We start from the raw sequence: 288,358 nt of genomic DNA on the forward strand, positions 1-288,358 counted from the left end.
AAGGAGAGCTGAACTGGCCTGTCATTATTGTTTACTTTAAAGTAGTTTTAAAGAGCTTCTTGAATTTTCTCTCTGACTAACTGGTTATTTATTACCACTGGACTAAAAGGCCACAAAAAGGAAACAGGAGACCTACTACACAAATTCAGAATAGTCTCCACCGAAGCATAGTCAATGATGTTTATATTTCCAGTATTAATAGACAGGATCGAGAACTATATTTAGCAGAGAAACAAATATTTCCTATATGTTTTTCGCTTCATATGTCTTGAAGCCCCCACTCCTGAAATAATTGAAGCGAGTGATGCTGATTTCTCGGGGGTTTGGGGTCATTGCCCTTAAGAGCTGCTTTCACATATTGATTATCTTGCAACTCTTCCAAGGAGACTCCCCTTACCTAAGATTAGCTCACTTCTAGCAAAAGAAAAAAAAAACTTTTATTTTTTTTTTAATTAAATCAAATTGCTTTGCAGCAGGTGCATATACAGAACCCAGACCATCCTGCCCTTGTCTCAAGTTCCTTTGTTGTCCCCGCCCACCCCTCTGTATGCTCTAACAGAAGTTCACTATGTATGAGATTACCTTATCTGTGTGACACTGACCCTGACTTTGGAATCTTGCCCCCCAAAGGGACAACTGGTGTCAATATTTAACACTTTTCAGTACCAAGCTACAATTTATTTGCCCAGGAATTTTAAATTGTGATGTTGCTTTCATCCTACTCTGTAGTTTCTGGACTTCTTTTCTTTTATGTTTGTTTGTTATGAATATCCTTGTTTTCATATAGGACTAATTTTATGCATGGTTGTTGTGCAGTGCCCTAGAATTCTTCAGGCAAAAATATTTTAGAAATATTTCAAGCAACTAAATGTTACAAAGGGAAATGTGTGTGGTGCAGTGGCAGTACTATGTTTCTATTAATACACTGTTAATATGTGGGTGGTGATAATTTTGTGGGAAATCAAGATCTCTCATTACAGAGAGATTAATTTTTTTAAAAAAACAACACCACCAATTATTTAAAGCATTTATTTGCTGATCCCCCCCAAAAAGTTCAAAGTATACTTCTTGTGCCATAGAACACACACTCAAAAAGACTATGTGGAACATTGCCTACGTGTCATGCAAACATGAAAATGATACTGTCATTGCCAACTCTCATCAGTCCAAAAAACCAGGAGAGCACCAGGTTAGTGAAAGCTGGCCTATGTGCAATGAATTTCGCTTCCTGGGGAGTGGTTTGCATCACCAAGCAGCACAGTTTGGAGGTGAGGGGGACACTACCACTCTCCCAAACGAACAGGCCTCTTTAGTTTCCAAATTTGTTTCTCATCCTCTTTCTTTTCAGTTCAGGGTGCCCCCCTAACAGGTTGTGCGGTGGACTAGGCTGAGAATGGACTAGTGACTTTGACTCAGCACTTCCTATTGCAAGTCTGACACTCTAGCCCAGGGGTTCTCACACTTGGCTCTCCAGCAGTTTTTGGACTACAACTCCCATCATCCCTAGCTGGTCAGGGATGATGGGAAATGTAGTCCAAAAACAGCTGGAGACCCAAGTTTGGGAAACCCTGCTCTAGCCCCTTCTCTCCCAACTTGGTGACTTCCAGATGTTTTGGACATGCTATCTGGGGCTGATGGGAATTGTAGTCTAAAACATCTGGAACATACCAGATTAGGAAAAGTTGCCTTGGCCATCTTATTACACTGCCATGATAAGACCATAGCATAACACTGATGCGCAGTGAAATACCTTATGTCTTCTAACTGCAACACATTTAATGCCAAACCACCATAGAGGTAGCACGACTTTTTCAGCAGCAAGCCCAGCAGTAAACCTGTGGCAAAGATAACATTTTTCTTTCCAATGGAGTAGCTGATAATGCATTGTAAGATGATTCCAATCTACAACAAAATGGCCAGGAAGATTTGTTCAGAGGCTCCTAAAAACTTATCTCCCCCATCTACACTTTTGCAGGATCGCCTGCAGCCAGTCTAAGAAATGTTACATTTAGAGTTTGCAAGCCTGGGCATGGTGGTTGCTACCTGAGAGACAAGGGAGGCAAATCCCTCAGCAGACACGTCTCATGTCTTATCCCTTTAACGGTGTGCAGAAGCGGTATTTGTGCGAGTTACCACTTAATGATGCCTGCAGATTAGCCTGGGCCAGGCTGAGTACACCTCCAAGCAAGAAAGGGGCTACTTACTGCAAAACAGACTGGCAGAATCTTCTCTTTCCAAACACATTCCACATTTTAAAACGATGGCCCCGCCCCTCCTACAGATAACAGCTTCAAGATCTCTTTTCTTTGAAAGCATTTGATCTAACCACAGTTGATGTTTCAGCCATGGTAACTGTTGGGTTCTCTTTCTAATGCCTGTTGTCTTTTCTCCCCCTGATTGATTTGGAAACGAGCCAAACTCTGTGGAATAGTATCAAATTCACCCCGTTCCCTTTGCTTCTGACCCATTCTGGCTGCCTTTAAATTCTAAAACTAGCAAGGGCACTGCCCTGATGAGCAAACAAGCAAATCTAATTATGTGTTATCCCTTGGCAAGTGGAGATGGGGGAGGGGGTGGTTTGGATAGGGATTTAGGTCAATCCATAATATATGCTGCAAATGTGTGTGGAAATTACAGCAGCACAGGACTCTTTATATTATATTCCAACGTATTTAAGGCAGAAGACAAAAAACAAACCTTGTAATTGCAGCTTGCTTGCTCCATGAGGTCCAGGTAAGAACTAGAGCAGCAGGCAGCCAGGTAGAAAGGGAAGATAAGAAAGTTGGAAAAATATGAAAAGACACAAAGGTTTGTAACCACAGGAGGACGGGTGGGAAACTGTCCCATTGATGTCAGTGAGACAGTTCCTCCCAGTGCAAATAACAGCCCACACCCAATCTGGACCGAGACTGCACCAAGGAGGATCCCGATCTGGTATAAAAGGAAACTTCTTGGCAGAATTAGACTGAACCTTGCATTGTATAAATACAGTGGTACCTCGGGTTACAGACGCTTCAGGTTACAGACGCTTCAGGTTACAGACTCCGCTATCCCAGAAATAGTGCTACAGGTTAAGAACTTTGCTTCAGGATGAGAACAGAAATTGTGCGGTGGCAGCAGGAGGCCCTATTAGCTAAAGTGGTGCTTCAGGTTAAGAACAGTTTCAGGTTAAGAACGGACCTCCGGAACGAATTAAGTACTTAACCTGAGGTACCACTGTATAAGTTTGTAGGGAAGTTAACAGAAACTATATAAGAAATATGTAACTGTGCGGTATAAGATAATCAACAGATAAACTACAGCGAGACTAATTGGAAGTCATTTTTAATTTCTTGTTTTACAATCGTTCACATCATTGGGAGTACAAAGGATGTTAGTTATAAGAATTGTGTTGTTTCATATATTGCTACTGTCTGTTTGTCAATTTATAGTTTGTTTGTTTGTTTGTTTGTTTGTTTGTTTGTATGTTTGTTTGCTTGCTTGCTTTCCTGGCATAAATGTATCTATTTTAAAACAATAAAGATATATATTTAAGAGGTGGATCCCGATCTGGAATGATTTACACATGCCTATTTTTTATTTCTTTTGTTTAACCAATTCGGACAGTCACTTCCACATTACATTACATTACATGAGGAGCTACCTTTAAAGACGACGCAGAAATGCATACAAAGAAAAGCAGTGGCTGTCAGACCATTTCCAAAACCAGATCGACACATTGCTACTTACCAGTAAAGACCTAAATTGTTTTTAGACACAGGTTCTTGAAGGAATGCCTGCTCCTGCACCAACCTGCCTGTTTACCTCAACTGATGATGTTTCTCTAAGTGTTCCTGCTACCAGAGAGAGGGGCAATTTTAGCTGTGATGTTCTATTTGGGGTACTTCGTCCCGCAAGGAGCTTTGACCGGCACCCTTGGCCCTTGTATGGAAGCTGCTGCAGGAGAGGAACTCTGATCATCGGAGGGGTGTTTCTAGGACTAAGGTGAAACTGTGAAGCTCCCTTGCTATTTTTGCTACTGTGTGTTGTTTAAATAATACTGCTATATTTATTGTATTGTACAGTATTACAATATTGCTACATTTATTGTATTGCTTTGAACTGTGTGCCATTATATTTTTGTTTTGCTGTTACTATGTTATTGTTTTGCTATGTTATTATGAAATTGTTGTTACAGTGTTTGTTTGAAATGCATCTCTGTTTCTTTGTTGTAAGCCGCTTTGAGCACTTTTTCTGGGTGTGTGGAAAACTGGCATACAAATAAAAGGAACGAATGAATGTTTTGTTGTCATTTAGGTGCCCGGCAAAGCCTCCCTTGCCCCCAACAGGGTCGTTGGCTGTTTTGAACTCTGTCTTGTGCCATCTTGTAGTCTTAGTATATGTGTTTTATTAGCATTGCGGAGAGGGCTTGTCCATATTTTGGTTTGCCACTTGCCTAGAAAGCATGGAGTCAAGTGGCTTTCCACTTGCACTGTGCTTTATAGGTTCTCTGTTTGCCCTGCCATTTTCTCTGGGACAGCTCAATCTTTGGTGCTGAATCAGATCAAACATTAGTCTGCAGAAAACCTGACTGCTCCGATTCAGCAGTAAAGATTGGTTTTCCCAGGGGAAGGCAGCAGGACAAGCAGAAGTCCGGATGAGCCCTAAGATTCAACTCCTTACCCAGCTGCTCTCGCTAATCTATCAGTCCCTTTGGGGCTCATGGGGGAGATCTCTATACCACGTTTCTCCATGCCTAAAGAAATGAAACATTGCAATTACTTATATTTCTATATTTCTATATTCTATATTATATTTCTAATAGATGGTATGGTGGATGTGTGTGGATTATTTATTATTTAAGGTTCCAAATTTGTCCTTCTCATGATCATTTTCTAGGTATATGTAGTAGGGTTTGATGCGGGTTTAATGCAGCTTCAGTTTCAGCAGTGAAGTAGCTCAGACTGAGAACTTAAACTATTTTTATATAGTTTTTAATTCTATAAATGTTTAATTGTTCTTAATGATTTTTTAAAAATTGTTTTATCTGTAAGCTGCTTTGAGTCCCTATCAGGGAGGGGGGGAAGAGTTGTTATTGGCATCTTTCTGCCTCGGGAGACACTTGAAGATTGCGCCTTACGCAGTGAAGTCAAAGCAAGTGGAGTCACACTACCTGCTGTGGCTGTGGAGAGACATACAGGAGAGACATGTTTTGTGGCAGCTGAGGCAGATGAAGGTGTCTGGTGTTGCTGCTTACAAGTGCACCATGGCATTTAATCTCTCTGTGCTCCTCCCAGCGGTCATTCCTCCTCTGGTCACTTCTGTAAATACACGACCTACTGATTGTCTCCAGGCACTGCAGTTGTCTGCAAGGTGTTCCCACACAAGACACCCTTCATGTCACATTTGCAGACATCTTTGCAATGCAGAGCTGGTCTGCCAACAAGCCTAGTACCTGAAGGCAGCTCCCCATACAGCATGTCCTTGAGGATCTTGCCATCTTCTGGGTACATGACCAAGCCAGCGTAGACGTCGCTGAGACCAAAGTGCAAACATATTGGGAATGTGGGCTTGGGAGAAGCAGGTCTTTTGTCTGAGACTCTGTCCTGCCATGTGATGTTCCTGTTTTATCTGTAAGCTGATTTGAGTCCCTGCCAGGGAAAAAGGTGGGATATAAACAAATATAAGAATAATAATATAGGAGCTGGGTTCCATTACTTCCTGGCTTCCAGCCAGGCCGTAATTTGGGCAGGTGCTTCCAGATTGGAAGTCCTCCTAATAATTTGTATCATTCAGAACTGCCTAGGGTAGTCCTCTACTGCCTTGCCAAGGGATTGAATATTGAAGACTGGGTAGTAATTTTCCAGTTGCAAAGGATCTAAATCTGGCTTGCTTAGGTGTGGTCTTACCATCCCACTCTCTCAAGGAGGCATTAACAATCTTGAAGGTCCACATTCCTAGCCCACCCCACCCCAAATTTCACTAGTCAGGAAGGGAAAAGATGAAAGGAGCAAGCAAGTAGGCCTTACACCTTCAAGCGGACTGTTCATATCCCTTTGGGGTCAAATTTGCTTCTCAACCACAGTGACTAAAAATATTATTGGGATGCCAACTTCTTATTTTGTGACCAGATTTTGCTTTGTGTTTCGCCCTGTTAAAATGCTATTTTGGAAATGGTGGACATTATATTTGTTTATTTACAGGACTTGTACTCTTCCTTTTGGAGGAAATCCTCCACGGAACAGCTTACAGTATTTTAAAACACAAACTTTTAAAGCATAGTCAGCAAAAGTAACATTAAAATTACCAGCATAAAAAAACACAACTTATTCAGACCCCAGTTAACTACCCTCACCCCTCCCTCCCTATCAAAAGTCTTGAGGAAAATGTAAGTTTTTAAAGTTTAATTTAGCAAATGCAAGAGATGAGGCCTGCTTTATCTCTTTTTTTTTTTATAATGATATTTATTAAAGTTTCACAAAATTATACAAAACAAAGAAAAAAGTATAAAGTACAGCAAAAAAGTAGAAAATAAGAAAAAACATACAAAATAAAACAGTTAAAAACACAATAATGTTCCATAACCTATCTTCCTTACTCTTATTTCCCCGGACCTCCTCATACCTCCCTTCTTTGTATTCCAGTTCCATTTGTTGGTTCAGCAAATCCTTACCATTAATCTTTTACCCAATTGTTAACCTTTTTTTCCCCCATATCTCTTAAAGCATTACAGCTAAAAACCTCTTAGTTTCTATCCAACATCCTTCTAAAGTTCCTTAATTTTGCAATATTTCTGTAAATAGTCCTTAAATTTTTTCCAGTCTTCTTTCACCGATTCTTCTCCCTGGTCTCGGATTCTGCCGGTCATTTCCGCGAGGCCTGCTTTATCTCTACAGGAATTACATTCCATAATTGTGGAGCCATTGCTGAGGAAGCCCTACTGAACTGAAGAAGCTCCTATGAGCAGAGTAGGCCAGTCTATTAGGGGAAGTCAGGCTCTGGACTACCAACCACATTCTGCCCTCGTCCAGTCCCCACCTGGTTGCCTTCTTACTTACAAACAGTCCTGGAATTTCTACTAGCTGTCCTCTTATTCCTTAGCCTTTGTGTGGCTCTTTTAGAGAGAAGGGAGCATGGGGACAGGGCTAGGATGAGTTGGCTCTGCCTGTCATAGGCTCTGCTTTGATCCAGTAGCATAACATGGGTTGCTAGTGCCTGGGGCAAGACAAGTATCCTCAGCCTCACCACCAATAAGCTAGAACGAACAGGCAATAGATCAGCGATCTACCTGAGTGGCAGCCATGGTGCCCCATTAGCGTTGAGCACCCCTGAGAATTTTGTGCCCATGTCAACTGTCCCTTTGGCCCCACCCATCCGACACCACTGCCTTGATCTACTGTTTGGGCTACCTGAATTCCATCCCACCAGTCTCGATGGGCACCTACCACCACTGCCTCAGAGCTAGATCTTAAGATACAGGAAGAGTTACTTAGGTGAAGGTGGATTTTGTATATATTGGGTGAGCTCAGGTGAGCTTCTTTTCATTGTTAAAATATTCTCTCTCTCTCTCATTTTATTAAATATTCTGTTTTACAATTTTGAATACTCATTTAAACACCCTTAAAATACCAATGACTTCCCTTCTTCTCTTTCCATGGTTCATTTTGCATATCATAAATCCCTGCATATTTTACATAAACTAAACCATTCAGTATTCCATTATTACATCCATCAAAACTTATTTACACTGTTGAATTTATCTTAATGCTGCCAACGTCAATTTCCCCCCATATATTCAATAAAGGTTTTCCAATCTTCTCTAAACGTATGTTCTTCTTGTTCTCTTATTCTATATGTTAGGTCCGCAAGCTGCGCATATTCCATCAGCTTAAGTTGCCATAAAATACTCTGATTTTCTTGATGGGAAGATGGAATGAATATATTAATTCCCTTTCGTTTTCCGTTATGTTTTCAGGATCTACCTTATATTGGTCACTGTAATGTGTGTGTGTGTGTGTGTGTGTGTGTGTGTGTATACAGCTTTTAATACTGAATTTAAAAGTGCTGTAACCCACCTGGGACCTGATGGTGAAGAACGTGTAATAAACTCAATAGTGCTTATGATGCTACAACTGGTTTATCAGATGGTTTTAGCCATCCAGGCATTTGCCAGTTAAATAGAATATGTCTTTCCGTGTATCTACACTTTTGCTTTCCCATTGGCTGTTTCATATGGGATAATAAAGAGCACTTATCAGCTGGGGGAACCAGCCCCAGGCTGGAGATCATAACTGAAGCTGATCCCATATGACGCGTCAAAAATGGAATAAGCTAATTTGTCACTGTTTTGTTATGACTGGCATGTATGTGTTTAGAATGAAACTTAATTTAAATCCAATTTGTAGCATCTCTGTGGGTGGGACTATGGGATAAATTAGTTCAACTGTGGTTGGAACCAAACACTTGATGGCAAGGCTGCTATTGGAAATATTTGGACTTGATATTTACCAACAGAAAGTCCATAGGTTTTTTTTTCTTTTTTTAAAAAAACCCACATTATTAAACATTGTATCCACTACCATGAATATTATTATTAATTCTGCACAATTCCCCCCCCCCCAACAACCAACTACAACACAGGCGCTGCCTAAGTCATCTGTTGTTGTGGAAATGGAAATTCAGTCATGGTGGCATCAAGTGATAAAAGAAGCTTTTTTATCGAGACATTTGTTTCAGTTGCCACTTCAGAAAATGGAGATGAATTAAGAGAACTGGCTGTTGTGTTTTGATATGAACCAGAAGAGTCTAACTGGAATAAACAAGTATGAAGCCTTGTGGGGATTGATTAGTCACACACTGGGAGGCATTCTTAGAGCGAGGACTGTTCACTCTACTTTCTTCCTACACACACACACAAACACATGGAGGGAGGGAGAGAGGGAGGGAGGAAGAGGCTGCTTCAGCAGTAGCATCTCCCAGTCTGACAGAACCGCAAAAAGCAGAAAATAGCACAGTAGCTTTGCTTCAGGGCTCAGAAGAACCTTATCAGGAACTATAACAATAAAAAACTCTCTCTCTCTCTCTCTCTCTCTCTCTCTCTCTCACACACACACACACACACACACTCACATCATATGGCAGCTGGGTACCACCAGTAAGCTCCATATAGTTTAAACAAGTGAAGGGAAAAGGGTACATCCTCTAACAGTTCGGGGGCAAGTGATGGGCAGCCATGATTGGCTGCAGCTTTCTGGATCCTGCTCACCAGACAGTGACCTTCTAGGAATGCTGACTCTCCCTAGGGAAGTGTTTTTCAAGTGTGGTTCCCCAGCTGCTGTTGTTGTACTACAACTCCCATCATCCCTAGCTAGCAGGACCAGTGCTCCTCAAGGGTGATGGGAGTTGTAGTCCAACAACAGCTGGGGACCCAAGCTTGAGAAACACTGCGCTAGGGAGTATTTTGGAGACATGCAGGAGGCATGCACAAGGTCAGAGTGGTGAGAAGCACAGAGAACTCTTGCAGCTATGGGTCATTGGCTGAAGCTGAGATGTCCGTTTCCCCTGTGGCCCAGCATGCAACTACACACCTGAGCTATAGGGAAGAGCTGGATCGTCTCTACTGAGTTAGAGGTGGTTGTTGTATTCGTTGTACAAACTACATTTCCCTATGAACAATTCATAGCATACTTGTGGAACTGAATATGAAACAGTCATTAACTGAAGTGTTATAAATCCTTTATCATTCTATTCCTTAGGTGTTAATGCTCTTTGATTGGGTTTTATTTTATAAATGTGCATCATATATGCATTTGGTATTGTAAAATCTGTATCTATGCCATTTCCTCCTTTGGTATATTTACTGTGACCAGGATGTATATTTCTGGTTTTGTTTTGTTTTTTGTTTTTTGCTTCTGGCTTTTCTTTCTTAAAGAAGAAAATAAATATATATAGTTTAACAAATTCCTGTGTTATTTCAATCCTCTGATTATCTGTGTTTCCTGAAATGTTCACTTTGTTACCTGAATATGTTTACTTGAGTTATTGCCCAGCTTTCCTGCAACTTATCAAGACATCATCTGTGCTTCTTATCGTGAAACTGTTATTTACCTGTATTCCTACACCAATTACAGTGGGCTGATGTTTTTTGTTTTGTAATTTGCTGTGTATTTATTTCAGCATGCATTAACATTACCTAGGAGTCAACAGGGCTTGTTGCGAACTCTGAGAGAGACATGTTCTCTACTGAGGTATTAACACTAATCTTGAAAACACATATTATTAACCCACAGACAGTAATGGTTACCTTAGGAGCTGTTATAGTCCATCTTGTAAATCCTTCCTTAGTGCATGGATTATTAACCCTGTAGACCATAATCACTCCTTTGGAGGCGCTAGAGCCATAGTATGGCTATTCAGCTGCCATGCATGGCCACCAAGGGCATGATCAAACTCCCTATGAAGATGACAAAACTGCTTTCATACACCTTGGTAGGAGCAGAACACACACTCCACTATTTGAGAGAGGGAAGCTGGTATACATGCACTCAATAAAAAATCAAGCGAGAGGTAAAATAGATTTTTATTAAGGTTACCATGACACCACTTTGGGCTCCTCCAGATCACCTGTTTATTCATCCAGATTTGTTTGTTACAAAGCTTACATGGAGAATAGATGATATCCAGTCTTTATTGAGCAGATACGTTACATGACAATGAGCGTCTGTCCAGATTTGCTTGTGTATTAGAAGTTATCCTGTTAACCATTATTTCACCCTTATACACTTCAGTCCACTTCCCTCTAACTTTCCTAACTGCAAAACCTCTGTGCAAAGAGCATTTGTTGCACAAAGGCAACACTGTACTTCAATCCACTTTAAGCCTAACAGCAAGGGAACACTATTTCCCCCATGTCCTTTTGAGGGCTTCCCACTGTGGGAAACGGGATATTGTGCTACAGGAGTTTTTGGTCTGATACAGCCAGCCTCTTCTTACATTTTAATGATGGGGCAATAGAGAAAATTGACTCGTGTGAAACAGTGGAATCAGGCACCTGCAGATAATCTAACAGAATAAGGGAATTTGGCCCTGCCAGGCAGAAGAGGTGATGGAGGAGGAAGAAGAAGCTGGAAGATACTTGTTTTGCCTCAACAGACACACAACATCCTTACAAGCCCCTCCAGGAAAGAAAGGATTTCACCACCTTCAGTTGTAGGCAAGCCTCTGTGACCTTGGTAGGAAGGTTTGGACAGAATTACTGGGGGGTGGGAGATCTCATGGAAGGTAAGAAGTTAGCAGAGGAAATTTGTCTGCAATGCTAGGTTTAGAATACTATTCTTCACCAAACCAGCTAGCTGGATTAGCGTATTGTGGTGGTGTAACCCTCACTTAAAGGACGCAGGTGGCGCTGTGGGTTAAACCACAGAGCCTAGGACTTGCCGATAAGAAGGTTGGCAGTTCGAATCCCCACAACGGGGTGAGCTCCCGTTGCTTGGTCCCTGCTCCTGCCAACCTAGCAGTTCGAAAGCACGTCAAAGTGCAAGTAGATAAATAGGTACCGCTCCGGCGGGAAGGTAAACGGCGTTTCTGTGCACTGCTCTGGTTCGCCAGAAGCAGCTTAGTCATGCTGGCCACATGACCCGGAAGCTGTACGCCGGCTCCCTCGGCCAATAAAGCGAGATGAGCGCCGTGACCCCAGAGTCAGTCACGACTGGTCCTAATAGTCAGGGGTCCCTTTACCTTTACCTTTAACCCTCTTAGTAAACTGTATTGGGGATTTTACCTGCTTTGCCTTAGTTCATGGGTAGGCAAACTAAGGCCTGGGGGCTGGATCCAGCCCAATCACCTTCTAAATCTGACCAGCGGATGGCCCGGGAATCAGCGTGTTTTTACATGAGTAGAATGCGTCCTTTTATTTAAAATGCATCTCTGGGTTATTTGTGGGGCATAGGAATTCATTCATCCCCCCCCCCAAATATAGTCTGGTCCCCCACAAGATCTGAGGGACAGTGGACCAGCCCCCTGCTGAAAAAGTTTGCTGACCCCTGCCTTAGTTCAAATCTGTGGGAATATTTAAAAGGGGGATCCCTTTTCTCCTTGCTACGCCCTCTGTATTGAAATGCACGTTGTGGTTGTACTTTTGCTTGTCACGAACGCATCTCTGTGTAACACAGAGGCATCTGAGGCCAGCACATTCATGAGTTCCACATTCAGAATATGGGGATGAACCTTTCTGATGGCTCAGGCGATCTGATAACTGCAATATACAGAAGCCTGCCTCCTGGGACTGGGTAGGCACATCTCAACCCAGGGTTCAGTATCAAAGCTCAGATCATGTCTGCCCCTCTGACATGGTTTCTCCCTTATCACATACATGTACCCGAGCAAGGTGTGGAAGAAGCCAAGTAATGCAGAGACCTGGCAGGCAGATTACCGACGCAGCAGCCCAGCCAAGGAATTTTCCCAAGGAATCTTGAATGAGCAAATTGATTGATTATTTATTTTCTGTTCCGCTTAATATATTAAAAAGATCTCTAAGCTGGAGCAACAACAGACAGCTTAAACAAAATATTAAAAATATACACACATTAATACAAAGTGAATACGCGTTCATTTTCCTTCTGACACACCTTCCCTTACAGTCTCCGGGCTTTCATTCAAACAAATTCTCAGCTCACCCACTGGAGTCTCACAATGAGAAGAGTTCCTGAAAATGGTGGATATCACCCTAGTCTCCCACTCAAGACTTGTTTCTAATGGGCAGCTCCAAGGTGGATGGTATTTCTTCAGGCTGCCCACAGCTGCATTTTGCACACCCAGTTCCAGCTGCAGCAGGGGGCCAAAGAATGGGAAAAGGGCCCCCCTCCACTCATGGCTCTTCCTTTACTCTCCTTCTCCTCCAGCTGCAAATGTGCCTTAATTTTAAAAACAGGAATACAGTGGTACCTCGGGTTAAGAACTTAATTCATTCTGGAGATCTGTTCTTAACCTGAAACTGCTCTTAACCTGAAGCACCACTTTAGCTAATGGAGGCCTCCTGCTGCTGCCGCTGCGCTGCTGCTGTGCGATTTCTGTTCTCATCCTGAAGCAAAGTTCTTAAACCGAGGTAATATTTCTGGGTTAGCGGAGTCTGTAACCTGAAGCATCTGTAACCCGAGGTACCACCGTAGTTACTAATAATAGTTAACCATGCTCTGTCTGAAAGATTTCTGAAACTAGTATGAGAGGGTTCTGTTTTTTTAAATAAACTGTATGAATAGCAGGGTTTTACTTTTAATTTAAAAATTAATTAAATACAAAAATGTGATCCTTATTTTTTGTGGATAATTCTTAAATTAATTTTAAAGTTAAAACTTCAAATTTTTAAAGCGGGTTCCACATCAGTGCAATAAGATACTTCTCGGAAGTCTGAAAATTACTGTATATCTAATAAGAAAAAAGCACTGAAGAGTCAATGTTAAAAAAATAATAATCTTTTGTTCCCACCATGACTTCACAAATGGTCGCTTTGGCTGAAAAGGATAAGATCATCTGTGATGTTGATAAAGCGGTATTCTTGGAGACTCACAGGGTACCATCAATCAAGCGCCTTTTTCGTTGGCTTCTTCTGTTGACGTTCCAATATTACAACAGCAAATCATAATCCTAGCAAAGTAAATAGGCTCTGGGGAGAAGGAGTCGTAAATTGGGCCTGCCTTGATCAAATGAACTCTACCATGAAGGTCTCTTAAGTGCTGAATCCCATTCACTTTCCAGAAGAGGGGGACGAATTCAAATTTGAAAGAGGTGGGTGGGCTGAATTGAAATGTAGCAAATTAAAAGCTAAGGGCCAAGCAGATTAGGAATAGGATGGATTTGTAGCAATAATTAGCATCATTATATCTAGTGAGTTATTGCTGTGTGTTGTGTTTGCTCAGCACACCCCCCAGCTTATTACTTGTTTAGCTTTCTTCTTCTTATCAATTATTATTATTATTATTATTATTATTATTATTATTAATTTTGTGACCCACTTTCTGGTTAATATGAATCCTTGCCATCAAAGCTGCTTCCTGAATATTTAGGGAGTCTGGCATGTGAAGCATCTATGGGCTTTCTTTCCCTCCAGTAATGCTTCTATAATAGTGCAATTAGTGAAAAACAGGTCTTTGTTATCTACTAAAAAACCCAGCTTTGCTTGATTTGCTAAGCAAAAGTTTCCTTGACTTTGATTTTTATTTTTTTGCTTAGCTTGCTTTTCTAAGTTTGGTTACTGAAATCTGGACCCAATAAATTGTTTTCAAAAGACAAACGCACACGACAGCACTAAGCAGCTGAGGTGGCCAGTTAGCAACACTATGATCATACTAAACCACACTAGAAGCCTCACTTTGGTTCACGACACTCTTTTATTTATTAGAAAACATATTTTCAAACTACCCTTCATCCTTCTGGAGACCGGAGCGGTAGTTAGCCATACTATAATAAACAAATTAATAAACACAAAATTTAAAATAGCAGAATAACAGCATAAATGGTACATAGGATGGCTGGGTGAATAAAATGGTTTCAACCTAGTTCAAAAAGGACTGTAAGGATTTGAAGAGGGAGGGGAAGCTTGGGTATGCTACCCTCACAGTAGACTCCCTTAACATGTAAGAAGCACAAACCCTCCAACATTTCTCTGATGAAAATATGGACATCCTATTCTAATAATAATAATAATAATAATAATAATAATAATAATAATATTCTCCCCCTCTGAGTGGGTAGCCTCATTGAGTGGGTAGTCCCACTCAGCAGCTGCCAACATATATATATATAAATTAAACATTAAAAAAACATTCCCTATACAGGGCTACCTTCAGATGTATTCTAAAGGTTGTATAGTTACTTTTCTCCTTGGCTCGAGGGTTGCATAGCTCTATACCCTCCTACATTTCTCTGATGAAAATAGGGAGGTCCTAAGGAAAGCAGGGCATTCAGAGATCCAGTCAGAAACTGGGATGGTTTCTGTAAATCCAGGGCTGTCCCTGGAAAATAGGGAGACTTGGGGGGGTCTGGGTTTCCAAACAGTTCTCTTCCTGTGATCTTCTTGGGGCGAACAGTGCAAAGTGAGAACGTCCTTGCAGAAGGGTGATGAAGCCGTGACAAATGCCCAGCCTTGCCAGTCCCTGGAGCCATGAGGCTGAATAGTTAATTCAGTCCTGGATCTCCGTGACACAAGCAATCCAATCCTGCTCCTAATGAAGTCGGCAGTAAAAGTCTAGTTGATTTCAACAGAGCACAGTAGCAGCCGAGGGAAGCCCTGGCAGTTTGTGCCATTTCATTATGCTAGAGGTCTACCCTCCAGTTAGGTTCCCAAACTATTTACAACAGTCCTCCCGGATGCACAGGTGTTGAAAATGCAGCACACACTATTGCACTGAGAAAGTAACTTTGACAGGCCTAATTTACCGAGACTGATTTATGTGACAGCGTAAACAAATCATTCTTGTCAAATTCCATATTGAAAATGGAGTAAATTGATTGCAGAGTCAAGTGCACTAGTAATTTCAGGGAGAATTGTGATTTCATTTGTAAAACTCTGCGGCAACAACAGAAGACAACCCCCTCTCCCCGTCATAGTGCTGATTGTGGCACTTGAAGAGAGACTGCCCCCCCTCTTCCTATTGGCAGTGCTTTTCCTGCTCTGCCTTATAGCTGTATGTTCAGGGAAGTAACATGAGAATTCTCCAGAGATCCTTTGTACAAATACACAGCGGAGATCAACAAGAAATCCTCTGAGTGAACAAAACATTCTCTGTGTGTTTTCTAACTCCTCTCACAGCAGAACATGGTGGCAGATGAAAGAATAGCATGTAGATTTCAGATGGGAATCATTTCTGTGTTAAGGAAGAATGACAGAAGCCATGATGGAAAGGGAAGGAAATAACTATATATTGCTAACAAACAATGAGCCATGTGCTCAGACCATGCATGTATTTATGCTTGTTAAATATTGTTAAAAGTTAATGCCCTTGACTCAGCTGTAACTGTGGGCAATAAGTCGCACAGAACCAGTTATGATGTGGATACGCATTCTCACACCGCTCAGGAGACACATGCAATCAGTTCAATGGGTGATGCATCTCCAAATTGTCATCTACACAGGCTGCAAATACGGGCAATCCATGCAGAGATCTCCCTTGGTGGATTAGGGCAAGTGAGTGCAGGGTTGTGAGGGCTCAGTCTTGTTAGTTTAGGAGCAGTAACACTCTTCTTCTTGCACTTCCTTAAGCTAACCAGCGGCTGTGTACCCTTGACTGCTAACTGGGCTCCAGTTTGCTCCCACTACTGGTCCCTGAAGCCAGAATCCATACCTATATGGCAGTTTTCCATACCCTCCAACCTTTCTCCAATGAAAATAGATACGTCCCATGCCATAATGATAATTTTAATAGTTATACCCCACACATCTTACTGGGTTGCCCCGGCCACTCTGGGCAGCTTCCAACATATATAAAAACCATAATACAACATTAAACTTTTTTTTTTTAAAAAAAACCACACCTTCCCTATACAGTGGTACCTCGGGATGCGAACGGGATCCGTTCCAGAGCCCCATTTGCATCCCGAAGCAAATGTAACCCGTGTCCGCGCGTCTGCGCAGGTCATGTATTGGCGATTTTGAGCATGTGTGTGACGTCATTTTGACAGTCTGCGCATGTGCACGTGGCGAAACCTGGAAGTAACGTGCTCTGTTACTTCCGGGTCGCCGCGGAGTGCAACCTGAATTTGCCTAACCCAAAGCATATTAATCCCTAGGTATGACTGTACAGGATTGCCTTCAGATGGCTCAGGGGTTGGATAACTCCATGCCCTCCAACATTTCTCCTATGAAAACAGGGACATCCTAAGGAAAAGTGGGACTTTCCGGGATCAAATCAGAAACCGGCAAGGCTTCTCTAAATCAGGGACATTCCTGGAAAATAGGGACACCTGGAGGGTTTGGTTTCCTGAGAAATTCTTCTGTTCAAACCAGCTTCCATCCAATTTGAATTCGTAAACCACATTCATGTGCATATCTGAGGCAGCCGCTGCACATGTCAACTTTATGAATAGGTTTTGGAGGGTTGCAGGTGTGGAGAAGCAGGGGAAGACATCCTTGCTCCCTCTATGGTGTGTACAGCAATGTGGAGGTGCAACTTGAAAGACAGTGAAGGGGGGCAGGGGTTGACCTTAATGCTTTTGAAGCCACTAATGTTTACATATCCTGAGAGAGGTCGTTCCCAGGAACTGTGGTGACAGGCAGCAGGGCCTGATATAGGAGAGGGAAAGATGCAGGAAGAGAAACTTTATAGGAAGTATGGTATTAGGGAATGGCAATGTATTTGGGATATGCAGACATATGAAGAACTTGACCCAGTTACATAAAGGGAATGTGAATATTTGGGGCACCTAAAGAGGCATTTGACCTAGTACCCCTCAGTACTAAAACTCCTTACTTTTGTGGTTCATCAGAACTCTGACCCAAATATAGAATCATGGAATTGCAGCATTGGAAGGAACCACGAGGGTCATCTAGTCCAACCCCCTGCAATGCAGGAATCTTTTGCACAACCTGAGGCTCAAAACAATGACCCTGAGACCTTCTGATTGGCAAGTCCTAGGCTCTGTGGTTTAACCCACAGAGCCACCCGCGTCCCTTGACAAGGATTAAGTGCATGTAATTAAGTATAGGTGTGAAGGATGCGCTATGCTTGTTGGTGTGTGCTCTTTTTTAAATCAACATTTTATCTGTTGAAGCTGCAATCCTATATGCACTTACATGGGAGAAAGCACCATTGAACCCTGTCAGAGTTCCTTCTGAGCAAATATTCATAGGATTGCCTTGTATACTGGGTAAAGCTTTTAAAATGTTTTCTAGTATTTAAATTAAGTGGATTGACCCCCCCCATCATCCCCCTCCGCCCCATACACCATTGTCCCTTATGTATTTCTGCCTCATTTTTAGCAATGACTTTCACAAACAAGATCACAGGGGTCAATATCATCTAATAAGATACCATGGGACAATACGAGATTATGACTGTACACATATTACCAGTTTAGGTCATTCTTGTTCTTCATTCAGATAAAATGTGGTAGCATCTCTAAACTTCATCAAGTACTTGAAAATGTGGGAGCCCACATAGCCAATCAGATAGTGTGTTATTAGGCAGTGATTCTGGACATGCTGACATGACTGAACACATAATGCTGTTTTCATGTCATTTGTAAACCACTATGAAATACTTTTGGAGTGTGTGTCGGTGTGGGTGGGTGTATGAAATGTGGTATAACAGTTTAACAAATAAAGAAATATGCATGAGGACAGAAAGAAAAAAGGTTTAACAGACTGGCATTTGCTTTTGCATTATTCTTAAAATGCTGTTTGTAATCCACCTTGTAAGGATTTTGTCCTCAAAGGGGTCGTAAAAATGTTTTCGCAAGAGGGAGAATGATTGGGAACCTAACCTAGAAAAACAGATACTCAAAATAAATACTTGGTTTCTTCTCAGCTAGTCAAAAGAGGGAAATAGAAGAGGCAAACAGATCATAACACTTGGCTCCTGACCAGCTAACTCTTCTCTAAGTAGAGAAAATCGAGCCAGTAACTTATGCAACATGGACATTTCTGGAGGACTTTGGGGTCAGTTTTACTAATCCCTCTCTTGCTTGCTTTCAGAATGTTACTTGAAGGTACAAGGCATGTAAAAGACAGACTAAAATGAAGTGTGCCACACGTAGCAATTCATAAGAAAAAATAACCAACACAGCACTGGATGGAATGAGAATTTTCTTTTTCTAAAAAAAGGTGAAGGGGGAGGCTAAACCTTCTGGTGCTGTTGGCAAACAGTACTGAATATTTGGTTGCTGAGCATGTCTTTGTCCTATTTCAATATTTTATTAGATTTTATTAGCTTCTTCCTTCAACTGAATCCTTGGATTCAAATTTCAAGGAAACCCCGTGATATATTCCCATTTTTGGGATCTCTGGCATATTTTTAAACCCGAGTAGCAAAGAACCTTCTGCTTCCCCGGAAAAGTAATTCCTTCTGTCTTGCTAATATTCACCCTTTGTATTAATCTTTCAGAGATTTCTAAGGTCAATATGAAGTAAGGAAACAGAGCATTAAATTTCTAAAATCAATAGCATGTACATAAATTGACATTCATTACTCTACAGCAATTTCCAGTTTCTCCTTGATTGATTAAAGCCAGGGGTTGAAAATAAGTGCTTTTCCCCTGCCTGGAGAAATTCCCAATTGTCCATGCTGTGAACCTTCCATTATGAGACATGAGACAGCGGTAGCAGTCCATGGTTCATTTCACACTGCCACAAAATAGACTTGTCATTCCACAATCGAAAGTAAGAAACCTGATGGAAGAGCAATGTGTCAAAAACTTGTCAAAAGAGGGCTTGTGTTCAATGACAATAGAGAACAAGGAAGCCATGCTTGGACATTTATGCCAGCCAGCTTTCGCACACAGGCGATAATGCACAAAAATTATCCCTGCAATTTGTTACTTACCGTTCAAATGTGCTATTGAACAGCTACTCACAATTTCTTGCTAATTAATCCCGAGCCCACATTAATTTATAGAAGATAAACATTTGCAATACAGATGAAATGAGTCAATTTAGAAAAGCCAAAGAAGCAAAAACACTTGACTAAAGAGCTGCTTAAATGAACAATAAATAAATGAAAAGTATATTTTGTTTGTTTATTCTGAGACTAAGGGCTTATCTACACTTCCCCTTATCCTAGTTACAGGTAGGTAGCTGTGTTAGTCTGCCGTAGTCGAAACAAACAAATACCAATAACAAACTTAGTTGTTCTCTAAGGTGCTACTGGAAGGAATTTTGTTTTGTTTTGTTTCCCCTTGTCCTGTTGCAGTGCCCTTGGGGGAAACTGCTCTTTAGCGCTCCATTGAAGCAAACAGCAATTGGATTTTCTGTGGATTGTTGTTTATTCCAATTTAGAGCTAAGGAATGTCTTTTCTCTGAGAAAGGAGAGGGCAAGTGGAAAACCACACTGATCCGTGTTTTCTAGGCAGTGGACAAGTGGAAGTGTGGACGTGCCCTAAGAAGATAAGAAGGTACAAAAGTGTTTCGTCAACAAAAGTACAGGATGCTAGCCTTAAGTGCAGCTGTCCCAGCTGTCAAAAGAATGTACTGATTCACACAGTTATTTGGAGGCCCGTCCCTACATTATGACTTTGTTGGCATGGTTGAGAAACTCAAACCATGAGGGGTAGCCCCTTCCCAGAAATGGTTTCCCACATGAGTAGGAGGCCAGAACCCGTGTAATTTTGCTTCCTTTGGTAATTCTGCTCAGGACCATAGCTAGGGGTGGTGAGGTGGGCCCCCTCCAGGAATGCAGGCGATGCCCCCCCTAAAATTGGCTAAAAATATGTCCATAAATATAAATATTGATTATTGCCTCATAAGAAATGGTTTTAAATAGAGGGTGAATTGAATGGGTGGAAGTGGAGGGAGGTTGGAGGAGAGGCGGAAATAAGAGCTAATTTGTTCGTGGCTAGGGGGTGCAAGCTGGACGGTTCTGCCAGGGGTGCAAGATCACCTAGCTATGGCTCTGATTCTGCTACCAGCATAAAATAGGAATAACTCTTTTTCAGAAGAAGAAGAAAAGAAGTGCCAATTCTCATTTAACTCATTTAACATTGGGGTGGGGGTGGGGAGATGCTAGTACTGTGTACCTTTGAGTACCCCTAGAAAAGAAGTACTGGGAATAACAAACATTTTGTATGGTGAGATGGGTTATTAAAAAAACACTATTGAACCCACTGCAAAATTGTGGTTACTTTGGCATAGTGAGTCATAATCTGGGCCGATGGCAGTCAGATAACCACTTTGGCTCATATTCGCCATACTTCAGTTGTCTGGTTGGCCCAATGCTTCCTTGCAAAGCACAGCAAGTCATGGTTACTGTGAATGTAAACAGACAAGAGTCCATAGATAACACAAAAAGTCCCTAAACAGAAATTGTAGCTAAATCTGTAGAAACTACATTTGTTTGCAGTCAACTCAAAGACAACCTTGAATGCTTGGCTGGCTGACTAAATTCCCTTCAGGCTAGCGTTTTCCGTCAGACCAGCATAGTGGCTGTCCAACAGTTAGCTCCTACGTGATTTTCAGTAACTTACATGCTCATTAAAAAATAAATAAACAAATAGATGTAAAGAACTATTATATTAAACATAATGAACAATTGATACAAAGAAATATAAGTGCATATGCACACATATAGTATAATACTACTGAAATGAATAATATTTCATTAGTTAACAGCTTTCATTTTATTCTCAGCTTCTTCCATGAGTATTATATTTGTATCATGTGAGGAGGGTAACGACGGAAGTGATGAAGGGCAGGGTGAAATTTTGCAGATCAGGTATCATTAACAGGAAGTTCCTCTTTGCACAAGCACTTACCATATTCTCCCGTGTATAAGATGACCCCTATTTTTTTTAACCCAAAATTAATAAATCAATATTTTAAACATCAAATAGAACAACTTTGATATTTTATTAAATATTCATAGCAGTGGCACTGGCACAGCAACCCCCAGGGGCACCTGGGGGGCAGGTGTGTGTGTGTGTGCATGTGTGGGGGCAGTAGCGGAGCTTGCCCCACCAACACCCGAGATTAATTTTTTAAAGCAAAAAACATTGTCTTCTTTGTGGAAAAATACGGTAAATACATGAGCAAACCATCAAAAATGAAATCTGGATGGGTCCAGGATCAGAGTATTCAATTCTCTATTTTTTAGATTTCCCAGCGTTGACCCTTGACAACTATAAACATGGTTGGCAACATGTGACAAAAGCATACTTCTAAGTTAAGTTTCTTGCTTGCAGCCTCCCACTCCACTAAACATTTCCACCAGTTCAAATGTTGCATCGTTAGTCCATTTAATTGCAATCTGCACAAAATAATCTATGGAAGTGTAGTATAGCTGACAAGACTTTGAGAAACAAAAATCAAGTATGTATTTATCCTTTCTGCCTTCAGGAGGAGATATAATCTGTTCCCTGTCATGCTATGATGATGCCAAGGAAATTGGAGGAGCACAGAAACCGTCGAACAAGCACGTGTGTGAGAAGATTATAAAAATTACTTGTTTTTAAACTTTGGTTTCCTAGAAATTTCCCTCTATCAATGATTTGCAAACAGGTTCTATTCCTCACTTTAAAAATTCCTCAGAGCAATTGCATTCTGTTTCCCATTTAAAAGACCTTGCTGGAGTTTTTTAGAAGACTGGAGAACAGCCTTTACAAAAGGTGTCATAGGTTTTGAAGATGCTTGAACTGAGGACACAAGGGAGAAACGTGCTAAGTAGAAGGCATGCTTGGCAAACCTCCCCATGATCAACTCCTGCCCGGAAACCTATGTCCCCACTGTGGAAGGACGTGTGGATCCAGAACTGGCCTCCACAGTCACTTACGGACTCACTGTTAAAACCGTGTTCATGGAAGACAATCTTACTCAGCTACGAGTGATCGCCAAAGAAGAAGAAGAAGAAGATTCAGTGAAGAAAAATTTTGCTTCAAGTGGCGAAATGGGAAGTGCTGCCCTACCCCACTGCCTCTATGCTGCTCCATCTGCCCTGCTGCCTCTGCCACCGGCCTTGGCGCCAATTTCTGCCAAGCTCTCACCAGAAATGGGTGCGGATGCTCCATCACTGGTGGACGTGGTTGGGAAGGCAGGGCACCTGTGGGGCCTTCCACCTCTCAAGGCAGCTGCCTCACCCCGCCACACGAGCGGGCTGGGCCTAGGGAATTCCAAAGGGTAGATGCTGGCACACTAAAGGCCAATTCTGACATTGTGCATGGAACAAACCTCCTGGTAATCCACAGGATGAAGTGATCAGCTCCGTATGTAGGGATGAGATGATCTTTGGACAACCTATTTGATGGCATTTACCAATCATGCAGATCCATGCCTTAGTTAAACCAAGCACATATCTTAATCATTTTCACCTCATAGTGCTTTTTTAAAAAAAACCAACAACATTGAAATAATGAGCTTGCTATTGCAGACCAAATTATCCCGGAGTTGAACAATTCAACAACCAGATTCTTCAGGGAAAAGGTGAATCTGCTGAGTGTTTCTGCTTGGCATATTCCACTGCATGCCCCTCCCCACCTCCTAAAAAGCTCAGGGCATTTTCTTAATGCATTCAAGGGTGTTGGGTGTACCACCTGTCACACATGGCTCACTCTGGGAAGACACACTGGGTTTATTTTATATAAATGATGCTTGCATATTGAGAACAAAGGGCTCAGGTGAACTTTGCCTTGAGTGTTATTTGTTTATTGTTATTGTTGCATTTGTTTTACACGAAACCAATAAAACACATATTATATTAAAAACAGGAAAACCCCCAGAAACCCAGAAGACTAAAGTCAGAGATTGATGTGCATTATAATAAATGAAATAAGTATTTGATCCCCTATCAACCAGCCAGATGTCAGGCTACCTGGTATCTTCACTGTATGCAACAAGCTGAGATTAGAAGCACCTGCTGTAAGGGAGAGGTCTTACCTGTAATCCCAGCTCGTTACAGTACCTGTACAAAATACACCTGTGGACAGAAGCAATCAGTCCAGCAGATTCCCAAGTAGCCACCATGACCAAGACCAAAGAGCTGTCCAAGGGTGTCAGGGACAAGAGTGTAGACCAGCACAAGGCTGGACTGGGCTACAAGACTATTGCCAAGCAGCTTGGTGAGAAGGTGACAACAGTTGGCGCAATAATTCGCTAATGGAAAAAACACAAAATAACTGCCAACCCCCCTCAGTCCGGGGCTCCATGCAAGATCTTATCTTGTGGAGTTGCGATGATCATGAGAACGGTGATGAAGCAGCCCAGAACTACATGGGGGGAACTTGTCAATGATCTCAGGGCAGCTGGGACCATAGTCACCATGAAAACAGTTAGTAACACTACACCATGAAGGACTGAGATCTTGCAGAGTCCGCAAGGTCCCCTTTCTCAAGACAACACATGTACAGGCCCATCTGCAGTTTGCCAATGCACATCTGAATGACCCAGAGGAGAACTGGGTGAAAGTGTTGTGGTCAGATGAGACCAAAATCGAGCTCTTTGGCATCAACTCAACTCGCCGTGTTTGGAGGAGGAGGAGGAATGCTGCCTATGACCCCAAGAACAGCATCCCCACCGTCAAACATGGAGGGGGATATATTATGCTTTGGGGGTGTTTTTCTGTTAAGGGGACAGGACACCTTCACTGCATCGAAGGGACGATGGACAGGACCATGTACTGTCAAATCTTGGGTGAGCACCTCCTTCCTTCAGCCAGGGCACTGAAAATGGGTCGAGGATGGGTATTCCAGCATGAAAATGACCCAAAATACACGGCCAAGGCAACAAAGGAGTGGCTCAAGAAGAAGCACATTAAGGTACTGGAGTGGCCTAGCCAGTCTCCAGACCTTAATCCCATCAAAAATCTGTGGAGGGAGCTGAAGGTTCGAGTAGCTGCACATCAGCCTCGAAATCTGACTGACTTGGAGAGGATCTGCAAAGAGAAGTGGGACAAAATACCTCCTGAGATGTGTGCAAACCTGGTGGCCACCTACCAGAAACGTCTAACTGCCAGCAAGGGTTTTGCCACCAAGTACTAAGTCATCTTTTGCAAAGAGATCAAATACTTATTTCACTCATTATAATGCACATCAATCTCTGACTTTTGTCTTTTGGGTTTCTGGGTTTTTTTCTGTTGTTATTCTGTCTCTCACAGCTACAATAAACCTACCATTAAAATTATGGACTGGTCATTTCTTTGTCAGAGGGCAAATAGGCAAATTTAGCAGGGGATCAAATACTTTCCCCCTTCACTGTAATATGCTGCCAATACCTATTGCTGTTGTCTGTTAATACCCCCCACATTTATCCTTTTTGGGGTGATATGTACAAACAACGGAGGTGCTACTGTGTTTATTGTTGGGGGAAAATGTATGTTTGTGGCAGAGATTGATAGCAGTATGTTGAATGGGGAAGTGGGGTTAGACAACAAAATTCTGCTCTGAAGCTCTCCACCAGCCTCATATCTAAGTTATGAATATACAGTTTGGACTTAACTGAAGTGACATTCTCAGGTACTTTCCAGTGTTCAATTCTGGGTTAAAGAAAACATGCAACTTCAGCTAGCATTATGTGTAGTTCCCAGATAGCAATTGCTGTGAACTATAATAAGTTCATTGCACGCAAACTTAGTTTTATCCATTTACTATGTACTCCTGATATGCCAAAGCAGGACCATAACCACCTTGATATGATAATATGTGCTCCTTTGCTTATGTTTGCCATTGTTTTTTTTTTTTAAAAATATCTCACTCTGGCTCTGTCTTCTGGCAGAGAAAAGGCAGGCTATTAAGCTTCTTTGCCACCAGGTCAAACTTTGTTGATTGCTGTTTGAGAGGTAGTGGATGTTCTTTCAAAGTGATTTGACTATGCTGTCTGGCTTACAGATCTGATTGCTGCATCCACAGGAATCTGCTTTTCTCCTTTATTGAAGGCTACTAATACGAGAGCAAACATTTTACACACTGGCATGGTGACACATAAGATGTTTTAATGATGTGATTATACTAGCTTGTTGTATTGTGCTTGCTGTGTGTGGGCAATGATGTTATAAAAGAGAATGATGCTCTCCTCTGTAACCAGATGTTTTCTGTAAGCAGAAGACCAGGCCTTTGAATGACATGTAATAACCCATAGAAAAAGAGGGAGAACAAACCTTTCAAGCATTTATTTGACACTCTTCTACACCATTTAAGGGATTGGGTGAATGCCAAAGGGTGGCAGGAAAGAACATTTGATATTTTTCTACTCCTTTGGTAGTAATGAAAATATTTCTTAATCAGTAACAGTCAAAAGATATTTGAATGTCTCACAACAGAAGCTGCACCCTCCCCCAGTGGAGACAACACTATATTTCAGTTGTTCACAGTTGCAATGAAGGTGCTCCTTGGGTTGTCTTAGATGACAATCTAACGCAGGCATTTAGTAGTGTTCAGCTTCCAAAATATTCAGTCTCCAAGGCTATAAATATAAACAGCTTTAAGGGGAGTTGGAAATAAATAAATGAAAGGTAGCAATCATTGCAGTGATGAATGTGAGGGAGGGCAAGAAGATGAGTTGACAAGCTTCTACACCTGGTTATCTCCCACTTGTGACTACCATATCCTCTAACATTTCTCTGATGAAAATAAGGACATCCCATTCCATAATGATAATTTCACTATTTACAGTGGTACCTCGGGTTAAGAACTTAATTCGTTCTGGAGGTCCGTTCTTAACCTGAAACTGTTCTTAACTTGAGGTACCACTTTAGCTAATGGGGCCTCCCGCTGCCACTGCACCGCCACCGTGCAATTTCTGTTCTCATCCTGAAGCAAAGTTCTTAACCTAAGGTAATATTTCTGGGTTATCAGAGTCTGTAACCTGAAGCGCCTGTAACCCGAGGTACCACTGTATACCCCACACATCTTATTGGGTTGTCCCAGCACTCTGGGCTGCTTCCAACATATACAAAAACATAATAAAACATTAAACATTTTAAAAAACTGTTCCCTATCCAGGATTGCCTTCAGAATTACCGGGATCAAATCAGAAACCGGGACAGCTTCTCTAAATCAGGGATTTCCCTGGAAAATAGGGACACTTGGAGGGTCTGGACTACTGCAATGTGCTCTATGTGGGGCTATCTTTGAAGGTGACTGAGAAACTACAACTAATCCAGAATGTGGCAGCTAGACTGGTGATTGGGAACGGCTGCCAGAACCATGTAACACTGGTCCTAAAGGATCTACACTGACTCCCAGTACATTTCCAAGCACAATTCAAAGTGTTGGTGTTGACCTTTAAAGCCCTAAGTGGTCTTGACCCTGTATACCTGAAGGAGCATCTCCACCCCTATTGTTCAGCCCAGACACTAAGGTCCAGCTCCGATGGCCTTCTGGCAGTTTCCTCACTGCAAGAAGTGAAGTTACAGGGAACCAGGCAGAGGACCTTCTTGGTAGTGGCACCCTCCCTGTGGAATGCCCTCCCATCAGATGTCAAGGAGATAAAGAACTACACAACTTTTAGAAAACACATGAAGGCAGTCCTGTATCAGGCAGCTTTTAACGTTTGGCCTTTTTTGATACGTGTTGGAAGCCATCCAGGCAGATGGGCAGGGTATGATGATGAAGATGATGTTCCTTCAGTGCAGAAGAGTCTCTTTAAGGCAATGATTTTACAATCCAAGTGTTAAAATAAGAAAACCAAACACAAAATGGCCAACAGTCCTATTTCTTCACACCTGTACTACATGAATCGATCCAAGGTTGACAACAAGATATTATAAAAGCAAAAATGTTCCTGCGATGTTCTATTATGAGGGCACATACTAGGAGTGAGACTGAAAAAAAGGCTTTGTTAAAATGGCAGGAATACTACTACCATTTCATATTGAAAGTTAAGTGGCATACTTACGACATTCTATGCAACTCCTACTAATGGAAGGAGAACAATAGATCCCTTAGATAAGGGATATCAGAGAGGCCATTCCACTCTATACAAACTTAATAGCTTGTGAATTTCCTCTTTTCAGATGCCTTTTCTGATCAGGAAAACGATTAACACTAGAGAGAAGCAGTCTCAAAAATAGTCCTTGTGTACTAGGCCTTTCATATCCCCCCCCCCATACCTAAATTTAGGGAGCACTATCTCCCCTGCTTACAGAACTGAGAACAGGATAGGTAGTAAAGAATAAAAAAGAAGGCATCAGGTGTAAGAATGATAGGTGGGAGGAGAAGACCCCAAAGGTGCATAGAAGACTATTTATTACCCCAAATTTTTGAGTTCAGAGGTGACTCTCAAAAAGGTGCTTTCAAGAAGAAACCATAGTCAAAGACAGTTTTTATTTCTCTCCAAAAGAACTCAATAAGAATTACCCTGAAATAAGAACTATGCATTGTAGTAGTTAAAATGTGTTGGGCAATAAATTATCTTCTGTGAACCTTTTCTGTTCCTCCTCACTTTTGGTTATCATTTTTCAATAAAGCCCTACTGGGTGATTTTACTCACTGAAATTAATGGATCTAATGTCATGTCCATTACATTTGAATGTTTAACTAACATTGGATATAACCATCTTTTTTTGTGTGTGTACTCAACTACATGAAATACCCAGGGCTTTCTTGAAAGACAAAGGCAAGAAAAAATTGAGTTTTGCATGAGTTCTGCAAAATACTAGAAAATGAAAGCTGGGTGAATCAGTCTTGTGGCCTCTGTGATACTTGGACCCAGGGACCTGCAGGCATTCTGTCTGTCATTAATACCACCTACTTTCCTGCTGCATCCCCATCACTCTATGCATGTAGCAGATACTCACAAAGCCACAGTAACTCTCCCAAACTCTTCATTAAAGAAAACTGATTTTCCTTGGGCTGTCCGGAACTTTTCACCGGCCACATTAATTGGTTCTACATATATGCTTATCTGTACATGTGTTGCCCTTCTGAATTGTGTCTAAAATGGCCATAACATACAATTTGAGGATTGGATAAAATTGTGGAAAGTAAATTTGAAATTTACAGATTGCATATTCTTGAGAATTATATGAAAATGATGTATAGATGGTACATATCACTGGTTAAACTGGCAAAAATGTATAAAAATGAAAAGAAAGAGTGTTGGAGGCATGAAGCAGAAGGTATGTTTTATCATATGTGGTGGGATTGCAAAAAGGTAGAAGCTTATTGGGAAATGATATATAATGAGTTGAAGAAAATGTTGAAACTAACTTTTGTAAAAAAACCAGAAGCCTTTCTACTAGGTATCTAAGGCCAAGATATACCGAAAGAAAAGAGGACTCTATTTATGTATGCCACTCCAGCTGTGTGAATGTTGATTGCACAAAATTGGAAGACTGGAGAAACACCAACTAAACAACAATGGCAAGAGAAGCTGATGAACTATGCAGAACTGGCAAAAATGACAGACAGACTATGAGAAAAATACGACAGTGACTTTGAAAAAGAATGGGAACCATTTATATTATATTTGCAGAAACAAAGTAAGTCTATAGACTTGATGGCAGGATTTAAATAAACATTCACATCATTAGTATTAGAAAATGTGTAGAAGATAGAGAAATAATATGGTGTGCTTATTTTCATTTTTATGTTTGTAGGTTAGATGTTATTGTATAAATATATTATTAGTATTAGCAGCAAGGTGGGTGAAAGGAGAAACATACCAGAAGCGGAAGTTGGGGAAAGCCTAAGAAGGGAGGGAGGAAAGAATACATAGTAAATGTTATGGATATGAGATGTATGTAATGAATGAAAAAAAAAACTGAATAAAAATTTAAAAAAGAAGAATTGTGTCTAAAACAAGTGCATGCGTAGGAAGAAATTTTGTTATGGCTTTTCTTTTCCACTCTGAGTGGAGGTTTAGCAGAGATGTTAGCTGTTTTGCTCTTTGCAGCAGAATTGCACTCAAGAAGTGATAATGACAATAACACCCTCATTAAAAAATAAAGCAGGCATTAGGCTTTGAGAAAACTGAAATGCTTTGCATGGACTTAATGTTGTGAATACTGAAGTCAAGGAGACGTTGCCCCACTGACTTCAAGGATGCTGAATGTATGGTAAACTTTATTTATGTAGGAAAGAAATTTCAGACCAATTAAGAGCAAGCAACAAGAAATGATCTAAAGACTTGTGCAGTTAGTAAATGGGGAGATGAAGACAGCTGCTTCATACCCATCATATTCTTTAGCAAGATGCCAGAACAGATCCCTGCTCTTTCCCCTTCTTTTCATCCTTTTACCCTGCTCTCTCTGCAGTGCAACTTCTGCCCCCAGTTACACATCACCAGTATTTCATGTTCAGGCATCTTGGCAACAGGAACCTGAGGTCATGGGCAGAAAATAAGTTTCCTCTCATTCTAGCATAGCAAAATCACCAGCACTGGAAATGGCCAGCAGTGATGTTGGGGAAAGATGGCATTTTGGGCATGCGTCTCAGTTAGGAGTCTTCTTCTGAACAAAGAAATCACATATAGATTGTGTGCGGTCAAACATATAGCACTGGATTGTTCTTATAGGTATATGCCAATGGTGGGAATTTCCACAAATATAACAGTTTTGGAAGGTAACTTTTAAAGAGATAACTTCTGAGTCAATCCCAATAATCCAAGCATTAGCCTTACTTAATTTATATACTTCACATATGGACCAATTAAGAATTATGGAAATAATAACACATTTATTAACAGCAGCTAGAATGGTAATAGCCAGAACGTGGAAAACCTTTCAATGAATGAATATTGATCACTGGTATAATATAATCTGGCAAACAGCCAAAATGGAAAAGCTGTCACAAAAACTGAAGGTGGCAAGGGGAGAGAAAAAAACAAGATACCGGTAATTTTTACATGTATGATGTGACTTTACTAAATGAAACAACACACAGACCTACAGCGTATCTTGCAATATGGTGTAAATAAGCAAGCATTACTCATTAGCTCACTCCTATTGCAAGTAAAGTTTTGAGTAATACTTGCAACCAAAGAACTCATGGTGTACATGGAATAACCTAATCTATGCTACCTTAAGCTACTTAGCAGAAGGGTGTGAAACAAAAGTGATAAATATCAAACAATTTTATTTTAAAAACTGAGCAGAGCTTCTATAGTGGTTTACAAAACAAGATAAAACAAATATAACACAACACAACATAACAATATATCATAGTAATATATAACGTGTTGAATATAATGTTTCCTGGGGGTGTTTTACCTGAGATCCATATATGTAAATTTTCAATATCACTTACGCTGTGAGCACATAACTTTTTATTCTGGAATCAGTGGAGACTACTTGTTGATACATACTCTCTATTAGAGAGAGTTGATACATAGTTGACACATACTATTATCTAGATTGCATAATTTTGCCCCTTCTTGAAAAGCTGGTTTCATTTCAAAAATAAAAGCTCATTGAAGACTGATTCTGCATTACTCTGCAATATGGCCTTTCGGATTTATTTATTTTTTTAAACCCCCATAGGTGGTCCCAACAATGGGAGGTGTTGTTAAGGATGATTGTTTAATTGACACTGAAATGAAGAATGGCTACAGTAAATGTGTCCTACTGAAGGCTTTAAGATGGGGATTTCCCACAGGGCTATATTAAGCTCTCTGAACTCCTAGATAGGTTGACAACTACTGTAACAGTTACAGATGGGTAGCCGTGTTGGTCTGCCATAGTCGAAATAAAAAAATTCCTTCCTGTAGCACCTTAAAGACCAACTAAGTTAGTTCTTGGTATAAGCTTTCGTGTGCATGCACACTTCTTCAGATACACACGAAGAATCTGAAGAAGTGTGCATCTGAAGAAGTGTGCATGCACACGAAAGCTTATACCAAGAACTAACTTAGTTGGTCTTTAAGGTGCTACAGGAAGGAATTTTTTTATTTCAACTACTGTAACAGTTACTGTTCTCTGTTAGCTCTGATGAGGTGTTTAACTTTAGATCACACGGGAGGTTATTGAATTGCGAATTGGCCATTTCAAAAGGGAGCTGCCTTTAGTCTTTTGTTCCAAGCCAGAGTGGAAGTAAGATGTGATAATGAAGCTCTCCAGGAGCTACATAGTCTTGGAGATGGCATACAGGCTAATGAAGCCTGAGTGAGAGAGAGAGAGCTATGTTTTGTCAGCTCTGATTATGTTATTTTATTTGTAAGATGCAGAGCCTGTGCTGGACATGTACAAGATATTGTATGGAATTATTTGGGGGTATCTTTGAAGTTTTTGTTCTGTTTTGAAGAAAGTTCTGCAAATAAAGTTTTGAATATCTAATGTTTTATTCCAAAAGGAGTCAGTTTGTATACATCCACTTGCTTCAAGCTGCACAGTATTAACATCTGCAATAGGTGTATCTACACCTGCCCAATGATATTGTATATGGGCATTTACCAAGATTCTCCTAATTCAGTAGGAACATGTGTAGAGAGGAAAAGGTGTGGATAATGTAATTAAGGGGAGAGTTTTCAAATATGCATCAAATAACCACATCCATCCTTATGTAGCATGCTGAGGATGAGCATGAATGATTTTTGACTTGGAAAAACTCTGCTTTTATGCTTTAAACAGGTTAGTGTGTACACAGCCTTTCTTACCAAGTCCACAAGAAAATAAAGGTAAGGAAAACACCATCAGTAGAATTAAGAGCAGAGTGTAGTTGTTTAGTCATTTAGTCGTGTCCGACTCTTCGTGACCCCCAGGGACCAGAGCACGCCAGGCACTCCTGTCTTCCACTGCCTCCCGCAGTTTGGTCAGACTCATGTTTGTAGCTTCGAGAACACTGTCCAACCATCTCGTCCTCTGTCGTCCCCTTCTCCTTGTGCCCTCAATCTTTCCCAGCATCAGGGTCTTTTCCAGGGAGTCTTCTCTTCTCATGAGGTTCCAAAGTATTGGACCCTCAGCTTCAGGATCTGTCCTTCCAGTGAGCACTCAGGGCTGATTTCCTTAGAATGGATAGGTTTGATCTTCTTGCAGTCCATGGGAGTCTCAAGAGTCTCCTCCAGCACCATAATTCAAAAGCACCAATTCTTTAGCGATCAAGCTGAGTGACCTTTTGGCTTTGGCCCAGCCCAGCTCTGAATCTACTTGTACTTGTCCTCCGCTCTTCCTCAGTAGCATGTTGGATGCCTTCCAACCTGAGGGGCTCATCTTCAAGCGTCATAACTTTTATATGCCTGTTGTTTTCGTCCATGGAGTTTTCTTGGCAGGGATACCGGAGTGGCTTGCCGGTTCCTGCTCCAGGTGGATCACGTTTAGTCAAAACTCTCCACTATGGCCATCTTGGGTGGCCCCTTCACCACGACAAGGCAGTGATCCATAATGGAGAAGAGCAGAGTACAAATCTGAAAAGGGTAATTAAATATCGATACACCTCACTAGTGTAAGTAGGGTAAACACCACCTAATTCACTTTGTCAGAAAAAACATTCAATCTGAAATACATATGTACCATACACAAGCTAATCAATGTATAAGAAATAATGCATAAGTTGAGACGTCTTGTAAAGATAAAGGTAAAGGTAAAGGTACCCCTGCCCGTACGGGCCAGTCGTGTCCAACTCTGGGGTTGCGTGCCCATCTCGCTTAAGAGGCTGGGGGCCAGCGCTGTCCGAAGACACTTCCGGGTCACGTGGCCAGTGTGACAAGCTGCATCTGGCGAGCCAGCGTAGCACACGGAAACGCCGTTTACCTTCCCGCTAGTAAGCGGTCCCTATTTATCTACTTGCACCCGGGGGTGCTTTCGAACTGCTAGGTTGGCAGGCACTGGGACTGAGCAACGGGAGCGCACCCCGCCGTGGGGATTTGAACCGCTGACCTGACGATTGGCAAGTCCTAGGCGCTGAGGTTTTACCCATAGCGCCACCCGCGTCCCTCTTGTAAAGATACACCTTAAGAAAATCAAACATGCATAATAATATTTGGATTCATGGTATAAAATGCATGTTAGAATGTCTTCCACTATTCCCAAGCACAGCAATATCTGAACTAGGAGGAAATGGTTTGCAGAGCATCTCAGAACTTGTCTAATGCAAAGAAATCCCATAAACCCAAAACCAGTTCTGCATGTCTTATGTACAAGTTTGTTAAATCTTGTGGTTTTTATTCAAGTATTTCAGTCATGAAGTACTAGAGGTTCCCCCAGCCCATATTATATGGGATCTCCCCCCCCCCCCCATTTTCTGATACTTCAGAGAATGATTTCACTGGGGACAAAATGTTGAGTAGCATGAAGCTGACTGACTGCTGGCATAGAGTATGTACTCTCTCCCACTGCCAAAGCTGCCATTGCCCCAGTTCTCTCCACATGCTGCCTACCGCAGGCCCCGCAAATACAACTACCAGGAATCCTAATGCTACTGCTGTATGCATGTCAGTTGAATGTGCATAATTTTTATAATTTCTGTAATGCATTCTGGTTACGTAATCTAGATTTTCTGCTCATTGAGTTTAAGGTGCTTCATTGGGGGAATATATAATTTATGGCACAGAATCTACAAGACCCAGCCAGCTCTCTATACTCACAAATGAAATAGCAACTTGGTACGATCTTCAACTGCATCAGCTCCCATCCACTAAGGCAGGGTGCTGCTATGCACAAGGACCCATTTACAGAGCCATATAAGATGAGCTCATAGCACCAAAATGTTGTATATCCTTTTTTGCTTGGAGAGAGAGAGAGAGAGAGAGAGAGAGAGAGAGAGAGCACCATGCAAAGTTGTCACCATAATTTGCATCATTACCAGTTAAATGTGGGCTATAAATTATTTCAAATAAATAACTAAATATTACTTAAAACTTTCTGTATCAGAGATTGAAGAGGATTGTTCTTGCCTGGTGGTTAATGGTGGAAATACGTCTCTATACCTTTAGGCACCAGGTGATATCGTTCCTCTTCAAAGAAGCCTTTGGCTGATTAATATCCTATATCCTTTTAAACGTGCTTGTGGGAGGAGGAGGGTTATTCTTTTGTTTTTGCTCTTGTGTTTGTGTATTTTGGGTTTTTATATTTTATTTTTACGATGTGGACCATCCTGAAATCTTCAGATAAAGATGATGATGATGATGCCATCAATATTTTAAACTTCTCCACAATGAGATTTGAACAGATTTCTATGCTGCTTTGTATCCCTCTCATTCAAAGACCAAACTACAAATGGCACTAGAATGCCTCACTGGAAGTTCCCTCTCCTCTAAACAGCCACTGCAAGGGGTAATCATGACCAGAGCCACAGTATGTAAAGGAGGGAGGGCTGTCCACACATCCCAGAAACTCTGGTTCTGATTATAATTGCACCCACCCACCCCAGCTGCTATTTGTTGCAGGATAGATGCACCCATGATCTGAGACCTCAGGGTATAGGGCGGTATATTATTATTATTATTATTATTATTTATTCCCATTTTAAGCAACAGACGCATCTCTCTATGCCAAATAGCAGCTAGACGGGGGGTCTGGTCTGTGGTGTGTGAGGAAAGTGTTAACCTCCTATGTGCATATACACACTATTTGGAATGAACTATTTGGAATAAAAGAACAAAAAAAGGATGCAACTTCCAGGGATGTATTTAGTGTCACGTCCAGTGTGGCCCACAGAGGAATGCTGAGTGGAGTTCTGCAAGTAGAAATCCATAGGTCCAATCTGGCTCTGCTCTCATGAACACTTAGTTAATGGCTAGGGAAGAACCAGTGTGCTGCAGTACCCCAAGTGATGTGTATTGGGGCAAACATAAATAAATCTTAATTTGACATGTATGCTTATGGCATTTGATCAGGAACGAAACCTGTTTTGCAGCAAGAAACTTTGCAGCAGGAAACGTAAATTGGCCTCAGGTTAAGGAACGATTCTTGCCCCCACTCCAGTACCTAACTTGAATCCCTCTTCTAGAATCTTAAATAAAATCGTAAGACCATGGGTAGAATAAGCTCACGTTCAAATGTGGGGGCATACGAATTGCTGTTGAAATGCTTCCTGATGTTTCTGCAAATGTGGGTTAAGCAAAGACTCCCCCCCCCTTCAAATTTAGCAACGAATAAACAAAACCATCAGTTGTTTTTTGAACGAATGTTACATTTTATTCTTTCAAAAATGCAACAAGAGTGCTGGCATTGTGCCAAGAATTTAAAGCCTCCTTAAGGAAATTGCTCAGTTTTCCTGTCGCCTGCAAAAGAGATGCAAAAGGTTATGTTTATTTAGGATGAAGATGGACTTGTCAAGTCACTGTGTGGTATGATCCTCATGGAAATGCTAATGCATTAAGTCTAAAACGTTTCTGCACTATCAATAGCTTCCATTCCACTTACCCCCTGGAGAACATAAATTGACAATAAATGATTGACATTCATAAATGTGCCTTCAAGCACATTGGGGATAATTAGTAAAGCATGTGGATAACCACTCACAGAAGCCAATTGTGGCAAATCCACAAAATAAGGAACTTCCAATGCACATCAAGAGTGGCTTAGTTGTCTGAATCCTTCTTTTTAAAGGTTTCATGTGGGTTTGATTTTCCTCATCGCATTCAAGCTGAACATCCTTCCCACTCTCCCACACAAGACCTCTATGTCTTGACTTTTCGGGACCAAAGCAGGAATGAAATAGCATTCCTGATATCTCACATGTTAGCAGTCTGAATGTTTCCAAAGACACCATATTTTCCACATGTCAAAGTCCAGGAATTTAGAGGCACTTTTATATTGCCTATACTGCAAAAACTCCCAGGGTTTTCTGAAAAGAAAAATATGCATAGTTATGGGGGTTCCCCCTTCAATTTGACTAGGGAAATCAGCAATGAAGGTGGTGGATATTGAAATGTTTAAAATGAGAACAGCAGCAACATTGTCGGCCTTGAAAAATTTGGGATTAGAAGATTGAGGAAGAATATAACCAATTAAACTCTCCTCTCAGTACTTCCTATCTGATCTTCATTAGCTGCGAAACATTACTCAAACCCCTCAGCCTCTTCACTGGCTGCAATCCTTAATGAATTTACTCTCCCTGAAGCAATCTTCTTGACTTCAACTGAGTTAACCTGGATCGAGTGGTCTGTGGATTTGTAGGCAATCACTTGCTGTTCATATCTTTATGCTACCCCACCCAAAAGAAACAAGAAACGGATGTTGGCTTATTTCATGGGCGGATGTTCTGTATTATTTTATTAATACGATCGCTGCAAGTTTGTCATGGCCTTTGGCTGGAACAATAAACTTATGAACTAGAAAAAATAAAAACCCTTAAATTAGGGGGAAAGTAGAAGTAAGGGGTTTCAAGGATAACTCCCACAGTATAATGTTTTATGAATGACAATGCTTTATGTTACCTGTCATGGGTATATTCAGTGTTAATGATACACCACATCTGGGATGTCAAAATGTATTAGAGCAATGAAGGAAAATGTAAACTAAACCCCACTGTCTTTAGAGTGGGAAAAGGTATCTAGGGTAGTACAGAGATTGCAGAAGCCCTCATGAATGAGTAATAAGTGTTTTAAGCTGGCAGCAAGAAACATACCTTATGCGGATAGCAAAGAATTGCAACCAAACCTTCTGGTGTTAATTAGGACAAAAGAGTGTTACCCGCTGCAGAAATTGGTGATAAAATCCTCTGATTTTATTTACTGTGGAGTGCTATATGCTAAAAATTAAGCATATCAGTGACAGTAGTAAAAAAATAAGTAACATGACAACATCCAAATGGGCTGTTCAATGATAGATGTGTTTCTCTTGAAAGATTTTAAATGCAACAAAAATGTCAGAGAAAGAAGCCAAAGGTAAGCATTTCCAAGCCCAATTGAATTCAGTAGAAAAAAACCTATGTGCACAAGTAACATTCGCACTGAGACCAACGGGACTTAGATATGCTCAAAATCATGCCCATTATTTCCAGCTTTTAGATAACTGTGTTTTGCACAGACAAATACTAAGGGCTCATCCACACTTACCTTTTCTCCACTCTTCACAGGCACGGCCCCTGATTTGAGGCTTCATGTCCAAGCACCCCCCTTTGAAGGTGACCCAGAAACTACAACTAATCCAGAATGCTTCAGCTAGACTGGTGACTGGGAGTAGCTGCCAAGACCACATAACACTGGTCTTGAAAGACTTACATTGGCTTCCAGTACGTTTCTGAGCACAGTTCAAAGTGTTGGTGCTGAACTTTAAAGCTCTAAACGGCCTCAGCCCAGTATAACTGAAGGAGCGTCTCCACCCCCATCGTTCAGCCTGGACACTGAGGTCCAGGACACTGAGGTCCAGCTCCGAGGGCCTTCTGGTGGTTCCCTCACTGTGAGAAGCCAAGTTACAGGGAACAGGGCAGAGGGCCTTCTCAGTAGTGGCGCCCGCCCTGTGGAACGCCCTCCCATCAGATGTTAAGGAAATAAACAACTATCTGACTTTTAGAAGACATCTGAAGGCAGCCCCGTCTAGGGAAATTTTAAATGACTGATCTTTTAATGTACTTTTAATATTTTGTTGGAAGCTGCCCAGAGTGGCTGGGGAAGCCCAGCAAGATGGGCAGGGTATAAATAATAAATTCTTCTTCTCAGCGCTCTCCTTTCAAAACCCCACTCTTTAAGGCTCAATTGGAGCAAACAGCAATCTGTGGAAAACCCAGACTGACATTTGCTGTGATTCAGCAATAAAGAGCGGGTTTTCGTGGGGAAAGCTTGGGACAAAGCAAGCAAACAAAAACCCTGGAAATAAAAGGCAAAAGGTATGTGTGGATAAGCCCCAAATCCCTACCTTAAGTAGACAAATTTCAATTTTCTATAAAGATCTAGTTTATAGAAGTAAGAGGATCAACTAGTAAAGCTCATTATGGCAGGTGGAGGAAGACAGAAGGATCTGTTTAGTTAAATATATTATTGTAGGGAATGCACTAAATGGATCAGTGGCCCATGCAGATAGCATTGCCTGCATTTTCCATTCAACTTGATGACCTTCTGCACAAGAAAATTAATGTGACCAAGAGATGGAATTGAGGAATTGGCCTTTGCAGACAGTGCTAGAACATTTGTTGGCTGCGTTCTCTCCCTCAAAGTCCTTTTGTACTTCATAAAATTCACACCCACCTCACCAAAGGCCCTTGAACATTATTCTGGAATCGGCATTTATAAGCTTCCTTAGGAAACGGGGTGATTTTCAGTTTGATGTTCCTAGAAATTATTTGTACTGATGAGGCGAATCCAAATGATCCATTTTTAATCAAGGGATTCCTGAAGTGAAGTACTGTGGTGAGAAGAACCAAAACAGATTGGTCTTTAGCCTTAATTAACATGACAGTGTCTCTCTCTAAAAAAATGCTAAAGTCAGGCATTTAGGAAGAATCAGGAGCCTGGATACCCTCTGTAAATGCTTTCTGAGCAGAGTTCAAATGGGTTTTTCCCCCTTATACAAAGCTAGCAAATCTTCTTTCTTTCCTGGGATGTCTTTGTTCCTAACATTGTGGCCACTGTGGAAGGTCATCACACCTCCTGGCCACATCTGAAGTAGAGAGCAGTGGAGGGTCTGAAAAACACCAGGGCACTTGTTAGTTAAGAACTCTTGAGTCTCTAATGAAGTACTAAAAAGTTAATCACTGAAAAGGTGGCCTCCTAGGAGGATGAGAATATTTGGTTTAAAAGCAAAGCTTGGGCTGGAGGAAGGAGCAAATGCATCTGTTTGTTTTATTAAGGACTGCAGAGAACATACTAGAGAGTTTAACTTAAAATATGCACAGCAACAAGCCATGACTGAATTCATTGCTGTCTGACAACACAGACAATGCTCTAGATATGCAAAGTATTATATTTAAAATTATAGTTGCACTGCACATCAAAGGGGGTGTGTGTTTTGTTCTTTGTTGCAACCAAAACAAAAAACAAAAAACCCACCCACCCCACCCTCACATTCCTGAGCTCTAAATTGAAAGTAATTTAACAGTCATATTTAAATGCATGAACATTATTTATAATGGGTTTCTGAAAAGCAGTTTGGCTGAACAAATGACAATAAAACAGTGCCTGAAACAAATTTACCTACCGTACCTATTATCAGTAAGCAGCTTATATTTTATGGAAGGATTATTTCACAACTAGGACAAGGCTTTCAGAATAGGGTTAGAAACACCAAACAGTTTCGAACACAAAGAATTACAAGTGCATCTCAAAGTACCAGTGTGCCATGGAAAAGACACACTTAATTTACTATCGAACATTTCAGCAGTCAGTGAAATCTGTTTGAGTCATTCTTACCAGGGATGACACATCTTCCACCCCCCACCCCCTTTAGAGCAAAATATGGGCTGGAATACATTGCTTCTTGCTCAGTAGGAAGAAGTAATTCTGACATCATGTTTACCCCAGCAACCTCTCACAAAAAAACAATTCATGCCCTCAGTAATTCCTTCAGAATGGAAACCAGTCAGTTAAGGGTGTCAACCTGTAAACTATTTTTATGTACAGATAACAGTGCTGTACACGTTTTTACACGGCTTACAATAAAGGGGCCCATTCAGGGAAGATTTCTAAGTTGGTGTGTGTGTGTGTGTGTGTGTGTGTGTGTGTGTGTGTGTCCTGCTTTATTTGGCAAGTATGTTTATTGCAGTTAGTCTGGTGTTCCACTGTTGTTTCCTATTTCATTTCACTTTTAATTTGCATACCACCTTTTTATATTACTACACACAAGGAGGTTTACAAGCTGAAATGATGATGATGATGAATATAACATGTGGAAAGGAGATCCACTTCTCCTAACACTTAGTGATATGAAGGATGCATGTGATGGGGAACTGTGGCTCCCTGGCACATATCCATTACGCGTTAGGAGACATGTGTCTCATTCCTACAGTTTTAAGTATTTTACTGCAGCAGAGGCGGATTTACAGGAGCATAACTGGTTCAGTCACACAGGGTACAGAGACTTGGGGGTGCTGCAACTATTACACAACATGGAAGGCAAGAGGCGGGGGGGGGGTTGCCAAATTTTGGCATCACACAGGGTGTCACTGAAATTTGAGACCTCAAGGTCTGCCACCAACTGCAGCCTACACTAGTTTAGCCACAGCAAACATTGTTTCTGTGCAAAGTGGCCAAAAGGCCAGAGACAACAAGCACAGGTTCCACTTACCAGGAAATTATTAAAAATATTATCTTTGCAATAGCTTCCTCCACACTGTCTTCCATGCTACTGAGCAAAACAGCAGAGGAAAGGCAGAATAGAATGTGTACACCAATAACATACCATCACTTCTTTGGATTACATCACAAAGTCCACAAAGACCCACATCTGGAATGTGGACTGTTTGGAGCTCTATATGAGTGTCCTGCATCTTCTGCAACTGGCTGTGCCCCATCAGAAGCCTCAAACAGACACACCTTACTACCATCTGAGATGAGAATGGCAACAGCCTGTTTACACCGGACGTTAGACTTATTTTAATGTGACCTTCCCCCACAGCTAATCTAAATACTTTGGGTCAGTGTTTCCCAAACCTGGGTCTCCAGCTGTTATTGGACTACGACTCCCATCATCCCTGACCACTGGTCCTGCTAGCTAGGGATGATGGGAGTTGTAGTCTACACACAGCTGGAGACCCAAGTTTGGGAAACACTGCTATAGACCTAATATTTAGCATAGAAAAATGCTGTCCACTGAAACATGTTGGTTTCTTTTTAACTTAGTTGCCATTCAAGCAGCATCTGTTGTTTAACTGTAGTTTTATTGTACTTCTATTTTGTTGCAGAAAAAGCCAAACGCAGCAGTTTGACTTCACCCCCGAGGTGCACTCTACTGTCTCTCAAGACAGATGGATGGCAACAACATTTTGTGTGTGTGTGTGTGTGTGTGTGTGTGAACCTTGTTATTTCATTTGAAGGGAAGTATAATTTTAAGTAATAAATATTACTAAAAACAACAACAATAATTAATAACACGCTGTACTGGGGTTAGTTTGCAGAGTCAGCTCCTGATCATCAAATGCTGATAAACCAGGTAATGATAATATATGCATATGAGCCAGCCCAGTAAGTGTGGGTTCAAATATTTATTCCTACGAGTGTGTGTGTTTCACATCCCCCCCCCTGTCTTATATGCACTGAATTAACAACACTGATTACAGTGGCTCTTAGGGCTCATCTGCACTTTCATTTGTCTCACTACTTTCCCCCCCAGGAAAACCCGTCGTTTAGCACTGAATCAGAAAGTGTGACAATTGGGTTTTCTTTGGATTGCAGTTTGTTCTGATTTAGTGCTAAAGAGTGGGTTTTCCAGGGGAAAGTGGCAGGGCAGAGGCAAAACCACTTGGACCTGTCCCTAGAAAGCATGGGGCAAACAGTAAACCACTCTGAGGGTGCAAAAGAGTGCAGCTTGACTTAGGTAAACTACATTTTAAGAAATGTTGGTTGCAATATAAATTTCCAGGGCAGAAACAGAAGATTTATAGCAAAAGCATACATTCATAAACTCTTGATTTGGCGCAAAAAAAATTTAATAAATCTTGTATAAACAAGGCAAACTCTTTCAGTTGCCAGATACAGTACAAGGTTTTACCCGGAACATCCGAATGGAGAAATCTCTCCTAGCTTGGTTCCGGCTGGGTCCTTCAAGAAGATACAGCTGCTGTATGAAGGGTAAAGCTGAAAGATGAGTGGATCTAGTGCTTGCTTACTCAGAAACACTTTAAAGCTCAGAACAGGAGAATCTCTTTTAATAGCAGGGTTCACTTGATTTGATTGCTTACAGTGAATTTTGTAAAATATGTAGGAAAGGCAACATCTGGTTTGGTTTATATCAGCTGTTTACATAGAAGACACTGGAAGCTACCACCTGAAAAAATATTATAATCCTCATTCAAAGGGAACTTGTCTCAGAGTACTATAGGGCACATCAGAATCTGCAATTAGCCAGCTTTTCACCTCTGGGTGCTGCTACACTTGGGAATAAATAAAAACACGAATCCTTTAAGAACAGCTCAAATGTAATTTTTGTTTTAGGAAAACAGACATAGAACTATTCTGAAAAGTGATGGGTCTCTTTTATACTTGTCTTTCCTGATTCATCCTCTATGTTTCATTTGCAGTTGATGTCTGATTAAACAATCACCAGGCTATTGTGGTTAGGAAGACTACTGCAACAGTGCATTGCTAAAAACTGAACAAGCATAAAAAGCATGTAGTAGCCCTTTGTGCCGATTTTTTTAATCCATTGATCTCTTTGATAAATCAGAACTAAAACAGAAAGACAAAGGTGATGTTTTCTAGGAATGATAAAGTCAGAAATCAACCTTCTAAGGTTACAGTCCCAAGCACATGTTAAGTAAGTCCAAGGAAGTGAGTTGAACTTCTAAGTAAACATGGATGGGATTGAGTTTTAAGAGGTGGCTTTACACAAGTCCAATTGCCAAGGGTAACATGATGAGTATGGGGGTAACATGAAGGAAGTGGCAATCGCTTCCTGCACTGTCTTGAAAATCTGAAGAGAGAGTGTGTGGCGAAAATAAAGGGCTTACAATGTGGCTGAATTCATACTGAAAAAATGCTGTATTGAAAATAATATGCCGTTTCTACTTGTGATTTTTGATCTGCAGGGACTCATTCACATGTGCAAATCCTCTGAAGTCTACAGTCATGTGATTATCACTTATGTCAGAATGGTCTCTGTCCAGTTACAGGCATCACCTACTCTCGGTTTTTAAGGAGTGGCCACATGCCTACTAGTTGTCTGCTTCCACTTCATTTTCAAAAAAAGGCCCTCTGAGTTTCCTTCATCTTTACTGTCTGTTAAATGCTGTCCTTTGAAGTGGGTGGGGGATTTTGAGAAGCCACAGACGAAATGCAGTACAGTTTCAATTCCAAATCCTGGCTTAAAACAAACACCCTCTTAATTGCTTGTAGTGCATTTCCTGGCTGGGATTCCGGGGGGTTTTCCCAGCCAATTCTTCAAGCAAACTACAAAACTACACAGAATGCCAGTGAAATTGTGAAAGCTGTTTACCCGGCATTTATGAAGATGGAGCAATGCTAAAATCAGTGCTCAACATCTTCTAAAGCTGGGGTCTCCAATGTGGCCTCCACGGGCGCCCTGAGACAGCCACCTTTCCATTTTCCTTCTGTTAAATTAGTAGTCTATGGTCTTCACAACTGTTTTTTGGATTTCCAAATGTGGTCCTGGGCTTAAAATGATTGAGAACCTCTGTTCTAAAATTCTCAAGTTTTAAAGCACTAAACAGGCTGTGACAGGATTCCAGAAAATGTGCAAGAACCCATAAAAGAAAAGAAACTTCTGCCCTCAATTTCATAATGAAAAGTCAGTTTTGTGGACTTTTTGGCTGACCTGATCCTCTTCTATGGCATTTGGAGAACCAGTGCAATAACTTTATTTCCAAATTCTTTCAAAACCTCAACGCAGATATGTCTTTAACAGCTTTCACTTGTGTTTGTAGGAGGCAGGGTGGAGTATTTGTGGAAGGTGAAAGAAAACCATAGTCAGAAGTATTTATGTGAGATTGGTAAAGAACCGTCAAATAAATCCCAGGATCAGGTTGTTACCATGCAAACACATATTCTCCCAGTCTTCTCTTTCATATAAATCCCAGGATCAGGATGCTACCATGCAAACACATGTTCTCCCAGACTTGTTTTAAGGTCCAGCCTTTGTTTTTGTACTTGCACTTATATTTGCCTCCCACTGATGCATGATTTCCTTCTATAGAGTACTAATGTTTCTGCTCTCTTGTTTTGTTACAGACGTGTGGTGGTTTTATGTCGACTTTATATTTTCTGTTTGTTCTCCATACAACCGGGAAAAAAATTTTTAAAAAATGTTTTAAAAAATATTCAGGAAAATACAAATGTACTTCTTTTGGCTGTGAAAAATAAAAAATAAACAAACAAGTTTCCTTCAGCTTTGCAGCCTATTAAATGTATTTCCTTTTAAGTGGGAACATGACATGATGATACTTTGGTTAGAGTGGGTTCCTTAAAATGATGACTCACAGAGGTACATTTAAAGCGCTTGAGAATCAATTCTTTTCGTAAGCTCTTAAGCATTATTTCAAGCATGAAATGCACTGGTTAACTAGCAAGTAATAGTGAAGGCATATCCATGTAATAGATGCCATAATATTTTCCTTTCAAAAGCCCAACCCTCGACTGAGTTGGAAAACCCCAGTGTTGGGTGTTAACGATGATGCTGAACATGGCATGCAGCACTATTATATGCTATCAGGAGGAAATATCTTCTGCAGCTGTTGCATGAAGAGGAGGTACCCAGACTCAGCAATGGATTAGTGAATGTTGCTGCCACTACAGCAGGGGTGGGGGACATTTTTCAGCCAAAGGACCATCCCTTTCTGGCCTACCTTCTTAGGGCCACACGTGTCAGTGGTAGGTGGGACCAGAGGGAAAACTGGGTAGAGAATAAATGTCAGGGTGGGTGCCTGGCGCAGGTCGGAAACAACTCAGACGGTGTCAGTGAAGTTAATGAGCTTTATTCAAAGAAACAAAGCAGCTCAGGAGGCCAGGCCGAGTGAGCACAGCAACTCTTCCCAGTAGATGTCTCATGGAGGTACTCAAATGATAAGTGCAGGTTCTGGATTGGTTCACTCGGGGAGAGGTGGTCCTTCAGGTATTGTGGTCCTGAGCCATTTAACGCTTCATAGGTCAAAACCTGCACTTTGAATTGTGCCCAGACACTAATTGGCAGCCAGTGCAGTCAGGCTAGCATTGGCATTATACACTCAGTAGTGCAGCCAACATAAATAAAACATTCAAGTGTGTGTGTGTGTGTGTGTGTGTGTGTGTGTGTGCAGGTAAGCCCTGCCCCATATAATTGACTGACCTTGGCATCTAGGAGTTGGCTCCTATGTGCCACAGTGAGTAAACTGGCCATCAAATTCTGCACTAGGCGAAGTTTCTTAACTGTCTTCAGAGACAGTCTTATGTATAACATTGAAATGTGTATAGCGTTGCAATAATCTAATCTAGAGGTTACCAGAGCACAGATAACAGTAGTTAGGCTATCTCTGTCGAGAAAGGGATGCTGTTGGGCCAGCAGCCAAAGCTGATGGAAGCCATGCTACCAAGGCCGCTTGAGCCCCAAGGGATAGCAATGAATACAGAACCCCTAAGTTGCATATAAAAACAGACTACAAACAGTGCATTTGTTGTTTTATGTAAAAACACAGTCAGCTGACAGTGATATCAGTCATTCCTCTGTATGCTGAAGAATGCATACAATGCCATTGTGATATAATAATATTAGTAGACACATATTGCATCCTGCAAACAGATATGAGGGGTATGCAGCAGCTCTGTGTATACCTAACATTATGAAACAAATTGGAGTGATTTGGGGAGAGGTTCTGACTATTCTGAGCCAGATCGCACAGTTGACAAGTTATCTTGAGTCAGATCAAAGACTCCCTTAACTTCAGAGTGGCTCTGTAGCCTCAGCTGCCCACAAAATGTGCAACCATTTGTTTTTGTTTTCCAAAACTCAACAAACCAACTGAGAAAACACCCAGAACTTGAGAGGGAAAGTGGTGGTGGGATCTTTCATCTTGAAAGACTGGTTTAGCTTTTCATCACAGTGAATTATTTCCCAAGGGCATTCCAATCACATTGATTTGGGGCAAGGGATTTAAAACTGTGCTTTAGTTTAGTCTATCATAGTATCCCCCAAAATTAATGGGAGGCAGAACCCCACCCCCACCCCTTGAGGTAACAGGGCCCTTGCCAGGAGATTAATTCCCAATGCAACTCCGTGCCCCCCCCTCCCGTGATTCTTATTGTACTCACTCCAAAACAGTAGTCTTCTCTTGGGAGAGAACCATTATAACTATCCTTCTAAAATCTGTCAGGCTTCATCCCATGTCTGCAAATGCATCCAATTCTGGCAGAAAAAGAAAAAGGTGCCCTACATGAAAATCCTGGGACGTATCCACCTACAATTTGGTAAGTTAAATCCACTTTAGAAAAGCTGCTATGCCTGCAAATTCCATCCACTCTGTGAAAAAGAAAAAAGTTATAGCCACTTCAGATTTCCTATTGTAGTGAATAGGGTGTATGGGATCAGAACTTCATTTTTAACAGATCCGATTTGGTATCAAATAACAAGTCAAATCGAAAAGACACAGTGTGGCTTCCAAACAAGTCATGCTGCTTCCCAACATGATAGATACAAATCAAATCTTGTGCCTGGTGCACATCCCCAACAGATACCGTACATTCCTAGCTGACACTGGAAACCCCTCTCCCTCCATTTTAAAGCACTTAAAAAGCATGAAAGATGCTATTTGGCATGTCCCACTTTCAAACTTCCATTAAAAAAATTATCCTCCCCCTAATCCAAAGTTAATTCACATGTGCAAAGGGGCAACTCCTGCAGCTCAGCAGTCTGTTCTTTCTGTACCTTGGCTTGCTTTGTGTTGGGGTTGGACATTATGAAGCAGATTTTATTCTCTATTATTCTCTATTATCTTTAGGCAAGAGAAGTTGGAAGGTACCTATTCAGAGACCTCTACTGTGATGAAGAAATGGTGCGTTATGGGTGCACCAAATTTACGAGCATGACTACCATTGATTTCAATGTGGCTACTCTGAGTAAAATTTAGTTGGATACAATCTAGGGCTTCCAGTTCAGAAGGGAGGTTATCCAGGCTTGGTGGTGTTCCAGCAACTCTTTTAATACTCTTTTGGTACAATATGCATAGCAATAACTTAGCAAATCTGGGTTTCCTGGATCATACTTCATTCAAAAAATGTCAAACTAAATGACTTTCATATTCTTTAAATTTCTATGGGTTGCAGATAGCCTTGGTTCAGATAAATTGAATTCTACTGTAATCCCCGAGTACTTAAAGGATTTTGAACATTATCTTGATAATTATTTTGTCTTCTCTTTACTCATTTACTGACTTATATAGGATTTATAGTATTTTTTACTGTGAGAGCTTCCCCTGCAAATAAGCAATCCCATTGAGACTTCATATATTACTGTTTTGGAGCCTCTTTCTTGCTATGGTAATATTTCCTAAATTGCTTTTGAACACAGTAAAGAATTCAAATGCTAAGTTCTCAAGGCATTAAGGATCAGCTGGTGCCTCCTGCAAAACTCTTGACAAAATCCCATTAAGGAAGGAGGGAGGGAATTCTGCTGATACAATTCATCATACTGTGCATTTATCTAATTCTTTTCCCCCTCAGTGCTCATTATGAATTTTAGTAGTGAGACAGACATTTCACTTCTAAATATTTCAGTGATGTCAACAGCTTATTGGTTCTTCATATTCTCAAGCTGAGATCCACCACAGACCAAACATCTGTCAACCCAAAGGAATTGGGTTTGGAGGTACTGCAGTATCTTCCCCACCCCCCTTTAAACATGGTATCTGAAAACAGAAAAACCATAATCTTGAACCTATCTTGCCAATGAACAGAAGGGTTGAGAATAGTATGCACTGATCAGTTGACTATGCAAGTCAAAACTTGCCCCAGATCCTATTTGCACGAAAAAATGTAGAGGATGATGATGATTTAATATCAATGCACACATCACAGTGGCCATGTTATCCATGTCCAGGAAAGGGTGTAGTTGATGCACCAGCTGATGATAGGCATTTTTTTTACCATAGAGGCCATAAGGGCCTCCATGGATAAATATGGTCTCAAGAACATCCTACACTTTCAGAGGGAGTGCAACCATATCTAGAACAGGCAGACCTGGGAATCACTTACCCATAGTGAAGCAGGACTCAGTTTCAATCTATTGATCCTCATCTACTCCACCACTGTATCCAGTCATGTGTTCAGCTTATGCATGGCCTCCCCTGACTCAGATTTAATGGAAAAGTAGAGCTGTAGACATGTAGTCCCCTGATGCTATTCTCTGGTAACGGTCATGCAAGAAGGAGCAGAACAGTGCCTCCAACTCCCAATAGAAATGCTCCATTGACTATGGTCAATGGTGTCAAAAGCCACTGAGATATCCAATGGTAGCAGTAGGGTTGCACTCCTCCTGTCTCTCCCTTGAATGTGCTCATGTCAGGGTGAACACGGCTGAATTTATGCCCAACACATGCCTGAAAATGGCAGGAATGCCTGGAATGGCTCCGGGTAATCTGTTTCCTCCAATAGTGACTTTAGGTGAACTGCCACTGTCTGCTTGAGCCCCTTACTCAAAAAGGTGGTATTAGACACTGGATGATAGTTGTCAACACCTCAGGGTCTAGGGAGGGTTTTTCCAGGAGGGGGCATAGTACTTCCTCATTCAAGACAGTTAGGACAACCCAGCACCAAAATTATGTGTTAACCATCACCTGGACTTCCCCTGACTAGATCCTCCCCACTTGCCAGCTTGAATGGACAAGCCGGGATAGGCAAGGGTCAAGAGGTGGAATGGACACTTTGAAGCACAATGTCAACATCCTATGGCCTCAATAGCTGGAACAGATCCCACAGAACTGGATAAGACAGGAAGCTCACCAGCAGAGGCTACCATTTGCCTTCTCCATGTGCAAATCAGCACATGATGCTGCTGCACATAAACTAGGTGACCTATACATGGGAGTGCTGGTGCAAACTGAAAGGGGCAGGATGCACATAACTGCATAAAAGCTCTCATTTCCATGCAGAATGCAGGCAAAGGAGAACAGGCTCACATGTCTCTCAGTGCAGAAAAGAAAGTGTATCTTCTCATATGTATTGTGCATGATTCTCACCAGCACCACATCTGGTTGCATGTGACCATCTCTGATTGAGGCCAAAGTAATTTGTCCAAGGTCACAAAGTACATTTACAGCAGTGCAATGAACTGAACATTGCACCTCCGGATTTCAGTGTAATGTTTCAAACCTTCATGATTTTTAACAAAGTAATACCTTAACGCCATTGACCCCCCCCCCCCCAATTTTAAAATGACAATGACAAGATCTCAAACATGATTGGAAGTCAACTCCAACGAGCTTAGTTGGGATTTAATCATAGGAAAGCACTTAAGTGTAGTAACTGATCTCAGAGTACATAACAGAAATGGTGAATCTAAGCAGCATGGATGCAACAGTACCTAGACATGGCCACTAGAAAGGAACATATGGCCACTAGAAGGGAACCTATTTTAAGGTCACATTCCTATGTGTATCTACTTAGGAGTAAGTTGCATAGTATTCTCTGAGGTTTATTTCTAAGTAATCATGCATAGAACTAGGCTGCATGCTAAACAAATAACAGGATATAAGAATAAAACAAAAGTAACAATGGTTGCAGCATAAATTTATGACCATGTCTCAGTCAAACCTAGACCCCTTGACCCTTTCTCATTTGAATAACTTATCACTTAACTTAACTTAATAACTTATTGAATAACTTATGTATATAAGATATATACATTTTATCAGTCTGACAGATCTGAGCTACAAATCCAGGTAGGTGTGGATTAAATAATCTTAATTCACAGTGTTCAGTTAAGTGAGCTGCAGACTGCAAGTGAGGCTTCTTAAAGCATTTACCTGTTCGGTAGTGTGCAGCTATAATGTAAAAACTTTCAAAGTTCTGAAGATAATTGGCTTTGCTACTAAAGGGTTGCAAAATCAAAATTATCTCTCATTTCTGAAAGGATAAGGATCAAAATGATCCTTAATGGTGACAACACAAAAAAATCAAAGCGTTGGATTTTTTGTTGTTGTTATTGCTAAAAATAAAGTAATAAATTACAGAAAACCAACAATATGCTATTGTATAATTCTTAATAGGGAGAATTCCACTTCCAGTGGAATATCAAGGGCCTCTTCAAATTTCCTTCAGTTGGCATTTCCTTCATTTGGTTCTTTTATGCAGTGGGTGCGCTGACCCCCAATCTGCAGAGGCATTTGGGAATATAAAAAGATAATTTCACATCCACTGTTTCCCCTTAGCTGTAACAAATTAGCTACATTTTATACTTTTGTCCAGCTCTTTTTATGAGCATGGAGAGTTTAAACAGAAAGCATTCACAGTACATAGATTAATTAGATGTTTCATTTAGGGTGGGGGGGGGAGGAAAATGAGTTGCAGAGTATAATATAAAACACAGCAGGCTTTGACTTTCTGCCTGAAAGCGGTTTTAAAGAAATAATAATAATTAAGAGGGAAATGAACAGCACATGGTATTCTATGCATAAATCAGAGATATTAAAGGCAAATATTTGCTTTTAGATTATGAAGAACTGAGATTTAGCCATAAAAAAGGACTTGAGATGTTAATTTAGCTAAACATGAGCTCTAATCAGTCATTCGTCCTGCGTCTTATTCCATGGCCACGTGTAACAAAAATCAGAGGCAATAGTATTATAACTCAACCTTTCACTGCAAGATGGAACTGGGAAACGTCTCCCCCTCCTTATCTCTGAATCCCTTTGCACACCTCTAAGCCCCATCACACATTTAGAAGAAGCAGTTAGAGAGCTGTATGGAATGCAATAAATTAATCTGGACTTAGTGGGTGGATAAAAGGTTCAGATGGGGTTTGTTATAGACCTGGAGAATGTGAAGAAAGAGGAAAATGGAATCTTGCATGAACATAATGGGAAAGCAAACAGAGGCAGTGAGGTGGTGATGGCAGCTTTTTGTATTTTAAATACTGGTATTTAAACAGCAAAAATCCAACTTCAATCATCTGAGTGCAAACAAATATTGAAATACTGCTGCCCTGACTTCAGAGACCCAACAAATAAGAAGTTGTGTCCTCGGACAGTGACACACAGCGGCCCAAGAGCATCAACATGGGGAAGTGGGGTGGGGGTGGGGGGGGGAGGAATTCCGAACCAATTCTAGGCAGCTACAAATTCAAATGTCTCACACTACCGCAATTAAATCAAGAATGAGTTCGAAGTTTAAATAAGAGAATATGAATTAGTTTAGAACTATCCCCAAGGCATTGCAACCAGTGTACAAGACAGCTACTGATAAATGCGACTGGAATTCAGCTGTCATGGAATGTGGGAGTCAAATATGGGACTGGCTCCCTCCAATGCAGTGTTCCAAATGGCCTATTTTTATGTGGTGATATCACAGCAGACAATTCAGGATGCACCAAGAAGTCTGCTAAATGAAAAGCTAAGGATTTTTTGTTTTAAAAAGTATATGTTGTGTAGTCAGGCAGTCAGAACTTTTAGATTAAACTAGCTAGTCTTATTTGTTCACCACATTTGTCCTCCTTCTTCCAAGAGGGTTGAGATAGCATACATGGGAGTAATTCCAATTAATCCAGAAACCAGCAACTAGACTGGTGACTGGGTGTGGCCGCCGGGACCATATAAAACCGGTCCTGAGAGACCTGCATTGGCTCCCAGTACGTTTCTGAGCACAGTTCAAAGTGTTGGTGCTGACCTTTAAAGCCCTAAACAGCCTCAGTCCTGTATACCTGAAGGAGCATCTCCACCCACATTGTTCAGCCTGGACACTGAGGTCCAGCGCCGAGGGCCTTCTGGCGGTTCCCTCACTGCAAGAAGCGAAGTTACAGGGAACCAGGCAGAGGGCCTTCTTGGTAGTGGCACCTGCCCTGTGGAACGTCCTCCCATCAGATGTCAAGGAAATAAGCCACTATCCTACTTTTAAAAGACATCTGAAGGCAGCCCTGTTTAGGGAAGTTTTTAATGTTCAATGCTGTATTGTGTTTTAATATTAGGTTGGGAGCCACCCAGAGTGCCTGGGGAAACCCAGCCTGATGGGTGGGGTATAAATAAATTATTATTATTATTATTATTATTATTATTATTATTATTATTATTATCCCATTTCCATCTCATACAACACTGTGTGGAAAGCTAGGCTGAGGTAATGCCTTGCATTGGGAAACCTATGTTCAAACCCTGACTCAACCTTAGTGGATAGTCTTGGACTTGTGAACCAAATCCTGTGGCTTGGTTCACATGTAACCATAAAACTATTGTTTTAAACAAACTGAAGCATAATGTGAACAAGCAGCATGTTCGTACACCCTCCAAAGCCATAGTCTGGTTACAGGGAACCAGGCAGATGGCTTTTTCGGTAGTCGCACCAGCCCTGTGGAACAGCTATGTTATTTTTAAAAGACACCTGAAGGCATCCATGCTCAGGTAAGTTTTTAGTGTGTGATATTATATTGTGCTTTTACTATTTTTTGTTGGGAGCTTCCCAGATTGGCTGGGGCTACCCAGTCAGATGGGCAGCATATAAATGATAAAAGTCGTAATAAAATACTTATCTATCTATCTATGAAACACCAGCCAATCAGGTGTTCCCTGCTGCAGGCACCTGTTATATTTAAACACAGATTCACATATAGCAAAGTCCCTTTTTTTTTTGCATGTAGGATATGGGTACACACTAAAAACATAACATAATAACCACAAGTACATAAAAAAAATGATTCATTAGCAGCATAATCAAATTAATGTTTCCCAGTCTGCAGAAGATAGCAGCGAGGAACATAAGAGGTCAGCTGCTATCAGCTCTCTGTACAATACTCTAGATGGCTTCAGAACCCCAGAGATGCTAAGTAAGTTGGACAGTTTAAAATGACTCCAGGACATGGAGGCAGAGTTCACTTGGAAGTCATGAAATTTCACTGCATCTATGATGGCTGCTTTGCGGCATTATAAGAACAAACACTCACAGCACTCACATCAGCAAGCAACTTTGAGACACTGTTCTACCTTCTGTACTTAGCTAAGCTCTTATATTTTTAAACAGCAAGAGAGGGAGAAAGAGGAACCATCAACATGCATTTTTTAAATATGTTCTTTTCTGCAGTTCCAATGCTGAAATCACATTACCTCAAAACTAATAAATGCTTTTCAAAATCTGCCAAAGCAGGAACAGGATTTCTTAGGATTCGTGGCTTCCAGTGCAAAGGGGAGGAGTCCACTTGCTGTGTGGTCAAGTGTTGTTCTATCTCCTAAGCAGGAGTGGAGAGAAGAGCAAGAAGCAGTAGGTTCATCCATGGTGTTCTTTTTGCAAGAGAACTTCCCGAAACATTGTGTCCAATGCATTTTCTGGGGGATCTAGTACAGTGGTACCTCGGGTTATATACGCTTCAGGTTACATACGCTTCAGGTTACAGACTCCGCTAACCCAGAAATAGTACCTCAGATTAATAATAATAATAATAATTTTTATTTATACCCCGCCCTCCCCAGCCAAGGCTGGGCTCAGGGCGGCTAACAAGCAATAATAAAAACAAGTTGAATGAATACAACTTAAAAACAAGATTAAAATACAACATTAAAATATTGAAACATTAAAATATTAAAATGCAGCCTCATCACAGGAGAAAGGAAAAAGAAAAAAGAAAGAGGGGGAAGGAATCAAATTGACTCCAAGCCAAAGGCCAGGCGGAACAACTCTGTCTTACAGGCCCAGCGGAAAGAAATCAGCTCCTGCAGGGCCCTGGTCTCATGAGGCAGAGCGTTCCACCAGGCCGGAGCCAGTGTTGAAAAGGCTCTGGCTCTGGTTGAAGCTAATCTAACTTCCTTAGGGCCCAGGACCACTAGGCTGTTGCTAATTATGGACCTTGAGGCTCTCCATTGGGCATACCGGGAGAGGCGGTCCCGTAGGTACGAGGGTCCTAGGCTGTGAAGGGCTTTAAAGGTCAAAAGCAGCACCTTAAATCTGACCCTGTATTCCACCGGTAGCCAGTGCAGCTGGAAAACCACTGGGTGAATATGCTCCCGTGACAGAGACCCCGTGAGGAGACTCGCTGCAGCATTCTGCTCCCGCTGGAGTTTCTGGGACAGCTTCAAGGGCAGCCCTGCGTAGAGCGAATTACAGTAGTCAAGCCTGGAGGTGACCATCTCATGGATCACTGTGGCCAGGTTGGGGCAGGAAAGGTAAGGGACCAACTGCTTGATGCGGCGAAGGTAGAAAAATGTCATCTTGGCTGTTGCTGTAACCTGTGCCTCCATGGAAAGGGAGGCATCAAGGATTACATCCAAACTCTTAACGGAAGGCAATGGCACTAATTGGGCCCCCGCAAGAGAAGGGAGTTGGTCCCTCATCTCCATGCCATCCCGACTCAGCCAGAGGATCTCTGTCTTCAAAGGATTTAGTTTCAATCGGCTCCCATAAAACCATCCAGCCACAGCTTCCAAGCATCTAGTCAGTGTGTCCGGTGCCGAGTCGGTGTGGCCATCCATCAGCAGATAGAGCTGAGTGTCATCAGCATATTGGTGACAGCCCAGCCCAAAGCTCCGGACAATCTGGGCAAGGGGGCGCATAAAGATGTTAAAAAGCTTTGGGGAGAGGAATGCACCCTGCGGCACTCCACACACCAAGGAGTGGTGCGACAACATCTCCCTCCCTAGCGCCAGCCTCTGTCCCTGGCCAGAGATAAAAGAGCACAGCCATTTACGGGCTATGCCCTGTATCCCCACGTCGGCGAGGCAGTGGTCCAGAAGATCATGATCGACCATGTCAAAGGCTGCTGATAAATCTAAAAGGATCAGCAGTCCTGACCCGCCTCGATCCAGTTGTCTACGGAGATCATCTGTTAGGGCAACCAGAGCTGTCTCGGTCCCAAAACCAGGACGGAACCCAGACTGAAATGGATCTAAAGCTGATGTTTCCTCCAGAAACCTACCAAGCTGTTCAGCAACTGCTCTCTCAATTACCGTACCCAGATATGGAAGATTTGAAACTGGGCGGTAATTGGATAGGTCTGGCGCTGTGGGTAAAACCTCAGTGCCTAGGACTTGCCGATCGTATGGTCGGCGGTTCGAATCCCCGCGGCGGGGTGAGCTCCCGTCGTTCAGTCCCAGCTCCTGCCCACCTAGCAGTTCGAAAGCACTCTTAAGTGCAAGTAGATAAATAGGTACCGCTTTATAGGGGGAAGGTAAATGGCGTTTCCGTGTGCTGCGCTGGTGCTGGCTCGCCAGAGCAGCTTCGTCACGCTGGCCACGTGACCCGGAAGTGTCTTTGGACGGCGCCGGCTCACGGCCTCTAGAGCGAGATGAGCACGCAACCCTAGAGTCGGACACGACTGGCTCGTACGGGCAGGGGTACCTTTACCTTTACCTTAAAGGATCTTGTGAAGTTTTCTTTAAGAGCGGGCACACCACTGCTTCCTTCAGTTCCCCTGGGAATGTCCCCGTGCCAAGGGACAAATTGATAATTTCAACCAGGGGGGTCCGCGCGACATCTGGACACACCCTAGTCAGCCAAGACAGGCACAGATCGAGGAGGCAGGTGGTGGGCCTACCAGCTTGGAGGAATCTATCCACATCAGCAGGGAGTATCCAATCGAAATGGTCCAACACTGGACCCGAAGACAGTTGAGGGGCCTCCAGTTCAGTTGCTGTATCTAAATTGGCAGGGAGGTCAAAAGAACTTTGCTTCAGGATAAGAACAGAAATTGTGCTCCAGTGGCGCGGTGGCAGTGGGAGGCCCCATTAGCTAAAGTGGTGCTTCAGGTTAAGAACAGTTTCAGGTTAAGAACGGACCTCCGGAACGAATTAAGTTCTTAACCCAAGGTACCACTGTAGTTACTGTGTCTTACAAGATGGTGTCACATGCTAGATTATCTCATGATGGGATTTTACAATAACTGGGAGGTGCCCATAAAACTCTCACATCTGTTAGAAGACATTTTACTTTCCATTTTTATTGGAGCCACTTACACTGTTAAAACTTTAGTCTATCTGGGTTGTTGTTTTTTTGTTATATATGTATGCAAGCATATGCACATATAATGCAGAGATAATGAGTGACCCAGTGAGCTTTGCAGCTATGCATGGTCCCTCTCTCTCTCTCTCTCTCTCTCTCTCTGTCTCACTAGATTTAAAAAAATATTTGCACAGAGGTTGCCATTGCTTTAAAAAAAATGCTGACAATCCACACAATAAATTTATTACAAAGATAAATCTGCTGACAATCTTTTTTATTATTCTTATTAAAGTTTGTATGCCGCCCTTCTTCCAAACACAAAATACATAATAAAAGCAAGAACCAAAACAAAAACTAACCAATAGCTCAGCTGGTTAGAGCATGGTACTGATAACGCCAAGGTTGCAGATTTGATCCCTGTATGGAATGGCTGCCTATTCCTGCATTGCAGGGGGTTGGAATAGATGATCCTTAGTGTCCCTTCCAACTCTACAAGTCTGTGATTCAATAACACCTCTCCCATTTTATCCTTTTGTACCAGCGGGGACATAGTTGGGTGTCACATGGCCAATTTGGTAAGCCAGGGATCATGGTTTGTTGGTCCTGCTTGCACTGGGAGATCAGCAAAATGAAAGTGATATTTCCATTCACACTAAATGATATAACATGCCAACAGGGCCACTACATCTCTCAGCTTTTACTTTGGATGCAAAAGTCCACAGAATATTAACTGATTATCTTGCTAAATCCTCTTTAATTATTATCCAAAGCATTCATAGGGCTTGTTTTGTGCCAAATGGCCATTATCTTAAATTTTAATTTATGTAATGTTCCTAGGCTTAAGAAAATAATTGTGTGATATAAAACAGGACTGACTCTCTTTAAAACACACACACACACTCTTCTGTAATTGAGCTGAGCATACTAGTTCCAGCCTTTTCACAACATAATCTGATATGGGACTTTATTTTCTCAAGGGACTCCCTTGATCGTCTCTTTATAGACATTCAGTCTCTGCAAATATGCTTGTGGTTTCTTTATCAGTAATAGTATTAGGCATGAATGCTTTGGTATACAGTATAATGGGAAATTAAAAGGACTCTCTGTATATACATTTTAGTACAATGGGAAGAAAATGAACAAACATTATAAAGGACTCTGCAAGCAGAAAACACTGTCTAAAGGTTTATCTTGCTTTTCTTTTTTAAAGAAACTGGTAATTGAATATATTTAGACAATTTTGTTTCCTTTTTCACCCATTTGAACTTTGCCACTCAATATCTGACTCTCGGTGTTGCCATGGGGAAGATTGTAATGCCATGAATTCAGGGAAGTAAATTTGTATGTGTAGTTGTTTAATTTGACAAAACCATTAACATAAATTAACTCCTTTTATAGTAGATTCTCTTCTGAAACAACTAGATACAGACACATGTAGATGGACAGACAGCACATGAACCAAATGAGTGCTCAAAGGTTCTTCTCTTCATCCACCCCTTTCCATAAAACACTCTCTCTATTCTTTAACCTACCTCCTTGCTCCTCTAAGAAATCCAAATTTGGGATGCAGAGGAAACAAAGGTATTCTCACTTTGTCCTGGGAAACTTGAAACTTTTTGAGAGTTCAATGCTAAATCAGAATAACGGCACAGTCAGATCAATGCATACTCCAAGAATCTCTGGCTCTTGCCCAACCCAACTGATTTCTAGTGCAGTTAATTAGATATCACACCAGTTGAATGTTTCCTGTTTTAGGGAGAACCACCACATTTCCCATTTTGCAAATGCAAATGAATGGATCTTTAGTCTTAACTGTAACTGAACCTCCAGCAGCAACCAAAAGGTTGCACTAGATGATCCTCAAGGTCCTTTCCAGCTCTACAATTCTATGATTCTATGAAACTCATTTTCCAAGTGTGGATCCTTATGAAGCCAAAACCCAGCACCACCCACCCACAAGAGGGAGGTTATCAGTGTTGGAGAAGCAAACCCCTGGCTTAGCATTATAGATAAACTGGGGGTTGTGATTTGTTTTGCCCTAAGCAAATTTCGATAAGGTTTGTTGCTATTTTACTGATAACAGTTTATCTGGAGCAAAATAAACCATATTGCTTCATTCATAATAAGGGTTGTGGTTTGTTTTGTCCACATGATAAACTATGGTTTACTGTAATATGCAAACTGTGGCACTGTGTGAAAAAGTACCATATTTTCCCAAGTATAGTACCATATTTTTCTGCCCCTGTGTATATTTTTGGGGACTACAAATTAGAAAAATGGGGGGAGATTGCCCAGAGTTGGTGAGGAGCTTTTTTGGAGAGGATTGCCCAGAGTTGTTGAGTTTTTTTGGGGGGGTAGATAAAGGAAATTGCTCACTCGAATTAACTACACTGCCACTCGCACATCCAATCATCACTAGCCCTTGGCGCAGCCACTGATAACACGCCCAAAAGCCTCTGACAATCTCCGGCTCACTTCCCCCCTATGCACTATCCATGTATAAGACGACCCCCAATTTTAAACATAATTATTTTATTAAACAAACCTCGTATTATACGCAGAAAAGTACAGTCCTTTCCTGTTTCTTCCCTGATCTCAGCTTCTGCTGCTAACAAATGTTTTCATTGAGCAAACACCTCCTTCAATGTATTTGAATAGGAAGTAAATCAGATTACACACACACACAGTATATATGAGGCTATGCACACAAAGTAGTTTAAAGAAGATTTTATACATCTCATATGCACATGTTCTTTGCATGTTCCACATGATGTTGTCCTCATCCCAGTGTCAGCCCACAATTTCCTCCTCAGAATTTAATTATGATTTTCTAGATTTCCTGGATAATGCCATAAGGGGGGAAATCCAACATAAAATCACATGGATGTACTGAACATAAAATCACGTGGATGTACTGAAGCATATTGTGTGAATGGTTTTGTTTTGTTTTTACAGCTGTGGTGACGTTTTGCTGGGTGCCGTCTGTTACTACACCCCCTCCTTCCATTGGCAAGGAGTACCTTGGTGGGCTGCTGATGGAGCCAGGAACAAGAGACGCACTCACACAAACACACGTTTGTAACCTGCTGCTCTGTGCAAGTCTGGTATATTGGAAAACCTGTATCGGGGTGGGGGGGGGGGGAAGTGGCCACATGCACAGCTTAGCAAATAACTGCACGAATGCCCACAACTGACTTCGGGTTTCCGGAACTCAAGGTGAGTGGGGAATTATTATTTGAGGAGAGGTGACAACACACAGTCAAATGCATCCCATCAAGCACTGCCCACTAGTGTACATAAGAAACATTTGAGTTCAACTGAAAACAATCATGTGAAGATGAACATGCACAAAACCACACATAGATGAATTGGATCTGTGTAACCTACATGCACATTAGCATGCTGTTGCGCACACAAGTGAAGTATATCAGATAAAATGCAGTGGCAATGAATAAACCAGGATAGAATCAATATGAGATTATGCGTTGAAGTCAATGATAATACTACCCAGAGCAGCCCACTGAAATTAATGGACGTGACTAATTTAGGTCCATTAATTTCCATGGACCTAACTCTTGGGCAGAACTTTGTAATGCTGTATTTAAATTGTTGCAACACATCCTTGGATCTTCTGGTGCAGGGCAGGTAAGAAATCAAATTCATGTTACCATTATTAATCATAATACTAATAAGGGTAAATTGGATACAGCCCTATGTCTGCTAACCCTGTGGAGCTGGATGATTTGTTTTGATGGATTAACTGTAGAATAGAAGAGGAGCACTTCTAAGCAGCACTGAAAAGACAGAATGCAGAGACTGCCTGTTCTTTGCTACAGTCACATGTTAATCTCATATTTGGCTGATGGCCGTGTGTTGTGCCACCCTGTTCTATATTTTGCATGCTGATTGGCTTGTTATTCACTTCTCCCCCAGTTGGAAGCCAGAGCAACTGACGAGGTAAGAGCTGGAAAACAATTACAGTCTATCGAAACAGCCACATTGGTGCTGCGTGTGTTGCAATACTTTATATAATTTATTGGCCATTACTACATTTGCCGGCAATTTTTTTATTTTCTTTTTTAACAAGATCAACATTACGCATTTCTATGAGGACATTTGGGAGGAGACTGGAAACAAGGCTCCAAGAAGGCCTGCTTTAAAGAGTATTACATTTATTTGCTCCACACTGAAGTCTTGGCTTGGTGCTGCTACTAGGTCTCAGCACACTCTGTACATCTATGAGGCAAAAGGACAGATTTGATTGAACTAACTAGTTAAGGTGCTACAAACTTTGCAAACTTGCATATTTGCAAGACAACAGGGGATCAGTTGTTGTGTTGTTTTTAAAATGCAGCTAGTGAATCTTCCAAAATGATGGCTACCAAGCCTGAGCTGCCGTTCTCAACACAGAGGCTGCGAGAAAGCACTGTGTAAATTAGATTATGTAGGGGATTAGGTTACGGTTCTCTCTTAGAGCCTGAAAATCTAACAAGATCTATTTCTATGCTCATCTCTTTTCCTTGAACATGATAGCATGGCAAGACAGCAGGGCCAATTTGCTCAGTGGAAAGGCACAAACTGTCATAGAGAGAAGTGTATATTCATTCTCTCACTAGGGCAGACTTGTGGACTGTACAGTTTGCACTGGTCTTGTGAGCTGGACTTTGTGCCAATGTTGCAGCTCCCAGTTTCTGAGTTCTTACACCACTTTTGATATTTGAGACCTCAGTATGCCACTGAGATAAATGGCAAACTGATGGCAAAGTCACCAGAGGGTGATCTTTTAGGAGACAGTGGTAGCCAGGGGTGTGCCTGTTGGACTACAGCTTGCATTGGATCTAGCCAATGTGGCTAATGGCTAGGGATGATGGGACATGGTCCACAAAATCTGGACGGCACTGTTTTACAAGAAGTGTCCGCTCTTCTGGATGCTCTGATACAGATGATAAGTGGAGAGATTAAAACATACCAAGTGGGTGAATGAGCAGGTGAGTTGCAAACATGTTCACACATGGATAGTCACCACATCCCAAAAAGTCACCATATGGCTGTTTCACTATTGCAGCCAACAAAAGCTGGGAAATATTGCAGACTGATTATGTGTACATGATACAGGGCCACCTAAGCAGCTGTTAGGGATTGATGTGGTGTTAAAAGGGCTGAGGAAAGCCTACCACAGAGATTACAAAAGCTAAGATGAGCACCGCTGCCTTAAGAAACAGTCACCATTTTGAATCTGTTTTGCTCTGAGTTTCTGGTCTACAGCACCCTTTTTATTTTTAGTTTACTCACTGTAAAAAAATATTGCTTGCTATGAAAAAGAGTTAAGATGCTATAAGCTATAAAACACACATCCTAATGTACACTAGTCTTTGTTGCCTTCCAGATGTTTTGGACTACAACTCTCATCAGCCTGAGTTGAAACAAGCCAAGTCCTACCTTGCGGGGATTCCTCAATCATAGCTTTGTCTGAATTCACTCATTGGCAACACGTCCCCAACCTTCCCTGTGAAAGTGAGATGAGACTAAAATCATGCTGTGGTAGAACAATGATTAAAAGGAAAAATGAGATTCCGAAGAAGCTCATTTTTCTGTAGAGTAAGTGCTCTGTAATACACATCCAGACAGGGGTACTGATACCCAACGCAATGGAAATGTCTGTTAGAGTGGCTCCTAACTGCTTATCCATTTAAAAAATTAACATTTAGATTAAAATTTAATTTTTCTCCAAAACCAATCCAGTGCTGCTAAGGTCAGGTTAGCTAGCAAATCTAATTATTTTAGAAATGCAGCCAACTGAATGCATTATAAATAACAACACATTTCCATATTTTTCCATTCCTGATGGGGGTGACAATACATACATGACTTGGAAGTCTTTTAATGATAGCATGGGGAAGTACTTTGGTACTTCAGAGACAGCATTAGCAACCAGTCCACAGGTGTGATTATTTTATATATTCAAAACAGCTAAAACGAATGAACGGAGATGAATATGACAGCAGTAGAAGAGTCCTGCTAACAGCCCTTCTAGTCCAGCATTTAGTTTGCCACAATAGCCAATCAGATGCTTCTAGGAAGCCCACAAGCAGCGCATGGAGATAGCCCACATTTACAGTTATTGCGCAACAACTGGCAATCAGAGGCACTGCGTCCGCACCAGTGTTTTGGGAGTCCCTTTTGGTAAAGCACACTCTGTCAGCTTCCCCCCACTCCCTGAATCTACCTCCTCCTGTCACCACGTGCAGCTGCTTCTGTTCTTCCCCATTTCTTTCACTTTGCTTGCCAGGCTGAGACCCACTAAGCACACAAGCAATGGCATAGAATCATAGACTCATGTACTGCTCCTCTTCCCAGGGGCATAGTACTGTCCACAGGTGCCTGGGGCAGGTGCGCGTCCAAGCAGGGACAGAGTGTGCTTACCCATCCCTCGCCGCTGCCAACGCTGGGAGGGGCAGAGTGTGGAAGGTGCTCTTCACAGTGTCATTATTATTGTTGATAATTTCCTTTGTATACTGCTTTATATTTCAAAGAAAAAAAATCTCAAAGTAGTTTACAACTTACATTGAAACATCAAATAAAACAGTCTAGAATAAAACATTACAGGAGAAAGTAAACTATAAAGCATACATTCAAAGCAAAAATAATTAGCAGGAAACTAAAATGCTATCTTAAAGATTTCGAAATAAAACATTACAAAGGAGGTCAACTACAGAATGCACATTTAACACAGCAAAGTTAACCAAAAAAATCTTCAAAAGAAAACGTTCCTAAAGGAAGTCAAATATGCACATTTAAAACAGCATAATTAGCAAGAGACTAAAAATATTACTTTAAGCGTAGAACGTATCTGCTACTGTTGCTGCCAACCCTGCAAATGGTGGTTCATGGCGGCTGTGGATGCTCAGGTTCGATGACCTGTTTCCGAACTAAGGAACAACCAATATGGTCTCTGGCTTCTTCAGCAGCCTAGCCTTTTGTAGCTGGAGTCAGTCAGGGCTTCACCCTCCCAGGCCAGGTGGGAAAAGGCCTGCAAGGCAGGAAGCAGCTGTTCTAGGACTCACAGCCAAGATGATTTCTGGCCTCTTCAGCAGCCTCACCCAGCCTTTTGCTAATGATTCTAAATTGTTCAGGGTCATTAAAATAAAGACAGATTGTGGTGAGCTCTAAAAGGACCTCTCTAAACTGAATGAACGGGAGGTAAAATGGCAAGTGCAATTCAATGTAAACAAGTGTAAAGTGTTGCATGTTGGGGCAAAAAACCATAACTTCACATATACACTCATGGGATATGAACTGGTGCTAATGGACCAGAAACAAAACTTTGAAGTCATACTAGTTAGCTTTATGAATATGTTGACCCAGTGAATGACAGTGGTGAAAGAGGCAAATTCCATGCCAAGGATCATTAGGAAAGGAATTGAAAATAAAACTGCTGGTATAATAAAGCTGTTACACAAATCTATGTTGTAACGGCATTTGAAATAATGTGTACAGTTATGGCCACCTTACTTCAAAAATGGATATTGTAGAGTTGGAAAAGGTTCAAAAAGGGGCAGCCAAAATGATGAAAGGGATGATAGACTCCCTTATAAAGAAACATTGTAGCATTTGGGACTTTTTAATTTAGAGAACAGACAAGAAAAAGTTGACATGATAAAAGTTTTAAAATTATGCCTGGCATGGAGAAAGTGGATTGAGAAACATTTTCCTTCCTCTGTCATTACAGTCATACCTCTTGTTACGTTTGGTTCAGGTTATGTCTTTTCAGGTTGTGTCCCGCGGTGACCCAGAAGTACCGGAAAGGGTTACTTCCGGGTTTCGCTGCTCGCGCATGCGCAGATGCTCAAAATGACGTCACGTGCATGCACAGAAGCGACGAATCATGACCTGTGCATGTGCAGACGCGGGTTGCGTTCTGCTCATGTCCCGTTCGCAACCAGAGGTACCACTGTATAGTAGAACTCATTGACATCCAATGAAGCTGAATGTTGGAAGATTCAGGATGCTAAGATTCAGAGGGTGGGTTTGTTTAGGGAAGTTTTGAATATCTGATGTTTTATTGTGTTTTTAATATTTTGTTGGAAGCTGCCCAGAGTGGCTGGGGAAACCTAGCCAGATAGGCAGGGAAGAAGATGAAGAAGTACTTATTTACAAAGCACTTAGTTAAACTATGGAACTTTCTTCCACAGGAGGCAGTGATGGCCACCCAACCTAGATGGCTTTAAAAGAGGATTAGATAATTTCACAGAGGCGAGAGCTATCCGAGGCTACCAGCCATGATGGCTACGCTCTGACTCCAAGTGTTGGATGCTTCTGAATACCAGCTGCTGGAAACCACAAGGGAGAGTGCTCTTGTGCCCAAATCCTGTTTGTGGGTTTCCCACAGGAATCTGGTTGGCCATTGCAGGAGCAGGTTGGGCCACTCACCTGATCCAGGCGGCTTTTCTTATGTTCTTATGCATAACTTTAATAAAGTTCGATTGCATCCACTCTTAACTCCCCAAACATAATCCTTATAAAATAGTCAAGCACCCTGATCATTTGGGTTGCCCCTTTCTGCACCTTTTCCAACCCTGCAATATCCTTTTTGAGATGCAGCAATCAGAACTGTGTACATGGTATGTACACAGCATACCATGTGATTTGTTGTTGTTCAGTCGTTTAGTCATGTCCGACTCTTCGTGACCCCATGGACCAGAGCACGCCAGGCACTCCTGTCTTCCACTGCCTCCCGCAGTTTAGTCAAACTCATGCTGCTAGCTTCGAGAACACTGTCCAGCCATCTCCTCCTCTGTCGTCCCCTTCTCCTTGTGCCCTCCATCTTTCCCAACATCAGGGTCTTTTCCAGGGAGTCTTCTCTTCTCATGAGGTGGCCAAAGTATTGGAGTCTCAGCTTCACAATCTGTCCTTCCAGTGAGCACTCAGGGCTGATTTCCTTAAGAATGGATAGGATTGATCTTCTTGCAGTCCATGGGACTCTCAAGAGTGTCCTCCAGCACCATAATTCAAAAGCATCAATTCTTTGGCGATCAGCCTTCTTTATGGTCCAGCTCTCACTTCCATACATCATGTGATAATCCCTCCCAATTACTACTGATCCTCCTAAGATGGGGATGGGATATATATATAGGAAGAAAGCACCCTCCCATTTTGATGTGATTCAGATTCCTAAGCTGTACTGGATATAAATTGTGAACTGGGTTTTGCAAAGAGTTTTAGATAACAAGACTTGAAAGTTACCAGCACCAGCAGTGCTATTTTTGCAGAAAAAGAGGTGCCAGAACTCATCACGAACACCACTCTTGCTCTCTTATAATGGCAATGGCACCCACCTGAACAGTGCCGGAACTGAGTTCCTGTGAGGTACAGCTGGGGAAAAACCTGTGAGCAACAGTGAGATAAAGTTATCTTTTTTTAGAGATTCATTTCTGCACTCTACAGCCTTGTAGACAATGTAATTTAAAAAATAATAATTGAAAAGAAGGGTAGCTAAGCATATGGGGGAAGAATCTAATTGTCTCAACAGACTCATAAAGGTTGTCGGTTTTGAGGTGATGCTGATGCCAGCCTAGTTTCACTAACCTTAAAGCCATTTTCAAGCGAGCTGCAGAGAAAGCAGATCAGCAGGAAATAATATCAGTGACTCAGCACTCTGCAGCAATGACCAGAGGGTGCTTGTGCAGAGTCATCTATTTCCTCTCTCTTGATAGGGAGTGGCAGCTCCATTCACACTGCGGAAAAACCTTCTTCCCACACTTCATTGTAACAGACATACACACACAAAAGCAAGCTTCACTGTCAGCAGTGCAGAGGGTGGGTGGGTTGGTTGGCTGGTTTTGCAGATTTAGGAAACTGGAGCATCTATGGTTTATGTATGATATAACTATACTTTGAAAGTAAATGTGTTCAGCAAAGACAACTCTTTTTGTATGAAAGGGACAAATAAAATTATCATTAGAAACTACTCGCCACTGTAAATGTAGTTTTATATTTAACATTATAAGCAAGTTTGAAACAAAAGATATGACTCTAAATGTGCTTTTTTTCATTCCCCATGTCTGAAAATGTGCTCATAAAGCCACATATTGGGTAGCATGGATACAATCTGCCCGGAAATTAATGCCCCATAAAAAACAAGTGTCAGCTTTGGTTCATTAAAATGCAAGTTATCTTATACTTAAACACCTCAAAAAGACTTCTATATTGTAACTATCAAACAAAATGTTAGAAGGGCATTACAAGTAAACTGTCCTTTTATGGCCTTTCTCTTGGATATTTTTTAAGACTGGAAATGGAAAGCACCAGAGATATAATCAAAGAATGAATGTGGGACGTAGAGTTCCAAACTGATTTTACCCAATCTTTTAAAATCTATAAATCTCTACACAAACCCCAAAGATCCTGTCCAGCAAAGTGCCCTGGATAACCCTAAAGTATTGTTGGGCATTTTCCAGAGACAGTTTTAATGCTCGCCCTTCAGCACTACTAGAGGGCAGATATCATGACATCCCAGTTGAACAAGATTACATCCATGCAACTCTAATGAGATTGAATCCATTGGGCACGTTCTTCTATACTTCCCGTTGTACCGATTAACAGATTGAGGTTGAATCCTGACAAGACAGAAGTACTGTTTTTGGGGGACAGGAGGCGGGCAGGTGTGGACGATTCCCTGGTCCTGAATGGGGTAACTGTGCCCCTGAAGGACCAGGTGCGCAGCCTGGGAGTCATTTTGGACTCACAGCTGTCCATGGAGGCACAGGTCAAATCTGTGTCCAGGGCAGCTGTTTACCAGCTCCATCTGGTACGTAGGCTGAGACCCTATCTGCCTGCGGACTGCCTCGCCAGAGTGGTGCATGCTCTGGTTATCTCCCGCTTGGACTACTGCAATGCACTCTACGTGGGGCTACCTTTGAAGGTGACTCGGAAACTACAACTAATCCAGAATGCGGCAGCTAGTCTGGTGACTGGGGGCGGCTGCCGAGACCATATAACACTGGTCTTGAAAGACCTACATTGGCTCCCAGTACGTTTCCGAGCACAATTCAAAGTGTTGGTGCTGACCTTTAAAGCCCTAAACGGCCTCGGTCCAGTATACCTGAAGGAGCGTCTCCACCCCCATCGTTATGCCCGGACGCTGAGGTCCAGCGCCGAGGGCCTTCTGGTGGTTCCCTCATTGCGAGAAGCAAAGCTACAGGGAACCAGGCAGAGGGCCTTCTCGGTAGTGGCGCCCGCCCTGTGGAACGCCCTTCCAGCAGATGTCAAAGCGATAAACAACTACCTGACATTCAGAAGACATCTTAAGGCAGCCCTGTTCAGGGAAGTTTTTAACATGCGATATTTTACTGTATTTTTGGTTTCTATGGAAGCCACCCTGAGTGGCTGGGGAGGGGTATAAATAATAAATTATTATTATTATTATTATTATTATTATTATTATTATTATTATTACCATGATACCCGAAGAGAGCTAATTTTACCATTATTAAGGAAATTACCTGGCCACACAGAGGAAACTTATGTTAAATACCTTCTTGCCGATCTGGATATCATCAGGCCTATTGTGAAATTCTGTTTTATAGCAACGAGGACAAGACAGGCTGTGGTGACAGTGATGGCCAGCGAATGAGTACTGATTTTAATCTACGGAATACAGATTTTAGCTGCAGGAGTGTTATTTTTAATGTAAATAATTTTATAGGGAATTTTTAATTACATTTCCTTCTTTATGCGGTTGTGCCGTATGTTGTTGTTATTAACTCTGCTGTCTGGTCTTTGGCTGCAAGAAAGATTGATTGATTGACTGACTGACTGACTGACTGACTGACTGACTTCTATATTGGAGTTTGGGGTAATTGATACATTTAAGTTTTGTTAATCAGGTGCAGGTGATAAACTAAGACGTTCAAAAATATCAGCTAGATACATTTGTAAACACAATCCTAAACATGTTTACTCAGAAGTAAGCGCCTCGGGATTCACTAGGACTTTATCACTAGTGTTCACTCAGGACTGCCATCTTATGATTAAAGCCTGTAAAAAGAGATCATGGTTGACTGAAATGCACTCGTTAGAAAAGCAAAGTACTGAATTGGAAGACTTACATCTATCATGGGCTGAGCGAGATCCAGCTACTCAGCTCCGCACCTACCTCAGAGAACTTTTGTTGACTAGGAGGAGGAGGAGGTTAAAAGGCAAAACCAAGGAAGACCAAGGATAAAGGCAGGACTTGAATAATCCTGGCACCACAGAGACACTCAGTCATTTCTGTTCTTGTTACCAGATCTGAATGACATTCTTACTGTAATAATTGTTTATGAGTTTATGAGCCAGGCTGAGAACTTCACAGGGTTCTAAATCAGTGGTCTAATATAATTAAATAAATTTATTAGAAGGGCCATTTCTTCACCTTGATTTTTTGTTTGTGGCAGAAATGAGAGAAGCCATCCAGTTCGGGGGGGGGGGGGGAATCTTACAGCTGAGGTTTCTTCACTGTCTTTGAAAATTTTAGCAAAATCTCACAAGCCCCTTTTCCCCCACTCAGAGGCTATCTGAACCGGAGGTAAATTACCCCTTTGGCACAGCAACTGTCCTGGATTTTGGGGTGTGCCCTCAACTGGCAAATTACATTTTCAAAGTTAACTCAGCTGCACACTAGAAACTCCTCTTTGATCGTTGGCTGCCCTTTCCTAGTAGGCATGAGTCCATTAAAGCTTGTTTGCTTTACAAAGTGATCTCATCTCTTGACTACAATGGTTCCTTATTAGAATTGGGCAGAGACCATGAGTTTTTGGTGTGTGTAGATTTTCTCAAATACTCGCAACAGCAGGTTTGCTACTCCTTCTGTATTTATTTAAAGCTGCACTATTTAAAAAGACCCAAAACAAGGGTTGCCTTCTGTTGGGACCCTTCCATATAATCGACTTTGCAGGTGCTTGCTTATGTCCAATACAGAGGGCGGCAGAACCAGGGTCACTCACAACCATCTTTCCCAGATAAGAACCATTTAAACCACTCTGCCAAGCACACAACTACTTCCAGTTGTTCCTGGGGTTGTGTCTATAATATTACTGCAACACATTATATGTAGTGCTGCATCTGAAGACAGTTCGGAAACTTCAGCTGGTGCAGAATTCGGTGGCCAAGTTGCTCACTGGGGCAAGGCGGTATGAGAATATCACACTGATTCTGCACTGGCTGCCAGTTAGTTTTCTGGTCCAATTCAAAGTGCTGGTTTTGAGCTATAAAGCCTTAAATGACTCAGGACTACAATATCTCAAGGACCACCTCTCTCCATATGAACCAACCTGGACCCTGTGATCACCATCTGAGGCCTTTCATTGTGTGCCTCTTCGATAACATGAGAATGGGCCTTTTCTGCAGTGGCTCCCCTTTTGTGGAATACTCTCCCCAGGCAGGTTCATTATACCCCTTTAGGCACAAGGCAAAAATGTTCCTCTTCAACCAGGCCCCTTTAAATGTGTTGTGGGAGGAGGAATACTGGTTTGTCACTTTTCTTATTTTTTATGTATTTTGTGGTTTATATATTGTAATTTAATTATGTGAACCACCCTGAGAGCAATGGATAAAGGGCAGTATACACATTTTAATAGTAGTAGTAGTTGTAATAATAGTAATAATACCACCCACTGAAACCACTTTCAAATCCATTTTTATAGCTCTCATCTAGGAAATAAGAGAAATCCAGTTCTATAAAGCTGCTAGCAATCTAGAACTCAATTTTCTCCCTCCTCACAGAACAGTTGCCATGGTTCTTTGGAAGACGTCATGGCAGTTAAAGTGGTTCTGAACTGAATTAAATAGGCTGCAAAAGTCACACAAAGGGGCCAAGAGATTTTCTGCTTGTTCTGTGCTTTCTAGACATGGGTCTGAGTGGTTCAGCGGCAGGCAGCAAGTTTTCCCAGGAGAATGAGCCAGGGCAAATGGAAAACCTCTTGGACCTGTGCTTAAGTGTGGATCAGCCCTCAGCCATACCGAAAACAGCTTTGTGAACAAGAATATTCTGTTCTCTTCTAGTTTACTTGTAGAGGGGAATCAGAGGTTGCTGTGGGTTTAGTTTGTTTGTTTTTTTACATCCCATCAAAACAACTTACTAAAAATGTCCAGCCATTAAGTTTGATTACTTCTATTGATGAGGTAGGATAGAAGTCTTTCACAAGTGCAGCAGGGCACTATTCTGGATCACATCCTCTGAAATGAACAGTGAGATGATTTGGTCCTGGTGGCAAGAGAGCCCGCATGACTGGGTCAGTTAAATTGGACAGCTTTTTAGCATGCAGTCAAATGGATAAATCAGACCGATGAATGAATCAATGGCTCAGATAAGAAAAATGGGATTAAAATATTCAAAGAACTATTTGTATCTTGCATCTATTAGCATGAAACAGTTTGGTGCAAGTGTGGGACGGATGGGCGGGGAGCAGAGAGCACATTACTTGAAATAATACTACAAAGTTCAGTTACTACTATAAAAATGTGTTTCTCCAGCCCTTTGAGTGGTTTTAAAAGTTGTCTGTGCCAGAATAGAAAGTTTCCATTGCCTCATACAATCTGTCAAGGAAAACTCAGATCATATTGTTTAAATCATCTTTTATTAATATCTTCCTACATTTAAGAGATCAGAACAGCTTAAAGCTAGCCAAAAGTGGAAGTGGGGAAGCTGGAGGGAATAAAAGTGCTTTTATAACTGCACCAGGGAATTAGTACTTGACAAAGGCTGTGCTTTTCAGATTGCTTTTCTCTGAGCTAGTCCCATGGAGGCAAATGGGGCTATTCTGGACTAAGTGGCTTGAAGGCTGCAGTGATAGGCAGATAATATTAACAAGGGTCTGTCTCATTCTTCCACTGAAATCACAGAGACTCTTGATGTACACCAGCAAAAGAGCAGCATCAGCAGTGACTCTAAAATACAGCATACTTGATGTTGTTTTCACACTTCAGCAAAGTACAAATAAATAACAGAATTGAAGCTAAAAATTAGTAAAAATTGAACGCCCATGTAAATAATAACTATGGAAAGGGGGGGGGACACATTAATTTTCTGTTATAATTTAAAAGGCATTTTTTAAGTTATTGTTATTTCCAAAGGAAAAAATGTGGGGGAAAGATTTCAGTGGAATAAGGGTGATAGCCAAGTAGAAGAATACCATGCTTTGTTCATACGCGTTCCTAGCCAATAGTGATGCAAGAAAATATGCATTTCTGTGTTTGCTACTTTGTGCTTGAACTTCTGGCGATATCCTGCTGAGTCTCTATGCTGCAGCTTAGAACAAACTTTTACCTTTCCACCTGCTGTCTCTTTAGTGAATGGGGAAGGAAAGCGTTTTGGACTTGGTTCCGGTAACAAGGGGAAGGGGCCAAGTCTATGCCAAAAAATGGGCGAAGACATGCCAAAGTCATGTTTCAGTGTGTCGCTTTGATTCAAAATGGTGGCCTGCATCCAAATATAAAGGAAAAGCACTGCCTCCACCTCAGGAACCCTTGTGCCAAATTTTGTGACGGTATCTTGAGAGGCTGCCAAACCCATAGAGAATAAACAACCCAACAACCAGATATTCAGACAAAGCACTTTCCAAAATATATAGTAGGCTGGTCTGGTAGCCATAGGCTACCAGGAATTCTGTCCAGGTGAGGAAGTGGGTTCGTGGACTGCTCCATCCCTCCTCTGCAGCCAACACAGAAATACAGCTCTCACTCTCTGCCAGCCCCTGGTAGGCCTATGATGCGCAGACTGATAACTGTTGAGTGCTTATTTATAAAGCTGTGTTAGCATCACTGTTAATCTCTAAACTGAATAAATGATTCTGCAAGATACACTTGAGTTACAGGACACTTTTCTATGTAAATAAAATACCAATTTGATCAGGTTTAAAATATGAATATTTGCACCCTACCTACAAACACAGGGTTCTATCCAACGCAAGTCCTACTCAGAGTTGAAATTAATAGACATGACTAACTTAAGTCCATTAGTTTCAATGGGCCTACTCTGATTATTGTAGCATAGGCATTGTGTCTCCTCCTAACAAAAAATAAACTGCTCTGGTATGCCCAGTAACTTTCAGAAATGCTTCAACCTATCAAAGTCAAAGGACGCTTCATTTTTGTTTGCTACCTTTTTGTGAGTGTTGGACTGGGACAAGGCAGAGGGAAGCAAGAAAGGAACAACACTGAAAAGAAGAGTGGAAAACAAAATCTTGCAGCATGCATGTTTCTGTATTCCAGAACTTCAACTACAATCTGGTAGAAAGCTGCACCACAGGACTCACATCTGATTAAACATAAGTAGGATTGGACTGTTAACCTTACAAACGGTCATGGATTAATGGTTAATTATAAGAAAGATCCTTTATGGGAATATTTAAGAATAGGTTTAAAAAGTAATGCTTGCCAACAAAGAGATAAAAGGCCTGGTTGTAAAAATGGAATAACACTCTAAATAATACTCTGTTTAATTGCAAATCAACATAGTTTAGTGATCAGAGCTGCACCATTGTTTAGGAAACTCTGATGAAGTACCACTGGGAAACTTGATTTAAACATTTATTTATATCAGGGTTTTTCCTTGCTGGTTTAAATAGCCTTGAGTCAAAGCAATTTACCCTGTTCACAAGTTAGGGCTGCAATTTCACTTCCATTTTGCACTTGGATGTAGAAAACCTGAGTTTAAATTCCTGCTCAGCTCAGCAGCTCACCTTTGAAATTTTTCTCTTCCTCTGGCTAGCCTACCTCAAAGGGTTGCTGAGAGATGCAAAAATGTTCCTTCAAGCTTGTTGTCGAATGATAAAATACAAATGTAACAAATGGCAATATTTATGTCTACATCCATGTAAAAAAAATATAGGGCTACTCCTACTCACAGGTAGCCCCATTGAAAATAATGGACATGACTAACACGCAGCTATTAATTTCAATGGGTCTACTGTGAGTAGGACTTAGTTGGGTACATGCTGTAGACAAACTCCATAGTCTATACAGTTGCTTCAACAGCCACATAGTGTAGCTGGTGTTACTTAAATATCAAAGCCAGCTCTATACAGTGGTGCCTCGCAAGACGAAAAGAATCTGTTCCGCGAGTCTCTTCGTCTTGCGGGTTTTTTCGTCTTGCGAAGCAAGCCCATTAGCAGTTTAGCGGATTAGTGCTACAGTATTAGCGGCTTAGCAGGCTTAGTGGATCAGCTGATAAGCGGCTTAACGATAAGCTGAAAAGCGGCTTAAGGATCAGCTGATAAGCGGCTTAACGATCAGCTGATAAGCGGCTTAACGATCAGCTGATAAGCGGCTTAACGATCAGCTGATAAGCGGCTTACCATCAGCTGTTAAGCGGCTTAGCCATCAGCTGATAAGCGGTTTAGCGGCTTGGGAAAAAGGGAAAAAGGGAAAAAAACCCTGCAGGAACTCGCAAGACATTTTCGTCTTGCGAAGCAAGCACATAGGAAATTCGTTTTGCGAAGCACCTCCAAAACGGAAAACCCTTTCGTCTAGCGGGTTTTCCGTCTTGCGAGGCATTCGTCTTGCAGGGCACCACTGTAGTTGCATGACTTAAAACTGAAGCTCAGTGTGAACAAGTAGAGGCAGGCAGAAGGCCCTTCAAGAATGGCTAGAGCAGCAATGTACAAATGTAACAATATATTTAAAATGTTCAATGTCAGAGGTAAGAGAAAAATTACATTATGCACCAGCAATACTGTGAAAGTATCTACAAAGGTTTCATCCAATTTTAGATTAAAGGTTCAGGCAACAGTGCAATCCCAATCCACAGCACTCCTGTTCCTTGCGAAGACTGCACAAGTCGGAGTTCTTCCCTCTAGCAACAGTATGCTAGCTCTCGGTAAATCAGAAATGGCTTAATGAATTTAAATCATTTTCTGGCATCCTGATTGTTGAAACTGGATGTTCCTGCCATTTCAGATCAATTAAGATCTATAAAGGAAATGTTTGTTTAACCTTTATGATGCTTCTCATTTGCAATTGCATCATACGTTATGAATTGTGGGCAAAAGGAAGGGCAATGTGTAAACCAGCATGCATACAAAACTGTTCACACACACCTGGAGAGCATGGCACCTTTTAGAAAGCCTGCATGATCCACTGAAGTGATCTAGATGTTCGAATATGAGTAAAGAAACACCCATGCGGAGCAGAGAAACATGTGCAAATTCTATTCCATGCACTCTCCACTTTACAGAGCCACAGCTATATGGTATCCATGGTTTTCTATCACAACACTCATTCATAATTATTGCAGAAATATGAGTCTGACCCTGAGTGAACTGGTAGCACTTCCTATTGAGTCACTGGTCCTATGTAGCAGATGCCCTTTGTAGCTGCACTTCAGAGGAGAATGAAAGAGCTGGATGGAGCAGGGCCAGCCCAAGTCATTTCAACATCTGAGACGAACCACAAAATGGTGCCTCCCTCCCTACCAGGGTGGAAGGGGTGTGTGAAGTTCTACATCAGGGATAAGATGGGGAATAAAGATCTACACCGGGATCTGCTGCCCCTATGGATCCTGCTGCCCCAGGCAGTCACCTCATCTTGCCTCATGGATGATCTGGCTCTCAGCTGGAGGAGGTATCACGAACTTCTTGAAAGAGATAGTGAATGTATTGAAGACAAAGCTTTGGGAAGAGTAGCCCATGACTCTGAGATTGGTTAGGTGAGCAGAATTGCTCATTTTAATGCCTATAACTATTACGTTATTTTTTTCATCTTTAAATGGAAATTGGGTCAAAGTGGATCCCCTGATCTTGCCAAGGGTTACATTGTTTTACTCATATTAACCCTAGCCTGAAAGAAGTTTGTACTGCCATGACAACAAACCAAAACAGCTTAAGGATTGTTATCCTACTCTACTTCTAGAAAAATGTTTGTGGAAAGGAAACTAGAGCCAGAACATTTTTTTTGCAAGCAAGCAACATATGCACACCAAAGTCTTGTTTATAAATCTGTAGCATCAAATGATTGTTTGCTCCTCTTAGGACCCTAAGACATTAATCACCACAGCTACAATATTCATTAACATCTGACGCTAAGTCATGAGCAATAAAGATAATTAAGCATTGGTTTAGAGAATTACCAAGTGATTAAATGTATGTGCAAGCCACCTCTTAGGAGTACTGCACACATTGCATATTTTAAGTGCACACCTAAGAACTTCTAAGGATAAAAATAAGGTTTGTGAATACATAAAGTCCCAAAGGTACTGCTTGAATGTATCCACCCTTAAGTGTATACTCAGATGCAGGTCGTTCTGCATAATGTGTGAAATGGCTCTCATTAGAAGTTTTAACAAATTTAGAAGTCTTAATAAATATAGTTCTGAGTTTATCCTCTGAAGCTTTATAGAACTGGGTTCTATAAAGGATGGGAGAAATAGGTGTAGGGACATGAAAATCCTGCGTTAGCTTTAAAGGATGCTTTCAAATCAGAGCTGAATCTGGCAATCCATGCAGGCTAGGAATCTATCTCCTGCTTGTCACATCTATATTAAATTATCCACTTTCTTTCCATTTTACAAGGAAAGATGTCAGTAGAACATTACTTATCTGTCAGGCTACAGGCCTTGGATGCTGAACAAAGTGCCAGAATCATGGCACTACAAGGCTGCAAATCTACCACAAAGGTATCAAGAGCAGGGGGTTATGCAAAAGTTGTACCTAGGATGATTCTTGGAAGACAGTTTGCCAGCTGACTGTTCTGACTGGGTTTGTGTGTTTTTTTTTACCTGAGGTTATATTTAAATCTTACACAGCACCTCTGACCTGGAACAGTGCCTGGGCTCTATTGATATCAGGCAGACACCTTTTCAAGACACTTTTCTTTGGCACCTGCTGAAAAACATTTTGTTTTGATAAACCTACCCAAATATCTAGAATGCTGTTGTTTTTTAGTTTATTTGTTTTTTTAATTTTTAAAATATTTGTTTTAATTGCTGTTACCGATAATTTTATTGCCCCCCCTTCTGTAAACAATTCTGAGGTCCTCCCCCAATCAAGCAGGATATAAATTTTATGGCATAAATAAATAATAAAGTCCCAGTGCTTAGGATCTCAGTACCCATACCTGCTGAGCTAAGCTGCCCTTAATTACTGTGGGACTGCTCCATTCTTCAATGCACACTTTAAACATTATAGAAGGCAAAGAGTTCTCTCAGATATAGTTCTTCTGTGAGAGGACAGCTGTACTCGTTTCGACCGCTGTGGTTGTTTACAGCACATTCAAGGCACATCTCCCCCCTCAAAGAATTCTGGGAACTGTAGCTTGTTAAGGGGTTGCTGGGAAATGTAACTCTTTGAAGGGTAAACTACAGTGGTCAGAAACTTTTAAGGGAAAGAGTATGCCTTGAATGTACTTTAAAGATATAGTGTGTACACAGCAGCCTAAGTGCGTGCGTTCCACTACTGAGGGAGCAAAAATATCCAAGCTACTGTAGCTGAGGGGAAAACTGCTGCCAAGGACAGACACATAGGAGTGTTTTTACACTTGAGTTATAAAAACCAGGAAGGGGTTCATACTGGAAAAACAATGCTCACAAAATGGTATGGGCAGATGGAAGGAGTAACTGGGGTACTGGTTAATATACGAAAGGTACCTGCAACACTTGCACAGCCAACTTCAAAATCCTAGTTGCAATAGAGATAGTAGCAGTGGGTAGGGAGTGTGAATGCTAACAGTCACATTGCAATGTGATTTGAGTGATGGCTAAAACATGGCACCCTGGTAACAGAGGCCCTACCACAAAAGAAGAAAGATTTCTGGCTCTCCCTGCAACAGCAAATAAACCATCTAATCTCTATTATGTAAAAACATGTCCTTGGTGGGGACAGCACCTATTCAATTGCCAGAAACAAGCAGTGTCGTTGCCAGCCTCAAAAAATGCTGACTGTGCAGAATGTGTCGCTTTCTTGTCCCTCCAAGTTATCCCCCTTCCTTTTCAAGAGTCCTGTCAGCATTTTGTGCTTTGCGTAGCCCTTGATTACACACACACTTGCAGCACTTGTTTGATCTTGTTTCCTTACCTGAGTCATGGTAGACTCATGAGATCTCTTTTCCTGCTTGTGACAAGGGCTTCCAACATTCCCTTTCTTTTCTTTCCAGGAGCCTCTCAATGTCTTAAATGCTGGCCACAGAAATGCTGCCGTTTGGTTCTTTCCACTTTCTCATCCAACACATATAGCCTTCTTGCTGGGTGCTTTAGGGTTCATCAAAGCTCCTGGAGCCTCAAGCCATGCTAAACAAACTCGCCCCCTCCAAATATTTGCCATTGTTCCTTCATTCTTCATCTTTAAAGAGACCCAGCACACTTTTTACTTTCCTGGTGCCTTCAGGGGATTCACTCAGGAATCTGTTTTTATTCTTTCCCCACTTAAAAAAAACACAGCCACACTCTTTCTTACATTTTTCTGAGATTTTATTAAGAGTTTATATTACATTGTGCATGCATAAATTGTTTTTATTGGTATTGTTGCTGCTGATTTCTTATTTTAAGCTAAAACATGTAATAACTGGCCTGGGTCACAGCGCCCACAGGTTTCTCTGCATTATGGACATTTTTACATCCAAAAAATGATGGTAGGCAGGCAGCCCAGTTCACATGAAAGCCATACACAGAAAACAGATTTTTGTGCATGTTTTCCTTACTTGATTGGGTGGTTCTTTCATAGACAGACAGACAGACAGACAGACAGACAGACAATAGATAGATGATAGATGATATAAATAGATGGTAGACAGGCGCAAGGTATTGGGTAGGACCTACCTATTTGCACTGTACAGAGCAGATGGTGATGTACTTTCCAGTCCATCTTGCAACAGTGGGGGTACTCAAGGGTACAGCTTTTTATCTAAAAGAAAAGCACTGGTTTAAAGTGTGGCACTTACTGTAGCAACTTCATAGCACTGGCAACAGATAGGAAGAAATGGCAACCTGTGGAAAACCTGAATTGCCATTTGTGCTGATTGAGCGCTAAAGAGAAGTTTTCCTTGGGGATGAGCTGGGGAAGCAAAAGGACACGTGTATAAACTCTTCATCCAATATGCCAGCTGCAACCTTACTTTGATGGAGATACTTTAGCTGCAATTACTGATGGTCTGCTAACATTGGACATAGGTCTACCTCTAAAAACAATCCAGAAGCTGCATCTGGTCCAGAATATTTCTGCAAGATTATCAACTGGGACTGGGACTATATTATGCCTATGCTTTGTCAGCTACATTCACTCCCAGTCTGTTTTCTGGCTTAATATTTAATATTTAATTTCTGGGTTAATATTTAAAGCCCTAACTGGCTTGGGACCAGGTTACCCAGAGGACTTCCTTCTCACAAATGGCCTTATGCTGCTCTAGCCATTAGGGAGGGTGTATTTTGGTAGCGTCACCCCAGTAATTGCACAGCCTTCCCAGCAGCACCTTGTTGGTCATTTTGGCACCAGGATCAAATCTTTCTGTTTGCCCAGGCCTTTTATATAATTTACAAAGTCTGGGCCTCCTATCTTATAAGTCTGTGTTTTAATTTCAGGGGTGCAGTGATTTATGATTTTGTGTCCATTGCATCCATGTATTTTGTGGTTTATTTTATTTATTTATGGATTGCTTCCTAGGAAGCATTTTTAATAGATTTAACAACACAGTAAAGCATTTCTAAACCAAATGCACATGTAAGGATAATTTCTGAAATTAAATATATAAAAATATACAAAGCCAACGGGAATAAAAACACTCCACTTAGAAGGCTTGTTGAAAGAAGAAAGTTTTCAACAGGCACTAAAAGACGATACAGATGGTGCCTGCCTGATATGAAATGGAAGGGAGTTCCAAGGGGCAGGTGCTGTCACACTATAGGCTTGATCAGATGGAACAGACCTCCTAATGATATGGTATCTGCGAGTTGGCCTCTCCTGCAGAGTGCAGTGATCAGTTGGGCATATAAGAGATTAGACAATATTTTGGGTTTAATTTTTATTTATTTATTGTAAAAGCTTTATGCTACGGAGCAGCAAACCAATGTAGAATACAATAAATATATTTGCAGACTGCCATTCTTTGGCACATACCAATTGTCTTTGTACACACTAAGGCTGAGATCATAACCCCACTTACCTGGGAGTAAGACACACTGAATTCAATAGGCACACACAGGAATTTACTACTAGAAAACATCCTTCCCTGGCAATTAAAAGCTTCACACACAGTGAATAGTTTGGGAGTATCTGATGTACAAACTTTGATCTATGTGGATTTGGGCCTGACTGGTCCTTTTGATAAAAGGCCATAGAAGCAATTAAGAATATTTAGTTAAAATAGAAGCTTTAAATAAAATCTCCAATCACTTCAGTTTTTCCTTACATTTCCTTACATTCCTTATATTTCTAAGAAGGAAAATACAATTCAATTGAAGCCCCACAGTCTTCAGCCCAGAGCCCACTCAGCCATTAGCCTCTGGCTCAGAAAAGGACAACCAAAATGATCAAGGGGATGGAGAGATTCCCCTGTTGGGAAAATTGCAGCACTTTCTAGTTTAGAGAAAAGGCAAGTAAAGAAGTGACATGATAAAAGTTTATAAAAATATGCATGGCATGAAGAAAGTGGATAGAGAAAGTATCTATCTCTTGTAACACTAAAACTTGTGCACATCCAATGAAGCTGAATGTTGGACAATAAAGGTAAAGGTAAAGGGACCCCTGACAGTCAGGTCTAGTCGTGACCGACTCTGGGGTTGTGGCGCTCATCTCACTTTACTGGCCGAGGGAGCCGGCGTACAGCTTCCGGGTCATGTGGCCAGCATGACTAAGCCGCTTCTGGCGAACCAGAGCAGCGCATGGAAACGCCGTTTACCTTCCCGCCGGAGCGGGACCTATTTATCTACTTTCACTTTTGGGCATGCTTTCGAACTGCTAGGTTGGCAGGAGCAGGGGCTGAGCAACGGGAGCTCACCCTGTCGCGGGGATTCGAACCGCCGACCTTCTGATCAGCAAGCCCTAGGCTCTGTGGTTTAACCCACAGCGCCACCCGCGTCCCTAAAAAGAAAGTAATTGTCATGCAGCACATACTTAAGATATGAAACTCCTTCCCACAGGAGGCAGTGATGGCCACTAACTCAGATGGCTTTAAGAAAGGACTGGACAAATTCAGGGACAATAAGGCTATGAGTGGCTACTAGCCACAACGGTTATGCTCTGCCTCCATGAGCCGAGGCAGTAACACTTCTGAATATCAGTTGCTGGAAACCTCAGGTGGGGAGAGTGTTCTTGAGCTTGAGGGTTTCCAAAAGACACCTGAGTGGCCACAGTAAGAACAGGATCCTGGACTAGATGAGCCACTGGCTAATCCAGCAGGGTCCTCTTATGTTTTTAATAGCTGCATTGTGCACAAGTAGTGGGGTGAGACAAGAAGTAGGGAAACAGCTTCATATTCACATTTGGAAGCTTTAGGGGAATGGATATCCCCATCAACACCACTTGTGCTGATAAATTAATAGGAGCTCAGATTCTACTTTTCCTGCTCATCGTGAATAACCAGCAATCAACAATAACCAGCAACCTTGCCATTTGCAAAGAAAAGCAGTGTAGGTAGTATTTGTGCACCAGTTTGGAGATACGGAATTTGAAGGAAAACACATTCACTTGAACAGCATGAATGTTTGCCTAGGCAGTAAAAATATACTCCACATAACCCCTCTCCAAGATGGTAAAGTGACAAATATGCAAAAGAAACACACATTAAATCTGCTGTGATTTGGCTGGAAGAAAACCTGGCAGCCTCTCCCTCTCTTGTAGATACAAAGGAGATTTAAAAAAAAGTTTGATTACATCAGAAGGCAAATACACTTGAGATTTTTATATTTTAAAAAAGGTTTTGCTCATTTAAAGACACACACAGCACATTAGCAGCTTCTGACTATGAATAAATTTAAACTGCCAGTCCATTATTTTAACTATCCCCTAACCAGCTGTTGAGAATGAGATTTCTGTCCATTCTTATTCTCCCCACCAAACAGCTTACTGAGGTATGAAGTTTGAACATGAGGTTGAACTCTCACATCAACCCTAAACTCACTCTCACCTTCAGCCCAACAGGAGTCTGCAAAAATGGAAATAATAGCATATCAGGAAGATTTTGGGCATCACATGGCAGGACAGAGTCTCAAACAAACATGTGCCCTTCCAAGACCACATTCCCAGCATGTTCACACTTCTGTCTCAACGATGTTTATACTGGTTTGGTCATGTGCACAGAATGGAAAATTGGTAGGTGAAGATGTACCTTTTTGCCCAAGACTTTGGAGGGGGCTAGGAAGAGTCACTATAATGAGTCACTCAGTTTGAAGTTGTTTGCCGTCTGCTGAACTTGCGTATCTTAAGGATGCTTTATAGAGTGTGTGATATATGTTTATGTATATTTTTATTTTTTTATTGTATTCAGGCCCAGGACCAGTTGGTGCAGGGTGCAGTGTAATGCGTTACCATACAGAAGCTACATATAGATTCTGGCAGCTCCTAACTGTAGCCTCACAAGTCCCTCCATGTACAAGGCTTGAAATTCCAGTCCTTGCAATAAGTTGTTCTGCTTTCCATGACAATTCCTGCAGTCAGTGACCTAAATAATTTCTTTAACTTGCATAATTTGGTGCAATTTGGGCTCCCCCCCCAACTTTCATGCATAATGAAAATGGTTCCAAATATTTATTGCATTTCACAGCTTGAAAGCAGATTCACAATTCTAAAATATAATTAAGATAAAGGATCCAATACCTGAACATCCCTGGTCATCAAATGCCCACCCCAATATAAACAAGTAAGATAAAATCTTCTGGTGCTTATAAAAACTGCTCGGGATTTAGTAAACCTTCAAGAGAAACACCACGGTAGAACATCTCCCTTCTTCACCTCTGAGTATGAAGCACAGATAGTATTGTCAAGAGGGTGATTTTAGTCGATCTTAAAATATCTGAATTGGACCCAAGGGAGCTGAGCTGTCTTTCAGGTATGAAGAGCCATAGCATTAGCAGTTACAACTGGAAAGCTATTGGCAGCCAGCATTGGTATAATGCACTCCTAGCAATCCAGTCCCATAAGGAGACAGGTGGACACATTCTGCACTGGCTGCTGTCTCCAAACAGCCATTAAGGATAGCAATGTACAGAGCGTGTCTCAGCAGTCACAGCCTCAAGGTCATGGAAAGCATGAATGGCAGCTGCTGGTTCCAAATTTGGGGGGGGGGAGTTGAAGTTGTGCCACCAGTTGGTGAACATTTCCTCAGTGTGAAATTGCCACCACTGAAACAAATCCAAGAGCACCACATGGCTGAGAAACGATGGGAGACTAAACAATATCAAGAGAGAGAGAGAGAGAGAGAGAGAGAGAGAGAGAGAGATGGAATGTTCTACTACAGGTTGATAGAACCAGCAGATCTTAATTATTTTTATCAGCATCCTTTGTCATTTTCTGCATCTGTTTCTCAGTAAAGGACAAACAAATGTTGGCTCTTCCTTTATTTTCTTTCAAAAATATGTTGAAATAGCATCCAGAGAAGAAATGGAATTTCAATTTTTTAATCAGGGAAAGGGCAACAGCTAATTGGAAGAGCATATGTGAGAGATTTCTGGTCCAATCCCTAGCACCTCCAGATAGGGATGGACAAATTTCATTTTCTCATTTTCTAACCATAACAATTTGCATTTTAAAGAAAATCCTGATCAGTGCAAATTTCTATTGACACATACTTTTGAATACAGTTTTAACTAATACAGTGGTACCTCGGGTTACATACGCTTCTGGTTACAGACTCCGCTAACCCAAAAATAGTACCTTGGGTTAAGAAACTTTGCTTCAGGATGAGAACAGAAATCGTGCTCCGGCGGAGTGGCGGCAGCGGGAGGCCCCATTAGCTAAAGTAGTGCTTCAGGTTAAGAACAGTTTCAGGTTAAGAACGGACCTCCTGAATGAATTAAGTTCTTAACCTGAGATTGTTGTTGTTGTTTAGTCGTTTAGTCGTGTCCGACTCTTCGTGACCCCATGGACCAGAGCACGCCAGGCACTCCTATCTTCCACTACCTCCCGCAGTTTGGTCAGACTCATGTTTGTAGCTTCGAGACCTGAGGTACCACTGTATATACATGTTTTGCAAGGAATCTTTCTTAATATAATGCATTTTTATGTTATTTCCACTGATAAATGCATTTATTTTGAACACTTTCCCTTAATACAACAATTTTGGTGCATATTGTTTGGGCGGAGAATCACATCACAAAATTCGGAGAAGTGTAAATTTTGAAGGATAGCTGTTACTTCGGTTTTCGTATTGGTTCAAGAAGTGCAAAATAGACAGGTTTCCATTAAAATACACTCCAAATTGAATTTCTTCCCCAAGCTGCTATCATGGACTGGCTGGATGCAGAGGAGTGGTGGGAAGGAACCATCTGGGAAACCCCTAGAGGAATATGGCACAGAGCCTAGGGAGTGGTGGTGGGGCAACAAAGAGAAGCCAGAGGGAGAAGAGGGAGAGGACTGGGAAGAGGCGGTGTCGGAAGCTGAAGGAGCAACAGGGTTTAGTAAGCAGGAAGAGGTTGTGGCAGACAGCAGTCAAGGATCAGAGGCAGAAGAGGAGGCTGGAGACGATAGGGGCCAAGATGATGCAATAATGCAGGCTGCTGAAGGATCGGGGGGGGGTGTCCCCCCTGCTGTGAACAACTCCTCTCCCCCCTGGTCTCTCAGAACATGCACAGAAAAGAACAGGGTGGACCAATGAGATACAAGGTGATGGAGCCTTGGGCTGCTGGGAAAGGAACTGGGGAGGACCTTTAGAGACCGGTGGGAATGCTAGGACCTTCAGTCCTTGCAACTGCCTCACTGGGGAAATACTTAGTGGGAAGGGTTGCTGTGACCACTAGGACTGGGCTGTTTTGGTTGCTTTAAATAAAGAGTTCACGAACAGTAGGTGTTTTACTTACCTACTCCTGACTCTGGCTCCTGACAGCTGTCAGGCAGTGTCAATAATACTGAACTAGTTTTGCTCCTGGCCTTAATTAGCATACAACTTCTTCCAAGAGATTCTCCACATCAGGAACATGGAAACTCCGCAATTTGATGAGCCATCTGTGTGGGGAACCATCCTAAACTTAAACAGGGGGAAGTACTCATCACAGGAACACCTGTGATGTCATCCCCATGGCATTTCTGCATTTCATACAGCACTGAACACAATACCAATCTAAATGTAACAGTACCCATAGTGCCTTCTCTATTTCCACAAAAATGAGGCATGGCTTTCCAACATGAAACACGGGAGTATTTTCATGCCTGAAGGAGTGGGTGGAAACCCTTTGGCAGTGCTGGGATCTTTTACTTTGGAGAGTATTTTCAAGCCATATTGTGCTTACAGAGACTTTTTGATATCGCTCCAACAGAGCAGGGGGCTGCATATGCAATTCTTAAAATCCTTCCAAGGGAAAAAAGTTTTAAAATAAGAATTAAAGACAAAGAAGTTGCAGATCATACAGCTATGGCCAGAGGGGTATGTGCATGTATGGGGAGGGGGGAGCAGCAACCCCATCTGGCCACTTAACGGCATTTCCCACTAAATCTTGCAGAAGAAAAGAAGGCCTGTGCAGTCACAATGAATTTACCAACTACAGATGTCCTCAACAGGCAGGCAAAGAAAGAAAGGATTGCCCCCTCTCCTGGTGGTGCTTAGTGCTGCAGGCAGCTCTCTCAAGCATGCCTAAACTCAGCACGGTTGCTCTCCCTTCATATTGGCTGACGTGAAGCAATCCTGCTTAGCCCTGGGTCCCTGCTTTGTGCTCCTGAAAACCAACTGGTCTTCAGGTGCTTTGGAAGCTTCACAAAACAACTTTGGCCAATTCCCAGCCTTTTGGTCAAGGCCTGCCCTTAGATTCATGACATCAAGTGTAGGGTGGGTGGCCATGCTTTGCCCAAAGTGGCCTCTATCAATGAACTGTCACATGTTACATTGGTCACATTACATTGGTCATGGGTCATTTGCCATATAACCTTTTATCTCCATTTTCTAATAATCATTACCATACATTTGACACTTGCCTATGAAACATTAGCTATTTCTCTATATTGCCATAAATGTGGGGTGGGTTGGGGTGGTGTGATTCATAGTTTTAGAGAAAGCACTTATCTACAAGGCTACAGATAAATTTTTGAGGCTGAAAAACTGTTACCTGTGTCACAGCTTTTAAAAAACAGTTAACAAGAAGGCATTTAAACTACTAGTGACATACTTCTTGATTATTTTTGTATGGAAGATCAAGGTACCTAACAAATAGGTAAAGGTAAAGGGACCCCTGACCGTTAGGTCCAGTCGTGGCCGACTCTGGGGTTGCAGCGCTCATCTCGCTTTACTGGCCGAGGGAGCCGGCGTACAGCTTCCGGGTCATGTGGCCAGCATGACTAAGCTGCTTCTGGCAAACCAGAGCAGCGCACGGAAACGCCGTTTACCTTCCCGCCAGAGCGGTACCTATTTATCTACTTGCACTTTGACCTGCTTTCGAACTGCTAGGTTGGCAGGAGCAGGGACCGAGCAACGGGAGCTCACTCCGTCACGGGGATTTGAACCACCGACCTTCAGATAGGCAAGTCCTAGGCTCTGAGGTTTAACCCACAGCGCCACCCGCGTCCCTATCTAACAAATAGTTTAATGCTAACTGGAGTTAAATAATATTAGCTAAAACATGAAACATTATGTAAAGAAGCTTACAAAAGTTACAGTGGTGCCCCGCAAGACGAATGCCTCGCAAGACGGAAAACCCGCTAGACGAAAGGGTTTTCCGTTTTGGAGGTGCTTCGCAAAACGAATTTCCTATGTGCTTGCTTCGCAAGACGAAAATGTCTTGCGAGTTCCTGCGGGGGTTTTTTCCTTTTTCCCAAGCCACTAAACCGCTTATCAGCTGATGGCTAAGCCGCTTATCAGCTGATCTTTAAGCCGCTTAACAGCTGATGCTAAGCCGCTTATCAGCTGATCTTTAAGCCGCTTAACAGCTGATGCTAAGCCGCTTATCAGCTGATCGTTAAGCCGCTTATCAGCTGATCTTTAAGCCGGCTAAGCCGCTAATACTGTAGCGCTAAGCCGCTAAACCTCTAATGGGCTTGCTTCGCAAGACGAAAAAATCCGCAAGACTAAGAGACTTGCGGAACGGATTCTTTTCGTCTTGCGAGGCACCACTGTACATTGGTCACTACAGAATGACCCTGTTGTCAAAGGAATTAATTTAAACATATCCATAGCAGCTACATCAGTTTCTTGAGAAAAGTGAAAATACATGGCTGAAAGTAAAATGTACTTTTGGAAAGCAGAGGTGTAAGCTATGATGGCATTCTAAACTGTTTCCTGTATTGCTGCTGTGGCATTGCCCCCCCCCCCCAATGCAGAATGTGAAGTTGTTCTCTCTAAAGCTAGCAATGGCCATAGTCTAATAATGTACCTCCAGGAGTGCTTTCTTCTCATTTGAATCCTCCTGTCCTTTGCAAAAAGGTCCCTGTGAGACCCATCTTATTGTATTTTTCTCAGCAGTTGCACCTCAGCTAGGGAAATCCTTCCCTCAAAAAAGGTTAATCTAAGCCTTACCTTTTCACATACTTAAGTGAAAACTATTTTGCTTAGGTGGGCACATGTACGCAAGGGTAAGCGTAGGCCAGCAGATTTTTATAGCAATGTTTTTGCTGAATTTCTTTGTAGATGGATCTGCCTCTTGGTGGAATTTGAGTCTTAAAGCAAAGCTACTTCCTTAATATATTCTAGTATTTTTGTTTTGGATTTCAGGCAAAAATGCCATTTGTGTTTGGCTCAAAAGGATGATCCTTCTATACCTTTGGTGGGAGTATTGTTCTTTCATCTCTGAATGGGTTGTGGTCTCTACAAGAAAATAGTTCTTGGGTTTGGATACCATGCAATATAATCACTGGGGGAAGCAGACTGAAAGTTAGGTGTGTTTAAATTACACTGAAATCAAGACCTTGAAATATGTGGCGACATCCCACGTATGCGTAGTCAGATCAAAGTCCTTCTGTGTTCACTGGGATGCTTCCAAGTGTGTGTAAGACTGCAGCTTTAGTTCCACTGATGTTGTTGGGACTTAAGCATGTTATGTACATCTACTCAGAAGTAAGTCCTACTGAATTCAGTGTGGCTTATTCCCATGTAAGCATGCATTAAGACTGTAGTCAGCGTGGGGCAGATGAATACAAGAATTGAATTTAAGGGTGTGGGAGAAAAATGGGGTGGCTAGATGCAAAAATAGGTCAGGTATTAACTAAAATGGTTGTGTAGAATAGGGAACCTATGGAATGTGTTGTAGGAGCACCAACTCCCTGGGGCCATGAATGCCCTAGCCCCCACATTTTAAATGGGGGCCAGGACACCCACAAAGTGCAGAAGCATGAGTGCACTACCTGCACAAGTGATGTTAGCATGCCCCTGAGCATGCACACACGTCCTGGTATGCGGCCCCAGGTAGCTGCAGTCGCGGGTGCAAGCCAGCGCTGCTGTGGTGTAGCTTGTTGTACAAGCTGCACCTGATGAAATGATCTCTTCTATCCTTTATTGTTATTGGCCATCTGAGTGAGGTAATGATGGGATATGCAACACAATCCTATGTAAGTGTACTTGGAAGAAAACTCTACTGACTTCATTGGGTTTTACTGCTAAATAAGTGTACACACAACTGGAGTCTATACTCAGTTTCCTGGGCAAGTTACTCATAGAATAGAATAATAGAATTGAAGAGTTGGAAGGAACCCTGAGGGCCACCTAGTTCAACTCCCCGCAATGCAGGAATTTCAACTAAAGCAACCAAGGCAGATGTCCATCCAATCTCTGCTTTAAAACCTCCAAGGAAGGAGAGTCCACCACCTTCTGAGGGAGTCCGTTCCACTGTCAAACAGCTGTTACTGTCAGAAAGTTCTTCCTGATGTTTAATCGGAACCCCCTTTCTTGTAACTTGAAGCCATTGGTTCAGGTCCTATTCTCAGTAGCAGGAGAAGACAAGCTTGCTCCATCTTCCATGTGACAGCTCATAAGACATTTGAAGATGGCTATCATATCTCCTCACACTCTCCTCTTTTCCTGGCTAAACATATCAAACACCTTCAACCATTCCTCATAAGGCTTCGTTTCCAGACCCTTGGTCGTCTTGGTTGCCCTCCTTTGCACACATTCCATCTTGTCAATATCCTTTTTAAATTGTAGTGCCCAGAACTGGGCACAGTATTCCAGGTGTGGTCTGGCCAAGGTATGGTACTTCCCTTGATCTGGTCACTATGCTTCTGTTGATGCAGCCTACAATTGCCTTCTGGGAAATTGTTTTATGAATGGTTTTGTTGTAAGAGCAAATGCCATTAACTTCACCTGATGTTACCCCTGGCTCTGCCTAGTTAGCTGCCATGCACTCCGCCCTTCCTGGTCAAATGAGCACCATCCACCACCACCAAGAATCAATAGCTTTTGCAACACACACAGCAGCAGCTGGCTGCCACGAGGACTACTGAGCTAAGGTCAGAAATGCTGTTTTCATGAATATATGACTATGTCACACTTCTAGCCTTGTAAAAAAAAAAAAAGTTGAGATTAAAGCTAGTCATTGGATGAAGCTATACTGGCTGCTGATTTACACCAGCTGAGGATTTCTAATTTTATTTCTGCTTGACACTTCAAAATTAGATTCTTTGTTAAAAAAAAAAAGAAAGAAAAAGAAAGGCATGCTGCGTCAATGTGTAGGCTGCAAGTGGAACAAGAGGGTTTGCTTCCCTACAGGCTGAAAATGGAAACTATCATTAGTAATAATGTTCTGATTTCTAAGATTCTCTGAAGAAAAAACTTGCATTCGGGAAAGGAAATCAGGCTGAGGTTTATCCTAGTTGCACACTACTGACATAACACTGTTCCTTTTCTCCCCCTTCACATTTCTCTACATCAGAAACACATCTTCCCAAATATTCCATACATGGAATTTTTCTGTTGGCTGCTTTGTCATAAGACTTGCAATAGATACTGAGTGACAGAAGGGGGAACAGGGCTTTTTCTGTTGGCCCTGCCTTATCACTTCATGTTCAACGGAAGTGTGAAAGGAGTTGCCCACAAATAAGCTCCTACACACATTCAGGATTTCTACTTACGGTATATAATTAGGACACTACAATCTACCGTTATACGTGCATAAAAGGCCCTTTCACACTTTTGCTAGTGGTACATTTCTACTCCCCCTCCCTCCACACATTCAGCATATGAATGGAAGGAACATGGGAAAAGGGCTTAGGCAAAACAAGAATGGACTCAGTCCTTACCTTGCTGGCTGTAAGAGGTCATCAGCCATGGCCATCCACAAAGTACAGTTACAAGCTTTTTCATACAGGACAGTTGAAGCTGTCCTCCACAGGAAGTATGTCAGGCATGGAACTATTACCTCTCTTTAGAGATTTGATCATCATGTTAGATGATCTCTTTGTACCACTCAGTTTACATTGTGGTTCAGCCAAGTGTGAAATCTTCTTGTTATAGCTGCTACTTAGGTCCAGTCTGACCAATAAGCTACCCTGCCTATGACAGCATTTCAAAGGGATCACTGTAGCAGCAAGGTGGAAATATTTCCATCCCTCAGCATGGCCTTCTTGCATATACTTTGGCTGCTGAGTAGCAATGCAAAGAGGAAGGGGCTATGGCTGGGAGTTGTAGCATACTCTCCAAAATTTATCCAATGAAAATAGGGCTGTCCTATTCCATAACACCTGCCAACTTAGCAGTTCGAAAGCATGCCAAGTGCAAGTAGATAAATAGCTACCGCTCTGGTTGGAAGGTAAACGGCGTTTCCGTGCGCTGCTCTGGTTTGCCAGATGCGGCTTAGTCATGCTGGCCACATGACCCGGAAACTGTACGCCGGCTCCCTCGGCCAGTAAAGTGAGACGAGCGCCGCAACCCCAGAGTCGGTCATGACTGGACCTAACAGTCAGGGGTCCCTTTACCTTTATTCCATAACAACAACAACAACAACATTTTTTATTATTTATACCCAGCCCACCTGACTCAGTTGCCCCAGCCACTTTGGGTGGCTTTCAACATATATAAAAACATAATAAAACATTTTAAAAACTTCCCTATACAGGGCTGCCTTCAAATGTCTTCTAAAGGTTGTACTTATCTCCTTGACTCAGGGGTTGCATAACTCCACACTCAGCAACATTTCTCCAGTGAAAATAGGGACATCCTAAGGAAAAGTGGGACATTCTGGGGTCAAATCAGAAACTGGGGCAGCTTCTGTAAATCCAGGACTGTCCTGGAAAATAGGGACACTTGGAGTCTGTTGTAGTTTATCAGAGATTTCTAGGCCCCATCACAGAACTACAGTTCCTAGGCTTCCCAGGGGGCAAGAGAACAACCATTATCCTAGTTTAATGGCTCATCCACACTTACCTTTTGCCCCACAAATACTAGGCAAAGGTCTGTACTTTCCTGGCCCATGTCTGAGCACTCCCCCCTTCTTTTGCTCCATTGCTTTCTTCAAGAAAAACCCACTCTTTAGTGCTGAATTGGAACAAATAGCAATTCAGGTTTTCTGTGGAGTTGTTTTCAGCAGTAAAGAGTGGGTTTTTTTCAGAGGAAGTGTTGGGGCAAAAATAAAAAAGAAGTGCTCAGACAGAGAGCTTTAAAGTGTGAACCTGTGCCTAGAAAAGCACCACAAAAGGAAGTGTGGATGAGCCCAAAGTGTGGAGATATGCCCTGTCCTTTCAGTGCTGAAGTTGTGCCCTGAAAGCACATTACATAAATGTAGGAAAGACTCATTCCACATGGCATTGAAATTAAGCTGTTTCTTGAACGAACAGAGCAGCTGGTAAGCAGTGCAACAACAACACTGCGCAGCCGTTTAGGGCACATGGGGACAGGTAGGAAGGAGAACCAAAGCTAATTGAAATTTCAGGGAAAAACAGAGAAGCAGGAAGTTATATGCTTCTGGGGATGCCTCTCAAAATGTCCTTGTGATCTGATCAGCTTATTTACCCTGTGTTGCTGAAAACGAGTAAATAAAAGCCTACTACATATACAAAAAGGCAATTAAAATCTGCATTCATTTCAGCATTTTATTCTAAGAAGCAGGATTTTAGATCTAGTTCTAAGAAAAAATCTGACAAGAGAGAGTTAAGGAGTGTATGTACGCATTTAGAAATCTGAATACTGATTCAGATAAATAGGAGGCTTTTCACATAAAATCCAAAATGTGGGTTTTAATCTGCATTGTTTTTGGTCTGGTTTCATTGTTATAAACAGCAAGCAATGTCTTTCAGACTTTTTTTTTATTAACAATGAATGTCTTTTCTTATTTTAATTAAGAAAAAGAGTCATAAATTAAATATCCACCGAATTACCACCTATCCTAATATATTGTAATGTTTGCCAGATAGCCCAAGGCACAGCAGTTAATCAACTCAAAATCTTACATTGGTCACCACAGAATTCTGTAGCACTTGCATTTTCTTTTTTTAAAAAAGAAACTAAACAATACATTTCATAGCACTTTGTCAAGAACCAGTTTCCCTGTTGCTTATTCTTCTCTACAGCCTCGAGAGACTAAAAGAGAGAATCAAACTGTTTCAGAGCTGTGAAATTAATCAGAAGCCACAAAACCAGTCCAGAGGCCCAGAAGCAGATGCCCTACCTGAGATTTCCTTTTAATCCATTCTCTGAAACCTAGCTAAATTTCAGATTGCCGCAATCTCTTTTAAATTAGATATTTATTTGCTGGAGAGAAAACACACACAGAGGATGGAGGCTCTCTCCCTTTTTTTCTGCACAACTGCTCCAACTGGAATGTCTCTGTCTCTTTTTTCAAGGAGAACTTTTGTGACAGAGGCAGTGTTTGTCTTATGTGGCAGTTCTTTTCTCTGCTTCCATTTAGACATTTGTTACGGGAGCACAGCAAAATGACAGCTAATGAATGAGAAATGAATAAGGAGCCACATTATTGCCAGCAGTGAATGTCTGTTCTGTGCTCGTGTGAGTGAAATGGGGGTGTTTCCTCAGCTTGGATTTGAATTCCACATGAAAGTATGAACTCTACTAAATCCTCCTCACACACTGCTCTCTATGCAATTGTTATATGAGTCTTCAGTCCCTTTGTTATGCAGCTACACAGCAGTATACATGCACTAGTCTTGTGTAAGGACTGGAGTTCCACTGGAGTCCTGCCTTAACAAACACATTTTAGCAAACAAAGCTTGGAGTCTGTTTCAGTCGAAAATGCACTCTGTGTCTTTTTAACAACTTTTCCGTTTTGTTCAGGAGTGCACACATCAGCTCTCCAATATGATTTCTCACTTCTTCTTTTTCAATGCCTTTATAAATGTTTGAATATATAGTTCCCATTGTAAATTCAAGCCACATTTCCAGAAAACACATTTCCAGTAATGAAGGACATGATTGGCAAGGTATCTAGGATGCCTCCAGGCTGTTACTATTTTGTAGGAGGGACTTTAGGTTTGCGCAACTAAGGTAGATTAAAGTGCTCTCTTGCCCTAGTAGAACAGATGTACTTTGCAAAAATCCTGGACTTTTTGTGGTTAGGGAAGTGATTGTGAAATATACTGAAAAGATGTGGGGTGAGCAAATGATTAACAGGGAGAAATATAAACACCCTGTAAGCAAACAAAGATGAGTGCAGGATGAATGCTCATTGCTGTATAACTGCCCTGTAAACAAATCAGAATGAATGCTCAGTAAAGACTGAACATAGTCGAGCTTCCATGTAAGCTTTGTGCAAGCAAGGCAGGATAAACCAAGAATAAACAAGGCATCTGAGGATATCTTACTATGCTTCCTCCCTTTTCTGCAAAACCAAACATGGTTAGTGATATGGGGGATAGCGATGAGGGGTGAGCATCAGGACTCGCACTGGTGGGCACTTCCTGTATCTTAGCAGGAAGCTCAGGTATACAGGGTCCACCAGATCATTTCAACAGAGTCCATTGAAACTATCAAAATATTCTAGATTAGTGGGGAAGGACTTTGCAGAACCCAGTCTGACTTCTCTTAACAAAGATTTTCTTCTGTATTTTTAATAATTCTAGATTTTATTATGCATGGCCACCGATTTACTTGGGACACAACTTGGACTAAGGAGTTTGTCCTCTGGTATGGAGGTTGGTTTTTAGTGACAAGTTGTATATTTTTGTTAGAAGATAAAGAATGCTGCATTTGAGTTCTTAAAAGATTCTTGCAAAGAAGTCATAACTTACTAAAATCTGACAGCTAACTCTACAGCTCTGTCTTTTCATCCCTTCTGTTTGACTTGTTTCTTCCAACACCATCCATACAAATATCCTGATTGGGGGAATATGGATATTCAGGGCCATCCTACCCATGAGGCAAGGTGAGGCAAGTGCCTCAGGTGGCAGGATCCACAGGGACAGCAGATCCAGCCTTCAAGGAATACAGTGCTCCTTGGAGGCCAGATCTGTCTTCTCTTTGGCATGCCCCCATGCCAACACTACAGTAGCTTCTTGGCAAATAGGAGGTACAGCCGGTCTCCTCCCACCCTTGCTCCTGATGTAGATCTTTACTCACCCATTTTTTCCTGGCAGAGAAGACACCATTTTGTCATTTATAGTGGTACCTCGGGTTACAGACGCTTCAGGTTACAGACTCTGCTAACCCAGAAATAGTACCTTTGGTTAAGAACTTTGCTTCAGGATGAGAACAGAAATCGCACAGCAGCAGCGCAGGAGGCCCCATTAGCTAAAGTGGTGCTTCAGGTTAAGAACAGTTTCAGGTTAAGAACAGACCTCCAGAATGAATTAAGTTCTTAACCCGAGGTACCACTGTACTTCAGGTGCCAAAATGTCCTGGGCCAGCCCCGCTGCTACTCTTTAGGAAATTGCCTTCACATGTACAAGAACACGAGTTTTTAAAAGTGATATATATTGTCCATAACTGTTTCAACAATAGCCGGTGGAAGGGAATCATTTCCTATTGCATTAGTAAGAGTTTTAGCTACTGAATCATATATCAGCAAATATGTCCCATGGCACATATAGATGTGCTGGTGTCTCAATAGATGTGTCTTACCTCCTTTAGGCCACATTGTCTAGACAATTTTTCATTTGCTATAAGACTACCAAGGACTACAATCGGAGCTGGCATGTGCATAAACATATTTTAGTTAATTATTTAATACATTTTGGTAACCATTCCAGTAGCATTTTTTTAAAAAACTTGTAGCTATTGTGTGCACATTTTCTGAAGAGGACAGTGAACGACACTTTCCACTGCACATTTAGTGCCCAATAAAATGCCCTCCAAAAGTCCACATATCCCAAAGAAATAGAATGGGCATCTACCACTAAATTTCCCACATTATCTAGAGCAGTAGTTCCCAATTGGTGGGACCAATTGGTGGCACCATTCACAAAAACTACAATAGAGATATCAACATTTTCAAAAGGTGGGGGGGGGGAGCTTTTGAAAAACAGGAGGTCTGCAATACTTAGCTAATTGGGAACCACTGATCTAGAACAATCCCAAAGAGTAAGTGTTGCTCTGGTTGGGTTTTATAGCTGGTCTGACAAACAAAATATGTTTTCTTCAGGAAAAGTGTGGTGAAGTCTAGGAAGCTGTTTTTCTTCCCAGCAAACGATCACAGCAATGCTCAGGGGTAGAGGTCCTCATATGAGACAGACAACAGCAACCCAAGCCAGCAAAAAATTCAGTTCATGGCAAATATATTATAGTCACTGCTACTACTCTTACCAGTATGGGTAGTAGCTTCTTCACTCAGGATTCTACCCATAGGAACTGTGCTTCTGACACACTTTGTGCATGTCAATATAACATAATCACTTCAGAAATCACCCAGAAAACAGGGCTGGGACGGTCACCCCAAGAATTTCCTCCCTCTAGTCCCAACTAGTTTTCGTTTGCAGAGTTATCACAAAATACCAGCTACCAGTGAAGGAAGGCCTACCTTTATCGTCTTCATCATTATTTATTAAATTTGTATACTGCTCTTCACCTGAGGGTCACAGGGTGGTTCACAACATAAAAATACAAAATGAGAACACAAAACATATAATAAAACTAACCCAAAAAACCCCCAATAACTTCGCCCCCCCAAAAAATTATTATTATATTTATCATGGACTGAGACAGATCCAGATGCTCAGCCTCACTCTCCCTGGCTTCATATATCATTTGTTATCTCCTTGTACGTAGTACTGCCTACTAACAGCAGTTCCTTCCATTTTCTGAACCACTTGAAAATGCTAGATGATGAGCATCTTCTGGCTATACTAATTGAATGCTCTTGATTCCATTCTACCAATTCTGTCTTTTCATCACTGGATGACTACTACACTTGGGTACTTTCTATTTTTGGAAAGCTAACAACAGATCCATATTCAATGTTCTTTCAAGATGGTTACTACATGAATTAGAGCAGATTAATAGTGTTTATCTATGAAGAGCAGGTTGTGTAGGTGGATGCTGTCAAGCAGAAGTGAGTCAGCCTGTTTATGACTGAGGATCACAAAGGGAAAGTATCAAAACAAGATGGGTTGCAGTTAATGCATTTAAGCACGAAGGTCACAAAGTTAATATGACCTTCTTGTATTTATGAAAAGCCAAATACATTTTAATGGTAACACAAAAAGATACTTATTTCAGAAATTACGGTTACATAATTAGATGGACGCAATAAATAACAGCGAACAATAAGCAATCATGAATGTTGATGGAAGTACATTAATAACAAGAACAGGCACACATTGGAAATATGAACAGAGAACATCTGGGCTGACCATTAATAAAGAATAGTCCTATGCTTTGGAAAAGTTTCTCTGGCAAATAACTACTAACTTTTTACAGTTCAAATATAGCAGCTAATGCTGCCAACTGATTCACAAAACATTTTTTACCACGTGTTTAGCTCCCGTTACCAACACTTATGTGACAAGGAAACTACATGCTGGACATTTTCATAAAGCCATCCTCTATATGTCAAAAAAAGAAGAAAAAGTTTTATAATGGTGAGGAACATGGTTGTATGATTCCATCCTACAAAGTGTTATTTTCTCTAAATCTCATGCAAATGCCAGGTGAAAGTTTTGTTTTGTTTTGTTTTACATGTGAACTCATTGCTGCCATGATACACTGTGAGATATGTAAAGGAAAAATGTGATAGAGTTTTATTCCCCTGAGGCTGAGTAATATAGGACACAACATGCTCCATACATCTGCATTCACTAGAATGGCACAGCAGAAACAAACCTCACTGGACAATCTGGGAAACCACAATCAATGCTAGCAAGCATGTAGCCCATGGGAGGTTCTCCTCATAAGTGTAGCTGAGAGGGGAGGGCAGCTGCCTCCCCCCCAAAATATAAATCAAGTAAATAGATAAAAATGCTTAACTAACTGACCAAATGTTTCCGTAGGTAATTCGGTTTTGCCCCCTGTGACATAAAGCCCCCCCCCCCCAATAAATCCTGGTCACACCCATAGTTCTCCTTGCTCGTTTTTGTGCTGTTATGTTGAATACCAACAAGGAAGTTAGTACCAATAAATAAATTTTCTAGATAAATAAATTTAAACTCCAACTTCTTTCAGCTTTTGTAAAATTATTATTCCTTATCTAATGGCCTGCTTTGGTGACTTTAAGTTGCTTCCATCTACCGTAAGTCTACAGGCAGTAGCTCCGGCATAATAAATTAAACATGAATACTGGTTTCTTCCTTTCCTTTGCCTAGGTGCTATTTTGCTCCCAGAGAACCACCATTCAGTTCAGAACACTTACGGAATTAGCTTGCTAAGCATCTAACTTTTCCTCTGTTGGTTCTTCTCTCTCTTCCGCTTTGAGAAAGTGCCACTTTTGCCAACATGATGTGCCATGGCTGAAGTCTGTGCATTTAAAGCCAATAAATCAGCAAATGTGAGATAGTGATTCCAAGTCACATTTCATACACACATGGTGACTTTTGTAAATAACACTAAGTGCATACATGTGCAAAAGATACTGTTCAGATGTGAGTAGTAACACGAGGAAGCTTCTTTCATTAATTTAGATGCTCCATATACCCCATTAAAAATAAATTAATGGAAACACTCCTTTCAAGCTGTGCATTAACTCCCACCTAGGAAACAGAGGCACAATAATCCACAGTTAAGCATTTTTCAGTCCCACTGATTTCAATGGAAGTCTGTGGGCTTCTACTGAAATCAATGGGACATTCAAATGCTTAATTTTGATCATCATCATCATCATCATCATCCTTTTTATTCGACCGTAAGTCAGAAAAAAGTACATTTTGTCAATACACAGTTAAAAACATCCAGGAAGATTTTAAAACTTAGCCAACACTAAAATGGGCTAAACAGATAGCCCCATATCAATACAGTCAATTATAGTCTTGCGACGCTTAAAAGCTAAGAAGAGAAATTTGGCCACCAAGGAAGGTATAGCTCTAGTGGCGTTATTCAACAAGTGTAAAACCTGGTTTTCTCCAGGTAGGAAGCTGAATTGACATAGGAGTGGGTCTATAAAATTTTGTCTAAGCTCTGCATAAGAAGGGCAAGTCAAGAGAATGTGTTCGGTGGACTCAACCACCCCCATGGCACAATGACAGGTTCTCTGGGCGTATGGTACTCCCCTGTACCTTCCCCACAATATTGCAGAGTCAAGGACATTTAATCTAGCCGCTGTAAGAAGTCTACGGTATTCCACATAGTGGATTTCTGCAAGGTAGGGGGCTGGTATGGTCCGATAAATCTGGTCCCCTAGGAACATCCCTGGTTTTACCTGGGCTATGTCCTCTTGTCTGGCAATGTCACTCAGTCTCCGGGAGATCACAGCTCTAGCTTGATTGTACATCATAGACTCGAAGTAAAGGAGAGACAATCCGCAGGATTGAACCTCATTAATGACCTCCCTTTCCCACGATGATTGGAAATCGTCCCTCAATATCAAGGGGGCAATACCCACTGGTTTAAAACAAAGCTTGAGCCATAGCCAGAGCTTCGTCTTCAAGGCCACATACCGTAGAGCTTGCCAGCCGACCTCTAATCTCATAACCGCACTCGCTACCGAGGGGGGAATCCTAAGGATGGCTCTAAGGAATCGCGTTTGGATAGAATCCAGTTTCAAAAAATCCCTACGGGAGCCTAAAGAGATGCCCACCAAAAGAAGGGGGAGGACTTTCATTTGAAAGAGTCTCAAAGCTATCTTCACTGATTGAGCCTGATTCTTAGCATATAGAGATCTAATCTGGATGGCTGCTTTAGATGCGTTAGTTGTTATAAAGTCTCTATGGGCCAGAAAAGACCTATTTGACCGTATTACTTGTCCCAGATATTTAAAGCAGTTAACCCGCTCTAGGGGGATCCCGTTCATCGACCATCGATGGAGTCTCGGTCGGGCAGAGAAGACCATGATCTTGGTCTTAGCATAGTTGGGTTGGAGCTCATGCTGATCACAGTATTCATGTAGAGCTTGCAACATTCTCCTCAATCCAATAGGGGATCTGGCAAGAAGTGCGGCGTCATCCGCATACAGAAGAACGTTCAGAGATCGGCCTGCTAATTTGGGGGGGGGGGGTGGAAAGCATCATTGGCCATGTGAGTCACCAGTGAGTTAATGTAAAAATTAAACAATGCTGGGGCCAATAGACAACCCTGTCTTACCCCTCTAGTGGTGGTAACCGGGTTGGAGACTAGGCCTTTATTGTCTAGCCTGATTCTCAGAAGGGTGTTTGTATGGAGGCTGGTAATCAGATGAAGGAGACGGCGATCGATCTTTGTAGCGGCCAGTTTTATCCATAGCTGCTTTCTAGAGATTCGATCAAATGCCTGCTTAAGGTCAATAAAAGCCACATGAAGAACCTTTGGGGCTTTGCCGGCATGCTTTTCCGCCAGGTGATTCAAGGTTAATATTTGGTCTGTGGTAGATCTTCCAGGGCGAAAGCCCGCCTGTTCATCGGCAATGATATTGTCGTCCTCCATCCATTTCGATAGTTTGTTTAGCAGGTATCCCGAGTAAATCTTCCCAATGACATTTAGCAAGCTGATTGGCCTAAAGTTGCTCGGCTCTGTACGTGGTCCTTTCTTATGTATTAATACAATCAACGCAGAGCTCCAGCTTGAGGGAAATTTTGCTGTTTTGTTTATATGCGTGTAAAGTGCTGCTAAAAGTGGGATCCACCAATCTTTATTTGCTTTGATGACATCAATGGATATAAGGTCATCACCGGGGGCCTTGCCTGCTTTAAATTGATCTATGAGAGTTTCAACTTCAGGGCATGTAACTGGGTCCCAATCGGGCAGTGCTTCCGGCTCCACCGTATCTCCGCAGGCATCATGAGCTGCATACAGATCGGCGAAGTATCTTTCCCAAGTGTCCGCTGAGATGTGGGGTTCTATTCTTGCAAGCGGCCTACCCAGATATCTGGAAATTAACTGCCAAAAAGAGGCTGGATTTCTATTCTCTGCAGCTATCAAAAGGTTGTTCCAATTGTTTCTTTCTGCCTCGAGCTTCTTTTCCTTTAGTAGGGCTTTATAACTTCTCCTGAGGGTGATAAGACGGTTATTTGGCATGGGGTCATTTGATGCTCTGTATGCCAACCATTCATTATACAGATGATTCTTGAAGTTTTTGCATTCCTCATCGAACCATTTTTGTGGAAAAACTGTTTACCATGCTTTGTGGGGGACCGAGCTAGTGTTGGTTTTAGAAGTTCTACTAAATCGTCATACATTGGTAGAGGCTCATCCGCCTGCATAAGGGAAGCCCTTTTTATTTGGAGCTGATCAGACCAGAGAAGTTCGTTCAGCTGTTGGGCCGAATTGGAGGTCCATTTAAGGGCTGTAGGTCTTATCTCCAGATGGTCATTTGATAGGTGCACAAAGGAGTGCCTATCAAGTTCGTCAGCCAGAGTCAAGTAAATTTCTAGAGGGAAGTGATCACTCTCCAATCTTGAAGCCACCTTAAAGCTGGATATTTTGGGGGTGAGGTCAGGAGATATCCATACAAAATCAATAGTGGATGCACGTGAACCTGACCAATAGGTGAATTCGGCAGGGTAGTCCAAGCTGATTGCCCCATTTAGCAGAAGGAAATTGAGGGCCAGCAAGGTTTGCCTGCATTTGAAACCTGCGTAAGTGGCTATGTTATCTTTGAATTTCCTTGGTAGAAGATCTGTAGTCATAAGAGGTGAAGAAGGGTACTTGCTAAATTTAGAGAATAAGATTTGGTCAGTGTGTGACAGGCGTCCATTAAAATCTCCCGCCAACAGAAAAGTGGCTTCGGGGTATTTGTCAAAAAGCGTTTCCAATGTCACTTGGATTTCCTGCCATCTCAGATCAACCAAATTTCTCTTATAAATTGGACATAAGTAGATATTGATCACTACTATCGTTTCCTCTGCTGTTTGCAACTTTATAATCAGCATGAGTGACGACTGGATGTCGATTTTTTCGGCCTGAAGATTTATGGCTAAGGAAACAAGAGTAGCCAAGCCTCCTTGCGGTCTACCATGTGATAACGAATTCTACGTGGTATTCAGGTAGAAGCCCTTGTATCCTGTTAGATAGAAGTCCTCACAGGCCCATGACTCTTGGAATAGGAGGATGTGGCTGCCATTTATATAAGCAACAAATGATGGATCTGTCAGTTTGGATTTAATACCAGCCACATTCCATGATAGTAGTGTAAGAGGCCGCTTTGTGTTTCCCTCAAGTCATGATTTCTCTTGCGTGGTTAATCCTGGAGAATCCAAATGGGGGTGCACGCTGCGTGAAGGGGCAGTAGGGTGAAAAAAGGCAGTGATTTTTGATTGTTTGCACTTCAGGTTCAAGTTGTCACATGCCCCAGGAGCAGCCAATGGCTGGGGCGAATTTACAGATCGCTGTAAGAGAAAATCTTGATACGAGGGGGTGTTACTAACCGACAAGTCCATAGACTCGTCGTTTGCCGTATGCTCTATAGTTGCAGGAGTCGTGCCTTGAGGATCGAGGCTTGTTGATGGGAAAGCACTATGTAAGACAGAGGAAAGACATCCTTTTTGGTTAGCTTCCAGTAGCTTGTTTAGCCTTGCCACTGCCTCAGTGTTTGTCCAAGGGGCTACTGGATCCCCCAGTGTCTCTTGCGTCGTCATGGTATCAGCACAAGGAATGCAGCCATTTTGAGGATTGGAGATCGTTTTCGCTGCAGGGGCGTCCACATAGGCTTGTGTCTGCCATTCTTTAGAAGCATCTATAGTGGCCAAAGCTGGACCCGTCAAAGCTCTACCCCTTAAGGCAGTCCCTTCTTGCCGGTGGGGTGGTCGGCTAGTAAATCGTGGGGAGGGGTTCATAGGAAGGGTCTGTTGCTGCGAATTCCGGTCCTCAGTCCTCCTTGTAGGCCGGCTAACCAAATTTGCTGAATTTGGGATTTTCCTAATAATGCCCCTACAATTGTTAAAGAAGCATCTTTGTGGAAAGATTCCAAACCAGTTGAGACGATTTTGAAGTTTGCTCAAAAGTGCAGGAAGCCTGGGAGAGTCGAACTTGAGCAACAAGTGCTTAAATTTTGGGGTCTCTGGCAGCCATTCTAATGATAGGAGACCACCCTGGGCCAAGTAAGACCTGGTCAACATTCGCAATGAGATCACAGCAGCTTTACGATTTCTCCAGGCATAATAGGGGAAGCAGGAGAGAGCGATGTTCAAGCATATATTATTAGGGGTGAGTTGGAGGTTTACTAGCTGCTGCCCCCTACTTAGGCTCTGTGCCTCATAATTATCAGGTCCCTGATGATTTAATTTTGATCTGATTTTTACATTTTAGAGACAGTATGTTAAATAAAATCAAATAGTCACTACTGTAAGCAAAAGGTTAAAACTCATCATAGTATATTTTCAGCTGGTGGACCAGGAACTCTAACAGCAGAGTATCTATGACTGGATGATATGCCCAAATATTTATTTTTTGCTATTTGGATTTTTGGTACAGTAAAAAACAACAACAACTAGGCACATAAGTATGCAAGGCTTTTGAAGAAACTCAGACATGGTCATTCAAAACTTTCCTACAGCTTCCTACAGCTACTGTACTGATCTTTACATTGGGTAGCCTGGAAGAACTATGGTATAATTCCATTTGGCATAGTGCACAACAGGGAACATTGGGTAGGGAAAAGTAACATTATTGGCTTCTTTGGGATATTTTGTGTATTTCTAATTTATCACAAGTACTGTACCAGCAATTTTGGTAGAACCTATGAGGACACACCATTTATAAAACAGGCCAAGCCATTGGCATCTAGGAAAGACAACAACCTGGTTCACAAGTCACACTAAGTCAAACCATGGCCTTGTGTGATCATGCAGGCTTCTGAAGAGGTGACTGCAGTTGCTTTGCTCCTCCCTGGCCATTCTGCTGGCCATTCTGCTGCTGTGCTGACCTAACCTATGATTTTGCTTAGCACAGGGGTTGGGAACCTCAAGTCCATGGGCATAATTAGACCCCACCAGTTGCCCACATTTGGTTCAGCAGGCCATTTTGGTCTAGCCGCACCCACTATTATATGACATGAGATGCGGGGTAGGGAAAGTTGTGGCTGGGCCAAAAAGGGGGCTGCAGGTGCTGCCAAATCAGCTGATTGGTGGGACCCACACGGGAATAATTATTATTGTTATTGTTATTATTATTATTATTATTATTTATTTATGCCCCGCCCACTCTGGGAGGCTTCCAGCAGAATATTAAAATACAATAATTCATCAAATGTTAAAAGCTTCCCCACACAGGCCTGCCTTCAGATGTCTTCTAAAAGTCAGATAGTTGTTTATTTCCTTGACATCAGGTAGGAGGGTGTTCCACAGGACGGGCGCCACTACCAAGAAGGCCCTCTGCCTGGTTCCCTGTAACTTCGCTTCTCACAGTGAGGGAACCGCCAAGAGGCCCCCGGCGCTGGACCTCAGTGTCCGGGCAGAACGATGGGGGTGGAGACGCTCCTTCAGGTATACTGGGCTGAGGCAGTTTAGGGCTTTAAAGTCAACACCAACACTTTGAATTGTGCCCGGAAACGTACTGGGAGCCAATGTAGGCCTTCAGGATTGGTGTTATGTGGTCTCGGCACACAGTGCTTTGAGGCCCTATCAGCTGATTGATGGGGCTCTCTGCAAGCAGTGATCAGCTGACTGCCAGTGCCTGCTGGCACTATTCAGCTGACAGTGATGACAATCAGCTGGGATTGTGCAGCTGAGGGGGCTGGAGGAAGCAGCTTAGATTCAAAGCACTGGAGGGTGTGTTGTGAATCTATACCTCTTTCTATGCAGGAGAGAAAACATATGAATCCAGACTTGTGGTTTGGCTCTCCTGAACAAACCACAAGCCATACACCACAGCACAAACCTTAGTTACAGCTCACGTATAGTCTTAAGAGAGCTGAACCACAAGACCAGGTTCAGACAACGTGCTAAATCAAGCCATGACTATGAACGGTAGCAGCATGACCAGGAAGGAACAAAGCAGCTGTAATCTCCTTTTTGGGAGCTCACAGAAAGTCATAGTTTGGTGTAGCATTTTGTGTGAACCAAGCCACTCAACATCTGTTCATTTCAAAACACTTGGGCAAATAAGTAAGACAGCTAGTGAGCAGGCTACTGCCCAGGCACAAGTCCATAGAGACTTCTTTCAGAATACAGTATTGCACTTAATAAGCACATTGAAAGAACCACTGATTCGTGGGTGTGAGGTAGGCTTATGCTCAATCTACACTGCTGTACCTAAACCACAAACTTTAGTTGTTGGGTGGGTTGTGTTAATACATCTAAGGGTCCAAGGAACAGTTAAACTAGCCTCACTATGACCACCAAAGTATTTGCTGAGCTAGACTAATAGCATATTTTGTTCAGTGTGGCTGTTCATATTGGTTTTATTAAATGTTTTCAACCTGGGATGACACTCTGGGTTTCTAGATGGAATCATAACATCTTCTATTTATGAAAGCCATTTCAGACACTTGCAAACACTGTTCTCTAGACATGCGTACCACCTAATGGCAAAGTAAACCAAACCTATGTGAATTATCCATGCTTCTGCTATGCATACATTAAAAAAAAATTCAACACAACCTTGGCCTAGTGCCTTTCCCCAGCTTAACCCAACCAATAGTGCCGACAGACAAACTTCCAAATAGCAATATTAATAGCAGATGATTCAAGTCTGAAAAAGAGCCTGCTTCTTTTTGTTTTTTATGACTAACACAGGTGCCAGCTACATGGTAAAAATAAACATAAAGTGCTGGACGTTCCAAAAGTGTGAGATGATTAAGATCACACCGCCCTCCACAATGCTGGGTAAATCTATCCTATAATTTTCTTTAATATTTCTGTGGGTTTGCAATAGCAAACAATAACTTAAAATACAAAGAATGCACAGATTTGGAACCTCTCTCGTGCAGGATTAAGGGCATCTCTCTTACACACGCACAGACACAGACACACCTGCTAAGTGTATCTGGCTATGACTCACTGCAACAGGCACAGTGCAGTTGCTAAGAACTCTGAAGTCTGCAGTTCAAATCTCAGCTCAGCCACAAAATCACTAGATTGTATCAGAAAAAGCACTACTCCTCTAGTTCAGTCCTTCATCTGCAGCAGGAGGAGGCAGTGCTAGCTTAGTTTAGAGGCTGCAGTGAACAGTCCTGTTGTTGGCATTTGTCTGTCTTGAGTGACAATGGAGTGCACCTCCAGGGGTAAAGTCAAACCTTTGTGTTAGCAGCACTGAAGTGACCTCCCTGGGGTGCAAGCCTGGGCAGTGTGTCTGGACTTCCTGGGCTGCCCTTGCCTCCAAAAAAAAAAAGCAGAGCAATATGTTTGGTGCCAGTTTGACTGCAGGAATTGCTGGAAGGAGGCGTACGAGGCGCCTTCCAACCCTCTTAGGGACTCCAGATGTGTGTAGAGACCACTTAGCCTTTTCTTTTCCCACAGATATCCCACAAGGCAGTGGAGGTTTAGGGTCAGAATCTTCCTCCTAGATGGCCTATATTTCCCGGTTGATTAGCCCCAACAGCCCTGTAAGTCACTGACATTGCTTGATGTGTTTTCAATATTCAAAAGTGTTATATTAATGTTATTATTTATACAGTATCAGTGAATACCACCTTTTCAGAAGAAAAGCAGAATACCACTTTTAGGTTTTTTTCTTGCAACTAAGCGGTACATAAATTTTATGAAATAAATGAACGCAATTCCTGTTCTGAGAAGTTTGCAACTTAAGTTTAGCAGGGATGTGGAGAGAGACAACCAAGGCAAACAAAGGATGAATGTGGGCAGATGAAACGACACATGCTTAATTATCATCCCCATCCTCAGTTGAAATGAAATGTCATGGTTTGAGCCAAAGGCTTTGTGGAATGGGTTACTGATGCTTGCCCCTACATTTTTGGTTGCCCTACCTGCCCAACCATCTTTTACCTGCTCCACCTGGGCATAAGCCTGTTTAAGCCCCTACACACACAAAAGCTTGTGAAGACTAGAAGAGCCCTGGTGGCCCTTGCCTTGGCGCTGACAAGTCATATTTGAAATTTCAGGTGGATAAGGTGTATTTTCTATCCCACCTCTAGAGCAACTGGCTGCTGTGGGAAAGAGTGGCTCCTGCAATTTCAGATGTCCTGGTTGCCAAGCTGGCTTTCTGTGCCACTCATTTGTGCCACTAGGAGAACCAGGACTTGCAGTTGCTTCATCATCACATTGCCAACAGCTCCTATGATGGCACAGAGCCATTCTGCAGCCCCAGTTCCCTTCTAGGTCTGGTACCACTGGTTTCACTCTGTTTTAAGACATCTTGAGACAAGGCTTCCCTTTAATCAAATGAATTGCTATTGTACACCACTATTCTTTGCTGTGCCTGAGCAGAGTTCTTAAGGTTGTGCACAGGCTGTCCCATGTAGCTCACTAGGCCACATACCAGCCTCAAGGTCATTAGAGCCCTTGCTCAACCTCTTGAATCTCTGACAATATGTCACGGACTGGTTGAATGCAGAGGGATGGGGAGAGAAACCAGCTGGGGAACCCCCAAGGGAAGAAGGCTCAGAGCCCGGGGAGTGGTGGTGGGGCGAAGATGAGTGGTCAGAGGGAGAAGGGGGAGAAGATTGGGAAGAGGAGGTATTGGAAGCTGAAGAGGTAACGGGGTTTAGTAAGCTGGGTGAGCCTGTGGCAGAGAGAAGTCCAGAATCAAAGGCTGAAGCAGGCGAGTAGGAGGAGGGAGGCCAAGAGGCAGAGAAGAGTCAGGCTGGTAATGAGTCAAAAGTGTCTTCCTCTCCTGCTGCAACAAACTCCCCTCCCTCCTTGTCTTCAAGATCCAGAAGAGGCATGAAATGGGAGGAGCAAAGGCAGGCATGCAGGCACAGTCTCAAATTGTTTGAGGAAGAAGCTCTGAGAGGAGGAGATAGATGACTGTGAGGAGGTGGAGACCTTTAATCTCAGCAGCTGATTCATGGACACACCACCAGGCCTTGGCAGATGGTGTTTTTGCTAATAAAGAGTTAACTCCAACTTGCACAGTGTGATTTACCAATGCCTCATTTCTGACACAATATGACCCATCAATCTCCAGCACTAAGATCCTATTACCTGGCTTAGCAGTTTCCCTTCAACTCTGAAGCTGTAGCTAAACTCCTGCTCTTTGTATCATCCTTTATGCTGTTATTACCACTTCTTTCCATTCTCAAGAGCGAATGCTAACACGGTTTATATTTGAAAGCTTGTCACATGGCAGGCACCTATTTTTCACTCATCAAGCCAGCCACCATTGAAACAACAGATGCACTCCTGCGATTGTCAGCTCACGTAGCTTTTTTATCTGATGGAGGGATGAAACAGGATCTAACATGCAAAGCCTAGAAGTTATTCAATTAAAAGAAAAAAGAAACTAAGGGGGCGGGGGGGAGAGATTCGGCCACAGATGCTGGTAACTGCATTTCTGCATGTCCATTAAAGACATTCTCATAAAAGCCGGAACAACACACGTCACTGGTGCAACTATGAAGAACGCTGAGAAATCAATAGTCATATAACAATGTCTTCCTTTTTAAAGAAATCTATCTGTAAGATGAAAACTGAGTGCAGCTAAGGCTTTCTCCTCCACTAAAGAGCTAAAAATTTACACGCGCTGCCAGTTCAGATTGGACCTACCATGTTTAATATATTCTGGGTTATATTTTTTCCTAGCTAAATCAATAACAGGCAGCTATTCCCCAAGGTGAAAATATACATTAAGGAGGGAAGACATGAGACTAGACAACCTTCTAGTTATTTGTTAAAGGAGGGAAAAGGGGAAAAAAGAGCTTAGAGACTTTTTGTGCTCGCTTCCAATCCACGTAGGTGGATTATATCTCTGGTGAAACATCAGCATGCAATGTAACACTGTTAGGAGCAGCCAAATGACACTCCTCCCTGTTTGATAACACGATACTTACTTTGCCATTATTGATTCTTCCACATAAGTGGCTTGTATAGAACATAACATGCTGCTTAGATTATGCTTCACAATGCCTGAGACAAAAAAAGCAAAGTAAGTGAAAGGATCCCAGCTGCCTAAACAATAATGCCTTGCTTACAACCTGATAATGGCATGAGGATGAAACAGCTGTATTAGCCTTGGCAGAAAATTATTTCAGACACAGCTATGCTTGATTTATGGCTTAAATCCTTGAGCACAGCACCTGATACAATTTTCTGAAGTCCTGTGACATTTGAGCATCTTCATGCAATCTAGTCCTTGCTGTGTGAAACTGGACTAATGGATGATAAACAACCAGAAGCCAAAAGGATGGATTATTTCACCTGGTTCTGTACATTTTGCTAGCTCCACTCAATACATGTTGGTTGTCTTAACCCCCCACACCCACCACCTCCCCAAATACTTTTCTTGGAATGCTGACTGAGGATAACGTAAGCCATTCTTCCAGCAGCTAAGGATGGTTAGATCTGGCGATATGCAAGCCAGTGGAGCGAAAGTAAAAGTTCATTTTTATTAAGTTTGAGGCCAGATTGGGCAGCAGCAGTCCTATCACTCCATAACCCATTAAAGGCCCCCTCCTCAGAGCATTCCATTCTCTCCTACGCCTCCACTCCAAGCCCTTGCAGCTGCATTACACACACTAAATGATTTAGCACTCTGTTTTGAAGATGGCCAATAAAACACACACACACACAAATGCAGTGCCAAACTTTCTAGTATTTCTTGCCAACTTTTTAAGCTTTATGGATCCTAGTGTCCAGACTCTCCTACGAAGGCAACCCACTCCAATATGGCTAACCTCCTCAAATCTGAAAAGGAAGAAGTCATCATTGACAGCAATGTTTCCTTTCCAGGCAAGACAAAGTAAGGAAAACTTTAGTGGCATGCTTTAAGTGGCAGGACAAACTTAAAGCCTTTAGAAATAAGATGAAAACCAGAGGACCAAACCAGGCCTAAGCAAACAGACAAAGGACAAGGGGGAATCTTTCATCTGAAGAAGACAGTCATCTTCAAGAGAAAAGAAATGGGGAGAGATTAAACAATACAAAATAATTAAGCATGTGAAATCAGGAAATGGAAAATTTATTTACGTCTCTTCAGAAACAGGAACACAAGAACATGTAGTAACACACAAAGGGAACACATTCTACTCTTTTAAGAAATGAAATAGGTACTTAGTATTTTATCCTGTGTTTATGCTAGCTGCACTACTGATGTCGTCAGTTAAGGTAGACTTGACCAAACAATGTTCAGCAGTTTGTAATCTGTTGCAATAATTACTGCAATACGTAAGAAAGTTATTTCCTTTCTATTTCTAGCATATGAGCACACCCACTATGAGTGCTGGTTGACACAGCATATCACAGAGAAGACTCAGCTGAACGCTTCTCTAGATGTTTGAAGTGCTATAATCCAAGAAAAGGTTTACCACATTTCTGATTACTGTTCTCTTCTATCCCCCCAGCTCACTCACTCAACTTGTTCTACCAAGTTCCTGCGTAATTCCCTTTCACATTATTCTTCCACATAAGTTCTGTGTGAAGTTCCAATAACAGGTAAGCAAAATAACTGGAGACCAACAAAAACAATACTATCCTATACATGTGCATAAAGCAGCAAACAGATTACAATCTGCAAAAAGCCTCCAATCTGAAAGAAAACAACCTGCCACAGAATGGGAATGAAATCCATTTTGATAAAGCACATGCCTTTGTGAATCATAAGCAGACTTCCTACAAAACTCTTTTTCTCCTGATTCCCTGCAGACATGTGCAATTTTCACTGCCTGTCAGTTTATCAAAAAGACCAGGGCATCAAATTTCAGCTCTGGATTGTCAGGTCTGATCCCCATTTCCTTTCAAATTCCAAAATACTGACACATTGATTGGAGTTCATAGTGTCAGACAACAGCACTTAAGAGCCTTTGTGTGTGTGTACTAAAATATATCTTCTGATCTATCTTTTATGCTTTTTAAAAACTTTTGCAGCCTCATGAGTATTGATTGATTGGGGCTCATTTATATATGATTTCCACCAAGTAGCAGGCAATTCAGTCAAACTAAACCATTCTTTTGTGTAGCCCTTTAAAAGGGGGGCCTAGCTCAGGGTATAAATTCTTGTTCAAACTGCAGTGATGTCCCAGTGGCTGAGCTTTTCTTAGTGCTCAACTGCTAACTTAAAAGCAAAAAATACACTCTAAATCAGGAAGTGTTTACTTGCTTAAAAAAAAAAAAAGTTTCAGAAACTTAAGATTGTAAAAATGAGGAAGTCCCTCCATAAACAGGCTGTCTATTAATGACAGACTTTAAAAGGGGGGGGGGATGTAGTGTTTCCTACTTCATGTCTGAGGATACACACACCACGGAACAATGTTCTTAGATCTCTCTTAATAGGAATGTTTTCAGTGTAAGTATTTGAGCCTGTAAGACCCAGTTCTATATATTTCGAAAAATCCTCCTCCTTAAGACATTACCAATTGTCTTTGATCAATAAGAACATTCATCCTGTCTCAGCAACAGAAGATGCTCAGAAAACACTGTAAGCAATGTGTCCCTTCTTGCTAGAGATCTAAGGATTTTATTGAAAGCCAAGCCTGACTTGTATGTACAAGCAGCACCCAGCTGCAGTTACGTTCCCGACGCAGTTGCTGAAAGGAAACCAAATCAAACACCAACCAATTCATAAACTTTTTCTCTTGCATGAAAATGCCCCCTACCCCACTACACACACAAAAATAATCATAATCATAATCTTAAAGGGAAGCCTTTATGCTTGAAGTTAGCCAGGCAAAGGTGAGGGACATGTCTTTTTCTATAGCAATGCCACAGCTGTGGAACTTTGATTCAATCTTTGGCTATTTTTCAGAAGAGAACAATGTTCCTTCTCCATTAAGCATCTGAAACACTGTAAAGTTAGTCATTGTGAAAAAAGCAAACACCAGAGACTATGGATGAATCAATCTGTCAATTTTGGTTTCTCTGTTTTTCCTTCTTAAATTCAGATCTCCTCATCAACTTGATTTTTTTCTCATGAAAATTCACCAGCACTTTGGTGCCAATTTCTCCTAAGACACATTCTGATAGGTATTTTTGCCTTGTTGTCTCGGGAGACAATGGAAGAATGCGCCTTCGGAGGTGAAGTCTAACCGTTGGAGAGTCACAGTGCCTGCTGTGGCTGTAGAGACCGATATAGAAGAGACATGTTTTATTGCAGCTAGGATAGATGAAGGTGTCTGGTTGTGCTGCTGCAGATGCACCATGGTGTTTCTTCTCTTTCCACTCCTCCCAGAGGTTGTTCTTCCTCTAGTCACTGATGTGGACACATGTCTTGACTGTCTATCTCCAGGCACTGTGGTCATCTGCAAGGGATTATCACATGTCAAGGTTGGTGTTGACAGCATTAATATCTCATTTGCAGACATCTTTATAATGAAAGCCAGCTTCTCATAAAACATGTCCTTGGGGATTCTGCCATTTTCCATTCTGTGAACATGACCAAGCCAGTGTAGATGTCACTAAGACAGGAATGTAAACATGTGAGCACATCTTTATTTGAGACTCTGTCCTGCCGTATGATGTCCAAAATCTTCCTAACACAGCACATGTGGAAGACATTGAGGTGTCGCTCCTGGCAAGTGCAAGTTGCCCACAACTCACTTCCATAAAGCAGCATGCTCAACATGGAAGCCTGGTAGACTTTCATCTTGGTATTGGACATTAGCATCACATTCTCCCATACCCTGTTGGAGAGGTGAGCCATTGTCGTAGTTGCCTTGCCAATACACTTGTCAATGGAGAGGTTGCTGGTAATGGTGGAACTTAGGTAAACAAAACCGTATACCACCTCAAGCTTGTGGTAACCAATGCTGATGTGCAGTATGCTGATTATGTCCTGACCCAGAATGTTGGTCTTTGTCAGGCTGATGGTAAGGTCAAATTCTCTGCAGGCTTGGACAAAAAGGTTGATGAATCTCTGTAGATTTTTCTTGGAGTGTGCTGTCAAGGCTGCGTCATCTGCATCAAAATCTCTCAGATCCACTTTTGTCTTAGCATGGTGACGTGCCAAGCTGAACAGACCCCTGTCACCAAAAGCATATGAGACCACCAGAGAGAATAACATGCCAAAGAGAGCTGGGACGATAACACAGCCCTGTTTCACACCGCTCTTTATAGGGAAGGCCTCCGAGGTTGAACCGTCATACTGGGCAGTGTCACACAATCATACTGTGAGGTGGGCATCCTATCTTGTTGAGAGGTGTGAAGAGTCTTTTCAGCTGATGAGGTCAAAGGCCTTCATCAGGTCTATGAATGCATGTACAAAGAGTGTCTTTGCTCTCTGCATTTCTCCTGCAGCTTACACAGTAAGAAAACCATGTCGACTGTTTATCTCTGAGCTGTAAAGCTGCATTGTGAGTCAGGATAGACCTTATCAGCTACTGCTTATAGTTTGTTGAGAACTGTGTTTTCCTGTGAGTACAGTTCTTGATAGTGCTCTGCCCATTGCTTCATCTGCTTGCTGTGGTCTGTGATGATCCCTCCCTGTTTGACTGGAGAACTGAATTGCAAAATTTTAAAAAACGCAAATTTTGAAGGGCGATTGTACTTTTGTTTGAGTAGGTGCAAAATCAGAGAGTTTTGACTTTAAATGCAAACTGATTTAAATCTTCCCCCCATCCCTATCTGAGACCCACATTTATTGCAGGACAAAATATTTACTTGCAATCACTGTAGATTTAAGCAAAGTACACCCAGTACTTTGCCCTCGAATACAGAACTTCACCTACTGTTCTTATGTACTCTGTTACCAAGAACTGAAAGGTTACTTTGCCATGGAATCCTCAGAGCACACAACAGCTACGAAGCTAACTGAGAAATTTATGGTCTCTCCAACTAGGACAGAAGAGGAACAGAAAACCAAGACACAACTAAGTTCAGGGCAGCACAGTGATTAAACTAGAGCCCTATTCAGGTGGTCCCTCCATATTTAACTGGTGTGAAGAAAAGACTGGGGGTGCCCTCTGAGGCCCCACCTGCTCCAGTGTTGCACCATCACCCCTAGCATAACTTCCATGTACTCAATTGTGGGGAGAATACACAAGTACAGCTGATAACACTATTGCAGAAGTTCAGCCCCTGACACATGGGAGGCAAGAACAGTGATGAAGTATGATGGAGGGGTTGGGGCCAGGAGCATACCCCTACTTTTCCCTCCCACACAATAGTAATCATGTTAGAAGAGTTTGCTGGATCAGGTCCATCTGGTCTAGTTTGTTGTTCTCACAATGGCTGTGCAGATGCTTGGGGGAAAACTGCAAGGACCCAAACATGAGAGCACTCTTCCCCACTGCGGTTTCCAACAACTGGTATTCAGAAGCATAACTGCCTTCCTCTAGGATTGTTTGATGGTTAATTTAAAGACAATATCAACTCAGTCCTTATGAGTGCCTTTACTTTTTTATGCTGGTTTAAATAGCTCCAGCCTCAAGTATTTTACTGTTCTAGGTCTAGTTTCAGTGCTTTCATGTTCAATTTATTGTGCTTGTTTTATTGCATCTGTAACTCAGCTCAAGCCATTGGTATGGAGAAAGGTAGATAAGACAATGGTACCCAGAAGGCATGTTTTGGATTTGTCAGGCACTAAGGACAAGCTGGGTCCATACAAAATGGGTAGGCTGAACATGAACCGGAGTGCAATCATAGTATTGGCACTTGAAATTTTAAAAAGTGGCAGAGCAGCTTTTAAACTAATCACTGTGGGAAACTTCTGGTTCAAATAAATCATCCTTAGGGAATTTATGATTGTTCAATAGGTGCAGCATAGATCTAGGTGGTGAAGGTGCATGGGGACATGGAAGGCATTCAAAGAGACCACAGAGGAAAATTCACACATCGGGAGCAGCTGTTGTTCTTGTTAAGGTAATTTATATCTTGCTTCATATTACAAAAAAGTCGCTAAGCGGTTTGCAACATTACAAAACAATCAAGATTCCGCATTTTAAAATAGCACAGGACAGTTAGATAAGCTTCTCTTAAACATCACTATAAACTAAAACATTGTTGTTGTTGTTTTTTCGTCATCATCATTAAAGGTAAAGGACCCCTGACAGTTAAGTCCAGTCGCAGATGACTCTTGGGTTGCGGTGCTCATTTCGCTTTACAGGCCGAGGGAGCAGCCGTTTGTCTGCAGACAGTTTTTCCAGGTCATGTGGTCAGCATGACTAGGCTGCTTCTGGTGAAACCAGAGCACGGAAACGCTGCTTACCTTCCTGCCGGAGCGGTACCTATTTATCTACTTGCACTTTGATGTGCTTTTGAACTGATAGGTTGGCAGGAGCTGGGACCGAGCAACGGGAGCTCACCCTGTCGTGGGGATTCGAACCGCCAACCTTCTGATCGACAAGCCCAAGAAGCTCAGTGGTTTAGACCACAGCGCCACCCACATCTTCGTTACCATTATACAATTATTTATACCCCTTTTTCCCTGACGAGGACTCAAGGCAGAGTTTTAGTGGGGTGATCGTTCTTAAAAAGGAGTCCAAAGATGTAGTGGGCATTACAGAAGCTTGTTGGAATTGATAGAACTAGTAGGATATGGTGATGGATACAAACGCTGGATGAAGGTCTGGATGTTGCTCTGTTCATCAAAAGCATTAAGAGTCATACGAAGTAGAAATCCCCAAAGTGGCAGAATTACTGACTGGGAATGCTGCTGTCACACCCTAAAAATAATTTAAGCTGGTATTCCACTAAATTTTCCTCATAGAGACCTATTGAAATTAATTGCCCTAACTTAATCGTGTACATTTATTTCAACAGGTCTGCTTCAAATAAAATTTAGCATCTGGTATGCATTTACACTACCACTACACTGACCAAAACACCTACGATTATCAAAGAGGCATCCAAAGGAAGATGTGTTCTTGTACTAGATGACTTCAGTTATGCTCATACTGGGTAAATGCATGCTCTGGTCATTACAAAGAATTGAAATTTCTACAACAGTTGATCACAGAACTGACCGTCTGTATGAAAGACAAAATTTAGAGTCACCATCCAAGTTGACAGCTATTACAACATTTTCCCACAGTTTAGTTATGTGTTGTGTGAAGTACTACTTCCTTTTGTCTGCCTGAATCTTCCAACAGTCAGGAAACTTTCTCCCTCCACTTTCTCCACAATATGCATAGTCAATGTTTCACATACCCCCTTACACACCTTTTCCCCTATCCAAACCATTGGTCATTTTCTTCAGCCCCTTGGTCATTTTGGTTGCCCTTTTCTGATCCTGCTCCAGCTCTACAATAATCTTTCTGAGTTGCAGTGACCAAAACTATGCACAAATGCAATTGAACCACAGACTTGTATAACAGCACTGATACTGGCAGTTTTATTTTCACCCCCAGTCCTTGTTATTCCCAATATGAAATTACCCATTTTTACAGCTGCCACACACTGAGTTGACATTTTCACTGAGCTATCTACAATGACTCCAAGACCTTTTAGAGGTTTAGTCACTACCAATTCAGACTCTGTAACCACATACAGTGTGTGGCTTTTTGCCCCAGTGTGCATCACTATACAATGGCATATGCTAAATCACTCTATGAGAATGACTTCTTGTTGTTATCCAACTGTCTCGAAAGTCAATGGACTGCACTCCCAGGGGTGAAGTCACACCACTGTGTTCGCAGCACTGAAGTTACCTCTCCGTGTTGTATGGAGGTCCTGGGCTGCCCTGATGAAAAGACACACACGCCCCTCGGAAAGCAATACATTTGGCACCAACTTGGTTGCAGGAGTTGCTGAAAGAAAACATACAAGGCGCTATCTAGCCACCTTAGTGACTCCACTCCTGATTTGTGTAGGGTTTACTCCTTAGCCATCTCTTCTCCCAAATAGATATGGGAGGCCCAAGGCAGCAGAGGTTTAGGATCAGTGTTTTCCTTCTTTTAGATGGACTACCTTCCCAGGTTAACGAGCCCCACCTGCCCCTCACTTCCCTCTACAGCACGTGCAGAAACTGCTTTCTTGGCCGTTGGACCCACTATTGGTCTCATCCGCTCAATCCACCGGAGGTTGTTTTCACATGCAGGAGAAGTCCTTAAGTCATTGAAGGTTTGAGACCCATCAGCTACCCTCACTTGGTTTAGCTGGCCAGTCCAAGTCATTCCCTGGACATGGCCGCTGTCACATGCTGACAGCTTCTAGGAGCCACAGGAGAGAGCTGACTGCAGGTTGGGGACCAAAGGTGGACAAACTACCCCCAGAAGCATGACGGCTCCCCCACCCAAAGTACTGCCTCTCTCCTAACACCCCATGTTTCACCTTAGATTTAAGGTGCTACTTTTGACCTTTAAAGCCCTTCACGGCCTAGGACCCTCATACCTACGGGACCGCTTCTCCTGGTATGCCCCACGGAGAGCCTCAAGGTCCATAAATAGCAACACCCTAGTGGTCCCAGGCCCTAAGGGAGTTAGATTGGCTTCAACCAGAGCCAGGGCCTTTTCAACTCTGGCTCCGGCCTGGTGGAACGCTCTGCCTCACGAGACCAGGGCCCTGCAGGATCTGATTTCTTTCCGCAGGGCCTGTAAGACAGAGTTGTTCTGCCTGGCCTTTGGCTTGGAGCCAATTTGATTCCCTCCCTCTCTTTCTTTTTTCCTTTCCTTCTCCTCCTGCGATGAGGCCACATTTTAATATTTTAATGTTTCAATATTTTAATGCTGTATTTTAATTTTGTTTTTAAGTTGTAATCATTCAACTTGTTTTTATTGTTGCTTGTAAGCCGCTCTGAGCCCGGCCTTGGCTGGGGAGGGCGGGGTATAAATAAGAATTATTATTATTATTATTAGTATTAGTATTAGTATGACTAATATTGGATACAGCCCTTACATCTCGTACCTGGTTCTGGGCACTCCTCCATATTAAGTCCAGGGCACAGGATAAAAACACTATAAAAAAGTCAGAAATTAAATTGTTACAACAAAAGAAAAATAAAAGCTTATATAAAAATCCATATAAACTCCTTTTTGCTCTCTGGCACCATCTGTTGTTGGATGTTTAGAACACATTCAAAATGTATTATTGTGACGAATGTAGCTGAGTCCCAGGGTTGCCTCCTCTCCGGTCGTTCCATGACCAACTATTCTAAGGTGCAGTCAGTTAGGCTGCCTATAAATTTTACCTCTTTATCATGATTGGAATATGCATTTACTCTGGATTTTGTCAAGGATGCTGGACTCAGTGAGCCTTTGGTCTAACCCAGCAGGGCTCTTCTTATATTATGAGTGAATTTTTCTCATTAAGTGTAAGTATATTGGACAGATGGAATCAAACAAGAAGTACTCTTGATACCACATGGTAAAGTCAAGCTTGGTAGGACAGAACTGATGCAAATTCACACCAGTAGTTCCTCTGGACTCTTATATACATTAGACTCTTATATACATTATAAACTGGACTCTTATATACATTAGAGAACAGCACAGAACATGGTCATGCTACTGCTGCATCCTATGGAATATCTATGGACTCACACAGGGTTTTATGGACAGAATAACACGTGAAGCAGCAAGAACAAAAGTCAATCCATAAATAAGAAGTAACAGACTCTTTAAGTACAAGTGAAAAACCTTTGAGTTCTACACATGTTTTTATGCTGTAAACTGCCCTGTGATCCTTGGATGAAGGGTGATATATAAATGCAATTAATAATAAATAATTATAACATGCACATTAATTATCAAATATGTTATACTCCCTTCTATTTTCTCTGTACTATATGCTTTGAAAATCCAACAAGACTTCACTAAGTGGTCTGGAGGACATTCCGGCCATTAGGATAATCAAAAGCTAGGGAAGTGGGCTTTGTGCCATCCAACAGATGGCAAGAGCCCAGGCAGTCCAGAGTCCATCATGCATGTGCATCAATGTGGGAGTGGCAGAGAGCCGCATACCCAGATGGGAATATTCACATGGCCATCCATCCAAGTTCACACTTTGACAGGAGAGGGAAAAAATATCTCTAATCCTGGTTTGAGCTGAATTAAGCCAGAAGGATAAAGAGCAGGTTCAAGACCTACCTTAGACTGGTCCAAGGGATTTGTAAGGGATAAAGAAAACCACTTCCTAGTGTCCTGAGTCTCTCTCTCTCTCTCTCTCTCTCTCTCTCTCATATATATAGGAGTCCCTCCGTGAAAAGTATTTTCTGTTCTTTCCTCACTAGGAACACATAGCAAAAGAGAAGCTATTAGGAAGATGGGAAGCTGCCACCTAAAAGAAGGGGTAGTCTGAGGACCACACTCCATGATGATTGGCAATTTCTGGGGGCCACAGTAATGGGCAGGGCAAGAGCAAAAAAAAGGGGGGGGGACAGGCAAAGCGAAAGATGCAACCCTTGACATTGTACAGCAGGCTATAGTCCAACAAGTGAAAACTGGAGGTTTCTACGCATTTCTTTCAACCCTCCATCCAAGCAAGCAAGCAAGCAAGCAAGCAAGCGGCAATCTCACAGTTCAATTGCCTCACAGAGGCAATTCCAAGCCAGAGCACTAGAGGAGGAGGAGCGTGGGAGCCAGTGGATGAGGCCTGGGAAGATGGAGTGTGGCCCACAGAGTTCCAATGGCCAGATAAAGAAACCGGGGGTGGGGTGGTGGTGGTCTGCATTCGTGAAAAAAACACCTCCCCCCCTCACACTCCTGATCTATACAGTACATAGTTTAACTAAGACTCAGGAGCCATATAACATTAAAATTGTGATTTCTCTGAGGGTTTGTTTGTTTTTTATGATGGAAGACACCAAAGATGTGTAACGTAAGCAATTATTACAGGGACATGCTGCAAAATGAAAATGCCACTGTGGTCACCAGTCCTTCCCTCCCATTTTGAAAATATTTTAATACGCAATAATTGGTGAGTTTACACAAGGATTTTTGCCACCAGTTGTCCATCCTTCCCCCTTTCCACTCTTGCTCCGCTTGGATTGAATTATGAAGGAACGCTTGATATTTTTTTTAAGTGCATTTATTGAAAGTAGAAGTCCAACCACATAACCACTGCACCCCAAATTTCATTTGCAAAGCTGTGGTACATTCTTTTTAAGTAGATACTCTGGAGCCTTCTTTGACTATTCAATAATTCACTCTCCTAACTGCAGGGCTGTCTGAAAAGAGTTAAAAGAACACATAGGGAGTAGTTTGCTATTTTAATAAAATACCCACCAATGCAGTGTACAAATTAAAAAGACAAGAAGAAATATAACATGCATAAAACCACTTCAAGTAAATAAATAAATAGAAGTAAAACTCAGACTATGGTTTTCAAAACCTTGTCAATAATTTGTTACACAATAATTTGGTGGAACTGGGAGGTTTTCACTATTTTCACTTTGGCCAGGGCACAGCCTGACCCCCTCCTTTGGCAATCCTCACAGAACTCTAGCCCAATGGTTGCCATTAATTTGATTTGAACTGATTTTATAATGAACTGATTTTAGAATGTTGTATTATTTTACTGTTGTTAGCTGCTCTGAGCCCGGCTTCGGCTGGGGAGGGTGGGATATAAATATTTATTTATTTATTTATTTATTTATTTATTTATTTATTATTCCTAAAGGTAAAAAGAAAGGTAAGGTAAAGGACCCCTGGATGGTTAAATCCAGTCAAAGGCGACTATGGGGTGCAGTGCTCATCTCACTTTTCAGGCCGAGGGAGCCGGCGTTTGTCCACAGACAGCTTTCCGGGTCATGGGGCCAGCATGACTAGGCCACTTCTGGTGCACTGAAAGACCGAAACCAGAGCAGCACATGGAAACACCGTTTACCTTCCCGCCGGAGCAGTACCTATTTATCTAACTGCACTGGTATGCTTTCGAACTGCTAGGTTGGCAGGAGCTGGGACAGAGCAATGGGAGCTCACTCTGTTGTGCAGATTCCAACCGCCAACCTTCCGATCAGCAAGTTCATGAGGCTCAGTGGTTTAGACCACAGCGCCACCTGTGCCCCTAAAACATAAGAAGAAATATCTACATAGGGCTCCCTAGGTAATACATGTCATGATTTTGTTGCTGCAAGGGAGAATGCCATGCTCCAAGCATTCATAGATCAAATCTCAAATAGATGTGGAATCCTTAACAGGGCCACCTGGCCAACTCTTATTTCTCTAACACTGATTTTCTTTTTCTCCCACCACACAGACAGTTCCAATGCAATTACTACCAGAGGATTGGCAACTCCTGCAGTCAAGCTGGTGTAAAATTTATTGCTCTGGTTTTTTTGGTCCACATCAATGAAGCCAAGGGGTATGGTCATCTGGGCAGCCCAGGACCTCCATACATGCTGCCCAGGCTTGAACCATGGAGAGGCCACTTCAGTGCTGCAAACGCAGCAAAAACGATGCAGGAGGCAGCTGTCATTAGTTACCAGTCTCTGCAGCCACAGCAGGCAATGTGATTCTCCAGTGGTTTGACTTCACCCCAGGAGGTGCACTCCATTGTTTCTCAAGACAGGCGGATCACAAAAAGATTTTCTCTTTCTCCCACCACATATACAGCTCCAGTGCAGCTACTACCCCAGTCACCCCAGATACTATGAATCTTAGATTGACTAAAGTGTTTAATTCAGCATATCTGAGAATGAAAATAATACCATGTGGATATACTCTCTTTTTTGTCTCGGTTATAGCTTGGAATATTAGTGGAGATGGATAAAGGCTCCCTTTAATCCTTCAGAATGATTCAGCACTTCCCATCTGATTAGCACTTAAATCTCATTTGACAATGGACAAGCTAGAACTCTTGTCCAGTATATTTAAAATTTATCATCAGTACTAAGCTACTTGTCTTTCTGGTCAAGATCTAGATAGAGTAGCATCCTTTTGCACAAGGTAAAATCAGCCCTCTCTAATAACATTGATTTGATAAGGATAGGGGGAAACAGAATTTCTCTTTCCATCCTCTTTCATGCTGAACACAAGATCTCCAAAAACAAGGAAAGAATGTTGCATTGCAACTGATTTCTATGTAAAATTAATGAAAATAAAGGAATTGTGCTTCACCATTCATAATGAATAACTATGCCAGCTTATATCAACCTTTTCAGTTTCCACCTCTAGAGGGCTTTTAAAATGGGGTCAACAGCAAACATATCTTTACATTTGATCTGAGAGCGAGGAATACAAAACAACAGAGCTTACCCAGAGTGAATAAACAAAACAAGACCTTATCCTGATGATGAAAAATCATGCAGAATACTAACTACAGCTCCCACCTTTATGCTAGATATGGATTGCATAGATCAAGCTGGTTAGAAAAGAAGACAGAACAGTGAGCAAAGATACATGGCCCCCATTAACAATGCTGAAAGATCAATGTTGGCTAAGCATAAGAATGACAATCCCATATGTCTGATTCAATAGGACACAGAGCACCTGCTAGCTGAAGAATACAATGCACAGAGATGATGGAAGGAAACAGATAAAAAAACTCGTATCACCTCCTAAAACTGACAGCCCACCTTATCCTCAAGTGACACAATAGCTAGGTCCTTGAAACAGACAAGGTATTAAGGCATGAGCCAAAAGAGCAAGGCCTTCCAAGATTAAAGCCTCTCATTCATATAAGTAGGGCTGCTTCAAACTCTGCCCTTTAATAGAAAAAATTCCCCAGGACTTAAAATTATTAAAAACAGCAAAGATAACATTAACAGATTAAACACAAATGCACTGATTAATAAACTTCAGAATAAAGAGAGCATTTGAAACAGGGGGTGGTGTAATGTTATGTATTTTGGCAGATTTTAATCTATTGCAGTTGTGTGGATAATATCATTATACAGTTTACTCACTAGGTGGCACTGGACTTATTATATCTGGCTAGTTTCCTGCTGTTATTCTGCTCTTGTTGGAGGGAGACAATTTAGTTGTACTACTTTCTGACTAGTGCGTCTTTTAGTTTAGGATTTCCATGACAGCAGCGCTTTGCATACCAAGCTCTGGGGCACTAAATTTTCTCCCTGAAGGACGGCTTGCCTATTATTGTTTACCTCTCCCTGAAGTGCACAACTCCAGTAGTTTTGGATGTCATTTAGGGATTAGTCTCAGTTCCCGTAGGCTCTGTGTCAAGGAGCAACAGTGAGGCTGCGAGTACTGAGTACGCAATATGAATAGATTCTTCTTTGGCAGACAACTCAGTTATGCACAAGGCTCAATCAAGCCAGAAAAATTTAAAGCCATTGGACTTCAAGCACAATTGCACTCTCCAAATGGCGAATATTTAAAAATGTAGCAGCTGCTATAAAAGGAAATGTCAAAGGATCTGCAGGCTGAGCACGTGGTGTTCTTCTACTTCTTTGGATCATGGCCATAACAATTTCAGCTAAATTAAATAAGCTACTATAGGTAAGCTAACATTTCAGATGTTTTCATTCATTGCTTTGTGGAATCTGTTAGGCCACTGCCTTTCTTTGATGTTCCCACCCAATTCTCACCCGATCTTCTTTGGAAAGCATTTGATGAGTAGGGTATTTTGAGAAGTAATTAATTTCACTTGGCAAATGTGCGGTAGATGCATTCTTTGAGATCACACAGTTGTAGTGCCCTATTGTATAATCATGCCAGAGATATTTCTTTGTGAAGGTTTATTTTTCCTTTCTGGCTGAGCTGCTGCTAATATCCTGGCTTTTTCATTTGTATTGATTTTGCTGTAAGTGCTGTGTAGCATATATTCTGCCTTTTAGGCAGACAGAAGCTGTTGGGTTGCATTCTACTCCCAAGCACACTGGCGTGGTTGAGAACAAATGTTGGTCCTAAATTATTATTCAGCTTTATATTATCAGAAGCTTTTGAATAGGATAGTCAGGCAGAATTTCAACCTTGCAACGGCTCGTAACTCAAGCATAAGCAAGTATGAAGGAGATTACAACATTTCATACTTTGTCACTGCTGGGGACATAAGCGTTACCCATTGTTGTGGCAAGATGAGTGGTAAAGACATTCTTTGCAATAAAATAACTAAGGGCTGCATCCAACTAAGCGATGCCATGTCCTTTAACATCAGTGAGCCTACTCTGGGTAGAACTAGCACAGGACATAGCCATGCGTGTTTATTGTGCTAAGCCTGCTACTGAATCTGGAATCTTGAAGAAAGCAACTTTCTGGCTCATAGGGCTGCAGAAAGTATTAATGAATGGGCAGTCTGCCAAAGGATCAGTTGGGAAAAGGCCATTAGTGAATGGCACAACACCTTGCCTCACATCATTTTCCTGCTCATTGAGCACCCGACTTTGGGAAGCCCTGAAAAGCATACAACCACCACACCGGAGGCAGACTGTGGTCTTTCAAATTTCAGTGGCATCCTGTGCAAGGCCAAAATTTGGCATGTGCCCTCACACCTTCTATTCTGCTCAATTCACTATGTCTTGGTTGTGATGCCCTGTGGCAACCCCTAGGCTCAGCACCCAGGGCAGCGGAACCAGTCACACTTCCCTAAATCCGCCTCTGACAGCACAACGCAAAATAATTCATTCTATGTCAGTCTGCTAGCTGAACTGTCCCCTTGACACATACATAACAATACTTAATATCTGCACAGTGCTTTCAAGTGTTCAGAGCACTTTGCATGTATCATCAAGTCACTGTCCTTACCTAACCCTATTAAGCCTCCTGAGGGAAGTCAGCAGATAGAACTCCCATACTATAGATGAAATGTGTAAGACAGCGAGTAGCTGGCCTAAAGCCAACTACTGTGTTCGTGACGAAGGCACCATTCTGATCTGACTTTCTGATTTGCAACTGAGTCTCTCAGCCACTACACAAGTGAAAATTTCTTACTCACATCAGAATGCATAGCATGCAGTTTGGATCCCAGTTTTTATCATCCTGGGTTGCTTGGGAATGTTTTATGTATGTTTAAGGGTCATGCAACAGTGTAACTGTACCTAAAGTACAGACAAGTATTTAAGGGTGTGAAAATACATACCTCCATGAGAAACAGATAGGTACATCTTACTATGGGAGCTGCAAACAGAGAGCTGACAGGCTAACATCCATGAGAAGGGACTCAGAAGCAGGTGCCAGGCTAACTAAAGAAACTTAAATTCACTCTCTCATTTGTATCTCTGGGGAAGTAGCAGCAGAAGGATATTAATAAACACTTCAGACACCAAGGAATACTATGCTGTTTATGCTCTTCTTTTATTAAAGAGAAAGACCCATTTATCCATTAACACAGCAACTTCGTTTTTATTTTTAAAAAGTGTATCTCATTTGTAAAAAAGAGTAAACCTGTTTTGGGATCAGCAGGACAAGAGTTGTTAGCTAACCAGCATAATATACAGCTGTCTCCAGGTATATGGATTCCTCATTATGGAGGGGAATCAGTGGCTGCATCCAGACTTAATGCTGAACCATAGTTTAGCATATGGGAGTGAGTCTGGTGAGACTCAGGCACATGCACTTCTCCTAAACCACAGCTGATTGTAACTAACCATGGTTACTTGTTTAATCTGAGCTGAGAATTATGGCTAGTGTTAACTACAGTTTAGAGTGGGGAAACTATGGAAATCTGGAAATTGTTTGACTCCAACTTCCACCAGCCCCACCCTGGCCAAGGATGAGAAAATGGGGAGCTGTAGTTCAGAAACATCTGGAGACCCACATGTTTCCCAATCCATGTGTTAAAGGGAAGTGTGCTGAAGTTGGGTTTCCTTATATCACAGATAGCATTAACCAGTTTGATTTGGACATAACAAGTAGTTGAAAATGGAAGCAAAACCTCCCCATCTCCTCTGTGTGGCTGTGCTGGGGGAGGAGAGGGAAGGAGCCAGAATCGATGGACCCATTAAATTATGGTCTGTCCCGATTCTACATGGGAACAGGACTTAAGTCTGTCCCGTCCTGTTTCTGTGCAGATTTTTAAGTGGGGAAATATTCTAAGTAGAATTGTATGGAACAACATGGCTGCCCCCAATTTTCATATGGGGGCAGCCATGGTATTTTTGTACAATTCCTCCTGAGAACAAGGAAATGCCATCAAGTCGTGCTGCTCCCAGGGGAACTGCCTGTATTCCATTCAAAGCACACAGAAACAAGGAACCCCACGTGCTAGCCACTTCAGGCTGTGGGTAACTGAATTGCCCATTAAAAAAGCTTAAATGTAAGAAATATATCTTACATGCACAGATGCAGCCTTGCAGCCCTGAGACTACCTCATAAAGTGGTATTTGCTGTGGGTTCTGAAAGGAACCTATAATCTGATCCCAATCATGATCAGATTACATAAGGTCACTTTGGAATCTGATCTTAGTGGATTCCTCCCCCAAATCCTGAGCAGGAGCCTCATGGATGTAATGCTAACCCATAATTTAATGTTGCATGCAAGCCAAGTCAATAATGTATGTCAACAACATGGTGAGCAAACTTCCCAGAGTGCAGCTATTTGTGTTTTATAGGTATGTGCCAATTGTGGTGTATCAATGTGCTAAGAAAGAAAAAAAGAACATAACTCTCTTCCCTAGTTAGAGAAGTTTCTGTTTTCTTGTTTGCTGCATGCAACTGGTGGGAGTGATGCTTTCCACTAGTAGTATGTGGCATGCACTGGTGTGGTGTACTTTGTTTACTTCTGCTCTCAACTTACAGCATATATGCACATATACATATGGACACATCAATCTGTTTGACTCTCTCTTCATTTAAATCAATAGGGCCCCAATTGGATTTTAGCAAGGATGAATCCTACCAGTGGTGAACCTATGTTTTTAGGGCCCTGAAGTTTGAAATGTCATGGGGGCTCCTTTGTAACCAGCAACGAGGTCTGGCTAACCCCTTGTTACCTTCTTCAATGGGGTTGTTCCATGACAGATCACCACAATTAAAAAAAAATTAACTACTTCATTTCAGATTTTGATTAAAATGGCTGTCCTGGATTATCTCACCTGTCAAAGTCAGTAGGGGAAACAAAAATGCCTTATGCCTTATAGTTTTTTAGCCCCACATTGGGCAAAAGAGTCCTGCACTGAAGCAAGTTGGACTACATGATCCATAGGGTCCCTTCCAACTCTAAAATTCTATGGTTTGTTTTTCTGGATTTTCTAGCAACATATTCACAGTCAGTTTCATCACAGGAGAGCTTCCTTGCAATGTCATTTTCTGGAGACAATATGCGGAAAGAATTTAAGCGGTGTTCAGCAGAACAGCCAACTTACCATGCCGCTTCACCTTTGCAGCACCTGCACAGTTTCAAGACTCTTGAAATATATACCACCAAAAATTATTCAATTTGAGTCATGCTACTCAAATTGGGTCTATGGGTCCATTTTTTTTAAGCAATGAGGAATGAAGTTGCTTCTGGGGCCCCTCTGGGATTAGGGGACCTGAAGCTTAAGCTTCATTAGTTTCATAGTAGATTCGCCCCAATCCTACCCAATCTAATCAGTGAGATGATTTGTGGTGCTCAGCTTTGATATTAAGGGTGGGGGGGACCAAGCCACCTTGCAAAATGTAGAGAGGATTTCCTGAAGCATATCATTAGAGGATGAAGAAATTAGTAATATCCTTCAACACTTCATCTAGTCCTCCCATATATATATATATATATATATATATATATATATATATATAATGTTATTATTTACAGTTTGAGAGTAGAGTTGAATAAACAAGAAATAATTTAATGAGGGCGTTTTTGTACTTCTGGGGGGGGGGGAAATGTAAACAATTATTTTTTTAAATGGGGTCAGAGATGATGGCCTTCAAAATCTTCAATACATCAACATTTCAGCATTTCTATACAGGCTAAGATACACGTCAGCCAAACCAGTTAGCTAACAGCAAGAAGTCTATGATCAGAATATTTTTTTTTCCTTCTGTGGGCTAGAGGAACATCTCTTTGCTTAATCCTAAAGAGGTAGCAAGCAGTATGCAATCAATTTCTGAAGATGTTCCTGGAAAATGTGAACAAACAGTGCCACTAACATCACTTGCCTCCGGCAGCAGGAAACCTATCTCTCTGCTCTGCTTGATGTCAGGTTAGGCATACTGTGTGGCATCATTACCAGACATCAAGAACAAGTGTGAGTTTAAAAGTATATTCTTTTCCTTGGTGAGAAAAGAACATATAATCACTTACCCTTCAAACCTATAAAATTGGAGTGGGACGAGACCTAGCTGTTAGGGAATGTTCAACATTTGTCTTTTCTTAAGGTTTTCCTGGTAGCAAATATGTATTCTCTCTATCTCTCTCTCTTTCATTTTCCCTCTTCCCAACAGATAAAAGGGTAATAAGCAAAAGGCTGAGCATATCCTCCCTAAAGTGATTGCTGGTGGTTTTCGTTTTTTAAAAACAGTAATTGGTGGAAGGAGAGAAAGACTAGAATTGTTGGTATTTCCTTTGGACAGGTGGTGAACTGGATCAGAACAACCCACAAGACCTTTAACAATATTGTTAACTGAAATACAAAATAGATCTCCCCATCCCCAAATTCTTCTGTGACTATATTGTGGTATATGCCACAATAACATACCTCAGTCTTTAAGGTGCTACAAGAATCTTCGTTGCTTCTTTGGGAGTAAGAGTTTCCAGTATTTTGAGTTACTCAGAACTGTGTGTTTCCCTACACTTTCCTGCATAGGCTGGGTGGCTTTCTAAATGACAGCCTATGTAATTAAGATGTGCAGCTATTCAGAGTATTGCCCCCCCCCCCAATTTTTATTAAACTTTTAAACTTGTATGTAGTAGGTTACAGAATAAGTAGTAGGTTGCAGCCCATGATAAGAGGACAAAACAGCAAAGACCTTTTTCCAGAAATGAGCACAGATGGATGGCAATGCCCAGTAAACTGCAACTAGGCCAGCACTGAGGTGATGAGTTGATGAGAGTGTTATCCAGTGCCAGTACAGATAAACCTTCAAGGTTGCTTCTTGGTTTCTAGCTGAAATAGATTTTAACAGAGGACTTACTTACCCATAGTCTGCCCCACACCTGGTCCTCTATTTGGATGCCAATGTCTGGTTCACAGTAATTTTTGAGTGCTGTGGATGACCCCATATTGATTTCTATGAGAAGTTTATAATTCTGGGATACTAAGCCGTTATAGTCTGGTGTTGATTGTGTGTACAGATACACAAAAAAATGTCTGGGTGCATCAAGGCTGTCCTTGTTTGTAAAGTTTATTGGGAAGTGTCCAGATCTGCAGGCCTTGTAGCTGGGTATGAGGTGAATTTCCTAATTTAACAGATAGCATTTCCTTGGCTATGGGTCTGCGCTTTGGGAGGAGGTCATAAAGTCTATATAAGCTTAATGATTCCCCTTTTTCATATTGTAGGTATTTGTCTTCTTGTCTGAATCCTGGATGATTGAGGAAGCAGGCAGCCACAGGTGGAGGTGTTGCCAGGAGAGATGACCATCATTTCCAGATGTAGGTGTTTGTATCAGCATTTGCATTAGAGTTGGGAATTTTGTTTTGTTTAAACGTATTTTAAAATTTCCATAAAATTACAACTACAAAGATTACAAATCAAACAAGTAGAGTATGGAGCCCTCACCTAAAAGTACCGTAATACTTAGCCCTTACCAGCCACAGAGGACAGTAGCTCCTCCCAGCTCTCACCTGGGATATTTCCTTTCTCCTCCCAGCTCTCACCTGGGATATTTCCTTTCTCCTCCCAGCCTCTCACCCTGGGAGACCAACATTATCTTGTCTCTCATGCAGGATCCTCCATCAACCATCCACTACCTCCATGAATATACAATCTCTGGAGGGAGAAAGAGAATTTTTTAAAAAGACTAAAGAAAGAAATATATTAAAGATACAAACAAAAAACTTCTGATTTTCCATTTGCCAATTACAAAAGAAGAACATATAATTATTTAAAGCATTCAGTCCATGCTAACATCATCTCCTGTTAATCAATATTAGAGGGGGTTAAAAAAAAATTAAAGTCTTCTCTCTCTTTTTGCTGTAATACAGAAAAAAATGAAAAAATGAAAAAACGAAAAACAAACAAACCTGTGTTGCTTCACCATGAGCGATGTCAGCAAAGAACAGTATGATTGCTGCTGTTCCTACAGCCAATGAGGAAGCAAGAGGGCTAGATTAATAAGAACTCTTACATGAGGCAACTGGCTAGAGCCTTCGTGGTTGCAGGGATCTACTCACAATAGCTTTCAGTTAGAAAATGAATTTCTGACTTGTAATGCTCAGAATGTGTGTGACTTGTGTTGTGCTGATGTCTTAAAAATTCAGAGCAATTAAGCCACTTGCCCTGTTAAGAGTGTCATCCAAACTGGCTGGGTAGTTGAGAGGAAGGAAAATGTGGCTTGTCTCAAGGCCAGTACCTCTAGCAAAGTTCTCCTGAAGAGCTCACACTTAAGTCTCCTTCCCACTTCAATAAAAAGGACCGTGTGTCAGCCTTCCACTATCGCCCGCCACCTCTTTGCTTACCCTTGCACATATTGAAAGCCAAACCTTGAAAATGCAGGGCCAACTGCCTTGCTTAGCAAGAACTAATTAGTGTGTGCAAAACCGGAGAAGCTAGTGAATTTGTCTGCAGTTTTGCAAAGACAGCCCCCTTCTGTCATAAAAGGAATAGCCAAGTGATGCCAGCTCCGAAGAGGAGCCTACGTTGCATTAAAAACCAACTGCCATGTGCAACTAATTGCTCCACACACAGCATAGTCCAAAAATAATTGACTCTGCCTGTTTTGCTATTTTGGGGAACCAAAGAAGAATTAGCATGCCAAAACAAAGTGCCACTTATAAGGGAAGGGAGGAGAACCACTGTGGCCATCTGCTTTCTATGTCAGTGGCAATATAAATACTGGTAAAGAAAAATAAAATAAAAACCTCTCTCTCTCTTTCCTTCACTACTTGCAACATTCAGAAGGTCCTTTGGTGAGTTAAAGCACTTGTGGCATTCTGAGGACAATCCTCTCTCATACCGCCCCTCTGTTGGAAAACACCACTATGGCTCAAAGTACAGTGTACTTGTATGCTGTTTTGGGGCTAGCTGCCCCAGCATATTTCTGAAGGTTATCGCCAGGAACTGGCGACAAAGCACGTTAGACAAACTTTGCTGGCCTGCATTGGCTTCCAGTAATTTTCCAGGCTGAGTTTAAGATTCCACTTATCACCTTTAGAGCCTAGAGCCCAGCATATATCTGCAAGAATACCTCCTCTCATATTTTAGTCTCCCTGATGTTTAGGATCTTTTTGTGCACATCTGCCTCTGGGCACCTTCTTTTTGAGACGGTGCCCAAAGCTAGGAATCTCCCTCGCCACTCTTCTCATTTTCCCTTTGTTTTAATCAGTTTCATCAGAACTTCTACAACATCCATGTCAGAGAGAGGGAGAAATGCCAGAAGGAAGCCCTTAAATGCCATTCAAATGAGAGGTGAATATGGTGCACTGTACAGTATTACAAGGTTTTAGGATGTTACAAGGAGTTTACAGGAGTTGGGATGTACCTGCATCAGGGCTCATTTTATTCTGCTTATGCAAAGGGCAAAATGTTCTGATGATCAAGATAAGCCCTTATTTCTATGGTCTCATGTTTCCCTGGGTTGTTCCTAGGTCAACTGCAGGCAGTATGTGCAGGCTCATATTACTTCCAGCAGTTCTTAAAACAGAACAGGCTGCTGTGCTTAGAGTTTAACTACAACATATCCCCCTCTCTCCCTATGCTTCCTTGTCATCCTGCAACATCCTGTTGTACACTGTTTTGTGGGGGATGTATGTGTATAACTTTACCTTTTGCATAGCAGGAATGTAGACTACTGTACAAAGTAAGAGTTGCATCCACTGTCCTGCCTACCTTTGCCTCTGGCCCCACCAACCACTCTCATATGGTCCCTGGAAGGTTCTCCAGGAGGCCATTGAACTGAAAAAGATCACTCACCCCTGCACTAAGTGTTCAGATACATAGGTAAAATGTTATTCTACTTTTGATACATTTGGAGCCTAAACAGCATCGCCAAAGGATCTCACCCCTCAATACTTCCCAGCACTAGAAGAGACCGACCCACAGGAGAATCTCCACAGGCTGCCAAAATACTCACTGGTAGACAAAAAACACCCTGATATGATTTACAGTATATAATAAAAATCAAGAGTTGAGCAACATGAGAACCGGGAACAAAACTAGCATAATTTACAAGACGTAATAAAGGAAAAGTTGAGCAATAAGAACAACAGAAATATGACTAGTAGCCCTGTTGTATTTTAAAAATACTCTCTCATGATCTGCATGTGCAAAATATCCATGGATGTTATTTTGATTGTTCTGGAAAAGCTATTTTAAAAAAGCAGCAAAAGAACATGAAAAAGTAAAAAGTCTGCACTATGTTCCAGTAGCATCTGCCTCACTGACTGCTCAGTGTCAGGCTAGGCAACATTCTGGTCTCGTCTTCATTTCATGAGAACCCTCCCCTCATGTCTAGCAGATGCTAAGCTATTGTACCATGTGGGCAGAGTCTGAGTGAAGAAGACAGCCATGTCACAAAGAAATGTTTGTCAGAATAATCACAGAATGCAGCACACCATTACACCCATCCCCTCCTCCTCTTTATTCTGTTATGCTAAGGCTTGTAACAACTGTGGGGTTCCTGCAATACCAGGAACCCAATTTCAATTAACAGTTTGCGAACTAGCAAATTGTGATGTGGCCAGAGTCAAGTCCATACAGTAATATCAGACAGAAGTGCTCAGATAGGAGAATAAAACTATGTATGTTAGACCGAAGACAGGCATTAAAAGTGGGCAACCTTTGAGGCATTTTATTCATGGAACATCATCAACTTTGCTGCAGTTAACTTCAAAATCTCAAGGGGAATGTTCTCAACTGCTCAAGTATAAATCAAATATTCATAGTTCGGGACAGGTGGTTGGTTTCGATGTAGTTAAAGATCTATATATTTTGGGAAACAGTTTGCCTGCTTGTCCACCTGTTCTCTATGAGTTTGAGCATCTATCGAGCTACTGCTGATAAGTGTGACACAAGGTTTCCCGAGATGGGGGAAGGAGCTTTGGTCAATTTTTGCTGCATGCCATTTTAAATCAAGATGGTGAACGGAAACATGATTTTGGCATGACTTTGCCCTTTTTTGGCATAGGTTCAGCTGCCTCTCAAGATATTGCCATTAAACAGCAGTCTTCACTGACACTTTTAATTATTTTTTTCCATAGAATTCAAGGTTGCCTCCTACATGGTTCTCTCCCACCCTAATTTTGTCATCACAACAACACTTTGAGATAGGCCAGACTGAGAGAGCATGACTGGACCAAAGTTTGCTAGTGAATCTTGTGTCTTCTCATTCTTCACCACAGTGGCCCTCAGCACTATAAGAAAATTAAATTAATTTACCATTTTCGGTTTATAATCAGTATGTTTGCCAGGAACTTAGAACCAGTGTCATTTTCATTGCAAAGCATTAGCCTTTTATGTGAATCGTAACCCAGGAGACAGTACCATGCTGGGCTGTCAAACAAGTTAATATTCAAGACAGTACACTTTTTCAACTGAAAGAGCAGCAAGGATTTATCCACACTTCCTCTTGTGCCACTGCCTCCCACCCGCCCCAGGAAAACGGCTCTTTAGTGCTCAATCAGACCAAATGACAACTCAAGTTTTCCCTGGATTGCCATTTGTTCCGATCTATCACTAAAGAGTGGGTTTTCCCTTGCAGAGTAGGGCAGCAAGGGGAGAACTGCTTGGACCCATGTATGGCGCCAGCGGATGTGTATATGAGCCCTAATTCTGATCCACCCTTGCCTGCTATGTTGAGTATTCAGGGTGCTGTGGTCTTCTCAGATAAAAAAAGTTCGTTTCAATTTTCTGTATTGTTTTTCTGCATAATGACTAGTATTGAACAGGATTATATGAACATACAGTAGTACCTCAGGTTACATACGCTTCAGGTTACATACGCTTCAGGTTACAGACTCCGCTAACCCAGAAATATTACCTTGGGTTAAGAACTTTGCTTCAGGATGAGAACAGAAATCGTGCAGCGGCGCAGCGGCAGCAGCAGGAGGCCCCATTAGCTAAACTGGTGCTTCAAATTAAGAACAGTTTCACGTTAAGAATGGACCTCCGGAACGAATTAAGTTCTTAACCCGAGGTACCACTGTACTAGAACAGGCTCCGGCACTTCAGAGCATGCCAGATAGAGAAGCTATGGTTGCAAAGTAGCACCATCTAATGGCTTTATACTGTCATTGCAAGACTGGAAAGCAAATAAAATACAGTACAGTGGTACCTCTGGTTACGTACTTAACTCATTCCGAAGGTCCGTTCTTAACCTGAAACTGTTCTTAACCTGAAGCACCACTTTAGCTAATGGGGCCTCCTGTTGTTCTCATCCTGAAGCAAAGTTCTTAACCCGAGGTACTATTTCTGGGTTAGTGGAGTCTGTAACCTAAAGCGTCTGTAACCCGAGGTATCACTGTAAGCTGATCCAAGACTGGAATTCCACGAACAATTCAGTAGTTGGCAGGCATGTCAGCAGAACTCATTAAAAACTTTTAAGAGTTTTATTCTGCCTTAATGAAACAGAAAAGAAAGAAAAAACTCCTGCAACCAACCAGACACACACATCCTTCTCACTTCTCTCTAGTGATATCTGAACTTAAAGACATTCAAGATTTATAAGTTCACAGGTGTGGTTCATTTCCTCAGAGAAGCACTGTGCAGTGCTCCACTCCAATAAGTAATTACTGCTGCTTAAGTGCACCGGGCACAATCACTACACCTGTGGTTGTGCTAAACCAGGGACAATCGTAATCATTATGGCTATTATTCTTATTCTACAACTGCAAATGAGGTGATCTAGGGTCTGATGTAATTAGCTTCTCAAACACTACAAGAGTCCCTTTTCTGATAGTCACACTCTCCACTTATACTGGCACACAAAAGTAACCATACAGACCTCCACAAATGAATTCATGGCATTTGTGTGCTGCTCCATAACAAAAAATTTTCTGGGCAGCTTATGTAGGAAAACAAATTAAATATGAAAACAAGACATGAACCCAAGCCAAAATTAAAAGCAACAAAAACAAAACTCACCATACTCCAAAAGTTAAAATAAGGAGATATTATGATGGAGATATATATGATGTCCCTAAATAATGGTTGAACAGAAAGATCTTCACCTGGTGCCAAAGGGACCGAAAGGAGGGTACCAGATGAACCTTGCTGGGACAGCTGTTTGGTAGCCAAGATGCCACTATTAAAAGTCCCTCTTCTCACTGGTGGTGACCCACCTTACTTCCTTTGGTGGGGGAACTCAGAGGAGAACCTCCAAAACAATACAGTGGTACCTCGGGTTGCATACGCTTCAGGTTACAGACTCCGCTAACCCAGAAATAGTACCTCAGGTTAAGAACTTTGCTTCAGGATGAGAACAGAAATTGCGCTGTGGCGGCGCAGCAGCAGTGGGAGGCCCCATTAGCTAAAGTGGTGCTTCAGGTTAAGAACAGACCTCTGGAACGAATTAAGTACTTAACCCGAGGTACCACTGTATTAAGATCAGAATTGTTACATATTGGAGGAGGTGATATTTCAGGTAACCTGGTCCCAAGCCATTGAGGGTGTTGAAATCTTGAAACCAAATAGTTCAATGTCACAGGAAAACATGTGAGCCATGAAATCCCTGCTCAAACAAAATGTCACATCAGCCATAAATTCACTAAACAAGCCATAACAAGTTACACCTACTTCAGACTCAGTTCACTACCCGATCTGCCAATATGGGATTAATAATACAGACCTAACACACAGGGTGGTTGAAAGGGCTCTCAAAACTTTTGAAATGTGCCATACAATAGTAAATATTGTTACTCCAGTCCAATAGCTGTCCCCAGTTCCTACAAGTGAATGTGAACAGGGGTAGGGCAGGGGCAGAAAATCCATGGCAAAATTCAAAATAAAAACATTTTTAGCAGTGTCCATTATATATCATAGGGGCAAGAAACAGAAGCTATTGCCCAAGGCATTTGCAGCAACTTCTTTCCAGCTCTGAAGGAAAAATAAGCTTATCAGGAGCAGGCAAGCATCATAACCTCACTCGCTGTGTACCAGCAAATGACCAGGGACATGATCTTTCAATAATAGAATGGGTAGAAATTGAGGGAATGTATACTGACAGTTAAACTGGAAGAACAACCTTACAGAGTAAGGGGCAGCTGTGTAGTGATAATCTAGGATGGTGCCTGAAAGCTCCTTTTTCTTATAATGCTCCCAGTAAGCAAAGACTTCCGAGTAATAAAGGGGTAATGCTCCTGCTTAAAGTTTATAATGCATTGGGGTGGGGGAAATCAGATAGGCATCAGATAGGAGTGGTTGGGGAATCTGTGACCCTCCAGATATGGCTGGACACCAGTTCCCATCATCCCCGCCTATTGACCATACTAGTTGGGGGCCATGGAAGTTGGAAACCACCATTTGAAGGGCCACTTATTTCCCATCCTTTATTCAAGGGTTGCAGCTGCAGATTTCAGTCTAGTGTGCTCACTGCCTGTCTCAGCAGAAGCAAGCCTAACTTGGCAACAATTAATTTCAAAAGTATTCCTAGGTCAATCAAAAGGCAAATTTGTAAAAGCTTTTTTTTAAAAAAGGCTACTGTAATTTCTAACACTTCCTACTCGCATGGAAGAGCAATACGGGCATGGAAATCATATATAGTCTGTCTACCTATTGTTGTTTAGAAAACAAAAACATCAAAGTGTTTTGTGGCACCCTAAGACAAATTTATTGCAACAGAAGCTTTCATGGGCAAGAATTGGCTTTTAGGTTAGGGTTACCAGACGTCCCCAGTTCCTGGGGACAGTCCCCGGATTTGCAAATTTGTCCCCGGACAAATTCTGTCCCCGGAATATTCCCAGATTTGCAAATCTGTCCCTGGGAAACGTGGCAATGGCAGCCTTAGCAGCCCGGAGCCAGCCTGTTAGCGCAGTTGGCTCTGGCTGGCTTCAGGAGCTGCTTGCTGCCCGCCATTTTTCCTGCGACACGGCAGCGAGCAGCTCCTGTAGCCAGCCAGAGCAAACTGCACTACCAGGCTGGCCCCTCCTGGGCAATGGCTGCCTGCCTGTGACTCCCGAGCCTCTCCTGATCTGTCAAAACAAAGGGGGAAGGGGGAAGGAGATCAGGGGAGGCTTGGGAGTCAGGGGTGAGCGGCGCGCTGTTGCCCAGTTTTTAAAAAACTGCATTTATGTTTCACAGGGTGTGAAAGAAGGGCTTTGCACCTTTATACAATATGCATGTGTGCTTGGCCCAGGGTTTTTTGCCTCACCATCCCCACTACTGACTCCGTGTTGCTACTCAGCTTCCCCCCCCCCCCCAAAAAAGTGTCCCCGGATTCATTGAAAAAAATCTGGTAACCATATGTTAGGTACTTGTGACAAACTTCAGCTTTAATGTATATAAAACAGTAAGCATCACCATTCACAAAACAGTGATGACTTTAAAACAAACATTCTGGCATTGGCAGGGGTGGACTTTGGTCTTTCAAATTTCAGCAGCTCTCTGTGCGAAGCCAAAACCCACCCCACCCCACCCCCTTCCATTCTGTTCATTTCACTATATCAGAGTTGCAACACCTTGCAGCCCCTCTAGGCTCAGTGCCCAGTGCGGTAGAACTGGTCATGCTGCCCTAAAACCGCCTCTGGCACTGGTAAGGAAAAGATAAAAACCTTTTATCTTGATTCAGGCCACAGGTGATTTAATTTCACATGTAGTTGCTTTCTCACAGTCAGACAGAGATAGTAGCCCTCCCTCCTAATCAAGTTTATGATACAATTTCCTTTGAAAAATCTATGGACTTAATGGAAGCAAGGGTTAACTTGACCCTTCCATAGTTCTGTGCTCACACGTGGCCTTGGGTAAATCACACTCTTTTAACCCCACATTTCCTAATGTGTGTAACATGTAAACAGTGCAACCCAGGACTAGGTAGGTGGATTGTGTACTTAACCAAAAAAAGAGAAAAAAAACACCACCACCACCCACACTGATTTATTGCTTGAGGCTACAATTCGCAGAAGGCAGCAAATGAAACGGTTCTGGTTTTAGTGACATAAAACTTTTAACACCAAGCCTGTAATTTTGTTCCAAGAGGATTCTTGCTACTAGCCTTGCTAAAATTGGATTATCTTATCACATGTTAGTCTACTGCTTTCTTTACTAACAAATTAAAAAGTCTGGTCATCAGTTAGCCACACACACACCTTGCAGAGATAAGTATTGATTTTCTGCTCCACAGAAACAAAGCCTTAGATGTTCTGTTAAATGATTGACTGCAGCTGAGAGCCCTTCTTAAAAGCAGAGATCTTAAAATACATTTGTCATGCCCACGTCCTAACAGCTTCTGTACACATGGTTCTCACTGTTCTAGATGGTGCTCTGGCACACCTTCTCACAAGTTAGTTTGTGAATGTAAACTGAAGCACAGGAAGTATAAATGATGGTTACCTCTTCCCTTACATAAGTCAGACCAGTACAATTTATTATCTATCTATGTGTGTACACTGCCAAACACATACAATGGTACCTTGGGTTACAGACGCTTTAGGTTACAGGCGCTTTAGGTTACAGACTCCGCTAACCCAGAAATATTACCTTGGGTTAAGAACTTTGCTTCAGGATGAGAACAGAAATCGCACAGTGGTGGCGCAGCAACAGCAGGAGGTCCCATTAGCTAAAGTGGTGCTTCAGGTTAAGAACAGTTTCAGGTTAAGAACAGACCTCTGGAACAAATTAAGATCTTAACCAGAGGTACCACTGTATATCTATAGTCAAGGCATATGCTGTCCCCTAGTTGGGTAAAAGTGTTCAATAAAAAAAGAGGCAAGTGTGTCTGTGCAGAGGAGAAATTACTGTTTTGCTCATTCCTTTGAAGCCTTCAGTGACTAACGTTAACATTATATTGTCAAAAATTCAGCAGGCCTCTGAAGGATGCATTGTGTTTGTGAGCAAACACATTTGCATCTCAAGAAATCTGAGGTTTATGCAATGAGTAGATTTAAAGGGAAGAAAACACATGTTGTTTATGCCAGATGAACATCCATGCTTACTGTTTTCCTCCTGCATTCAACATTCAATTCACCTGGGAGGGAAGGGAAGGAATTTACTGCATGCATAGAATAAAATGGGAACAAAGCCCCATAGAGACGTGCAGAACAGAAAGTTGCCTTATACTGTAGTGAGAACATTGCTCCATCTAGCTTAATGTTGTCTGCACTGACTGGCAGCATCTCTCCAGGGTTTCAAACAGGAATCTCTCTGAGCCCCACCTGGCGATGCCAGGGATTGAACCTGGGACCTTCTGCATGGAAGGCAGGTGCTCTATTACTCAGCTACAGCCCATTCCAGGTGGATGCTGTCCTAGGTATGCAGGATGATACCCTACCCTTTCAAGATGAAAACCTTTATCACCATTTGGCCATATATAAGTGTTTATCTGTGCTTCTCACTAACCTGCTCCCTTTGTCAGTCAAAGAATAATGTGTGTGCAACACCATTTTGGAAGCATTATCACAGAATCATAGAACTGTAGAGTTGGGACCCCAAGGCCCACCTAGTCCAACGTCCCGCAATGCAGGAATCTCAGCTAAAGCATCCCTGGCAGATGGTCATCCTGTCTGCTTAAAAACCTCCAAGGAAGGAGAGTCCACCATCTTCTGATGGAGTCCATTCCATTGTTGAACAGCTCTTACCGTCAGAAAGTTCTTCCTGATGTTTAGTCAGAATTTCCTTTCTTGTAACTTGAATCCAATGCTTCAGGTCCTAGCTCCAGAGCAGGTTAGGTATAATTAAATTTGTGCCCCAATTCTTAACCTCCATTCTCAACGCATTCCTTGAGTTGACTAGCTGTTGATGGCTTACTTTATAATTAACATTTTCAAATTTCTGTACATAAGTCAATGATCCTGAAACATCTATGGCTGGCCTTTCTAACATTTTCAACATCGATAATCCTGTAAAAAAAACCCACCCAGTTATGTAGAGATTTAATTTTCTTAAATGTTACCAAAGGAAGAAGTGGCTGAGCTATACATACAGAAGCAAGTATCCGTCTCAAGATTCAATGAATCTGTTAGCTGAGATGGAGTACATTATATTAAGTAAATGACAATTGACAATATGATCTATCAAAACAATGGGTCTTAAGTTTTCCCTGGCAACTTCCAGTATTCAAAGCTTATTTGTTGGCATCTTTGATACTTCTAAAGCAAGCAAGCAAACAAACAAATTGAAACCTTTCATTTTCCTCTAGGACCAGCTAATTCAATGACATAGTCATATCATAAAAATAAAATCTTATTATTAATAGTTACTAGAACAAAAAGGCTCAGAAACATTTTTTGCATAGAGTGTTTGTGGTTTTTTTGTTTTTTAATGTCCACAAGAAGTGCTGTGAAGGGTTAGGTGTCCATTTCAATGAAACCATTTGGCATTTACAAATAGAAAAATACATTTTAGCCAATCTATAATGAACTACCAGAATGGGAATGCATTTTGAACTTTCTGCCTCAGGCCACTGACCACCTCTTTCTCACACAAATAATAACTAGCGTTTAGTGTTTTTTAAGCAGCACATGTATTTAAAGGCACCCAGGCAGAAGCACTCTGGAGCAGATCCCTGCTAGGTAAGCAGAATGAAATGTGTGATGATTAGATGACACCTCTAAGAAGTGCCCTGATTAATCAGGCCAAAGGTCCAGCTATCTATCTGCTCTGTGGGCAATCTGATGCTTAAAGGAAGCATGCAAGTGAGAGCTGACAGCAGTGGTCTCTGCCTCCTTGCGATTACTAGCCACTTCACCTGGAAAACAGAGAAACTCTTTCGTACTTAAAGCTACTAATATGCTACATTTTAAGGTGTTTGAGGACTCTTCATTGCTTTTATTCCTTTGGCTTAGAAAGTTTAGGAACCTCTTCAACACTTTATGCTATGTTTTCACCAACACCATGTATCTGATGAAGTACACTGTTGTCTTCAAAAATATCATGATGCAGCAATCCCATTTGTTTTGTAAGGTGCACAAGCACTGTTAGAATTAAAAAGACTGCTCTTCTCCACCCACCCACAATACTTTATTGTTTTCACTTGTTTATACAAAGAACAACAATCAACAGTAAACAATCCAACACACCCCAGCAGAAGCACCTAGTGTCTATTTACATATAACATTAGACTGCTCTTCTAACAAACTGTACGTTCTCTCCTAGAATCATAGAATCATAGAGTTGGAAGAGACCACAAGGGCCATCGAGTCCAACCCCCTGCCAAGCAGGAAACACCATCAGAGCACTCCTGGCATATGGTTGTCAAGCCTCTGCTTAAAGACCTCCAAAGAAGGAGACTCCACCACACTCCTTGGCAGCAAATTCCACTGTCGAACAGCTCTTACTGTCAGGAAGTTCTTCCTAATGTTTAGGTGGAATCTTCTTTCTTGTAGTTTGGATCCATTGCTCCGTGTCCGCTTCTCTGGAGCAGCAGAAAACAACCTTTCTCCCTCCTCTAGGTGACATCCTTTTATATATTTGAACATGGCTATCATATCACCCCTTAACCTCCTCTTCTCCAGGCTAAACATGCCCAGCTCCCTTAGCCGTTCCTCATAAGGCATCGTTTCCAGGCCTGTTGCTCTGCCACTCCCTCTACACCTGGGCAGTTTCTGCTTAGTGAGAAGAGAGCTTAACCATGACTCCCAGTTCAGATGATATGCTAAGCCAAACTCTGGTTTAGCTTGGAGCTTATCCAAACTCACATTTCCTCCATGCTTTTCAGGTATTGTCCACACTTTATAGCTCTGTGTCCAAGCCCTCTTTTTAAATTTTTGCTCCAGAGCTCTCCCCACATAAACCCACTTTAAATCTGAATCAGATCAAACAGCAATATGAAGAAAACCTGAATTGCTGTTGGCTGCACTTTGGCTTTAAAGAGTGGATTTCTGATGCAAAAAATAAAAAATAAAAGAGTGCTCGGAGACAGAGCTTTAATTTACTTATTTATTTATAATTTGTAATTTATTTATTGCTACACCGCCCTTTTCCCAATGATCATAGGGTGGTTTACAATACTGTGCAGTCTGGTGTCTCAAAAGAGAAGAGCAAAAGATAAGAAGCATGGATAAGCCCTCAGTGTGGCAGTTAAAACCAGATGCAAACTCTTCTCCGAGAGCCCTCCCATTTGTATTGTGTTGGTTAACCATTGTTTCACTTTCCATGTTGTGCAAACTATCCTATTATGTCAGAAACATTAAACATATAACATTAGCTTAGTTGACAGAGCATGAGAATCTGAATCTCAGAACCATGGGTTCAAGCACTGTCACACTGGGCAAAAGATTCTTGCATTGCAGAGGGCTGGACTAGATGACCCTTGTGGTCCCTTCCAACTCTACAGTTCTATGATCCTGTGATTAGGGCTTACCAGGGATTGTCATTTCAAAGCCCAGTTATTGCTTTTGCCAAAAGACCCATGATTAAGGCCAGAAGTAGCAATTCATACTCTTGAAGGTATGTGTGAGAGAGATTCTGTGGTTGAACCATGGTAAAGCAATCACCAGTTGTATCTGCATTTAGCCCAATACGTAACATAATACCAACCCTTCATGTGATTATCATGATAAGAATGAGATTATAAACGTTACACTGCAGATCAGGCTGCTACTGGGAGATTGGATAAATAGGTTCAAATTTGTGTTAAAAAGAAATTGGTATCCTTTGTATCAGCGCATCGTGAATTCTCATAGATTAAAATGACACCTCCTTTCCAATTAGGCTTAAGTTATCCTGATATTTTCAGAGATGAACATACAATTATACAGATTTAAAAATAAGTATATTTTCCACTCAATTAGTAACCATTTCATTTTCTGTACTGTTTCAGAGTGTGAAACAGTGAGCCAACATGATGATGGAAAGCAGCTGAACTGGGGAGCTTTTAAGAGAATACACTCTAACAGCACACATAACATTTGAATACATAAGAAAAGTTTCCAGTCTATATGCCTTTCTGCCAGGGAGCCAACCAGCAAGAATTCACACAAACTGAAGTTAATTCTTTATTAAGTAAGGCCTGCTCAGGAGTACCAGGCCTAATGGGCACAGCAGCTCCTCTCGGTATGTCTTGCCCCTATGAGGGAGTTGTGGACACTTGAACTCTAAGGCAAAGAGACACTTAACTCTTAAGGTCACTTCTGCACCATACATTCAGAGCACATTACTTCACCCGAAGAATCCTGGGAACATCTCACAGAGCTACAATTCTCAGCACCCTGAACAAAATATAATTGCCAGGATTCTTTGGTGGAAACCATGGGCTTAAAATGTGCTTTAAATGTATGGTGTGAATGTGACCTATATCAAATGTCAGAGAGGAAGGATTTGGCGGTGGAAAGAATAGCAGAAATAGAGAAGTATTTTTAAAATAAATCTCATTGGAATTGCATTTTTAAAATAGAGGGTTTAATACTCTGAAATCATGAGGATTTCCTAAATCCTGAAATCATGAGGTCTCCCTAAAGAATTTTAATGGTCTTTCCATGAACCAAGTCTGCTCAATCAATGTTTTGATATTTTCTGCATGCTAATTAAAAAACAGTGCTTGCTAGATAACAGAGGTTTCTGCAAGATCATCCAAGTTCAACTTTGCTGTACCTAAGCTGCTAAGTAACTTGTCAGCAATGGTAAACAAGGGTACCAAGATGAGAATTTGCACCCACAGCAGAAGAATTACATTCACTGAATTTAAATCATGGCAACAATGAAACACCCTGCAGTGAGATCCTAAACATGTTTACTTAGAATTAAAACTAAATTCAATTAGACTTGGTAAAGGTAAAGGTACCCCTGACCGTTAGGTCCAGTCACGGACAACTCTGGGGCTGCGGCACTCATCTTGCTCTACAGGCCGAGGGAGCCGGCGTTTGCTCACAGACAGCTTCTAGGTCATGCGGCCAGCATGACTAAGCCGCTTCTGGCGAACCAGAGCAGCGCGCGGAAACTTACTGCCACGTAAATGTGCTCAGGATTGCATTGTGTGTGCGTCTTGTCATTTTTCTTAGATCAGCAAATTAATTCACATAACAAAAATTACAACAGAGTGTGAACAGCAGAGAGGAAAAAGATGTGAACATTTCTCCATCACTGAAGTAGCCAAGCAGTGCATGATCAAAGTTAGTATAAAGAAATACAAAATGCAACAAGCAGTGCCATAAATTGACTGCAATCCACCTCTATATTCTATACTATAATACCCTTTGACACCCAGGAGTCTTCCATAGAAAACTGCAGTTTTGAGGGTTCACAAAACAAAGAATTAAATCTAATTTTGAAACATCAGTACATTAGTTTAAACTTTTAAAATATAGTACGTTGAAATTTATTTGCAAAGTAGGCAGATTTTAAATAATTATAGGTTTGATTCTTTTTAATCAGCAGCAGTAAGATTGTGAAGGCATGCACATTATATTATTCAAGGAACAACTGAATCATCATGCAATCTTTAGGAGGCAGATGCCGGATATTAAGAAAACCTTCCATCCATGGAGCAAGTTGGAAGAATGTTAACAGTCATCTCTCCTATGCAGAATGCTGACTTAGCAAGTCTGTATGTGAAACATTACATTCTTTATCAGAGTATGAACCACACATAAGGGTTTTTTTATAAAAAAAAAATTAGTGCAAAATATGAGAATAAAGATCAAGACCAAGCAAAGAGTCAAAAACTTCTCCAGTGAGGTAAAACACCTTTGGACCAATATATTTCTGGGAATCTCAAGAATGAACACTGAAGGCGGGGGGAAGACATTAAGTGATCATAGATGTCAGACACTTGGCATCTGCCACCACAGGATAGTTTTGTTTATATAAGGGCTTTCTATCATGGTTAGGAGGAAACTCGACAAATTCCACACATCAATTTTTATTACTAATGTCTGCACTGCAAGCACAGGGAGGCAACCTAAGTGGTGTTTTGTTCTTATAAACATTCAGCTCAATGCTAAATATGTTAACCCAGAAATGGGGCTGTTTCCTGAGATGTTTGCCTGGGAACAAAAAGTTTTAGTTTCTGCACATCTTTTTAAATTGAATTTAGGTTCACAACCTAAACTTAAGCCTAAAATCTTCCTGTATGCCTATATAAATCAAATTAACACCTATTTGATCAAGCAACTTTTTTTTTTAATCATCTGACAGCCCAAGTTATAAGCAAGTAGAAAAAGAACCAAAGTGGTTAAATGTAAGAGGGAAAGCTTTTTAAAAAATAAGGATCTAATGAATGGATACTTTTGCATCTGTTGTCTGCAACTAAAAAGGCTCAGATAAAAACTTGAAAAAATTCCATTCCTCCCCACTGCCAAGAAAATCCCCAAACACCCTGCTACATCGTCCACTACAATTTGATGGCATTCCATCCTGAATCTCACAACATAATTGAGTAAGAACTGATGTCTTCTTTTTAGGATACAGTCAAGACTGAGTTCTTCATAGCATCACAGCATCCTCATTCTTGGATGTAGTGTACATTGTTTTCTAACTTCCTTGTGCATGCATGCGCGCACACACACACACACACGTGTACATGTGTGTATGTGGCCATATTCTTCTACCAAGGATTACTGCAGGATCTTAATGGCAGGCTCTACACTCCATGGTGCCTCAGTATTCTTCAGGCATGAATTTATGCGCACTAGACTAAACTGATGATGTATCTACTCAGCACTAGTGAGCATCTCTGGGAAGAGAGATGAGACCTGAAGAATGACATCTCTAGAACACACATGAACATATTCCCCGCCCCCCTACAAAAAAAAAATACTTCCAGAAAATATCAAAAAGCAAAACTGGGTGCAGTGATTTACAAGAAAACCAAGATGGTCCCCGGTAAACAGGGATTGGAGGAGGGAAAATACTGTTAGGCTTTATTTATCAGAAATGACCTGTCATGCCTATTTAATAACTACAACCAATTGCATATTTTAGGGAGCAAAAAAATTGCACTGTTGCCTAACAGTATTGTGATTTGCATATATAGTTTATTACAAGCTGCAACAACTCAGAGACACAGCAAGTATGCCAATGAAAAAAAATGTTTCCGGCTTTGGTTTTTATTAAGGACAAATTAGATATTTCTGAATTGCTTTTAATGTCTGCAGACAGTGCTGCTCTCTCTTGGGCATGTCTTATTTATTTGGATATGTTAAAGCCTGCCTCATCCTGAGGCTTCCCACAAAAAGCAACAACTTGTAGTATAACACAAGAATGCTAAAAATATGTTTTAATAGCACCGTATTAGCTTACCCCAGCCAGATTAAACATTAAAAAACCAAGATGAAATTGTTTGATCTTGTCACCTCTCTTTTTTAGGGTGTGAACAATATGCTGACCACACTCAGTGATACCTCACTTTTTCAACTTACCTTGGTTATACAATGTCAGTGATTACTCTGCATTTGCCCATAGAAAGAACCCATAACACAGACGAAGTTTAAATCTACTTCCTCTTCATTTGAGTGAAGTCACATTATGTGCCTCTTAATCCACAATCCTAGTCCAACACTCTAACCATTACAACCAGCCTGGAATGAATAAAAATGCCTTCAACTGGGACTGAAAGGTCACCAATAAGAGGGAGGGATCGAATTCACAGAGGTGGTTCCAACTGGGGTGATACCACTGAGAAGGCCATGCCCTGAGTCATCATGGCACATACTTCACCAGAAGTCAATCTACCAACAGGGCATCCCCCATGCAGCAGAGGTAAGAGGACAGAAAAACAGAGGAATTCTTGCAAGCCACCCTTTCCTTAGATGCAGTCCACTAAGGACAGACTCTCTACCTTCCACTTCCAGAAGCACTTTTTGGCTTTCCTGCTTGGGTTGCCTTTTAATAGCTGTGAGTAAGCAGGCATGGAATGGTTTTTATTCCTATATAAAATACATTTTAATTGTTTTTCTTTTTCTTTTTAGTGCACCCCCTCCACCCAAAAAAGTCCATTACCTGCCTCAAATCTTAGGGAAACATAATAAAGTATCTGGTTTAACTCCCTACGTATCGTCCAGTGGATGGAATTGACTATGTGTTTTTGAATAATTCTTTGCTCACATAGCTTACAAATATACAGGTCAGCTGAGACAGGGTGGGGGTGGGGGTGGTGTTACATGCCAATGTACTCTTGACAATGCAAACTGCCTTTTGCTACTAAAATGGAGAACTGCAAAAAACCCACCAAAAAACCACACACACCCCAAAACCCACCTTTCTTTGAAAAAAGGTGGTGTGTTTTGACTATTTGTTCCTACTAAATCACACACACATTTCTGTGGGACATTCAATAATCATATATAAAGCAAGTCACATCCTGCTTCTTAAAGAATACTCCACAGTGCAACATCAGAACACCCACATAACTCTTTTCTCTCCCCCTCTTCCCCGCCTTGGTAAACAGAGCCCTATGATTAAAGTCTGAGCTCCCATGGTTATCACACACACAAGTATGCATTACACATACTGTCTCAGCAGGTCCTCATTATGTAGTCACAGCATAGAAAAAATAAATGCCTCACTGAACAAGGCGGAAGGGGAAGATTTTTCACTAGCTGTGTGGAAAAGCATTAACAATTTAGAGAAAAGGACAAAAGGTAGGATGACCACATTTCCTTTTTTTAATCCCCATTTTCAGAATGTTTACTGATAGAGCAGAATAAATGCTTCAGAGTGAGAAAAAGTGCTCTCTAGAGGTTTTACACTAAACAGGTTTGTTAGGTACTAGCTTATTGGCTAGTTGTGAAACCTTGTGGTTTCTTCTGCTGTTTTGGGTGATGATGATGATGATGATTAATAATAATAATAATAATAATAATAATAATAATAATAATATTAAAACTTGGACTAAGCACTGCGACACCAGAATTAATTCGGGTTAAATAAGAAATAACAATCTGTTCTTTAAATATTTAAATGGTAAAAATGACAAATGTCAGGTGCCCCAGAGAGACACTGAAACACATATTTTGGAAACACCGTCTACTGCTCACGGTATATTGAACCATACCTGTATGTTTAACCCACTGCTTTCAGAAAACAAAGCCAAAATTTCATCACTTCATTTTGTTGATCAGGGACCTTCATTCAAAACCTTCAAATGCTGTGCTCAACGTAATTTCTTTCCCAAAGAATTACAGGTGAATTAACACTTGTAAAAAATTACAGGTGTAGAGACAGAAGACTGCCTGACTGCCAGTGGCGGAGCGTTCCTCACTGGCGCCCAGGGTGGGGCGCCATGGTGGTGAGGTGCACAGCCGGAGCAACCCTTGCCCACTGGAGCTAAGTGGGGAGCCCGGCCAGCCGATGCGGCCAATAACACCCTGCTTTGAGGGGCACACTCACAGTGCTCCTGCGAGCCCAGCACTCTGCAGCATTTAGAGAGGCTGATGCATTTTAGGCCTCTATCACACCCACTGAGTTTCTATAACTTTTAAACCCAAGGCCAGGCTACTGAGGCACTTTTCAGACCATTGCTGTTTTGCAGGTGGGATTCAATCACATAAACTCACACAACACAATTAAAGTGGATTTGGTGCATTTCTGCAACAAATATGAAAAACCAAGTTTTTGTTTTATGGAAAGTGAAGGGTAAATGCTTTCCCCCAAAATAAATCAGAACAAATGCTTTACTAAGCAACTTGACTTACTTGCAAGGGTTAACAGCGTTATCGTGACACCAGGGCACTTCAGCTATTGAAAGCAAGGATGCAGGGTTATCAGGAACAATGCTCAGCAACATGCACATCTTGACATATACTTGAATCCTTAGGTAGGGACCAAAAATATGTGGGCACTATGTCCAATAAAAATCTAATTAACTTTAGTTTGAGAAGGCAAGGTTAAATGTGCTTGAGAAAGCCATATATGATTGAGGTAGCAGAATAACATGATAAATAGAATTAATAAGATTTCTAAATATTCCTCAAGTATTGCAAAAATAGAATCTATCTGCAAAGCATCCTTGGCTCATCCTTGGTGCACAATATATAGCAATGTACTGAAAACTGAAGTGGTTTGTTATTGCCCGCTGACCAACTGCTACCTCAATCATATATGGCTTTCTCAAGCACATTTAACCTTGCCTTCTCAAACTAAAGTTAATTAGATTTTTATTGGACATAGTGCCCACATATTTTTGGTCCCTACCTAAGGATTCAAGTATATGTCAAGATGTGCATGTTGCTGAGTATTGTTCCTGATAACCCTGCATCCTTGCTTTCAATAGCTGAAGTGCCCTGATGTCACGATAACGCTGTTAACCCTTGCAAGTAAGTCAAGTTGCTTAGTAAAGCATTTGTTCTGATTTATTTTGGGGGAAAGCATTTACCCTTCACTTTCCATAAAACAAAAACTTGGTTTTTCATATTTGTTGCAGAAATGCACCAAATCCACTTTAATTGTGTTGTGTGAGTTTATGTGATTGAATCCCACCTGCAAAACAGCAATGGTCTGAAAAGTGCCTCAGTAGCCTGGCCTTGGGTTTAAAAGTTATAGAAACTCAGTGGGTGTGATAGAGGCCTAAAATGCATCAGCCTCTCTAAATGCTGCAGAGTCACAAACAGGTTTATTAAATTGTTACTAATGATATATAAAAAAATATTGATCAAGCAAATTATCCAAGAATGTACACATTCATTCTTAAAGCACATGTTTAACTGTTTGAGGCAGAGTTACACATTGGGAGCAGGTTAACTACATTTCAATAAATGTAACTTTCTGGAGTTTTTAAAATTAAGATGTTCACCATTAAGATGTTGTGTATGGGGTGTTAGGGGAGGAGTAGTGCCTCTGGTGGGGTACACATCATGCTCCTTCTGGGGCAGTTGGCCACCTTTGGTCCCCACCCTGCAGCTCTCACCTGTAGCTCCTAGGAACCGTCAGCATGCAACTGTGGCTCCACCCTAGGAATGGAACTGACTGACAAGCTAAACCGGGCGAGGGTAGCCAATACATTTCAGATCCTTGGTGAATTAGGGACTTCCTTGCTTGCGAAGACAAGCTCTGGTGGATTGAGCAGATGAGACCAATAGTGTGTCCAACAGTCAAGAAGGCGGTTTCTGCCCATGTTGTAGAGGGAAGTAAGGAACAGATGGGGCTTGTCAACCTGGTAGTCCATCTAGGAGAAGGAAAACTCTGATATTAAACCACTGCTGCCTTGCAGGGCATCTTTGGGAGAAGAAAAGGCTCAGGAGTAAACCCTACACAAATCCAGAGGGGAGTCCCTAAGGCAGCTAGATGGCTCCTTGTACAGCTTTTTCCAGCAACTCCTGCAGCCAAGCTGGTGCCAAGTGTATTGCTTTCCTTACCTTTCATGAGGCCGAGAACAACAACTTCATGACACTAACTTCCAAAAAGCAATTCAAATAAATTTGAACAAAAATAGCAAAACAAAACAAAACAAAAAACCCTCAACAGGTACCAACCCCACAAATGAAGGTTATTTATTCATTTTGGTAAATTAGCCAAAAGCTAGATTGCCCTTAGTGTAAAGCATTCATCAGATCTTAAAAACATAAAAAAAAATTGTATGTGGAAAATACAAAGTGCTACACGAGCTTCATTTTAGAATTTTTAAGAATCCAAATCCCTAGACTACGTGGAAACAAATATCCTCAAATGCAGCTAGCATGGGGGGACAGGGAGAGACAGCTGCCCCCCTTAAATCAATAAAAATACATAGCTATCTGAGGTTCCCCCCCCCAACAAAAGGCCTGCACCCCAAACAAAAGGCCGGCCTGCCCCTAACAAAAATCCTGGCTACGCCCATGGATACATAAATGAAAGCTGGAGACACATGATTCCCCATATTATAAAGCACAACATTTTAATTGGCTACATGTTTGATTTGCCTGCACAAACTATCACTTTTTTAAAAAAGACTAAAATGGGAAAAAATAGAAGTGAAGACCTTGTCTCAATAAGTTTACCAACAAACCAGGCAAGAAACTTTTAGAATGAAAGTTTTAGGCACTTTCAAATAGCATATAACAGCTGTTAGCATCTGGAAACAAAAGTGTTAACTAAAACAAGCCTTGACTATGCTTAAATATTTAAACACAAACAGGGGTAATAATTAGTCTTTGATGCAACAGTGGTGTAGCATTACACCTGCTAGCACAGTTACAAAGCTAAGCAGAGTCTGGGATGGTTTCCAGATTGGATGGAGGACTACATGTTGAGGTGCCTGCATTGCAGGGGGTTGGACTAGATGACCCTCAGGGACCCATCCAATTCTGTTCTTTATTTTTTTAAAGATGCATAAAGGGCTGTTAACTGAATAAACTATTATTCTACCATTTATTCATTGCCACTTTGAAATGGAACTGGAAGAGAAGGGAATGTGGCATCAGCATACCATTCATGGAGTTTCCCTTTTACTCACTGTGAAAGCAGCAATTTTCCTGCCATGTTTCAGGAGCAGCTCTTTATTACACACATGTCTATCAATACAAACTCTGCATACCATGCTGTGCCTTGGATAAATTCCCATCAAAACATAAATTCTGTTAATGCTCTAAAGGTTTTTCAAAGTAGTGTCACATACATTCACCCTCTCTTTAATACATCTCACTGTGTTCAGTTTCACATGCTCAACAATTCACTGCAGGTCATTTGTAAAGATCAAAGGTAGAGGCACCATGCCAGCAAGCACTTTATTTTGCATTAAGTGAAAACTTGAAATCAGGAGTAATTTCAGTCATTCTGACACAAGGATATTATTTAGCAAGTTTTAAGTAGCTGGCTCCTATTGGAGCCCATCACTATGACAACATACAATGTATTTTTAGCACTGTTCTGTCCATACTACATGCACAATGAGCAAGACTTGTTGACTTAAAGCAACACACACCATGATCCAAGGACCAAGAGCTAATTAATGGTGCAGCAGTGTTTTGTTTTGTTTTTTTAAAAAAATGCCTAGCCATGCTACCAAAGGAAGTTGTTTTTACCAGCTGATGTAATGTGTTGTTGTGTTTAAAGTGACCACAGCTCAAACAGTTGAATCCAGACTTAAGAACATAAGGAGAGCCTGCTGGATCAGACAAGTGGCCCAGCTAGTCCAGCATCGTGTTCTCACAGCAGCCAGCCAGATGCATGCAGAAGATCCACAAGCAGAATCCAAGCACAAGAACACTCTCTCCTCCTAAGGTTTCCAGCAACTAGAATTCAGATGCATTACTGCTTTTGACTATGGGGTAAATACTGTTTCACGTCACACCAATCTCTGAGCAGCATGAGATTCCAAGGGTCCAGGCACATACTCAGGGTTCGTGTTTCCTTTGGAAATGAGACACAGTGGAGACTGTGGTGCCTTTATGATACATGGTTCATTTACAAATATATACCAACTGTCCATTTGCTCAGCTTGTTGCATCTAACAGGTTGCCACTTTTTCTCTCTGGGCTCACATTACTACTATTGCAATCCTAAACTCAACTCTGCTTACTATCTCTCAGTTGAAGGAGTGCTAACACTCATTTGCTTTGTTAATCAACATTACCTTCTTTTTCTTCTCCTTGATGGCCCTTCTCCCAGGTGATTTCCCAAACTCGAAAAAAATGCTTTGGTCTGCATTAGCTAAATCCAGTGCCTGGCATTCAGGAATTAAAAAGGGGTCCAGGAATTAGAAGGGGGGTCCAGACACCTCATAAACATATAATACTACTTTCCCGAAGCCTGTGCATTACTGTGCATATAGTCATCATGACTAGTAACCTCTGATAGCCTTATAATCCATCAAACTGTCTAATCCCCTTTTAAAGTCATCTGAATTGGTTGCCATCACTACATTTTGTGATAGCAAATGAAATTGTTTAACTACACACTGTGTGAGGGTGCTGTTTCTTTTGTCTCTCCTGAACCTTCATTCAGTGTGGCTGGATGGCCCAGGGTTCTTTTATTATCAAGAAAGGGGGAAAGTCTTCTTCCCCAAAACTTGCACAGGAGGAAGACTGGGAGACAACTTCTCAGCTGATATTTAACCATGAAGGTTTGATTGTACCTTTTATATATATGCCGTGTAATATTATTATGCTATTTACTGCATGTGTGCTATTCATGTACTCCCTAAATAATATTTCCTGTTCCCCATCCATCAGTGGAACAGTACTACTCACTCAGACTTATTTCACTTCATTTTCCCCTTCTACCCATCAACACCTCAGCACTCTTTTCATACTAGCAGCTGGTCCAAGCATTAAAAATCAGGCAGAATGCTGGCAATTCTGCTTACTGGATAAAACTTAAATCATTTGGATCTTAAAGCTAGAAGGCATAGCAACATCTAATTTCAACATCCACACAGAACAAATGCAGCTTGTCTGAAAGGACAGGAACAAAACAAACGCTTGGGGCAATCTTGTTTTAACTTAGAAGGCAATACCAGTGTGAAAATCCAGGAAGTGTATGTGTATATATTCCTATTTGTCGAAAAGGTGAAAACAGACAGACTGTTCTAGGGAAACATTTGAGGATAACAGGAAACTTGGGCCTACCAAGATACAAAAGAACATCACACATTTGCAAGTGACTCTTCACTATTGACATGTAGAAATGTCCAAGATGACTTCTTTTTTTGTAGATTACCCCTTAAGCACAACACTGCAATATTTCCATGTTGCTATAGTTATAGCTTCTAGTGAGAGCAGAGGTCAGCAGCTGCAGCCTGCTTCTCTAGTAATTTCAGTCAGCAACTATATTAAACCAGCCGACATTATTGTAGAGCACATAATAATGGGATAAGATCCAGTTTCACTCTCACCCACCACCTTTCTTTTAGGCGAAGCAACTTTGGAATCACAAGTCAATGTCACATCACATGTTGATTCAACAACTACTGCTAATAGAAATTTGGTGCTTAATTCTCTGCTATTAGGCTAGCTGATAAGTGAGGTTTGTGCACTTCAACTGGGACCATAATGTGTGAAATGTGCCAATCTTTAAGAACCACTCCTGAAAAGGGTGGCATCAGCAAGGTTTTGGAATACTATTAGAACTGGACCTGTGTGTGGTAATTCGTTTCTATGGTTTTAACACAAATACTGTGAAATGAAAATAAGTGATTATAAGCAACTCAGCACTTACTCCAGACATATGTGATGGTCTAGTGCAGTGGTTCCCAATTAGCCAAGTACTACTTTTGAAAATTTTGATACCTCTATGGTAGTTTTTGTTATGCAAATAGTGCCATGGACCCCCTGGGTGGGTTATACACAGATGTCCTGGGGTCTGTGGAACACCAATTGGGAACCACTGGTCTAGTGGTGAACTATGGAAATGAACCGTTACATGGATGTCATTGTATCTGTACACTACGAGCCAAGGCGAGTAAGAGGATAAGAAATTTCACTATCACCTATAATAGCCTACACACAAGCACAGAAACACACACCAAGTAAATATTCATAGTAATTGCATTTAGTTATTAGGGACTGGATTTTTGCAGAACAAATATCCACCTTAGCAAAAATATAACTAAAACCAGAGCTCAATAGTTTGCGAGAAATTAAAAAGAGAGCAATGACAAACATATTTTAAATACCTTTGCTCTGGAAGCAGATGACTGGACAGGTAAGTGGAAACCTCAGAGCATTTTGTACTGCTTTACTGCTCCAGTGAATGCCAGAGTAGGTAAGCAGAGGGCCAGTATCAGTAAGAAATAGCACCAGGCACAATGCAGATGATGGTTACCAGCACTTTTGCTAGTAGTAATTGAGTTCCCTATTCCATCATAACATTTTGCAAAGATTCATTAACACATCAACCGTCAGAAATGCACTCTAGCAAAATGGAGAGGAAACTGACAGGAGAGAAGAAATAAGAGAGCAATAATAAAAGATATTGTTGTTGTGGCCTCAGGCATATTTTGGGGTTTGGTTGTCAAGCTCAATTTATTTCACTGTTTTACTTTTAATAGCTCACTTAGTTTAACTTCCAGCTAAAACACACAAAATACTTTGGGTGGTAGTTTCCTAGCTGAGGCGTTACTCTATATGGCATTATAAGTTGGGGAGGGACCCCCCTAAACCCTAGAAATGAATAAATGGTGGTGGCAGGGCTTTTTTTTAAGCTGGAACCTGCAGGAACTCAGCTCTGGCACCTGTCAGATGGGCACCTTTGCCATTCTAAGAGAATGAAGGAGGCATTCATGGTGAGTTCTGGCACCTCTTTCCTAGAAAAATAGCACTGAATGGTGGATTTTGATTATTTGGGATGTGAAGAGAGAAACAGAGGAATTCCTGGGCTACCCTGGCCAAGGAAAACAACCTGGCCAAGCTAGGGCAATGAAGAAACCATACAGGGCCACTGAGTGCCATTGGCAATGCAAGAGAACTATCCTCCCCACTCCCACCCCAGAGATTGGGGGTTTGGAAGGTTCCCAGGGCAACTGGGTGTGAGGTAACAGGAAGGGAATGTCTTTAACAAGGTGAGCTGGGAAGAAGAGAGAACAAAAGGAGAGATCCACCTTGGGCAGGCTGGCTGAAGGCAGGCTTGGGAAAAGGCCTTGGACACAAGTGCTGCACTGCTGTGTGGAACAAGGCCCTCTTGAGATGACCATGCTGTAAAATCTGGACTCCCTCCCTCCAACCTTAGCTGTAAATATGTGAATAAACTGTATTTCTTAAAGCTATGACAGCCTCCACTGCATTTTCAATTCTCCAAAGGAGCACAGACCCTGGTTCAGGGCCAAGATCACCGGAATCCCGTGCACGGCAGGGATTGGGGGGGGGGGCTAGTAACAATATATTGCTGGTAGAGGAGAAACTTAGTAGTAGTAGTAATTGCTACTGGGTGGCTTCCAACGGAATATATAAAGAAAGCAACAACACATCAGACTTTAAAAGCTTCCCAATACAGGGCTGCCTTCAGATGTCTACAGGAGGTTGCGTAATTGTTTGTTTCTTTGACATCTGATGGGAGGGCATTCCACAGGGCAGGTGCCACTACTGAGAAGGCCCTCTGCTTCAGTTTGCCTTTGAATTCTACAAGGGTGAGAGCAATGACTTCGTATTTATGTTCCTTCCAACTATTGTGTACATTTTACTGTTTTATCTTGCAGGCTACCCAAAATCTAGCTTCTATAAAACAGTAAGGCAAACTTGTGTGCAACGCTTCACTTGAAAAATGTAAGCTGCTGTGATTCTTGCTCATTTGTGAGCCAAAATTACTAATGCCAGATACACAAAGGTTAGAAAACATCCCCAAACTTTATTCTCTATAGAGAGAGCTAACATGTCCCATGCAGAGGAGTCTGAATCCAGACAAATACATAATCAATTCAATAGGTAAAACTGAAGGAAAGAGGGATAGTGATGCTTGTGTTGATTTCTGGGCTCAAGATCACTCATCGTTCGCTAGATAAGGGAAAACTCTTGCTTGGATTTCAAACAGAGCAATTTTGACATATGAAAAAGAGCAGGAAAATTGTCTGCATTAGTAGCAGAGAGAAAATTATATTTCCTAGGTAGAATTTCATTCTAAAAAATGGCGATACCATCCTGTATGTAGTATGATTAGAAAGGTAATTAAGGAAGCAATTGCTTGCTGTGCTTCAAATCTGGCTGCAAGTGGTAGTATTGCAGAATTAGAGACTAGATGTGGGGAAGAATGCAAACGAAGATACAGCACGACAAAGCAACTGTTTCTTATTCCTTTGTTCTTGAAATTGCAGAGATTACTATCTGCTTGTAGAAGCTGGTAATTACAGGCAACAAAACTTGAAAAAGAATAAAATTATAAAAGGAAATGCATTATTAAAATCAAAGTGAAATAATTCTTTTATCAAACGATATGGGTAAGAGTGGCAACCTCTCAGCAAAGAACCCTCTTCAACTATTTTAACATAGGTTTGTACCACAAGGCCAATTGGGCCATTGGGATGCCCACAATTGGTAGAGCAAACCAAGTTGCCAATGTTTGCATCAATGAATTTTGTTTGCACTAAAGTGTATGCAAGCAGCATACAAATACATTGGATATAGCCCTTCACATCCACAAGGCCTCCGCAGACATGGTTAAGATCATGGATAATACCCCCAGGATAGTTGAAAAAAATACATATGATACTTTGCTTGTGCAAAATCACTATCACAGTTCTGCTCTGGTGAACAGAGTTTTACTATCACATGAATGCAGCAGCAGCAAGCTTATTGAATGATAACTTGAAGTTACCATCTTAACTGGTCATACCCTTCAGCTGCAGGTATTTTATAGGTATCATTACAGCATATTTATCCTACTATTCCTCCAGGTAATTCAGGATGATGCACATGGTTCTACTGCATCTTCACAACAGCCATGGTTCCTTGCAAGTGAACTGACTCTCTCAAAAAGAAGATTTTATAGCCTGCATCTTTGTTAACCCAAAGACTGCACAAGCCTTTTTCATAAGGAGACAAAGTTCTTTCCTTTTTAAAGTCACTTGTAGCTTTTTCTTCTTCTTTGTTTTACTACCAATAGATGGAGATTTGTTTGTTGTAACTTCTGAAAACTCTGTGAATAAAATATCCACTTATTTGAAAAGCTAAGTGTCTGTGATTTAGTCTAGCCTAAGTATTTTCATGAGGAATGGTTTGTTTAAAAGTGGATGAGGATGGATGTAAATATAACCAACTTTATGCATGGAACAATCGCCTTTGTGCTAACTCTGCTATGAGATAGTAAGAATCTATTTTCCAAAGCTCTCCCTCCAACCTTAAGGTACCAACACATGTTCCTTGTGTAAATCTGTGTAATCATTTACATATGTAGAACAAGGATGTGTGTTGAGAGGGGAATGAAGCATGGGGAAAGCAACTCACCATTTCCTCTCACTTAGACATGCGACATACTGTCAACATGTTCCCAGAATTCTCTCTCTTTGACAAACTTAAGAGCAGAGACGATATAAGTGAACCCCACACAAGGAACACAAACAACACACTTAATCTACTTCATAGATTTCATTTGCTTCCTGAAAGGCTCTCATCTGTTATATGCATGCACATCTTAACTTAAGTGAGCAGCCCTTCCACAGCAGCAGTGTTATGTGGCAAGCCCTTCAGCCAATACAAACCCCAGCCATAAAAAATTGATGCTATTGTAATGTAGCCCCTCTATCCATACACAAAACATCTGCAGTTATTTAAAATGACAGGTTTCTTCAAAACACAGGGGTATGGTTGTGCATTTGGAGCAAGAGTTTCCCTTAGGAATCACTGAAGTGTGATAGCTACTGCAGATAAAAGAATTCCTGCCCCAGTCCCTAGGAAACTTCTGTGCCACCCTTTGGGGATACAAATACTGTGGCATTTGCTCTGCCTCTGAATTTACTCACAATACTGTGCTCCTCTTATTTTATAGCGGCTCAATAGTGACATTAATAATTTTCCATGCAATTTAACTAATCCATTCAGACAGGGAAAGCTGTAAAGATCAGTACAGTGGTACCTCGGGTTAAGAACTTAATTCATGCTGGACGTCCGTTCTTAACCTGAAACTGTTCTTAACCTCAAGCACCACTTTAGCTAATGGGGCCTCCCGCTGCTGCCGCACCGCCGCTGCACGATTTCTGTTCTCATCCTGAAGCAAAGTTCTTAACCTGAGGTACTATTTCTGGGTTAGTGGAGTCTGTAACCTGAAGCGTCTGTAACCTGAAGCGTCTGTAACCCAAGGTACCACTGTACTGCCAATGAGTCTCTGCCACCCACCCCATGCTTTTTCTGCTGCTGCTGCTGTTCTATTGTTTACACACACACATACAGACACACACAAAAACAACCATGTGTAATACTTAAAGCTATGTAACAGGTAGCTGCTACATTTCTTTCAATTTTCTCCAGGAAATTGATACATATTTTGCCATAAGGACTAGGAGCAGAATGACTGCATTTATGCTTACTGCTTTCAGGAAGAGAAACTGCATTGCCATCCTCAACTAGGTTGAGATTTCTTAAAAACTATTGTTTCATAAGACAAGATGAGAAAGGTTGCCTGACAGTTCAAAGCAAGAGGAAAGGAAGTGATGAGAACATGTTTTTAATCACTTAGAAGCCTGAGATTCTGTTACGTGGGTTCTGGGGCCACCTAGGGGAATGCCAGGAAGGCATAAAACACTGTTTAATATGGTTGCATCAGCATTAACCAAGCATTCTCCTTCAAATCAATATCTGAAAAGGCGCAACATCCCCAATCCTTTTAAAGGTCATCTTTATTGATTTGGATTGTTAATTTATTAGGATTTTCAGACTACCCTGGCAAATTACCCAGAGAAGGTACAAAAATTATCTGAACAGACTACTCACAAGTTTTCTAGTGGAATGAATGGCCTGAAGAGAGCAACCATCTGGTGGGAATTTTTAGGGTCAAATGGGATATTTCACATCCTCAATCTCTAGGGATCATATGGGTGAAACTGTCTCATGTGCTCTTCCTACATCTTTGTCTCCACACTGACTTCGTATGAAACCTTATACCCAGGTAACTACATTTACTGACCCAGCTGTGTTTCCAAGACAAGCAGCCAGGAGCTGCTCTAGAATAGCCAGTTCTGATATGCAGTATATTTCTTTGCCCATCGCTTCAGCTTCAGTCAATGATGCCAAAGTTCTCTGGGTCCCTTGTCCAAGCTGTATATTTGAGCAGAATGTGTCCTTGTTCAGGATATTCCACAGTGCTGTTATAGGTTTCGGGGGCAGGGACCCCCTAATCCCTAAAAATTAATAAATGGTATGATACTGATTATTTGGGATATGAAGGGAGTACAACCTGCTGAGGAGTTCCTGGGCTATCCTATGCAAAATGACTTGGCCAAGCTAGGGCAATGAAGAAACAATACAGGGCCTCTGAGGGCCATTGGCTATGCAAAAGAACTGTCCTTCCCCCTCACCTTGAGGTGTGAACAGACACTGGGGATTTCGAAGGTTGCCAGGGTAACTAGGCATGATTTCACAGGAAGAGTTTAGGGCCTTTGGCAGGAGGCTTAGACTAGATGAAAAAGGCCAGAGCGATCTTGGCTGGCTGGCTGAAGGCAGAGTTGAAGAGATCCTTTGGGCTTGTGCTTCACTGCTGGATGTGTGGGGGAGCCCCACTTAAGGTGACCAGGTTGTAAGATCTGTACTCCCTCTGTACTTACATCTGTACTAAAGGTGTAAATATGTGTCAATTAAACCATATTTCTAAAAGTACGATGGTCTGTGCTGCGTCTTGATTCTCTCTGGAACACATAGCCTGGAACCCCCTGGAATCTTGCCATGTTTGGCAGAGATTGGGTGGGTGTGGTGTCTAACTTTTGTAACAGTTCTTTTCCAGGATTCTGTGCCGCTTCCAGCCTGCATGGCATGAGGGCTTTTCTTTATTCGTTTGTTTGCTTCAGAGTCTGGTGGATGTTCTCTTCTGCATTATTTTCTTGCTGGTAGAGGTAAAATACCTGTGAACCTACTTGGACTCTGAAACCATCATCTGATGCCCTTCTTCGTGTACCTCCTTCTTGAGAGGTCAAGAGGGTGGCAACATGAGCACAGGCCTTTTCTGCATGTCTCCTATTTGTGGCAGTTCGAAAGCACGCAGTGCAAGTAGATAAATAGGTACCGCTCCGGCGGGAAGGTAAACGGCGTTTCTGTGCGCTGCTCTGGTTTGCCAGAAGCGGCTTAGTCATGCTGGCCACATGACCCGGAAGCTGTACGCCGGCTCCCTCGGCCAATAAAGCGAGATGAGCGCCGCAACCCAGAGTCGGCCACGACTAGACCTAACGGTCAGGGGTCCCTTTACCTTTACCCCAGGGATGCTCACCCAGCATCTTCATTATTCACCTTTAGGTGCGAGGCAAAAACATTCCTCTGCAACTAGGCCTTTGGCTGATTAACATCCTGCATCCTTTTAAATGTTTTTGTGGGAGGGAGTTTTGTTTTGTTTTTGTTCTTGCCTTTATTATGTATTTTGTGTTTTTATCTAGTATTTTTATGCTGTGAACCACCATGAGATCATCAGATAAAGGATGGTATACAAATTAAACAAACAAACAAACAAACAACTAATGCTGTGCTGCCTCTAGCTAGACACCAAAAGGGGAAAGATTTCATTGCTTGCTTAGTAAGTATCTCCATCATAAAAGGAAGAAATAAATGCCAAGAGTTTGAGACAAACAAGGCCAGATCCATAAACAAGGCCTTCACATAGTCAGGATTGCTGCACTAAATTAAAAAAAGAACTATCCTACGCAGCACTGTGTTCTACCAGAATACAACCAGGAAGAACCAGGAAGAACACAAACAGCCAGCCCTCCCCTATTATTTGTCCCCAAAATCATGTATTCAGAGGTACACTGCCTGTGAACATGGAAGTTTTATGTTAATTATCAAAGCTAACATAGCAAGCTTCTTGCAGCTCTCTTCCCAGAAATCCCCATTCTTAAATCCCATTCGTTACAGCTACAGTATCTCATCTTCACTCTTTGTTCTCCTCCAATAGTGCCAGCATTGCCAAACACACAACCAGACCATTACTCTTTCCATCCCCCCTTCAGTTCCTTCAGTCTCTCTCAGTATCTTATTTTATTAGATTTATATACCGTATTTTTCGCTCTATAGGACGCACCCGACCATAGGACGCACCTTGTTTTAGAGGGGGAGAACAAGAAAAAAAAAATCTCCCCCTCTCTGCTCAGCACCCCTTCAGCGAAGCGGCAGAAGAAACGGAGCCCCTTCCATTTCTCCTGCCGCTTCACTGAAGGGGTGCTGTGCAGAGAGGGGGAGAAATTTTTTCTTGTGCATTCAAGGTGCATTCACCCGAAGCCTCCAGAGCGCAGCAGGAGTTCCTTGGAAGCCTCTCGCTCTCCAGGCTTCAGTGAATGCAACCCGAAGCCTCAGGAGCATGGTGGGAGTTCCCGCTGGGCTCCGGAGGCCTGGGGTTCCTTTTGACCTGCTCTTTGGGGCTGGCGGGGGAGGGGGAGTGCTGCTCTAAGACCGTCAGCCTCAAAGACCAGGTCAGGGAGCAGCGCAAAGGCTGTGTGCCGCCTTCCCACCGCCCCCCAAGCTTGTGGGGCTGGCAGTGGGGGGGAAGCGCTGCTTTGCCCCACCGCCAGTCTCAAAGATCCCTGAAGCCTTCGGAGCGCAGCCCAAAGGAAAAATATGAAGAACACAAGTTTTGACAAATGGACTATCAAAAACGCGTGAGGTAAACGGTGGAAGTCTTTTAAAAATATTTTAATTAAGATAGATAAGGATATGATGAAAATACATAACTGAACATAAATATAGATTGGAAATGGCTGTGTATAGTGAATACTTATCTACTTTTAAAATTCTCAGTCTTGATCTTATTCTTTATCTTCTTCTTTTCTTTATCTTCTTCTTGTTCTTTTCTTTTATATTTTACCTTTCATTTCTTGTCTTTCTTGTGAATATTGTTTTGTAGAGGTGCAAATAATTGTAAATATCAGAAGAGGTAAAATGTTTTCTAATTTTTTATTGGTTACATGTGTTTTCCTTTTTTAGTATATTTGTATTTTTTTCTAATTTGTACTCAATAAAATTAATAATAAATAAAGAAAGCTCATCACGTGTCCATCTCCTCGTCCCACTTGGCGGCGTCAGGCAACTTCACATTTTGTCACATAAAATCAAGGAACATGGAGGCCTGCAGTAACCGGCCCAGCCTCTGGAAGTGCCGTGTATGGTAGGAGAGACTCCACAGCTGCTTTGATCCCTTCGTATTGCAAGAGGCTCCTCATGCTTGAGGAAGGTTTCCACCACTGCCTGAGCCTCGAGGTAGTTCCGCCAGTTTGTGTTCCACATGATGGAAAACTTCAACACAGCCTCTGGAAGAAGGGGTTTGGGGAAGACACGTCAGGAAGGAGTGCAAGTTGCAGGCCGCGTGGCCACCTTGAACCAACACACCTCTCTTTCGAAGCGTGGCCAGGTCTGGGCACACACCTGACCTGCACCTTTCTTCAAGGCAGGGAAGCAGATCCAACACCCCTCCCCACCTAGTAGAAACAATTAATGATGGGAGGGGTGACTGGGTTTATTCCAGACTACATGGCTTGCAGGAATGGGTTTTATAATATTTATAAAAGTACAACAATATGCATTATCTTTGCTCTAGTATTACAGAGCTGATGGAGCTAATTTGAGGCTGTGTACACACCATACATTAAAAGTATTATCGCTTCTCCCCTGTAAGAATCCTGGGAACTGTTGTAGCACCCTTTACAAACTGCAATTCCCAGGATTCTTTGGGAGAAATGTGCTTTTAATGCCTGTTTTTCCTGCAGCAGACATGCTCAGCTACCCCTCTGGAAGCTCAATCCCACAGAAAGCTGGGACGGCCACCAACTTGGATCCTTTTATGCAGGAAAGGCTATCAATGGCCACTAGGCACGATGGCTATGCTCTACCTCCACAGTCAGTGGCAGTAACGTTTGTGAATAGTAGTTGCTGGAAGATGCAGGAAGGGAATACAGAATGCTCTTGTTTCCACAGGCCTCTGGTTGGCCACTGTGAGAACAGGGTGCTGGACTAGACAGGCCAATGTGGCCTCATCCAGCAGGCACTTCTGATGTTCTTACGTGGTTCAAGGGTAGAGATTGTGAGAAGGCATCTTCCAAAGCAATCCCACCCCGCAAATAGCTTTGGAGCCTTCTTGCCTCTAGCCTAGCCCTCACCCCTTTTCCTGTTCCCGCTGGAGTCGTCTTTTGCTTGCCATGCCTGCGGGCTCTCTTCCAGCCAACGGTGCCAATGACAGATCTTAAAAACTTGGGGTCGGTGAGATTTGGCAATCGCAGCACCTTGCGCCTGCTGGACCTCCTGAGCGGAGCGGGTTGTGTCTTGCTCCTCGTGAAGTAGGGTGAAATGTGAGGAGTGTTGCAAGCCGGTGCAGAGGCAGAAGGTCTGGCCGAGATGGTAGAGCACGGCTTCTCTGTCAGGGGCTTCTTCCTAACCCAGTGGAACACCAGTATCATACGCCTCTTAGATGGGTTGGACATGCTGAAGAAGGTGCTGGAGGCCCAAAGACCAGGGTAACTTCAAAGCGGAGGATGCAGCAGGCAGTTCCCTATCAATGGTGCCAAATCCAAGCAAATGTTAGCTCCAGTCCTGTTAAATCGATCCAGCAATTATGAATGTTAAAGAAGGGATTAATTCCTCAGGCAGTATGAAAAGACTTTCTGTGGCTTTTGAGTAGATGGGAGCCCCCAACTACTGCCACTGTTGACAGCCTGTTGCCCCTTCACTCTGCTTGAATGGGTTATGTCACAATGGTTCCTTCATCAGGTGTTTGTGAGCATGAAAATGCTGTTGGGAGTTTCAGCAATGAAGGCTCAGGCATAACATACTGTTTGAAAGTCTGAACATTTCCTCTTTTTTTATTTAACATAATTTATATACTACTTTTAAAATTTATATACAAATTATTAGGAGAGTAAGTTAAAAATATACTGTGGTTTATTCACTTAATAGGCTAGTTTACACACTTTATTCCTTCTTATGCTTCTATCCCACCTTTCCTCCACAGAGCATACACACTTCAGCCTCCACCTTCTCCATTTTATCCTGACAGCAATATTGTGAGCTAGGGCCATAGCTCAGTGGTAGAACAACTGCTTAGCATGCAGAAGGCATCAGGCTCAGTCCCCAGCATCTCCTGGTGGGACTGGGAGCGCTCCCTCTGCGCTTCGGAGGCTTCACGTTGCTATCGCTGAAGCCAAGGAGCCTGTATTCGCTCCATAGGACGCACACACATTTCCCCTTAATTTTTGGAGGGGGAAAAGTGTGTCCTATAGAGCGAAAAATACGGTACTACCCTTCATCACAAGATCTCAAGGCACTTCACAAGATAAAAATATAAAGTAAAAGCATAAATAAATAGTTAAAACAAAAACAACACAATAATGACACACGCACTGCAAAAACATTTAAAAGGCTGTAGAATGTTAATCAGCCAATGCCAGGTTGAAGAGGCACCTCAAGATATATAATGAAGACACCAGACAAATCTCCCTTACACCAGAATGAAACAGATTAAAAAACTCAAAGCTATCCAAATTCAAAGTTCATGTTCTTGGATTATGGACTCTAGAATATTCTTTAAGGACTTCCTGACTTTCCACAGAGGACTGTAGGGCAATGAATAGGCAGGTTTAGTCCTAACAACTAGGGCAGGGGTCGGCAACCCCGGCTCCGGAGCTGCATGCGGCTCTTTTACACCTTTGCCGCAGCTCCGCAGATCCTCGGGGACCCTGAGCAGAAAAGCAGAAGCGCCAGAAAGAGGGGGATGGAGCTGGGCAGCCGAGCCGGGCAAAGCAAGGCGGCGGCGGCAGCGGAGCTCGAGAGGCGGCAGCTGCTGGGATGGAGGAGGAGGCGGCGGCGGCTGGAGAAGGGCTGCTGCTGCTGCTGCTTCTGCCGCCGGAGGGAAGTTCTGCCAGGCGGCTTCATGGCTCATAGCTTCCCCCGGGGTAGGACGGGCAGCGGCGGCGAGGGGAAGCGCTCTCCCAGGCCACGCTCTCCTCAGCCCCGCGCGCGAGGCACCTGAGGCGAGGGAGAGAGAGCGCGTGCGCTCAAGGGAAATGGCGGGGCGGGGTTTTTGTGTGTGTGTGTGTGTGTGTGTGAGGGGTGGCGGTCGTGCTTCGGGATCCTTTTCCGTGCCTTGCTTCTGACTGGCCGCCGAGTTGAGGGAGAGCACCTGAGGTGAACCACAAAATGGGCCCGCCCTCCCTGTCGGGGAGGAAGGGGTGAATAACATCAGTGACGAGGAGGGGGTCCAGAGGTAGCCAGCAGGTGCTGTGATGCAGCATCTCGGCCTCAGAGAGAGGCGGGGGAGCACAAGAGCAATTGCAGAGGGAGGGGGGGCTGTTAGGCACCAAAATCCTGCATGCGGGATTTCCCCCGTTCTCTCGTGCCTATGCAATTCCTGCCCTTCTCCCTTCCCCCTCGAGATTTGCTGAAGACAAGCAAATGAAAAAGAAAGGAAAAAGTATTAGCTGACATGTCCCCGGATCACATGGAAAGCACCACAGATTCCTTTGCTTACCAGCTCTTTTTATTTTAAGTTGGCTTCAAACCTGTAATTGTGTAGGTGTATACATATACACACATAAATATTCATATCTCTTCCCTCTCACCTTCCTTTCACCCAGTTTCTCTGGCACTGGTTTATAAATGCTGCTATGTAGAAATGATGAGAAAGTTGCACCAACAGAAGGAATGGATATGTTCTGTTAGTAAAAAGAGAGGGAGTTGAACTGCAGGGAGGGACAGACACTTTTCTATGTATTAATTTGTTTAATGCCCTCTACGCACATGGTGCTTTGCAAAAAATGGATATGAGAGGTACCATACCCCTCTTTGCTATCTGAAATAGACTCAGGGAAAAGAGAGAGAATGGGGGAAGGGGAAGAATGTGTGGTTATTTACATTTGGCTTGTTTTGCGGCTCCCAGTTTTTTTTTCTTCGGAAACGGGTCCAAGTGGCTCTTTTTGTCTTAAAGGTTGCAGACCCCTGAACTAGGGAAACAGACCTGAAGGATTCAGTGTATTCAGAAGCCAACATGAACTGCCTGTAGTTTTTTCAGCATGCACTGAGGTGAAATTTGTAGAATTAATCTCTGGCTATCTCTGGACTGTTATCCTCCCTAATTATCCATTGCCTTTGTGGAGCTAGTTTCCAATTAGAAATGAAACGTTCTCTCTTCATCAACTACAAATTCTGGAGTCTGAATCAGAATATGTTGATTCAAGACACTGAGGGATAACATGAGACTCTTAATCTCAGGATAGTGGGTTCAAGCCTCACATTGGAGAAAAGATTCCTGCATTGCAGGGGTGTTGGACTAGATGACTCTCATGGTCACTTCCAACTCTACAGTTCTATGATTCCATGAAGTACTGAAGCCAACGGTGGGGAACATCAAATTGCAACGGGCTTCACTTGAAAAAAGAAAAGTACAATTTACAGGGAGCATGGAAATACTAACTCTCAGTTAGTACCCTTGCCTTGCAAGGGTAAAATAATTTAAATGGCAGAATGAACATTCCATTCACAGCAGTATCTAAAAGTCTTTTTTTAAAAAAGCAGTAATGAGAAGACATGATCAGTACTTTTGAGGTCACCATCTTTGACTGTGGATACAGAGGACTTAATCTTTATCCTACCTATCTATAATGGTATGGGGTTGCTCGTGTGTAAGTTGCCGCCTCTCCTGGATATGTTGCCTTGTTAAACCTTTCTGTCTGGACAGCCCTTCAATTCGTGGCTGCCTCAGTCGCTAGCAGAATCCGTCAGTGGGCGTTTCTTAAACCTTTTCCAACATAAAAGTTGTTTGACACCCAGTCTCCTCCTACTTTCTCTTTTTTTAAAAAAAATATATTTATTGGAGTTTACAATAAGAATAAATGTAACAGGCAGTATAACAAATATCTTAACATACTTTCACTTTTTTTTTTTGGACTTCCTCACATCTCCCGCTCCCACTTTCATCGTTATAACTTTTTACCAGCAATTTATTATCTTATTTACATTCTTGTATCCCATCTATATATTTATAATCTTATAATTCTCAAAAAGAGTTATATTTTCTCAATCTCACTTATTATCTTAAGTCATCTAAGTTAGTGGTGCTCAATTATTTATGATCTAGCATCCTGCTTAGCATTCACTCAAATTGCAATGTTTTTGTAAATAATTCTTAAATTTCTTCCAATCCTCCTCCATCTTCTCTTCTCCCAGGTCACGAATTCTGCCGGTCATCTCAGCCAGTTCCATGTAGTCTATCAGTTGCATCTGCCATTCTTCCAGTGTGGGTAGATCTTGAGCTTTCCAGTGCTTTGCAAGTAGTATCCTTGCTGCTGTTGTTGCATACATAAAAAATGTCCGGTCCTTCTTTACCACCCCTTGGCCGACAATACCCAAAAGAAAGGCCTCTGGTTTCTTTGTGAAGGTATACTTAAATACCTTTTTCAGTTCATTATAAATCATTTCCCAGAACGCCTTCACTTTAGGGCAGGTCCACCAGAGGTGGAAGAATGTTCCTTCACTCTCTTTACATTTCCAACACTTATTATCAGACAGGTGGTAAATTTTTGCAAGTTTGACTGGGGTCATATACCATCTATATATCATTTTCATTACATTTTCTTTCAAAGCATTGCATGCAGTAAAGTTCAACCCAGTACTCCACAACCTTTCCCAATCCTCAAACATGATATTATACCCGATGTCCTGTGCCCACCTTATCATAGCCGATTTAACCATTTCATCTTGTGTATTCCATTTTAACAGCAAGTTATACATCCTTGAAAGTACCTTAGTCTTTGGTTCTAACAATTCTGTTTCTAGTTTCGATTTCTCCACCTGGAACCCTAGTTTCTTGTCATTTTTAAAAACTTCTTTAATCTGAGCGTAATGTAACCAGTCTCGCACTTTATCCTTCATTTTCTCCAAACTCTGCAATTTCCAATTGTCTCCATCTTTTTCTAATATTTCCCAATATTTTGGCCATTTAGCCTCCATATTGGGTCTTTTTCGGGCCTTAGCTTCCAAAGGTGAAAGCCACCTTGGAGTTTTATTTTCCAGCAAGTCTTTATATTTTGTCCAGACATTAAACAGTGATTTTCTGACAATATGGTTCTTAAAGGCGTTATTTGCTTTAACCTTGTCGTACCATAAGTATGCATGCCATCCAAAAGCATTGTTAAACCCTTCCAAATCCAACACGTCAGTGTCTTCAAGAAGTAGCCAGTCTTTTAGCCAGCAGAACGCTGCGGCCTCATAGTACAACTTTAAATCTGGCAGGGCAAAGCCCCCTCTTTCTTTCGTATCGGTTAATATCTTAAACTTAATTCTGGGCTTTTTGCCCTGCCAGACAAATTTAGAAATATCTCTCTGCCACTTCTGAAAGCACTCCGTTCTGTCCAAAACCTGAAGTGTTTGGAACAAAAACAACATCTTTGGCAATACATTCATCTTGATAGCAGCAATTCGGCCTAACAAAGAAAGTTTCAGTCTCCTCCTACTTTCTCTGCGTGGAAGTCTTCTGCGCAGGGAGGGCGTGGGTAGCGGAGGACCGGTGCTCTTCCCGCTGGTGTCCGGTGAAGAGTCTGGGAGCCCTCTCTCCGATTCCCCCATCTGCCCCTCCTTATTCCTGGTGTTGCACTGAATTGCTTCCCCATCTGCTGAGCTGCCTCTCTCCCTGCTGGGCCCTTCTCCAGCATCATTAGAGAGCCTCCCCTCCACCTCTAGCTCCGATGTCAGTTCCCTGACATCCACCTCCCCCCCAGGACCCCCTCCACCCCCGGCCCAACCTGTTGATCCAACTTCGTCCCTTTCTTTGGCCGACGATGCGGGGAACCCCCGGAAGGAGCTGTCGTCATCCTCAGAGGATTCGAAGCCCGCTTCCCACCCATTCTGATCCCTTCCCGCGGGGTGGGCCTCCCAGTCTGATTCTTCTTCCTCCGAAACCTCTCCTCCCTCTTCCTCGGAGGCAGGAAAACCCACAAAATCCTCTTCATCGTCTGTGGTTCCAAATTGCTCCTCCCAGAATCTCGCCAGTGGTTTGGGTTTGCCCGGGAACAGGCGGTGGCATTCCTCCACCAGATACCCGTCATCAATTGCCTCTGCGGGAACCCACGTGTTTTCCGACCCGGGTTCTCCCTCCCAAGCTACCAAGTACTCCACCTGGCGTCCTCGCCACCTTGAATCAAGTATTTCCGTGGCCAAGTGGTGGTGCTCCCTCTCTTCTACCTGCGGGTGTGTGGTGACTTCTCCCTCTCGCCCCGGGAATTCCCGCCCCTCCCTGTACGGTGAGAGTAGGGACCTATGGAACACCGGGTGTATTTTCATGCTGTCAGGCAACTTGAGCTTGAATGCCACAGGGTTCACCTGCTGTGTTACTTCAAACGGTCCCAGCCGCCTGGGCTGCAACTTCTTGCACCCCCCTTAAAGGGTAACCCTTGGGTTGACAACCACACTCTGTCCCCCACCCGTATGGTTTCCCCTTCCCTACGGTGCTTGTCTGCCTGCCTCTTGTAAATTTCCTTGGCCCGCTCCAAGTTCATCTTAAGTTGCTGGTGCAGGGCCTCCATTTCTTCCACAAACTGCTCTGCCGCAGGCACGCTCCAACTTTCCTCCCCACTCCCCGGGAAGGCCCTGGGGTGACACCCATAATTGGCCATGAACGGGCTCATTCCCGTGGACACATGTTCAGCGTTATTGTACGCAAATTCAGCCAGCGCTAGTTTCTCCACCCAATCGTTCTGCCTCTCCCTGACATAACAGCATAGGTATTGCTGGAGTATACTGTTCGCTCTTTCTGCTTGCCTGTTGGTTTCCGGGTGTCTCACCGTCGAGAAGCCCACTTCGACCTGTAGCAATCTCATGAGCTTCCTCCAGAACCGGGAAGTAAATTGTTTCCCGCGGTCGGAGATAACCCTCGAGGGAGCCCCATGCAACCTGAAGATGTGATCTACAAACAACCTGGCTGTTTCCTCTGCCGTAGCCGCATGTGAGCAGGCTATAAAATGGCACATTTTTGTCAGTAAGTCGACCACTACCATGACTGCTGTCTTTCCCCGGGACTTGGGCAGATCGGTCATAAAATCAATGGACACCACCTCCCAGGGTTATCCCGGCGTGGGTAAGGGTTCCAGTAATCCTGCGAGGGCAGCCCGCTCCCCCTTTGCCCTTTGGCAGCGGTCGCAACCCCGTACATATTCCCGTACATCCTCCCTCACCCTGGGCCACCAGAACTGCCTGGTGACAAGCATCATGGTTTTGTGCTGTCCAAAGTGTCCAGCTGTGGGGTTGTCGTGGAGTTGTTTGAGTACCTTCCCCCGTAGGGTCTCCCCCGGTACATACAGCGCCCCCTTATAGTACAGCACCCCTTCCTTCTCCTCAAACCCTCCCTGGGTTTCTCTTCCATCTCGGATTTCCCGGATTTTAGTTTGTGCGAACACGTCGTTTCTAGTGAGTCCGGCCAGTTCTCGTTTCCCCACCAAGATTCCCCCACACACCCACCGGACCTCGGGGATCACGTGTCGTATCTCCGGCGGCCCCTCTTCTTCCCAGTACTCTGGCTTCCTGGAGAGCGCATCTGCTCTCACGTTTTCCTCCACAGGTACGTATCGGATTTCGAAGGAAAACTTGGAGAACTCCGGTGCCCATCGAATCTGTCTCTGGTTGAGTACTCGTGCGGTCCTCCAGTATTCCAAGTTCTTGTGATCTGTACAAACCTGGATCTTGTGCTGTGCCCCTATTAGAAGATGGCGCCATCGACAAAACACCGCACAGATCGCAAGCATTCGCGGTCATACACAGTATAGTTTTGCTCCGACTTGTTCAGCTTTCTCAAGAAAAAGGCACACGGTTTCCATTCCTGCTTGCTCCTCCCTGGGTGCAAAAGAACCGCCCCAATGGCTCTGTCGGACGTGTCGGTCTCTAGCCTCATGGGTTTCTCCAGATCCACGTGAAGGAGCTGCTCTTCCGATGCGAACGCCTTATTCAGTTTTTCAAAGGATTGCTGGGCCTCCTCTGTCCAGACGAACTTCCTTTTGCTACTGAGACAATCTGTGATGGGTGCTGTCAAGTGGGCGAAGTTCTTGATGAACTTCCTGTAGAAGTTGCTGAACCCTAGGAACCTCTGCACATCCTTCCGGGTTTTGGGAGCCTTCCACTCCAGCACTGCCTGCACCTTGCTTGGGTCCATCGCTAAGCCTTTGTCTGACAACTTGTACCCCAGAAACTCGACTTCTCTGGCGTGAAACTGACATTTTTCCAGTTTGACCCACAACTGGTGCTTCTGCAGTCGTTTTAGCACTTCCCTGACGTCTCTGACATGTTGCTCCTCATTGACCGAATAGATTAAGACGTCGTCCAAGAAGGCTACGCAGTTCTTGTACAGCAGGGACCCCAACACGTGGTGCATGAAAGCTTGAAAACAGGCGGAGCCCGACTGTAATCCAAAAGGCATAACTAGGTACTCAAAGGCCCCCAGGGGTGTGAACATTGTGGTCTTCCATTCGTCCCCCTCCCTCATCCTAATCAAGTTGTATGCTCCCCTGAGATCAAGCTTGGTAAAAATTTTCCCCTGCCTCACCCGTGTTAAAATGTCGTCAATCCTGGGCATTGGGAAGGTCACTGGTTCCGATACCAAATTGACGGCCCTATAGTCCACAACGAGCCTGGGTTGATTAGTGTCCTTTTTGTCCACAAAGAACACCGGACTGCCCCCTACAGCTTTTGATTCTCTTATGAAGCCTCTTTTCAGGTTCTTGTCAATAAACTCCCGCAACTCCTTCATCTCCCTGTCTGACATGGCATACAGTTTACCCACCGGCAGCTGCGCCCCTGGGAGCAAGTTGATTTGGCAGTCAAAGGGCCTATGGGGGGGTAGTCTATCCGCCTCCTTCTCGCTGAAGACCTCCTGCAGGTCAGCATATAGTGGTGGCACCTCCCCTTTCCGCTCCACAGCTATCCCAGCCACCCTGGCCACGGTCATTCTTGGGGTTTCCCCCCCTAGACAGTGTTCCAAACAGTAAGCGGACCCAAAGGTGACCGTCCTCTGATGCCACGCCACCACTGGATCATGTTGTGCTAGCCAGCTCATCCCTAATATTATTGGGGGCCCTGCCAGTGAGGCTACGTGAAAGGCGATGGTCTCCAAGTGCCTGGAAACCCTCATTCTCATTGGTGGGGTCTGGTGTGTCACTTCCCCTCCCAGTAGCTCTCTGCCATCAATGGTGGTTACTTGCAAGGGGAAATCTAAGGGCAGCAGGTGGAGCTGGTGCTCTAGTGCAAAGTCCTTGCTGAAGAAATTGCAGGAACTGCCTGAATCCAACAGCCCTTTCACCTTGACTGGGTGCCCATTCGGGAGTTCTAGCACCACTTCTATGGCTATAGCCGCCCTGGGGGGGTCTGGTTGGGGCACTCCTATTGGTTGCTGGCCTGGCTGCTGTGCCCTCTGAGTGGCAGCCAAGCGTTGTCGTTTCCCGGCTCCTTTGCTTTTTCCACCTCCTCCTCACCCCCTGCAGCTCCCACCATTCCTTGCCAGGCCTTTCTTTGAGGGCAGACCCTGGCAAAATGTCCTGGCCGCTGGCAGAGGAAACACTTCTTATTAGTTTTCCAATCCTTTCCCTCCTTCTTGCGACCGTCGCTGGAATTTGAAACCTCCCGCGCGCGCACCCCATCTATTTCCATTGGCTCCGCCGGCGGGGAAGGCTGCCTTGGTATTTCAGGAATGCGGTAGTCATGGTAACGTTGCTCTCTCCCTTCCCGCTTCTCCTGAGCCCGCGCTTCCTGCCTTACACCAATCGCAAGCACAGCCTTGGTCAGCTGATCCATCGACTGCGGGCGGGGTGTGCGGGAAAGCTCGTCCTTCACCGTTGGGGACAACCCTTCCTCGAACAACATTTGAATGGGTTCAGAGTCCAGTTCCCACCCGAGCCGGTGAACTAACATGGCATGACTGGTGCCCCTGTTTACAGTTCATCAGTTCCCGCCGAGTCACACTTTGCTGCACATCACTGGAGTACATTGCGTCCATCCCCTGAAAAAATTCCCTCAGGTCCTTCAAGGCGGCATTCTGCGTTGCCATTAGGGGCCTGATCCATTCCCTGGCCCCATCCTGCAGATGCCCAACAATATAAGCCACCCGCTCCCCGTCGTCTGAAAATCATTCTGCTGCAGTTCCAAAGCGTACTCTATTTCCGTCCGGAACGCACTATAGTCCTAAGGCTTCCCTCCAAATTTGTGTACCAGTCCCGGTACCTTCCTTGCTACGGGGGTGGGTCTGACCTGTGCATCTTGAGCCCGCCTTTCGTCCAGCCGCGCCGTTAGAAGAGCCACATGCTGCTCCAAATCTCGGTTCCTCTCCACCAGATTTTGCACTCCTGCTGCTCCCTCCGTGGCGCCAGCTTCTCCGGTTTTGCTCATGATGCTGCCTGCCGCTGTGCACAAGCAACGTCAGGGACTGACGGATTGCTATAATGGTATGGGGTTGCTCGTGCATAAGTTGCCGCCTCTCCTGGCTATGTTGCCTTGTTAAACCTTTCTGTCTGGACAGCCCTTCAATTCGTGGCTGCCTCAGTCGCTAGCAGAATCCGTCAGTGGGCGTTTCTTAGACCTTTTCCAACATAAAGGTTGTTTGACACCCAGTCTCCTCCTACTTTCTCTGCGCGGAAGTCTTCTGCGCAGGGAGGGCGTGGGTAGCGGAGGACCAGTGCTCTCCCCGCTGGTGTCCGGTGAAGAGTCTGGGAGCCCTCTCTCTGATTCCCCCATCTGCCCCTCCTTATTCCTGGTGTTGCACTGAATTGCTTCCCCATCTGCTGAGCTGCCTCTCTCCCTGCTGGGCCCTTCTCCAGCATCATTAGAGAGCCTCCCCTCCACCTCTAGCTCCGATGTCAGTTCCCTGACACTATCTTTAAAAATATTTTCTGTTAGCAGCTACAGAGGACATTCTCAGTTGCTTCTGGAAGAGGACATAATAATGAGTAGAGGAAGGAGAACTCATGGTAATGAGTTCTTTTTCCTGCGCAGATTACCTCAGCATGAAGCCAAGGATAAAAGAAAAAGTGGTGCTGAAGGCTACAGTTATTTCTCAATCAGCGAATTTGCAAAATCTTATGACTTTCCCGCATCTTATTTCTCAATCAGCAAATGTGCAAAATCTGATGACTTTCCCGCATCTTTCCAAAAGCCGAAGGACAATTATGAATATCTGAGATATATATCTTTAAAAGCAACCTGCAGTGTTACCCCAAAGAAGCCCTTTCTTTCAGCAGTTTGAACCCCAATGCTACAAATGGGCATCATGGTACCCTCAAATGTTGTGGCTCAGGTTTATGAGAATTGTAGTCCACAGCACCTGGGGGCACCACTTTGCCTACCTCTGTTGTCCTGTACTGTTGAAATAATAAAAAAATCCAAATTAATTTAATTTTTTAAAGACAAATAGCTTTTCCTGCTCTCACCTGAATTCCCCGCTGCATCTCTAATAGTGTGAGCCAGGGCTTTTGCCAACTTAGGCAAGGCAAGAGAGACAGAATTCTTCTTTCCTTTAGTTAAATTAAATACTACTGGCTTCAAAGAAACCTTTGGAAGATGTGAACACACAAAAAAGTCTGTCACTCGCTCACTCCATTTCCCTTTACCTAATACAGCTGTTTTACCCAGGAACTTTTACTGAGACACAACATTCCTAACTGCATCCCTACTCTTAAAACTCTCTGCCTTATACTACTGATGAACAATCTCAAAATTACACTATGAATTAAGGTTACAAATAAGCAGTGATTGTTAAAGGATTATTTTGTTGCCTTCTGTAAATGAAAATGCATTTTCCAGCTTCAGATACAACAACGTACCAAGACTACTTATAAAATCAGACTTATGCAATAGTATAGTTCTGAATAACTTGACGGTTTTGATTTTTGATATCTTGGCGTATCTTCCTGGATATTTAATCAGGAAAAAAATCAAGTACTGAGTAGATTCAACAAAAACATATCTTCCATTCCTGTATTGCAGGGGGTTAGACTAGATGACCTTTGGGTTCATTCCAATTCTACAATTCTATGGTTCTATGATCCTATTCATATCAGAGTTGAGACTTGATAAATATTAAATAGGCATTGTCATAGCAAATTATGTAAGCAAAAACTCAATTTCTTCCTTTTTAACACATCATATGTAGATAGAATCAGGTAACATTTAAGATACGCAGATACTGACTATATCACAAATCTATGTACATTCAAATCCACAAAATAAACAGATAGTTTCTGTAACTACTAGAACTTCATATTGACTTGTCGTACATGGCTATTGTAAAGATTGCTGTGGACCCTGAAGAAGAACAGATTTAACATTTAAGCCCTGGCATAATGCAGAGGGACTTACTTTCAATCAGGGCTGACAAGGTGAGGCAACTGCCTCAGGCCGCAGGATCCACAGGGGCCTTTGATGAATGTACTGCCCACTGCTGCTGCCGTGGTGGCAGCAACAGCTGTTTCGCACTCCTTGGAGGCTGGATCTGGTCCCCCATGCCACATCTACAGTGGTCTCTTGGTGACTAGGAGGCACTGCTGGTCTCCTCCACCCTTGCCCCCAATGTAGATCTTTGTCCCCCCCCCCCGCCTTGCCCCCAATGTAGATCTTCACTTACCCCTTCTTGCCTGGCAGCAGGAAGACGCCATTTTGTGGTTTCCCTCAGGTGACAAAATCTCTTGGGCCAGTCCTGCTTTGGACACATGGTACACAACAGTTTGGTCAATTGCAATAACAAAAGAATTAACTAATCAAATGAAAGTTACTCAAGGCAAGTCAGCTCACTTTTCCTTTTACAGTATGGTTACCAGATTTTTTTCAATGAATCCAGGGACACTTTGGGGGGGGGGGGAGCTGAGTAGCAACAGGGAGTCAGTAGTGGGGATAGCGAGGCAAAAGCACACATGCATATTGTATAAAGGTGCAAAGCCCTTCTTTCGCACCCTGTGAAACATAAATGCAGTTTTTTAAAAACTGGGCAACAGAGTGCTGCCTGCCCGTGACACCCGAGCCTTTCCTGATCTCCTGCCCCCTTCCTCCTTTGTTTTGACTGATCAGGGGAGGCTCAGGAGTCACGGGCGGGCAGCGCGCTGCTGCCCAGTTTTTTAAAGAAACTCTGCACATTTATGTTTCACAGGGTGCAAAAAAAGGGCTTTGCACCATGCCTGGCAGAGAAACCATGCGCCTTTCACCCCTCCTGGGCAACACCCGCCCGCCCGCCTGTGACTCCGAAGCTTCCCCCAATCTGTCAAAACAAAGGGGGAAGGGGGCAAGAGATCTGTACCACCGGACGTCCCTAGTTCCCCTTCAGCAGTGGCAGAGGCAGCAAGCAGCTCCTGAAGCCAGCCAGAGCCAACTGCGCTACCAGGCTGGCTCCGGCTGCTGAGGCTGCCACTGCCACTGCCACGTTTCCCGGGGACAGATTTGCAAATCTGGGGACATTCCAGGGATGGAATTTGTCCAGGTACAGATTTGCAAATCCCGGGACTGTCCCTGGAAACCAGGAACGTCTGGTAACCCTATTTTACAGCACTTGGTAACCGTTTCTAGACTAGGTGAAAACAGAAGACCACAAAAGATCACCACCACACTCTCATTTAAGCTTGTAGAATGGTTTCTTGAATTAAGCCAATACAGATATATGGAACATTCAGAACTTTTATTCTTGTAGCATGTTGTGTCGACTAATATGTTGTAATGTTCTTTGTTGGTTGTATAATTCTGTTGACCTAAAAATGAATAAAAACATGTATATAAAAAACAAAAGTCCTGGCTGGATCAAGCCCTTGGCCCATCTAGTCCAGCATTCGGTTCACAGTGGCTGCCAAGGTGCCTATAGGAAACCCACAAGCAGAACCTGAATGCAATAGTCAGCGCTTTTCCTGCTTGTGATTACTAGCCATTGGTATTCAGAGGCATATTGTCTCCATCAGTGGAGGCAGCCATTGTGGCTAGTAGCCTTATCCTCCATGAATTTTTCTAATCCCCTTGTCAAATCCATCACTACATCTTGTGGTAGTGAATTTCAAAGTTAATTTTCAATGTGTTGTGGAAAGTACTTTGCTTTGTCTGCCCTCTTATCTGATTACTAGAAATATGTATCTACAAACACACACGATTACCATATTCCCCATTGGCCAAACCTCCATACAGTGGTGCCTCGCAAGACGAAATTAATCCGTTCCGCGAGAGTCTTCGTCTAGCGGTTTTTTTCGTCTTGCGAAGCAACCCTATTAGCGGCTTAACGGATTAGCGCTATTAGCGGTTTAGCGGCTATTAAAGGCTTATCGGCTTATCGGATTAGCTGCTAAAAGGCTATTAAAGGCTTAGCGGCTTAGATAAAGGGGGGGAAAGCGGGGAAAAAATCTCAAGACTCGCAAGACATTTTCGTCTTGCGAAGCAAGCCCATAGGGAAATTCGTCCTGCGAAGCAACTCAAAAACGGAAAACCCTTTCGTCTAGCGAGTTTTCCGTCTTGTGAGGCATTCGTCTTGCGGGGCACCACTGTATTTCTCATGCTGGTTGGGTGTTGCCATTTAACACTCTTACACAGCTCCTCAGTTTATCCAAGTGAAGGGTGTTACTTCATCCTGGCCATCAAATGATCAGTCTGATGATCATGGACTTACATTGGGGTGCTGGGCTTGGTGGAGAGGTTTGATCTGCCCAACCTGGTGCAATGTATTTGCCACCAAGATCTGTGGGGTCTTATCTTATGGGGTGCAGGAAAAAAAATCCTGGGAGTGCTGCATTAGACCTGTGCCAGGGGTTATTCATTCCTACATTATATAAATAATAATAATAATAATAATAATAATAAACAACTTTATCACTAATCGTTATGAGAGAGAACTCTACAACTAGGTCACATTTCAGCAACTTGCACTATGTCTAGATGAGATATATGACAGTGAAATAAACCCACACACTGTTTAAAATCCGTATCCCTCCGGAAGGGGGTTGCCATGCTGTGGATGCACGACCTGACTCTGTCGCGGCGCGACGGCCGTCTGAAGAGATAACTACACGGCAGGGAATGAAGACGACAAAATCTCTCAACCTGGCCTACCTCGCAGGGCAGTTGTGCGGACAGACGTAGAGGGGGAATACGCCTTCGCACGCCGCCTTGGCCGATTAAAGCGAAGCGAAGCTGCTAAATAGAACTCTTCCCTGCAGGCGCTGCTCGCTATTTCCTCTGAGGCGAAGCGGCAGGGGAAAGAGAGCCCCCCCCCCCCGCTTCCGGCGCCATGATTTCCATCTCATGAGGAGACCCCGTGTAGGAAAGGAGGGAGGCGAGCATCGTATGAATAAACTGAGGTCTTCGCAGCCTGGGGAACGGCGGAGCCGAGCATTGCCGCGGCGGGAGGTGAGGGCGGTGGCGCGGAAAGCAGGATAGGGGGCGGCAGAGAGGCCGCGGCTTCGGCCGGCCTCCAACCTTGGCGGGCGAAGGCGGGGCGCGTGAAGGGACAGGAATAGACGGGGGGCCGGAGAGAGGCCTGGGCGCCGTGGGGTGAGCTGTCTCGCGGAACTCCCCGCCTCAGGATTTCGGCCTGGTTCGGAGGGGTGGGGATAGCCAGTGATCGCACCGGGGGCAAGAAGTACATCAGCAAGCAGTACATCTGCTAGGTAAGCGGGAAGCTGGACTCCCTCGGGAGGTTTCAAAACAGAGATTGCGTGACCCTCTGCTGCGATTCCTGCATCGCAGGGGGTTGGGCTAGATCAGGGGCGTAGCAATGGGGGTGCGGACCGCAGCAGGTGCCAGGCTGAAGGGGGGTACCATTTGGCGCGGCCCCCCCCACCGCCCGCGACTCCCCCAAACCCAGAGAGTGGCAAAGCGGCTGCTGCCGCTCTCCCCCTTCCCTCGGCTCGCTGTAGGCTTGGGAGGGGGGGCCGAATGTCACTCTCCTTCAGCCTGGAAAGGGGGAGGGGTCCACATTCGGCCCATAGCTGTCAACTTTCCGCTTTTCTTGCAAGGAATCCTATTCGGAATAAGGGAATTTCCCTTTAAAAAAGGGAAAGCTTGACAGCTATGATTCGGTCCCCCCTCCCGCCCGCGACTCCCCATGGGGCAAGTGAGGTGGTCTTGCCCAGTCACAGGATCTGCTGGGAGAGGAGTGTACCAACGTCCGGAAATGGGTAGGGAGGCCAAAGCCAAAACGAGGAACTGAAGCAAATTCTGGTCTGTGTTACCACAGCTTTAAAGCAGAAAGCTTCCAGGGACGAATAAGCTCAATAGTGGCTGGGGAAAGAGCGGGCACTCCCCGCACCTAGATCTGCTAATGGTACGGTCTGAGGAGATTGAGTCCCGCGCATGCGGGAGAGCAGAAACACGGAAATAGGAGAAGTAAAGAGCCAACCCTAGGAGCTTCACTTCCCTTGCGCTGTGTTCGCGGCTGCTCTTTCCTCTCCTCAGCCTTCGCACTAGAGGAGAGCGTTGGAGGAGCCAGGCTGCAAGCTTATGCACACTTCCCCGCGAGTAAACCCGGTCGAAGTTTGTTGGATTTACTTGCTGAGTAAACATTGCTTGGGGCTGCGCTGATAATAGTCCCCAATTTAAAAGGAAGAGCCAGGATAGATAGCTTTCTCCTCTTTTCCTTAAAGAGAACTTCATGCACCTTTACCAAGTGCATCATGACAACAACCACACAAAAAAAACACCAGGTGGAGGCGGAGGTTCCCAAGCCTGTACGTGCTTCACCTAAATTTCGTATTGTGCTGCTGCTGTCAAAAGTACAAGCGCCCATCCCTTTAGTAAACTTGCTTTTGGCTAGTGCCTTGTGATGGCTTTGTGGTACCAGATCTTATAACATTTATTTTAAAAAAGAGAAACAGCACCCCAGTGTCCCCCTTCAACCAACCAACCAAAAGTAAATATTCCTGCAGAAAAATACATAAAAAGCAAACCGTAGCTGCGTCTATAGGAAAAATATTCCAAGCTCCACAGTTGGGTAATAACCTTTATTAGGGTCAACTTCAGAAGCCACAAAAAAGGGGGCAAGCTTTAGAATTTCCCAGATAATTTATGGAGAACTTGAAAGCACAGCCCGTTTCTGTGACACTCCCCCCCCCCCTTATTTTATTTTTTAAAACGGACTTTAAATGGCTTGCAACTTACTAGCTGAAACAGGGTTTCAGGTCTGACAGGAGCTGAGCTTGGGAGGGGGCAAAAGGAAAGGTTTTGTGGAAGCTCCTGAAACAGCGATCGAGGAGTTGATGCACGTGCAGAGGAGGAAAAACACAGGGAGAAAGAAATGGCAGGGCAGAGAAAGCTGAAAACAAAGAAAAAAATTGCATATGGAAAGCAGTGAGGAGTCATGGCCAGGGAGGAAGTGACAGCAGATCATGAGCTTAAAATACTTTTATTTAATAAAAAGGAGTGTTCAGGATGCTACTGGTGTTCTCTGGACAGCTATTTTGGGGTGGAGGACAAAGTCCAGAGGGGGCACCTGCTTCCTCCTCCCCTCCACCAATGCTTTGCTTGTGGGCTCCCCGGAGCTGAGAAAACAGGATGCTGGCCTCTTGCTGGGACTCCTCAGAGGAGAGAGGGAAGGGGAAGAGGAATTAGAAGTCAGGCTAGGACCTGGGAGAACCAGGGTTCGAATCCCCACTCAGCCATCAAGCTGCCTGGATGACCTTGGAGCAGTGTCTCAGTGAACCTTGCAAGGTTGTTGATGTGAGTGGGTTGGGAGAACTATACAGGCCATTGTGACCTTGCAGGAGGTGGCGTATAAATGTAAAAAGTAAAAAAATAAAATAAAGGGCCGTCCCTCTTTGCGTGATTTCCCTCTCCCTCTGCCCAACTTCATCTCGGACTCATGAAATGTATTGTTACGGTTTTGTGCTACACATTTGTGCCTTAACTTTTTTATAAGTTGTTTAGAGATTTCTTGTAGTAAGTGACTAATAAGTCATATAGGTAGCAATACTAATATTCAAAATGTTTTAAACATTGGAGTAAAATGACTATGGGATGTATAAAATATAGGCTGAGATTATTATTCATTTATTCAACAGAATTTGCATGCCAATTAATTGTAAAGAAAATCTCTTAAGTGGTTGAGTTTAAAGTATGGAACAAAAACACAGTGATCATTCACACAAAAAGTAATTAGTGATAACATAATCAGCCTTAATTTGCTATGTTAATTAATATATGTAGTTAGATAGAAAACCACTACATTTATAGCTATAGCTATAGACGTGATCTTCTTTTTTAACAATATTTTTATTCATTTTCAAGTTGCACATCACACATAAAACATAACAAACAACACATTAACTACATTGCTTAAAATATCAAATCAGATTCTTACAGTTCATGCCAAAAAAACTTCCCACGTATTACCATGAGATATCTGGGGGTTAAACACATAGTCTTCTCAGTTAAGGTTGGGGGGGCTGTTGCCATTGGACAACAGCCCCCCACCCTTGCCCCTGTGGCTTTTTGGAAATCAGGGACCTCTAGCACCCTAGGCGCTACGTAGGGAGCACGCTTTCCCCTCTGGAACCAGCCCAGACAAGCGGGGAAAGCGCTGGATGCGCCCAGACATTGCTGGCAAGGCGCAAAGGTGCCTTTGGAGACTGGGCCAGCTCCACTGGGCGGGGGTGACAAAAAAAATTATTCACTGGGTACCACCTGACCTTGCTACACGTACTCTGGGCTAGATGACCCATCAGGACCCCTTTCAACTCCGTGATTCCATAATTCATTAACTGCTTCCTGCACTGCAGGGGGTTTAGGTAGATGACCCTTGGGAACCGCAGTCCCACCCTTCCCTCTACAGCGACTCCCTCCCTCCCAGCCCTGCGCATGGCTGCAAGGAAAAGCCATGGGTTAGCCAGGTGAGGTTTAGTCTCTTTCTGTAACTGGCAACTCACACTGGTGTTAAAAGGTGGTGGAGGTGTGGAGGGTAGTGAAGACAAGTGCAGCATGGGCTTAGGAGGAGACTTCCCTCAGAGAGAGAAAAAGGAAAGATCCTGCTGCATGCCACGGGAACTGCTCCCTAGGAAGCATCCTCTCTTAAACCTCCTCCTTGTGGGGATTAGTTTTAGTTCCCAAATTTCATAGTAGTAGCCCTGGGCTGCTTGGCCCTTTGATTAGTTCTGTTTTTCCTCCTGTAGAAACTACGCAAGACCCTCTCCTTTAAAAGTTTACATCAACTTCCCAAGTGTCAAAAAAAGGTTATTTATGTATGCCATTACTGCACCTTGTGTTTTGTTAGCCCCAAAATGGAAAACGAGCGAGGTCCCAACTAAAGGAAGAGTGGCATCTTAAGTTGACGGAATATGCACAACTCACAGATTTAACATATAGAATAAGAGAACAAGAAGAACATACGTTTAGAGAAGATTGGAAAACGTTTATTGAATATATGGGGGGGAATTGTGTACACTTGAAAACGTTAGCAGCATTAAGATAAATTCAGCGGTGTAAATAAGTTTTGAATACTGAATGGTTTAGTTTTTGTAAAAATAAAAAAAGCAGGGATTTATGATATGCAAAATGAACCATGGAAAGAGAAGAAGGGAAGGTATTTTAAGGATGTTTAAAGCAGTATTCTAAATTGTAAAAGAAGAAAAGTTATACACCCACCCACCCACACAAATAAAGTTTAAAACAACACCTGACTTTTACTTAGCATACTTGCAGCTGCAGATTAAATAGGTGATACATACGGTGGATGTTTCTTGAATTACTAACACGGTCTTTCCATAGCTGTCAGCCTTCCCTTTTTTTGCGGGAAATTCCCTTATTCCAGCGCTGCTTCCCGCTGCTATCCCCAGGACAGGTGAGGCTTCTGATCCCTCATTTTCAAATCTGAAAGTTGACAGCTATGTCTTTCGTAGATTAAAGTGTCACAGACTAACCGACTCTGAGGTGGCACAACAGAACATAACCTGCTGCTCTAACTGCTAAGATGTAACTGCCATAACGGTTCCAACTGCTGCAGGGTGTATGACATCAAAGGGTTCTGCAGCTCTCGCGATTAAACCTTTACGCATGCATTTTGGACACCAGCCTCCTGCCCCCTGCACTTCTGTGCACGTGGGACTAAAATGGTCAGCAAAGGGTCTGCTTCGCGAGCCAAGGTAGGCTGGAATGACAGCTATTTGAAATACTGTGCTGTGTAAAATAAAAAGGAGATTCATGTGGTAGTTGAGGATCTCTATGGCATCGCTTAGGGCACACAATTTTAGCGGGCAAGACATAGCTTTAGCAAATGTCCTCAGTGAGAAGAGGTCTTGAAAAAATGTTTTTGGGAGTGAGAAGTCCAAATGCGCTGCTATTTACGTGATTTAGACAGCATTTCACTTGGTAAACCTACAGTGGAGGAAGAAGCCCATAAACTGCTTTCAGAAACCGAATAATTTCAATTTCACCTTCTGAAAAGTCAGGTAGTGCTTAATAATAATTATATTACTACATAATATAACCAACTATTTCGCAATCATTTTTAATGTTTTCTAAACAATTTTACACACATTTTACTTACAAAACTAAATTACATTAATTCAGCTGAAATATCTTTTGAATTCCCAAGTCATGTTGCAGCTTTTAAGCACCCCTCACTTTTTTAATTTGGCAGGCAAATTCATGCAATCGCTGAACACTTGCCAAGAGAGAATATGTGTTCCTCATTCTGGTTTTAAATTGTTTGTTTGGAAATAAAGGTGATGCAAGAAAGGACTAAAGAAGTAAAGAAGAATGAAGTTTCCCTGCCTTTGCTTCCGGCAACCTTATGCTGGGTTGATTTTAAACGAAGTAAAAACAATAGAGACCCGTTGGCGACCATTGCTGGCCCAGTACGAGTCCTGTACCATTGCTGTCCACATTGCTTTTAAAGACTGGGACGACAAAGCCTGGAAAGACATTCTCACAAACAGGCTTGGGATGACAGTGACTCAAATTGAAGAGCTATTGGATGCAGGTGAAAGGTTTGGAAGAGGTGTTGTGGCAGGTAAGTGACAGTGGCTCAACTTTTAAACTTCCAGTAGACATGAAATGCTGACTTTGTAGAGTACAGTCATACCTCGGGTTGAATACGCTTCGAGTTGAGTGCATTCGAGTTGCACTCCGCGGCAACCCGGAAGTAACGGAGTGCGTTACTTCCGGGTTTCGCCGCTTGCGCATGCGCAGACACTCAAAATGACGTCACGCGCAGAAGCGGCGAAAAGCGGCGCGCGCAGACGTGCTGTCACTAGTTGCATTTGTTTCTAGATGCAAAAGGGGCTCCGGAACAGATCCTGTTTGTATCTAGAGGTACTACTGTATTATTATTATTATTATTATTATTATTATTATCATTTTACTTCTGCCCACCCCAGTCTAAAGAATCTGCTCATATTCTATCATGAGGATGGTGAAAGTACATTTGGGAAAGTATATCCTGCACAGAACAAGGGGAAGGGCAGAGAAACTGAAAGAAGGTTCATCAAATGGTGGGTTGTTACTGCAGGACCTTTCAAGGCTATGACCATAAAGTAGGAAGCAAATGAGCTAAGACAGCCTAGTCCCCTAGTAAATATTCAGGTTACCTCCCTGAATAATAAAAAAGAAAAGTTAACTTTTAAGCCCTTTTACTGATGAAGATTCAAGGAAAAGGATGCAATCTCTATTTTAGCCAGTTGCACACTGTGAATTTAAAGTAATACACTTAACTTCTGTATTTTATAAGAAACTTAAAGAAGGCCTTTTGTCTTACCTAGCAAGGCTCATTTACCCTGCAGCCTCAGTGGCTAACCAGACTGAGAATCCACACAAGTGCAATAACACTCCCCTGTTTGTAATCTTTCTAATCCTCTCTTGAAGTTTCCCAAGCTGGCAACTAGTGCTACATCTTGCGGTAGCAAATTTCATCGTTTAAGCTTGTGCTGCATGAAGATGCACTTCCTTTTTGCCTGTCCCCAAATTTAGCTTTATTGGTGTCATTAGGAAACTTTGCCATTCTGTTGCTTACACCTAACTCCTGATCATTTATGATCAAGTTTAAAAAGGCACTGGTCCCATAGCACACTGCCTCCCTCTATTGTGAGGACTACCTATTTATTCCTACTACTCTGTGCTTCCTGTTCTTTAACTACCGGTAGTTACTGATCCACCATAGGACTCACTCCCTTATCCCATGACTCCTAAGCTTACTACAAAGGCTGTGGCTGGAAGCACCATTTGTAGCAGGATACAAAGAGGACCAATGGTTTCTATACTCCTCTCATACAGACTAGTAAATAGGTTAAAGAGGGGAAAGGAAGCACTGGGGGAATGTCGCAAAGCAAGGGAAAATGCGTGAGAGAGCTGGAACTATACCACAAATACCAATTCCCCCATCTGTTAGCCTATTGGGTATCTACTTATTGTGAGAGCAAGCAACTTTTCCAGCTGTAGGGTTCCATTTATGGAGTTTGTTCCTTCCGAAGGCTCATGTGGTGTCCACACTGTTATTGTTTAGATTCCAGGAGAAGTCTGCCCACCCAGATCTTTTTAATCTCTTTTATCTCCTGACTTTTTAAAGTTTGATGCTGTCATTAAGCATTGTATTCTTCTTTGTCTTATTGCTGTATTTTATTACATTCAGTAAACTGCCCCAAATGCTTCAAACTGAAGGGCAGGATAAAGTCCTGCAAATAAAAATAAATAGGCCAGTAATTTCATTTTTTTAGGAAGAAAATTATAGCAATATTTGTGTTTTAAATACAGGACTAATTGACATTGGGGAGACATCACAGTGCCCAGAACTCTTGCCTCCTGAAGACATTTTGGTACTAGAAAATAAAGCCATCCTCTCAGGCCTGGAGCAGAAATACCTGACAGTTATTTCAAACCCCAGATGGTTGTTGGAACCTATTCCTACACGAGGACGCAAAGATGTCTGGCAGGTGGACATCCCAGAGGAATTGATTCCTTCTTTGGACTACTCCTGAAGATTTTTTTCTTTATGGTCCCTTAACTCTACATTTTCCAAGCTACTGAAGTGGAATCATTTTCTTCTACTGGCCTTAATGTAGACCACTATTATAAAGTGAGCAAGTGCCTTATACCTTGGTGTTATCACTCTTGCAAATGGAGAACATTAATGGAATAGTTGGGGTCACCAGTAAAAGTATGCTTTGATGAAGCTTCTTAGATGTGGATTATTGTGAATTATCCATCTTAGGTCCAAGCTATCTGAAACACTGTATCCGCCCACACAAACCTGCCCAGATGTTGAGATCTTCATGGGAGGCCTTTCTCTTTGTTCTGCCACCTTCACAGGCATGCACAGGAGGGGATGTGGTGGAGGGCCTTCTTGGTGGCTGCTCCCAGACTTTGGAACTCACTTCCTAGAGAAGCTAGACTGGCTCCCTCCTTGTTGTCCTTCTGCCAACAGATGAAAGACGTTTTTGTTCCAACAGGCTTTGAGAAACTGACTGCTTTTAATGAAAGGGCTGGTGCCATGCCGTTTTTCTGTAATTATTGGCATGTTTCAAACAGGTCTTAAATACGTATGTAGTTTTAATTCTATCATTGTTTAATTGTAGTTTAATAATTGATTTTCCTGTTTTTAGTGGTTCTTGTTTTTATCTGTAAACCACCTTAAGTTCCATCAAGGGGGGAAAGAGGAGTATAAATAAATATTAATCATCATCATTTACATGCACATTATGGAATATTAAACACTTTTTCTTAATTAAGTGAAATAAACAGATCATCAGTTAATCCCACTCCCTCCCCCAGAGCTTTCACTCTTAATTCCTCTGCACCTATTGGGTCTATGGTCTCATTACAAATGGCTAATCCATGCCCTCCACCCCTTTTTAGTAAACTCATTTAAATGCTCCATTCAGAGTCTTCCTCACTACTTTGCAACTGCCCTTTCAGCTTCCTATGCCCTTTGTGCTATTTGTGGATGTAATGCTGTACACAGTACTATGCTTCTATAGAAATGAATCCTGTTACAGTGGTACCTCAGGTTACATATGCTTCAGGTTACATACGCTTCAGGTTACAGACTCTGCTAACCCAGAAATAGTACCTCAGGTTAAGAACTTTGAGAACAGAAATTGCACAGCAGCAGCGCAGCGGCAGCAGGAGGCCCCATTAGCTAAAGTGGTGCTTCAGGTTAAGAACAGTTTCACGTTAAGAACGGACCTCCGGAACGAATTAAGTACTTAACCCGAGGTACCACTGTACTTAGAAATGCTATGGATGTTTATTAAACCTGCTAAGGAGGATGTGGTCTACTTTTCTTTAGATCAGGGGTGGGTAACTGATAACACTCCAGTTGTTCCTGGGGTAGAGTTCCCATCACAGCTGGCCAGGAGTCATCCTGGCTGGTGCAGATGGGAACTGGAGTCCAGCAACATCTACAGTGCCAAAGGTTCACCATCCTTATTTTTATTTATGTTTTATTATGCTGCTCAGCCACACTCCCTTTCCCCATAGGTCAGTGGTGGGCTCTGCTATGTTGACCAAGACTTAGGATGAGGACAGGAAATGCCACCTCAATGACCTTGGCACCATAGGGATGTAAAGGTATTTCTGCTTCCCATACCGGAGTTCAATGTGATGTTTTATTCTAAGAATGTTTGGCAGGTCACTTGGGCCTCTCGGAGGTATAAAGTGAGATTTTTTAGCATTCAGAATTTTCTTTGGGCCATTGCATTTTTAGTGTGCACATATAAAATCATCTATGTAAAAAGCATTTATGAGTTATGACAGCTAGTTAAGATTCACATGGATTGCACCATTTTTAGAACTCCCCTACTAATTGAAATTGAAATATTTTATTGTCACTTGTACAACTTGTATACAGTGAGATTACACGAGCATCCCCCACTCAGCTCTCTTAATTCCCCTCGTTTACTGACACTCACCCACATTGTTTTCCTCTGCAAAATGAGCTAAGGGACTCTGCAGCTCCCAGCCCGGAGAACTACATTTTGGCACCTGAGGCGAACCACAAAATGGCGCCTTCCCTCCCCACCAGAAAAGAAAGGGTGATTGAAGATAGACATCAGTATCTGCTGCCCTGTGAATCCTGCTGCCTAAGGCAGTCGCCTCACTTTGCCCTGAAGTGAGCCCTGGCAAGCAAAGTATTTCAAAAAGTGATTATATCCATTCTTTCCTTCTTTCTGAGTAATTCTGGACATCTTAAAAGCTTGTTACATCTACAGGTAGATGTTAATATTTAACAGTCCAACTGCTCTTTTAGAATATGACAAATTATTATCTATGCTTTAATATTACTATGTAATTTACTTGCTATTATTGTAATTTTGATATAATGTGGCATCCAGTGTACCAGTACTTCTGAAATACTCCACAATAAAAACAGTAGCTACATTTCAATACAGTACCGTATATGAAAGTAGGATTATTAGAAACACTGGTTTTTATTTCAAAACATTTGTTGTTGTTCTTCCAGACATGTATTTGCCCAATTATCTAGAATCTAGATCTCATAACAGAAGCTGGCGCCATGACATAAATCTGAAGCAGTTTATAGATGAATGTCAAACCTCATAATGAACACACAATATATTATTTATTATTGCATCATATTAGGATCTTTTGGGGGGGGATTCTGTTTCATTGAGTATCTGCACACTGTCCTAGATTTTAAAAAGAGCATATATTAAAAAAAATATACAAAATAAACACATGAAAGAATTAAGTAACAAACATGAGGCTTTCACTGTAAAGCAAAATGCCGCTTTAAAACTGGCTGAAAACTACCACAACGGTTTCTTTCACGTCTTTTGTGACCTTAACATGTCAACTGTGCAGCAGTGAATGTGGCAACTTCCCTGGCTTTTTATAAAATCCAATCATTGGTTATTCAATGTCAGAGCTGGCTTTTCATGCTAAGTATTTGCTTAGGTTGGGGATGAGAGAAGAAGGCCCATATATGATGTGTTCCTTTACTATTTGCTTGGATGCATATTTATTCTAGCACCATTTAACAAAAAAGAAGGTGGAGAGCAAATTTCAAATTCCTTCAACAGGTACAGGAACGGCACGCTAAACTCAAACCCTTTAAAGATCCTAACTATCCTGTCTTTGATCCCTTCATAATAGAGCTTCTCAGCATTGCAGGTGCTGACCTGTTTAACTGCAATACAAACATGACAAACTGAAATGAGCAAACTATAAATATGGCTATAAATGCAATAGTGGGTAATAATAAATGAAGTTTTAAAAGTTGGACTTGACATACCAAATGCAAAGGAGTTTCTTCAACTACTGGCACTGACGTCCTTCACAGGTTTAAGTAGCCAATAACTCTGTCCCATGGTTTCTCCTTTTGGAGATGATGATTAATTATTTAATTTAATTTAATTTTATTTCTATACCATCCTTCATCTGAAGATCGCAAAGTTGTTTACAATATAGAAACAAAAAAGTAACATAGTAAAGAAAAACACACACCCCACAGACAGTTTAAAAGGCCTTAGCCAAAGGCCTGCTTAAAGAGAAACATTTTCACCTGGTGCTTAAAGATATGTAATGAAGGTGCCAGGCGAGCCTCTCTGGGGAGAATATTCCACAAGTGGGGAGCCACTGGAGAAAAAGCTCATATTTGTGTTGCCACCCTCCAGACTTCTCATGGAGGAGGCACACAAAGAAAGGCCTCAGAAGATGATCTCGGGGTCTGGGTAGGTTCATGTGGAAAGAGGCGGTCCTTGAGGTATTGTGGTCCTGAGCCATTGAGGGCTTTGTAGGTCAAAACCAGCACTTTGAATTGGGCCAGGAAACTAATTGGCAGCCGGTGCAGTCAGGCCAGGATTGGTGTTACATGCTCAAACTGTCTTGTCCTGGTGAGTAACCTGGTGTCTGAATTCTGCACCAGCTGAAGCTTCCAAACCATCTTCAGAGGCCACCCCACATATAACATGTTCGCATAGCAGCTATTTTAATACACACCAGACCTCATTTTTTGACTGTTAACTAGAACTAACACACTCTTCTCCCCCACCCCATCCCACCTCACCGCTCGTATCGTATTATTTAATTCAACATGTCATCTAACATGTCAATGAGGCCAACGCCTGTTATTCTGCTCTGTTGGTTTTGTAGCAGTTATCATTGACTCTGCTGAACTCTCAGTGTACTTTATTTTGGTGTAGAAGATGCTTATTGGAAACTTATCCTTTTTTGTTTTTGATTGCATATCAAACAAAACGTGTGAAAGGTTTACAAAGGACAGTATTGAATGAGAGATAATTCAAGTGTCTCCATCAAAATCTGCCCTCTCCCGAAATAAGAGGGTGTATTAAGTATACCTGGCAAAGCCATTCCTTCTTAGGTTATAGTGCTACTCACTCATTTTTAGAACTTCAAACTAGTTTTCAAAACCATCTTGGCCACGTGTTTTCTCATGCCATCATAAAGCATGAGGTGCTCCTATTTTGCTTGGGCTGTATAGTTCAGCTAATGCATTCCTTCTGGTGGCAATCCACTTGCTTAAAATACTCCCATTGGATGACAGAGAAAAGTCCCAAATAAGTGTGCAGGAACAGCAGAAAGCTGGCAACCCAAATAAAATTTACTATTATCCTACTATTCCCCTTTTAAAGTCTACACTTCACACAACTAGACCATTGTAGGAAGCAAGTTACTCCTAATCCCTCTATGATGAAATACAAACAGTTAACCTAGGTAGACAAGACAGGAGGAAAGGAAAGAAAGAGGTTTTATTCTTCAGTCCACGTCATTCTGATTTTCTCTATTTTAAAAAGGGGTGGGGGTTTTCCAGTCTGCCCTCTGTTTCATCGATGGTAACCACTGTAGTCTGCCGCTTTGGGTCCAACTCCTTTGGAAGCAGAAGTAGCATTTGAAGCACAGTTGCAATTAGGGCAATGGTGGTATGAAGGAGTTCGATGATGATGGGAAGATCTTGACATGGAAATGGCAGAAGCCGCTGCTATCATGGGCATGGAAAACCATGGGTTACAGAACGGGAGTAAACTGGCCCAATGAGCCTGCATGGCTGATAAGTCTGGGTACATGGTTGGGAAGGCTGGCAACCCCATCACCGGTGCAAAGGGGCTGTTGGGTACAGGAGGTATGACATGATACAAAGAGGTAGCAGATGTGGTGGTGGTCGAGTCTATCTCATGTGTGTTGACTCGAGCATGATTGGTGTGCTGGGGCAAATGGAAAGGAGCTAGCTGGTTCACTTTGTTGTCATTGTCCTCCGGGGCTGCCTGGTCAGAGGACCTCAAAGGGGTTGGAGGGGAAGCAGCGTATCCACTTCTCAGCCGGGCTGCTGCTCCAGCAAGGCCCTTCGGCATAGTAGGTTTTCGGAGTCCAGCTTTGTGCATTTTGTCCTTTGGGGAAGCTGCAAGGAAGTTACTTTCCCTAGTAGCAGGTCCCAGAGTAGTTTGACCTTCTGGGCTTCTTGACCTGCTCTTCAAGCAGCTTTCACTGAAGTCCTCATCTAAGGAGAAAGCAATAGGTGGTGTGTTTTTGATCCCAACTCTTCTCTTGCACCTTGCAAGAAGGTGAGGACAGCCTCTCTTAAAATTTGGGTTGTGGTAGAACTGTAACTAGAATAAAAACAGAGGAAGAGATGGAGTTAACATAAGGCTTCAAAGAGAAATGCAACAGCGAAGCAATGCAAAATGACAGTCTCCATTGCGTATGTTTCAATTTTCACACAATGGCTCTGAAATGTGGGATTCTACATCCTACATCTCTATTGATTCAGTTCTGTAATCTTATAATTATAAACTGAGTTGGTGGAAACTGGCATAGAGTTTGCTACAAACCGGGAGGAAAGAATTTGGTGGCGCACATGTTGTCAGCATAATGCCTTTGGGAGGCTTAATAAAAGGAAACAGTAGCTAAGTGATATATTTTCAAAACTCGAGTACAGATCTTGTTAAATGTACTATGAGCTCAGAAACTACAAAGGGAGTGGATGTATTGTTCTGAAGAATCTAGACTTAAAATCCAGAATATAGGTTTTTCAGATTCAGGTAGGTAGCCGTGTTAGTCTGATGCAGTCGAAATATATATTAAAAAATGTCCAATAGCACCTTAGAGACCAACTAAGTTTGCATGCACACAAAAGCTTATACCCAGAAAAACATAGTTGGTCTCTAGAGTGCTACTGGGCAATTTTTAAATTTTTTTATAGGTTTTTCAGATTAACGTCCTGCCCGCTCCCTAGTAGGATGCTAGGGATTAATGTCATAGGGAATCTGTGGCCTGTTTCCCCATTAGGGGTAATAGGCATGGCCCTACTAATTCTACTCTGTCCTCTGTCCTCCCCCACCAGCCCAGGGAGTAGCACTGCCTGTCAGTTTTCTCCTTCTTAGTGTCAATGTTGTCCTTGCAGAACTCAGCAGGGAGGAAGATGGGAACAAAACTAGGAATAGGTGGCTCTGACCACTTACCGTTGGTCTCCCTGCTTCCCACCCTACCACATTCCAACGAGCACCAGCCACCACTTCATAGAATTCTTGAACAAGTGCACATATTAGTTGGTTGCTGTAGCAAATAAACCATTTTGTTTGTTTGCAACTAAATTGAAGTATTTATACTAAACAGAAGCATAATAGAAAACCCCTAGTCACGTATCCCACATGCCTTCTGCACTAAGAATTTTTTATCTGTTTGGGAAAACAGTTGCAAAACTAGATGGTTTTTGTTTGCCCATATAGGGACACCTTTAGCTTCATAATTTATCTGAAGATGAAGTGCCTAGAACATTCCTGAAACAAGGACTGGCAGTTACTGGTAAAAAGTGTCTTTCTCCAGTCATAAAAGGTTCAGGATGCTTGGTTGTCAATTTGAATAAATGCCATATTTATATTTATTATTATTCCCCCTTCTTTAACTCAATGGGCATAGTCCAGGAAAATTTAAATGCTTCTATATCCCATTGGTTTCAGTGAGAGATATGTACACAAACTGCATCCTACGCACATTTAACGGGGGGTAAGTCTCAACAGACACCCATAGGATTCTGTTGTAAATATTTCATGCTGTAATAGATGGTTTAGGAGTGTTTAACTTTTAAGAGACAGAATGTAGATCTGAAATGCATTGATATAACTTCCATTTATCCAATCTAAATAATCTGCTGTTTTGTGCAGTCTGTGCACAGCATTAAGCTCACACAGAATGTGTTTTGCTGCTATATTTAGTATTCACACTGAACAGGCACTAACCTTATGATGACATTCCTGAGCAATTTCCATTTGCGTGAATAGCTCTTCCTTCCGGATACTGTACCACATAGTTTCCTTCCCCCTTTATCAAGGCCTTTCAATTATTTTGCTTAGTTGATTTAGTAATCAACATTCATCTCTTCATGGAATTCTATGAGGCCACCTCCTACATGTATTTTGAGATTTTGAACATGCTTTCCCATCACAAGATCCTTTACAGAACTAGCTTTCATTCTGTTTATATTTAATGTGCCTCAGTGTTCACATCTACAGAGGTACTGGCTACATCCAAATTTGACTTCAAAAATGAAAATAAAGACCTAGTAATCTTTAAATTAGGTAGTGCAAAGATTCAGGGAAGTAAGCTTTCTTAAAGAAATATAACATTAAGGATTGCAAAGGCATCATAGAATTATAGATGCAATGCAAGAATAAGCAGGTGGCCTGTTCGAAGATCAAACCTGTGACCTTTTCATTATCAGCACCATGCTCTAACCAACTAGAGTTGTGCTCTTACACTAACTGCAATGTATAATAGCCAGCCAGCCATTTTTTTTCTGTGCAAGTTGCAGTCCCTAATTGCAAAGTACAATATGAAGTACACTTTCCCAACTTATCCAGAAAAGCCTCTTGTCACAGCAAAAGTTGGTCAGCTTTTGAGAAGCTGCCATAATGAATCATGAGCGGCCTGGCAGAGCATCACTCAAGATGCCTTGAAGAGAGCTTGTGAGAATTAAGAGCAGATACAGAATTAACTGTATTCATTGTGAGTGGCATATAGTGAGGATGCTTTTTAGCTGATTATCTTAGGTTTCAGTGGATTTGTCAGTCCCATGCTGAATGAATTTATCTAATTCACATGACAATTAAATTAACCCCTCCTTTTCAAATATGTTTACCAGCTTAAAAAGAAAAGGAGGTAAAAGCTTTGAAGTAGGCATTATTGTGTTGTATTTGGGGAATGGGGAAACATTAGCAACTTTCTGGATTAACCTAATTACTAACACTATATACATTGTCTCAGTTGTGTCCACTCAATTGTGTCCTGGCCTTGAAGTAGCTCAATATCCACTATTTTTCCTCATTCTCTTAAGTACCTGTTTCCATACTGTGTTGCTTTTTTCCCTTTTCTGGAGAATGACTGATCTTGCACAGTATTGAACGCAAGCAACCTGTGAACTTTGAGCAATGTCTACCTTTTGAAAACCACACCATGGTCTTACCTTGCTAAATGCATAAGCAGCTTTTTCTTCTGCTAAAAATTCAACAAGGGAGGCAGACCTTTGAAAATTCTGTCTCATCTTGCTAAAGCCATAGAGATTGAGCTGACGAATGAAGCTTTTCATACAGTCAGTTTCAAAAATGCGCAGTGGTCCTTTCCTCTCTAGAACCTCCTTTTTAAAAAGTTCTTCATCTATCACTACACAATTCCCATCGTCATCCCACCACAGTGACTTAAACTGATCACTTTCAACAATTTTCCAGAGTTTCTTTGGGAAAGTGAGGGATAGGAAATCATTGTCTTCAAGAGAACCATCATCACAGAGAGTAAGCCGTGGTCTTTTTGCCCAGGGTCCATCATTCAAAGCCTGAAAAGCATTTTCTTCTATCATAGACCTCAAGACTGTGTCACCAGCTGCAGTTTTATCATGCAACGGAGTAGATGAAATTGAGATTGCAGAATGAACTATTTCATCTTCAGCTGAAAAATGTTGTGCAGTCTGTGCAGCAGGAAGGTCCATGTCTATTTCTCTCTTCTCGTTCTGGTAATTTTTTTCAGCTGTAGCCATTTATACTATTAGTCAAACCATGCTGATAAGGCAGCAGCAGGCCTATTAAAAATGATGCTAGCTTGTAGGTAGCTTCAATAGGGAGTTCTAGAACATCACAATGAGACCTATCTTGTGCAGGTGTGACATCACAAAATGAACTCTGGTTTCCTAGCGAACGATTTCATAATGACTGAACAGTATTTATGCATCTTCACTGAACAAGGAAAATTAGGACAAAGCCTATCAAATATTTGCCTTAAAGTATGCACCATAAAAGCATCACATATCCACTGGACTTTAATTCCAAGAGTGAGGGCACAAGCAAGTTCATACTTCCATTTTTTAAAAAAAGAAAATTTGTTTGTGTAATTTCCTGCACTTGGATAAAGGTGGTTTTACTCAAGGTGTTGCATGAGTGCTATACAAAAAACCCCACCGCACACTCTCTTAAGAAAAGTGAATTGTGTCAATACCACCACTGCATGTAACACAGTTCAGAACAAAATTGGGGTATAATAACCCCAGAAACTGGAGTTATTCTAGGCTATTTCAATCTGTAATTTTATAGTAAGGAACAGAAAGCTAAGAACACACCCTTCCTGCTCTTACATAATAGGAAGCATGTTTGACTTGCTAGATCCACCTTGTTGTTCTGTGTATCGTAATTGTACATCCTCATTTACAAGCAAAAGTTCATTAACAATTTAGGTGTAGAGTGCCAAACACTACTTCAAGTCTCCACTCCCTCCAGCTAATACTATTTGCCTAATACATACACTAAAGTTAAACACTAGATGCATACTGAACCTTGGTTAAATACATAGCTTTATGAGAAATATGCAAATATGGTTACATGTGCTTAAAATTTGTCACCTGGTGAAGAGGAAATCTGTTCCAGGCAAGCTTGTGAATAAGAAGGAAGCAACTTCTCATTTGCTATTCCAGTACAAGCCCTGCCTGCACTGAATTTTCTATCATTGTAAATAAACCATTCCTTTTTCAGACAAAGGAAGTTTTATGCCAAATTTCAAGCAACTTTGTTGTACAATAACAGAAAAATGGCTTGGGTTAAACATGGAATGGCTGTTTCCAACCTAGCTGAAGAATGGAGCGTGAAAAAGTGACCCTAAATGCGAGGAAACGCTTCCATGTGGCACTGCCCTGCTAGAAGTCTTCTGCAAGTGTTCATAGAACAGAACCACTAAGTTTTTGCTTTCTGCTCAGTTTTTGAACTGAGCACAATAGGACTTCTTAAGTTGATTTTTACTATTGTTGTCATTTAGAACCTAAATGGTAAATCTAGAGAATGCCCATGTCATCACGAAATGGCTTATAAATGAATCCTATGTCATGTATTTTTCTTCCATTAAAGATCAGGAATTTTACCAAACAGAATATGGTACTTCATCATGGGCACATCCCAACCCTGGTTCCTAAACAAATCAGGGAGTTTGGAAGTATGTCTATGAAACTATAGAGTTATTATATGCTTTGTAGAAAATAGAGAGCTAAGCAAGCAATACAGGATACTTTATTGACCAGCCAAAAATTTGGAGACTGAGAAATAAGATTAACGAACAATTACATTTTAACAAAAGTGGAAAAGCAACTTTTCAAAAAGCTAGTACTTTCCCTTTTCCTCTACAGTACAAAGATTGTGGTTATTTACACAATAATTTACATATCTTTATCAAGGTAATTTGATCCATTAACAGTGGAAGAACCTAGAAGTCCTACCTGAGAACATGCTTGAAGCACAGTGTTCATGGTTTAATAGTGAAATTAAGAGGCTAAGGAGCATGCTGATATACCACCGTGTGACTATGGTATATTAACATAAATGGAAGTTGAGTGTACAGATTGACACAAAATATGTCACTCACAATAGATTATGCATTTCACACAGCCCTTTAAAAAAATACTTTTACATATTTATACTGTACAGTTTTAAAATATATTACATTGCCAAAATTCACATAAATACTATACAGGCAAGCTTTAATTAAAACAAAGCAGGAAGATTAACAAATAAAGCCGCATTTTCCACTTCTCTAAAACACTGTGGGTACAATCCAGCCCACAAGTTACATGTGTGCAAAGGCCACTGATTTCAACATGCCTTGCCCATCTGTAACTAGGCAGGTTTGATGCTCATTAGGTAGGATAGTTATTTTAAATTCTTAATTGTACTGTGTAAAAACTTGGACTCCGTAGCTAACAAACTCTACACTGATGGTTCAATGCTCACGGCCAAACGAAGAGTATATGCCATAAACATGAGACCTGATAAAATGCTTTCCATTTGTGAACCTTAACCCAGCTATTGCATTCTCATTTGTTTTACTGGCGTGGTATTTCATATGCAAATACACTGAAACTCTCTATTAAAACAAATCTACATTATCTACATTACAAGCCATTAAAGCAGACACTGCTATCCATAAACAAAAACGAAGGCATGACATAAAAGTTGGCCACTGATTCCCAGTTGTGATTTAACAGGGAGTAGTCAGTCCTAGCTATGTGCTACATGGCCGAGTTCACTTTTAATCTGGCATATCAATGTTTAATTTGGGAGGCGGTATAACGTATTTCCCAGGACTCTGAGTAATGACCACTCCAGTCTTCTTCCGAAACATTGGAGCTATTTTCGGAGGTTCTGGGACAGGAGTTTCTTCTGCTTCTTCATTATCTTCATGATGCAGATCGTAAGAAATATTGCCGTACTCTCTTAGGAATGGGAAAATTTCAAGTAGAAACTGACAGAAGTCTTTGCGGATTCCAAACCACCCTGTACAAACAAAGGATTATTGAGACTTTCAGTCTAAAATGAAATTGACCAAAAACCAAGAAGCAAAACAAACAGACCTCTTTCTGCTGCACGTAAAAATGAAAGGATGTTATTTCAATATGAGAAGAACAAGGAGAAGGCTTCTCTGCAGAATACTTACAATGATTGCCTCCTTTCTGTCCAAATGTTGTTGCCATTAAAGTTATCAGTGAGAGCCAGAGAGGAACAAATATGGGTATATATGAGAATGTATTGTGTCCATCCAATCTGTGCACAAGCAGGATCTAGAAAGACAATTAGGGAGTTTCAGTTTCAAGCTTAATACATCCCCTTCCTTAGGAACACAGGATTATTTTAATGTCCTAGGCACCAAGCTAGCAGGTGGCTGAAATTCCTAGGCATCATGACCATGAATGTGAAATTTCCCCAAACCTAGTAGGAACCCAATTCTAGACATTATCTTACATTCACAGGTCTCATAGGGCTAGCAATCTTTTCAGACAGCCATGTGTCTGTTTTCAAAAAGGCCTTTTTCAGTCATGACTGCATATTTGACACAGTTTGGTACTGGGTGGAGAATACTGACAGCCTCAGTAGTTTACAGTACTTGCAACTACAAATATAGTTTGAAAATGTATTTGTAGTTGCAAGTACTAGAAACTAGTTGCAAAATAACTCTTTGCAACTAGAAGTGAAAAAAGCTATGCAAGATGCCTATGCACAAATATGCTTAGTATGTACAATTTACAGAGATCACAGAATTCATAATCCTCTCACACAACTATCAACACCGCTCTAGAAATCAGGCACTCAATACTCATTGTTATGCCCTCCCAACACTAAGACACACTCCCCATTTTGATGTGAAAATCTTATTCACAACAGCAGCTCTATTTGCAACTGTGACTGCCTCTAAAAAGGCACACTATTAAAAGAACTGTGAATGATCTCCCTGAGAATATTCCAACCTCACAAGGTAAATAGAAAGTTTTTTGCTTACTTCAAAGGTGAGTAATGGAACTACGATTGTCATCCAACTGATGGCCATTGTTATGTGAGTTCTTCTTTGCTCAGCAATCACATCCATTGAGCGTAAGAATAGGACTGACCAGACAATGTAATAGAGCACAACCAAACACAGAAAGGACATCAGGATCCACAGAGGGACACAGACAACCTGCAAATAAAGTAGGGAGAGAATGCTTTCACTTATCAGTCAGGAAAGCTGCCCAGTTTTCCTATGAAGGTAGTACCAGTTCTGAAATTTGTCATTATGTTTGAAAATCCTTTCAGTGCAGCTCCTTTAAAACCAAACAGAGACTCTTTACCTTTAACAACAGTCATGCAATCAGATGAACCTACCTCAAAGAACACACAGTACTTGGAACTATAAATCTATCTCCTCCCCACCACAGCTTTAAGAAGTTTTGCCTTAGTACAATACTTAAACAAGATTTATTTTAAAAGATGAACTTTGCTTCACTCGAAGTCTAAAACTTAGAGAGGAGTTTCTTCATGTACCTATATACTAGAAAGTGGTGTAGGGTGAGGGGTATAATATAATGGAGATATCAGTCCGGGGGGGGGGGGGCGGGCAACTGGTTTCACAGAGCTTACAGTGTGAATATTGTCTTCATATGGAAGACGCATTATGAAGCAGGAGACGAAGATAAAACCACCACTAATGTGTTTGATGTCTTTCAATGTAATTTGCACCTTACATTCTGAAGACCATATCAGACACACATCTGACAAGGAGACCTTTATAGTTTGTCCTTGCAGCACAGAAACCCTTATAACGTCTTATGGACATCACAGCAGCCTAAATTTCATTTACTGTTTATTCTGCTCACGTCTTTCTTTATCTTCTCTGTATGAAGAGTCTTCCAATATCTTTGTTATTCATCCGAGGCCCTCTGAATTCCCACCACCACCTGAATAAGTACATGGTGACCACAAAGAGAGCTTTCCCATCCACCGTACCTTAGATATAGAATGCCTGGAACTTACTTATGGATTTTAGAAAGCAGGCAATTTTTAAAAAAAATTGCCAAGGTATTCCATTATGTTTTTATCACAAGTTTTAAGGTTGCTTTATGATTTTAGTGATATTTTTGAGGGTTTTGCTACAGCTTATGTGCTTTTCATTATGATTTTGCCATACTTGTTTTTTAGTTGTATGTCACCCTGTTAATAAAAGTGTGGCTTGTAAATTGAAGAAACAATAAATACAGAAGGCTCACCTACTATTTACGATGCATCTTAAGGTTTGTTAAAACAAGTGGTCAATTTGCTCAAGTTTCCGTGTATGCCATAATTAAAAAACCCATTTTCCTTAGATAGCCATCACACTTAGCATTTGCATAAAACCTTAAAACTTTGAAAATAACATTAAAAGTGAGCACAGTTTACGTACAAGCCATGGCCACTTGATAATTTCATCCAGTCGGAGTGCAATGAATATGAACTGGAGAATATTGACAGAACACAGGATTTCCAGCTAGGAAACAATAAAAGCAGGCATGTCAGACTCAAGTAGGGTTTTATCCCCACCCCCCTAGAATGCTACCACAGTCAAAATACACTCAACACAGCACCTGTACATAATTTTTGAGCTAAACATTTTGCTCCTTGAAGGCAATTCGATAATATATTATGAGTGTGCCACCACAACTGAAACATAAACAGGAAGTTAATAAGGCCCTTCGGGCATTCTAGCCTAGGGGCCGAATCTGGCCCCGTAGGCCTCCTCATTTGGCTCATGATGCCATTTTTGGGAACCCATGCCCACCCTGCACCTGACATCATACACTATGTCCTGCCTACCTGTCAAATTTGGCTCATTGGGGCCAGGGCATGCTGAAACTAAAAGTGTGTTTCTGTGGTTTTCCATAGAAAACCTGTCTGGGGCAGATAAACCATATGACTGAATTTAGATGTTACACCCAGCCAAAGTATGGTATAGCTCAGGGCAGCAGGCCTGAAGTAGGAAAGCCACCCTGATCAACTCTCTAGGAGCCAGCACAATTACTTTTCCATGCTAAGCAATATAATATGATATAATATATACATCTTCTAAAAATTTATTTACAACATGATTCAAAAGAAAACTGAGATAGAAACAGAAATTTTCAGTTTATAAACTTCAATTATAAATTAGAGCCCTCAACCCCCACCACAGCACTGACCCACCCATCCAGCAGTCTCACCTCCAGAGATCTGTCATGCCGAAAGCCCCAAACACAAGCTGCAACGGATACTGGAGACACAAAGAACAATGGCATGAAGACTAGAAGCCAGAAGCGGGTTCCTCTCTCAATCCCATCACAGACTAGCACTTCAAACATCAGCAGTAACAAGTGGATGCCAACTGCAATTAACATGGCTTTGAACTCCACACATGTTTCTCCTTCTGCACTAAAGGGGGGCAGGAAAAAAATATATACAGTATTATGTTAGATGAACAATACAACTTTGTCCACACATTCACGGGGATTTGACTTAGCCTGCTCTCTACATATTACTTATACTTTCTGCAAAGATGCTATACCCTTATGGGAAAAGGTCACCTGTTGTGTTCATGGGGTGTACATAGATAAGTAACCACAGGATAATTGCTAACATGCCATCTTCCAAAGTGGCACTAACTGCATAGAGGACTTGTTTTTTTGTGTTTTTTTGGTTAAGGTCATCTACTAAACTACCATGCTCCTATCCCCATCTGAAAAGCAGTACTGCGAGGGAACTAAGATTGTATAGCAACAGGGCCCACACAAGCACTCTCAGTGGTTATACAGCGGTACCTCAGGTTACATATGCTTCAGGTTACACATTCCGCTAACCCAGAAATAGTGCTTCAGGTTAAGAACTTTGCTTCAGGATGAGAACATAAATCGGGCTCCGGCGGCGTGGCAGCAGCGGGAGGCCCCATTAGCTAAAGTGGTCTTCAGGTTAAGAACAGTTTCAGGTTAAGTACGGACCTCCGGAACGAATTAAGTACTTAACCTGAGGTACCACTGTACCACAAATTTTACATGAATTAACCCACAGATTATTTAAAAACACAAAAAGTATATTACTCTTACCGATACTGTGGGTTTCGTGCCCATACTCCAGTTCCTACTGAGGCACCCACAATTACCATCAACTTCCACAGCCATATTGGAGCAAACACTGCCCAGTAGCTCCACTGAATCTTGTCATCCAAACGAAGAGAAAGCAAAACTGAGAAGAGCAGCAGGCAGGCATAGATAAGAAATTTGCTGGGGGGGGGGTTAAAAAAGAGAGAGAATGATTTATTTGTACACACTAGATTGTAAAAAAATCAAAGCAGTTTACAAAAGATAAAGCAGTAGAACCAAAAAGAGTTTACTACCCTACTTTAAAATATGCAAAAGTTAAAATACTAAAACAGATTAATATTACCTCAACTTTCCAAGAATCTGGGTAAAGGTAAAGGGACCCCTGACCATTAGGTCCAGTCATGACCGACTCTGGGGTTGCGGTGCTCATCTTGCTTTATTGGCCGAGGGAGCCGGCGTACAGCTTCTGGGTCATGTGGCCAGCATGACTAAGCCGCTTCTGGCGAACCAGAGCAGCACACTGAAATGCCGTTTACCTTCCCGCCGCAGCGGTACCTATTTATCTACAGTGGTGCCCCGCAAGACGAATGCCTCGCAAGACGAAAAACTCGCTAGACGAAAGGGTTTTTCGTTTTTTGAGCTGCTTCGCAAGACGATTTTCCCTATGGGCTTGCTTCGCAAGACGTAAACGTCTTGCAAGTTTGTTTCCTTTTTCTTAACACCGTTAATACAGTTGCGACTTGACTTCGAGAAGCAACTCATAGAACGCGGTGTGGTAGCCTTTTTTGAGGTTTTTAAAGACTTTGGTGATTTTTGAAGCTTTTCCAAAACTTTTCCGACACCGTGCTTCGCAAGACGGAAAAAATCGCAAGACGACAAAACTCGCGGAACGAATTAATTTCGTCTTGCGAGGCACCACTGTACTTGCACTTTGCAGTGCTTTCGAACTGCTAGGTTGGCAGGAGCTGGGACAGAGCAACGGGAGATCAACGGGGATTTGAACCGACGACCTTCTGATCGGCAAGCCCTAGGCTCAGTGGTTTAACCCACAGCGCCACCCGCGTCCCGCATCTGGGTAGGCTTGTCTAAATAGGAATGTTTTTAGCAGGCACCAGAAAGGGCACATTGAAGGAGCTTTCTTGATCTCAAGAGGCAGGGAGTTCCAAAGTGCAGGTACAGCCACACTAAACAACTGAGATCTTACAAATGAGGAATGGGTATGATGTGGCACCTGTAGTAGTGCCATTTCCACCAATCCAAGCCGTCAAGTAGGCACATGTAGGGTAAGACGATCTTGTAGGTTAACTGGTCCCAGGTTGTTAAGGGCTTTATACTAATAGTAACACCTTGAACTTGGCCAGTAGCAAATCAGCAAGCAGTGTAGATCTGTAAGCACAGGTGTTATATGCTGATAACGCCTCGCTCCAGTCAGCAATCATGCTGCAGCATTCTGCACTAACTGCAGCTTCCGGATCAAGCGTGAAGGAAGCCCCACGTACAGAACATTGCAGTAGTCCAGTCTTGTAGTAACAAACACATTAACATCAAGGAATTTACATTTTTAGGGTATGTATGTTGCTGCCCTAGGTATCTTTATAAATTCAATATACATCTAAAGCACTGAACAAATAAAGATCCAAATGCACTATGACTCAATCTACCTGCACACCTAGGTCCTAACACATGAGACCAAAATCTTCCAAAAGACCCATATATTATACATTGGTAAGACTGTACTAATAAGCTAAGGAGCTATTTCTATTCCAAGAACATAGCTCAGCTACCTGGCACTACACACCAGGTATATATGCCTTGGGAAGCTTCCTGCATTACTTTTTAAAGCTCCAGGCATGCTCTTAAAACTCAACAAATTAGTTGATCTACCAAAACACTTTTGCTACAACAAAACCACTTGCCATAGAGCTGTAGAACCAATTGGGCCAGACTTAATTCTCTTATAAGTAGTAAGAATAAAAGGAGAATGTATTTATGTGGTGTGTGAGGTGCTATGAGTGAGATTACAAAAACCTCTTAAAACAAAATGCAAGAAGCAAATTCCTTCAGTTCAACTGGGGGATTATTTTTCCACTTGACAGGGACAGAAGACCCTCTTCCACATGAGAAATGCCTCAGATGGCCATTAACCCACCTCTATTTTTGAAGACTAACCTCACAACAAAAGGAAGCGGGTGGCGCTGTGGTGTAAACCACAGAGCCTAGGACTTGCCAATCAGAAGGTTGGCGGTTCAAATCCCCGCAATGGGGTGAGCTCCCGTTGCTCGGTCCCTGCTCCTGCCAACCTAGCAGTTTGAAAACACGCCAAAGTGCAAGTAGATAAATAGGTACCACTCCGGCGGGAAGGTAAACGGCGTTTCCGTGCGCTGCTCTGGTTTGCCAGAAGTGGCTTAGTCATGCTGGCCACATGACCTGGAAACTGTCTGCCGGCTCCCTCGGCCAGTAAAGCAAGATGAGTGCTGCAACCCCAGTCGTCCGTGACTGGACCTAACAGGGGTCCCTTTACCTTTAACCTCATAACAGGGTATGTATTTGCTTTTTCCCTACTCCATCCCAAGGAGTTAGGCAAGTAATGATGAGTCATAAAATTCAATTCACAATAGAATAATTCCATTTTACCTTGTAAAAAGCAATATGTTTTTAAAACCCAGCTGTTTCCCCACAATATTCATACTTTCCTGGCACTAATTCTATTCAATGTTTTTTAAAAAACCAAAAAACACTTTTCTGGTTTTCTCTTTATAAGATTTAAGCCCTCCATAATTTATATGTCCCAGTTTTCATTTGTTGCTCCAAAGAAGTAATAGATAGGGTGTGATGTACAAGCTAAGTGACATAAAGCTCTACTAGCAACTTAGTCATAATAAGAACCTGGGGATTCAGAGATAGAAAACCTTTGAACACTAGTTGTCACGAGACAAACAAGGCAGGGTTATTCCTTTCAAGCAAGTCTGTGGTCATCCTGGAAGCATCTGGCTAGCCACTAATGGAAACAGGATGCTGGATTAGAAAGACCTTTGACTGAAACCAGTGCAGCATGTTTCAAAAAGTCCCTGTATCAAATCTCACCTCTTTAAGTTGTTTTAGTCAAATCACTCTCTGTCAGCCCATAACTACAATATTGGAGAACCTGAATGCTGGCTTGCCTTACAGGGCTGTTGTAAAGATTACCACTTTGAACTGGACTATATTAACAAAAACCACTAAAATGCCGTAACCACACCTACTCCACAACCGAACTTTGTATTTAAACCACAGCCTGGCAGCCATGACATAAATAATGAATTCCATGCAGGTGAATAAGCAGACTGGCAAAAGAGGGATGGAGCTCTTCATTCATCTGCTGTCATCAGCACAGAAACCAGCAGGCTGCCAGAAGTGGGATGCCACCTGTTCTGCACCTACTACAGAAATGCAGATGTTGAAGGAAGGATGGACCCCTGTTTCTTTTCTGCCGGCAGACTAGTAATTTTTATTACAGGCAACCCGCCCCTCAATTTACATGTGTTCAGTACGTGCACAACTGTGCATCGCACTGAACCCAAGTGACCCAAAAAAAGTATCACAAAAAGGGGCTAGACAGGGCAATGTGTTTGCAGGCTTTTCCAATGGTGTTTAAAATTTACGTGATTTCACTGTGCCTCAGAAGTAATCTCTATGTAAATGAGGGGTTGCCTATACTCACCTTATTTACAAGGCCAGTGTAGCTGACAGCATGGCCTTGAATCAAGCTGGGCTGGGTATCAAGTCTCCCTTCAGCCACAATGATTCCAGGATGGCTGCAATCTCCCAACTTCATGTAGTGTCCATATTTTTAGGTATTTATAACTCACACTTGCATCTTCCTACGTGAGCTTCTAGAAGGAAGATGCAAGTGTGAGTTATAAATACCTAAAAATATGGACACTGATGGCTTTGTACTAGGAGTGGAAAGCTCTTCCAATCATGCAGGTCACTCAATTTTCACTGATCCCCCTATAACTACTACGGTCTGCTGTGCAATATTCCATGCTCTTCCAGGGAGTTTCCTAACCCTAAATTACCGTTTTTCAGGGGTCTGAAGCTGGTAGAGAGACTGGCAAAAAACATGTGCTGCACCTTACACAACAAGTTACCCACTCTAATAAAGCTACCATTGGTTTTAACCTAAGGAGATTCTCCTTCATGTCACTGCATCCATGCTTAAAAGGAACTCTCCTTAGGAATACAAGCACATGAGCCCTGCTGATCAAACCAGAAGCCCATATAGTCAAGCATCCTGTTTTCCATGGCAGCCAACCAAATGCCTATGGGAAGCCCACAAACAAGATGTGAGAGGAGTATGTCTTTTCACCTGCTGTCCCCTAGTAACTGGTATTCAGCAGCCACTGAAAGCTTTATCAGCTCCATGAATTTATCTAATCCCCTTTTAAATCAAACCAAAGTTGTTAGTATGTCATACATAAATGGGGCTAAATGTATTGCTTTTCTCCCCAGCAGCTTAGCTATGGGAAATACTTCTCTCCTGCATTCCACTACCCCAGATACTTGCTTCAAGTTCAGGAATACCTTTTACCACCCCCAGGCTCCATGCAGCATCCACAGCTACCAGCCAATAGACCATGGAACTTCCAGCTGCAAAGGCAGCATACTTTTCAATGCCACACACCTAAATACTATCCTGTGCTCCTAGGAGAATGTTATGAATATGTATATGCATTATATATATATATATATATATATACACACACACATATATAAATATATACACACACACACACCGTCAGCTCATGCCTCTCATGCTTAATGAGAGATTCCCTCCCCCACACAAAAAAATTAAGTTGCTTTAGATTGCCCCTGGGCAAGATAAAGCAACTAGTAATTTTATTTTATTTTAAAAGAAGAGATGTCATGTGGCAAGATGAAATCTCACATTCTAAAGCATGATTTTTGTGCTGATTGCACTTCTGCCTGCCTGTCCGAATGTGCCCCTTGGCAGGCCAAACCATTCAGACACCTCACCCTCACTATGTAACCAGCATCACCAAATGTCAAATGCAGAAAAAAGCATTTATAGTCCTGTGGTTCCAGCCTGTGCACTCTGCCACATTCAAAGGAAGATATCTACCTCCACAAACTTTGTGAAGTGGGAGCTTGTCCATGTGGAGGCAATGTTGCTGAAGATCTACCAGGCTACTAACTGGTTTAGACCAATCCACAAGGACCTAAGAGCAGGTCTTGTTCAAAGGTTTAAAGCTCTAGGTTTTAGGAGGTCAACTGTGTATCTGATTTAACTTTGTATTATTGGGGGCACTCTTCCAACAGTTTGACTTCACTGTCAGAAGACAGACAGATGTCAACAATTGGGGGAGACGTAAGCAGTCTGCTTTGGAATTTGAAAGCAATTAATAATAATAATAATAATACCCCGCCCATCTGGCTGGGTTTCACTAGCCACTCTGGGTGGCTTACAGTACATAAAAAAACATAGTAAAACGTCAAAGACTATGTGGGGATGTTATGTTAAAATCCATCGGGAGAAGCAGGCTCTCTCATCTGACAAAACTTTCTGGTTTCCATTTCGTCTGCTTTGCGTATTTTATCTTCTGCAATAGCTTCAGCAGGACGAGATAGATGAACAAATAACGCCATCCACACACACACACACACACACACACACACTTCTGTTTACTTTATAAGATATAAGCACTGGTTTATGGTTTGTTTTTTAAAATGTCATCCGTTTTATTTTATTTACTTCGTAAGACTTAAGCACCACTTGATTGTTTTAAAAAAGGAGAGAGAGACATCCCTCGAGGCGGTTTGCAACACTCTTCCCTTCCCCCGCCCCAGTAAAATCGAGGAAAAATTCAAAACATGCGGAAGCCGAAATGCCAAAAAGTGTTTAGGATTCGCCTCGGCTTCCTCCTAAGCACCTGGGTGGGCTTCCCACCCCCCACCCCCCACCCCCACCCCCGATTAGCAGGGGCCGAAAAGAGTACAAAGCGCAGCGAAGGCGCCTCCTTGACCTCAAGGGGCAGGGAGTTCCGACGGTGCGGGCCAAGGAATAGCAGCCATAAAAAGAACAATAGGGTTTCTCGCGAATAACAATAGCCGCCCCTCCAACCCTTCCGAGGCCCCTCTGAACCCGCGCAGACCCGGCCTCCGCCTCGGCCTCACCTGGGATTGAAGTCCTGAAACAAGCCCCTCAGGTTCATGGCGATCCGCCTTCCGCCGCCCTTCTCACAGGGGGCGCATCGCGGGACCCCCCAAAAAATGTCCGCCGCCCGACAGCCGCCCGCCCTGTCCCGTCCCCTCACAGCGGCCGGGCCGCACTGCGCCTGCGCCGCCGCTAGGATGCGCACGCGCGGGATCTCGGAGGCTGTTCCCAGCTACCCCTCCTCTCTCTACTCCCTTGCGCCCAAGGCTGCTTTTTTCCCCCTCCTTCCCCGCCCACCACCGAAAGCTCTGGGCCCCGCCCACCTCCGCCGGCTAAAGGACTGGGAGGACAGTGCGCGTGCGCGGCGACCTGGCGCCTGCGTCGTGAGCGCCGTCGAAGCTTTGCCCGGTTGCTGCTCAGGGAAGGGCAAGGGGATGAAAGCTTTTTCTAAGGAACTGGGGAGGGAATCGCAACATACGGTAGGTTAAGGGACCGCAATCTAGCGCCCAACCCCGTCCCCGTGCAATGCAGGAATTATTTTTGCCTAACTTGAGGCCGGAATCCACGACTCTGAGATTAATGCTCAACCGGGGGTCTGGGTTAAAGGCGGATCTGCACGGATCCTCAGGGATCCTCCACTTCTTAAAAAAATAAGTACAACAAATCCAGTGTTAAATCACATCTGGAAGGCACGCCTACAGGCTGGACAATAAAAAACGTGGATCCAACACTTAGCCGCCCTGCAGCACCACAAAAACATGGATCCTCATGAATTCATATGATTTTTATATTGAAACAAAATAAAAACACCATGATATACACCACGTGTCTGTAGACAGAACCATGGTTAAAAAACACGGATCCTCATGGATCCTCATGATTTTTGCACTAGATCAGCCCAAAGTCACCATCAGATCAAATATAATGGCCATGGTCACAGACTGCACCACAAAAATCATGTATCCACGGCTTCCTGGCAACTCCATGGCCCAAAAACGTGATTTTGAAGCACGGATCCTCATGGATCCTCACGCTTTATGCATTGAGCTACCCCAGACTCACCATCAATTCACACATCATAGCCAGGGGCACAGCCTGCACCACAAAAATCATGAGTTGCGCTACAAAAATCACAAAATGCCCTTAGCAGCACTGTTAATGTCACCACTGGAGCATTATTATTAGAGCTGAGAGGAGAATGTACGACTATATATTGTACCAAGATATGGTTCATCTTCAAGAACAGATCAAATACATGCCGAAGTATTAAAGAGGAGAAAAAAATATGAAACTGCTTTCATACTGTCAACTAATATCCAGATTCAAGAAAGACTGTATGGCAAACAGTTAAATCAGTGAAAAGACAGAATTTGAGTCCATCATAACAGAGGTCTACCTTTTGGGTAAAATTTATAAACTATTACTCAAATATGACACTGAGCCCGAACAAGCAAAACATTATATGACAAAATGGATGCAAAAAATATAAGAACAGTTTATAGTGGAACAATGAGAACAATTATGAATAAAGGAATAAAATTCACTGCAGTTAAGTCCTAAAACAAAATTGGTACAGTGAAACCTCGGGTTGTGGACGTAATCCGTGATAGAGGCATGTCCACAACCCGCAGCGTTCACATCCTGAAGCATTGCGTATGCGCAGGCGCAGGCACAATTTGGCGCTTCTGCGCATGTGCGAGTGGCAAAACCCGGAAGTACTTCTGGGTTTCCAGCAGTCTGCAACCCGAAAACACGTAACCTGAAGTGGCCGTAACATGAGGTGTGACTGTACAAAAATATTCTTTCAATGGTCTATAACTTTGAAAGATATACAGAAGATGAATAATGAAATGAATGGACATTGCTGGAAATGTCATAGACCTCAAGGAACCTTCTTCCATTATGGTGGACCTGTGAAAAGACCAAAAAGTTTTGGAGGAAAGTTCATTTTGAAATGAAAAAACTGTAAAAAAAACAAAATTTGCATTGGACCCCAAAACTATGCCGTTGGGAATAACTCCTTCAGCTACTGTATTGTGAAATCGTCAGTGGAACTATTTAGTTATATGACCACAGCAGTCAGAGTGGTGTTGGCTAACATATGGAAATCTGACATATGTCCTGAAATAGATGCATGGAAAGAGAAACTATCAGAATATGCAGTAATGGCAAAACTCGCGATAGACACATGGCAGAACATAAAAAAACTTGGAATCTTTATAATTTGTATACAACTTAACAGAACTGTAACAAAATGAACATCTGTATGGATTGGTATAATAGACCTTAGGTTACAAAAATATTTCCTGTTTAAAAATAGAAGCTTTGTGTGTATATGATAAAGAAATATATAGTAGAAAAAATATTGTCTGTCTGATCTAGAAATGAAATCATATTTTTAAATAATTTTTGCTTTAGATTTTTATAATCATAAATGGTATTTCTCCAATAGCAAACTACCTAGAATTGGAAATAAAATTTAGTACACTAACCTTTGTTTAACTCTTGATAAATATCAGCTTGCTGAGTTATTTTGTACCATTGTGATTCAGTGTTATATTTGCCAGCAGGCAGACCCAGCAATACAGAGTTTTGCTGCTTAGCAAGAGATTTGGGGAAGCTGCTACCGTTCTTCACTGTGATAAGATCACACACTGAGTTCTTGTCTCCCGTTTACTGTGCAAGCAAGTCAGCCAGGCCATAGCATGAGTACCTGCCAGCCATCTCATCCTAGGTCACCTCCTATGCAGCATCAGGCAGGTGAAGTCACCAACATCCATGAAAAAATATACCGAAGGCGAATTTTGGGACTCCAGAATCCACAGATACCTGCACAGTCTCTAGCTCAGGTGTGGGTAACCTCTGGCCCTCCGGATGTTGCTGAACTCCTGCTTGCTGGAGTTGACGGGAGTTGCAGTCTAGCAAGAGCTGGGGTGGCCAAAGGTTCCTCACACCTCACCAGAGGAAAAGGATTCTGCATATTCTCAGGAGCACATTTGCCCTGCGGTCTTTGAAATGCTACATCCCCCTTGGAGATAAAGGATTTCTGTGCATGCTCCAGGACACTCAGCCAAGGTGCCAGAATTTTGGTCAGCCCAAAGGTAGCTGCTGCACTCTTTAGACACAACGTCTGCTGAAATTGCTGATGAATTTGCACTGGCTTCCTTTGAGACTATCTGAGGTGGGGACTGGAACAGGCCTGCCTCTTTGAGGACTTGTTAATTGATTTTAGCACTCCTTTGGAAAGAAGCAGGTATGTGCTCTTTGTGACTGAGCATATTTCCAAATGTGAATTCCGCAGAAAAACAACAGACTGTGAAGCATTCATGTGCCCATGGCTCTGGAATTCATGTGCTCCCATGCCAGAGAGGTTTTATGAGCAAATTTGATGGTTCCTTTCCCCACTTAGGCCGGACAGGTCCACAATGCACCTGCCTTTAATGTTATGGCCCACCATTAATCTTGCATGCACCACGAAATGTGCCACCCACATGGAAAGAGCAGGCTGCATTTACCCTTTTCTCTCCCAATTTGAGTTCCACCTGAAAATTATGTGGCAGAAGTTACAAATGCTTTCAAATCCATGCCCTGCTTAATCCCCAGAGTGCAGAAGGGTAGTGATATTATTAAGCCCCCCGCACCAAACGTAGAAAAAGAGAGCCACCAAGCACCTTAGAAACAAATGGATTTATCGTGGCAGAGCCAGTCGTAGGGCTAGAGAGTTTGGGATTAGAGCATTCTGCAGGCGGAACAGCAGGTGCCTCTGAGTTCTGACAGAGGAGCATCGCCACTCAGGAAGGGCCAGGTGGGGCCAGGTCCTGGTGGGGGGGGGTTGCCACGGTGACAAGGACCCGCCCTCCTTTGTGACATCTCTTCCTTCTCCTTTAAAAGCCACTGACTTGCAGGCGGCCATTGTGGGTTAGTGAGCAGAGGTTAGAGGAGAGAGGTGGTGGTGACAGTTGGTGGTGGCAGTTGGTGGAGAGTAAGAGGAGGATTAGTGATTTGTTCTTTTTTCGTTTTCTTATTTTGATTTGGATTTCATTTATTACTTTTATTTGATTTATTTGATTTGATTTATTTTGATTTCCTTTTATTCTTTTATTTTAACACTTTTATTTTATTTTATGTTCTTTGTTTTAATATTTTTGTTTTTTGGTTTTTTTGTGCACATCTGTGAATATTCTGTACATATTTTTATTTTTTAGATAGAGGAATAGTTAGGATTAAGTTAGGGTAGGGTAGGGTTAGGGTGGGGGTTAGGTATAGACTTAGGGCGGGGGTTGGGGTTGGGGTCAGATTTAGGCTTGGGTGGGCATTTTAGATAGTTAAAGGTAAAGGTACCCCTGCCCGTACGGGCCAGTCTTGACAGACTCTAGGGTTGTGCGCTCATCTCACTCTATAGGCCGGGAGCCAGCGCTGTCCGCAGACACTTCCGGGTCACGTGGCCAGCGTGACAAGCTGCATCTGGCGAGCCAGCGCAGCACACGGAACGCCGTTTACCTTCGCACTAGTAAGCGGTCCCTATTTATCTACTTGCACCCAGGGGTGCTTTCGAATTGCTAGGTTGGCAGGCGCTGGGACCGAGCGACGGGAACGCACCCCGCCGCGGGGATTCAAACCGCCGACCTTTCGATCGGCAAGTCCTAGGTGCTGAGGCTTTTACCCACAGCGCCGCCCGGGTCCCTTTTAGATAGTTACTTTAGATAGGAGGGTGGGATCTTTTCGTTGTCAACATGGGCAGACTGTAAGTAGCATCCCTTTCTCTTCATCTCCGGGGGGTGTGTGTGTCACAAACTGGGAGGTTTTTCTGGCGGACACCTGAGTATCAGGTTTGTCCCTGTCCCTCCCTTGACCTCCACCTTACACCTATTAAGTAAAACAAAGAAAAATATAAACATGGTCCTGTTTCCCAGCCAAGTTGAGTACCCCCTAGTATCCTGGCCAAGTTCCCAATCCATGTAGGTTGGATCCACTCTTGTCCTTGAGATGGCTACCTGTCTGGCACTCAGAGACCAGGAGGGCAGTGATTATCACCCCGGCAGAAGGGTTGCTGTGTACGTGGTCTCATGCTTCAGGGATGATGGCTGCCCCTAGCCATGTCCCAAGTGCCTTCTCTGGTAGCCATCTTCCTTCTGAGCAGAACAGCATTGGAATGGTGTCAATCCGATGTTGGATTGCTTTTATATGAATATTTGAAGGTTTTCCCGCTGCAAGAGTAGGCGAGTGCTACGACCAGATATCTTCTTCTTCTTCTTCTATCACTCATAGCTGAGTAAGATTGACTTCCATGAACAGTGAGTTTTAACCGTGAGTCCATAAGTGATTGTGAAGGCCAATTCTGGATCCACACGTCCTTCCACAGTGGGGACATAGTTTTCTGGGCGGGAGCTGATCACAGTGAGGGTTTGCCAAGCGTGCCTTCCTCTTAGCTCATTTCTCCCTTGCATCCTGAGTTCAAGTGTCTTCAAAGCCCATGACACCTTTGGTAAAGGCTGTTCTCCTATTGGAGCGCTCGCAGGCCAGTGTTTCCCAGCCATTGGACATGACCAGTCCAACGAAGTTGGTGTTGAAGAATCATTGGTTCAACACTGGTGATCTTTGCTTCTTCCAGGACACTGGTATTAGTTCGCCTGCCTTCCCAAGTGGTGTGTCACATTTTTCGGAGACACCATTAATGGAATCTTTCAAGGAGTTGGAGATGGCGTTTATAAGTGATCCATGTTTCACAAGCATACAGCTGGGTTGCTAGTGCAGGAGCCTAGACTGAAACTTAAAAGACTAGTTCAATGGGCCAAGAATGGTTTTCATGGCTGGTTCTGATTTTTCCCTTTTCCCAGTGGGAATTCCTACTTGTAGAGAAGAGGCCACGGCTGGTTGGCAGCTGCAGTGCCTGTGTGCTTTGTTCTGTTGTTGTTGTTGTTGTTTAGTCGTTTAGTCGTGTCCGACTCTTTGTGACCCCATGGACCAGAGCACAGCAGGCACTCCTGTCTTCCACTGCCTCCCGCAGTTTGGTCCAACTCATGTTGGTAGCAACGAGAACACCGTCCAACCATCTGGTCCTCTGTCGTCCCCTTCTCCTTGTGCCCTCAGTGCTTTGTTCTAGAGGGTGCTGTTTCGTGGCGCTCACTGGTTGCTATTGGACAGCTCTTTGGATAGTCTGAGTGGATTGGTTGAGTGCCTTGCGAGCGAAAGGCTCAGCCTTCATTAGGGCAAATGTTCTACCCTTATTTATGGGAGCCTTTGGAATAGAAAAAGGAAAGGACTGTGTCAGGATGTGTTTTGTGCGGACATTTGCAGAAGTGAAGGTGTTGATTTGGGGTACAGTCGGAGGGGGGGGTATGGTGCCTGCTGGAGGGGAAAACCCCCCGCCACCCTTTCCAAAAAATCTGGTAACAATGTTAAGAATGACCCAAATTTTATTTGCTTCATGAAATTTATATACTGCTTGACTGCATGAATGAGTGGGCCAGGCTCTCTGGGTCCTGGCATGGCCGTAGCTCTTGAACCCAGAGCACTTGGGACCTCCTTTCTGTCTCTGCCAGCCCTTCATGCTCTGGGCTGCCTCTTTCAGGCTCTGATGATGCCCCTTCAGGTCACTGAACTGCAGAGAGATGGAAGGAATTGGTCATGATGGACCGGCAAGGATCAATTAGGCTCCACATATGTATTTCTGTTCTGCCAATTTGGCAGTGGTTCACTGTTTTCTCCAGACTCCCCTCCTCACACACAAACACCCCCCAAGAATTGGGGCTGCTGGCATCTGAGTCGCTCTCTCCGCTCATCTTTTCTAGGATCAGGTGCTTAAGGTACCTGTTCAGGTGCTGCCACAGGGTGGCCCCCCAGCAAGACCCAGAGCAGCCCGTGGAGCCAGGTGAGCAAGTGGCCCTCCTTTTTTGGACAGAGGAGGGCAGGAATGGGCATGGGGGGGCAACTGGTCCAAGGATGCAAAAGGGGACTCACCTCTTCCCATGTCCTTCTGTTTGCAGTTCTGCTGCGGTTCCACATCCCAGCCCCAGGGGTGAGGATTGGAGCAAACAAGAGCAGGGACTGGATCCCTCAGACCTGCCCCCCACTGCCCGGGCTCTGTGCCCCCCACTCTGCACTCTCAGATGCGGAGAAGCCCTCCCCTCATGAGGAACTGACAGCCTGACTTTTGCATTTCAGCTGCTGGAGGATGAACAGGTCTACCTCCTGAGGGTCATCCAGAGCTGCCAGGCAGCTGAGCTCAGGGGGCTACGATCCCTGAAGTGCTCCAAGCAGGAGACGGCCCAAGCCATTCTGGTGAGTGATGGGGGGTGGGGGGAAGGGGTTGTGCATCTGCGGAGAGGAGGACCCTGCCGGCTTAGGCCATGGGGTTGCCATGCCCCTGCAAAGCCAAGCCTGGTGTTTGGGGTTGGAGCTGATTTTCCTCCTCTGTTCTCTTCCAGGACATCCTGGGGCCCTTGGAGCACTTCAGGGATCAGCCCCTGACCCTGGCCCTTGCCTTGGAGGCCCTCCTCCAGCTAAGGTGAGTGGGGTCTTTGGTGTGGATGGGGTTGTGGGGGGGGGGCAGAACTCCAGGGGGAAAGAGCAGGTGGGAGGGAGAAGGGGGCAAGGGAGATTCTAACCCTCTCCCTTTCATCTCTGCAACACGATGAGGCCCAAGTTCAGCTGCGATATGATCAGCGTGATCCTGTGCAGGACGTTGGAGGCCGTGCTGAAAGGGACCGCCGAGGAGGAGGAGAAGAGAGAAGTATGTCCTTTGTTTTGACTTCCCTTCACGGCTCTTTCTTCTTCTTTGTCACACACTTGCAGAATCCAACCCAGCATTCAAACTTTCTTCTCTCTTTTCCCGCAAGAACTGAAGAGGCACTTCCGGCTCCTGCCGGGCAGTCTCCTTATGGAAGCCCCCAACCCTGGCACCCTCCTCCACCTTCTCAGTGTAAGTGTCCCGATGACAGAGAGAGATCCGAAAGTTGTTAACTATTTTCCCTCAAAAGATCTCACGGAATCTTGGGTTTTTCAGTTCCTTAGGATATATGATCTACTCCCTGTGTAACTCCACGTGTCAAGAAGAAAAAGAATTGGAAGAGAATGGAATAAAAATAAATATTTTTTAATGGATTTTGAATAAATGCACAATAAATTGTTACTGTTTTGAATGTCATTGTGTTATTGTCTTCCATTGATCTGGACACTTTTGTTGTTGCAGCCTAGAATAGCATTAGCATTTTTTGCTGCTGCATCACTCTCAGGTTGACTCATGTTAAGCTTGTGGTCCACTAAGATCCCTAGATCCTTTTCCCTACCAGCAAACCAGGTGTCCCTCATATTGGTGCAGCTGCTTCTTCCTGCCAAAGTGCAGAACCTTAGATTGGCTAGAGGTCCTCTTTGCTCATCTTCAGGATGTGACCATGTCACAGCCAGTGCTGTGGTAGCTCCGTGTGGCATTAACACAGTTCAGTGCAATTGCCTGGTGACAATCCAGTCCAGCTGGTGCCAGTGACCTGAGATCTAAGATGTCTGCAGGACACTGAGTGTTTTGCCTTGGTAGAGCACACCATGTTCGTGACGCAGAGGCTGTGGTATGAGCACAGTTCAGGTAGCCTTTGTCCGTTCTTGTTCAGGCTCCCGATACCAAGGGGGCCTCTGTGGTTATCCCAGCTGTGATTAACTCTTCCAGCAGGAATAGTAATAATAATTTTATTATTTATACCCCGCCCATCTGGTTGGGTTTCCCCAGCCACTCTGGACAGCTCCCAGCAGAACACTAAAAACAGAATAAAACTTCAAACAGGGCTGCCTTCAGATGTCTTCTAAAAGTGAAAGAGTTGTTTATTTCTTTGACATCTGCTGGGAGGGCATTCCACAGGGCAGGCGCCACTACCGCGAAGGTGTTTGCAGGCTCCTGACATCCTGGTCTAGTTCCACATTTGTAAGCAGTTGATCTTTTAGTGTGGTAACTTTCACATTTTGGAACTCCCTGCCTACTGACATCAGGGAACTGCTTTCCCTGTACAGTACTCTTCTTGGTGCCACTTAACATTTTCCTTTAGGCAAGCCTATTCAGGCATGTAGAATTTCATTCTAGTTTTTAGCTTGATGTTGATTTTTTTTCTTTTTTAATGTTTTTAACAGTTGGGAATTTTAAAATGTCTTTTTTGGGGGGGGGGCTGATAATCTCATTGTTTTGTTCTTTGAGGTTTTATTACAGTCAGGAGGTACGTATAGTATCTTATGAATTACATAAACGAGCTCTCATTGGGCCCTGTCAGCCTAACAACAGCCTGATCCCCTCACCCCCGTTGCAGAATCTGGAACACTGATTTCTTTTGCAGAGAAAATAAGTGATCGGTGGGATGATCCCCGCCCCGCTCACCTACACTCAGCTGTTGCTGCGCATTGCAACTAAATTTTGCGAAACAAAATAAAACCCAACCCTAAACTTTACATGCATTTATTTGTCTTCAAAGAAGAGCGGTGGCGCTTGAAAATAAAGACCAAAGCAACGGGGTGCACAGCCTGGGCAGTACAAGATACAGCAGCCGCCGCCGCCTCCTCTTGGAAGGACACCGAGCACAATTGCGCGCATACATCGACCTCTGCTCGAATACAGCCGAGGAGGCAAAGAGAGAGAGAGCGCTTAATCACACCTCCCAAGGAGTTTAGGGTGTATTCCCGCGCCCTGGCAGTCGAAGTGTTACACGGCAGAAGAGTGCCGAGCCCATTCCGAAACAGAGACTGGGCAGAACGCATGCGCGCCCAGGGGACCCAGCTTCGACTCCTGGTAGTACTGTGTGCAACTTTTCTCCCGTCTCTTCTCATTTAGTCGCATGCCGGTTGTGATGTCTAGAGGGGCAGAGCGCTGGAGCGATCCTTCTCTCTCGTTCCTCTCACTGCCTCGTGGTGAGGAGGAGGAGGAGGAAAAAGAAGATGCAGACTTTTGTCTCCCCAGTGGCCAAGGCGATCTTCGTGGCTGTCTTCCTCTTTGCTATCTTACTCATTCTCTGTGTGATCCTCTGGTACATTTGCAGGGACCCAGACCACGGCGTCGTCTGAATCGATGAGGGACAGAGGAGCGCCTCGCTTTCTTACAAGGTAATGACGGGCTGCGCGTCTCCTCCGCAAGGGTAGAAGGGCAACTGGCAAGGTGACAAGCAGGGGCATAGGAGCCAACTCCTAGGGGCCGAGGGGTCTTCAGTCCCCCTCCGCAAAATATTTGAAACCCGCCCCTCCCCCGTTGATGCTGTGCGTGCACCGTGCCATGTGATCGATTATGTTGGACGGGGCTTACCCCCCATATTTTATTCAAGTTGGCCCCCCTGAGCAGGGAGCAACAAGCTCAAATCTTTGGACTCCCACAAAAAGTTTTCGCATGGATCTTTTAGCATAGGAGCTGAGGTCCCTTCTGCCCCCCCCAATAAAATATTTGAGCCCCCCCACCCCCAAGTTGATGGGTATTGCCATTCAAATGATGTGTGTGCATGCTGTGGCTTGTGATCCATTATGCAGAGCGGGTCCATCTGGTTCATCACTGTGTTCACTGACAGGCAGTTTCTCTCCAGGGTTTCAGAAACGAAGTCCACTGGGGACTGAACTTGGGACCTTCTGCATGCAAACATATTACTGCCCTCCCTAATATGTTTGCCGTTTTTAATTGAGCCACCTTCTTTACTAAAGTAACTTTCAGTCCAAACCTCGCTGAAGCTTAAGGGATAGCATAGCAACATGTGCAGTCTTCTTCTTAGAAAGCCTACTTTATCACATCGGATGCATTGCCTATGGGAAATGAATGTCACAATGAATTCCTTAGGCTTTAAAGTGTCACTGATTTTTTTTTCTTTGCTTTGCTTCCGGAAGACAAACAACATAATCATTCTTTTTATTCATCTGTGATATCTCTCAGGGGGTGTCTGCATGGGGTTAGGAGTGGTGGTGGCCTCAGAGGACTTGATCCCTCCAGCTCACCTTTGCAAAAGAGTTCACAGACCCTCTTTCAGACTGCATTGCTTCTGTGTCAAGTGGAACCCGCAAACAAAAAGTTGCAGTGTGGCGTTCTGCTGTTCCAGTAAGGCAGCACCATGTCTTTCTTCAGAATATTCCAGACCACCTCTGCTCCCCACCCCAACAGTCATAATTATGTGAATCACTGGTGTGATTCAACCACATACTAGCAAATTCAAATTGCAAAATTGTAGTTGATTGAGATGTCTTATAACAAACCCACTTCCTCGAAAGATTGGATTTCTTTTTTTCTTTTCTTTTTGCAATAAGGAAAGTGATGGGAAAATGCACTGGAAAGTGTGGGTTAAAGCTTGCTTAGATGCAAAGTTATCTAAGCTCCCAAGCAAATAATAATCATTAAGTAGCCAATGCTACCGAATCTCGCTGCAAACAAAGCAAGATGAATGCCCAATAAACTGGTTGTCTGGAAGGGACATCAGTCCTCATTGGACTGTTTTTTTTTGGATGTTCCTTTCTCAGGTTTCATTTTTCCTAAGTCTTTGGACTTCCCTTCCCTTTTCCCAGTGCAGTTGATTCATCTTCTTTGTGCATAGATGGTACTGTTTAGGCTGTGCACTTGCACTGGCCCCTGAACATTTGAATTAGATGCAGTGATGATTATGTGGCCACACAATCCATCCATTCAGGAAGAGGAGCAAAACAGTTGCTCAGAACCATGTTCCACATCTTCCAATGCTACTGATTTTGCCCAAAGCCTTTCCAAATCCTCCACGTCTTTGTTTCCAAACTCTCTATTTTCCAGGATCCCTCTTCATATTAACATGTTTACTATGAATTCCACAGGCTTCCAGATCACTGAAAAGCTGGGTGTTGTCATTTTATTGTTTATACAAAAAACAATGCAAATAAAGTAACGTTCAAACAAACAAACTAACAGAAATAAGATAAAAAGGAAAGTTAATGGAAGGAAGGAAGACAATGGGAGATTTTGAAACACAAGCACACTGGATTGCTTACTATGAGGCATAAATCTCAAGAAAAACTGTTCGTTTGGGCCTGCAACCCATGATCACGTAGCTCACCAACCCTACCAAACCACTTAACCAACCACCGCTCTCTTTACACCTCACTCAGCCGCCCCATATCCTTACATCTCCTCTGTGTCCCTCCATCACTGCTTTATTCAAACCTCTGCTGTTGTTTAAAACTGCCATTCTAAAAAACCCCTTTCTTTTCTTTCGCTCCCCTCCCCTTCCCTGACTTCTTGCAAATCCAGACTTGTGCTGCAACGCTACAGATTTTCTAATGGGCGCCACCGCTTCGCAATGACAGCCTGACATTTGTATGTATATAGGAATATTTATATACTGCTTATAAGCTGAAATGTGTTCTGAGTGGTTTATCTTCTTTCAGTTCTCATTCATATATTGCCAGTTCAAATACGGGAGATTAAAAACCCAGTATTATATGGAAGGTGAAGACTTCTTCCAAGTGGAATGGGTTTAATAACATTCAAGTCTTAATTTGAGCTGAGTTTTACCAGAGCTGGAAATCCTTCCTCTCAGTCTCTCAAGCCTGGTTGTAGTGCCATAATTCTGCTCCTGGATATGACAGTAACAATGGAAAAAAGACTTCTTCTTTTTTAGTGTTTCTGGTCTTTCTTCAGCAAACCTTGGGCATTCTCCCAACAAAGCTGATTCTTTCCTCTTATTTCTAAGTGGTGCTATTTTGGCTACAATCCTTTTGGCACTCATTACTCATTGTTCACTATTAGAGGGAGTGATAAAGCTTAGTATCCATTCACAGAAGCAGTCATTGGCAATAACACAAAATATCTTCCTTTACTGTGCCAACTTAAACTCTTGTAGAAGAAGAGAAAAGTGCACCATGGTCTTGGTTGATTGATTAAGGTTGTATACCAATAAACCATGGTATTGCTTTAGGGCCCAGTCAAGACCCATCTCCACTATAAGTGCTAACTAAGGGCTCATCCAGACTTATTTGTGCTGCCTTTCTAGGCACAGGTCTGTGTCTGAGCACTTTTTATTCGCCCCAGCTCTTTCTCCAGGAAAACCCACCTTTCATCGCTGAATTGGAGCAAACAGCAACTGGCATTTCCATGCATAGCCATTTGCTCTGATTGAGCAGTAAAACACTGTTTTTCCTGGGAAAAGCACCAGGACATTAAAACAACAACATGCCATACCCCCCAACATTTCTCTGATGAAAATAGGGATGTCCCATTCCATAATGATAATTTTACTATTTATACCCCAAACATCTTACTGGGTTGCCCCAGCCACTCTGGGCAGCTTCCAACACATATAAAAACATAATAAAACATTAAACATTTTTAAAAAACTTCCCTTTACAGGATTGCCTTCAGACAGCTCAGGGTCGGATAACTCCATACCCTCCAACATTTCCCCAATGAAGATAGGGATGTCCTAAGGAAAAGTGGGACATTCTGGGATCAAATCAGAAACTGGGATGGCTTCTCCAAATCAGGGATGTCCCTGGAAAATAGGGACACTCGGAGGGTCTGACATTATTGGACATGGGTTTTGTGGACCAGCGTCTGGGAAATGAGGTGCTATAGGAATTCTGAATGAGCCCTTAACGTAGCAAATCTGGGAAGACGGTGCTATAATCAATTGCTGTTTGTGAATGATCACTGCGTTCTTGTGCATATTGAACCATTGCACAATGCTTTCATCAACTAGTCGTGACCGACTCTGGGGTTGTGGCGCTCATCTCGCTTTATTGGCCAAGGGAGCCGGCATACAGCCTCTGGGTCATGTGGCCAGAATGGTTCTGGCAAACCAGAGCAGCGCACGGAAACGCCGTTCACCTTCCCGCCAGAGCGGTACCTATTTATCTACTTGCACTTTGACGTGCTTTCGAACTTCTAGGTTGGCAGGAGCTGGGACCGAGCAACGGGAGCTCACCCCGTCGCGGGGATTCGAACCACCGACCTTCTGATCAGCAAGTCCTAAGCTCTGTGGTTTAACCCACGGCGCCACCCATGTCCCTTTCATTAACTATACTTGGGTTCTATTGTTTGCAACATTTTCCTCTATACCCATTTATTTTATGCTTTTGATCCTTATCCTGCCTCCTGCATGACTTCAGATTCAAGCACAGTCCTGACAATCCCCCTTAATGGAAACACTCATCTACCCAGCAGAGGCTGGTGTGTTAGGGCAAATGGGGCATTGCCCCACCAACCTCAGTCTGCCTTTAGCCAGCCCCCACCTGCCGGCCTGCCTTACTTGCATCCAGACCAGGGGGTGAACTTAGCTGTCAGTTTCTTCCTCCTTATTCTCAGTGCTGCCCTCACAGAACTCAGGATGGGGATAAAAGGAGAATTAGGCTGTGCTTCCTGTCGTTGGTTCTGGCTCAACTTCCTGTTTGGGCTCCCTGTCTTAGGCGCCACCAGCCCCAATAGGTACCAATCACCACTGCTCGGTTCCTTTGAAATCATTGCATCACCACTGTTCATTTTTGTTTGTCATCTGCTAAGCATTTCTTCATTTCCCCCCCCCCAAAAGGGCATCTTTTGGCTTTTAAAAATGGAGTTTATCATCTGTCAAGCATCACTAATGCTCTGCCATTTCCTAGGATTTGCATGCATTAGATTTAACATTAATTATGCAAATCTGTTCCCTCCCATACTCTGGTTCTCAGATTATATGTCTGTATGCATTAACACCAAATAAAAAGTTAGGGAAGAAGAGGAAAACTTATTTGTTTGTTTTTTACAACCCCCTCCCCCGCTGCATCTCTCAAAGAGCTTCAGGAAGGCTCTCTCCTTTATTCTTTCTTGTTTTTAGGTTGCTGCTGCAAGGCATATATTTGTGTTCGTTTTTGCTTGTTGATTGTGTATTTGACAGCACAATCCTATCCATACGATCAAGGAAGTAGTCAGTAGGACTTGCTCCCTGGTACATGTGTTTAGGATTGCTGCCTCAACCTTAGCTGAAATCTGCTTGAAAAAAGAACGGGGTGATATTTAAAGAGAGAGCCAGTGCCGTGTAGTGGTTAAAGTGTTGGACTTGGACCTGAGGGTAAAGGTAAAGGCAGTGGCGTAGCGTGGGGGGTGCAGGGGGGGGGGCCGGCCGCACCGGGCGCAACATCTGGGGGGGGGGGCGCGCTCACACTCGCAGCTCTCTGCCCCTACCTGGCTCACTCACTCTCTCTCACTGCAGTGCTGGCTGTGCGAATCCGATCGGAGCCACTGGGTCGCCGCCCACTGTGGAGGGGGTGGGTGCCAGGCGTGCGGTGCGGAGAGAGAGCGAGGGACTATCTGGGGGAGGAACAGTGCAGCGGCCGCCCAGTGCAGCGCTGAGCGTGGGAGAGAACCACACCAGACCAGACCAGGCAGCAGCAAGAAGAAGCTGGCAGCAGCGGCAGGTTAGGGGTTAGGGGGCGCAAATTACTTGCCTTGCCCCGGGTGCTGACAACCCACGCTATGCCGCTGGGTAAAGGGACCCCTGACCATTAGGTCCAGTCATGGACAACTCTGGGGTTGCGGTGCTCATCTCGCTTTATTGGCCGAGGAAGCCAGCGTACAGCTTCCGGGTCATGTGGCCAGCAGGACTAAGCCGCTTCTGGCGAACCAGAGCTGAGCACGGAAACACCATTTACCTTCCCGCCGGAGTGGTACCTATTTATCTACTTGCACTGGTGTGCTTTCGAACTGCTAGGTTGGCAGGAGCAGGGACCAAGCAACGGGAGCTCACCCTGTCGTGGGGATTCGAACCGCCGACCTTCTGATCAGCAAGTCCTAGGCTCTGTGGTTTAGACCACAGCGCCACCCGCGTCCTTTGGATCTGAGGGACCAGGGTTCAAATCCCCACTCAACCATGAAGCTCACTGGGCGACCTCAGGGTTGTTGTGGGGAATGAACGAGGAGGAGGAGGAGGAGAATTATGTATGCCACCTTGAGCTTCCTGGAGGAAAGGTGGGATACAAATGCAAAAAAATAAATCTAACAATAACCTTGAGTGGTAGGCTAGGCTGAGGAATAGGGTCTGGCTCAAAATTCCCCACTGAAGCTTTCAACTGAGTGGTGACTTGGGCCCAGACCTGAGTTCAGTGATATATCATACTATTTCAATGAAACAGAGCCCGTTAAGCTATGAAAGTGAAGAGTAAACCAAGTGGTTTAAAAACAAGAAAAGTCCTGTTGCAGCTTAAAAGGTCTTGCCAAATATTCTCTCAGGTCAAGGAACCACAGAGGAAGCTTATACCAGCCTCCTGCAAGCTTACTCCATTTATAGAACCATAGCATTGTAGAGTTGGAAGGGACCCCAAGTGTCATCTAGCTCAACTCCTGCAATGCAAGAATCTCAACTAAAGCATACCTGACAGGTGGCCACCCACCTCTGCTAAAAAAAAATCTCCAAAGAAGCAGAGTCCGCCACCTCTCCTTGGAGTCCGTTCCACTGTCAAACAGCTCTTACATACCCTCCAACATTTCTCCAATGAAAATAGGGACATCCTATTCCATAATAATAATTCTACTATTTATACTCTGCCCATCTGACAGGGTTGCCCCAGCCACTCTGAGTGGCTTCCAACACATATAAAAATATAATAAATCATTAAACATTAAAAAAATAAATCCCTATACAGCATTGCCTTCAGATGGCCTGGGGGTTAGACAGCTCCATACCCTCCAACTTTCTCTGATGAAAATAGGGACATCCTAAGGAAAAACGGGACCTTCCAGGATCAAATCAGAAACTGGGACAGCTTCTGTAAATCTGGAACTGTCCCTGGAAAATAGAGACACTTGGAGAGTCTGCTACTGTCAGAAAGTTATCCTGACGTTTAGCCAGAATCTCCTTTCTTGTAACTTGAATCCTTTGGTTTTAGTCCTACCCTCTGCAGTTGGAACCTAGTAATTTTGGACCACGAATCCCATCAGCACTGGCTAGCATGGCTGATGGCTGAGGCCAATGGGAGTTGTAGTCCAAAACAGCACCCAGATTTGGAAAGGCTGATTATATCATATGTTTGAAGGTGGCCCAAGGCTATAGTACTTGTGGTGGTTTTGCTACAACATACTTACAGGGTTAATGCTTCTGAAATTTCATTGACTTTTCAGATTCATTGATGTCAATGATTCAGGAAAGCTAATGAGGTCAGCCATAAACGTTTCTGCTTACAAACAACGATGTTAAATTCCTTTCTGTCATTGTCCATTCAGCTTTGTTTGCAAAGATGTAAGAAGTGACCCAGCCCTGCCTGTTAATTTGGAAATAGCTGCATTATGAGTTATACCCATAGCAGCAGAACTTACAATTGTTTACTGTAAGATCATTCACTGACAGTCCAATCCTATCTATGCTGTTTACTCAAAAGCAAATCCTAATATGTTCTATGAGACTTACTCCTAAGAAAGGGGAGTAAACCCCGCACAACTCCAGAATAGTGTCCCCAAGACAGATGGATGGTGCCTTGTAAGCCTCCTTCTGGCAACTCCTGCAGCCAAGCTGGTGCCAAACATCTGCTTTCCTTTGGACCACATCAGTGAGACCGAGAGGAGGGTCTTGTCAGGGCAGCCCAGAACCTCCATATACACTGCCCAGGCTTGCACTCCTGAGAGGAGGCACACTCCATTGTCTTTCGAGACAGACGGATAGCAACAAAAAATGTGACATGTAAGATGCAGCAAGCTTGATTTCTCCTGTTCTGGGAAGTTAAACCCAGACCAATGGCTTCAAGTTACAAGATTGGAGATTTTGACTGAACATCAGAAAGAGCCTTCTGACAGTAAGAACTGTTTGACAGTGGAACAGTCTCCCTCAGAAGGTGGTGGACTCTCCTTTCTTAGAGGTTTTTAAGAAGAGGTTGGATGGCAACTTGTCACGGCTGCTTTAGGGCTACTCTACAATTCTATAATTCTATGAAATAAACACTTATCTCACCAGGAAGTGCTGGCTTTTTTGTTTAGAAATTGATGGTTTAGAAATTGCTAAATGTTGGTTGATTCTATAGGACAATAGCCCTCTTCTGTTTGTGATACGCAGGATTGTGATATTCATGGAATGTTTGCCAAGTCCTAGAAGGCATAATGTACATGAAACATAATGTTATAAGATTGGGGTTTTAAGCTGGGTGCCAGACTCCTCAAAGACTTCTCATTATTGGAATGGCCAGGCTATCCCCCTGATGAGGTGATAAACTGGGTGATGAGCCTTTATGGGGGGGGGGGGCGGATTAAGGAGCTTGGTGCAAGATGGCAAATGGGTGGGTGGGGGGCCTCCCTCAACAGATAAAGCCTGAATTTAGAGAATAGAGTTTGGAGCACTGGTGTGATCCAGAAGGAAAGCAGCAAGCTGGTGAGAGAGTCAGAGAGCAATGTTTGACTTCTGTTTGAATCCAAGGCTGAGGCTATGGGAGAAATAAGACCCTTTTGAGGTGTTGATGCTGTGGACCCCTCCATTGTAGCCACATTCTCTGTGGTCCTCACTGCAAAAGAAACCAAACCTTAGGTAAGTGCCTGGAACCCCTGGGATCTAGCAAGACTCAGAGACTGGGGATGGTGTGCAACAATAGGAACATAGGGAGCTGTCTTAAAATGAGTCATACCTTTGGTCCATTTAGTTATACTGACTGCAAGTGACTTTTCAGGGTTTCAAAGAGGGATCTCTTCCAGCCCTACCTGGAGATGCTGGGGGTCAAATTTGGGACCTTTTGCACACAAAACAGGTTCTCTGCCACTGAGCTAAAGCCCTTTCCTAAAGGGGTACAGCCTTGTTGTTAACATTGACAAAACCCCATCAGCCGAAGTGTCCTTTGCTGGATACAGCATTAGCAAAACTTGTGCCCATTCTTTTTAATTGGCCCACTCCCATGTTACGTATTTATTGTTTTATTTATTACAATTACATCCTGCTTTTGCTTCTATGGAACCCAGGGCGGTGTCTATTTACTCATGACCTCCTTGTGCTGCTGCCGATGACTCAAAGATGCATAATAGGACAGTGTCGCTAATAACAATGGTGCGTGCAAAACATAAGAATTAATTGGCTTCTGTAGATGATGAATAAAATAATTCTGGCAAGGAAAGGCCTAATAAGCAATTATAAAAAGAAGCTATGTTTTTCCCTCCTGTGATGTTTGCATTGTCTTACTGGGATTCTGACTGCATTATGTATCACAGCAGCGTTTAGGTCCTCTCTCAGCCTTGTTTTTAAATACACCGAAGTTCCTGTTTAGATGATGTATTTATGCCGGCTGTATTCACGGAAACAGGAGGACGAGGAGGAGGGTGAGGCAAGATTGCACCTGTTGGCCAAAACTCCCCTGTGCATGTTCCCAACAACTTCTGAACACAGTGATGCCGCTAGGGTTGGACCTCGGGGTAGAAGTGCAGGGTCCTGCAGTTCAGGAACACCCCTCCCCCAAGTGACCACCCAGGGAGTGGCAGGTGATGGAGCATGAAGATGCTGCTGCAACCATGCCAGGGCCCCACAAGACCAGTGCCGGTGGTCAGAGCTGCCTCCTCCTTGCTTGCATGCCACAGAAACAGACCCATGAGCCAAACGCAGGCAGAAGAAAAAGGCTGGAATGTGTCTGTAGTTTCTGCCTCCATCTGTCTCTGTGTGATTTTTTTCCAGTTCTTCAAGTGTTTTGATGTTTCAGATTTTTTAAATAGTTAATTGTAGGTCCATGTTGTGTTTTAATGTATTCTACAGGGTTTTTTTTTTACTTTTGTCGTAAACCGCTTTGAGATAATAAGTGGCCTATAACTTAATTAAATAAAACAATAAATAACAGCACCATCAACTAGTACCCTGGAGCATGATGCTTCTGATTCCGGAGGTAACGTTTTGACACTTTTTCTTTAATATTTGTAAATATATATGTGGAATGTGATTAATAAATAACCACATTATTTGTTTTGTTCTTAAATTCATCTTCTGTTGTTTTCTCTGTGTGTGTTGCTTTTAACTGTTCCTATTATATTTTGTCCACTGCCTTGGGACATATGTGGAAGGCATTTAATAAATAACAATAGCAATTCAAAATTCAAAAACTTTTCACAAGTAGCACTGTGTGGCTGAGTCAGAGAAGTTATAATGTCTGATTTTTGTGTGTGTGTGTTTCTTATATTCTATTGGAAGTTGCCCAGAGTGGCTGGGGCAAGCCAGTGAGATGGGTGGGGTACAAATTATTATTATTATTATTATTATTTTAAATGATATTTATTGAAAAAAGAGTTTTTTTTAAAAAATTACACAAAAGAAAAAACAAGACAGAAAAATAAAATAAAATAAAATAAAATAAAACCATCATTCTCCAATTCTCCACTTTCAAGACCTTCTTTCCTTGACCTCCTCCTCCTCCCTTTTCCTGTATCCTGTTTTATAATAATCACAGCAAATCCTTTCCATAATTCATAGTATTCTGTCATCACATTACCTTGATCTATTTTCATCTTACCTTATAGAAAACCTTAAAGTTTAAAACTTAAACCTTAATTTTTACCAACTTCTCCTAAACCATAACATTCTTACCTAGTTCTTTAGACATTTTTATAAGAGCCAAATAGTTTCATTTCAACATTTTCCTAACATTCATCAATTTTATAAAACAGTCGTAATGATAAGAATAAAAGAAAAAAGCAATCCAGTCTTCATCCAACGTCCCTTCCTCCTGGTCCCGGGTTTTGTCAGTCCTTTTTATCCTATTAATCTAGCACATTAACCTGGCAATCTTATATCCGAGGCCCTCAAGTCTCTTCCATGTCCCTTTCGTAACTCTTCTTTATATTTCCCTTTTATTCGTGGGAACTCCAGCTTGGTAGTGTTTTTGACCCTTTTCAGCAAGACGATCCCTTTTCCATAGTCCAGGATAGGCTCGATGTAGTATTTACAAGCATGCTCCAGATTCCCTTCAAAATTGAGAGCCCCCACAGCTCCAAACATCTGATGGCCCTTTCCAGACTTGAAAAGTCCAAATCTCCCTGTAAAGGGGGGTCTATCCAACCCCCCATTTCCAAACCAAACCAGATTTTATCTTTCCAAGTCTGATTTTTTCCAAGTTCATTTATCAAATCCAAGAGTTTATATTCCTGCTGGGCCGCAGCTCCCTCCGCCTCTGGCGCCCAAGATTCAGCAAGGTCCTCTTCTTTCAGTTGTTCTGTCATGGCACGCTCCTGTTTTGATTCCTGGGTGGGCTCCATATAGTTTCCCACTACCTGTTCAAAGGTTCTGGCCGCATTAGTCATGAAATCCGTCTTCTGACTTAACTGATCCAATAGGGTATTTATTTTACAGAAAGCACCCAACAGTGCTTCTGAAAACATTGTCCTACAAGGTCACAAATCCTTTCCCACAGTTGTAATCAGTGACAGCTGCAAGTTCCCAGGAATTAGTTACAATTTCACAGTTCCCCACTAGGGGGAGAAACTTCTGGTTGTTCTTTTTCTTGAAAACAATAGCAACAAAGTTTCTTTTTAAAGATATTTTGTCCATATTTGTTCTTTTAAAAGACGAAGGGAAACAATGGAGTCACAATGTTTCTCTTCTTTTAACTATCTGTCAAAGACATTTGTTTCTGGTCAATGAGCTTCAAACGTCAATTCTGACACCCCGCTCCAGGGTCAGGACGGTGGAAGATTACTTTGCTTTAGATTCACTTCTGCAGGTTTAAGCAGCTCAGAAAAGGTCCCCCTTCTTCCCCTGCTACCGAAGGGGGGTTCAGCGATTTTAAATGATGAAAGTTGATCCTTTAAAAGTGATTTTTAAGGCTCTAGTTTGCGTTGTCTTTGCTTTGTTCTGACTACGAGGAAACGGAAGGGTGACTTCCTGTTTAAACCTTCCCGTTTCAGTACCAAATTAGGGTTAATTTTTAAGTCCAAATTCCTTTTTATTTCGCCAGTTCTTATTTGAAGTCCAAATATTCAATGTTCCAGTACTCACGGTTGGTTGTTTAAATGCCAAATTGTCCCAGGAAAAAGGCAGCGCTCTCCGGCAACGACTATGCGGCTTCGCTCCGCAGAAAAAGCAATTGACTCACAGCACCGCGCCACTTCCCCCTCTTCACTTCGGAGCCCGTTTGTGGGTTCCTTTGTGGGTTGGGGGGGCGCTAAGGGTGCCCGCCGAGTCCCACGGTCACAGGCTTCATCCGCCTGTGATTTCCAGAAGGGTCCCCGCTACGCCGCAGCGGAAAAGACCCGTTTCATGCGGAGCTGGTCCCTCCAGTTCAGAGGGAGTCCGCCATTGCCGGTGACGCCACCCCGGAAGTCCTAAATTATCATTATTATTAGGGGCTGCCTGCCCTGCTTTGCCACCTGAGGCAAAACAGGAAGTTGCCATCTCCTGCCCCCACTACCAAAGCCTCACTTACAGGGGTGTGCAGCGACCTCCATCAAGAGCTTGCTGGAAACTGCAGCAGTTGTGCAATCCTGGCAGGGGCGGAGCACCCGCAAGAGTGCTGCCCCATGGGATTCCGCTGCCTCAGGTGGCTGCTTCAGTCTGTCTTATGGGTGGGCCGGCCCTAGGCCAAGTCCAGCTGACGTTTTCCACAATGACCCAGGGTCATGCTCTGTAAGGGGAATTGTGGGTGATGATTATGGCAGTTCTAACCAGGGAACTGATGATTTCGTGCCACCCCCCAACATTTCTCCGATGAAAATAGGGACACCCTATATAATAATAATAGTAATAATAATAATAATAATAATAATAATTTATTATTTATACCCCACCCATCTAACCGGCTTGTCCTACCCACTCTGGGCAGTTTCCAACATGTATAAAAACATGATAAAAGATTAAACATTTAAAAAAACCCTTCCTTATACAGGGCTGCCTTCAGATGTCTTCTCAAGGTTGCATAGTTACTTATCTCCTTGGCTCAGGAGTCAGATATCTCCATACCCTCCAACATTTCTCCCATGTAAATAGGAACATCCTAAGGAAAAGCAGGACATTCCCAGATCAAATAAGAAACCGGGATGGCTTCTGTAAATCCAGGACTGTCCCTGGAAAATAGGGACACTTGGAGGGTCTGTGATTATGGCTGTTCTAACCAGGCCTGCTTGTTTATTTACCTTTCCATTTGCTGGGTTTGGGGCATTGCTTAGAGCACCACGAAAGTGTACATTTTACACTCCTCATTAAAACCGAAGGAGTCTTGGCTGTGCTTTGCCTTTCGACTTGCACAGAAACACACTCCCCGCAACTGCACCACTATGTAATTTGTTCATTGATATTCCCCTCAGACCCTTTGTTGTAATCACCATTGAACTCTGGGCTGCCAGAATTAGAACAGCACAGATTTTTGAATTTTCCTTTCCATTCACAGTTTGTTCGGTTACTTAATTGCTCAGACTAAAAAAGCCTATCTAAATTCTAACCACAAGCCAACTGAACTGCCAGCCAGACAGCTTGCCCTCCCTTTACTTAATTCACTCTCGAAAGCTAAATGAGAATGGATTTTTAACCAGGAATACAAACTGACCTATGAGGTACCTGTGCTGTACCTGAATTGGCAGGCTAGTGCTTAAGCCAGGCTTGTAAAGACCAGGCTTGTAAAGCCTGGTGTGTGTGTGTGTGTGTGTGTGTGTGTGTGTGTGTGTGTCTTAGATCTGGCCTTGGAGGAGGATGACAAAAATCAAGGATTCAGAGGTCCGAGTTATTCAGATTCCTTCCTTCTCGTAAAATTGATAAGGTGGCTGCACCACTTTCATTTCACAGAGACTGCTTAGAATGTACCCTTAGCATTCATTCTAGGAGACTGGAGGCTTGCTTTTTTTTAAAAAAAAGGAAAGAAAGAAAGCTCAGCGTCTGGGATCCCTGCCCAGGGGTGCCACTGGAAGACTGAATGGGTGCTGTGGCACCCATGGGCTGGTGACTCCTACTGAATAAACTGGTCCCTGTCAGTGGTCCAGCTGCAGTATTCTGGAACCAGCTGAACTGTCTCTGTCTGGAAGACCAGGCTGTGGGTTATACCTTCTGATCTAGCGAAGTGGCTTTCAGGCGTTGCTGTGGAGGTTCTGTAACGCAGGACTCTTCCCAGGTTCCCCTGTCTGGTGCCCAGGGAGCCTGAAGAAGCAGCCATCAGGAGGTAATTAATGGAGCAGCTGAATATCATTTAATAAACCTAGGACAAAACGAGAGAGGCTTGCTAATGAATAACTTACACAGAATACTTGCTTCTTAGCCTGAGAAATTGTTACCGTCTTTTGAGATGATGTCTTGCAAGGATTATGTTTGAACCAGGAATATATTATTGAATGCTTTTGCATGTACTTTCCAGGGCTTTGCTCTTGGGAAACGATCTGTATGGGGGGGGGGGGGCAAGAGGGAAGGCGACAGCAAGAGTGCCTTGCCATTTAATTATTAGAATGCTAATGAAATGTGGCAAATTTATGCAAATCCGCCTCTCTGCTGAAGCTGTGCCTTTGGCTCAACCTGGGGTGCAGAGGTTTATGAGAATCTTTGCATGCTTCTCCTGCGGATCTGAGCTCAGGGCTCATGAATCTTTCAGAAACATTTTTTTAAGGAAACCACCCCACCTCCTACACAAAAGTACTTTAGGATGTGTCTTAAATAACAAAGACAGCAAAGTTTGAGCAGCATGGGTAATGAGTGCCGGCCTTAAAATAAAACGAAAAACTGAGCTGGAGGGATATTCCTTTTTATCGCAAGCAGGGAGGGAACAGGCTGAGGCTGCTGGATCAGACCAATCTGATGGAGCCTCCTGCTTCCTACAGCAGCCGGTCAGATCACTCTGGGAATCACTGGTATTCTGATCTGGAGCCTTTTCCTCCATGCACCTGCATAATCCCTTTTAAAAGCTGCCTGTGACCTGACCACATGCTACTCCTCTGAGCTAGCAGACCACCCCAAATAAGACCTTGGCTCAGATATAGCCAGGGGCAGCTCTGCTATGAAACGAATGAAGCTTCAGCTTCAGGGGCCCAATCCTAGAGGGGCCCCAGGAGCAACTGTAGTCCACCTTGCTTATCGTTTTGGGGTCTAGTAGACCCAACTTGAGGGATTTTTAATGCTCCGTTATTGGAGGCAGCTTCTGAGGACTGGTTGCTAGGAATCACAAGTGGGTGAAATGCTGTTGTGCTCAGGTCCTGCTTACATGCTCCTCATAGACATCTGGTTGTCCACTATGAGAGGATGTGATACGATAATCTTTATTGTCACTGTCCCATACAGAACAATGAAATTGAAAATTTTTTACATCAGATGTTCAATAAGCAACAAGCCTGCTATCCCAGCTATCCCAGCCTGGTTAGCCCCCTAAAAACTCTGATACCCCATAATTAAATACAATATACTCCCATACAATATACTCATGCTGTCCTGACTCATTTGGAGAAGCAAGGGAACTATGCGAGACTGTTATTTGTAGACTTTAGTTCTGCATTTAATACTATTCTTCCGCATAGATTGGTGCCCAAATTATTAGACCTTGGACTTCCACTATGTTTGTGCAGGTGGATATTAGATTTTCTATCAAACCGTTCCTAAAGGGTCAGGTTGGGTTCCCACGTCTCTGCGGATCTCATCACGAATACGGGGACGCCGCAGGGGTGCGTGTTGAGCCCGCTTTTATATATGCTCTATACAGCTGACTGTGCCCCCAAATACCCCAGTAATAAGATTATTAAGTTCGCAGATGATACAACAGTGGTTGGTTTAATCACAGCTGGAGAGGGGGAGGCGGCCTATAGGAAGGAAGTTGAGCAGTTGGGGGAGTGGTGCAGGAAAAACAACTTACTCCTTAACTTAAAGAAAACAAAAGAGATCACTGTGGACTTTAGGAAATGTAAATTGAATATTCAGACACTTATTATTGAGGGGAAGTGCGTGGAACAGGTCTCGGTGTTTCGATTTCTGGGAATGGAGTTGAGAGACGACCTAACCTGGGGAGAGAACAGCAAAGACCTGGTGAAGAGAGCACAACAGAGGTTATATTTTTTGAGAATCCTCCGGAAAAACAATCTCTCAAAGGACCTGTTGATGGCATTTTACCATTGCACTGTGGAGAGCGTACTAACTTATGGTCTGTGTGTATGGTTTGGGAGCTGCACGGCCAGGGAAAAAACAATGCTATCCAGGGTTGTAAAGACTGCAGAGAGAGTAATTGGGTGCACTCTTCCCACCTTAGATCAAATCTCTGCTGCCAGGTGCCATAAGAAAGCAGCAGAGATAGCATAGGATAGTACGCACCCCGGAAATGATCTCTTTCAGCTTCTGCCTTCTGGAAGAAGGTATAGGGTTATAAAAGCCAGAACTAGCCGCCTGAGAAACAGTTTCTATGCAAATGCAATTCTGGTTCTAAACACAGCATAAGCGGTTTCTACAGTATAGTGTATTTTAAAATAGGGTTTTATTTTAGGGGTTTTTGAATGTTTTATGTAGTTTTGTAGTAGTTTTATGTAGTTTTGTGGTAGTTTTATGTAGTTTTTATGTAGTTTTATGTAGTTTTGCAATTTCATTGTCCTGCATGGGACAGTGACAATAAAGATATTTCGTATCGTATAGAGACTACCTTACACTGCATTTAAAACCAAAACTGCATTTGGATAGAAACTGTTTCTCAGGCTGCTAGTCCTAGTCTTTATAATCCTGTACCTTCTTCCAGAAGGCAGAAGCTGAAAGAGATCATTTCCGGGGTGCGCATTATCCTGCACTATCTCTGCAGCTTTCTTATGACACCTGGACACATAGATTTGATCCAAGGATGCTAGACTAGGTGGTCCTCTGGCCAGCACAGCTCTTCTTAGGTTCTTCCCATCCTGTTGTTTGGCCTTTGGGTTCATGCACTTCAAGGAGGAAAGAAGATGTGAATTCTTCTGTTGCGCTACCCATATCAAGACTAAGGTTTGGACTTGTAGCAATGGTGCCAAGCTGGCCCTACTATTGGGTGAAATGAGGCAATTGCACCAGGCTGCACGATTCCTGGGCCCAACTTGGCAGAATAAACAGGAATGTCTTCATGCAGCAGTGGCCCAATTTGAAGTATCACTACAGGCCTCAACTAGAGCCAGGGCTTTTTCGGCTGCGGTTCCAACCTGTTGGAACGCTCTGTCACAAGAGACAAGGGCCCTGCAGGACTTGACATCTTTCCGCAGGGCCTGCAAGACAGAGCTGTTCCACCAGGCCTTTGGTCAGGGCGCAGCCTGACTCCCTCCTTTGGCAATCTTTACAAAACTTTAGTTTATGGTTGCCATCAATTTTGATTTTAATTAATTTTTATAATGTTTTTATAATGTTGCACTATTTTAGTGTTTTTAGCCGCCCTGAGCCCGGCTTCGGCTGGGGAGGGCGGGATAGAAATAAAATTTATTATTATTATTATTATTATTATTATTATTATTATTATTATTACATCTTATGGGATGTTAGGACCATAGTGGGATGGAATAACTATTGAAGTTTTTCCCTTCCACTCTGCAGTCAGGGAATATCTCAGGTGTCGAGATATTCCCTGACTGCAGAGTGGAAGGGAAAAACTTCAGTAGTTATTCTCTGTTCACTTTGTCTCAGAGATGGTGCTCACATTATGGGGGGAACAAATGTGGCCCTTAATGAAACCCACAAGCCCTCCCCCTAATTTGGTCAAAATCACACCCCTTTTCCTTCTAACAAAAGGGTCACTGGAACCCCCCTCCCATTCAAATGGCTGCCTGAGCCCAACATCTGGTTCCCGGCAACTGGTATCATTTGATCAAAATTCTTTGCTGGATGCATGAGACAAACTTGTAAGATCTTGCCTTCCTCTCCTGAGACACCATTTCCTACAAATCAGACCCCCTTCAATGACACGTATGGAAGCTCATCGCAGGGCTAGGCTGCAAGTCATAGTTAAATATGAGATCAGAGTATACAGAGAAGGTCTGTTTATTGGGGCATTGCTGCCACCTGGTGGACAATGATGGTATGAGGGAAAAGATGTTTCACCTAGGGGAGTTTCTGGCTGGCTGCTTCCAAACCCAAATAGTGCAAAGAGGGCCTGAGGGACTGGAAGACTCTTTGAGTCTGTTTTTTTTTTTTTTATCTTCTGTGGTTTTTTTTCCCCCCAGTGCTCGAAATTAGTTGTTTTAATTGATTTTATCAAAAATTTTGTTTTATTCTTTTTCCTTTCCTTTCCTTTCCTTCTTTAAGCCTCCTTCTGGCAACTCCTGCAGCCAAGCTGGTGCCAAGCGTCTTCCTCTACTTTCCTTTGGACCACACCAGTGAGGCTGGGGGGGGGGGGGCGGATCTTGTTGTCTTGGCAGTCCAGGACCTCCATACATGCTGCCCAGGCTTGCGCCCCAGGAAGGTCACTTCAATACTGCTAATGAAGTGGTTTTTTTTCACCTGGGGAGGTGCCATGGACATAGCAAGGATTTTTGTTGGGGGGGCAGGACTTTTGTTAGCGCGGGGGGAGGGGGGAACCGACGTTACTGGTTACAGTGGTACCTCAGGTTACAGATGTTTCAAGGTACAGATGCTTCAGGTTACAGACTCTGCTAACCCAGAAATAGTACCTTGGGTTAAGAACTTTGCTTCAGGATGAGAACAGAAATCATGCAGTGGCAGCACAGCAGCAGCAGGAGGCGCCATTACCTAAAGTGGTGCTTCAGGTAAAGAACAGTTTCAGGTTAAGAACGGACCTCTGGAACGAATTAAGTTCTTAACCCGAGGTACCACTGTAGTTAGTTAGGTATTTCTATTGTTTTACTTGATGGGGGGCAGCTGCCCCCCCCCGGCTATGCCCAGGGCTGGATTTAGATTTGATGAGGCCCTAAGCTACTAAAGGTAATGGGGGCCTTTATATGTCCAGCTGTCCTTTGTCAACAACAAATTGTTGCTGTTTTTTGTGTTGAATATATGCTATATGGTAATTTATGGACCTAAAAGGTATCTAAAGCCATTTGCATATAACAAAATATGTATTTTATCAAAGTAATTGTTGAACTGAAATACAATTAGGGAGAAGTATATTAATAGTGAATTTTTTGGGGGGTCCCCAAGAGAGTGGGGCCCTAAGCTATAGCTTGTTTAAAGGTAAAGGGACCCCTGACCATTAGGTCCAGTCGTGACCGACTCTGGGGTTGCGGCGCTCATCTGGCTTTACTGGCTGAGGGAGCTGGCATACAGTCATGTGGCCAGCATGATTAAGCAACTTCTGGTGAACCAGAGCAGCTCATGGAAACTTTACCTTCCCGCTGGAGTGGTACCTATTTATCTACTTGCACTTTGATGTGCTTTCGAACTGCTAGGTTGGCAGGAGCAGGGACCGAAGAGCTCAGCCCGTCGGGGGATTCGAACCGCCGACCTTCTGATCAGCAAAAAGGCCGTGTTTCATTAGCACGACCCCAATTAAAGCCACCCAGATGTTCGTGCAACATCTGCTCGCAATGCAACTCGTAAATGCCAAGGAGAACAACGGCGCTGACTCTCAGGGCAGCGCGTAATAGGACGGCGACCTCGCAGTTCGATCCTATGCTCTGCGCACCAAGGATCGGCAGAAAGGCGCAGGAACCTCAGCTGCGCCCTCTCCCGGCCGCCGGCAGCCTGGCCGCTTCTTCCAGATCGCAGGAGGCACCTCCAGAGCCCAGCCTCTTGCGGGGTGGAGCCCCGGAACGCCGCCCCGCGCCCGCTTCCTCCCCCGCTCCTCCTGTCGGGTCGAAGTGGGAGGATCCCGGCAATCCCCATTGCTCCCCTGGTCTCTTTCTGGAAGGGAGCGCAGCTCAGCGGCTCCTCAGAGATGGGGATGGAGTGGCGGGCGCGCGTCGCTGCTGCGTTCTGCCTCCTTTGCGTTGCTGGATCCGTCCGGGCAGGAAGACCACCGTCAGGTGCTGTTGGAAGCGGGGCGGGCAAAAGAGGAAGTTTAGCGGGGTTGGAGGGCGTGATCGTGCAGGGAATGATCCGAGGCGTCCCGTGGCTGTCGGGGAAAGCCCAGAAGCAGGACCCGCCGCTTGCAGATAGATGGGGAGCGGGGAATTCGGGACGGGTACGAGTTTGGGAGCTTGGGATGCTAGCAGTGCCTCTCCACCCCCCACCCCGCAAAAAGAAACCCCAAAACCTGGCTGTCCCTGCAGGTATTTTGTACCGCAACCCCTATTGTCCCTGACCGTTGACGGGGTCCACTAGTGTAGATGGGAGTTGCAGTCCGGTAGTTTCTGGAGATCGCCAGGTTGGGAAAATCTACTTGTGAGGAGTTTGCAGGGTGAATGGAGTGCAAATCAGGTGAGCAGAAGGATCCAGGTGCCTTTATCAAGAACTGTTGCCTGCAGAAGGGAGACTGTCCAGGACTGTCCGGAGGTCACTGCGGTTAGGTAGCTTGAGGCCAGCACCCCATGCAGCTGGATTAATCCTATTTGATTAATTTTGCAAACTGCTCTGAGGTATTCTACAATCAAGCGGCATATAAATTTCATAAGGTCTGTGAGGTAGTTTGGGGTGTCATGGGAGGTTAGCAGGGGGTCAGTTATTAAATTCATTATTGGCTCAATTGCAAAGATGTTTAGGATGGTTTGGAGGTCATCCTCAGAGTGTGCACACACTATGTTGTCATCAGCATAGTGAATGGTTCACTTTGACAGCCATTGTTATCTGTGATTGTTGCTGTCATATTATCATGGAGGAGTCGAATAGTGTTCACAAATTTATCTGGGCAGTCAAAATTGGCCTCCACAGTCACTTACAGACTCACTTTTAAAACCGTGTTTATGGAAGACAGTCTTACTCGGCTACAAGTGATCGCCAAAGAAGAAGAAGAAGAAGAAGAACTCAATTGGCATAGGTCTTTGTAGGATTTCTGCCTTGAATACCAAAATGCTCAGCGCATTACACTGCAACGGTGCCATTTATTTCTTCAATCCCTTTGGAAGAATGCCTAAATATCCCTTAAGTTAGTTTGATGGTGTTAATCCCTTTAAAATGGTATTATTGTACATGGGGCGTTGATCTGCTGCTAGTTTTTCTAACAGGGTTAAGCAGTTAAAATTAGCGACTGATACATCCCACTCTTCTCATTGTTTCCGTCTAAAGCATTGACTGATAGTGCTAACACTTTCCTATTAACTCTTTGGCTTTCAAGATGGCATGAATGTCCTTTTCATCGTTGCTGACGATCTGCGGCCTGCATTGGGCTCTTACGGCGACCCAGTAGTGAAATCTCCAAACATTGATCAGTTGGCTTCACGCAGCGTTGTATTCCAAAATGCTTTTGCACAAGTAAGCAACACAACATTATGTAAACTTTTACCACTCTCTCTGTTTCTGGTGCTCAGGTTGTGTCACTTTGTGTAGACAAAATGTCTACCAACCCATTATATTCATATGTTGGTAATCTCACGTTTCTCTGCTGACGACAATCTGCAAGGCCATTTACAGTTTTCCCCTTTTTCATATGGCAGGTGTTGACTAATCCTAAAGGATTAGTCGTAGTCATGGAGAATGGAGTTATCCAAGGCTGTTCATGATTTTTGCTGCAATGTGTCTTCGTACAAACTGGCTGGGCAAAGGAAAATGTGTCACTTGATGCTTAAATATCAGTTCATTGTGATGTCAGGTGGCCTTGGTGAAGACTTGATGTTTTCATCCACAAAAAATGTTTTTGATTTGAGTTCCTACTGAAATGAGGCTGCATTTTAATGTTGTATTTTAATCTTGTTTTTAAGTTGTAGTTCAATTAATTGTTTTATACCTGGTGTTAGCCGCCCTGAGCCCGGTCTTGGCTGGGGAGGGTGGGGTATAAATAAAATTTAATAATAATAATTTAATAAAAAGCCGTCCCTGTCTGTCAAAGGTAGGCCATAGGGTGGCAGGTAGGGAAGGCAGGGGTCTGGCCTCTTCGCGGGATTGGCTCAGATGTTCAGGAGCACTCAGTGGTTTGCCACTGAATAGCAATTGCTGGAGCGGGGGAGGCTATTATTGTCATGTCCTTGAGGTGTCTTAGCAACCAACAAAGATGTTGGATGTTCCTGCTTCAAACTGATAGTGAAGGCCACTTGACGAGAGACTACATGCTGTCCTATGAATCTGCTTGCTTGCTTGCTCAGATTAGTACCAGAGAGCTACTTTACACTGAAGTGGACTGTTTGCCTTTAGAGCTCAGTGTTGTCCACTCTGACTCACATCAGCCCTTGGTCTTATTTCATGCCAGTGGCAAAGGAAGGAAAAACTGGGAGGAAAAGGGATGGCAGAGAGAAAAAGAGAGAAGCCCCGGCTGCTACTGGTTCTTTCTCCCACTCGCAGTCAGCATCTAGGCTCCAACAGATTCTCCTTGACAGAACGTGGTCCTCAAAACAGTTTCTGTGTCCTTTGGCAGAGAAAGGACTGTCCCTTCAGCCTTTGCCTGGAGCTATCAGGGACTGAACCTGAGACATCTTGCATTCAAAGCATGTGCTCTGCCAGTGGTCCAGGGCTGCAGGAGGTCAAAGACTTGTTGCTATTTCTGCAGGAGAGTCCCTGTCTCTGGCATCCCTGAGCCAATCAGCATCAAAGGGATGATTCTTGGCCTCTGTGTGCTCCAAAGGGAAGCATTTAGGAACACCAAAAGCACGAGGGGCTTCCATTCCAAGAGAATGGTGAGCAAGTCATGTTACATACAATGCAACTTCATGGAAAACATAACTTACGTCACTCTAAAAGAAGCTACTGGAGCCCTCCAAACCATTTGCCTATGCACATGTATAGAAAACAGCTGAAAGGCAACATATGGGATCTGTGTGGATCATTACAATCCATCCCTCATTGTAAAAACTTAGTAGGTTGTATAATCTTAGTAGGGGGTGCAGCTGGGGTGTAGCTGCGACTATCATGAGGGGATCTTGCACTTCTGAATTTGCCACCACACTATTGTCTACCACTGAGCTATGGCCTTCCTCTCCTTTCCCCCCAGCAAGCTGTCTGTGCCCCAAGCAGAGTGTCATTCCTCACTGGGCGGAGACCTGACACCACCAGGCTCTATGATTTTAATTCCTACTGGAGAGCGCACGCGGGAAATTATTCCACGTTGCCACAGTACTTCCAGGAAAATGGCTACATCACCCTCTCCGTAGGGAAAGTGTTTCACCCAGGTAAGCTCTGAATTGGAAGGATGAGATCTCTGCAGAACCCACTTTTCCGTAAGCCAGGTGGCTTTTAGAATTTGGAGAATTAATTTGAAAGGATTCCCCCACTCCACTCCTGGACATTTATTCTGCTGCTTCTGTTTTTCAGGGGTTTCATCAAACCATAACGATGACTATCCGTACAGTTGGACCACCCCTGCTTTTCATCCCTCATCCGAAAAATACGAAAACACAAAGGTGAATGGATGCTATGGCTAATTATTTCTACCATTATTATTATTATTATTTTTAAGTAATTTTTATTAAGGTTTCAGTAAAAAGTTAAACAGAAAAACATAAAAAAAATACACAAATACACAGTACATAATCCAAAAAAAGAAGAAAAACACAGAGAGCAGAAAACAAAAAAAAAAAGGAACAGAACAATTAAAAACAATATCACCTTTTCATTTCCATTTTTAAATTTACTTATTTTCTGGACTTCCTCATACCTCCCTCTTTTGTATTCCAATCCAAATTGTTTGTCCAGCAATTTCTTTTCCATATTTCTACCATTATTAACTGGGCTGCACTGCTGGTGTGCGTGGCTGATTCGCAGAGATATGGAGGCTACAGTGCTGTGCCTAGTTAACTTGGGAATTATCTTAATTGAACTTAGTGATATTGCCTTCTAAATAGGCGTGTGTAGGTTTGTGCTACTGGACAAGTCTTGCTTTCAAGGACGTTGCAACCTAAAGCCAGTAGTGCAAATTTAAACCAAACTAGACTTTAATTTTTGTTGGATTTAGCCAACAATAAAGCTTTTGATTTATTTATAACCAGCACCCACATACCCATTGTTGCTTGGGAATTCTAAGAAACAAACAAACATCAGTTCAGTTTCTAAGTCAGTGGTTAAAATCAGATGGAAAGGTTCAATCTGCCATCTTGATTTAAAATGGCATCCGGCTGCATCCAAACATAGATTAAAAAAAAAAACCCTTCTCCTTGATCCCAGGAACCATCATAAAAAAATTGATGACAATATCTTAAGGAGCCCAAATGCATGGCGAACAAACAACTTTCCAAAATATATAGTAGATGGGTTATAGTGTGTTTATCATTTAAATGTTGTACTATGCATTATCGTTTTTAATGGTTTCTAAACTACATGGAGAATTCTTGTTATATGGGTGGTATAAAAATGGAAAAAAGGAATGAAATAATAAGTAAAGAAAAATAATTTGTATTCTGCCTCTCCCCGAAACATAAATTTGTGTTCAAAGTAGCATACAAATTCAGGTCTAATCTAACTGTAAAGTAGAAATACATTGGAATGAGATGAGGATAAGAAGGAGTGTATGTGCACAATTGCAGCTACAGTTAAATAAAGTTTGGAGATAGCTGGGAATGAAAATTAAGAAGATAAGCCAAAGTTCATGGGAAGGGTTAGATTTTGAGGAGGGCTTTGAAGAAAGAGGGGAGATGAGATATATGGGGAAATGACTTTGGCAGGTTATAGGGACATATTTTTGTTTACTCACGGGACCATTAAGAAAGTCTTCATACATGAGTAGCAGCAGTCAAAGTGGTGTGGGCAGGGGGAGATGAAGGCCCCAGAGACCCTCCCAGCTGCACAAGCTACCCATAAGCAATTCGCTTGGGGGTGGCAGGTGCCAGACGTTCGACAGGGAACATGCTTCCATTCCATGGGAGGACCACTAACAGTGACTCTGCTGAAGACCTAAGGGATAAGGCAAGGATATCCGGAGGGTATCAGGAGATCCTTAAGGTATCCGAGTTCCAAGTTGTTAAGAACTTTGTGAATCAATACAATAGGCTTGTGTTGATTTCACTGAGACTTTTTGCCTTGTGATTTGTTTTTGATCCCAGTGCCCCTCTCAGGAGACTGTTTTCTTCTTTTAAAGGTTTGCAAAGGGAAAGATGGAGAACTTCACGCCAACCTTATCTGCCCAGTGGATGTTTCAGAGATGCCCGAGGGGACCTTGCCAGATATCCAGAGCACTGAGGAAGCGATTCGTTTATTGAACATTGTGAAGGAGAGCAAGAGCAAGTTCTTCCTGGCTGTTGGGTATCACAAACCCCATATTCCATTCAGGTACCCCCAGGTAAGGAAGCCTGAATAGAAGAGCCCGTCTGAAAGAAATGCGCAGTCCTAGACAGTTGTTCTAGATCAATGAAAATCACATGGGGTTTGGAATTTGGTTGGCCAAAAATGGTTTGGTTGCTTGACCCTCTAGATCAAGTATGGGAAACTGCGAGGTGGACAGCCAGTGGTGACTTATCTCTCCCATTTGACCATCCGAATCAATGCTAGCGAAACTGAACATGTTGCCTTTGGCAATGCAACAGGGGAAATTCCTGAAAATACAACTTGTAGAGAGACCGTGCCCCTGCGGACAGAGGCAGATAGAATCAGTCATGCATGTTCTTTTGCACTGGCCCTGGCATCAGACAATTTGATCTACGTTTATAATCAGTTGGTTGTTAGTAGGGAGTAGCATGCAGAGGAATGGAAAGTAGCCTTCCTTATGTTTTCTCAGAATGGGGATAAGATGGAGATATTAGCCAGGTTTCTGCAACACGCAGCGAGGGTTTGCGAATATTATACAACATTAACTCAAGTGTTAGATGCAGGTTTTGATGAGTGATTTTATGGTATGTTCCAATAAAGGTTTGAGAATTTGAATTTGTGTGGGGAACTGGATCCGGTCAATGGGTTGGAGCCTTATCTCCCCGCACCCACAGGGACCAATTTTCACAGGTGGGTGATGCAGTCAGTGGCTCCCTTGGGTGGAGTTTCCATCTACATGGGGTTCTTCAAAGTTCTCCCTAGTCACAACACGGCTGCTGCCACACGCCAAACACAGCATGTTGCCTGGTTGTAAGAACCACTGCAGAACAGCAGTAGAAAACCTGCAGCCTGTTTTTGTTTGCAAGCCTTGAAATGGCTCTTCTGAAATCTCTGCTCCAGGAATTTCTCAAATTATACCCCTGGGAAAACATCACACTGGCCCCTGATCCTGATGTTCCTAAAGGGCTCCCTTCTGTGGCCTACAATCCCTGGATGGACATCAGGCATAGGGAGGATGTTGCAGCACTGAACATCAGCTTCCCTTATGGGCCAATTCCAGAAGACTTCCAGGTAGGTGATATATTCCCTTTCTCTGCACTTAGCTGAAGTGCAAGTCAATGATCTGGCTGCTCTCTGCTCCAGGTTTTGCAGGTCCCTTGGGCAAGGTGCAATTCTTGGGCCCCCTGCTCCCTCCCTTTGGGAGCCTATATCCTTATGCCCACCAGCTGCTGCTGCTCCTCTTCCTCATCACTGCTTCCACCTATTTCCTTGCAAGGTATAGAGCTGCTGAGCAAGCAGGCAGCAACACCCACCTCTCTTGGGCACCAGCACGGTTGTCTGGACCAGAGTGAGAACTAGTGGCTCACGCAGTGCTGGACAGGAGGAGCAGGCCCGAGGGGCGTTCTTGTCAGTAGCTCCCTTGCTGGGCTGCTGGCCTTTGGCAGATGTCCAAGCATGCAGATCCTTAGTGCTCCTGGATCTCGTTCTGACATGGGAGTAGGGAACTTGGGGAATCCTTAGCTTTTGGGGTTTGCTTTATGGCAGAACGTTTCAGGGCATGCTTCAGATTTGGGGGGAATGCGGGTGGCACCAGTCACAAAGTAGCTGCCATGGTGGCGGCAGGATGGTGGGCATGTGACATAACACCAGACAGGGACCGTGGCATAACACGAAATTAGAGAGACAGCCGCCTCGCAACAGCCTTATGCTTGGCATGGGAAAGTCAGCTGTGACCTGGTTGGTCCTTAGTATGGAGAAATAACATAATATTGATTACAAACACACACAGAGCCTCTGTTGTGATCTAATAACAGACAAAAGCTCCTTATTAATACTGGGATGGAGCCACTTGTGTCCCTTCCAGATATTGCAGGACTACAACTCCCATCAGCACCAGCCAGCATGGCCAGTGGTGAAGGATGATGGGAGCTGTAGTCCAACACCGTTCAGTAGGTCACAACTTCCCTAACCTTGGTATAATAAGTTGGGCAAGTAGGTTGCAAGCAGGTCTTCAGTGTGAAAAATACCCCGAGTCATAGCTGTCAACTTTCAGATTTGAAAATAAGGGATCAGCAGCCTCACCTGTCCCGGGGACAGTCTACGGGATATCTAACAATCCAGGATAGCAGCGGGAAGCAGTGGGAAACAGTGCTGGAATAAAGGAATTTCCCACAAAAAAAGGGAAGGTTGACAGCTATGCCCCGAGTCCTTATAGATGCTTTTTAGATAGTCCTTAGAGATAGTCCATGGATGCTTTTCTAATTTTTTTTGCAGCGGCAGATTCGTCAAAGCTACTTTGCATCTGTCTCTTACGTGGATACGCTGGTTGGGAGGTTGCTAAGTGCCCTAGATGACCTGGAGCTGTCCCACAACACAATCGTAGTGTTTACCGCAGACCACGGTAAGTTGTCTTGTTGACATATTAATACAGATCTTTCCAAACACTGTGTCGTGACACATTAGTGTGTCACTTGCAGTGTGTAGCTGTGTTGCATGAATGCTCTTCCTGGGGCTGGAAAGGGGTTAGTTTAACCTCCGGTTTGCTAGTAAAACTGAATCACTGGATAGCGAGATGATGCCTGTCTAAAAAGTGTGTCACCAACATGAAAAGTTTGGAAATCAATGGGTATCAGTGGCTATTAGTCATGAAGGATATATAGTAACTGCCTCCAGGACCAGAGATAGTTTACCTCTGAATACAAGTCACCTAGAATCAGGATTAGGACATTGCTGATGGACTTGGGTCCTGTTTGTGGGCTTCCCATGGGTTTCTGGTTTGCCACTTTGAGAACAGGACGTGGACTGAATTGGCCACTGGCCTGATCTAGCAGGGCTCTTGCGTTCTTACAAAGAATTGGCATCTTCATATATCGCAGGGGTAGCGAAGCATTGGCTCACCAGATGTTGTTCAACTGCAACTCGAATCAGACCCAGCAAGCACGGCTAATCATCAGGGATGGTGGAAGCTGCAGTTCAGCAACATCTGGAGGGCCAAAGGTTCCCTACACCTGTTACACGGCATCACCTCTTTTTTTGCTGGGTCAGGCTCTTTGTTCAGTGAAGGGATGGGAAACTTCTAGTCCTTCACATGTTACTGGACTACAGCTCCCATCATTCCTAGCCATTTGCCAGGCTAGCTGGCACACATGAGATTTGGAGTCTAGCAGCATCAGGAGGACTACAGGTTCCCTATCCTTGACCTAGCCCAATACTGGCAGATATATCCTTCGATGCAAGTTCCACCATCCCTGGCTATTGGCTGGCAGGGGCTGATAAGTGTTGGGAGTCCAATATCATTTGGAGGGCCGTGGGTTCCTCATTCCTGGTGCAGGTCAAGTGCCCAACTCTATATAAGGCAGTTTGCTACTTCCCTTCACTTTTTATTCACATACTATGTAGGGATATTTTTTTAAATTAGGCAACTAATATTGTAATTAATAAATGACTAAGTTAAAGTGGCCTATGGGGGGAAATGGGAGTTCCCCAAGGGTTCCTCACCAATCAGGTAAGTGGCTGTTTAACAAGCTTGTTTTTGTGGGTTCTGAGATAGTTGATTGAAAAACCTTAGCATCTGCTTTACCAATGAACATTCGTGTCCCCCCCACCCCCAACACATAGATGATGCTCTTCCTTCAATGTTTCTTGATCTTGTCTAGGCTGGTCACTGGGCGAACATGGCGAATGGGCGAAATACAGCAACTTCGATGTGGCGACCCGGGTGCCACTGATGTTCTATGTTCCAGGAATGACAGTCCCCACCTCTCACCTGGGAGAGAGGGTTTTTCCTTTCATCGATCCCTTCACACAGGATTCAAGCCCTGTTGCACAAGGTAAATCTTCAGAGTTTAATTAATGTTGTAAATATTTGGGCTGCAACATTTAATTGATTATTTGGTTGACTCGTTTTAAAACAAGCAAAGCAACAAACCGTTTGGTCAGTAACGAAGGTGCCCTGGTTAAGTGGACACATTACACACATTAATGTTTTAAACATACAGACATTAATGTTTTAAAATAAAAATATTTTTCTACAAAGCACTGTAGAGGGCCATCTTCAGAGCCATTTTACTGTCTTTCACAGGAAGGAATCCCTATTCCAAGATGATGCTTTGTGTTTTGTTTCAAAATTATTATTTTACTTATGCACATTTATGCCTCTTTAATTGTTTTACTTAATGACAGCACAACCTGATATGTTTTTCTACTCATCCATAGCTGTTGTGTGTGCCGTTTTAAATACTGGATTTTTTTTACTGTCCTTCTCAAAGTGTCGTGATTACTCGAAGCAAATCCAGTATTAAAACCTAGCAGAACAAAGCCATAAAATTCTCACGAAATCCCATAACTACAATCCAAAAGCACTAGTAGCAACACAGTTCAATTAATGATAGCATATTAAATACCTGGGTTGCTTTTTGAAAAAATCAAATTTGTTTCAACTTTTCAAATACCACAATGGCACAATGTCAGTATATAAGCAAAACACATGATACAGAAATGCTTAAACATTTGGGCGCACGCACCCACCCCCCACCCCGACTGTTGTTAGTATTTCTTGAAATCCTCCATCCCACCCAATCCCCCATCCCCAAATACATTAAAAAAGGTAAAGGACCCCGACAGTTAAGTCCAATTGCAGATGACTCTGGGGTTGCAGCGCTCATCTCGCTTTACTGGCCAAGGCAGCTGACATTTGTCTGCAGACAGTTTTTCTGGGTCATGTGGCCAGCATGACCCAGCCGCTTCTGGTGAACCAGAGCAGGATACGGAAATGCCGTTTACCTTCTCGCCGGAGCGGTACCTATTTATCTACTTGCACTTTGATGTGCTTTTAAACTGCTAGGTTGACAGGTGCTGGGACCAAGCAACGGGAGTTCACCCCGTCGTGGGGATTCAAACCGCCAACCTTCCGATTGGCAAGTCCAAGGCTCAGTGGTTTACACCACAGCGCCACGCTCCCAAATACATCAAAGGTAAAGGTACCCCTGACCGTTAGGTCCAGTTGTGGACGACTCTGGGATTGCAGCACTAATCTCGCTCTATAGGCCAGCTCCTGTTGTTCAGTCCCAGCTCCTGCCCAAATACATTAGACGACTGGAAAACATGAACGTAACACCAGTAACAATATAAAAGCAACTCTTGAACTTTGGAAATGGCTTTCCCTTTTCACATCACCATTTGAAGTGAAGTGACCCAATTTCTAGAAAGTTGACATTTCCTCTCTGTTTTGCCTCCTGCTACTATGATCTGTTCAGTTAACTTGCCCAGAATTGCAAAGACCCAGGACTGACATAACCATTGAGTTAGAACAGGGAGTTTACTGGACACCTGTAATTAGGTTCCTCAGGTTTTTATGGGAAGAAGTCTTGTTTTACTTCTGAGCTGAGAGATGCAACTCATTGATTTTTTGCGGAACGCTCAGATAGCCATAGAAACACTTATTCTGCTAGTACTAATTTAGCAGCAGCAGGGCTTACTCCTTAGGCAATAGGCATGGCTTTTCTTTCTTTTTGCAGTATCTAATTAATTCAAAGCAGCTGGACGTGATCTGCTGAACTCTTTGGATGCTCTCTGACCTTTTCCTTAATGCTTCCTCCCTCCTAGGCAAATCCGGAGAAATTGTTGAGCTGGTGTCCCTCTTCCCGACGCTCGCTGAGCTCGCTGGATTAAAAATCCCCCCTGTATGTCCCCAGCCTTCATTTCACATCCCCCTGTGTGCTGAGGGGCAAAGCTTGCTGCGTTATTTCCCATCCATCCATGGAGGCCAAGAAAACAACAGCAAAGGAGCAAAGGGTTCAGATCCTCCAGTTGCCTTCAGCCAGTATCCCCGCCCAGGAGACACTCCGGATTGGAACTCTGATCTGCCTCTGCTTAAGGACATAAAAGTGATGGGTTATTCTATACGTACCGCTGACTACAGGTGTACGCTGTGGCTTGGGTTCAACCCCAGCAACTTCACAGTCAATCTGAACGACGTCCACGGAGGGGAGCTGTATTTCACAGCGAGTGATCCCAGTCAAGACCATAACAAGTACAGAAGCGACATGCACGGCTTCTTGGCCAAAAAGGTTTGCAGCGTCTGGGAGCACAGAATTTGGGGTTCACGTCCTCTTCTGTAAGACATTGCTGCTCAAGTAGTAAAAGACATACAGACCTTTGCGTTATACCCAAAGACGTGTCTTGAATTGTAGCAGCTCTTGGAGCCAAATCTAAAATGTGTTGTGTTCTTGTGTACCAAAGAAGTATTCTTTAGTTCTTTAGAGAGCCAGTGTGCTGTAGTGGTTAAGAGCGGTGGACTTGTAATCTGGTGAACTGGGTTCGCTTCCCCGCTCCTCTACATGCAGCTGCTGGGTGACCTTGGGCCAGTCACACTTCTGAAGTCTCTCAGCCCCACTCACCTCACAGAGTGTTTGTTGTGGGGGAGGAAGGGAAGAAGATTGTTAGCCGCTTTGAGACTCCTTAAGGGGAGTGAAAGGCAGAATATCAAATCCAAACTCCTCTTCTTCTTAATAAAGATCCTCCCCTTTGCAATGACCATTGAGCTATTGAGTTACATCTTTTCTGAACTCGACTAGTAGTCTTTTAAAGGCATCTAAGCTAGCGGACACCATTTACATTTTATGGCAGTGAATTCTGCAAATCAATCTTTATATTAAAAATTTCTGCACCCCATCTTTCCATAAACACCTTGTATGTATTTCCTGTCCAAGATTTGCTGCCATGTGTGAAGCAGCATTGAAAAGAAGGAGGTGGCAGTAGTAGTAGTGGGGAGGCTTCTATGAAAAGGGAAGTAAAACACATGCACACAAACCTTCTTTTCTTTCCCTTGAGTCCACGGCCAGTCAGTTTCCTTGGGTGACTGAATGCCAGTAGCTGAGGAACACGAGTAAGGAGGGTCCCATTGCTCTCAGGTCCTGCCTGTAGGCTTCCCATAGGATGCCGGACTAGATGGGCCTTTGCCTTGATGCAGAAGGGCTCTCACATTTCTATAACCCCGAGCTCTAGTGCAGTGGGAGAGTGAAATGAGCCTCTCTCTGTCTGCTTTCTCTGGTGCACACCTTGCATAGTTTTATAAACCACTCTCATGTGATCTTTCCTGGTCACTTAAAACACACACACACACACACACACACACACACACACACAAGAAACAGTCAGTGCTTTAACCTATTCTTGTAAGGAAGGTGTTCCAGTCCTCAGCTTACATTGGGTACCCTTCTTTCCTTATGAATGGGACCTGCAATAAAATGTTGCAGCATGGTATGCTTCTGGTCAGGGTCTAACAGGCCACACCTTCTATCTGGACACTCCAATACATTTTCTTCTCTCCACTCCCATAGTCAGCATTGTGTGCCTCCTGGGCTTGCTGGGGGGGGGGCAGGGAAATTCCCCTTAGTTTTTTCTATGACTTTTTTTGCTACAAATCATAGGGTTCCCCCAAACCCATTGATTCCTGCTCCATATGTGTGTGTGTGTGTTTGTGCTTTCATTTTGGCTACTGTTAGTTTTCTTAGGGGGGACTGGCATGGCAAAAGTCTCAGGTTACACTTTGTCTTAGAGAAAAAGCATTTCAGTCAAAACCATCCACAATGTACATGTATCTTTGTTCATTGAGTTCTGCTCCACACCTGGGTCTCGAAGGCTGCATTTGCAGATGAAATGCAAACCAAGGGTAGTCCATAAACTGCAGTCAAATTCAGGAGTCAGATAGTAAATCCCCGCCTCCCCAGCTACATCAAGCTCCCCCTCTTTTCTAGAGAGAACTAATCACACACCCTTTGTGCAGTAGCCTTGATGGCTCCAGGACATTCCAGGTAACTAAGCTGGGGAGTCGGCCCAATATATGGGGGAGCAACCTGTAGAGTCTGTCTGATATTTACCCTCGGACAAGTAAGTTGCTTCCTCAGGGATATTGGTGTGGTTCTGTGTGCATCTGACTCGGGGCTTGTCTCTAGCTGTTCAAGGCCCACGAGTTGTTGGCTTTACGACTGAACCCCACCTTGGACTTGGGGCTGCCCTTTAGGACTGCAAGAAGGGATGCACCCTTTTTGGAAAGCATCCACAGGCCTTCCCCCTAACTTCTCTGTTCCACTGAAATCTCATCTCCTTTCTGTAGCAGTACAGTGGAACCTCGGGTTGCGGATGTAATCTGTGATGGAGGCACGTCCACAACCCACAGCGTTCGCATCCTGAAGCGCCGTGTCTGCGCAGGCACCAGAGCGATTCGGAGCTTCTGCACATGCATGAGCGGTGAAACCTGGAAGTAACCTGTTCCGGTACTTCTGAGTTTCCCGCCGTCTGTAACCTGAAAACATGTAACCTGAAGCGTCCGTAACATGAGGTATGACTTCACTACTAGTTGTGGGCATCCGTCTGTCTCGAGAGGCAATGGAGTGTGCCATGGGCAGCACTTGCCCAATATCAACCATCTGTTTGCACTGGCCCATTACAGGACCTTCTTGGTGGTGGTTCCCTATGTGTAGAATGCCCTCCCTGGTAAGATACGCCTGTCTCCACTTTATTCACTTCTGGAGAAATTCAAACACTACCTTGTTTACCGGTGTATTTGATGATGGAAAGTTTCTGTTCGTAGCAACCTTGACATTATTAGCTGTGAGAACATGTGATTGTTTTTATTTTTATTGTATTGTTTTATGGCTCCTTTGGGAGGAAGGGTGCTGTATAGAATCTGAAAAAATAGCAAATATTATTAATAATACTTCTGCACAGAACTTCATCTTAATCACCAGGAAAGTGGTGCTTGTTTGCTTCTCAGAGGGTTGCTCCTCTGTTTGGTTACAACTAATGTTCTGTGCATAACGGCCCATAAAGAAATGCTAACGGCATAAGTGATGCCATTAATTTGAGTTTTATGCTTCAGGGAGGCTGAATTGGCTGGTTTGGCCTTGTCAAATCCAGGCCATTCATTGAAGAGGAAGCAGGAATGGTTATGGTACCATTCACGACAGTTTTAATGCTGTTCTAAGACACATGAAGGGACGCGGGTGGCGCTATGGGTTAAACCACAGAGCCTAGGGTTTGCTGATCAGAAGGTCGGCGGTTCGAATCCCCGCGATGGGGTGAGCTCCCATTGCTCGATCCCAGCTCCTGCCAACCTAGGAGTTCGAAAGCACATCAAAGTGCAAGTAGATAAATAGGTACCACTCCGGCGGGAAGGTAAACGGCGTTTCCGTGCGCTGCTCTGGTTCGCCAGAAGCGGCTTGGTCATGCTGGCCACATGACTCGGAAGCTGTACGCCAGCTCCCTCGGCCAGTAAAGTGAGATGAGCGCCGCAACCCCAGAGTCGGTCACGACTGGACCTAAGGGTCAGGGGTCCCTTTACCTTAAGACACATGAAGCGCAGCCCTCTTGCATGCTTATCCTGAAATCGAACTCCAGCTGTGCTCAACGGTACTTACTCCCAAGTAAGTATGTAAAAAGAAGTGCAGCTTTGATTTAACCCAGGGTGGAGGAACCCGTGGCTTCCCAGATACTGTGGGACTTTGCTCCCATTGGCCTCATGCAGTATAGCTAAACAGCCACTGCTGGTGGAAGTTACAGTCCAACATTTGTTCCTCCCTATTTAAGCTGCAGTGCTGCTGAATTCTCTACCCGTGGAGGATAGGACTATAGATAACTGTGAGGTACAATAGTTAAATAGAACTACTAGGTTCAGAGGCAGTGCGTGTAAACACCCACCCACCCACACCCACACCCACACACAGAGAAGTCTGCTGCCTTCATGCCTTGCTTGTGGGTTTCCCAGAAGCAGCTGCCTGATCATTGTGAGAAACAGGATACAGTGGTACCTCGGGTACACTTCAGGTTACAGACTCTGCTAACCCAGAAATAGTGCTTCAGGTTAAGAACTTTGCTTCAGGATGAGAACAGAAATCGTGCGACGACGGCGCAGGGGCAGCGGGAGGCCCCATTAGCTAAAGTGGTGCTTCAGGTTAAGAACAGTTTCAGGTTAAGCACAGACCTCTGGAACGAATTAAATACATAACCAGAGGTACCACTGTATTGGAATGAACACTTTGGGTCTTCACAAAGAGGGGTGGCTCTTATGTTTTAATTTGTTGGTGAGGACCAGCCAGATTTCCTGGGAGTGGCTGCAATCTCTGTAAGGGTGTGAATTTTCATAAGAACATCAGAACATAAGAAGAGCCTTCTGGAGAAGACCCAATGGCCTCTCTAGTCCAGCATCCTGTTCTCACCAAGCAATGTCTTTTGGGAAGTCTGCAAGCAGGCGCTCCCGTTCCTGCTGTTTCCATTAACCAGTATCCAGATTCATGCTGCTTTCAATTGCAGACATTTCATTCCTTGGAGGCGCTGCTTTGTTTCACTGAAGTCCTAACGCGGACACCCTTGTGCTTAATTTCATCGAGATTTGTATTTCTGAAACTGAATTTGATTCAGAAAGGAACATGAAGAAATGTGATTCTCCACCAGAGGACAGCAGCCCCTCAGCACATAGTTCAGATGATGGTTTTCACTACCTTTAATACGGTGAGCAAAAAAGCATTTTTCTCTTCGGCATCAAACCTCTGTTTTCTAAAGGTAGGTTCATGTATACAAGAACCGTCCCTGACCAGGTGCCTTCTAGTTGTTTTGGGCTACAAATGCCACCATTCCTGATCATTAGCCATGATTGCTGGGACCATGGGACTGAGGGCACCTGAAGCACCAGGAAGGAAGCAAGTTAGAGAAGGCTGATGTCTAAGCCTGGTTGTTTGTAGCACAGGACTAAGGAGCCTGTTATCCTCCAGATGATTGTCGGACCACGATTCCCATCATCCCTGTCCATTGACCATACTAACTGAGGCCATTTGGAGTTTGAGTTCAACGGCAATAGTTCAGTTGGTTAAAGCATGGTGCTGATAACACCAAGGTTGCAGGTTTGATCCCCATATGGGGCAGCTTCATATTCCTGCATATTCTTACATTGCAGGGGGTTGGGCTAGATGATCCTCAGGGTCCCTTCCAACTCTATGATTCTATGCAACACCTGGAGGGCCGCAAAACCCCCATTTTACTGTAGCAAGTGACAAAATTCATCCAGGTGATCATACAAGAAAACGTTTATAAAGCAGAAGAGAGCTTGTGCTCTCTCCCTTTCGGGCCATTAATGTACTGCAGCTGCATAACATAACAAATGTAACTCACAATAAAAGTAATGATACCATTTGAGTACCCACAGTGTTATCACCGTCATTATCACCATTATCACTGTTATTATCTTTATTATCTGAAACTCCCAGCCATCTCTCCTGCTTCTCCTACAGAGCCACAGTCAGCCTCCAAAAATCTTGCCTGCGTTTCCAGCCTTTTGGCAGAGTGTCTTTGGGCAGAGAAAATCCAGATAAATGGAATTGCTGCTGGACTGTCCTTATTTGTTTTACAGAGATCCACCCTCTGTCTTGGTTTCATGCTTCAGACTTTGCAGCCAAGGAACCGTCTCCCTGCCTGAAGGAGTTGAGCTCAGGTCATATCACATTTTATCCTCAAAACAACCTCTTGAGGTTGGTTAGAGTAAGACCTATGTAGGGTAGCTATATATGAATTATGGGACTGCGGGTGGCGCTGTGGGTTAAACCACTGTGCCTCGGACTTGCTGATCGAAAGGTCAGCGGTTCGAATCCCTGCGCGATGGGGTGAGCTCCTGTCGTTCGGTCCCTGCTCTTGCCAACCTAGCAGTTCGAAAGCACCCCAAAGTGCAAGTAGATAAATAGGGACCGCTCTCCAGTGGGAAGGTAAATGGCGTTTCTGTGTGCTGCGCTGGTGCTGGCTTGCCAGCTGCGGCTTAGTCACGCTGGCCACGTGACCCGGAAGCTGTCTTCGGATAAGCGCCGGCTCCTGGCCTCTTGAGCGAGATGAGCGCGCAACCCACAGTCGGTCACGACTGGACCTGTTGGTCAGGGGTACCTTTACCTTTACCTTTACCTATATATGCACTAGCAATGCAAAAGATAACAGCCTGTTTTAAACAACAACAAAACAACAACAACAACAACAACAACAACAACAACAACAAAACCCCATTACGGTATTGATTGCCAAGGGATTTTTTTTTTATCATCTTAATGATTTTTGGGAATTTATAGTGTGAGGTTTTGATAATTTGCAGTTCTGAAAATGCAGAACTGTAGTGTTGGATGGGACCACAAGGGTCATCTAGTCCAACCCCCTGCAATGCAGGAATCTTTTGCCCAACATGGGGCTCAAACCCATGACCCTGTGCTTAAGAGTCTCATGCTCTACCAACTGAGTTACAATATATAGGTTAAACTTAAACTTGGATTGTCTTATTTGCTTTTTGTGATTAATAAAAATCTGGTTTAGGCTAAGAGAAAGTAACAGTACAGTGGTACCTCAGGTTAAGTACTTAATTTGTTCCGGAGGTCCGTTCTTAACCTGAAACTGTTCTTAACCTGAAGCACCACTTTAGCTAATGGGGCCTCCTGCTGCTGCCGCGCCGCCGGAGCACAATTTCTGTTCTCATCCTGAAGCAAAGTTCTTAACCTGAAGCACTATTTCTGGGTTAGCAGAGTCTGTAACCTGAAGCGTATGTAACCCGAGGTACCACTGTACTTGGAACCCATGTCTTACTCCATCTCCATATTTAATACATGCTGTTGGTTGCTGCTTTGATTTCAGGTGTCCTAGGATTTCCACAAACCATCCTGCAGCCGTGCTGACTTCTGCTTATTCCTCCTGGTAGTTTACACAGCAGAGTTTTGTAGGCAGAATCACAGGGTCAGAGTGAGAAACTGAAGCCAACTAATGAAAAAGAAATGCACAGAAAAAGATCTTGCACCTATGTTTTTATGAATATCCTGATCTGTTTATGAGTCACTCTGTACTGTTGCCACTTGGATGTGTTTCAGGTGCTAAGCCGCTTTGTATAAAATGAAGTTCTGTGTTCACTCATTCACCATATTAGGGAATCTAAAACAGTCCCCCCCCCCCCACTTTTGGCCAAAGTGGATGGAATTTACCGGCACAGGAGTGGACTGAGCCTGACAAATTGCAGACAAATAGATCCAGTGTTTTGTTTTGTTTTTAATTGGGGAAGTAAAAGGGATTTACCTTTCTCTATCTTCTCTTCAGTGCTCTGCAGGAAGCATTTTGGACAGCCTCACTTTCATGGACACAGAGAAGCACAGAGATATACAGTAAACACAGCACAGAAACACAGCAATCTGACTCAGGAAGTGGTGTGCATTTACTGTCCATCGTGATTTCTACCTGGGATACACCCTCACAAACCACAAACAAACTGTTTACCTTCCTATGTGACCCGCACACATATCTAGTAGGAACTCCTATTTTTTTTACTTTGGGTGGTAGCTGATGCCAGTCCTACTCAGAGTAGACTCACTTAAATTAAAAGACATGATTAACTCATGTGCATTAATTCCAGTAGGTCTACCCTGAGTAGTACTAACGTGGGCTGCAGTCTTTTGTCATGTCTCCCACAACATGGGATGTGCTTGTAAACCACTTCACCAGGAGTAGAAGGATTTTCAAGTTCTGGAGCACCGCTGCTGCAGCATGTTCATTAATTTGAACTTCCTCTTCTTGTTGTTGTTTCCCCAGAAAGAAATAATTTTTAAAAACGTGGTCAGGAAGGATGGGAGTTTGAGCATGGCAGCGTTCCAGCTCTGCCTGCGCCATGGTAAGCAATGTATTCTTCAGGTCAAGATGGTCTGCAATAACAAACAAGGCAGCACAGTGAGAGCAATAAAAGCAGACGGCTTGGAGAGAGAGAGAGAGCAGGAGAGGGAGAGAAATGCAAACCAAGTGTCATAAAATAAATGAGATGCCGCCATTGACCCTCTTCCCCAGGACAGCTTTGCAACAGCTGGAGCGCAAGGCATACGTCTGCATCAGCGGGATTTGCTACCTGTCTGGCAGGTTAGGAACAGCTACACTGGAGACTGTTGAGTTAAGCAGGAGGCAAAGGCAAAAAAAAAAAAAAGTAGAGTCAACAAACAGGCTTCAGTTAATAAAAAAGCAGCGTGTGACTGAGATGAGCTCCAATCTCTGCTTTCTAAAATCACAGTAGCTCTTCTATTCTTTCCTGTGTAAAACAAAAAAACAAAAAACCCAACATGTCCAAGATTGATTCCCCTGCCCCTTTGAGCTTGCTTTTAAATAAAATAAATAAATTATTGTTCTTCTAACAGAGGGATCTTGGATGTGGCAGAGGATGCTGCTGCTGCTTTTAGAGTTCTGGGACATTTTTACAGCTTGCAAGCTGTAGTTAGGGCTTTATTATATGCCTGCTGTTCATCCTGGCACGACTTACATGAAAAATGCAGCTGCAGCTTCTTTTTTCATAAATAACCAAATAAATAATCTCTTTCCGTGTGGGATAGGCAGAGTGTTTTAAATCAATAGTGATTGCTTGTGTGGACCTTGCAGTGTAAACTCGCCACACAAGCCTGCACTTATTGAAGAGCAGAAGAAGATTGGATTGTATTAAGAGTGCAATCCTATGCTTGGATTCATAGAGTTGGGAGGCACCTCCAAAAGTTGTCTAGTCAAACCTTCTTGCCAGGGCAGGAAATCCAGGACTCCAGCATGGTCTCTTCCACTGTCATGGCTCATATTGTCAGAATGGGGAAATGGGTTTAACTGAGTGACCTGAATTTGCCAGCATGTGTTTAAATTCCATCCAAAAACAGCAACAGTCTGGAAGTGACCTTTGTCTAAAAAAAAAACTTTCATTGTAATTTGAACCCATTGAACCCATTGCTTGGGGTCCTACCCTCTGGAGCAACAGAAAACAGTTTCATTCCATTGTCTTTTTTTTTTTTATAAATAATATTTATTACTTTTCCAAAAACTTAAACACTAAAAAGTCAACACAATGCAATACATTACAATGCAATACATTAAAACAAAAACAATAAAATAAATCAAACAATTTCATTATCCCATCTTTCATTCACTTATTTCCACGACCTCCTCACACCTCCCTTTTTGTATTCCACTTCTATTAATTATTTCAGCAATTCCTTTCCATCTTCCTCTGTTTTCTATCCTATAATTATCTTAACTCATTCTAACCTTATTTTCCCTTTAATACTCTATTAATCTATTTAACTTAATTCCTTATAATGTTTCTACTAAAGCCATGTAACTTCATTCCAACATTTTTCTAACATTCATTAATTCATTCCATTGTCTATGCGGCAGCCCTTCAGATATTTGAAGACGATGGCTGTCATATTGCCTCTTAGCAGTCACTTCTCTAGGCTAAACATACGCAGCTCTTTCAACCTTTCCACTTGGACTCAAGACTCCAGAGCCCTTGCCATCTTTGTTGTCCACCTCTGAACATGTTCTAGTTTGTCAGTATCTTAAACTGTCATGTCAAGAACTGGACATGATACACTAGGATAATTCTATCCACAGCAGACCAGAGTGGTAATGTTACTTCTTGTGATCTGGGCACCCTGCTTCCAATGATGCAACCTAGAATCACATTTTAGCGGCTGCATTATGCTGCTGATGCATGCTTAACTTGTGTCCTTCTACTGAAACCACTGGATCCTTTTCACTGGGATATACTCCTAGTGAGTGAACATTGGATTTCAGCCTAAAGATTCACCTAGTCCTGCAGTCTGTTTCCCACAGTGGCTAATTTAAATTCTGTAGTGGTTGCTGAGAGTTCTTATGAGACCCTCTATTTCCCCTCAAAGAGCTGCAATCTCCAGAGGTCCCTGTGATGAGCAACTGATCATTAAACCATTCTGGGAAGGAGAATAGATGTCTCCTAACACCCTTAGCAAACTACAGCTCCCATAATTTTTTGGGGGAAGCCATGACTGTTTTAAGTGGTATCATAAATGTATGGTGTGAATGTGGGCTTGGAAAGGTGGGCTTCAGCCTTAATGAAAGACTTGTGCTCCCTCCATTCTCCAGTCTGAGAGAAAGAGAGAAAAGCTTGCTCCAAGCCCTTTGAAACACGGAGCCAGCATCTCTTTCTCTTTGCTCCCTTCATCTTCTTTCATATCCGGCTTCTCTGCTCTCTGGGCTCGCCTCTGATGCTGCCCTCATTATGAAGGTGCTTTCTCTTCAGCCACTGTGAAGCAGGGCCATCTCTTCTTCGCATGCTTTGACTCTGCCAAAGATGCTTTCCTCCTTGTTGGTCGCGGCCACAGGAGTGGTAGCCGATTCTGGGCAGCGCTTTTTCTCCCCAGCAGATTGGCTAATTAAAACAGGAGTATTTAATCACATAGTGGCAAGGCTTGTTTTGATATCTGCAGGCTAGTCTTCTCTCTCGACTGGAGAGAATGTCAGCTCTGGGAGAATATGAAACAAATAAATATATAGTTCTGGAACAGATGATGGGCAGTGCACCGTCCACTGGGAACAACTTCTTAGGCAAAGCCCTGTGGAAAATCTGGAATCCGCAGTCTGTAGAGTGTCTCCTTATAACCTCTATCTGATCCATTAAAAAGCACTTTCCAACATTTATTTATTATGTTTCCATCCTGTCCTCTCTGCAGAGCACTCAGAGCAGCAGGCATTGTGCTTTCCCTTTTATCCACACATCACAGTGCAAGAAGAGTCCTGTTGGGTCAGCCCAATGGCCCATCTAGTCCAGCATTCTGTTCTCATAGGGGTCAACCAGATGCCTGTGGAAAACCTGCAAACAGGACCCGAGCACAACATTCTGGGCATACAGGACTGGCGCATAAGTGTGGAATAAGCGGTGGCATTGTCAATTCTTTTGTGGGGCTCTCTCTGCATTCCAGGGATTACTTACTCCTCCACTCTGGATGAATTCCATGTATTTCATTCCCTGCACTTTAAAATTAGTTTGATCTTCTGCTAAGGGAATTGCTTCCCCTCACTCGAGTTCTCTTGAATATTCCACAGCAAGACGGATGTGGTCCTGTGTGCAGGGGGAGCCTTCATTATGAGGAGCTGTGGAAGACGTGTGGCTTTGCCTTTGCCGCCTCCATTGGAACCTTGTTTCAGAAACGTAATCAAGGGCAGGGATGAGGAAGACAAACAGATTAGCTGATTGAACTGGATGGTCTAATCATTTTCTCATCACTGGCTTTCGTTCCTCTTTGCTATAATAGGATTAGCGTGTGTTCAGGCTATTGATCATTGCGGAAGTTTGGTCAGGAGGAATGCCTGTGATGGTTTTTTGTTTAAAATGCCTCCTGAATAGGCTGCTGCTTCCATCTTCTGTACGATCTGGAGCGTCCCATCTTCAGTTTGCCACCACTGGTTAGAAAACAGGGTGGGGAGGTGGGGGAGGAACCTGTGGCCTCCCAGATGTGCTTGGGTCCCAACTCTCATCAGTCCCATCCAGTGTAGCCAATGGCCAAGGGTAATGGGATTTGCAGCCCAACCACACCCCATTGCTGCGCTTAACAAACCTTAAGTAGTAGCAAGGCTAGAAAAATGGTCTTGGAGAGTTGAAGGCGATCATAGTAGACAGTCCAGTGGCCAACGGCCTTAGGTTGAGTCAGTCTATTGGGCCACCCAGTTCAGAACTGTCTACTCTGGGGGGTTGTCAACATGGTGTGCCTCCACTCCTATGATGAGCAGGGTCTTATGTTCTTCTCCAAGCCATACTACTTGAGACCCATTTTTAAACAAAAGGTAAGAGGTACTTCCAATGAAACATGCCAGTGCTCAAGATTCTAGCCAGCCAGTGAGCCAAGTCCTTTCCCAAGAAACTCCATTCCGTCCATCTCTTTCCACCCAGCTTCCTATTGATCCCAATAACAGCCAGTCAACGTTCTGCTGCCACTGAGCATGCTCCAGTTGTTTAGGAGTCTCCCAGGTCTGTCACACGACTGGGTGGTGCCATTTTGGCTGCATAAGTAATGGCACCTACACCCTGAACATCGGGGGGGGGGATGGGAAAGATGCCAGGAATTGAACCTGGGACATTTTACACGCAGAGCAGATGCCCCCAAGATTGAGCTGCGCGGGTTCTTATAGCATCCTATGGGCTTTTTCAGACTTGCAGTGCAAAATCAGTTGCAAAACCAGACCTGCTTTTAATTTTTAAAAGTTGTCTCTTTCTTCTTCTCTTTCTCCTTCTACTTTCCCCCTCCTGCCCCGCTCTCAGTAGCCGCCATCAGGCTGTAAGCCCTGAGCTTAAAAAGTTCCATGTTGCAGCTAGTGGCCTTGGATGTGTACAACCAGGGGCGGGTTTTGGGCTGTGCGAGTGGTGCGCACCCACTGGGCTCTGAGCTGGGAGGGTGCCCTCTTTCGGCCTTGCATAGGGTACATCCAAGTCCACCACTGTGTAAAACCACCCTCTATGCTCATCAAAAGACGTATCTCATCTGTTCAACTGATGGAATGTATGAGAATGTGCACAAGCAGGCTTCACCGCAGAATAACACTTATTTATTAAATTAATCATTATTTGTTTCATTAGCTTTTATATGCTTTTATAGTGTTTTTTAATTGATTTTAGGCCGTATTTTTTCTTTTAATCTATATTTTTTATTGTACGTAGCATACGCCACATAGATATTTTAAGAATATCAGGTGGTTTAGAAGTGCTTTGAAATGAATAAACAAGCTAAATAAAGTAGAATATAGTTTAATTGTGACTCCATATATAGGAGCAGCCTACCATTGAACCCCTGGATGCTGAGGAAAAACAGTCGCCTATTGTGAGGTACTAGGCAGGAATGTGGCTGTTTGCTGCTGGAAACAGAACTCTGGGCTGATGGTGATATTCCCATCAATCAAGTCATATTCATTTCTATGTTCCTTTTCTGCAAATTGCGTACCCAGAGTAGGGGGCATAGCTAAAGACAAAGACGTGAATGTTCCATAACAACACACCAAGTTTATTACACAATAAATAATAAAAAGTAACAAAATCACAAATCCGCAATTGGCCACGAAGCTCACTGGGTGACATTGGGACAGCTGCTCTTTCTCAGCCTAACCTACCTCAAAGGGTTGTTGTGGGGACTGAATGAGGAAGAGAGAACCATGCACACCACCTTCACCTCCTTGGAGAAAAAGCCTGGGATATAAATGCAATAAATGACTAATGATAAATAAATTGAAAATAATTAAACTAACAGAATCTCCATGCACATCCTGTACAGTTCACTGAGGGTGCTGGGGATTCGTAGCTGTGTGAAGGCAGAACTACAGTTCCCAACATTCTTTGAGGGAATCTGTGTGCTCTAAACGTATGGGCTGGATGTGAAGGAGAGTCAAGGGCTAACATCAGTTCCTTACAACTGCCGTTCCCCATGCTGGGCCTATGAAAGTGTTTCCGGATAGCTGGTGAAACCCCTGCAAAGTACAGTGGTACTTCGGGTTACATACGCTTCAGGTTACAGACTCCGCGAACCCAGAAATAGTACCTTGGGTTAAGAACTTTGCTTCAGGATGAGAACAGAAATCATGCGGCAGCAGTGGGAGGCCCCATTGGCTAAAGTGGTACCTCAGGTTAAGAACAGTTTCAGGTTAAGAACGGATCTCCAGAACGAATTAAGTTCTTAACCCTAGGTACCACTGTAGTTCAGGCGTTGAAGAGGAAAATGTTGCAGCACATGGCTTTGCCCAGTAGAGGTCTCTAAGACAACAGAAAACACCTAGCACATCACCGCTCCCAAACCAGCGAATATTTGCCTCATTAATGCCCTTCAGCTTTATTTGACAGTCAGTAGGAAGAAGACTAGCCTTGTCTACTGTCACATTCATTCACAGAACGTATTGCCTGATTTGCCAGAGGTATGATGCGAAGGGAGTCTGAATTTGTACGATTACAAATTCAGCTTCGTTGCAGAATCCCAGAAGGAACAGCGCCCACAGAAGCAAAACACCCAGCACTTCAGCTGTGCTGTGAAAAAGAACTGTGATTTAATTCAATTCCAACACATAGCTCATTTTTCTATGGAGGGTTGTAACAACAGCAAATCAGAACATCCAAATTTTAAAGTCAGCCTTATTTTTTAATTATTTAAGAGCCGAACTCTGCATTATGACAGAAACCTGTGCAGTTTACCTCGAGGTGTTTCTTCAGATAGGTCTTTATTGTGGGATTAGCGCTTCTCAGGCATTGAAGATTTTTCTTGTGGCATTACAACAACAGTTTGGCATCAAAATGCCAGCCCATAATTACACTCCCCTAACCCTTTCCAGGGAAAGTCCAATCAGTTTAGCAACCACCACCACCTGTTACCAATGACTCATTTTGCAAACTAGGAACTCAGTTACATTCATAAAGATAAAGTGCTTTACATGTGTTATAACACTTTGACACCAGATGGCGCTGTGGGGTCCCGTCTTTTGCCAATAGGTTTTCCATGTGTGAAGTTTACAACGTGTTTAACTGAATTGCTTCTTTGATGTGTCTAGATCAGGGGTCAGCAAACTTTTTCAGCAGGGGGCCAGTCCACTGACCCTCAGACCCTGTGGGGGACTGGGCTATATTTTGAAAAATATATATATATTAAATTCCTATGCCCCACATATAACCCAGAAATGTATTTTAAATAAAAGCACACATTCTACTCACATAAAAACACGCTGATTCCCGGACCATCTGTGGGCCAGATCCAGCCCCCGGGCCTTAGTTTGCCTACCCATGGGCTAGATCAGGGGTCAGCAAGGCTTACCGGGCATGGGCCGGATCACTCCCGCAGGGATCCTCCGTGGGCCGGACCAGCGCAGTGTGATTTCTGGTGTCTGGGCATGTGCAGAAGCGATTTCCAGTGCTGTGAAAGGGAGTCTCCATACTGTGCTGTGCCGGTTTAGCGCAGCGCGCGGGGACTCACCAAATAGGTAGCTTGGTTTGGGGGTGGCTCGTGGGCCGGTTAAATGGCCTCCGTGGGCAGCTTCTGGCCCATGAGCCACAGGTTGGGGACCCCTGGTCTAGATCCAGCCTAGGCCGCCGTCTGGAAGTACTTCTGCCTCTGAAGATTTGCAAATAGAAGCCAATATTTAGAGCAGGGTTGGAGTGGGGAGGGGGTTGGGGATTTATGTGGTGCATAAATTAATTAATGGTTATCACTTTCATTTTGTGTGTTGTGCATTTTTTTAAAAAAGGATACATTCAGATGACATTTTATTTCGACGCTCCAATGTTGATGTCTGCATCTTGTATTGTGGTAGTGGCCCAAAGGGCCATAATGAATGTGATGATGTGAATCCCTATAAATCCTTGAATATGCTTCTAATAGAGAAGTTATAGTAACCTGCTGCTTTAAGAAACTGATGATTTTGCAAGATGCCGCCCCCCACTGAGACAGAAGGACAGCTAATACCTAAATCACAAAGATATAGCTCATAACAGAACATAAGTTCATACATGGTACAAATGACTACACGTAACACATGTTCCCAACATGCATATTAACACAATGTAACAGATCACAGTGAGAATCAAAGTTTAGTTAGCAATGCTTATTGCGCATGTGTAGTAAACATGAAATGATGTAATGATGTACATGATTGGTGAAAATTGAAATCCTTTGTTTGAAATGTTATAAATACCACCGCCCTGACCCTTGGGCGGGGTTGCAGTTTTGCGAAAAGATTTGACTGTAATCTATTGCTTTGCAATAAACAACAACAGATTCCTAACTCGTCTTGTCTCTGAGTTTTATTGGTGTAACTCAGAAGATAAGCCATTTTTGGCTTACAACAGTATGATCTTTCACATGACACAAATGCCATCTAGCATAAGTTTAGTGTTCACTTTCATGTTAATTGTCTCCGGGAGGGGGGATCTGTTCACAGCTAACTAACAGAAGTTTGGTGCTGTAATTTGACATGGCAAAATCTAGAGTGATCTCCTGGCATATGATTATTTCCAACCATTTAAAACTTAGTGTAATATACAATGTAAACAGAATGTTAGAAGTTAGGAGAAAACGCTAACACTGAAACCAGGAAAACGAATGCAATAAACCCCACATCTGATTGCAGCTTTAGGGCTTAACCACACTTCTTCTTGTCCCACTGCTTCTCCCCCCGCCCCCGCCGTTTAAGGCTCAGCTGGAGCGAACAGCAATTGGGTTTTCCGCAGACAGCCGCTTGTTCCGATTTAGAGCTAAAGAGTGGGGAAAGGGGCTAGACACAAGGAAAGCAGCTCAGACCCACGCCTAGAAAGTGTGGGTCAAGGGGAAAATTGCTCAGATTTGTGCTTTCCAGGTATGGGACAAGCAGAAGGGTGTACAAACTCTTAGTTTCTTTCATTTATATCCCACTTTTATCCATCATGGAATCCAATTCATGACTGAATCCAAGGTGTCAGTCACCCATCTGGGCACCTGGGCTGGATCTACACCGACCTATTTAACGTTATAATAATAATAATAATAATAATTTATTATTTATACCCCGCCCATCTGGCTGGGTTTCCCCAGCCACTCTGGGCGGCTTCCAAAAGAATATTAAAATACTATGATACATCAAACATTAAAAGCTTCCCTAAACAGGGCTGCCTTCAGATGTCTTCTAAAAGTCTGGTAGTTGTTGTTCTCTTTGACATCTGGTGGGAGGGCGTTCCACAGGGGAGTTGTTAGAATGATATTAGATATTAGATACGTTGTTAGAATGATATTAGATATGTCGTTCTAAGATGTCACAGGGGAGACTTGTAAATAAAAACATTTTTAACCACCCCCAGTCAAAGCACTGCTCTCCCTGCTGCTGGTTGCTGGTTGCTCTGCAGCGCCCTCTGGTGTCACATTTTAATAACACATTATGAACATTAACAGTAGGACGTCATGAGTCCATGTATAGTACGTTATCAAAACCATTCCTTAATGTTTCCTTAATGTTAAAAAGTGTAGATCTGTCCCAACTTAGATTCAGCAGGGCAGCAACCTTCAGACCATCCCCTTTGCACTCATATGTTTCCCCTAATGGGATAGATTACAGCTTGTAGTTGGAGTTTGAAGTTGTGCTGGGTCAAACCCATTGCAAGGACAACAACACACACCAGGCAATAATACTCATTTTAAAATAAAAGTTGGCACAGGACTTGAAGCTAAACACTTGGAAATCCATTACTGAGAAAGCAGGCTTACCTTTGTTAGAATTACAAACAGAAGCATTTGGTAAGGAAAGACACAAAAGAGGTTTATTACTGGAAATAAATGCTTGGGTGGGAAAGAGTTTTCTAATTCTGGCTAACTAACTAGCTAGCTGCGGGGGACGTGGGTGGCGCTGTGGGTTAAACCACAGAGCTTAGGACTTGCCGATCAGAAGGTCGACAGTTCGAATCCCCGTGACGGGGTGAGCTCCCGTTGCTCAGTCCCTGCTCCTGCCAACCTAGCAGTTCGAAAGCAGCACGTCAAAGTGCAAGTAGATAAATAGGTACCACTCCAGCGGGAAGGTAAACGGCGTTTCCGTGTGCTGCTCTGGTTCGCCAGAAGCGGCTTAGTCATGCTGGCCACATGACCCAGAAGCTGTATGCCGGCTCCCTCAGACAGTAAAGCGAGATGAGCGCCGCAACCCCAGAGTCGTCCGCAACTGGATCTAATGGTCAGGGGTCCCTTTACCTTTACCTTTTAACTAGCTGGGGAGACAAAGAGATCCAAAGGGTGACCTCTCTCAAGAGGGCCCAAAGGAGAAGTGTTAAGGGAAATGGTAGTGAGAGCTTGCAACCTATGTGTATCAAAGCAAAGGTCAGCACAGGCAAAGAGCAGTGAGACAGCTTAGGAACTGGAGATTCCTTTCCCTATCAGTTTTAACCCCATGCAAACCCCTTTCAGAAAGCTGAATTGCATCCTGCACTTCCAACAAAAACACACACACGTAGAAAATGCCTGCAGCAAAATATGCATTGGAGGACTCCTGTACGGTGTTCCAGCTAGCCAGTTAGCCAGGCCCTCTTTAAGACATTCCATTCCACCCTATCCCCCCTTTCCTGTTCTTTCCCCCAAGAGTTGGTGGGTATTCTGTGATAAATAAGTATGAGTATGGGATATTTTCTTGATTTTTCATGCTCTCTCTGTTTCCCCCCCACCCAGTCTTCTTTCTAAGCCACCTAAGTTGGGGGCCACCATTGCCTCATGAGGGAGGGAATTCCATAGTTTAACTATGTGCTGCATGAAGAAGGACTTTCTTTTATTGATCTTCCAACATGGAGCTTCATTGGCTGTCCATGAGTTCCATGCACAGCTTTATGGACATCTATCATGTCACTGGGGCGCGGGTGGCGCTGTGGGTTAAACCACAGAGCTTAGGACTTGCCAATCAGAAGGTCGGCAGTTCGAATCCCCGCAACGGAGTGAGCGCCTGTTGCTTGCTCCCTGCTCCTGCCAACCTAGCAGTTTGAAAGCACGTTAAAGTGCAAGTAGATAAATAGGTACCACTCCGGCGGGAAGGTAAATGGCGTTTCCGTGCGCTGTTCTGGTTCACCAGAAGCGGCTTAGTCATGCTGGCCACATGACCCGGAAGCTGTACGCCGGCTCCCTCGGCCAATAGAGCGAGATGAGCGCCGCAACCCCAGAGTCGTCCGCGACTGGACCTAATGGTCAGGGGTCCCTTTACCTTTACCTATCACGTCACCTGCCAAGGCATCTTTCCCCTAAACTAAAAATAAGCCAGGTGCCGCTTGCCAAGATTCAAAAGGAACTTGTCTGTTCAACTCTTGGCCATCTTTGGAATCTCCATGTAGAGAGACAGCATGCCACAAAATAATAGCTTCTGGGGAGCAAGAGTGGAAGGAGGTTATTGCTCCCCATGCCCTGCTGGTGGACTCGTGGGTCACTGTGGGGAGTGGGATGGTCTTTGGCCTGATACAGGTAGACTCTTTATTCCTGTGTTCTCCCTCTCCTCTTGTCTCCCTGCCTTTTTGCTGGCATCAAGGCTTCAGCCAACAAGTAACTGCAGTTTTGCACAGCCTTCACGATTCATTCTACTCATGGCATTTGGCAGGAGGTCTGCTGGCAGAACGCAAATTATTTGGTTCAGAATGAACTCCTGTAGCCAGAACATTTGTAGCTGCGCAGCTTAATTTGTACACTGTGGGAAATGGAGAACTGTTAACACAGTGCATAATAAGAAAAACAACAATAACCAGTAAACAAAAACCCAGATCAGAGCAAAAGAAAAGATAAATGACCCAACTCAAGTAATCTAATGCATTTAAATTTTTGAATTATTTCAACAATTTAAGCAAAATGTTTTAATAGTCCTTTTAAAGCAGGAGAATCTCAGGCCTTAGGGGTGACTATGGCCCTCCAGAGCTCCTTACCTGGCCCCTGGAATTCTCCCCAGGCCTCACCCACTCACCAGCTCTGCTCTGCGCTGCAGGTGGTTTCTTTTGCCAATCTGGAACGCATCTTTGTACTCTGATAATGCCCCTTGCGCCCCTGGATGGAGGATAGAAAGGGGTTGTGTGAATGTGTGTAGACATCAGCCTACTGTACAAAGTTATAATTTACATTCAGCGCTCGTCTTACTTTGCCTTTGGACCTGCCCACTTTCTAGCACATAACTTTCAGAAAGTTGTCCAGAAGTGAATGCAACCTTTGGCCTGAAACAAAGGGCCCCTACAATTTTTTGTCATTCATCCCAGTGTTTGTCATCTGTCCCAGGGCCCTTGTATTCTTTAGCTGGTCTACTTTAAGTGGTAGCGGATGTATTTCTTGATGGTAGATGTTCCACATGTCTTTGCTTATATCTTCATACTGAAAACAGCTTGATACCTGGGGGATGATCAGATGGGGCAAGCCCTAAACAAAAGGATGCCCCAGATGAGGAACATCTTCGGTACCCCTTTATTTGTTCAACTTTTTGATGCCTTTACTACTTATGTAACCCATCCTTCAACTTTCATATGCACGATTTGCATGCTTGATTTAATTCCATCATACAAGGTGATAAATTTGCATACGTGGATCTTATTGCAATTGCTCACATTGCATTTTCCCAGAAATAAACAACACATTTGCTGCATCTGTCAATATCACTGCAGAGATGGGTTTGAGTTGTAAACCAGGCCCTTGGCCAAGCGTCCATCCACCAGAGTCCTCCGGAGAGGAGGCAGTCAGGACTTCCTGGACAAAAGCATGAGCAAGCAGGGGCCTTGTGGTGAGAGCACACGCACACATACAGGTACACTCTCCCCTCTGGTGGCCCAACCAACACAGTCAGCACCCCATTCACACAGCTCTCTTTCATCTCTGTGTGTTGACTGCAGTGGCCACAGTCTGCCCTCAGCCCTCTTCCTACAGATCTCTCAGCTGCCTGCAGGTACATGGATATTATCTTTATTAAATAAATTTACATAGCGCCCTTCATCTAAAGATCACAGGGCAGTTCACAACATAAAAATACAAAATGAAGACATAAAATACACAATAAAACAAAAACAAACCAATACCCCCCCCCAACACCACAGAATGTTTAGTCAGCCAAAGGCTATATAGAAACATTTTCTCCTGACACCTAAAGATATGTAACGAAGGTGCTAGGTGAGCCTCCCTGGGGAGAGCATCCCACAAATGGGGAGCCACTGCAAAAAAGACCACCCTCCGGATATTTCATGGAAGGGGCATGTGAAGAAGGGCCTCAGATGGAGATCTAAGGGGCTAGTTAGGTTCATATCAAGAGGGGTATTCCAGAATATATTGTGAACTGCAGCCCTCCCTTCAGTATATACCCCCCCCCCCATTTAGGATTCTATGCTTTGTGTGGCCAGTTAAGAGTGTAAGTTTTTATAAACTCAGTAGGACTTACTTCTGAGTTATACCATGTAGGATTGGACTGTGTGCCTAACAGTGAGGTTCTTCTATTACACAGAAAAGTGTTTGTCAAGCGGAATAGCTGGAGACTGTGTCTTACTCCTGTTATTATGCTATCTCTATAGAATGATTTTATTATTGTTTACAGCCTGTGAAAATTGGCACCAGGCCAGCAAGAAGGCAAAGAGGGGAACTCTCCCTGTAATAATTTTCATACATCTGGCATCATTATAAATATTTGATGGTGTAAACAACAAATAGCTCTTTGTGGAAATATTTTTCCTCCCTTTGGCTGTAAGACGACAGCTTTCTCCTTTGCATTTTTATGGGTTTCTTCTTAAAAAATGGCAAGCACAATTTTGTGTACCGTGTTTCAGGGTTGAATAATGAAATGCTGGAATTAAGACGCTGATAAATAGACCATTTAGGACAGAGAGGGGCCTGTGTTATCTATCAGATCAGAAAGCATTCACACATTTCCCGATCAGTAAAAATTGCTCACTCTTACCAACATTTTGCTAACAAAGAACTTGAGATATGCAACATCACAGTTATGCAATAGCTCTGGAGGCAAGTACTAGAGGAATGACAGTTATCTAAACATCTGTCGTAACTATAGATGAAGATTTTTTTAATAAAAAAATTCACTTCTCATTTTGATGCAAACCTTCCTAATTTGCACTTCCCGAAACCACACATGAACCAAAATGCAGCCCTCCTTCAAAGGTTGCACTACTCTGAATTTTGTGATGCAGTTCAATCTAATGATGTGTACAACAATGTATAATCAATGGAAATCTTGCATTAAATGTATACTAGTGAAAACAGCACACAAAACTGCATTACAGCAAGGGAAATTGCTTGCAAAATTTGTACATTAGGCAAAATTGCATACCAAAATGGATACATTAGAAGATATGTGCACTAACTGTGTTTTGTGAGGAAATGATAGGGCCTTCTCAGTGGATGGTCCCGATTTGTGGGGTTTCTTTCCATGGGAGGCTAGGCTGGCCCCTTTTCTGCTTTCCTTTTACTGGCAGGCAAAACTTTTTTTCTTCTAACAGGTCTTTGCCCACTGACTGGCTATTGTGGCAGGGTCTTGTGCTGCCATTCCCTCCCCTTTTCTTTTGTCTGCTTTTAAATTGTTTTAAATGTTTCCAGTGCGGTTTCTATTGGGTTACTTAATTGTTTTCTGGGCTTTTTAAAATATATATATATATATTTATAGTTGCTGTTTTTTTTCTAGTTGTAGTTTAATTTTTAGTTGTAGTTTAATTTATGCCAGAGGTGGAGCATATGTTATTGTTGCCTGGGGCAAATGCATGGGGTGTGTCCCTAAGGGAGCCCACTGGGCCTTTGGGTCACACCTGACCCAGGAGTGGAGCTGCAGCTGGGTGTGAGGAAAGTTGCCTTGGCATCATCCTCGCATGGTGCTGCCCAGCTGAGGAGAGGGGCAGCAAATTTGTCACTGACTCTCCTCTCTCTGCGTGATACCGCTCCCCCAAAAGTGCTACCTGGGATGGTCTGGCCCCCACCCCCACATCCCTAGTTACACTAGTGATTTATGCTAGAAGTAGCCTTGGGCCCTGCACCGCGAGAAAGGCGATAAATATATAAAATAACAGATAGGTAAATAAGCAAATACTGATGAATTTTGTGAGGGAAATCACAAACTGATGTGGAAATGTGGAGAACTGAACTCAGGATAGGAGAAACAGAGAGAGAGAGAGAGAGAGAGAGAGAGAGAGAACCCCCAAACTGACAATGTCCCTAATCATTGCATAAATGTACTAACTCGCTCCAATAGTGATGTATGGAAGTGAGAGCTGGACCATAAAGAAGGCTGATCGCCAAAGAATTGATGCTTTTGAATTATGGTGCTGGAGGAGACTCTTGAGAGTCCCATGGACTGCAAGAAGATCAAACCTATCCATTCTTAAGGAAATCAGCCCTGAGTGCTCACTGGAAGGACAGGTCCTGAAGCTGAGGCTCCAATACTTTGGCTCCCTCATGAGAAGAGAAGACTCCCTGGAAAAGACCCTGATGTTGGGAAAGATGGAGGGCACAAGGAGAAGGAGATGACAGAGGACGAGATGGTTGGACAGTGTTCTCAAAGCAACTAGCATGAGTTTGACCAAACTGTGCGAGGCAGTGGAAGACAGGAGTGCCTGCTGTGCTCTAGTCCATGGGGTCACGAAGAGTCGGACATGACTAAACGACTAAACAACAAACAACAACTAACTCGCTAGTCCAATAGTTGAATAAAATAGCACATCTTAATATGCCATCATCGCAACCTAGTTAGAAAACAGATTGGTTGAATCTATAGCTATCCCCCATGTCTGCAATATGTTTCATTCTGCCATCTCTATATTGCAACACATATGTAAGTTGGGCTAATAAAGACCAATGCCTCATCTGCTGCTGCTTAATTGATTGAACATCTTCCTTTCCTCTATATTCTGGCAACCATGAATGGATGACAAATCAGCTCAGCTGCTCGTCTCAAACCCAACTCTTCCAAATAGCTCATGATGAGTATTACATTGTCTGATGGAATCCCAACGACAGTGATTCTCATTGTTAGCTGTCTTTTTTTTGGCCAGTATTGTTCCAATATGTCTGTTTGAGTATATTAGTCATCGTTCGCTCTGTTTCCATGCCATGAGTGCCGTTGTTTATGTAGTCAACATTGCACCACTGGTGCATGAGAGGAAGGTAACAGCAGCCTTGAGGGGAAACCAAGCTGGGCAAAAGCATAAAAAGTATTTCGGTACACAGGAGCATAGGAAGCTGCCTCTTACTGAGTCACACAATGTCATGGATTGGCTGGACCCAGAGGAATGGTGGGAGGCACCAGCTGGGGAGTCACAAAGGGAAGAAGGCTCAGGGCCAGGGGAGTGGTGGTGGGACAATGATGAGTGGTCAGAGGGAGAAGAAGGAGAAGACTGGGAAGAGGAGGTGTCAGAAGCTGAAGAGGTAACAGGGCTTAGTGAGAAGGGAGAGTCTGTGGCAGAGAGAAGCCCAGAATCAGAGGCAGAGGCAGAGGCAGAAGCTGAAGCAAGAGAGGAGGGAGGTCAAGAGGCTGGCAATGAAGTCAGAGGGTCTCGCACTCCTGCTGTGACAAGCTCCCCTCCCCCCTAGTCTCCCAGAACAAGAAGAGGTATGAAGAGGGAGGAGCAGAGACAGGCACATTGGCAAAGTCTCAGATTGCTGGGGAGGATCCAGGGGAGGAGAAGATTTAGCCTCTGCAACTGCCTCATAGGGGCAAGACTTAACTTTGTGTGATTTATTGCTGGCTGGCTCCATGACACACCACTGGTCCATCAAACTCAGTACTGTCTACTCTAACTGACAGCAGCTCTCCAGGTTTTCACACCGGAGACTTTTCCAACCCCACCTCCAGACAGTGCTGGGGATTGAACATGGGACCTTCTGCATGCAAAGCAGATGCTCTACCACTGAGCTATGGTCTGGGAAACTCAGCCAGATGGGCAGGGTATAAATAATAAATTGTTGTTGTTGCTGCTGTTGCTGTTGCTGTTGCTGCTGCTGCTGCTGCTGCTGCTGTTGTTGTTATTATTATTCCTCATAGAGACAAACTTAGGGGTGGGGAAATTCTGCAGAGTAGCCCACTGATCACTGAGCATGATTAGTGACTCCAGAATACCAAATAAGTTGTGTGTGTGTGTATAGGAAATAGAAGATCAGGCCAGAGGAGAAATGGAATGGAGTTGCTGTAATGCCAAACAGGAACCACCCCATATGGCAATGCTTTAGGAATATTGGAAACTCTTATACTGAGTCAGACCATTGGTCAATCTGGCTCAGTATTGTCTACAATGATTGGCTCTCCAGGGTTTCAGGCAGGAAATCATGCCCAACCCTATCTGGAGCTGCCGGGGAATGAATCTGCAACTTCCTGCATGCACAGCAGATGAGCTACAGACCCTTTGTTGGAGGTCTCATTTGTACATGCAAATAACTGTCACCTACCGCAGTTGCAACTTGCACCATTTCAAGCATTCTCTGAGAAAACATGTTCAGCTGGATTTCCCAATGCCTTGTTTATTTGTTTGCTTGTTTAGAATATTTTTATTCCTCCCACCCATTGTCAAAGCAACCCCTAAGGCAGTTTACATGGCTTTCTCTTAATTAAAAGAAAACATGTAAGAAAGCAAAACAAATAAGAGAAATGCTACAGTCTGATACCTTTGATGAAAAAATGTTTGTTCAGAAAAACCTTTCAGCTCAGGAAGTCAAGCAAACTTCAATGACTGTGAAATGGTTTGGCCTGATGGTGAAAGAAGAGAAGGAGCTAAACTGACCTGAGGTAGGGAGTTATGCTGTGTATCTGAAGAAGTGTGCTTGCACACGAAAGCTCATACCAAGAACTAACTTAGTTGGTCTTAAAGGTGCTACTGGAAGGATTTTTTTTATTTTGTCCAGGCACAGTCACTGTAAGATCCTCTCCTGTATCACAACCTTTCACACCTCCAGCTAGTGGTGGCTGGTGGAACTAGTAAGACTAAAAGGCAGGAGGTCAACAGTATGTAGAGATGGAGTCAATATCAGATTATGGCTGATACAGTCATACCTCGGGTTACAGATGCTTCCCAAGCGTCCACTGTACAGTCAAACCTCGGTTTCCGAATGCCTCTGTTATCGTATGTTTCGGCTCCCGAACGCTGAAAACCCGGAAGTAAATGCTCCGGTTTCGGAACCCGAATGTCCGACACGGCTTCCGCTTGAGTGCAAGAAGCTCTTGCAACCAATAGGAAGCTGTGCCTCGGTTGTCAAATGTTTCGGAAGTCGAACAGTCTTCCAGAACGGATTATGTTTGACAAACGGAGGTTTGATTGTCGCTCAGTCAATAGAGCATGAGACTCAATCTCAGAGTCATGGTTCAAACCCCAAGTTGGGCAAAAAGGTTTCTGTATTGTAGAGGATTGGACTAAGCAACCCTAATGGTCCCTTCCATTTCTACAGTCCTATGATTCTATGACAGGAAAAGTCAATTAATTGACTGAGTCAACCAGTTGCAGCTAACTGATTCTAGTTTTGTCCCCATCTTCCTCCCTACTGAGCTGACAAATGCAACCCAAAGGTGGAGGAAAGTGAGGGGAAACAGGGAAGAGTGTGCATCACAGATTTTACAGAAACAGACAGGCTCAGATTGGAAGAGGCAGCCACTTCTCTATTCTGGACTCAAGCCTTCCAACATACAGTATAAGGAACTCTTCCACCTTGTGTGAAACAAAGCCTGTATTGAAAGGAAAGACACCTTTTACCCAAAGGGATATTTGATCCCTACTTCCACGTTGAATGCACATGCATTTTCACAGCAAACATATTTGTCACATTTTCCTCCACTTTCAGAAATCTAAGTTGATTTTTCTTTTTTTTTCCAGGTTACCATCTGGATGTGCCGCTAACAGTCTCAGAGAGTAAGAGGCCATCTGTTAATACTTTCCCAGGAAGCTTTTTATAGAGCAGTGAAGTGGCATATATATATATATATATATATATATATATATATATATATAGTGTGTGTGTGTGTGTGTGTGTGTTGTAGTAAATTAAAAGAGGCTGGATATGAATATCATTATCATAAGTATTATTAAGTAAATTTGTATACCACTCTTCATCTGGAAGATCACTGGGCAGTTCACATCATAAAAATACAAAACGATAACACAAAATACAAAAGAGAAGAAAAACAAACCAATAACCCAACCCTCCCACATGAATGTTAAGGTCATGGTTACTTTTCACACATAATAATAACTAAATACATAGGAGCGCCTCAGGAATGCTCACATGCAATCTGAAGCACTGCATGTGCTGCTGTGTGTTTGCAGATGTCTCTGCTGCTGTCGCCTTTGCTACTGCAAAGAAGCTTCATCTTGCCACTGAAATTTGCTGTGTCATGACTTATTTAGCCCTGCCCAAAGTGCTTTCCATGACTCATATTTAAATCTCCATGGCACACTTCAGAGCATCAAACAGACATTCTTCTTGTGTAAGTTACAAGAAAGGAGATTCTGACTTCAAGAAGAACTTTTTGACGGTAAGAGCTGTTTGACAGTGGAACAGATTCCCATGAGAGATGGTAAAGGTAAAGGGACCCCTGACCATTAGGTCCAGTCGTGGCCGACTCTGGGGTTGCGGCGCTCATCTCGCTTTATTGGCCGAGGGAGCCGGCGTACAGCTTCCGGGTCATGTGGCCAGCATGACTAAGCTGCTTCTGGTGAACCAGAGTAGCGCATGGAAACATCGTTTACCTTCCTGCTGGAGCGGTACCTATTTATCTACTTGCACTTGATGTGCTTTCAAACTGCTAGGTGGGGCAGGAGCAGAGACTCAGCAACAGGAGCTCACCCCGTCGTGGGGATTCGAACCGCTGACCTTCTGATCGGTAAGTCCTAGGCTCTGTGGTTTAACCCACAGCACCACCCGCGTCTGAGAGATGGTAGATTATCTTTTATTTGAGGCTTTTAAGCAGAGGTTGGATGGCCACCTGACAGGGATGCTTTAGCTGTAATTCCTGCATTACAGGAGATTGGACCAGATGACCTGTGGGGTCCCTTCCAACTCTACAATTCCATGTTTCCGTAGCAGTTACCCCATTGCTGTGGACTGGAAAATTCTATCAATAAATGCTGTGAACTGACACCATCTAAATAACTTAAATTTGAGCTAGATCCGATATTTGCCTTTCATGTTTGATTGCTCATTGCCAGAGTATTTGCAGGGTGGTAGATAACACAGTCTCCTTCTCGCCTGTGGATGTGCCATTTTCTCTTTCAGCAGATATAGTCAATATGTTGTTTTTTAAAAAAATTATAAAATGCTGACAGGATGTTTTGCAGTGACACATTATAACCACATTAAGCAGGCATGTTATTACCAGCCTACGATGGCACTTGAGGTTCCTTTTCTTATGTTCTGCCAGTGCTGAATAAAATATTAATCAGGACTGGAGGCCTGATTTGAAAGGAGGCGTTGAGGATGTACTCCAATTTTGCAAAGGACAGTGGGTTAACAACAATTATTCACTGCAACAAGGCTGTGATTCCTGGAAGGAACTGGTCCAAGACTCTCCAGCTTCTTCCACAGCCAAGTATACTGGAAGAAACATGCCTTTCAATCAGAATACCCTAGTGGTTTCATATCTATGAATGCCATCAAGAGATACAATATTAGCTATAAGTTTATTTTAGGGCTTTCACTTGAGGAAAATGGTTTTAGTTGATCAACTGATTTTTAAATGATTTATCAATAATTTTGCATATTACCCATGACCCAATAGAGGTGCCTTATTGAGATACATGGGACTAAAAGTGAAATCTGTACACTGACTCATTGTAGATCTATCCAGTCTGTAGTCTTCAACCCACTTGCCTGGGAGTAAGCCCAATTAAATTCAATGGGATTAATTTGAGTAGATATGCATAGAATTGCACTGTTGGTGTATAGTTTAATAACTTCATCACCGTTAAGAACTGGATACATTAAAACATGCCTAGTCACTAGCTTTAATGGGATGACACCCACACCTCCCATAGAGAACTTATGAAGCATTATTCAGTTAATAATAGTTCCCAACTACCTTGGCTGAACAGTTGAAGCAACAGGGGGTCCACTCTCCCCCTTCCAGGCATATGAACTCTCGTCTGATGGAGTGCATGCAAGCAACTAGAGACTTCTATACATGTGTGCTTGCCTCTTCAAGCCCCCTCTAGGAGACAGTGGGGCAGGGGACTGTGGGAATTTGACAAGCCCGCCATTTGTCTGAATAGCATCTTCCTCCACTTCTGCCATGTCCTGCATCCTTCCCCTGCCTCTGACTGCTCACACTCTTCCCCTTCCACCAGCCCTGGCTTCTGCCTTGCGGGTGGCACAAAACCCCATAAATTGCTGCCCCCCTCTCTTGGGTCAGTCTCCAGCCCCTTTGCCTCTGCCACACACTTGTCAGAGCCCTGCCAGTCCTTGATACCCCCAAAAGAACAGCAAAGTTTAATAATTGGGTTGGTTACTCTTTACAAAGATGAACCTGGGAGCTGACCAGGGTGCTGAAATGAATGACATTCTGGGAATGGAGTTGAACCTTGCGCCCTTCCCCCAACCTGGTGCCTTTTAGATGTTTTGGGCTTCAAGCATCATCCCTAAGCACTGGTCATCCCCAGCAGCTGTCTGGTGTCCCAGACAGATCAGTGACTACTGGCCATCGTGGCTATGCTCTGTCTTTATGGTCAAATAAAGTAATGCTTCTCGATGCCAGTTTCTCGGAAGCAGAGAGTGCTCTTGTGCTCAGGTCCTGCTTGTGGGTTTCCCACAGGCATCTGGTTGGCCACTGTGAGAACAGGATGCTGGACTAGAAGGGCCACCGGCCTGATCCAGCAGGCTCTTCTTATGCTCTTCCCAAGGTGTGTGCTCCCTGGGGAGTGGTGGGATTACCTAGGGGATGCTAAGAGGCAAGGGGGTGGCAAGGGGTGCTGGAGGTGAAAATGACTACCAGACTTTGAAAAGCTTGTATCATTAGGTCAAGTTCATCAGTTTTGTTGAATTAATTAAACTAAATAGTTTTAACAGAATTTTGAATAAATGTGCAATTAATTGTTACTGTTCTGATTTTGTTGTTGGTGGTTATCTTCTATAGCAGGCCATGCAAACTGCGACTCTGAATGTTTTTTGGGGGGATGCGTTTATGAAACCAATGGGTTAGTGGCCTGAAAAACTTTGGAAACAGCCAGTTTTCATACACAAAACATTCTACAACCCTCTCCAATAGTCCATAGCTGTGTGGCTGCCACTCAGAGGAATATTTGATGTTCCACAGCTATCCTAAACTGGAGCACTGATTATATTGCTAAAAAGGTACACTTCCTTGAGAACCTTGGAACGTACAACATGAAACTGTTTCCATTGAAGGGTGTTTCAGAGTTTTCTAAGTCTAAAGTACCTGGATTGGTACCTGGAAGTGAATAGTAAGTCAATGCTGATGCTGGAGATCTTCTGTCATATGCTTCTGGTGCTCCCCTTATTGAGGAACCAAACAGCTCTCATAGTTCTTTTGTACAGTGGCCGACTCTGTTGTGAAGTAACACTTGTAGTGACAGAGGTGCCTGCCCTCTTCTCTTCTATATAAACCAATGCAAGCTGTCACGTCAGGCATTTAGTTGAAAAGCTGTGGGAATTGTGAAGCCTTAATGCTTCCCAGACTGCCGTCTGCCACATTAACAAATCTTTCACTTTCCAGTAGATGATACTGCCAATCACCGTGACAGCCTGAAGAACACCATTCATTGTTAATTAATTATTAGCTGTCAGCAGAAAGGCTCTGTTGAACTAAGAACTTGGAGGCAGGTTGCGGATCACCTGTTATTTAAACTTTTATGTTTAAAAGGACACTAAATACCCTCAATTATCAAAGGGAGTGGAAATCCTTTCAGATGTTTCCCTTGCGCAAGTGACTGCTTCAGGTACAACATTAATTATTAACAGAAGGAAGATGCAATCCCGTCATCTTGATGGTTTTTGTGAGGATTATGAAAGATCTAAAATGGGGGAGGTTTTCTTTCTTTCCTTTAAAGTTAAATATACTCTCTATCTTCTGAACATTTTCTGGGGGAGGGAAGACAATGAAACCCGCATGCTAAATGGATTCTCTCTCTCTCTCTCTCTCTCTCTCTCTCTCTCTCTCTCTCTCCTGTGCTTAAGCAGAAGATAATATTGACTAGCAAAAGAGGCATCCCATTTGTTACTCTGACCCAGAGATAGAGCTCTATATGGGAAAGGGCCATGGCTCTGTGGTGATCCAGCAACTTGGCAGGCAGAAGTTTCTGGGTTCAATCCCTGGCATCTCCAGATAGGAAAAGATGCTCTGCCTGAAATCCCGAGGATCTTCTGCCAGTCATTGTAGAAAATACACTGATCTAATGGTCTAATTCCATGTAAGGCATGTTCATGTTGAAAAGCATTAACTGAGAGCATAAGTGAGACGCACACATTGATTTATCTGAGTGCAGGGTCATCTATCCAGACTACATTGCTTTTCATTGCTGTTTTATATTGTTTTCTAATGGGTGTTAAGCTGCCCTGATGACTCAATGCATTGAAAAGACAGAGCATACATTTCTAAGGAAAGTGAAAAAAGTGAAAAGAGTGAATAAATAAAATCATTGGTGTATGACTGGGTCAGAACTGGGTCCTTGCTTCTGTTCAAGGAAATGATTTCTTTGTTCCTTCTCTGTGAAACGGGAGACTACTTCCATGTTCTCTGTCTCCGGGATCAGGCTCAGGGATCTAATCCAATGTTCTTCATTATTGGAACATACTGTATCTTCAGGATGAGTCTGCTGCCATTTCCAAAGACTAGGTGAGATTTCAGAGTGTTGCTCTTCTTTAATGATATGGTCCCCATATAACAAGGTTGGCTTTAACCTTGCTGCAAGCAACCTGATAGAGTTGCTGACAATAAATTTCCATTTGCGAAATGGTTTCCATGATATCTGCCTGCCTTACGGGGTGGGGGTGGGGAAATGTGAGGAATGAATTAACTAAGGGGTGTAAAATAATGTGAGATCTTCAGGTTAATGGAGAAGCTTTGCCTTTTGCAGAAACCTTCAGTATCTTCAAAGCACCACACACTGCTGTTAATCAACAGATCCCACACTAATTAGTCAAAAGGCATTACACAGGTGCCAACTTTGGAGAGTTGCCTTAAACTCTAGCATTATTATTTCATCATGAATCTTCTCAAAGTCAAGCGTGACTGTGTGGGATGACAGATATGGAGTGTAATCCTGTCTTTACAGAGGCAACCATCAACATTTCCTTTTGATTTCTATGGATTCGGGATTAGACCCACCAAGTAATTTTTTGAGCACAAAAAGTAATCGAGGAAGTTAAGTTTCAGTTCCTAAAATGGATTTCAACCATTAAGGTGTTTTGAGTTCTTTGAAAGTAATTGGAAATAAAGGGACACCACTGTGCTTGCTTTGTAAATCCCACAGAACTCAGAGGGATTTACATCAGAGTAAACACACCTGGGATTGCATTGCACAGCTCCAAGGATCAAGACACCTACTTAATGGTAATGCCACTTAGTTCAATAGGACTACACTGGCTCCATGCTCCTAAGGTGCAGCTAACTAAAATGACTTGCGATTATTTGTCTACCACCCAGTTCCTTGCAGTTTCTATGGTAGCTTTGCAACTTTTTAAAATAACAATTTAGTGATGATTTAGTGATGATTTTTAATGCTTTCGGTGCTGCATGTATGGGATAACCTTTCTATACGGCATTGTTGAGCCCCTTCCATCCTCACTTTTTGACTGGGCATGCTGGATACATTAGAACATGCCTAGTCACTAGCTTTAATGGGATGACACCCACACCTCCCATAGAGAACTTATGGAGCAATATTCAGTTAATAATAATTCCCATGTATTGCTTGTCTAGGCTACATTATTTTTTCATGTGAGCATTCATTTACTGGTAGTGTTCAGGTACTATCTGCATGCAGCTTACATCATCATCATCATCATCATCATCATCACCTTCATCAGCCCTGAACTCCAGTGCTGCACTGCTGTGGAGAAGAAGCCCCTCTTGAGATGACCATGCTGTAAGATCTAGACTCCCTCCAACTAACCTCAGGTGTAAATATGCGAATACATCATATTTCTTAAAGCTACAACAGCCTCCACCACATCTTCATGATGGATGAGGCCAAAGTCCCATCTAGTAGAGCATCCTGTTCTCACAGTGGCCAACCAGATGTCTATGGGAAACCCACAAGCAGGACCTCAGCACAGCAGCACTCTCCCCACCTGTGTTGTCCAGTGAAACTGGTAGAAGTATTTACTGCCTCTGAGAGTAGAGATAAGACATAGCCATCAGGGATAGTGGCCATTGATAGTCTTATCTGCCATGAATTTGTCTGATCTTCTTTTGAAGTCATCCAAGATGGTGCCTTTTACTAACGCTAATCCACCAATAACTTCTGTTGGAGTTAATTCCACAACATAGCAGGGTCAATGTATGTTGCACTTTACAGGGCAGCCAAAGCAAAAGAAACTGGTCCCATGAGCTGACATTTTACATGTTGACAATGGGCCTAGAACTAGAAAGGAAGGGAGGGAGGGAGGGAGGGAGGGAGGGAGGGAGGGAGGGAGGGTAACGTGGGATGATTATGATTAATCACAAGTACATGTGTTTATTTCTGACAGGGGAGAAACATCTTTCTAACTTGGTTTTGCACATGCCGTACATTTGCCAGTTTTCTGCTTGTGATAAATGGCACAAGAGCTGTATCATATATTTTAAAAAAGAAGAAAAGCATTTTTATCAATGAAAACAATCTCATGATTAACTGGGCAACAGATGTTCAACTTTTTTTTTTACACAAACTTGTGGATGCTGATGCATGTTGTCTTAGAATGAGCTTTTTGTGTCACCCAAAAGCATGACAAATATGTATTCTTCTCATACATGTCACCTAAAACTGAAGAATGCTTCCCTCCCCCTTCAGAATGATTGCTTTTGTCATTTACAAATATTTACTGGTATAATTGATTAAGCAATTAATTAATCAGTATTTAAACAAAAAATTATCTAACATATACTTTTTTGCATTAATTTCCTGTAAAATAATTTTTCTATGCTATCTTTCTGTATGTTGCATTCTGTAGAAGTCCCCCTTCACCATTTGGAGAATGTGAATTTAAAAGAATGCTTGTGTTTTGAAAGTTTATGTATTGTTTTGGGATGTCCAAATTAGGTAGGTTCACAATGAAATGTGAACTGAAGTGAAATTCTCTCCCTGTTCCTGGGCAAATGTGCATAAGATTTTAATTTTATCATTTATTTTGGGTCCTTTATAGACCACCACATCCTTTATAGACAACCACATCCGTAAATGCAAATAGCGACAGGACTTACTTCCAAGTAAACATGCAGAAGTGTGTACCAAAAGGTTTCTTTAAGTTGGTGACATCTCTGCTCAAAAAGACAGATATAAAGGTGTTCCTTTCATTTCCTTCAATATCACTGCTGACTGTGGAAAAAGTCATATAAAAAGTTCAGAGGATGTTTGCCAAGGATAATGAAGCATTCCCCAAACAAGTACTTTTGTATTATTTAAAATAAGGCCATTAGAAACCCCAAATGAGGATCATAATGAGATATCCAAAGACTTGCCAAGTGAATTTAATCACTTTGTGATCCCAGCAGCCTTGCCGCTCAGTTCTTCCTTAGTATAATTAAGCAACAGAAACTAAGGGTGCCATTCCAAGGCATTGTAATGAGATGCTACAGGGGCCCAAATTTCACTGGAGGGGAATTCCTATTAAATATTTATTGTATGTGTAGCCTCCTTGGCAGTGAAGGAGAGAAGGGAAACAGAGACATTTTTTCTGCAGTGAAACTGTTAAAAATTGAAGCAAAGGCAAGCCACTTGATTCTGGACATACTATTATTCTTGGCCTCAGGGCCCTGCCACTGTTCAGCATCAATAAAAATCATAGCAGAGGTTGCAAGGGGAATATATATATATATATATATATATAGGCAAGACAAAAAAAAAAATGCATGAAAATCCAAATGGAAAGTGACTGAAGAAATGAGTTTATGGCAAAAAGCGGATAAGGTACAGCACATCTAGAAATACAGGAATTACAGGAATTGTTGTTGTTAGTGCCAAAATAGGCTTCTAAGCAGTTTACAAAGTATAAAAGTGAATTATGCAAACATTAAAATATAAGCAACCACAACAACCATAATTAAAATACACAGCAAAACAACCCTATTAAATTATAAAGGTCCATAATTAAAATATGCAATAAAACCATCCCATTAAAACAGTACACAGAGATTGAAACAGGAGATCAAGGGAATGGCTGTGTGAACAGGAGGAGCTTCTTCAAAAGCCACGGAATGCCAGTACAGATGGCACCTTTTGTGTTTCAATGAGGAATGATTCCCATAACACTGGTGCTATCACCACATAGACTATCCATGCGCTGGACTACAGATGCGCACCTTCTCTCACACACACCAGTTTTGTGAAAAAGACCCCTCCCTTTATTTTGAGTTCTTAAAAGGTACGATGGGACCCAACCAAGGAAGAGTTTGTTTATATCTAGATTTAACTGGCTTTGGATGTCGTTGGACACCCAATGAAGCTTAATGTTGGAAGATTCAAAACAGAGGAAAGAAAGCACTTCTTCACATAGCTGAACTATGGAACTCACTGCTGCAGTGGTGGCCACCAACTTTAAAAGAGGGCTGGCCAAATTTATGGTCAGAGGTAGTAATGCTTCTGAATACCAGCTACTGGAAACCACAAGAGAAGAGATGGCTCTTGGGCTCAGGTCCTGCTCAAGTCGTTCCCACAGGCATCTGGTTGGTCCGTATGAGAAGAGGACTATATGGGCCCGATTCATCAGGGTCTTCTTATGTTCTCATTCTGTCTCCATCTCTAATGACTTAATTAAGGTTGTGTAAAGCATGGTTCGTTAGCAAGGTGGGTAACCGTCTCAGGGTGCCTAGCGCTGCATCTTTAATGGCATAATGGGCTTGCTGCTAGACCTGCAGCGGTTCATTAGCTCACAGCTTCGTCTAAGATTCTTCAGGTAAGAATCCCAATATTCCCGCAGTAAACAAATTGCATTGCTTTCTATTTTTTCCGGCCTCTTCATTTAAAAACCCACACAGTTTGAAAGCAACCGAGTTTAGCAGCTTCTGTTTTCTTAGGAAGCAGAGTTCAACTATAGTTCAACTGCTAACGATTCTTTATACTCAATTATGTCCTGCTCCCCGTTAGGGAAGGCCTGGTTTCTTAATGTCATTTCCCGTCCACCAATTCTGCATTAGAGTAAGAGCCATTTCGTTCTTTACGCTTCAAAGGCAGGGCTGAAAAAGTTTAAACGCTAAAAGGCACGCCTGATGCACCGGCCACATTTATGCTGCATGCAACACATGCCGCCCAAGCTGGGATGTCAGAGCTTCATCAGCATCTGATGCATCCATCAAGTTTAATGGAGACCAGGGAAGCAGCACAATTTATCTGATTTATTTAGTTAGTTATCTATTTATTTTGGAAGGTTATTCATTTGTTGGCTGCTTTTGGGCATATCTTAAGATGTTGTAACCAAACTTGTGCATGATGGTTCCTGAGATCAAGAAGCAAGTTTTCAACTGTGTTTGGATCCAGTTGGGTGGTGCTTTGACCCAAGGTGCCTTACACCCACCCACATGCCATATAAGAAACATATGCAGGGATCTCTCTCAGGGTACGTGCTTCTGGAATGTCATTGATGCTTTAGCTGAGATCCTTGCATTGCAGGGGGTTGGACTAGATGACCCATGGATCTCTTCCAACTCTAAGATTCTATGGCATGCTGTGTTAATACCACCAAAGGCACCCACCCCTGTCTTAGTGAATTTCACAGCACTGCCTTTCAGCACTTTTTAAATTGGGGTGGGGAACCTGTCCAGATGCTGCTGGACTACGGCTCCCATCATCCCTGACCATTGGCCATGCCGATTTGGGTTAAGGGGAGTTTGAGTTAGGGCTCATGTCTGTTCCATGCTATTGGAAGTACAACAGCAGGGATCATACAGGGCCGCCTCTCCTGGTATGCCCCGTGGAGGACCTTAAGGTCCACAAATGACAACACTTTGGAGGTCCCAAGTCACAAGGTGGTTAGATTGGTCTCAACTAGGGCCAGGGCCTTTTCAGTACTGGCCCCGACTTGGTGGAACGCTTTGTCACAAGAGACCAAGGCCCTGCGGGACCTGACATCTTTCCGCAGGGCCTGCAAGACAGAGCTGTTCCACTTGGCCTTTGGTTTGGACTCAGTCTGACACTTCTGTTTTCCTCCCCTTATGGTTTTGATCTATGGGCTACTATTAAAATGAGGCTGCATTTTAAATTATATTTTAACCTGTATTTTAAATTGATTTTTTAAAAATTGTAATTTTACTGGTGTTAGCTGCCCTGAGCCTGGCTCTGGCCAGGGAGGACAGGGTATAAATAAAATTTATTATTATTATCACTTAAGGGTTAGTTCTGTTACAATTTGAGTTAACTAGCCAAGACAGTGGAGGCATTACTTAGCAAGCAAGCAGGCAGAGCAGTCTGGTCTTTAGTTCGGTAGCATATACTCTGACTGGCTGTGTTAGTCCTTTGCATGATTAGTTGCATGTCTCCCTGCTGCATACAAGACCTGAAGTAAAAAAAAGAGAGAGAAAAAACGAAACCTCTCTGTTTATTTCTCCTCAAATCATAGACTATTTTTGTTCAGTTCTGCTCAGTAAAGTATTATTAGAACTTTTCTCTCTGGACTGTGTGTTATTTAAATAACTTTGCTATGATGTGCTGCAGCTAGTCTGAGGAGTCATAAACACAGCTGGGCTCATTGAGCCACTCACTTTTGTCACTGGCCCTGGCATGCAGCCTTGGGAAGGTTGCCCAGAATGGAATGTGGCCCTCAGCCTAAAATGATAATTAAAAATGAAGGATGTGCGGTACCTGTGATGAGCTGGACTTCCTGACTCTGTCTAAAGAGTGAGAAGAGAGCCACTGTGGTGTAGTGGTGGAGTGTCAGGCTAGGAACTGGGAGACCAGGGTTCAAATCTCCGTTCCCTGGGTGACCTTTGACCTCATCCTACCTCACAGGGTTGTTGCGGGGGTTAAATGAAGAGGAGAAGAACTGTGCATGCCACCTTGAGCTCTTTGGAGAAAGATGTAGGGTGAAAATAAAGATAAGAACCAAAATCCTCTGTATTAAGAGCGGGGGAGAGAGAGGCTTGCCACACAAGGAAGGGCAATTGTTTCACAGAGAGGAAGGGATGCAATGCAGGTACTTTTTTCCCAGCTTCCCATATGTCTTGCTTTCCAGATGTGTGTTGTTTCTCACCATCTTCTCTCTCCCCCTTTCATCACCATGTTCGAACACGGCAAAGAGGCTCCTTTCTCCAGCAGCTGAGATGGTTCTACTGCTGTGCCTTTAATGGAGTGAAGAGACCGCGGTAAGGATGCAATACTGCTCAGTAAATTTAATGACTTTATGAAGACAAATGTTCCCCTTCCGTAGCTCCTTCTTGTCGGAATACATTTAAGGCCGCCATTCCTTTGAGGGCTACATTCCTGTAGCACTTTGCAGCATATTAGCATGTTTTTCCTCCCTGCATGAAATTGCACTTCAAGCAAGGAATAATAATGTTTCTGCATCCCCTTGTACATTTTTATTGCTGCCGATGAATAGGAAGTAAATGAAGTATTATGGCTAACGATACGTGCAGGGACCAGATTCCTCATTCATTTTGCATAGAACAATAAATAACCAATATCAATAAGATGCCCTTAATTTCCTGAACATCATTCTGAGCAGCAAGAAGGAGTCAAGTTTAATTAATAAACAAAATGTGAATTTTTACAGGAATAGACAGCGTTTCTACATTTTTATACATCCCACAATTGGTCAATATCTGTATATCCAAATCCTAATCACTTTATTATACTAGCCATTGGCCATGACAAATCTGAATCAAAAATAAATACAAGCAAAATAATAATCTATTTAGATCTCTGTGTCTCCCTTACAGTTCACTGCTATATTGTTCAGGGTCTACTTTCTTATATTTTAGGGCACCAAAGCAAAAAGGGTGACTATGTGAAGTGTTTACATCACTAAAAAGCCATAGGACCTTCTCTGCCAGGAGAGACATCTTTCCTGTACTGACGGTAAGGTGAGAAATCGCCTCCTGTGTCCAAGGTATAGTGGGCAATATAGTAAATAGTGCAATATGTCTCCCACCTGCAGTTGACCACATATACAAAGTCTGTCCCTGTTATATCGTCCATCTAGGACAGAGGGGGGCATAGCCTGAAAACACAGCTCAGTAAAAGCGAATCTTAGTGAGCCTGGCCGGAGATCTGAAAGGTAAACATAAAGGTAAAGGTATCCCTGACCGCTAGGTCCAGTTGCGGACAACTCTGGGGTTGCACGCTCATCTCGCTGGCCGAGGGAGCCGGCAGTTGTCCGCTGACAGCTTCTGGGTCATGTGGCCAGCATGACTAAGCCATTTCTGGCAAAACTGGAGCAGCACACAGAAATGCCATTTACCTTCCCACTGGAGCGGTACCTATTTATCTACTTGCACTTTGACGTGCTTTCGAACTGCTAAGTTGACAGGAGCTGGAACCGAACAAGGGGAGCTCACCCCATCGTGGGGATTCGAACCGCCGACCTTCCGATCGGCAAGCCCTAGGCTCTGTGATTTAGACCATGGTGCAACCTGTGTTCTAAAATGGACCGTTTTTAGAAGGGGGAACCAAGGATATCTGTATATCTATATGGATCTGTATGCACATCTACAGTTCTGTACATTCCCTTTTAAAATATGATACAACAAACCAAAATGGACATAACAGTAACAAGGATTACTAGCAGTACTTCCCCCCCCCCTGGGGTGCTCAAGAGTACACAGTACTGGCACCTTCCTCCTGCCTCTTGTTAAAAATGTGGCACTTACTGTAACAACTTCATGGTGAGTGCTGACACCTTTTTTCCTAAAAAAGAGAGCACTGGTTAGTAGAACAATGGGCAACTAGAACAATCACAGTTGTATTGAAATGCAGCAGTAGGAAACCACCCCATTAGTGCAAGAATTTATGCTCATGAAACATGACTTTTCCCACTCTCCTCCCTCCATGTGCCCCTAAATATGTTCTGGGGGTTCCCATAACCCCTGAAGCAGATTTGGGGAGAGAGCATGGAGCCTGTTGGGGTGGGGTGGGAAGAGAAGGAGAGGAAAGTCTCACTGCACATGTGCAACTCATCATACTGAAAGGACATTTACTTAATGTTGCATTCAGTACAATACCTGTGCACCACGCAAGTTGCAATTTGTGACAACAAAATTCCTCCAACTGTCCTGATCAGATCTGGGGAGTATTAAGCATGGGTAAGATATTGTATCACTTAAAGCAGGAATGGGTAATATTTACTTTTTGATTGAGCACCACATTTACCCTCATCCAGCCCTCTGGGGAGCACATGACAGGGACTGCTATTGGTAAAATGGGTGTGGTCTCACATGTGTACACTCACATCCATACATCACACACACACACACACACACACACACACACACACACACCTTAGCTGATCTAGGCCAGAGGTCAGCAAACTTACCACGCCTCGGGCCAGTGTCTCCAGCGTCAATCGTGGGGCGGGCCGGAGGGGGGGGGAGTGTGTGCCCATACGCATGTGCACACGCTATTTCCGGTGCACTTCCAGGTCGGAGGAGCACCGGAAATAGCTTGTGTGCATGTGCACGGGCCTCCTCCGACC

At 43.0% G+C, this 288,358-nt stretch overlaps 6 protein-coding genes and 4 long non-coding RNA genes across 30 annotated transcripts; 5 read left to right on the forward strand and 5 right to left on the reverse strand.

Annotated features, from left to right (window-relative positions):
* Nucleotides 1-31,863: 31,863 nt before the first annotated feature.
* Nucleotides 31,864-34,203, reverse strand: LOC308468188. The gene is made up of 2 exons (XR_013981513.1): nt 34,124-34,203; nt 31,864-32,944 (listed from the first exon to the last, which is right to left on the reverse strand). It is a non-coding gene; the product is annotated as an uncharacterized lncRNA (long non-coding RNA).
* Nucleotides 34,204-35,153: 950 nt separating this feature from the next.
* LOC308468751 (uncharacterized protein) lies at nt 35,154-182,061 on the reverse strand. Of its 10 annotated transcripts, none has more exons than XR_013981838.1 (7): nt 84,162-84,269; nt 77,973-78,057; nt 61,628-61,694; nt 46,373-46,466; nt 38,669-38,825; nt 36,219-36,327; nt 35,154-35,761 (listed from the first exon to the last, which is right to left on the reverse strand). XR_013981838.1 is itself a non-coding variant. In XM_080991179.1 (7 exons), exons 2-7 carry the CDS (start codon nt 174,904-174,906, stop codon nt 35,746-35,748), a joined length of 390 nt encoding a protein of 129 aa, XP_080847305.1. In that variant the 5' UTR covers nt 174,907-174,947; nt 177,326-177,457; the 3' UTR covers nt 35,154-35,745. The 10 variants fall into 10 exon arrangements, 8 of the variants coding, with proteins under 8 accessions (XP_080847305.1, XP_080847306.1, XP_080847304.1 ...); XR_013981839.1 differs by lacking the exons at nt 61,628-61,694; nt 77,973-78,057; nt 84,162-84,269 and adding exons at nt 53,365-53,486; nt 55,785-55,886; nt 57,721-58,431; XM_080991179.1 differs by lacking the exons at nt 38,669-38,825; nt 46,373-46,466; nt 61,628-61,694; nt 84,162-84,269 and adding exons at nt 115,413-115,511; nt 116,608-116,657; nt 174,876-174,947; nt 177,326-177,457.
* Nucleotides 96,206-107,029, forward strand: LOC308468778. Its single transcript, XR_013981875.1, has 3 exons — nt 96,206-96,240; nt 105,178-105,263; nt 106,548-107,029. It is a non-coding gene; the product is annotated as an uncharacterized lncRNA (long non-coding RNA).
* LOC308468771 lies at nt 108,887-114,800 on the forward strand. The gene is made up of 3 exons (XR_013981867.1): nt 108,887-109,266; nt 113,520-113,625; nt 114,526-114,800. It is a non-coding gene; the product is annotated as an uncharacterized lncRNA (long non-coding RNA).
* LOC308468763 lies at nt 161,853-173,355 on the reverse strand. Its single transcript, XR_013981857.1, has 3 exons — nt 173,126-173,355; nt 165,219-165,873; nt 161,853-163,869 (listed from the first exon to the last, which is right to left on the reverse strand). It is a non-coding gene; the product is annotated as an uncharacterized lncRNA (long non-coding RNA).
* On the forward strand, nt 177,501-187,586 carry LOC308468749 (protein EOLA1-like). 5 transcript variants are annotated; one of them, XM_080991172.1, is made up of 3 exons: nt 177,501-177,622; nt 182,929-183,215; nt 184,952-187,586. In XM_080991172.1, the coding sequence occupies exons 2-3, from the start codon at nt 182,963-182,965 to the stop codon at nt 185,173-185,175; spliced, it is 477 nt and encodes a 158-aa protein (XP_080847298.1). In that variant the 5' UTR covers nt 177,501-177,622; nt 182,929-182,962; the 3' UTR covers nt 185,176-187,586. The 5 variants fall into 5 exon arrangements, with proteins under 5 accessions (XP_080847298.1, XP_080847294.1, XP_080847296.1 ...); XM_080991168.1 differs by lacking the exon at nt 177,501-177,622 and adding an exon at nt 177,735-177,766 and having other exon boundaries at nt 182,844-183,215; XM_080991170.1 differs by lacking the exon at nt 177,501-177,622 and adding an exon at nt 177,735-177,766.
* Nucleotides 187,587-189,908: 2,322 nt separating this feature from the next.
* Nucleotides 189,909-194,457, reverse strand: LOC308468725 (heat shock transcription factor, Y-linked-like). The gene is made up of 2 exons (XM_080991133.1): nt 193,635-194,457; nt 189,909-190,782 (listed from the first exon to the last, which is right to left on the reverse strand). Exons 1-2 carry the CDS (start codon nt 194,199-194,201, stop codon nt 190,003-190,005), a joined length of 1,347 nt encoding a protein of 448 aa, XP_080847259.1. The 5' UTR covers nt 194,202-194,457; the 3' UTR covers nt 189,909-190,002.
* Nucleotides 194,458-195,698: 1,241 nt separating this feature from the next.
* On the reverse strand, nt 195,699-207,389 carry TMEM185A (transmembrane protein 185A). Its single transcript, XM_080991141.1, has 7 exons — nt 207,231-207,389; nt 201,060-201,236; nt 200,184-200,391; nt 199,391-199,474; nt 197,975-198,151; nt 197,135-197,258; nt 195,699-196,974 (listed from the first exon to the last, which is right to left on the reverse strand). The coding sequence occupies exons 1-7, from the start codon at nt 207,266-207,268 to the stop codon at nt 196,730-196,732; spliced, it is 1,053 nt and encodes a 350-aa protein (XP_080847267.1). The 5' UTR covers nt 207,269-207,389; the 3' UTR covers nt 195,699-196,729.
* A 190-nt stretch (nt 207,390-207,579) lies between these two features.
* On the forward strand, nt 207,580-215,351 carry LOC308468745 (uncharacterized protein). Of its 7 annotated transcripts, none has more exons than XR_013981832.1 (7): nt 207,580-207,689; nt 214,002-214,081; nt 214,375-214,491; nt 214,638-214,726; nt 214,849-214,942; nt 215,049-215,131; nt 215,216-215,351. XR_013981832.1 is itself a non-coding variant. In XM_080991164.1 (7 exons), exons 1-4 carry the CDS (start codon nt 213,838-213,840, stop codon nt 214,719-214,721), a joined length of 477 nt encoding a protein of 158 aa, XP_080847290.1. In that variant the 5' UTR covers nt 211,452-213,837; the 3' UTR covers nt 214,722-214,726; nt 214,849-214,942; nt 215,049-215,131; nt 215,216-215,351. The 7 variants fall into 7 exon arrangements, 3 of the variants coding, with proteins under 3 accessions (XP_080847290.1, XP_080847289.1, XP_080847291.1); XR_013981834.1 differs by lacking the exon at nt 207,580-207,689 and adding an exon at nt 211,452-211,720; XM_080991164.1 differs by lacking the exon at nt 207,580-207,689 and adding an exon at nt 214,197-214,228 and having other exon boundaries at nt 211,452-214,081.
* A 21,227-nt stretch (nt 215,352-236,578) lies between these two features.
* IDS (iduronate 2-sulfatase) lies at nt 236,579-248,811 on the forward strand. Of its 2 annotated transcripts, none has more exons than XM_080990296.1 (9): nt 236,579-236,977; nt 238,225-238,361; nt 240,031-240,208; nt 240,351-240,439; nt 242,110-242,310; nt 243,177-243,347; nt 244,551-244,677; nt 245,933-246,106; nt 247,881-248,811. In XM_080990296.1, exons 1-9 carry the CDS (start codon nt 236,890-236,892, stop codon nt 248,393-248,395), a joined length of 1,680 nt encoding a protein of 559 aa, XP_080846422.1. In that variant the 5' UTR covers nt 236,579-236,889; the 3' UTR covers nt 248,396-248,811. The 2 variants fall into 2 exon arrangements, with proteins under 2 accessions (XP_080846422.1, XP_080846423.1); XM_080990297.1 differs by lacking the exon at nt 236,579-236,977 and adding an exon at nt 236,990-237,223.
* The last annotated feature ends 39,547 nt before the right edge of the window (nt 248,812-288,358 follow it).

This window comes from Podarcis pityusensis, assembly GCF_964106645.2.
Source record: "Podarcis pityusensis genome assembly, chromosome: Z".
Taxonomy (NCBI): Eukaryota; Metazoa; Chordata; class Lepidosauria; order Squamata; family Lacertidae; genus Podarcis; species Podarcis pityusensis.

Coding starts and splice junctions, on each gene's coding strand:
- TMEM185A (XM_080991141.1), bottom strand. CDS start 207,268: ATGAACCTGAGGGGCTTGTTTCAGGACTTCAATCCCAG. Junction 201,237..207,230: donor TTTCAGGACTTCAATCCCAG/GTGAGGCCGAGG, acceptor CCCCCCCCCCAG/CAAATTTCTTATCTATGCCT. Junction 199,475..200,183: donor GGCATGACAGATCTCTGGAG/GTGAGACTGCTG, acceptor ATTGTTTCCTAG/CTGGAAATCCTGTGTTCTGT.
- IDS (XM_080990297.1), top strand. CDS start 237,046: ATGATCCGAGGCGTCCCGTGGCTGTCGGGGAAAGCCCAGAAGCAGGAC. Junction 242,311..243,176: donor TTCCATTCAGGTACCCCCAG/GTAAGGAAGCCT, acceptor TCTCTGCTCCAG/GAATTTCTCAAATTATACCC. Junction 244,678..245,932: donor AGTGTTTACCGCAGACCACG/GTAAGTTGTCTT, acceptor GATCTTGTCTAG/GCTGGTCACTGGGCGAACAT.
- LOC308468745 (XM_080991163.1), top strand. CDS start 213,838: ATGATGGACCGGCAAGGATCAATTAGGCTCCACATATGTATTTCTGTT. Junction 214,492..214,637: donor AGACGGCCCAAGCCATTCTG/GTGAGTGATGGG, acceptor GTTCTCTTCCAG/GACATCCTGGGGCCCTTGGA. Junction 214,718..214,848: donor GAGGCCCTCCTCCAGCTAAG/GTGAGTGGGGTC, acceptor CAACACGATGAG/GCCCAAGTTCAGCTGCGATA.
- LOC308468751 (XM_080991178.1), bottom strand. CDS start 174,906: ATGGCGTCTTCCTGCTGCCAGGCAAGAAGGG. Junction 115,512..116,607: donor GGAGGAGTGCCCAGAACCAG/GTACGAGATGTA, acceptor GTTTTCTTTCAG/CAACTCCTGCAACCAAGTTG. Junction 111,069..115,412: donor CCTCCATACAACACGGAGAG/GTAACTTCAGTG, acceptor AATCCCTTGCAG/ATGACCACAGTGCCTGGAGA.
- LOC308468725 (XM_080991133.1), bottom strand. CDS start 194,201: ATGGCTACAGCTGAAAAAAATTACCAGAACGAGAAGAGAGAAATAGAC. Junction 190,783..193,634: donor CTGCTTATGCATTTAGCAAG/GTAAGACCATGG, acceptor TTTTTATTCTAG/TTACAGTTCTACCACAACCC.
- LOC308468749 (XM_080991172.1), top strand. CDS start 182,963: ATGAAGTTTCCCTGCCTTTGCTTCCGGCAACCTTATGCTGGGTTGATT. Junction 183,216..184,951: donor TGGAAGAGGTGTTGTGGCAG/GTAAGTGACAGT, acceptor TTTTAAATACAG/GACTAATTGACATTGGGGAG.